Genomic DNA, 286,863 nt, shown 5'->3' with positions numbered 1-286,863 from the left:
ATTTCGTCCATGTACAGTTCTCATCTTCTGTATTAGAGAAAAGTATATTTGCGAGTTTTAATAGCCAAACTGTCCGCCCGTGGCGGACTGGTGAGACGCCATTTACGTTTTTCATTCATGCGTTCGTTGGGATTTCCACGGGCAAATTATTTCCATTCATAACTTTGAAAGGTGCTATGTAAATATTAGTTAAATAGATGACTACATCGATATATAAACTGTTTGAGGCTCTTCATTCATTGAAATGTCCGCTTAGGAGGGGTAATATTTAGTTGAAACAATAACAGCCAGGCGACATTCTTGATTCTAATCACCTTCCATAAATTGTCTTATAACAATAAAAGTTAATGCCTTAATGGCGCGTTGTCAATTTCTTAATGAATGTGTCAATGCCACTAGATTTGTAGGGCCACGTCAAATTGATTCTATGTTTCGCGTCTGATTCCAATTACAAAAGCAAGCTTCCAAGCATGAAAAACGTGTCGACAAAAACAAACAAGCATAGTATTCATCTTTTAACGGGAAACGCATGTAGCAGGCGCCCTCACCCGACCCAAAACCATATCCGGTGAAATGAAAAAAGAACTATATAGAAAAAAGACCCCTACATATATAATACCGCCCCCCTCGACCCCCGAAACCACGCCAACCATAGAATTTTGACCACGGGGTAATAATTCTATGTGAAAAAATGACTTCCTAGGAATAAATATTGAACTAAATATACTGACATGTATTATGATGAGCATTACTAACCTTTCTGTTTAAAACTATAAGATAATACCACCGTCCAGAACTTATACTAGTATAACTGTCACAACAACAGCAATTAGATATACTTCTGCTGATGTTGCTGCTGCTACTGCTACTACTAAATCAGCAGCAACAGCAACACCCAAAAGAACAGCAACGACTACTTATACTGGTGAAGTGAAAAATATATACATGGGGGTCATTTTTATACTTTTCTAGTGCTGGTAGTTGTATTAAGAATAATGGCATGTGATCAGTTTTTATATAGAAAAAAAATACGATCCTGTCATTATTATATTAAGGGTCATTATTATTTATGACACAGCCAGTGTGAAGCTTACAGTGAAGCTTACAGACAGTATTAAGCACAGATATATGACTTAATACAGCTAAACCTGTTTGTGGTTTATAATGCCTTCTTATCATGTTTCATTATCATGTGGCGGATCCGTGGTATAGTAGTAAAACACTTAATTGCCAATCCAGGGGTTGCAGGTTCGATTTCCCGCCACACCACTTAAATAAGTTTTTATAGCATAGTAATCGTCTTCCCGGGAGGGACGTTAAATTGGGGTTTCATGTGACAGTGCTATTATCTGGTGCATGTTAAAAACCTGGGTAGCTCTAACCAGTGCAACATTCTATCCATGCTCAAAACCCCCAAAATCCCTAACAATCTTATCGGAGCACTCGCCAAATGGGCCTTGACCGAGTGCGAGTATAAATAAAGCATACACTCAAACCTATTTCGTTACCATTGGAGACCAAAATCGTAGCCTACGAGTTTCGGGGCGAGTTATTAAATACCCATTTAATATGCCCAAATGTGTGTAATATCGGTACAAGACATACGTTTTTTTTTGTATCTTGATGTTTCCTTTTTCTTTTAACAGTTTATTCAAGTGTTTGTTTGTAATGGTTGTTTTTATCAAACGCATTTTATAGTTTTATTTTACAATAATAATTTGGCTGGTCCATTTTGATCACGTGATCCTCCATGGTACATCATTAAGACCTATCCCAAACTGTCTACGCGACGTCAATCATTTTTTTTTTCCAAAACCTATTCACAAGGTTACGTTAAACAAAAAATCAATTTGGCATGGCCTTGTCGCTCCCGCTTGATCTGTTTGACTTACCTTAGGAAAGAATGTGCCATAAACACCTTGTGAAAAAGCATCATTTGATAATAAAATATTGACAAAACGTAAACTCCCGCGAAGCATCACAAGCTTGTCCGTCCGTAGTTTTAATGGGTTAATAACAAGAGTAAACAATGTGTTGTGTTTTATGTGTGTATTGTGTGAGAAAATCTCAAACTCTGAAGAATTTGGATGAATAAGAAATCTTGTTTGCAACGCGTGACTACGTATAAAGTCTTTGGATAAGAAATGGTTTTAAACTGGTTATCTGAGTTTGAAAATTTACATTTCAAATGTTAGAGCTTCAATGTTATAGTCATTTTATTTTACTCATAGCGGGGACCAATGTATTACAAAACTAGTCTGAATTGTATTAGAATGACCCCGAACCGGTACTGTTTTCCAAACGTCTACCGAACGACGTTATATATTTTTTCCGCTATAATCTATATTATCCCTTGAACAACCTATATCCCCTCCCTCTGCGCCCTCCCACGCAATCGACTTCCCTTATTACCATCAACAAAAATCCCCAACCCAACACGGCACCACTACGGATGAACACGGAGTCAACACGGAGCCAACACGGATCTAACAAGGATACCCTGGTACCCCCACGGCAGCGTCACGGACTGTCCAGAAATGACTCGGACCATCTCGGACCAACACGGTGTCAACATGAATGTCATCCCGGAACATCCCGGACCATCCCGGATAAGCTACGGACTGTCCCGACTCAAACACAGACCGCCCGGAAGCGATCCGTATCAAATACGACATGCCGGATTGCTCAGAATCAACACGGGGCCACTACATACATTTCCGGAGCCAACACGATCGATACACGGACCGTCCCGGATTACCCTGGGTTGAAAAAAATCCTCCAGGATGACAGTTTGAAATTCCCCGGGCGGTGGGGTGGGGGCCATCCAGGGGACAAGGCCGGACCCAAAGCAGATACAACACGGATCTGATCTCGGATCGGCCAATTGGGGCTTTATATAACTCCTTGCCCAATCTCACTCATTTTTTTTTATTTTGAATAAGAGTGTCACTTTAAAATCAGATCCCCAATACACGCTTCGCGACGTTACGCTCTATTCAAAGCGTAATACAATAAAATGAACGTCACGATATGATTTTAATGAGATTTCCTCTTACCCTCGCCCGATCCTTTCCCTACGCGATCCCTTCTTCAATCCATACTAAAACTTTCACCCTTTTTTATCGGCAAGGTTTAAGTGACACTCATTTTTGACTGATACACGTTTAACTACTTACTAAATAATGCATTTATGGAAAATATTGATTACTGATAACAAGATTGTAACCGTTTATTTAATATCAGAAAGCGCAAAGAAATTAAAAGATTGGTGAATGCTAAAAGATTTACTGTGGTCTACTATAGTCTCATAAGGTAGAAATACCGTGTTTTATGCTCATTTCTTTCAAATTACTCGGTATCCTTGATAAGAACCATTGTTTTCGACATTTATTCATCCTTTTTGATAAATTAAAACAACTTTAATAATTTTGGTAATCTTTATTTGGGAATTAAAGTGTATCTTTGATGTCCGTCGCATTTCGTAGATTAACGATGAACTTTGAAAAAATGTTTTATTCTCGATAAAAACGGGTATAATATTGTATGGAAATTTCAATAAAAGAAGAAAAAAATATATAATCCAATCCTTCTTTCTTCTGCTTCCGTTTGCTTTAATCTCACGATATTGTGAGCAGGTCATTCAGTTTGCGAGGATTAATATTCAATTAGGACCGGCGACAGTGTTTAAAGGCAAGAACAATCTTTCATGCAATCCATATATTTTGTTCAGGTGCATTTAAAACACTTAAACTTGTTTAAATGTTTGATCAAACGTTTAAAAAGTAATATTTATGGTAAACTTTATTCATAAAAACAACTCGCCGATTTGATTTAGCTTTATCGTGGGAACGAATGTATATGCTTCACAGTGCAAGAAAGACTGGGAATTATTGACAGTGCGACTCTATATACTCTTGCTTGCGGTATACACTCTCACTAGTATAAAACAACCTTGCGTCCTAGCGTAGCAGTAGACAAGACTAGCTCGTCAGACTATTGTTACGGAGTCATTCAACAGGATTTATAGAACTAACTTATTTTATTTTTTGCAATAGGAAAAATAATATCTTGAGGATTTTTAATGTTTGAAAACACGAAAGACTTGGATGAGTTACAAAATTAATTAGTGTTAAAACACTGTGCTGTAAATTATTGATAAAGCGCCAGTCAGCATTTTGGAATCATTGTTATAAAAGCGTACTGTAATTAACAATTTCATGCGGTAGAATTCTTTTGAAATATCTGAAGAAAATAATTGACGGCGGTTAAATGAAGTGAAAGTCGAAAACAGATAAATAAATCCAATTCTTTACAAGATTTTCATCAATAATTTAAAACCGCTGGACCTTATTTGTAAGCCAAGGATTTTTCGCAAAATAAGTGGAATTCTTAAAATTAGTGTTTAAGCTTGTGAAATCACCTGTGCGCTTATGAACAAATTTTAAATCCAGCTCAATTCCATAAAACGACATTTAGGAAACATCAAGAGTAAAACTTCTTCGTCTGAGCTGTATCAGTTTTCTTGCTTGAGACGTAAAGACAGCTTTATTACGGATAAGATTTCAACATCAACGTGCTCAAACTTTCGCTGGATGTAAATAATTTATAAGTCAAATGCAAACATTTTACATTAGGACCTCAGAAATGAACTAGCGGGATCATCGTCACATCTTTTTACTGCAGTGGATTTGCAAATACGTTCTGTGTTCTGGATATATATTAATTAACTTTTTTGTCACTTCCTCCCCATTTCCTCGACGTTCCGCGTACTTTCCGTTATCATGGAGATGTCAAGTTTACTGCAAGTCATTAACGTTTTCGTTCTTATCCTCGTGGAACAATGCGGTGCTATTAACTTGAGTGACGATCTCAGACGCCTCGCGGAAACGCTTCCGGGCGTCTATAGCAACAACGCCCGCCACTCTGGCCATCTGCACTCAACACACAACAGGCCGCTAGGGTCACAGGAGACGCCGGCACCAGCATTAACGACCATTCCCCTGAGGGCCATCTATCGCCCCGTGGAGGTTACGTTTCTCAAAGACGATTTTAACGTTTACGTTGAACAAACGGTTCAAGGGGAGTCAAAACCGCACAGGCGGTGGCTGTACAGTTTTTCAAAGGACGAACGGACCCGGTCAATAAAATTACGTATATATAATTTTAATGACGATTCGATTATAGAAAAGATTGCCAAGAATCCACGAGCCATTAAATACCTCAGCGGAAATGACGTCACCACACGGAGCAACTGTGACATGTTCTGGAGACGTCTTGGGGAGACTTTTGTCGGTACGACGTCACGCCAGTGTCAAGCGGTCGTCGACACCAAACAGGTATTGTCTATTTCTATTTCTTACGCAGATATAATGGGAATGCACTTTTATTTATCGACGCCACCGGACTCTCGGTTGGCGTCGGCTTCCTTGAGAGTTATAGTCGTATTATGTTGTGGGGCATAGGGCACAGACAGAATGTAATACTTGTTAGAGCTTCCCTGTTTTTAACGCGCGCCAGCGTATAGCGCTGTCACACGGGACCCCGTTTAAAGTCCCCCCCGACCGCCCCAGCCTTCGGAAGAAGCTAAGTGGTGAGGCGGAGGATCGAACCCGCGACCCCCGGGTTGATTGTCAGGTGTTGACAATGGCAGAGAATTTAGCATAAACGTTTAGGGTAAACCAAGCAAAAACCATCGGTGACTTTCTTGTAACTAGCGATGAGTTATTGTCTAGTATTTTATGGTAATGCGTTTTTGAAGTGACTTTCGTATCTAAATCAATACATACACATGCATAAAGCATAAATTTTAAGTGATATATCTTTACTACTTACTAAATCATGCATTTTCGAAAATATAATTACTGATAACAAGATTGTAGCCGTGTATTTAATAGCTGAACACGCACAAATATTAAATGATTGGTGAGTCCTAAAAGATTTATAGTTATCAACTATCGCCTCATAATGTAGAAATACCATGTTTTCTGCCACTGTATTTTGCAATTGTATTAATTGTACATCTTATTTGGGAGCAAGAGTGTATCTTTAATTTTCAGCGTCAATATTTCAAACATGGTCTTGTACATAATGTCTATGTGGAACTATACATTATGTTGTTATAAGCTAATCTTCGAGCGTCTTAAAAACTAATTTCACTCGTTGTAATCTTTTATCTCAATTTGAATTTAAAAAATAGATCGAAGTTCACAAATACGACATATTGCAATCAAACTTGGTTTCCCCGATCCTTGTATTATACCAAATATGTATCCGCTTGACTTTGCATTACTTTGGCATTCTACATTATCAATTAATTTTAAAGAACATTTTCTACCTTTCTCTCAGAACCTTAAAAACAAACTCGGGGATTAAAGAAGTGTGAATTTCGAAATTAGTGGGCGCAAACTCACAAATAAGTGACTGAAGATGTATTTTTTGTAAAGAAAAAACTTGGCACAACATGGAGATGATTTAACAGTGACGATATTAAACAATTTTTATTCAGACCTCTGTAATATTACCTTTCATTGAGTCTTTCTGCAAAGGAGTGTTTATTTGTATTTATTTATTTTATTATTATTTACTTATTCCTTAATTCACATGCACGTGCAATGTTACAAAACGATCAAAGTATAAAGTGAATTTCATTCACCGAAATATATTCGAAACCTTGTATAAATATTGACTCTGTTATAGAACATTTAAATACTCTTTAATAGACCATTATCAACCATCAGTTGTCGATATATTTCAAGATAGATTGCCAAACATGACAAGACTTAAGGGGGTATTTAAATATGTCAAGAAAGGCCACACCCCTTGGAACAACCAGACACAAACAGATTATTAATTTCACTTATTAATTTTCTGAGTATATTAAAACCTTACGCACGCAATTTTGCACAAAAAATATATCCTTGATATTTTTGGCATAGAGCGTGTGAATGAAATGTGAATGAATAAACATCGAATGCAAGTTGAATCTTTAGTATATAATTAATGCAATCTTATTGATGAGTTTATCTTTATGACGCTATAGGCAAGCCTATTTGTACTTCTTAGGTTTTTTAACCATTTCACCATCCCTTTACCAAATGATTTATAAATGATTGATTTGAAGTTTACTCCTACTATACATATATCGGCGTACATGGAAGATATAATATTAGGACAAAATATTGGATTGTGCAGAACTTGTGCTTAATGCCTTAATTGCTGAGTAACATACTTGTGTGAAATCTGCCCCCCTCCCCTCCCCCTCTCCCCCTCCCTCTTATCCTAGTCCACCGAAATGGCCAACAATGGTTACATTATTTTAAAGTACAATCGAAACTCGCTATATCGAACTTTGTTATCTCGATTTTCTGGTTATGTCGAACTTCTTACAAATGTTTTGGATTTCATTAGGCATGTTTTGTATTTGTTTATATCAAATGTTCGTTATCTCGAAGTATTTCTTGAGGTCCCAGCAACTTCGACATTGCGAGTTTCGACTGTATATAAAACACTCGATTTTAGTCAGAACCATTGGGAAGTATTCAGTGGATTCAGTGATTCTTGTTTAGAAATAGACAATTTGTGTATATTTGTTGCATACAATCTAACGCATCATCACAAAAGAAGAGTGTCTCCTTTAGCCAACCTCAAAACAGATGCACACAAAAACCTTGTGTGAAAACCAGCACTCTGACTGATTTAATGAATACGGAACTGTTTAGATAATATATGTATTAAGTCATCATGATTCACACGCGAAATTGCACATTTTGCTTTCAAATTAAGTATGCAAACGAATAAATTGTGGGAGCTTTTAAGCCCAGCTGAACATTTTCTGCTTATTTGCGCTTATTTATGACGAATAACTGGTTTCAAGTGTTTCATGCCTATCAAATTTTAGACCGAAGAATGACAGGATGTCATTTTAACTATATTCCTTTAACGTAGATGCAATTAAATTGATATTAAACTTTATATCAAAAAGTTAAGTTGCACCCTATGCTGTATTCTGCATTTGATAGCTGTTGCGCTTAAAGAAATAAAAAAAGATTTCTTCCTTCCTTTCTTCGTCCCTCCCTACCTCCCCCTCCCTCCCTACCTCCTTACTTTCCTACCCCTCCCAACCCCTCAATACCTCCCTCCCTACCTACCCCTCCCTACCTCCCGCCCTACCCCACCCTACCTCCCCCTCCCTCCCTCCCTACCCCCCTCCCATCCCCTCCCAACCTCCCGCCCTACCCCCCTCCCATCCCCTCCCAACCTCCCGCCCTACCCCCTCCCAACCTCCCTCCCTACCGACCCCTCCCTACCCATCTCTACCTCCCTCCTACCTCTCTCTCCCTACCTCCCTCCATCCTCCATCCCTCCAACTACTTTTCTTTTCTTGCCTTCTACTTTTTCTTGTCATGTCTTGCCTTTTATAGTTATCTTTCTTTTCTGTATACCCTTTTATATTTCCTTCTCTCTTCTCCCCTTATTTTCATGTCTTCTTACTTTCTCTTATCTCTATCTTTCTTTTAGTTTACTTCTGACCAATCGTCCGATCATTATTCTTCAGTAAGCATAATACTAACAATAAATATATCTACTACACCAACTTGACCTATCCCTGTGTCAAGAAACCTGCAAGTGAAAAAAAGGCTGCAATTCTGGTGACATTTTGTTGGCAGACAATGGCATTGTGACATGCAAGTCTGCAATCTATGTAGACAATGATATGCCACTGTTATCGTTATGTTGCGTGAAAATGAGCATGCTGAATGACAATCATGGATGGCATTTTTTTAAACAAAACAATTACTACAAATGTCAGATATCTTCGTCTGAAACAAAATGTTTGAACGGTATCTGCACAGAGTATATTTTTCTGTGACATATTTGCCATTAATTGCAAGTTTATAATACGAAGTTTTGCTTGAACCGAGTATATTCAGTAATTGGTGGTGGTGGTGGTGGGAGGGTGGGGGGAGTGGGAGGGGGAGGGGGAGAGGGGGTAAATATGTTTTAATGCTATCAATTTAGGTCACTTAAATAACTTGAGTTTCATGCATTCATAATATATTGCCGTATAAACCAGAAGATTATCAAAACGCTTATGATATGAGAGTGATATAAAAGTGGTTTATGAACTATACACGTATACAAACAACCACATCCGATTATTCCAGGGGCCTTATTCATAAATCGTCTTATGTCATTTCTTAACATAAGTCGACTTCTTTAAATGCTCGATGTTATATTAAAAGAAAAATATACTTGTTTTTAGTATTCAATGAAATAAACGAAAATAAGTTGTTTCACATATTATTCGGTTATAATACAATATAAACACTTACACTGTTACAGTAAGATACTTTACTTAAGAAATTGACTTAAGTTAGAAAGTGACTTAAGATGTGTTATGGGTACCGTCCTTGGGCATCGAGACTAGGAGGTTTCTTGGGCATAGACTTCAGGACTTAAGACAATAAACAACTTCGGCAAGTGGGCAATGGACAATTTATGCATTTAAGTGGGCAATCATTCATTGTCAGACTACAAAGAGGTTATATCTCAACATGTTGTTGAAATATTGATACGCTAAGTATTTGCAAGTCCTTAACAAGGGAAATGTTTGCCTAGTTAATTTCTACTTGTGATTTTGGACCACCCTGTAAAACGTTCTCGTAAATATCCATACACAGGGACGGACCAACACCAGGGTTCGGTATTTATTGCCTTCTCCCCACAGACGGTCTATATATTTGACTTATTTATTTCAATAATGCAAAAATGCCATCACTCACTTTCACTTTATAGAAATGTCTTTGATAAAAATCGTACAGAGTGTTAAAAACTATCATCTAAAGAGCTTAATGATTAATGTCTGGTTAAAACAATATTTTTCATAGCTGATGTTAGAAATATGAAACAATCTTAAGAGCTCAGTATGAGAACTTACCTTTGCGGAATGATTCATTATATTTTATAATTATGTTTTCTTGTTGATTTATGTCGCATTTCATTAAAAAAATATATGACTTTTACGTGTATTTTTAGTTGATAAATCGTAACAAATCAATGCTTGTTTCCTGACTTTCCCTAATCTTTTCCCCTGTTACCTAGTCCGCATAAACAGCCGCTTCAGAGTCTATTGCGATTTTTGTTTTGGCGACTCTACGTTTAGGGAACAAAATGAAAATCCAAATGTTGAAAAAAGTTCCCTATACACGCATTATTGAGGCTACCTGTTACCCAGTTCTGTTTTATTGCCAGCAAACCTCCTTTTGCGGTATGTTTTCTGTAATTTTGCCCGTGGAATTGCGTTAAACGTTCCAAGACAAAATGGAGGCGTTTTACCGTGCAAAAATGATAAAAATAATATTAAGACACAATTTTACTATAAAAAATCGTACATTCGACAAACCTACCATATAAGTTTTGGCAATGAAATCGGAAACAAATATTTATTCTCTTTTGGCCTAAGACAAATTTCGAATATACTAACGAATTTAACGTCTCATACGTATCGCTTAGTACAATAAATGAATGTTTTGTACTTAGACCACAAATTTGATTGATTTTTTTCTGAAAAGAAACAAGATTCAATTTAATGATTAATCACAAAATGATGGCCTTTTCAATCACGGCATTTGAAAACCTTATTAGTAACATAATTATCTAACATTAAATCTTATGTAATGTATTTCAAAACCGACAAAAAAACTTTTAATCTTGACAACAGCTTATATCTCATTTTTCAAAGTTAAATGTCCCGAATTTGAAGGGTTACTTAATACTACTTGCATCATTACACTAACATGATTACAATGTTAAAAAGAATATGTACGTTATCTGCACCTATAATTTCAATCTAAATGTGACTTCCAAAAAAACTTTTTTCATTGCTAAAATGTTATTTTTACAATGTAATGACTGCAATTTTTTCGCTTGATTAAAACTTAAAGGTAAACTGTTCGCGACATAGCCGAATTCAGACCCATTAATGTACAATTTTTCGCAATACGATCCAATTTATTTCAAACTTGTTTAATTACGTTACGTATTTGGTTCGACAGGTGGGTTATTAGATGATAGACAAGAACGTAGCTATGTTGCTAGGATATGCGACTCACTGTCTGACCAAACAGATTTTTCACAAGCGATTTGTGAAATTTGTGATCATATATTCTACAGCTATTTGGCAGAAAAATAGCCATTTGGAGCCAAAGCTTTCACAAATCACATTCTCATAAATTTGTGAAATATGTAATTACGTATTTTACATCTGTGAAAAATATCTCCAATCAGTATTTAAGGCGCAAAATTGATCGCATATTTCAGAATATTGTTTAAAGTCTTATCATTTTAAAAAGGGAAGTCAGTGTTCTAAATGCAATGTTGTGTAAAACTCGAAATTTATGGAACGTCAAGCTAATTACCTAATACTGTAATAATTTGTTTGAAATCCGTATAACGTGTGCCTTATGCATACAAATGTGGAATAACCTGGCATTGAACTTGCTACAAAACCCTCCACCAATATATATATTTGAGGTCCTCTCGATTCGGGTTTATCTGTTTTCGGGATAAAAAGTAGTGCAACATCCCTTCTGCCATTCGGAACATCTCGGACATTTTCCATGAAAAGCAACCTCGGATGTATATGGACGGTTTACAATTTCAGAAATCTTTACAGTCTACTACGCTGCAAGTAGATCGCGTAGTAATTTCAATAGAGCAGTTAAACTTAATGACTTTTGAGAATCTTAATTAACTATACAAAATTACATTTTACTTGCAATCAATTTAAACGTAGTATTAAAAATTACACGTTAAAACACTACATTTAATAATTACTAGTATATAAAAGTTTACGAACTACTTCTAACGATGAACCGGCTACATCCGAGGTTGTTTTCTATGGAAAATGGCCGAGGTGTTCCGAATGCCCTTCTGCCGCCCTTGACAATGTCGCTCACCATTGAAGTATTTCACATCTAGTCATTTCACATATTTGGCATATGTTTTCCATGCCCTTCCATTGACCTTTACCAAGATGACACTTGTTTTAACTTAACTAGAGTTTAATACGACGTAGATTTAATTAAAAGAGTTGTTACAAGTAAAATGAGTCATAGTTAAACTAGTAATTAATTGCAAATTGAGTCATCAAACCGTTTTTATGCGTTTTACTAAATAGAAAAAGCAATGGTTTAATTAGTTTTTAAGGGTTATTTTACGTAAATGATTTTCTGAGTGCATACAATTGTAGATTGTCATCCATACGACAAGGTCATTGAATCAAGTGATGTCTCTTAATGCACACACCTTGAACTGATTACTCAAGCTTTCTAGAAATTCAATAAACTACATTTTTATCTTACATTTTTTATGTTGTTACATTAGTTGGTAATTGTGGTTTCACACTATATTACTGCTCATCAAAGCTTGATCTGTATAAAATGAAGATTTCTTTCAATAAATTGATAAACATGCGGGTTTTTTTTAATTAATAATATAGCAAACGTGTGCAAAGCGTAAGAATGATATGTTTTTCAGATTGCTTTGAAAAAGTTATATTTTTAGGCCATGTATCAATATTGAAGTTAACTTAACAAACAGCTTTCGACATTCGAATTTTGAAGGTCGTGCTGGCTCGGCGAACCTCGTTCAGACATTTATGTCGTGCTAGTTCGACATTCACATATGACATTCTGATTTGTTCGACATGCGCTATTTGACACTTCATATTTGAATGTCGTGCTGGCTCGACATACGACATTCAACCTATTTAATTGTACAGAAATGTTTAAGATAAACTTTCCACTATTTAATTAGAACAGAACAGAACAGAACATACATTTTATTTAGACTGGTTCATTATCTTTCTTCATGAGGCGTTCGATTTCGAGTATCAGAAGTTTTTTTCAAGTAAACTTACCCTACATCAACAATACCTACCTCTAAGCCAACTCCGTAACTAAAGTTGCACCTGCGTGGCCAGCTTGTAACATTTGTTGCCGTTAATTACATAATGTACCACCTGTAACATATACTGCCATGAAAACCGTGTTTTTGCATACTGTCCGCCCAAATCCTGCACGGGTATTTGGCCCAGTTGCCAAGAAGCATTTGTATCAATAGAACTTTGATTAATGGAGTATTTAGCCCTGACATGTACACGCTGTTAGCAACTGCATTAATCAGGGTGGTTTATTTGGACAGAAAACTGAAATCGGGATCTTCAATCTTGTAGCTAATGACTGAGACTTCGCATCCCTGTGCACCCAGTGCTTAAAATTTCTTCTGAACTGTTGGCAGTATCGGTCAGGGGTGTATGATTTATTGCTTATATTTCATTATATTATATGGTAATTGATATAATTACACACATACACACGCACGCACGCATCCACCCCACACTTTTTATGATCCGACTCAGCGATACTCCCACCTATGTATTCATTGGGTTATTTTAAAAACAGGATGCGGCGTCAGTGGTTAAGGTAATTCATCCATCATTCCTACAAAAACTGTTTCTGGTAATGTTTCATTTTAAAGTTACAAAATGTTAACTTTGAATATTTTTTACTCATTTCACTGTATGCTTTTTATATAGACACTATATTATCTAAGAAACACATTAATAAATTTATAGCACCGTTTTGTTGTATAACCTCTCTATATTATATAACATATTATACTTGTAGCGTCATTGCGGTGTTATTTAAGAATATAATTTATGCAAAAATAGTAAGATGGTTATAATAAAACATGGAAATAATCTATATGTCATAATACCTTAAATGCACTAACACATATCTGCTACCTAATGATTGATGGCTTACCTTAAAAATATTTCTGAACCGTACAAGTTTATGGCGTCATTTTAGCTCATGATTTTGTTCGAAGACCCCAGGTACGTGTTCACTAACGTATAGAGTGTGCGATTCAAACTCAGACTGATAACTGAAGTCTTAAATGTGTCAAAATATCTATTAAATAACTAATTTTGACAACCGATATGTGCCTGATAGTAGAGAAGATTATTTGTAACACATACTTCATTTTTTACCATCTTTGTTCCTATAATAGCATTTTTACAACAAAAATAAAATTTAGCTTTTCTGAGTCTGAGTCTTAAATTCAGACTTTGGACATTAATGAATACGGGCATTATGGTGGATGAATAATCTTAAATAATTCAAAGTCTATGACTTGGCGTGTTTCTTTGAATGAGCGTCAACTGCCGGTTGCGATGCTATTGTTCATATGACTATATTGACGCATTCTTAAAGGGACTAGACACCAGAATATACAATTAAAAGAAAAATAAAAAAATGTCAAAAACTAGCATAAAATTTATATCGTTGTGTACAACGCATTGAATACTTCTTACTGACGTTTCATATCGCTTACGACGCATGCATCTTTCGCAGTTTGAACGCATTTTTTCAATTCGAAATTTACTAGGGTTGTCTACAACGTAAATCCCAGTAATTTTAAAAATAGCGTCGGTATATTTATCTGTACTAATATACAGATATGATTTTAACTGGGAAACCAATATACGATATCTTCAAACGAAGAAACTCAGATGAAACAGCAACATGAGTGTGGCGTTTATTCTTTTAATCATGTAGAATGATGTATTCTCGGCTCCCTACTAGCTCGCAGTATTCTCGCCCCCCCCCCCCCCCCTACTAGGTCGCAGTATTCTCGCCCCCCCCCCCCACTAGCTCGCAGTATTCTCGGCCCCCCACTAGCTCGCATTGACAATTATATGCTTGTTTTGAGGAAATACTGCATTTTCCGATTCTTGTACCATCTGGTGTCTAGTCCCTTTAACGGACAGACAAATACGTATACACTCTTGAAAACAGACAACATTAATTTTTTGCGACGCCGACATTCACAGGAGACATAATGGATACTGGAAAGCTTTGCACAGCGAAATTCTTGTAATAAAGCCATGTTCATCTCATCGTAATAGGGTCTGGCATTTATTGTGGAAAAAAAGAAATGAATAATTCAATATCATGTCTTCATTTGTAGGGCTGTGGACTGTCATACGACACGCAGTCTTATCTTACGACTGTAAAATATCTAAATTATCTTGCCAGTTCTAATAGACGAGACAGCTGTTTTTCATGTTGTACAAATGTTAGCTTTGACTGTCTCTCGGTTTACTTCAAGATTAATTTCAATATTTTCTCTAATAGACTTTGAGATTGAAAACTGTCTCCTTTGAATAAACACCTGATCGTATCAAACTTTGAAATATATTGCATTCATATACAAAGAAATAATAATAAATAGAGATTTCCGAATGTCATGCTATGGAGAATAGCGTTTGAACGTTTATTTTTTTTTATTATAATATTGTTGCTAAGTAAACTCACAAAACTACTTTTTGAATTTGTCATTTTTGTCCATTCATTGATTTATATTGCATGCTGTGGACACAATTATGCTATGTTTAATGTTTTATGCAATAAACATATCGTATCGTAAAACGCCCCTTAATATTGGCAGTTCAATTAGTTAATTAGTCATTACAGATTGTTAATTGATTTATTGATTGATTGATTTCATTGATTTGTTGATTTCTTTTTTGATTGATGAACTCCGTTTAAATTATGTTTTCATATTCTGAAAACCACCATATTGGTACGCCATAGATGTAATTCTCTTTCGAAATATTGAATTATGATGAAATACATAATTTAAGCTGATGTCACTAATGTTGTTGTTTTTCATCAAATTCATTATATTGTTATGGTTATTAAAGTGTTTACCAAGAAAAGTAAATAAGAAATTATAGATCTATATTTTTTATAAATGGTGAGAAAACGGATATATTTTCCGATTTATTAAGTAAATTGAGAAACAAATGTCAAAGGTTTGGTTTTTAGGCCATTAATCAAAAAGTTGACAGAAATCATATCTGCACATTTGTAATCATTAAAATGACAAGTAAAACACAGCTAAAAGCTGTAGATTGAATATAGATTAGTATCAAACGCGGTAAATTGACTTAACTATTAGTAGTTTTGAAAAACGTTTTCACCTTTAAGGGCTTAGCGTTTGAAAAGAAGTGACATTTGCATTTTTTGTTAAGGTAAGCCATCCATCATTAGGATGCATAGATGTGTGAGAGCATTTGAGATTTTTGCATCGATATTGTTTCTGTGTTTAATTTATATTGATGAACCATTATACTTTTTTAATCATGGATTACATTTATGAATAAAACCGTAATGAAGTTATATTATTATCATAATAATTATATAATTATTATAAAGGGGGGTAATGAAACAAAATTTTACTATGATAATAAAACAATTTTATTATAAAAATACGTTTCTTAACAACATAATGTATATATAAAATAAAATAATGTTTACATATACAGTACGCGGTAAAAGTTTAAAATTATTCAAACTTAGGATTTCCAATTGAAAGATTGTCTGTCCGATTAGCTCAATCGGTAGAGCGTTGAACTGTGAATCGGACAATCCGGGTTTGATTCCCGGGCGGACCAGGTCACTTCTGTTTTGATTGGTTATGAAATCCTTTCTACGACCATTCGCACTGTACCACTGCCCCTGGCATGTACAGAAGTTGTCAGTTCCTTGCAGCGGTGAAGGCACCTAGTCCTGGTTAACCGCCTGATAGTCTGCCCAGGATAGGTATGCGGTGGTTGAACTGTCACTCTGGGACCCTTCAATGTGCTCACGCCGGGACCCGGAGTATAAACTACTTACACCACCACCCTTGCCTGGCGCTCGGCATTTAAAGGGTAGTGCTTGGAAAAGTGGTGAACTCAGTACTGGTTCAACCCAGTAAAGTGGTATCCCGTGTATCGGTGCTTTACACCGAGCACGAAAAAGAACCAAGAGGTCTCTTCGCAAAATGCTAGGGTATCGCACCCGGATCTCTTGTATCTCACTCTGTTTCTGCAAGTCTTCCAATGTCTGGATTTGACTGTGAATTGCTGTCACTTCTATCTCATGTCATTTAAACACAATTTAAGTCGTGATGGCGACCCTGGTAAACTCAAATAAAAAAACAAACAAACAATTGAAAGATTACCAGTTGCATTTTCGTATTAATAATGGATGGATTACCTGAAAACGAACTGAAATCAACCTGTGTTGTGAAATGAATCATTACATTCAGTGAATCAAATAAATTTAATAGATGTATAATATACCCTATTGTATCCAGTTCTTAAATTATTGAACAATGTCATTTATACGTCTTACTTGAAATCTTAAATGTCATTTAAACTAGTTTTTTTACATACGACAATGGAATGTTGCTTTAAGATAAAAATCAGAATTAAGTTAAGTCAGTTTCTCAGGTTCCATTTAAGTCTAAGATACCATCTGACGTGTGTCAGGGCTAGGGAGATTAAAAATTAAATAAAACCGACGTAAATCCTACATAAAATTTCAATATACCATATTTCGTGTAAATAGCCATGCATAAACTGAGCCCGGCGTCTTAATGAATGGTTGAGAGTTAGTGCGAAACTTGTATAAATGTGTCAGATATTGAAATAATTCAATCACTTGCATGTCAAAAATGAACAAGAAACGCTGAAATCCTGCCTCCGAAGTAAAAGTTTTATGGACGCAGTTTGGCCGCACTGTTTGAATGGGAATGTAAATTTATTTTGAAACGTGGGTTTTTCAAACATCGTAAAATGGTTGAAAAAGGTTTATAATGACACTAGGTTAGCGATTTTATGATCTAACCCATGTAGATACAATTCCGGTTTTATGGCTTGGGCCGTAAATTGTGGTTTGTAGGGAAAAGGATGTCCAAATCAGTCTTAATGTAATACGCAACATATATTCCTTTCCGATCCAATCATTAACCTTCATGTATGTATTTTAACTTTTTTTAGGTATTTTTAAAATCACATTTACTAATCCTGGGGTTGAATTCATTGAAGATCTAAAGTCAATTTCAAACTTAATTTCTACATAACGCTACAATTGTGATTTCCGACAACCTTATTACATGCATTTTTCTGTATTGCTATAAGTTGTCTATACCATATCGATGTATAAATGATATAAATAAAGAGAGAAGTCTTAATATTAGATCTAAGCTACCTCTTCAATCCTTTTCTGTGTATACTTTTTATATGCTGATAAATCGACATATTATAAATAAATACTGTTTAAACCAAACTTAATAGAATTTCTTAAGTAAGGTATCTCACTGGTCATATAAAATAATAAATCATTAAAATCTATATTACTTTATTTTCATTAACTGTATGAAATATACATTCATTTTATGTAAAAAACACTAATACTCCTTAAATTTCCTTTTAATGAAAATTGTAGGAAATCGACTTAAGTTAAGAAATGACTTAAAACGTTATATGAATACCAATCCTGCTCAATATGCGGACGGAAATTGATATTTTTGAAAAAAGGATGCTTATTGAAATATCCTTAAAGGCAGCCAACTTCATTTAAAATAATCATAAGAGACGGAAATGTATGTTATATCATAAAAATACAAACATCTAATTGAACGCGTTTTATTTTTGTCGCGTTTTATTGCTGTTTTATATCAATTTTAACACTAATTATTTTATATAGTGTACATTACAAGATTTGTATCACTTATGTGTATTTTATCACTTAGGTTTATACAAGTATTTGCGCTTGGCGGCCTTTAATATTCATTGATAACGAAAATGTATATACATAGAAAAGCATAAGGATACAAACGCAGACTGAAAAGCCATGCATGAACTGTTTATTGCCATATTATATCCACTTCAATGCAAATTTCATTCATAATTTCAATTTAATATTCGCGTGTGGCAAACAGCGATCACAAACTGTAATTTCCATTTTATTGAATATTTATTTCAACCCGAAAGCTGCAATTTCATCACAAATACACTTAACCTTATTTATTACAAAACCTGTGTACCAAATTACAGCGAAATCTGAAACCCTTGCACAGTTTGCCACTGTTGTACGTACCCGGATCAATTCTTGTTCTTTTAAGCTACGCCTTCTCGTTTTTCAAACGTTTTAAAGAATGAAATATTACTATGTTGCATTCCTGAAATAAATAAGTCAACATCTGAGCAGCGTAATTGTGTTTGTTGGTAATAAATCTCCACTTATGGCCGCTGGCGATCTACCGGTGTGGCCCAGCCACCCAGGGAAATTATAATTATGAATGAGATTTCAGTTTTGGTAAAAATATATATTTTGTTAAAAATGTGACATGTCAAAATTAGACAAAGTATATGTAGAGAAAAATGGTATAGTTGTTGAGACGAAAGCACAGAATGGTACAATACTCAGTTAAGTTGACTATGTGTCCGCCTCTACCCAAGAAGACCCATGTTCGATCTCAGTCTTTGACGCCATTTCATTCATGTTCGATCACAGTCTTTGACGCCATGTCATTCACGTTCGACTTCAGTCATCGACGCCATGTCATTCATGTTCGATCTCAATCATTGACACCATGTCATTCATGTTCGATCTCTGTCATTGACGCCATGTCATTTATGTTCGATCTCAGTCATTGACACCATGTCATTTATGTTCGATCTCAGCCATTGATGCCATGCCATTCATGTTCGATCTCAGTCATTGACGCCATGTCAGTCATGTCCGATCTCAGTCTTTGACGCCATGTAATTCATGTTCGATCTTAGTCCTTGATTCGATCTCAGACATTCACGCATGACCATGGCCAGTGATTCGATCTTGATCGTTGACGCATGCTCCTGGCCAGTGATTCAATCTAACTCACTGACGCATGTTCATGACCAGTGATTCAGCACGATTCAGTCTATCAGACACTATGTTTGTCGATCTGGTTAAAAATCTTAATTTTATGTGCAAATCGCTCTGCACTTAGAGCTGGGAACGACGAGATCGATAACTACAGTCCGATTGCATCTTTGTATACCTTGTTTTTGTGAAATACAAGCAACCTTACTAGAGAGAAACAGACATGTGAAATACAAGAAACAGGCATTTCAACTTCAATCGATCGTGTGAAAAGTGAAGCAACGTTTCAAAACATAGCAGATTTTTCACAGTTGTGCAAATGTCATTTTTGTTCCTAATTGATTCACATCCATATTTGAAATTGCCAAATTCCATCCATAAATTGCTTCCCCAAAGTTGAGCATTTCGACTGAAGAGTGTGCGAATGGAACAGCTTACAAGACAAATGCATTTATTGTCACCAGTTTACAGAATGCAATTTATTACTTAATAAATTTAAATATTTAATTCTACATCTTAGTCTATCAACTTGATTTATGGCAGGAATAAACGGTTTTAACAAGCATGGAGATTTATAACATAGCTTGAAAAAAAATGCAGACACACATTAGCCAAGTGGTGTAACTTTCGTCTTAAAGTTGCACTCTCACAGATTGAACGTTTTGACAACTTTTTAATTGATTTTTTTTGTCTTGGAGCCAGCCAATTTATGCGTAAATGCATGTAAACTATTCATATAAGACTGCTGACCAAAAATTGGTCACAGATTTTTCTATTTAAAATTGATGTTTTATGCATTTTTGTTATACCGTTAGTAACGTTTTTATATGTTTTAAGCCGTAAAAAATAGTTTTCGAACTGAAATATAAAAACCTGCGATCTAATATTTTGACAGCAGTCTTTTATCACAGGTTTGCAGATATTTACGCAAAAATTTGCTCATTCCAAGACAAAAAATAAAAAAAAAAGTTGTGAAAACGGTAAATCTGTGAGAGTGCAGCTTTAATAAATAAAAAAAGCACAATATCTCCCGCTATCCATATAGAACTAAAACAGATGATATTAAATAAATATGATGACAGTGATAATGTGGAATAGAATTTGTCAACTACGATAAACTCAGACATAACCGTCTTTTTTACACCCATATAATTCAGTACCACGGTAAAGCCAGACCCACTCAACGAAATTGCCTGCCTCGGTCAATTACTAACAAGGGATTTTTTTTTGTTCAAAATATGAGACAGATTGATCAAATCTGATAATGGATATCAGACTGAAATTGTCTGCATGACGGTATGAATTTATTTCATATCAATATTATCAAATCTGTATTAAAATGCACTCTTACTCCCAAATGAGATTCACCTCAATTTATATCATTGTTTAAATGTTCCAAAAAGGGATGAATACATGTCAAAAACAATGGTTCTTATGATCATAACACACAGTGTTTCCACCTTATGATACTATAGTAGACCACAGTAAATCTTTTAGCATTCACCAGTCAATTAATATTTGTGCGCTTTCTGCTATTAGATTCACGGTTACAATATTTTTATCAGTAGTTAATATTTTCCATTAATGCATTGATTAGTAAGTAGATTAAGGTTTATCAGTCATAATTTATGTTTGTTATACACATGTATATATTGATATTGAATAAGAGTGTCACTTTTAACAACCCGATGACATTCGCACTAGTAAACGGACATGTAAACAGTTGCTGAGGTCTTCATGCGCATTCTTGTTCCGTTATTTTATGTTCATGCCAACCCAGCGTTCAATAGAACTTCTGAAAATTCTGGTAAATCATAATTCTATATTAACGCCATAAAGCTCCACTCTCACAAATTGACAGTTTGATCTTTTTTTCCTTTTTTTTGGGTCTCAGAATCAGCTCATTTTGGCATCAATGCCTTCAATTCAGTCACACAAGATAACTCACAATAGAACAGATCTCGGTTATTTGGTATTCTGCCGAAAATTTCATTTTTCTAAAAGCGTTAGTCACGCTTCTAGCTATTAAACATAAATTTTCAAACGTAAATATGACAACTGCGATCTGCTCTTTTGACAGCAGTCTTTTATCACTGGTTTCCAGACATTTACGCAAAAATTGGCTCATTCCAAGACAAAAAGTTGAAACAATCAATCTGTGAGAGTGCAGCATTAATACATAAGTTTTTTAGCGATGAACAAAGCTCCAGGGCCTGGCGCATCTAACCTTCTAAGCTATTTGATATCCTTGCTTTCAACATATACATGGACAAGTTGCTAGTGGAAGCCACAATGCCACAAGTAATAATTAATCAGAAACGCTGCTACAAGGACACATGTATTCGACCAAATATAACCACATGCGACGGTCACTCGCGGTCACTTCCGATAGCGAATCATGTTCTCTGAGCGTCTTGTGGCCAAAGCGCAGCTCAGTGGCATTGTACTAGCCTCTTGAATTTCTCATTTCCGCCATGAGTACAGAGACGTAGCGAAAGATGAGCTGAGCTGTTATACGAATGTTCTGAAGTCATAATTTTATAGACAGTTCTTGAACAAACAAACTGGTTATTATGTAGGCTGAAAAGGTACAAATGTAATGAAATTTGTCAAAAATCTCACATAAGTTTTATGCTCTTTCCATAAGTAAGCGGCATTTTAAAGATATGATCTCAAAATATCACGAAAGTATTATGATATTTCGCGAAGTAAACAGTGTTTTAAGGATATGATCCCAAATATCACAAAAAAATATTTTACAAAAGTGATGGTTGTACTGCCCCCCCCCCCCCACCCTCCCTCTTGTTCTACGCCCGCCAGTGTTGTACATACTAGACAGGCTAGTTCTAATTGCCGCCTTGTCCACGGACGCTGGAAGTTGTAAAGTGGCACTTTACAAGAGCTTCTGTTCCCAGCTAATAAGTGGTATAAATCAACTCCTATCAAGCATTTTGACAGAACAACATTTTAGGGCTAATAACAAAACTGGCTTTAGGAAAATAATTCGTCAATGTAAAGAAAGTTTATACTTTATACCAACTCCATTAAGCTCGATTGTGACGAAAGTCGATAGCTTATAGAATCATTCTCGAGTTATGTGGGTGGGTACCAGTAGTGATGTCCGCTTTGAGAGTCCATGAGAAAGTACCCCTGGTAGGGATCGAGCCCACAACGTCTTGGGTGAGAGGCGGAAACCTATACCACTCCCACCCTCTACATCGTCAACTGAGCTTGGTGATTAAAAAAAAATCAATTCGTCGTTGCTGTTGTTGATGGTGTTGTTGTTCTTGTTGTTGTTGTAAACTTCCATTAAGATATTGAGAATGAGTTGTTACAGATTATCTTTGCAATACTTTTTCGAAAAAATAACCAAAAACCTCAATGAAGGACAAAAAATATTTTGTTCGTCGGTTCGTCATTGTTGTTGTTGTTTTTGCAATATTTTTTAAAAATAATAACCAAAAAGCCCCAACAAAGGACAAAGACGAACTTTCTGCCAAAAAAAAAAAAAAAAATCACTTTCACGAATTGACCGATATAAAATTTGGCGCCTTTTAACAATTTCAACATTACAAACATATAAATAAATAAATGTGCCAAACAGATTTCCAGTGTGTTTTTTCTTCTTATATCTCAAAAGTATCAGATGTGGTTTGTTTTCCCCTTTTCAAAACAAGCTACATATTAGCCTAATCCAGTTCACATAAGTGCCCCAGCCACCTACAATATTGATCAATTAGTATCCGGAACCAGAGTTGGAGAGTGGAAACGCGGTCGTAATTGTGGCATCAAAAGGCCGTAAAACAAGGCTTGTCTTTCCGGATTATCGTTGTCTGTGCAACCAGTAAAGTGCTGATAAGCCTTGATTCTTCGTGCGGGGTTTGACTTCGATTTCACTCGACCTCTATCGATCTAATATGGCTTAAAACTGACTATGTAATATTTTGGTTTAGTGCGTATTAAGCTACATACATTTTTTAGACAAAAACCACTGTTATCAAAATATCAAAATGTTCTCTATTTTCGCGATGAGTTCTTAAACCGAGCAAACAAAGTATGGATTAGGCCTAAAAAATACATTGGTTCGGATTACCCTACCTACGAAATAGGCGCCGACCCTACCGTTTTTATAATCATTTTTATTAGTGCTTTTCAATATGTAGTTTAAAACCTTGAATGCGTTATACAGAATATTACTTTTAATAACACCATTTTTCAATGATGAAAATAACATTTTTATATAAAGCTTGATAAAAAATAATCATAAAACCCCCTACCTACACTACTTATTTTTGACAAGGATGTAACCCTAACCAAACCTTTTTTTTATGATGTTTATGTTGATGGCTTTTCAGCTCTAGCACAACAGAGCCAATTAATATATATAACTAGTCAGAGATTTGGTATATACATACTGTATTTGGCCAAAAAAAATCTAAAAAAGGAAAAGGCACCAGTGTAGTTAACCGAGAGATCTTTTCCCGCCCCGACGGTAATTTTCCTGTAATTACAACTACCTGTGTACACAAACAATCTCTGCTAACATACAGACGTCTTAACGAATTATCTTAATCTAAATTACGAAAATGCGTGTGCAGGAAAAAAGTAGCATCTTTAATATAACATACAACAGAAGCGATTGTAACAGGTGTTCCTCTAATTATCTGCTGTTGATTTTAAGGGAAACTGGGTAAATTAAGTCGGTTTGTTTTTATTGTCTCTACCCGATGAGTGATAAAATAGCACTGTTTAGCCAGGTGGCAAATACTTAAGTAAATGTCAAGCCCGTGGTCGTAAATTAAAACTTTATTGTCTGTCATAAAAACGATCCCGCCGGGGTGATGCGTATCAAAACTATTGCTACTTATTCTTACTTGATGAAAATCGAAGCTGAACAAGGTTGTAGCGACTAATTGGCCCTTTAGCAAAGCCATAGAGGTAGGAATAGGTTTGATGGATAAGGTTTCAGCCGACGCGAGGTCGCCACCTTACTTTGGTCTCTGAATCTGATTACTACTTACAACAGAAAGTAAATTGAATGTCACAATTATTTAAATTTACAGCCTTTGACATTTATTTCAAATTTGAACTTTTTTACATTAGGCCTTGGAAGTACTTAAACGAGCTGATTTATTTAAACTTTTTTTTACATGGATGTATATTGAAGAGCATGTAATCAATGTAATGATCAGGAAACTCACATTTATTGCGATAAAACCCACTTAAAACTTACCTTTGTACTTAAAACCCCACAATAAATCCAGAAAACCCCACTTTAAAGGGGGTTTAAGCGGGTTTTGGTAAAACGCTCACTTATTGCTTGGTAAGGGATACATTCACAAGAATGGACGCAAGAACGTGCATGGCTCTATAATTGAGCTAAACTCATATCCTATCTTCCTAATGTGGCGGATCCGTGGTCAAGTGGTAACACACTTGACTGTCAATTCCAGGGATCGCATGTTCGATTCCCCGCCGCACCCACTAACAAATTGTACTCGTCTTCCGGGAGGGACGTTAAATGTGGCACCGTGTGACACTGCTTTACACTGCACGTTAAAGAACCAAGGTAGCTCTAACAAGGGTTACATTCTGTTTGTGCAAGTGCATGGTATGCTCCAAAAACCTAAAATAACTAACAATCTTCTCGAATGGGCAAGGTCTGAGTGCGAGTATAAATAAGCGTATACTCATCATTACGCCGCCAACTCCCGTCCCTTCGCCATCAAGGCCATCATATCAACCCCTAAATCTTATCATCTAATAATCATTACAATGATGAACGATCCATTCATATTCATTATATCATACTATTGGCATAACATAATTGCTTACTTAAGCCTTTACTTTCATGAACCATCAGTAAGGTCAGAAACAGGTCAAGGTCACAGTTAGACCATATCAATGTCAAGGTCGCGTGTTTTTATATTTTATATTGATTTCAGATTTATTAATATACTAAACGATCAAATAATAACCATTCTTAATGATACATGTATCTTATATTTTCAGGTCCGTATCTCCATTATGACGACTCTGACGTCATCGAGTCTCCAGATTGACGAGGGTTGGTACAATGTCAAGGACGGGTCAAAGGTCACGGAGTTGGACGGTCCAATCTTCCTTACCAAAATCGAGCCCATTCTGGACAATCCGTAAGTTATGAATTTGAATTGTTTTCGTTCATATTTCAAACGGAATGAGCCGATTTTATTGCTTGTAAGTCGACATTGACATCGTTTCTTTTTGTGCAAATAATGAAAGAGAATTATTGCAATCCTAAATGACATTTTAATGGTGCATTTATTGGTAATAATTCATGTCTATAATAAAGTTATGGAAAAGAAGTTTTAGTGTTTGCACAGTTTTCGATATGCATAGCATTATAGAGTTTAAGCTAGAGTTAAGGGAGGGTTCTTGCACGGCCTGTCCTTTTTGGAAGCACACTTCTGCCCTCATGGAGACTAGAATGTGCATTCTCCTGCCTTCAAATAATTAAATTCTTAAGACAATCAAATATTTCTTTTCAACACCCTGTCACCTTTTCTGCAACACCCTGTCCCTTTTCTGCAACACCCTGTCCTTTTTAAAACCTGTCTAAAATCCTACATTATATTCATGGTGAAGTGAATTGTTCATTTTAGAAAGCATTTGAAGAATAAAATCTTAGAAAAGCCATCGAGATAGATATGGAAATCGACCACGTATTTGAATCCAGTTTTCCTACAACAGTGCATTTCACCAGATTGGTTTCTGTGTAATGATACGGTTTTGTTGATCATTAATACGGTTGAAATAAAATTGTAGCCATTATAATGACATCGAAGTTCTCTGATAGTATATAATTTGTGGGGAGAAGTTGCCTTAATTGTCCGTTTTGATATACGTGTGACGTATTTGAGATGTAAAACCGACGACCCGGGCAAATAAGGAGAGGCGAATTTCTGTTCATAAATCTTAATTTGTGACACAAATTTTAGTGAATTAATTTCATTTATGGTAAGATAGGATGCTCAAGTTCAAAGGAAATGATACGGTGTCAACCATATTTAGATTATTACGGTTTATGTTCACGTGCATTAAATTGACATTTTTTTATTCGTTTAAGTCTTAAAGGTGCAGGCATACAATTACTGGTATTGTTTGAATGCTGTTAAGAAATTTCTTGATAAGCAATTCATGAATTTCTCAATGAAATATTAATTAAGAGCTGACATACTTGGAAATTATTTAAATTTTTAATGCATTAATGGAAAAAAATACTATTAACTGTTTCTAAAAACTGCTTTGTTTAATGGTCTGTGACGTAAAATAGTTAGTCTGTCAGATTAGGGCAGTGGTTAGCACACTCGCTTCTTACGTAGGCAAGCTGGATTATATTCCCAGCCTGGGCACTTGTGAGTTTGGTTTGTGGTCACCAAACCGGACAAGTGGGTTAATCCTACGGGTACTTCGGTTTCCCCCACAACACAAAACCACACTCTCGCGTATCTTCGTGCCAACGAGGGAGATTTATATTATGTTTTAATAACTAGTTTCACAATCGTTGTAAAATAAAGTTTAAACTAAAATATACCTTTAGTTTAAACTGCAGATACAATTTGTGGCGCGTTTTGCCAAAAATATATCGTAAATTTTTTGATATTTCAGATTTCTGGGTACTGACGAACAGAGAGCCGGGGATCCCAGGCTTGAAAAGGACAGTGAAGAACTTCCTTTATTACAAAAGGACGGTCGAAAAAAATACTCAAAAACAAACGAAATAAAGGAAGTCCAGAAAAATACGTATCGAGTATCACAAAACAATGTTCCTAATGTCGCAAAAAAGTATAACACGATTGATAAACCTTACGCAACGAAATCTGACGATCTTTACAACAGGGCGATTGAAAAAGCCGGATTCAGTTACTATGGAAATGTTATTGAAGATACCAGAAACCGGCCAAGAAAAATACCAACTTCAAATGAAATTAGTACCAGTGACAAACAACAAACATCAATGTGGAATTTACAGACATACGAGGGTGTATTGGACGCTTTGACAAGTGGCCACAAGGTGTATTTCTCAGCGAAAACGAAGCATTGTTCGAATCTAAATGGGGCGAGGAAGAAGGATAAATCTTTTGTTGGGGACTATGTTGACATTTTTGAAATTCATAGAGACTTTTCGGAAAAGCAGCCCAATAAATTTGTCCAGTTTTCTTTGCGGCGAACAGAATACAACAGAAAAGGTATGATAACACAACAAACACTTCCCCCTCCCACCTATCTCTCAAAAAAAAAAAAAAATAAAAAAAAAAAAAAAATATTAATAATAATGATAATAAAAAAAAGTAAAAAAAAAAAAGATAATAAGATTCAAGAGAAAAGTGTGCTAAAATGTTTAAGTAAATTTAAAGAAAATGACTCGCATTCGGCATGTTCAAATCATTATTTTGACAAATGATATAAAACTGCAAGTTTCAAAATTGTGAACAAAAATCGTCCGATTTTTCTTCTTGTGAAATATGTGAATTTAATATTCTAACAAAGGTGCAACCTTTCAATCATACTTGACAGGCTTGTCTTCCGTAGATGTCAATGTTTAATTTATATCTTCAATGTGTCCATATATGCACAAGTTAATGGTAATTGATTGTAATTTACTAGTAGGTTATTGCAAAAAACGACAGATTGATGCAGTAAAGCGTCTATAAAGATCGTAGTTTTACAATAAGTTTGCCAATCAGACACAAAAACAACCCCAGATGTTCGACACAGTAGTGTACCATTTTTGTGACCAGTATAACGTCAATGTGCTTAATTAGGCAATAATTAATATAATTGTTTGTTTAGTGTTCTCCTACCCATGTATACAGGTGTCGGTTAATAGGTTTTTATTCTCTCTTTTTTAAATTCTTAGCCCAGTGGTAGCTGTAGCGGGGGGAGGGGGTCACAGGGGCCTTGTAAAATGTGCTTAATTAGGCAATATTACTATTGAAAGAGTTCTTGACGTGATATATAAGAAAAACAGTCATTATAATGGGCCTTCAATAGTGTTTAATTACTTTCCAGGAATCTTCGACGTCATAACGGAAGTGACGACACATCGTAACGGTTCTGTGCACATGCGTACTGTACATATCAACGATGACAAGCGGGTTCACAAACATTATTCCATTGAATGCGAACTTTACAACGAAATTACAGGGTATGTATTTCAGGCCTTACATGACTAGAATTGACAATAGTAGCGTCTGCATGTATGTCATGTAGGTATTACATGATCATTTTAAGTATCTGATGAGCAGTTTAACTTGATATTTTATTGAGCCTTTGGCGATCATGTTAAATGTTGATGACTGGTGACACCATATAATTTTCGCACCGTTTCAAAGTATTACTAATATTTAAAATAAATGACTGAAATGCATGGACGATAATGTTGTTGCAGTGTTGTTTTTATATACATTTGTGCGGTTGATATCAACTGAATTGGGTCTTATATCTCAATCTTTCATAACAAAAACACGACTTGTTTGAAGTATTTCCTTCAAGTACATATTCTTTATTAACAATCAACAAATCAACCCTTCCTTATGATACAAAATTATAAGGAGTTACCATGCATTCAAAGCCACCTGAGTGAACGTAGGATATCTTAGACATACATATTTAAATATATGGTATCCGATAACCTATATAATAATACACACTGGCTTATAAGTAACTCCGGAGCTAAAAATAAGCGGAAATAATGAGGGAGTTGAACATTGGTTGGCAACAAAAACTGTTATACAGTCGAAACTCGCTATGTCGAACTCTGTTATCCCGATGTTCTGTTTTGTCGAACTTTATATATATATATATTTTTTTTTTTTTTTGGGGGGGGGGGGGTTAGTTGTTCACTTTTGGTATTTCGGTTATCTCGAATGTTGGTTATCTCGAATCATTTTCATAGGTTCCATCTACTTAGACATATCGAGTTTTGATTGCATTAGAAAATTTCTGTTCAATTTCATTTCACCAAACAAACTCTCATTTTATAACTTCTAAATACAAAACTCCTAAATCTCAAATAAACAAATATACTTTGGGCACTACCCGTCCCGACGGCCATTGGCGATCAATGTCCATAATGACCATTATAATCGGTCAAAATACTTAAGATTAACCATACACTTTAAATGAACTGACCCTTCAATGTTTTCTTTTCTGATACTATCGTCTGAACGCTGGTCAAGATCCTTTTTCGATTGCTTAAGTAAACAAAAAATTCTATTCTCATGGTAAACTCAAATTAATGGTTTAACTGTGGCCAAAGTACAGTTAGATCAGTGTCCCAAATGTCCGCCATGACGTTGACATGGGAATATGTCTGTGCATACTTGGTAGAGCTATAAGCCTTTATGCACCAGTCAATTGTAATCACGGCCCCTCAGGTCCGGGGAATAGCGGGGACTTTGACTTTCGGTCCAGCCAACCCCGGCTAAAATCCCCAGGTAAGGCCCATTTCCCGCTATATTTAATGCGAAGACAAAACCACCGCATTCACCCGGCACCTCGGGGCCACCTGAAAGGTAATAACACGGCCCATTTCCCCGGCTATCCCCGGACCTGGGGGGGGGAGGTGGGCGTGGTTACAATTGACTGGTGCATTAAGCCTACGAGTCAATATGTACGATACTGATTAATCATTTCAAATCTCTTTTTTCGACCAATGTTGCGACGTCACTGAAATTGCTGACGACATCAAAACAAAACATGGAACTGACTGAAATGTTTGTGTTTATTATATGATTTAACATCTATCAATTTATTGCAGGAAAGGCTCCGTCCGTTTCTTCCTTGATCCATACCGTGACGTCAGCCAGATAACACGTAACAAGGTATTGATGACGTCACTACAGAACGGGCACCTGCTACGAATCACAACGGAAGTTGACAAGTGTCGAGGGGGTCAAGCAGACCACGTGATACTTGGAGGAGAAGTTAGAAGTAAGTCTGACATAACTATGAAAATATTGCGAGTTGCGTTGGGCACTTTTTATATATATTCAATCATTGTAAGCACACATACTGAAAGAAATGGTAGAAAGGCACCACACTTTAAATCGTACGCTTAGCTATTTGTGTGGTCATCAGTCATAAAAGGGCACAATAAACAATGTTTATTTTTTTAATTTTAATGCATTATACAATTAAACTTGTTTGACTTTAATGATCAAAACAAAAGCATAATTTGTACGCAGAAAAAAAAATATAAGCGATTTTTGACGGTTTTTTTTTCATCGGGAATTTGTGGCCACGTAGCTATTAATTAAAACAACACTTTTTTATCCGTCCACAAATCATATGGTGTTGTTTTTATTTTTGTTGTTGTTTTTTTGGGGGTGGGGGGGTGGAGGGGGGAGGGAGGGTGATTATTTAAGTCAAATGAGTTAAACATTATATTGCCTTAAATTTATATATATATATTTGCATCGATCTTATTGTGCCCCTTTAGGAAAGACGAAAACTCACAAGTTTGTTCTAATATGTCAAAATAACAGATGTGGCAAATGACTAAGATTTATAATGTATGTATTTAAAAGGAATAGGCCAAGGCTTATTTGTCATTACCTGAAATAAAACAACCCATTTTAAGCCAACGTATATAATCAGTTAAATCGAAAACAAGACAAGTGTATTACGAAACAAGTAGAACCACTTCTTTATATCTTCACTCTAAACTAATTTATTAGGGTCCTTCAAAACACCTCTTTAAAATGCTATTATATGCGATAAAAATGTCATGATTGTTTGAAATTGTTTAATAGCAGCCCATAGACTGTCTAATGTCAGCCTTAGAACGGATGTGAAATGCATTTTATTTAAGATTTACAGCTAAATTAAATCTATTTTATTTGCTTTAACATTAAGTGAAAATGACTTTTCACATGAAACACCCACAATTTATACGCCTTATTGAAGTGTGAAACAATGATTTTCAGAAATTATTTATCAGATTGTGTGAATTTATAAACATAAGTCGTCTTCTTGACGGGTTTACAATATATATATATATATATATATACGCCTCAGCAGATACATAGTAGGTAACCAGTCCAATAAAAAAACGTCGGCATGACTCCAATCTTTTCGCAGATTGCTTTCTCTCTCTCTCTTTCTCTGACCTTTGACACAAGGTCATGTCGCTATGACGTCATACAGAGGAGTGCACGTAATTGCGCCAGACATTTTTCGACATCCATGCGACGCCTTATCTTAATACTAAGTCTAATCCAGTTAGCAAATAGATAAGTATTAGGAGGCAAATTAATTTCAAAGCGGCTGCTTTTTGCGCTAAGATAGCCACCTTTTACGGGGCGCATCGTTAAAACTAGCACGTTATTTGCCATAGGCTAACCACGTGCTGAGAAGACAAATATCGCGATGAAATTATATCGTCTGTAAATGACTAAGCAATATTTAGATGACATGAAAAAAAACACATTTCGATGATCTAGAATGGGCTGAGAGAGCGTAGCGACTGAGCCCTTCTTAATCATTAAGATATTACTTCAGATCATCCAACTGTCTTAGAATCCCCATATTGGCTAACACATTGTCAACGCAAACTCTGACACAGGGAGTGTGTATCGGATAAGTGGTGATAGGCTGGCCTTTGAACACCCGCTAAAGTTGAAATTCTAAATGATTAAATCTACGGTACTTAATGACTGCCTTTTTACAATTCCATTGGTTGGAAATGTACGCTTTAACCTATTTGCTGGATTTGTTCAGCAATTCAAAGAAGTAATTTATGCATTATTTTTTTATACGGCCCCACCCCTACTTTGTTCCAAATACTTATACCGTGGAGATGTTATTCGATTAACGTTATATATGTTTAGGTGAGCCCACATCCCAACACCCTAGATTTGCGTTAAACACGAACACGCGATTAAAACAAATTCATGAACAAATAGCAATTATACAGAAGAAAAGTTTTATCAAAACTTCGCAAGAATTTTTCGCTGATCATCTGCTTGTTAACACTGAAGCCATCTGCTTTTGTTATTACAATATGCATATGGTGTGCTATTGTTTGCCTATGTTGCATAAACATACTCTGAAGTCTGGAATGTTTGCAATGTTACGGCCACATCATATGATCCGAGTTTCTAGCCAAAAAAGTGTCTAGATATTAGAGACTTGACCGAACATTTTGGTATATAATATCCTTCAACGTTCGGGATCACCAGTCCGTAAGCCATATTTTACTGAAAGAGCTTAGGATTAAAAGTATAAGTAGAGGCTTTACAAATGCAAATAATATGAACACTACCTGCCCCGATTTCTCAAAAATTCTTAAGCGTAACTCACTTATGTATCTTAGTTCATTTAGCTAAACTACTAACTTAAAAATAATTTTATTAAGCAAAAAGTATTTTATCTTATTAATCTCAAATATTATTTCCTTTGCAAGCCCCAAAACCCTTTAAAGAGGGTGTGTTTTTTATTACACAATTAATACTAAGTAAAAATAGTGTGCAGAGCTTGATCCCGCTATAAGGGACTTAAGGTGTTTCTAAAAATTCGGGCCAGAGTTAATAATGCATTTACGTGCCCTTGCAAAGTTTCAAGAAAATATTGTTGCTGTTCAAGATTATTAAAAAAAACGTGGGAGAAGCGTATATGACAAAGGAAGTATATGATTAAACAGCTTCAGGAAATGTTTATACATGATTACCTATTCATATGGAAATCTATTTAATGTGCAGAAACGCCCTCTTTGCGCCCAGCTCTCGATATGGAGTACTACGAGTTTACATTAGGAAACGTATTTGAAAATGGAAGAACGAGTTAAAAAAGGCTTCAGGTTATGTCATATACTTCTTAATAATATGCATAAATGGAAATTTGGTTTATGATTTTGTTAAAGTTAACATCGTTGTTAACTTTATAGTTGTTAACTTTTTAATCGTTATTACTATGGACGTGCAATGGATATGCTTGTGATCTTATGTACATCAAACACGACCCAGTGAAGCAACTGCTTTAGTTTTACTTGTCTATATTTAAATATGTAAGCAAACCGTATAATAGTTCACGTTTATAAGTTAACAACGTTGTTGTTACTTTAATACTTTAATCACGTTGTTATCTTTAACAAAAGTTCTTAACGATCGACACAATGCGTTTTCATAATATGCATCCAATTTGCAAATTACAAGGGTATGCCACGTTATTCTACGATCGCACACATTTACTCATAACCAAGTACAATATCGTATGGTGAGCAACCAAAGAAACAAATGAGAAATCTTCTAACCAAGATAACATCATTGAATGTGTCAAAAATAAGTCCACACTTTGTCTTACTACACCTGACACATTTATTTCCCCCAGTAATGACTTCTTGCTACAATCATTCTTAGGCGGATTTATCTGAAATCCGCGGATTAACTAAACAAAAAGCACCGCCTGGTTACCTTCGTGAATAATTGCTTATTTTCGTCATGGAAGTCATTAGAACCGAATCACTCAAAAAATGCCAACGATACAATGCGTTTTTTTTTCCAAAAAGTGCATAGGTCCTCCAGACTGTAAAAGAATGCCTTTTGGTATAGACAATGCTGCTGTAATGCTCCGTTACATAATGACAGGTGCGGAATATTCAGAAAAGAGTGGTCGTGTTAATTGCCATGATTTGTGTTTGATCATTGTTACATGGTAACAGAGTAATGTCTTTTAATACAATGGGTGCGGTTCTCAAAGCAAAGTAAATTAATTAATTACAACTCGTTGGGGGCTGCAAATATCTGCATACTATTATCAAGTTTAAACTTGATTTATTTTACAACGATTGTGAAGAAAGTTACAATACCTTATACTAAGTCACTCTCGTTGGCACGATGTTGCGCGAGAATGTGGTCTTTTGTTTTGGGGCAAACCGGAGAACACGGAAAAAAAACACTTGTCCGAGTAAGTGACCTCCAACCAAACTCGCATGCGCCCCGTCCGGGAATCGCAACCGGGTCGCATTGCTGAAAAGCGAGTGCGCTAAACTCTGAGCTAACCGGCCAAACCAAAGTATCTGCATACTAAAAAGCGACCAATAGTCAGCGAAAAAAACTTTTCTGGGCATCGACGTTTATGACGTCATATCGGTGGCGTAGTGAACGTTGTCTTTAATCATGAGTTTTTTGCGGTCAGCTGTCATTAAAGCATTTATATATAAGCGATATCTCTAAAACGTTAGTCATATAAAAACAAGAACACGGGTGTTTTCATTACAACTTTTGGCTTTCACTTTTGTTTATCTAAAGATGTATGTTTTTATATTTTCAGGTTACGATCTCGGTCGAAACGGGAAAACTCTGGACTTTAGTTTACAGTCGCCACGTCTCGTCCAGGCCCCTGGAAGTGGAGTGGGCGTCGAAGAGCACTTGTACATGTTTTCCTTCCCGCGCCGCGGGGAAGTTTCGGTATTACGTCATCGGCGTCAAGTGACGTCACTCCAAAGTGACTTGTCTGTTGTAAACGGATACCGGAAGTACAGGTGTGAGACGGACGTAAATTCGAGTACGCGGGCCATTACTGTGTATAATACATGACAGAAAGATCCGTGACCAACGATGTTTCGTATCATGCGACATTTGAGGATTTAGACGCAATCGGATTGGTGCAAAATCATGACACGAAGGAGTCGTGACAAAAACATACATGTGTATTCCAGTGCTGAATCATTTAGAATCATATGAAGCGTAAAACACGTTTCCAACTTTCGTACAATCGGATAATCTCGGCTTGGCCTCGTTTATTTCCGAACCGTAACGGAATTATCCGGAAATTGCCGAGAAGTTGCGATGACTAAATCAAGGGCATGGTGGATATTTAGAGACGGTCCTGTGATATACATTTACCAATTGTGAAAGTGTTTATGCCATGCTTATTTAGTGACTTGGTAACATGGTGCCATAAACACTGGCGTACATTTATAGTTTACGTTTACATTTTATTATATTACTTAGTTCGTAATTGGAGCGTTTCACTTCAAAATAGATTATTGTTCAACTATTTTGAAATTATGATTTCTGATAGGACACATTTGCATGTCTTAATATGTCTCCATTTATCATAATATTTGGTAATCAATCATGTTTTTTTCTCATATGAAATATTACTTAATGTGAATTGAATGTTATAGCTAAATCTCAAACAATTGATATCTGTAAGTGCTTTATTCTTCTTCTTTTTTTAAAATGAAATAAATTTCGCTTTTCTCATTTTCGCAGGTGAATCCAATCACATATGTTTTACTAGTTAAAACTTGTCAGGCAATCGTTCAATCGTGTCAGTTTCAAGATTCTTGTCTGAAAAATCATTTTCTTCAATAAATTTAAAAAAACAGAGCAAAATGAAAGAAATCCGTCCAAAGGAGAAATACCATGTATATAGTTTTCTGTTATCATGTTGTATTAGAGCGGAACATAACATTTTATTTGCGAAACAAATAAGGGTCTGAGTTCCAGTTATTTTTACATTAGTTAAAAGTGTCATTTGAACTGCTAAATGGCTGCTAAGTTAAAAAAAAAACTCTTTGTTTTGCACTGTACGTTGATGAAATGTTCACTGTTCGCTAATCAAGTAGAAAACATCGCTGATAAAAAGGGAATAGTTCGCTGAAAAAAATATGTGCACTGTTCGCTGAAAAAATGAACACTGTTCGCTGATCACGAAGAATACACCGCTAGTTGATAAAAAGTGCACTGTTGTTGATAAAGTTGAGTGCACGGTTCTCTGTTAAAGTGGTGGGCACTATTCGCTTATTAAGTTGTGTGCAATGTTCGCGGATAAAGCGTTGCGTACTGTTCGCTGATAACGTTATTTGCACTGTTCGCTGATAATGTTATGTGAACATTTCGTTGATAAGGTGTTATGCACTGTTCGCTGTTAAAGTTATGTGCACTGTTCGCTGGTAAAGATGTGTGCACTGTTCGCTGTTTAAGTTATCTGCACTGTTCGTTGATAAAGTGGTGTGCACTGTCCGCTGATAAAGTGTTGTGAACTGTTCGCTGATGAATTGTTGTGAACTGTTCGCTTATTAAGCTATGAGCAATGTCCATTGATTAGTCGGCTGTTACACTGTTCTTTCTTAATGTGCAGTTAAATTGATCATATTTTGTTTAGTATTTAATCATACGCGGCTCTTATCTTTCTTATTTATTATTAACTGTTTGATATTTTATGATGACTTGCATAATTTGGAAAATATTATACTCATTTGTTATTGTGTACAAATATGTGACATTGTTTTTGGATTTGTAAATATTCATTTGATATATTTATATACCTGTCTTTTTCTGCATAAAATACATTGGAATAAATTTGAATCACATCAGAAAAGAGTCTTTGTTTTGTATATTCAAAACTATTTGCATTTCTGATTTATAAATGCTTCCTTGAAACCGTTCTGTGTGTTTAAAATTAGCATTTACCTTTATCGTGTGTTTCCTTCTATACTTACGTAATTAAAACGTGGAGTGTGGTCGAGCACAGCTAGCTGTATTGGTGTGTGTCATTCAAATAAGATGTGGGTTTGATCCCCATAAGGGTAAGCATTGTCTAGTGGTCAACCTGTCACATGAGATAGTGTTGGTTTAAGCCCCACAAGAGTGATAATGGTCTAGTGGTTAAGGTGCCCGTCTCTCACCTAAGAGGTTGTGGGTTCGATCCCCATCAAGTGGAGAGTGGTCTAGCTGTATAGGTGTCCGTCTGTCACCTAAGAGGTTGTGGGTTCGATCCCCATCAAGTGGAGAGTGGTCTAGATGTATAGGTCCATCTGTCACCTAAGAGGTTGTGGGTTCGACCCCCATCAAGTGGAGAGTGGTCTAGCTGTATAGGTGTCCGTCTCTCGCCTAAGAGGTTGTGGGTTCGATCCCCATCAAGTGGAGAGTGGTCTAGCTGTATAGGTGTCCGTCTCTCACCTAAGAGGTTGTGGGTTCGATCCCCATCAAGTGGAGAGTGGTCTAGCTGTATAGGTGTCCTTCTCTCACATAAGAGGTTGTGGGTTCGACCCCCATCAAGTGGAGAGTGGTCTAGCTGTATAGGTGTCCGTCTCTCACATAGGAGGTTGTGGGTTCGACCCCCATCAAGTGGAGAGTGGTCTAGCTGTATAGGTGTCCGTCTCTCACATAGGAGGTTGTGGGTTCGACCCCCATCAAGTGGAGAGTGGTCCAGGTGTATAGGTGTCCGTCTCTCACATAGGAGGTTATGGGATCGACCACTATCAAGTTGAAAGTGGTCTAGCTGTATGGGTGTCCGTCTCTCACCTAAGAGGTTGTGGGTTCGACCCCCATCAAGTGGAGAGTGGTCCAGGTGTATAGGTGTCCGTCTCTCACCTAAGAGGTTGTGGGTTCGACCCCCATCAAGTTGAGAGTGGTCTAGCTGTATAGGTGTCCGTCTCTCACCTAAGAGATTGTGGGTTCGATCCTCACCAAGTCCAGAGTGGTCTAGCTGTATAGGTGTCCGTCTCTCACCTAGGAGGTTGTGGGTTCGATCCGCACCAAATCCAGAGTGGTCTAGCTGTATAGGTGTCCGTCTCTCGCCTAGGAGGTTGTGGGTTCGATTCTCATCAAGTCCAGAGTGATCTAGCTGTATAGGTGTCCGTCTCTCACCTAAGAGATTGTGGGTTCGATTCTCATCAAGTGGAGAGTGGTCTAGCTGTATAGGTGTCCGTCTCTCACCTAGGAGGTTGTGGGTTCGATCCGCACCAAGTCCAGAGTGGTCTAGCTGTATAGGTGTCCGTCTCTCGCCTAGGAGGTTGTGGGTTCGATCCCCATCAAGTGGAGAGTGGTCTAGCTATGTAGGTGACCGTCTCTCACATAGGAGGTTGTGGGTGCGATCCCCACCAAGTCCAGAGTGGTCTAGCTGTATAGGTGTCCGTCTCTCACCTAGGAGGTTGTGGGTGCGATCCCCATCAAGTGGTGAGTGGTCTAGCTATGTAGGTGGCTGTCTGTCACATAGGAGGTTGTGGGTGCGATCCCCATCAAGTGGAGAGTGGTCTAGCTATATAGGTGACCGTCTCTCACCTAAGAGGTTGTGGGTTCGATCCTCACCAAGTGGAGAGTGGTCCAGGTGTACATGTGTCCTTCTCTCACCTCAGAGGTTGCGGGTTCGATCCGCACCAGGTAGAGCCCACTCAAATGGCTGTGGGTTAGATCCTCGCCAGGGTCTGGTGGTATAGGTGTCCGCCTCTCACCCATAAGGTTGTTGGTTGGATCTCCACCGGTGCGAGAGTGATCTAGATTTCCGCCTTTCACTCGAGAGGTTGTAGGCTCGATACCGTACAACAGTGTGTTATATCTCAAGGCCTTCCAAATTAGCTATCTATAAGCTATTAGCTTTTAACACAATCGATTTAAACGAAAACTAAACTGTGGGGAATATTTTTAGTATGGGTATTTAGCAACATGCTTTGGGGATACGCATTGTTCACATAAGCACAACTTTGAAAGTAATATTTGTTTAATTTAATAGTGATTAAATAAAATGAGATTCTTCAACAAACTAATACTAGTATACCGGTCCGTTTGGATGAATACAAATCTTCCGGTGCCTGTCGTTGAATGACTGCATGGTACCTTTAAGGAGTTGGCACTGAATCCGGTTGTTGAGTACCTGAAAGTACTTTTATATGTTAGTTGTGCTTATATTTTCACTGTTTTAAAGTTGGTGATGGCTACGATGAGGTTTGATAAAACCGTTTCTATCTTTTACTTTGGTGATTTTGATAAATGGGTCAACGAGTGTGAGGTCATGCACATATAAACTAGTTTAACGACGTTAATTACATCATTAATTGAATAACTATTAATTATTAGGCCCTATACACAGCATTTGCCTCGTCCAATAATACGACGGCATCCTCTATAACAGTGCCAATATCTGTATCAGTTGGCGGCCGCGGGCCGAAAAATGATATATATATAAAGCCCGCATTTTAAAGAATTTGATTGGCATATTAAACAGGGCCAAAAAATGATATATATTCGCAGCTGGAAAATCGGAAACGGCAGCCATAGTCTTAGGCCTCATGCCAAAACGACTGCCCTCGGACAAATAACAGGGTCAATATCAAATTACTTATTTATTAACATATATTATTAACAATACAACAATCGAACCCATGCTCGGTTTCCTCGAGCTGGATTTTAAGGACCGATTTTTCTACTGTATATTATCATTCCGCTTGGCTCGAATTTACCCAGGCTCGAGGTATTTTCGTCATTCCTTGTGAGTTTGAACCAACATGGTTTGACTGTATTTTGGTGCGTCCGAGGTCTGTTTTTTGTGGTGTATGTTTGTGTATCTCATTTAGTGTCGTTCGAGCCCTTACGTAGAGCCCCTAAACAGGGTCTATATCAAACATATATAGATATATATATATATATATATATGGACGGTTTACAATGACAGAAATCTTATCATTTTACTACGCTGCAAGTAGATCGCGCAGTAATTTCAATTTAGCGATTAGGATGTTTTCTCATTATCAAACTGTAATTAAAATGAATCGCGAACAATTTCATATTATTTAAATATATTTTCTATAGTAATTAGATAATACAAAAATGAGTCAAGGTCTTATATGTTAAATACAAAGATAATTTTTACTGTTATACAGTATTTTTACGTTAAGGATATATTTGATTAATGTTTAATCATCTTTGCACTGAGAACTAATATCATGAACTTCTGAATACGAGTGAGAATTAAAATTTAAAATGAATGAGAACGAAAGTTTATTAGCTATATGCAAGATAAATGTCGAATACAGCATGACTCAAATGTAATTTAATGCCTGCTGTCTCGGTCCTGTGCAATTAGATCATTCATGAACAAAATCGAATGCACTGATAAAGTCGATCAAAGCATCGAGATTTTACACTTCTATTCAACTGAAATATGTTTTCATTCATTACTTTAAACACAAATGATATCTTAAACCATAAATATATTTAACTTTCACAAACTTTGGGTTTAGAAGTTCTTCGAGCTAATTCAGCGCGAATGTTAGTCTAAATATGTAAATAGGCGGTTGAGCCTTTCCAAATATTGTGAAGAGTTTGTCCAAGGATGTCTTTAAGACATCTTACAAAGGGGTGTATTCTTTTCTGCAGAAATACATTACGGAATTAATAGATTATGGATGAACTATTGGCCTCATTAGAGAAACATTTAAACGGAGTTACTGATTGAAATTGTTTCAAAGTAGACTGAAAGACGCAATTTGATTTCAGACAGCTGTCTTTTAAGCACCTGTAAGTTTTGTTAATGTTTAATACTACAAATGAGTCTTAGTGATGTTTGCACAGACAATTTCGTATTGATTTCAAAATAAACATCATTTACATGCATTCACATTTCCGTTATAATTAATCAAAAGATGGTCTTTTAAATGTAAATATTGTAAATATGCTAATAAGATAAGCTCTTCCACTGACAGCTTTGTAAATTAAATTTGCAAATAAGCAAATAAAAACGCTTGGAGTCTCAAAGTTATGAAAAAACACAAACGATGAAATTTGACTTAAAGTAGGTCAAAATAGCTTAAATTTGCAAATAAGCAAAAATAGCGTTAAGTGTCTAAAACATTTTAAAAAAACAAACCGATGAAATTTGACTTAAAGTTGTTCAAAATAGCTTAAATTTGCAAATAAGCAAAAATAACGTTAAGTGTCTAAAAGTTATGAAAAAACAAAACGATGAAATTTGACTTAAAGTAGGTCAAAATAGCCTGCTGCAAAAACAGGAATAAGAACTTTACTATAAACTTTTAGTAATTAAATACACACTAATTATGTGCAGGAATGTTGGGTGATGGGGTGGTTGGGTGTGGCACAGTGGGTTCGAACTCGAAGCCCATTGTAACAGAGTCTGACATTTGGAACACCTCGACTGTTATCCATAAGATATTACCTCGGAAATAGTACGGGTCTTTAAAAAAAGTCCATCATGGCGACGGCCAGTTCGAAAACGTGTTGTTTTGTGTTTACAACCGTCAAGAGATATATTTAATTATTTTGTGGAGGGGAAGTCGTGACATTATACCGGTCCTGAAATAAATGTTGTATTCAATTTTCTTCCAAATGCAATTAAGACACGAATCAAAACCATTCATTTAAATACATTGTTTACGTTATCGAATGGGTCTACTTAGAGCAATGATAAATGAGTTAATCGCCAAAGGCCTCTTCACATTTCCGTTTCTATTAAAGTCTATTTACGAGGGTTAACCCGAAGCTTGCCGAAGATGGCCGAGTTTTTACGATTGAGAGTCTTATATTCTTACAAGGAGGGGTGCGGTCTCGGCACACAACGAAAATGTCTTCTTTGCTATATGTAAAATTACTCCAGTTCACCACTTTATTACGAATTCGCAGAAAAGATTTCAACTTTGACACTATTTTTACACAAAATATTAATACTTTGTTTGTTGATTTAACACCAGAAAACCATATCAAAATAGTTTCAATTTTCTGCTATCATCATTTTTTACAGTCACTATCTATAACGTCCATGTGACACAGTCATGGCCGCATCTCTGGGTTCATCTCTGAATCCATCCACCCAAGAAAGAGGTCCTGCAAAACATCCTTCAAAACCACATTAATGTCTTCAAATATGATATAAATCATGTGTAAACTTAAAAATATATACAAGGATGCAATGTACACATAATCAAATGCTACCCAAGTGGGAAGAAACATTGTTTTTAAGAACTACTTGATGGTACCACGATCCAGAAGCAATTCGTTGTGGACCGACACCATACATTATTCAAGAGGATATGTTCGACTGAGTAGCTTGCCCTTGTCTTCTCATGATGTCAACAGAACAAGTTAATACTGGAAAACGGAAGTCCGACTTTTAGCATAAATTTAACGGTAGTATGAACCTCTATAATTATGATAATGACAATAATAAAGTTTACTATGACTGGAGCTGAGCGGAAACATTGATGGCGGAAACGTTTTAACGTTCATACGTGTCAAATACCAATGTCAGTTGTATTGAAAAGCTGCATTATCTATATTTCTAGAAGTGTCTATAACTAAATAATATGCATATGAACCAGTTTTGCCAATACACTGACTGGTTTCACTATATGAAAAGCGAGAGATGGCTGGTAGCAAATGGCATATCCTGACTGGTAATTCATATGATTTTTATACACATCAAAATAGACCCTCAAGCTTACATTTGCCTTTAATATGGAAAGGTTTGCAAATACACGGACTCGTTTCAAGTCTTGAAAGATTGCTGATAGAAATTGGCATCTCCTGACGGTTTTCCATAATTATGTTTCTTTCTCTGATACAGAAGTATAATAATACAAACTAACAATGAAAGTATATAAGAAAAAAATGAATATACGAAAAAACGAAACTCATAAATAAGGTACGTAATAACATTTTACGACATAGATGCAAGGTGCATGGTTATAGCCAGAGATGGATTTATAGATACAAAAGATCCGGGTACAATATCCTAGCTCTTTGCGAAGGGATCTCTTGGTTCTTTTACATGCTCAATGTTAAGCACCAATACACAGGATACATCTTTCCTGGCTTGAGCCAGTGCTGAGTACACCATTTTCCCAAGGAAGCAACTGGTACCGTATTTTAACGTCATTCGGTTTTACGCGGCCGGGGTTTGAACCCCGACCTTTCGCACCCTAAGCGAACGCTTTACCGTTGAGCTATTGGGGCGGTCAGACGTATTTTGTCCATTCGGAACTTCTCGGCCATTTTTCATCGTGAACAACGTCGGTTGTATGGCGGTTCATCAGTAGAAGTAGTTTGTAAAATTTTAAATGATAGTAATACATGTAATTATTTGAAGTGTTTTAACATGTATTGTGTATAACTTGGTCTAAATTGATTGCCATTGATGTGTTTTATTGCATTAATAATTATGATTCCCAAGAGTAAAGTCATTAAGTTTAACTGTTAAATTGAAATTACTACGCGATCTACGTAGTTAAAGTGTTTAGATTTCTGACATTTTAAACCGTCTATAAACATTCGAGGTTGTTTTCGATGGAAAATGGCTGAAGATATCAGAATGGTATGTTGTCATGTTCGTGGTCTTATAAAGTCATGCCGATAACATGCAGCACACAACAGATTTTGGCAAGTGACCTTAATATGGAAGCCAAAACTGCTACTGTAAAGGTCATGCACGTGAGACACCTGCTTAGGAATGGACGGTTGTCAACAAAACAGATGAAACTTTGGTATTTGTTTGTCAACAAGCATGAAATGACAAAGCCAAAACAAGTAGTATACCAGTTGGTGTTAAAGAGATAAAAGATAGCTTCTAGTATGAATTAGCCATGGAACATACAGCTGGTTGAAAAATATTTAATTGAAAATAGTAAGTCTTTACACTGATCATACTCATTTAAAAGAGGCAATATCACTAGCGAATTCAGGTGTGTGTGTGGGGGGGGGGACACACCTGGCGCCGACCCCTAAAATAGTCCACGTTAACTTTTTATTTCATTGTAGGAGAAGAGAAGTAATAAAATATTTATTGAAAAAATAACAAATTGTTAAAAATTCACGTGGGTGAGGAGTACTGAGGACCCCCCCCCCCGCGCCAAAACTTTAATGAATTTACTTTCTGAGGCAGGGGCGTAAGTCAAAATGGTACGCCTCTAAGTTACGACTCCTTTAATGTCGAGTCCTGGATCCGTATGTCGAATGTTGCAAAAAGGTATGAATTTCAACACCTGAAATGTCAGTTAAACAGTAGAAGAATTTATTTCGAATAGTACATCGTCCATTTAAAAAACAATTGTCCGTTGATTTATTCTTTCTAGATACAATTTCAAAAAAGTGCTTTTTTCCATGGCCATTATATATTACGCGCAGCATTGAATAATCATCGCACTAAAAATCGATTCAATTTCAAATAATGAGAAATTTCATGGCTATAAAATTGTATGCGCAGCATTGAATATTCAGCGCACAAAAAGGACAATGACTGCATTTGCAGTCACCCATAATAAAAGTGTCGTCTGCTTCAAAATGCCAAAACGAGTCCGTAACTGTATTCAATATCTGAAATAAACTTACACAAAAATAACAACTTTTATTATCCAATTATAATTTACCATGACAATGACACTGACAATTTGTTAAGTGACATTTTCAAGCTCAAGGAACAGTATACCTTTGAGGAATGCACATTTTCAGGCAATTTGTCATGGTTTTATGGTTCTTTTCCGTTTCCAAATGTTTCATGATTACATACACGTGTGCATTCTGCAAGAAAATCAAAAGGTACATGGAAATTTAAGTATCAACAAGTAGTTATTATTATAATGATGATATCCACATTGAATGGTTGCACAATTTTTAGATGAAAAAGGCAAATTGCCTCACATAACAGTTTTCACAATTATTCACTTTGATAACATTTAAAGTGACACTCAATGCATACACATGTATAACAAACATAGATTTTGAGTGATAAACCTTTAACTACTTACTAAATGCATTTGTGGAAAATATTTATTACTGATGTAAAGATTGTATCCTTGTATTTTATAGCTGAATACGTTAAAAATATGAAATGATTGGTGAGTGCTAAAAGATTTACTGTGATCTACTATCGTCTCATCAGGTAGAAATACCGTGTTTTCTGTACCTTTCTTTCAAATTAAACTCGGTATCCTTCATAAGGTATCCTTCATAAGAACCATTGTTATTTACATTTATTCATCCTTTTTGGTATATTTAAACAATTGTATTAATTGTGGTAAATCATATCTGGAAGTAGGAGTGCATCTTTGCACTTCTTTGATAGCATTTAGCGTCGAACTTCTTTGATAGCATTTAGCGGTGAACTTCTTTAACAACATTAAAGATGGACTTCTTTGATCACATTTAGAGGTGGACTTCTTTGATAAAATTTGGCGGAGCTCTTCTTTTAAAACATTAACGATGAACTAAGCTTTTAGAGGCGGACTTCTTTGATAACATTTAGAGGTGCACTTCTTTGATAACATTTAGCGGTGGACTTCTTTGATAACATTTAGAGGTGCAGTTCTTTGATAACATTTAGGGGTGGACTTCTTTGATAACATTTAGAGGTGGGCTTCTTTGATAACATTTAGAGGTGCTGTTCTTTGATAACATTTAGAGGTGCGCTTCTTTGATAACATTTAGAGGTACAGGTCTGCATATAAAGTTGCGCCTCTTATTGTCATACGATGAAATAAAGGTGCATATAAAAATAACGGTGCACTTCTATTTCATAAATACAACAGCGACGCTATATCTAGAGGTGGAAATCTGTCATAAATATAACCTTTACCATAGTATGTTTGTGTAGAGAGATATACCTCTTAATACAGAGGTACAACTCTAAATTAGAAAAGTTGCACCTTTGTTTCGCCAGTCGTGTCGGCTCGAAGCGACTTTTGGCTCGAATGAAACGTCTTATATATAGGGTAACCCCTACTTGGCACTTAGTTACGCCCTGTACTTCAACATGTACTTATGTGGGGTTAATAACTGCGCCGAAGACCGGAAATCTGGGTTTTTTAATGGCATTGATCTTGACCCTGACAGCACAACCCCCCAATAGCTAACCAAAATTACATCTTCACATTCACTTCCTTCATACCAAGTCATTGTACGTCAATTCTAACTCAAGTTCCAAGCGGAAACTATTCACCAGGCCTGCTTGACTCCCGCCCATCAAACCATGACGAATCCTATCTAAAATAACTGGTGAAATAATTACATGTAAATACACGCGTTTGTCAACATCATGTTTATTTTTGAAGGTATCAAATTGAAATCACGAACCACGATTCCTCATCATATAAGTCTGAAGGTCTACCACAATGCAAAACACTTCAACTATCTTCCAACTATGACAGGAAGTGTCAAAACAGTATTGACACACTCTTCCGGTGTTTACGGTCTTTTATGAATAAATCATGTTGTGGAAACCGCAAAACGTACTACTAAAACTCGACTTATAGTAACAATACCATATTTGGAGGCAATTAGGGCATATTTCTGTAAGTATTTTCAATTAGATTTGGAAATGATAATTTAAGAATGGAACTAGTATTATTTTCGAGTGGCGTTCAAGAGCAGTTTCCTATGTAAGTGGAAGCATACGCACGCGCAAACAAAGACTTGCTACTGCACGTGCATTTTGTGGTTTCAACAGTTCCAATTTCAGCGGCAATCCTATATAGCCTTCATTTTTCAACCCATATCAAATGTCCTGCGTCATTGATTGATTTGGGCATCACCTATTCCGACAAATGGTTAATAAACCTTCATCATTGCCCACAACTTCCTGTCAAGATCAAAAGTATGGGTTTCTGTAAATTGAATAATTTCTTGTAAATGGTACATGCATTTAGCCACACTTTATGATATCATCCGAGGGACTGGCTACTAAAAAGCAATAAGTACTTTAATTTACAGAAGGAAGTTAGACAATAAAACAATTTTGCTTAATGAAGCGTGCTAAATGTTTCCTAATAATGTTAACTAAGCGACTAATGAGAAATGGCATCCGCCCAAAAAGCATGGCACAGACAACCACACCTTTATACATGCAATACTACCTGGGTCAGACGTCTGGATGGATAACATTTCAAAATAACCAATAACGCTTTAAAGTGCATGAGCAATTTAATTAAAGAACATAAACGAAAATGTAAGAGTTGCCACGAACTGGCACGGAGGCCGTACGTGATATTGGCAAGTTGATCAATTTTATCCGTCCGTTGAGTCAGTTATCAGAAAGGGCGTTGGGTAAGGATGGGAGGTGGGGGGTAAACAGGTTACATGCTGCAGATAACGCAATAACGCATTGGTATAATTTTACTGAACTTCATTTGGTGAAGAAATGGAAAATCCCATAATACAACATGTTTCTTTTGTCGTTTTTCTTTTACATATTGGTCATTTCTTTTAAAAATCACTGAGAAGGGTCTAGTACTAGTGGTGTAGGCGTTCGCCACCAAATCAAGAGACTGTTGGTTCGGTCCCCACTAGGGGTATTTTCTCATGGGCTCTCCAAATGGAAAAAGACACTAGTACTGGTGTTTTTACCCATGAAAATGACTCTGGGGAGATTCTATAAATAGACAGCTTTCGTCACAATATAGCTAACAGAAATTAGTCTAAACAAAAAAAAGAAAATATACGGTAACTACCTTTACAAAGGTTTGGAGACAACACCACTTTATTTCATGGTTGCTTGTGAACTCGTTGTTTCAACGAAACGTTCTATCCTTGTACCCTTTACTCACTTGCAACTCACTTGTTTATTTCGCCAAGCGATGATGCAACACTGTTTTCATTTCCCTAATATTTCTTTGGCGTACAAAAGAAACCCCGTAACCAAAAGTCACACCGGTTCATTATTTCGGTGCTGTGGGAGATAACGCAATTGGAAGACTAATTCGCCATAATTGCCAAAAAGATATGGCAACGGTGTTTGTACCCTGCTGTTCACACGCTTGATTTCTTAATGAAAGTTGTTTTTATCTGGTATTGTCTCTGCTTATTAACCTTTCATCAAGATAATTCAATTTCCTGGTACACACCCTTGGAGCTAGTAAAACAGAATAATAGGAGTTTTGTGGATCTACTCGTGTTTATCTATTGTTTATACATATCAATCGGAACACCTCGGCGATAGGAAAAACCTCGGATGGATTGCACCAGTCAATTGTTACCACGGCCTTCCGGTGAATAGCTATCTCCGGTATACCCCCGGATGTGGGTGAAAGGGCGGGGGAGGGGGCGTGGTTACAATTGAGTGGTGCTGGTGCATTAGTTTACAGTGTGTGTAAACCACGTGATAAATTTCGTCATAAATGCTACGTCGGAAGGCAATATTTTGCTCCGAATAAAGCCGTGGTATACACACTCTGACCCTTGTAGCTAGTTAATCAGAATAATAGGAGTTTGGTTGATCTACTCGTGTGCATGTCAATCGGAACACCTCGGCGATCTCCGCCATATAAAGAGCCCCAGATGTTTGCCGGTGCATTAGTAAAAGTAGTTCGTAAAATTGTAATGTGTGTGTCCGTATGTACTTAATATTTGTTGTTATTTTTCCTGAAAATTAACAGAGCAACACGGGGTCGGGTGAATTCTATAAAAACAATTTCATTTCATTTTGGAGTTACTACGGGAACTACTTGAAGCATAGTTAAATGTAAAGAATTCTGTCATTTACCCTAAACCGTCTATAGCATTCGAGTTTTTTTGAAGGAAAATGACCGAGGTACTCCGATTGCACACACATACGTTTCACGTACAAACTTCGATTTCATAGGGCGAGATATCAGTTAGAGACGATTTTGTTGTATTATATGTATACATAATATTAAGAAGGTACTTAATCATACGACTGTTTTCACCCCTCGCGTTATATAAGGTTATATATAATCATACAAAACCAATAGAAATGTTCACCATCGATCGTATAAACATCATACGATCCGGTGTGTATGCAATGTGTGTGTGTGCGTGTGTGTGTGTGCGTGCGTGTGTGGGAGCGTGTGTGTGTGCGTGTGCATGTGTGTGTGTGTGAGAGCATTATTGTTTCTGAACATATGTATATCCTAAAATACATAGATATGTTGTATATTTTGAGAATTTAAAACTGTACTGATATATATATCTATGTGAAAAATAAATGAGAAAAAAAAGAAAAAAATGTTCACCATATTTAAATGATACCGTCACCTATGATCAATTCCAGCTGTCTTTGAAGTGCTCAAAATCGTGCAAATACTGCTCTTTGGTGACGATGTAGCGCCAATTTGAATTCTTCCGAAAATTCAAGCTTTATATTCATTTGCTATTATTTATTTGCTAAAGACCATACTGTATACATTGAAATAAAATGTTGACTTTTGCCACCTTTTATTGACCAATTGTTTTCGCCTGATTTATGACTCACCAAAAATTACTGAATTACCATGGACACGTTTGTCGATTATTGTAGTGTTTGAAGATTGAAGAATTTTGTTTTCTTTGTATCCTTATAATTCATAAAATTAATATTGAATACATTCAAACAAAGTTTTACGAAAAAAATGCTTCCATATTATGCCAAGTAATCGTGATTTGCAACACATTGGATATACGTAGATGCCCTTTGAAGTAGATAAGATAATAATTCTTGCTGTATAAACAGTGACGCACAGTTTTAACTTAGCTTTTAGTCCAGATCATGGACAAAAAGCTGCATCGATGTGCACATGGTTTGTTACAATAAGCTGAGGGTCGAAACGAAAAAGAACGTCGGCACAGAGGTGACACACATATATGCTACTTTTTACCTCGTTAAAACGACTCGCGTTTCTCGGTAACACGACTTAGTATCTCGGTAAAAGGACTGACATAATTTTTATCTCGTCTAAACAACTTTCAAACGACTTACGTATCTCGTTAAACGACACCATAGGCCAATCCGAATCGCTTAAAAAATAAAAAAGGATAAGGGTTGGGGTTGGGGGGTTTGGATGAAATAAATAAACATAGAGCACGGCCATGCTTATAATGAAGCGAATTCCAGTAATATATTTTATAGATTCTGATTGGCAAATATGTCGCTCTAACGAAATACGTAACCCGTTTTTAACGGGATACGTAAGCCGTTTTACGAGATACTTAATTTGTTTTGACGAGATAAGAAAATAACACGTACATGTCATATCATTGCCACAGAAGAAAACGTTCGATAGCTTGTCCTTATCTAATTTCACTTTAAACCTCCTCGCCTGCATCCCTCGAAATGCAAATTTAAAAAAACAACAACAAACCAAGGCATGCCCTTGCGGTGGTTAAGAAAGCGTCGCTTACCTTTTGAGGTAAAATTTCCTAGCTTCTTATTTTTTACTTGTTAAAAATAGCAGATTGAAGTTTGTAAACAATTTGTATTAAGCAATGACACCACTGTATTGTAATTAATGATGTATATATTATAGTATGTATTTTGGGCCGGAGGCCTTTATGTACTGAATAAAGTTGAATTGAGTTGAGTTGAGTTGAGTTGAATCAACAAATGGTAGCAAACACTTGCTAAGTCATAACACTCGAACCTGATCCAGACCCAGTAATTCACTTAGGTGGAATATTACCGATACCATCTGATTGCATACAAAAACGTTTCAAACTGCGATTCCATAAGGGGAAATATCTGTAAGAGATGGTGGTTGTTTATATTATATACATACTATTAGGAGGACACCTAGGACTGTTTTCACCCCTCGTTCAATTAACCTAAAATTCTTAAGTAATATAACAATATTAATGGAATATATTTTGCATTTGCTTTAAGTTTCTTTAATACACGAACAATTTTGCGCGATCTTGACAGAAATGAAAAATATCAAAGGTTCATGAAATTTATTTTTCATCCCATTAGTATCGGGTTATATAATGTTAAACATAATTATACAAAAACAATAGGAATCTTCACCATATCTAAATGATACCGTCAGCTTTGATCAATTCAAGTTGCCTTTGAAGTGCTCAATTGTGCCCACCTGGTTATTAGTAAAGATATGGCGTTATATTTAGTTTTGCGGAACACATTGAAATTGAATTTTGAAATTGAAACTTTTGCTCCCTTTTATACACCCAAGTTATATGATATAATGACGTTTGTCGTGATTTCTTTGGCCTTTATCATTATAATTATTTAAAAAAAAATATGGAATACATTTACAGCCAGTTTTACAGAAAAAGTATTTCCATAGCATGCTAAATCAACGTGATTAGCAGCATATAGAATACACTTAGATGTACTTTTAAAAGATATAAGATTACATTCCCTGGTGTATAAACAGTGATGCGCAATTTTAGCATGGCCCAGATCAAGGACAATAAACTAAATCGTCGTTGACGTGTTTATGGTTGGCTACAACAAACTGAGGGGCGAATGGGAAAAGGTTCCAGCGCGGTTCTGTATTTTATGTCAATTAAAACCTCCTCGTGTTTACACCTCAAAATTCAAATTGTAGAAAATAAAAAACAAACTTTAAGCCTGACGTTGCGATGGTTATGAAATACGTCGCTTACATTTTTAGGGTTATTTCTTAAGACGTCAGCATCTTAGCCAAGGTGGTATCAACCAATGAAAGCAGACTCGTGCCAAGTCATAAAACGTGTACCTGATCCAGGGTCATTCTAAAATGATTTTAAAACCACAAGATATTACCCGTTATTAATAATAAATAAAATGATAGCAGGATAATATCTCAAATCTCAAGATTGAATAGAAAATTCGGTGTTTATAGTTTAAACATGGTTTTCAGGACATTTGTCCTTTTGACCCGAAATTTCCCCGAACATGACCTTAATTTCGTCGAGTGAACATTACGTCCAAATCACGTGAAAATCGTATTGAAATGTAGATTTACGTGTGTTAGAAATGTGCTCGAACATGGCATCCTATCATCTACTTTTTACTGAATATGACCCATAATCAACCTTGACCTCGATGTAACCGACATACTGATAAAATTGGTAAGGAAATGTAGCTGCTAGAATGCTTATCAGCAAAATATTGATGACGCAAGACGGACGAATCTTTGTTTCGGGAAGATAATACAATTGCAAATTAAATTGATCATTAAAGGTTATTTACAAAACGCATGTATTTGGGTACATTGGCGCTTGAAGGTGCTGATTATGTCCTAAATCCCCGAGCGTTCTGGAATGGACACGTATTGTGACATCCTTGGATATTTCATCTCTTTCAGCCATTTTATTCAAAACAAACTCATATGTTTGCCGATACATCAGAAGAAATAGTTCGTAAAATGTTCATTTATATCATTAATTAAATGCAGTGTTTTAGAGTGTATTTGTAGTTCTAAGTTAAAATGGATTGCCAGTGGAGTGTATTAATGCAAACATAAATCAAATTATCCAAAGAGTAAAGTCATTAACTTTAACTGCATAATTGAAATTACTTCGTGATCTTCTTGCAGCGTATCTAAAGTGTACCGATTTCTGACATTGTAAACCGTCCATATACATTCGAGGTTGTTTTCGATAGAAAATGGCCAAGGATTTCCGAATGATTTCATCTCAATCAAAAGCATGTAAAGGTATGTAAATCTATTAACGGTAAAACATGACATAAATTACCATCCAGACCTACATTTCAAAGTCCAACAATTTAAACCTGGCTGGCAACCCTGAACCACTGTTTATTCTAAGCAATTACGTCTAGACTACAGTTATTAAAATCTGTTTTTCCCAGCGTAATTGTCTAAACTAGTCGATAAACGTTTCAAAAACATTTTCAAAGCGATACATTTCCTAGTTTCTAGACTTGGTTCAGATAATGCCATACAGAATCGTTAAAGAATATAAATCATATTGAATTCCTTATATAACAATCATGAAGTAAAACAACATTTTTACCATCCTTTTTATAGATAGATATAATTATAATATAAATATTAAAATATAGCATTTTATTGAAAATCTTTGCAAATGTATGAGAGTATATGGTTTGTACAGATAATTCCGATTTGTTTAATGTCGACTTATGTCCCAATCGGTATGTCGACTTGTTCACTGATGAAGTAAATACGTCGATATTTTCATTGCGACATGTCTTGTAATTCGCAAGTCGACAAACAACGCGACATATATGCCTGTTAAAAAGCGGTTCCATTTGTGGTCAAGGGGAAATAACTTTTATTCCATTCTAAAACCAGAGTGTCCAACTTTAACCCCTTTTAATTGCCCAATATAGTTTAAGTTTAGTTTATCAGGCAATGTGTTTCTGTAAAGACGAGTGTTCGCGGATTTTCATTTTATTATTTCTTCTTATACACCTAAGTTAACGCTGATACGACTGTTAAATAGATATACTAAAATTAGTCTGAAAATAATTTAAAATTGATAAAAGAAAGAAAAAATAAGGTTTTGCGTTAAAACAGTACAGACATTATTTTTATGTTGAAAGTCTTAGCGCCCGTAAGGTCAAACAGAAGTTCATTGGTTCTTATCAAATCTCAAAAAAAATAAAAAAATACGGAAGGTGGGTTGGCATAACTTTTCATAACCGTCCTATCTCAGAATATCGGTTTTATATATATATATATATATATATATATATATATATATATATATATATATATATATATATATATATATATATATATATATATATCACTATATATATCTGTATGGCATATTATCACTAATGTATCATAGTAAAGTGGTCATATTTTAAAATGTCCACTCAAATAATGCCCATTTTTTAGGAAATTACGAAATAACTAAGGTTTATTACAAAACACATGTATTAAGGTACATTGGGTCATTGAATGTAATGTACTTAATTCCCCAAATTTAAACCATGTTAAAAGTATGAAAAACTTTTGACGGTAAAACATAGATTTCCATCCAGACCAACATTGCAACGTCCAACAATTTAAACCTGGGAACCCTGAACCACTGTTAATTCTAAGCAATTACGTATAGAATACAGTTATTAAAATCTGTTTTTCCCAGCGTAATGTCTATACTAGTCCGATAAATGTTTCAAACGCATTTTTTGCTAGATATGAAATATGGCATATCCTCCTTTTAAAGAATGTTGAGACTTTTAAATGGAATCGTATGCGATAAATAATATTGAAATCGATCTATTACATGCATGAAGTAAAACAACCACTTAACCACCCTTCTTATAAATAGATACATAATATAAATATTAAATTATAGTATTTTATGGAAATCTTTGCCAAAGTCGACAAATCAACTTGACATATAATTATATGCATGCTATATTATTCGATATTTAAAAGTAGTTGTTGTGTAAATGGTTAAAGGGAAATAACTTCTATTCCATTTTAAAACCTGCTTGTCATGCTTTACCTCCCTTTTAAGTGCTTTATGGAGGCCAAGACAAATTTATGTTTAGCTTTTCAGGAACATTTTTTGTTTAAAAAGAGGAGGGTGCGGATTTTTATTTTAATATTTTTTGCTCATATAAGGCGACTTTTACTAAACCAATATCTTCATAAAGGGGTGTGTGATGGGTGAAAGAGACATAGGTAGGTACGGCGGTTGGCGAAAGAGGGAGGAAATATTAGGGAGAGTGGAAAAAGGGAAAAGGGGAAGGAGGGTGAGGTAAGGAGAGAGTGAGAAAGAGGATTTGGAGAGAAGCGGAAGACACAAGTGAGTGCATTTAAATCGGACTAAATTTATAAAAGTAAACGCTGATACGCCTGTTTAAGAAATATACTACTAATATTAGTCTGGTTATATTTCAAAGTTAAACTGGTTTCTTTCAAGTGACTGTTTTTCAAAATGAAAGAAGAAACACACACATCACAATCATGTCATCGAGTTGTGTCGTAAAATGTTTCCAAAAAAGTATCAAGCACCCTACATGTCTACAAGTATAAACATATACAGCGAGTAAGAGAAAATAATTTCTGAAAAAATTAGAAAAAGTCTATTGAAAAGTGCTCGCAACATGCGCGACCACATACGCATGTACGGTTGTGGCTTTGAGTACCAATGGGAACGACAGCAGAGAAGACAGATGCCGTGCCATGCACGACTACACGTACGAGCGGTGGCTAACTGGCTAATTTGTGTCGGGACATAACACAGAATATTCTCACACTGGGGGCACTATGCATCAGGACACAACCCAAACTTACCCGGGGAGGTCGATGTGTCGGGAGCTTTGTGTGACATAACAATGCTGTTAAAACGAATGTGACGGTGAATGATAAACTAAAAATTATTTTTATTCGACTAAAAAGATTAAAAGTCTGAATAATTTCGTAGTTTCAGGATACATGAAAATACAAAAAACCTTATATATCGTTTGTCTGATCTGGTTAATGTTGGTGATAACTTTGTGTTGTGAAGTCTTCTTAAAGCTATGCCAATACTTAAAGTACTGTCGCCATTGGAGTTGACAAACAGCATCTCTTACTTATTATTTGCTTCTGGGTATTTATGAAAAACATCAAACTCACTGATTGCCATTACTCGCTATGTTATCTTAACGAGTGGATGTTGGACATAAACACTTCAATAAGGGTACAGTTAATCTTAAAAGCTTTAGATTTGATAACAAAATGTGATAAGTCAGGCTAACTGAACACTTGTTCCTGGTCAAATACGATTAGATATAATATGGCATAAATAACTTGCATTTATTTTTTTAGATTACGATTGAATACATATCAAACATTTATAAATCTTGTTTTATATTACATGACATTGGGATAACTTAAATATGAAGACAATATGTCTTAATTTATCATTTGGGATATATATATGCAATAAATTTGCCTATAGGTCTATGCAACGCACCAGTTACTTTTTCATAGCCTGATGGAATGTTGAACTATGAACGGCAATTAATTTTAAAAAAAAGTTGATTCAAATAAATAAATTACGTGTTTTAGGTGTTTTATAACGCCCATGCAGCAATTACCAACCTTAATAACGGATGATAGAAACCTAGCTTGGTAAAATTGTGGTTTTACTAGCAAAAATCGCGGAAGATTAAATTGCGATATCTTTAAATTTATCAAACAAGTTTTCAACTGCAATTTATGGAAAATGCGGTCGTTGAAACATAATAAAAATGTGAAACATCAACACAAAAATGATTGCTACATAAACAAGACATATAAACCAAATGTTTTACATACCACTCTCGTCCGTTTTGCTATGGCCTAAAAGTACCTTTGGTTCGGGTTACCCGAGCCTACCAACGAAATAGGCCCCTATCCTACCGTTTTATAGTCCTTTTCAGAGTTTTTATTATGTGTTTTAATATGTAGTTTAAAACCTGTAAAACTTTATACAGAAGATTACTTGAACACCAGTCCCCTATAATGACTATAACGTTCTTACATAAAGCCTTTTTTATAAAAAAAAAACAACCTCACCCACCCTACATGTTTTTGAAAAAGCTGTAACCCTTACCATTTTTTGAACGAACAACTTTAAAGATCATCACAATAGCCGTCTCGGTCATATTGAGAGTGTTTATCGCCAGTAACAGTATGTTCAACACTGTCAACACTGTCAATTGGCACTGGAACCAGCTTTATAGACAAATAAAAAACTTGTTCATTGATTCCGAAAGACCATTTAACAACAAAATCTTAATGAGAAGTCACTTCCACTTCCTTTGAATGCGCTCTATGAGACTGATTCCGAAAGACCATTTAACAACAAAATCTTAATGAGAAGTCACTTCCACTTCCTTTGAATGCGCTCTATGAGACAACGGATGGACCAACTCATTTTGACTAGCAGAAATCAACAGTGGTTTGTTCTTGATAGTGCATCATTTGATAAAGAAGGGGTATGTTTAGGGTCCTACACGACCTAACAGAAGACATCAATCCAACACTCTCAAAAGTTTTTAGCACAGAAGCTTAAATATTGAATCTCAACCGCTTCGATCCGGTGGCGGATCCGTGGTCTTGGGGTAACACACTTGACTATCAATCCAAGGGTCGCAAGTTCGATCCCCCGTCGCATCTCTAAAAAAAACTAATCGTCTTCCGGGAGGGACGTTAAATGGGGGTCCCGTGTGACAGTGCTATACACTGGTGCACGTTAAAGAACAAGGGTAGCTCTAACCAGGGTTACATTCTGTCTGTGCACTATGCTCCAAAAACCTAAAATGACTAACAATCTTAACTGAGCACTCGCCGAGTGGGCAAGGCCCGAGTGCGAGTATAAATAACGTTTTGCTATGGCCTAAAAGTACCTTTGGTTCGGGTTATCCGACTTTACCAACGAAATAGGCCTCTACCCTCCCGTTTTTATATTCCGTTTCTAGATAACATCATGCATTATCACAACATTCAAACGTAACAAAACAATGCGGTTCTTTTCTGAAACGCAAACAGATTCCGCATACCTTCTGGACTGCCTTCAAGAACAATTATCTTAAATTAGTAATAACACGGTCATTGTAACAGCGTTTCGCGAGATTCTTAGTCAGTGGCATTACATAACAATTAATTTTGCGGAGTGTTTCGTTTAAGGGTTAAGAAGACCTTCGACTGAAAACGTTGGAGAGTCTGCATACAACTACTTACCTGAGGCGCAGCGATGTCCGTACCAGGAGAAGGGTCCTACTGGCGATACCTTCCTCAACACCTTGGCCGGTTTCCGTTAAGCGCACGCCTTTCTCACCAATGCGACCCGGTTTCGATTCCGAGCATGGGTGCATGTGAGTTTGGCTAGTGGCCACCAAGCCGGACAAGTAGGTTTTCACCGGGTTCTCCGCCCCCCCCCCCCCTCCCACTAGAATATACGTAAATATATAGCCAGCTCCAACAACATAACAAGTTCTACGATGCTATTTGTGTTTAAAACACAACATTTATATGTTAATTGATCACCATCTATCCCGATCTTTCTCAAATCCGTATGGGTGGAGTTGAGGTGACGATGGTGTCAGCTGGCAGGCAAAAGACTGGCCAAGTTTATGGCTAGCCATTTCTCGAGGTGCCAATGTCATAATGTCACAATTACAAGAACAGGTCATGTGTGCCTTTTTGGAAGCACCAGGATATGGCCTTAAGAGTTGATTTATGTGCAGTCACTTTCTCGCAGTATATGTTGAATGCATTAAAGCTAAATTTTCTCTAAAATTAACAGTTAGTACTTTAAAACGACTGGATTCCGTCAGAGGAAAGCACCCTGATGTTGTTTTCCGTTTGGAAAACATTGTTCTACAATTTTCTACATTTATTCCGAATTCTATCGTCTAAAAGTTATTAAAACGTTTGAAATTGATATATCAGACCAATCTTGTAATAATACAAACATGTATTTGTGTAGTCATATTTATTCAAGTTATCCAATGTCTTTATCTTCCAAAGAAATAAGGCTACAAATTAGTCGGTTTTAGCATTTATGCCAGCTCTTCCATATTTGGACATGTCTGTATTGTTTTATACTGAATAACTTATTTAGATATACTTTAACATGTTCACAGTTTTGCACCGTACATGTACTTCAAATATCAACATTCTTAATTAATGGTAAAGCTTTCAAGGTCAGCCAAAACGTCTTTCACTGAAGTGAGTAAATTAACACGAAAAGTTTAGCTTAATATTTGCTTTACGATGCACTCTTACTCCCACATAAGATTTACCACAATTAATACAAATGTTTTAATATACCATCAAGGACGGATAAATGTCGAAAACAATGGTTTATAAAGGATACCGAATTAATTTTGAAATAAACGTGCAGAAAAGGCGGTATTTCTAGTATTTTCTACCTTATGAGACGATGGTATATCACAGCAAATCTTTTAGTACTCACCAATCATTTTATTTTTTAGCGCGTTGAACTATAAAATTAAAGTTACAATCGTGGTATCAGTTATCAAACTTTTCCATAAATGCATATTTTGGTAAGTAGTTAAAGGTTTATCACTAAAATATATGTTCGTATTTATGTGCATTAATGGATTTTGAATAATAGTGTCACATTAATGGTAAAGCTTTTAGGGCTAGCCAAAACGTCTTTCACTGACGTAAGTAAATGATCACAAGTAGTGTAACTGTACATTGCTTAAGCAAATATTATGCGTAGTGGACATGTAAGTATAAACCGGCACAAACTGCATTTTAATATGTATTAAACGTTTGTTAACATCATGTTAATATCATGTTTACGACGTTTAAAGTTGTTTACCTTTTAAAGTCAAATGGAGACCTCATTACGAATTCTTATGCAAATTGTTAATTATACTGTAACATGTAAATTAACCTAAAAGCTTTAAGGTTGTGGTGAATTATTTATCATGAAAACAAGATGTATGTGAGTTAATTTGACACAAAGTTTAACTTTATGGCGTTGCGTAATTTAAACTTAAACAAAGGTAATATACTTGGAAAAGAATATCTGGAGCTCAGAACCTCGTGAAATAAAAAACTTTTTTTGGAAATTGAATAAATACCATACCATTCCTACGAACTTTCAACCCAAAACTTGTCAGCATTTTTTCATATAAATATTGTTATGCGGTTGATGAAATTTAAAATTAGATACTCAAGACTTCTGATTTAACAATACTATTGATTTTGAGCGCATGTAATTATTTCCATTGGGACAAACAACTGTCGTTAATTTCCCGCCAAAACTACAACTGTCGTCTGCATCCTTTATTTGTCTTTCCTTTCGTAGTAATTTCCGGTCCATTTGCTTCAGCATCACGGTGGTGTATAAAAAGGCGAACAACAGTGGAAAAAGTCGGAGGCTCGGTGTATCAGTTTTAAGTTTCAAATTTGTTCTCTTTTCGCTTTCATTTGTTAAATTCCAGTACTTTTTTTATACTGAATTACTTTTTTAAAGGGCTTCTGCGATTATACATTCAGGATGTGGACTTTGTTGTGTTCGTCTGCGTTCTTTGTTTGGGCAGCAGGATTTGTGTCAAGCGAAACAGTTACTCGCAAATGTAAGTACGCAATTCAAATATTTAAACTCTAATTATGGTTATTCAGTTGCAGTTTTAATGAGATTTAAAACAAGGAGAGTGCATCTATTGAAATCCTTTTAATTAAGATTCGTGTCTCTAACTTATTTCTTAAAGTTAGAATGCACAAAGTTGTTGGATCAATTCCTTGATTAGCATATAATGGCTGTTTTGCATAACGAAGTAGGTGTTCATTAATAAATGTGTGTCCATTGTGTAATAAAGTGGTTGGAATATTTCAAGCTTAGTAGTATTGTACACAAATATTTCCCTTACGTAAATAGTTTTTCTCAAGCAGGTGACTCATGCAAGTATGAACACAATATTGAGGGAAAAGTCAGAAAACTAGGATTATGTTATTTTATTTTCTCAAAAGATAATGCACCAGTCAATTGTATCAGCCCCCCCACCCCACCCCACCCGGCAGGGCAAGGGAATAGCGGGGACTTTGACTTTCGGTTCAGGCAAGCCCGGGTAAAATCTCCGCCCTGCGGCGACGAACTGATGGTCAAATCCCCCTGCCAAATGCCCCCGCGGCCCAGTGACCCTAGGTTAGGCCATTCCCCGCTGTATTTGACGCGAAGACAAAACCACCACAGTCAACCGGCAATGCGGGGCCACCTTGAAGGTAAAAACACGGCCCATTTCCCCGGCTATCCCCGTATACCCCCGGACTTGGGGGTAGGGGCGGTGGGGGGCGTGGTTACAATTGACTGGTGCATAAAGACGTTTGTTTGGTCTGTCTGAACTGACACGAACGTAACCTAATCTGAACATAGTAAGTAAGTAAAGCAGTATGATTAACAGTCTTCGGGTGGCTGTATGTAACAATACAAACATTTTATTGAAATATAATTAAGTGTACTTCTTTAAAAAAAGGTCGCATATTGTTATTGCTTAAGATAAACAAAAAAGAAAAAAAACCTGACGCGGTTTCGGGAGACATAATTCTCACGAACTTGTCAATGTCATATTTTGAATCGTTTTTTTTAGATTGAATGTTAACATTTAACATTCATTTTTTACATTTAACCATAATACAGCGTTGTTGTTGAATTGATGAAGACATATTTGTACAAAATGCAATATGTCATAATAAATTGTAGTATTGCAATTGCATTAATTTCTCATTTGACTTTGTTCTTTTTTTTGGTTCGTAAAATATTTTGTACATTTTGAACATTCCGAGTTTGTTGATACGCTGCACATCAATTGGAAATAAATATTTACCCCGGGTGAACAGTTTTTTATTACTTAAATTTGCATAGATACTTTTTGGGTTGATGATATCAAATCTTAATGGATATCTCGTCGTATCTATTCGTATCAAAACTATATGAAGCAGCAAATAGCCCCCGGCAAAACAATAAAAACATGAATTTCTGATTGAGTGAATCCGTTTCATTTGTTTAAAGAGTCAACGCCCCGTGCCAAAAAGATTAGAAGTAAACATTAACTAATGGCGTTGGGTCATCAATTTCGGATACAATCTGTGTCTTATAAAGTACTGTAATAGTTAATGCATCCCATTGTTAAAGTAGCGCAATGAAATGCTCCAATTAACTTGACCTAATGGATTATTAGTTTGGTAGGATATGTCAAAGAACTGGCGCCGCATGCAATAACCATCAAATATTTAATTTAACTTAAAGACTTAAGAATCCCGGCCCCACTATCACGAACAATCTTAAGTCAAATCTCAATCTCATTATTAGCTCATTTTTCCACATGTATGACATTATTAAAAATTACGAATGTTTTACTGTTTTTAAAACTATTTAAAAAGCACATTCTCAGCTACATTACGTTGATTAACATGATGGCTCAATATTCTATTTTTTTTTTATTTCTACAGCACAAAATCTACTTGAGTAAAACTCATAAATAATGAATTGGACTAAACTACATTTTTTGCTCTCAATTTCTTTTCTATAAAATATTGACCTTTTTTTATCAACATAATGAATTAGAGGATGCTATTTTAAAAAAGGTAAAACATTTACAATTTTGAATCATTTGATAAAAAGAGTTGAAAATGAGATTGAGATTTAACTTGAGTATTTTCGTGATATTTGGGCCAGATGTTTGGGTTGGACTATATAAATAAATGGCCGAAAGGTACGTTATAACTAAAAATCAAGTGCCCGGATATAATCCATAAATAAACGGTCCTAAAATTCAAAGTGGCGTGAGACCATAGTTATTTTTACTATATGTTTCATATAGACACTAACCTGGCTTTTGACTTGATACACACCCCAATTGAAAAACAAGGACATGGCATCTCTAGAACAATTCAAGACACAAAATATAATCACAAGAAAACACCATGTTGACCATTGACCCGACGGTCAAAATTGAGTTCAAATACATAACCCTTCCGCCAGGGAGTCAATCGGCTACAAACAACTCATTTTCAGACTTCCACAAGCTATGATTTTTCCAATATTTACATTGAAAACTATCAATTTCTGCAATAGAGTGTCAAATTCAGTCAAGTTCTCTGCAAAAAGAACATTTTTTGCTTCTTTTTCATTCAATTTTAATAAAATATTGATACTTGAACACAAGCACTCTTTTTTTCTGTATTCACATCCGGTCAACGGGGGGGCAGATAACTGTGGTCTTGATCCAAGTGAGCGAATTTTCTGAGGAGAAACTAACAAACACTTTTTATTGCTATAATCAATTTGAGATTTTGGTTGTTAAGGTCCAATGACCCTGCACATCAGTGTAGATTCAAGATTATCTATTAAGTAACGTAAATGTTTTTGGTTACATGATATATTTAATTAAACTTTTTGAGAAAATTGCCTATCCGTTGGTAATGGAATTTTAGTAAATTCCTTAGTGGGATGTTTTACCTCAAAAATTCACAGAACAGAACAGAACATAAGAATATTTCGACCTATGCATTACAACATCTCGTCATGAAACAAGAAGTCGTATATGGTACCAAATACTATAAGTCATAAAACAATAAAAATAGAAAAGTAAAAGTTTATTTTGTTTGGAAATTAGTTTTGTTGTATGCGTACAGTTACTATATCAATACCAATTGTACTAATCAACTCAACTCAACTCCACTTAGTTTATTGCATCAGGCATATAAAAATGCTTATAGCAAATACAGTCGAACCCCGTTGGCTCGAACTCGCTTGGTTCGAATTACTGATTTGCTCGAACTGAATGTTTAGGACCGATATTATAAAACTGAACGTAATCACTGCCGCTTGGCTCGAATTTTCCGAGGCTCGAGGTTTTAACGCCGGTTTCTCGAAGTTCTAGCCATCGGGATTCGACTGTTCAACTTATACAAATCATGAATTTATACATTATCAACAGTAACACTTTTTACAGAAGAGCAAAATAATGTTATTGTGCAAAAAAAGGAAAAAAATAGCAACTAGTTTATTCAGAGATCAGCTCAACTTGCAAAGAAGTAAATCACTTAAATTCAACACTAAACCATTTTATTGTTAAATGCATTAATTTACGGAGAATATTTAACGAATATCTAATTCAGGAATTTCGTGAATAAAGCCAGTGTTTTAAAAATTTGCATTTTACGCCTCGAAAGTTTAGATTGCGACCTACAATTATGTAAACAAATATGCTACATTCTAAAGATTGATGGCGGTATGTCACATAAAGCAGTCATTATACACTATAAACTCAGCTGCAAAATTGGTGTGAAAAAATGTTCATATATCAAGTCTTGCTATAAACGTTATTATTGAACGCATAGTAGCAGCTAAAACGAATCAATTTGTGTCCGAAATGAATATTTCATAGCATGTTTGCAGTCTCAAGCATCAGTTAAAACGGCAATAAAGCACTCAGGTGTTGAAACATTGCCTTATATCAATTTTATCAAAGTTCATTTATAGAAAAAAAACTACATTTATAAAAATAATAAGGTAATGGAATACGCAATTGTTGAAACATTGCCTTATATCATTTATAGAACATACAAGTACACGAAGTTCCTTGCGATAGAAAAAACTACATTTAAAACAAAAAATTATATCATCGTGGGGCTGTGACTTGGTACATAACCAGATCCAATCCGGACAAATGTTACAAAGCAGGTCAAGTTTTGTGACATTGCGTTAATAAATTAATTAAAGGAGAATAAAGGTTTGTTGTATACATCGGCAGATCGACATAACATTTTTGACATTTGACGGATTAATGCGCGCACGGGCGTAACAACCCAAGCGCTGTTAGAACTGAGCTGGTCAACGACCTCATTAACATTTCAAATCTGCTCTTATAGCTACGGAGTTGCGTTCTGCACGATTAGCGCTGTATTGAGTATTCATAATATGTTGTGCGGCTAATATAGTGCGAATAAGCTGCGTTTTGCGTAGTTACACAATTAAAGTCACAAAAAATGCAAATATTTTAATATCGACGAGTAACAAAAGGCAATATAATAAGCAGAACACACAAATTGTTTCAAAGTGAACGTGTACTGAATCAAAGGAAATGAATGTATATATCTGTGTTTACATTTTGGCCGCGGCCGGGGATTTTGAAACTATCGGTTAAAAATAGAATCTGGTTCATCGGGTTTAGACAGGATTATTCCCCGGAATTTTACCAGGAAAACTCGGTAAAACCGGGAAAAATCATGGCTCGTATTGAAGATGCAATTAAATGCTCATTTAGCCTAATGTATCAAACCAAAATGTATAAAATGAAATTATAATATCTCATTTTATCCGATATTTAATCTATTTGATGATTGTAATTCGTTCATTAATATCGATTCTATGTTTAGAATAACCTTGAATCGACTCATTCAAGATCATTCTGGATTAAGATTCCGAAGCAGTGCATTGTTTGTGAAACCAAAGTTCCAGATCAGGTTTCGTATGCAATTGAATATAACTCCATTTGTTGTAATGCTTTGGGTATTCCTGGTACTAAATGAGTATTTCAAGTGACTTATACTCCATGGTCTGTTTGTTGTCCTGATGAAAATGAATAATGTACCCCAATGAATCTTTGTTAGAAATGGTTTTATTCGCGTTTAAACATAAATTCAAGTTTCAGTGCGTTGTTTTCTCGAATGCATGAATTCATGATAAAAAGTTGATCAGCCGCCGAACTGTGTTCCGTTCGTGCCGGAACCCGGGATTGAACCGGGGGCCTTTAGATCTTCAGTCTAGCGCTCTCCCAACTGAGCTATTCCGGCTGACAAATGTTATAAAGTAGGTCAAGTTTGTTGACATAACGTTTAGAAAATATCCACTCACTTTTTTGAATAACCATTCAAAGTTTATCGCGATTGAGATACGATTGACAAAACCCTTTGTATCCCAAATTTTGGGATAGGAATTGGTTATGGATCGCCGGGCTGTGACTTGGTACATACCTAACCCAATCCCGACAGATGTTACAAAGTAGGTCAGGTTTGGTGACAATTCGTTCATGAATTAATTTAGGGACAATAAAAGTTAGTTGTATACATCGGCAGATCGACATAACATTTTTGCCATTTGACGGATAAATGCGCGCACGGGCGTAACAACCCAAGCGCTGTTAGAACTGAGCTGGTCAACGACCTCATTAACATTACAAATCTGCTCTTATAGCTACGGAGTTGCGTTCTGCACGATTAGCGCTGTATTGAGTATTCATAATATGTTGTGCGGCTAATACAGTGCGAATAAGCTGCGTTTTGCGTAGTTACACAATTAAAGTAATAAAAAATGCAAATATTTTAATATCGACGAGTAACAAAAGGCAATATAATAAGCAGAATACACAAATTGTTTCAAAGTGAACGTGTACTGAATCAAAGGAAATGAATGTATATATCTGTGTTTACATTTTGGCCGCGGCCGGGGATCTAGAAACTATCGTTTAAAAATAGAATCTGGTTCATCGGGTTTAGACAGGATTATTCCCCGGAAATTAACCAGGAAAACTCGGTAAAACCGGGAAAAATCATGGCTCGTATTGAAGATGCAATTAAATGCTCATTTAGCGTAAGGTATCAAACCAGAATGTATAAAATGAAATTATAATATTTCATTTTATCCGATATTTAGTCTGTTATTCTTTCATTAATATCGATTCTATGTTTAGAATAACCTTGAATCGACTCATTCAAGATCATTCTGGATTAAGATTCCGAAGCAGTGCATTGTTTGTGAAACCAAAGTTCCAGATCAGGTTTCGTATGCAATTGAATATAACTCCATATGTTGTAATGATTTGGGTATTCCTGGTACTAAATGAGTATTTCAAGTGACTTATACTCCATGGTCTGTTTGTTGTCCTGATGAAAATGAATAATGTACCCCGATGAATCTTTGTTAGAAATGGTTTTATTCGAGTTTAAACATAAATCAAGTTTCAGTGCGTTGTTTTCTTAAAACTCTACTCGAATGCATGAATTCATGATAAAAAGTTGATCAGCCGCCGAACTGTGTTCCGTTCGTGCCGGAACCCGGGATTGAACCGGGGGCCTTTAAAACTTCAGTCTAACGCTCTCCCAACTGAGCTATTCCGGCTGACAAATGTTATAAAGTAGGTCAAGTTTGTTGACATAACGTTTAGAAAATATCCACTCACTTTTTTGAATAACCATTCAAAGTTTATCGCGATTGAGATACGATTGACAAAACCCTTTGTATCCCAGTTTTTGGGATATGAATTGGTTATGGATCGCCGGGCTGTGACTTGGTACATACCACATCCAATCCCGTCATATGTTATAAAGTAGGTCAAGTTTGGTGACATTTCGTTCATGAATTAATTTAGGGACAATAAAAGTTAGGTTGTATACATCGGCAGATCGACATAACATTTTTGCCATTTGACGGATTAATGCGCGCACGGGCGTAACAACCCAAGCGCTGTTAGAACTGAGCTGGTCAACGACCTCATTAACATTACAAATCTGCTCTTATAGCTACGGAGTTGCGTTCTGCACGATTAGCGCTGTATTGAGTATTCATAATATGTTGTGCGGCTAATACAGTGCGAATAAGCTGCGTTTCGCGTAGTTACACAATTAAAGTCATAAAAATTGCAAATATTTTAATATCGACGCGTAACAAAAGGCAATATAATAAGCAGAATACACAAATTGTTTCAAAGTGAACGTGTACTGAATCAAAGGAAATGAATGTATATATCTGTGTTTACATTTTGGCCGCGGCCGGGGATCTAGAAACTATCGGTTAAAAATAGAATCTGGTTCATCGGGTTTAGACAGGATTATTCCCCGGAAATTAACCAGGAAAACTCGGTAAAACCGGGAAAAATCATGGCTCGTATTGAAGATGCAATTAAATGCTCATTTAGCGTAAGGTATCAAACCAGAATGTATAAAATGAAATTATAATATTTCATTTTATCCGATATTTAGTCTGTTATTCGTTCATTAATATCGATTCTATGTTTAGAATAACCTTGAATCGACTCATTCAAGATCATTCTGGATTAAGATTCCGAAGCAGTGCATTGTTTGTGAAACCAAAGTTCCAGATCAGGTTTCGTATGCAATTGAATATAACTCCATATGTTGTAATGATTTGGGTATTCCTGGTACTAAATGAGTATTTCAAGTGACTTATACTCCATGGTCAGTTTGTTGTCCTGATGAAAATGAATAATGTACCCCGATGAATCTTTGTTAGAAATGGTTTTATTCGCGTTTAAACATAAATTCAAGTTTCAGTGCGTTGTTTTCTCGAATGCATGAATTCATGATAAAAAGTTGATCAGCCGCCGAACTGTGTTCCGTTCGTGCCGGAACCCGGGATTGAACCGGGGGCCTTTAGATCTTCAGTCTAACGCTCTCCCAACTGAGCTATTCCGGCTGACAAATGTTAAGTAGGTCAAGTTTGTTGACATAACGTTTAGAAAATATCAACTCACTTTTTTGAATAACCATTCAAAGTTTATCGCGATTGAGATACGATTGACAAAACCCTTTGTATCCCAGTTTTTGGGATATGAATTGGTTATGGATCGCCGGGCTGTGACTTGGTACATACCACATCCAATCCCGTCATATGTTATAAAGTAGGTCAAGTTTGGTGACATTTCGTTCATGAATTAATTTAGGGACAATAAAAGTTAGGTTGTATACATCGGCAGATCGACATAACATTTTTGCCATTTGACGGATTAATGCGCGCACGGGCGTAACAACCCAAGCGCTGTTAGAACTGAGCTGGTCAACGACCTCATTAACATTACAAATCTGCTCTTATAGCTACGGAGTTGCGTTCTGCACGATTAGCGCTGTATTGAGTATTCATAATATGTTGTGCGGCTAATACAGTGCGAATAAGCTGCGTTTTGCGTAGTTACACAATTAAAGTCATGAAAATTGCAAATATTTTAATATCGACGAGTAACAAAAGGCAATATAATAAGCAGAACACACAAATTGTTTCAAAGTGAACGTGTACTGAATCAAAGGAAATGAATGTATATATCTGTGTTTACATTTTGGCCGCGGCCGGGGATCTAGAAACTATCGGTTAAAAATAGAATCTGGTTCATCGGGTTTAGACAGGATTATTCCCCGGAAATTAACTTGGAAAACTCGGTAAAACCGGGAAAAATCATGGCTCGTATTGAAGATGCAATTAAATGCTCATTTAGCGTAAGGTATCAAACCAGAATGTATAAAATGAAATTATAATATTTCATTTTATCCGATATTTAGTCTGTTATTCGTTCATTAATATCGATTCTATGTTTAGAATAACTTTAAATCGACTCAATCAAGATCATTCTGGATTAAGATTCCGAAGCAGTGCATTGTTTGTGAAACCAAAGTTCCAGATCAGGTTTCGTATGCAGTTGAATATAACTCCATATGTTGTAATGATTTGGGTATTCCTGGTACTAAATGAGTATTTCAAGTGACTTATACTCCATGGTCAGTTTGTTGTCCTGATGAAAATGAATAATGTACCCCGATGAATCTTTGTTAGAAATGGTTTTATTCGCGTTTAAACATAAATTCAAGTTTCAGTGCGTTGTTTTCTCGAATGCATGAATTCATGATAAAAAGTTGATCAGCCGCCGAACTTTGTTCCGTTCGTGCCGGAACCCGGGATTGAACCGGGGGCCTTTAGATCTTCAGTCTAACGCTCTTCCAACTGAGCTATTCCGGCTGACAAATGTTATAAAGTAGGTCAAGTTTGTTGACATAACGTTTAGAAAATATCCACTCACTTTTTTGAATAACCATTCAAAGTTTATCGCGATTGAGATACGATTGACAAAACCCTTTGTATCCCAGTTTTTGGGATAGGAATTGGTTATGGATCGCCGGGCTGTGACTTGGTATATACCTTACCCAATCCCGACAGATGTTACAAAGTAGGTCAGGTTTGGTGACAATTCGTTCATGAATTAATTTAGGGACAATAAAAGTTAGGTTGTATACATCGGCAGATCGACATAACATTTTTGCCATTTGACGGATTAATGCGCGCACGGGCGTAACAACCCAAGCGCTGTTAGAACTGAGCTGGTCAACGACCTCATTAACATTACAAATCTGCTCTTATAGCTACGGAGTTGCGTTCTGCACGATTAGCGCTGTATTGAGTATTCATAATATGTTGTGCGGCTAATACAGTGCGAATAAGCTGCGTTTTGCGTAGTTACACAATTAAAGTCATAAAAATTGCAAATATTTTAATATCGACGAGTAACAAAAGGCAATATAATAAGCAGAATACACAAATTGTTTCAAAGTGAACGTGTACTGAATCAAAGGAAATGAATGTATATATCTGTGTTTACATTTTGGCCGCGGCCGGGGATCTAGAAACTATCGGTTAAAAATAGAATCTGGTTCATCGGGTTTAGACAGGATTATTCCCCGGAAATTAACTTGGAAAACTCGGTAAAACCGGGAAAAATCATGGCTCGTATTGAAGATGCAATTAAATGCTCATTTAGCGTAAGGTATCAAACCAGAATGTATAAAATGAAATTATAATATTTCATTTTATCCGATATTTAGTCTGTTATTCGTTCATTAATATCGATTCTATGTTTAGAATAACTTTGAATCGACTCATTCAAGATCATTCTGGATTAAGATTCCGAAGCAGTGCATTGTTTGTGAAACCAAAGTTCCAGATCAGGTTTCGTATGCAATTGAATATAACTCCATTTGTTGTAATGATTTGGGTATTCCTGGTACTAAATGAGTATTTCAAGTGACTTATACTCCATGGTCTGTTTGTTGTCCTGATGAAAATGAATAATGTACCCCGATGAATCTTTGTTAGAAATGGTTTTATTCGAGTTTAAACATAAATCAAGTTTCAGTGCGTTGTTTTCTTAAAACCCTACTCGAATGCATGAATTCATGTTAAAAAGTTGATCAGCCGCCGAACTGTGTTCCGTTCGTGCCGGAACGCGGGATTGAACCGGGGGCCTTTAGATCTTCAGTCTAACGCTCTCCCAACTGAGCTATTCCGGCTGACAAATGTTATTAAGTAGGTCAAGTTTGTTGACATAACGTTTAGAAAATATCAACTCACTTTTTTGAATAACCATTCAAAGTTTATCGCGATTGAGATACGATTGACAAAACCCTTTGTATCCCAGTTTTTGGGATATGAATTGGTTATGGATCGCCGGGCTGTGACTTGGTACATACCACATCCAATCCCGTCATATGTTATAAAGTAGGTCAAGTTTGGTGACATTTCGTTCATGAATTAATTTAGGGACAATAAAAGTTAGGTTGTATACATCGGCAGATCGACATAACATTTTTGCCATTTGACGGATTAATGCGCGCACGGGCGTAACAACCCAAGCGTTGTTAGAACTAAGCTGGTCAACGACCTCATTAACATTACAAATCTGCTCTTATAGCTACGGAGTTGCGTTCTGCACGATTAGCGCTGTATTGAGTATTCATAATATGTTGTGCGGCTAATACAGTGCGAATAAGCTGCGTTTCGCGTAGTTACACAATTAAAGTCATAAAAATTGCAAATATTTTAATATCGACGCGTAACAAAAGGCAATATAATAAGCAGAATACACAAATTGTTTCAAAGTGAACGTGTACTGAATCAAAGGAAATGAATGTATATATCTGTGTTTACATTTTGGCCGCGGCCGGGGATCTAGAAACTATCGGTTAAAAATAGAATCTGGTTCATCGGGTTTAGACAGGATTATTCCCCGGAAATTAACCAGGAAAACTCGGTAAAACCGGGAAAAATCATGGCTCGTATTGAAGATGCAATTAAATGCTCATTTAGCGTAAGGTATCAAACCAGAATGTATAAAATGAAATTATAATATTTCATTTTATCCGATATTTAGTCTGTTATTCGTTCATTAATATCGATTCTATGTTTAGAATAACCTTGAATCGACTCATTCAAGATCATTCTGGATTAAGATTCCGAAGCAGTGCATTGTTTGTGAAACCAAAGTTCCAGATCAGGTTTCGTATGCAATTGAATATAACTCCATATGTTGTAATGATTTGGGTATTCCTGGTACTAAATGAGTATTTCAAGTGACTTATACTCCATGGTCAGTTTGTTGTCCTGATGAAAATGAATAATGTACCCCGATGAATCTTTGTTAGAAATGGTTTTATTCGCGTTTAAACATAAATTCAAGTTTCAGTGCGTTGTTTTCTCGAATGCATGAATTCATGATAAAAAGTTGATCAGCCGCCGAACTGTGTTCCGTTCGTGCCGGAACCCGGGATTGAACCGGGGGCCTTTAGATCTTCAGTCTAACGCTCTCCCAACTGAGCTATTCCGGCTGACAAATGTTATAAAGTAGGTCAAGTTTGTTGACATAACGTTTAGAAAATATCCACTCACTTTTTTGAATAACCATTCAAAGTTTATCGCGATTGAGATACGATTGACAAAACCCTTTGTATCCCAAATTTTGGGATAGGAATTGGTTATGGATCGCCGGGCTGTGACTTGGTACATACCTAACCCAATCCCGACAGATGTTACAAAGTAGGTCAGGTTTGGTGACAATTCGTTCATGAATTAATTTGGGACAATAAAAGTTAGTTGTATACATCGGCAGATCGACATAACATTCTTGCCATTTGACGGATTAATGCGCGCACGGGCGTAACAACCCAAGCGCTGTTAGAACTGAGCTGGTCAACGACCTCATTAACATTACAAATCTGCTCTTATAGCTACGGAGTTGCGTTCTGCACGATTAGCGCTGTATTGAGTATTCATAATATGTTGTGCGGCTAATACAGTGCGAATAAGCTGCGTTTTGCGTAGTTACACAATTAAAGTCATAAAAATTGCAAATATTTTAATATCGACGAGTAACAAAAGGCAATATAATAAGCAGAACACACAAATTGTTTCAAAGTGAACGTGTACTGAATCAAAGGAAATGAATGTATATATCTGTGTTTACATTTTGGCCGCGGCCGGGGATCTAGAAACTATCGGTTAAAAATAGAATCTGGTTCATCGGGTTTAGACAGGATTATTCCCCGGAAATTAACTTGGAAAACTCGGTAAAACCGGGAAAAATCATGGCTCGTATTGAAGATGCAATTAAATGCTCATTTAGCGTAAGGTATCAAACCAGAATGTATAAAATGAAATTATAATATTTCATTTTATCCGATATTTAGTCTGTTATTCGTTCATTAATATCGATTCTATGTTTAGAATAACTTTGAATCGACTCATTCAAGATCATTCTGGATTAAGATTCCGAAGCAGTGCATTGTTTGTGAAACCAAAGTTCCAGATCAGGTTTCGTATGCAATTGAATATAACTCCATTTGTTGTAATGATTTGGGTATTCCTGGTACTAAATGAGTATTTCAAGTGACTTATACTCCATGGTCTGTTTGTTGTCCTGATGAAAATGAATAATGTACCCCGATGAATCTTTGTTAGAAATGGTTTTATTCGAGTTTAAACATAAATCAAGTTTCAGTGCGTTGTTTTCTTAAAACCCTACTCGAATGCATGAATTCATGATAAAAAGTTGATCAGCCGCATAACTGTGTTCCGTTCGTGCCGGAACCCGGGATTGAACCGGGGGCCTTTAGATCTTCAGTCTAACGCTCTCCCAACTGAGCTATTCCGGCTGACAAATGTTATTAAGTAGGTCAAGTTTGTTGACATAACGTTTAGAAAATATCAACTCACTTTTTTGAATAACCATTCAAAGTTTATCGCGATTGAGATACGATTGACAAAACCCTTTGTATCCCAGTTTTTGGGATATGAATTGGTTATGGATCGCCGGGCTGTGACTTGGTACATGCCACATCCAATCCCGTCATATGTTATAAAGTAGGTCAAGTTTGGTGACATTTCGTTCATGAATTAATTTAGGGACAATAAAATTTAGGTTGTATACATCGGCAGATCGACATAACATTTTTGCCATTTGACGGATTAATGCGCGCACGGGCGTAACAACCCAAGCGTTGTTAGAACTAAGCTGGTCAACGACCTCATTAACATTACAAATCTGCTCTTATAGCTACGGAGTTGCGTTCTGCACGATTAGCGCTGTATTGAGTATTCATAATATGTTGTGCGGCTAATACAGTGCGAATAAGCTGCGTTTCGCGTAGTTACACAATTAAAGTCATAAAAATTGCAAATATTTTAATATCGACGCGTAACAAAAGGCAATATAATAAGCAGAATACACAAATTGTTTCAAAGTGAACGTGTACTGAATCAAAGGAAATGAATGTATATATCTGTGTTTACATTTTGGCCGCGGCCGGGGATCTAGAAACTATCGGTTAAAAATAGAATCTGGTTCATCGGGTTTAGACAGGATTATTCCCCGGAAATTAACCAGGAAAACTCGGTAAAACCGGGAAAAATCATGGCTCGTATTGAAGATGCAATTAAATGCTCATTTAGCGTAAGGTATCAAACCAGAATGTATAAAATGAAATTATAATATTTCATTTTATCCGATATTTAGTCTGTTATTCGTTCATTAATATCGATTCTATGTTTAGAATAACCTTGAATCGACTCATTCAAGATCATTCTGGATTAAGATTCCGAAGCAGTGCATTGTTTGTGAAACCAAAGTTCCAGATCAGGTTTCGTATGCAATTGAATATAACTCCATATGTTGTAATGATTTGGGTATTCCTGGTACTAAATGAGTATTTCAAGTGACTTATACTCCATGGTCAGTTTGTTGTCCTGATGAAAATGAATAATGTACCCCGATGAATCTTTGTTAGAAATGGTTTTATTCGAGTTTAAACATAAATTCAAGTTTCAGTGCGTTGTTTTCTCGAATGCATGAATTCATGATAAAAAGTTGATCAGCCGCCGAACTGTGTTCCGTTCGTGCCGGAACCCGGGATTGAACCGGGGGCCTTTAGATCTTCAGTCTAACGCTCTCCCAACTGAGCTATTCCGGCTGACAAATGTTATAAAGTAGGTCAAGTTTGTTGACATAACGTTTAGAAAATATCCACTCACTTTTTTGAATAACCATTCAAAGTTTATCGCGATTGAGATACGATTGACAAAACCCTTTGTATCCCAAATTTTGGGATAGGAATTGGTTATGGATCGCCGGGCTGTGACTTGGTACATACCTAACCCAATCCCGACAGATGTTACAAAGTAGGTCAGGTTTGGTGACAATTCGTTCATGAATTAATTTAGGGACAATAAAAGTTAGTTGTATACATCGGCAGATCGACATAACATTTTTGCCATTTGACGGATTAATGCGCGCACGGGCGTAACAACCCAAGCGCTGTTAGAACTGAGCTGGTCAACGACCTCATTAACATTACAAATCTGCTCTTATAGCTACGGAGTTGCGTTCTGCACGATTAGCGCTGTATTGAGTATTCATAATATGTTGTGCGGCTAATACAGTGCGAATAAGCTGCGTTTTGCGTAGTTACACAATTAAAGTCATAAAAATTGCAAATATTTTAATATCGACGCGTAACAAAAGGCAATATAATAAGCAGAACACACAAATTGTTTCAAAGTGAACGTGTACTGAATCAAAGGAAATGAATGTATATATCTGTGTTTACATTTTGGCCGCGGCCGGGGATCTAGAAACTATCGGTTAAAAATAGAATCTGGTTCATCGGGTTTAGACAGGATTATTCCCCGGAAATTAACCAGGAAAACTCGGTAAAACCGGGAAAAATCATGGCTCGTATTGAAGATGCAATTAAATGCTCATTTAGCGTAAGGTATCAAACCAGAATGTATAAAATGAAATTATAATATTTCATTTTATCCGATATTTAGTCTGTTATTCGTTCATTAATATCGATTCTATGTTTAGAATAACTTTGAATCGACTCATTCAAGATCATTCTGGATTAAGATTCCGAAGCAGTGCATTGTTTGTGAAACCAAAGTTCCAGATCAGGTTTCGTTGCATACGAAACCTGATCTGGAACTTTGGTTTCACAAACAATGCACTGCTTCGGAATCTTAATCCAGAATGATCTTGAATGATTGAATATAACTCCATTTGTTGTAATGATTTGGGTATTCCTGGTACTAAATGAGTATTTCAAGTGACTTATACTCCATGGTCAGTTTGTTGTCCTGATGAAAATGAATAATGTACCCCGATGAATCTTTGTTAGAAATGGTTTTATTCGAGTTTAAACATAAATCAAGTTTCAGTGCGTTGTTTTCTTAAAACCCTACTCGAATGCATGAATTCATGATAAAAAGTTGATCAGCCGCCGAACTGTGTTCCGTTCGTGCCGGAACCCGGGATTGCACCGGGGGCCTTTAGATCTTCAGTCTAACGCTCTCCCAACTGAGCTATTCCGGCTGACAAAAGTTATGTAAGTAAAGTTTGTTGACATAACGTTTAGAAAATATCAACTCACTTTTTTGAATAACCATTCAAAGTTTATCGCGATTGAGATACGATTGACAAAACCCTTTGTATCCCAGTTTTTGGGATATGAATTGGTTATGGATCGCGGGGCTGTGACTTGGTACATACCACATCCAATACCGTCATATGTTATAAAGTAGGTCAAGTTTGGTGACATTTCGTTCATGAATTAATTTAGGGACAATAAAAGTTAGGTTGTATACATCGGCAGATCGACATAACATTTTTGCCATTTGACGGATTAATGCGCGCACGGGCGTAACAACCCAAGCGCTGTTAGAACTGAGCTGGTCAACGACCTCATTAACATTACAAATCTGCTCTTATAGCTACGGAGTTGCGTTCTGCACGATTAGCGCTGTATTGAGTATTCATAATATGTTGTGCGGCTAATACAGTGCGAATAAGCTGCGTTTTGCGTAGTTACACAATTAAAGTAATAAAAAATGCAAATATTTTAATATCGACGAGTAACAAAAGGCAATATAATAAGCAGAATACACAAATTGTTTCAAAGTGAACGTGTACTGAATCAAAGGAAATGAATGTATATATCTGTGTTTACATTTTGGCCGCGGCCGGGGATCTAGAAACTATCGTTTAAAAATAGAATCTGGTTCATCGGGTTTAGACAGGATTATTCCCCGGAAATTAACCAGGAAAACTCGGTAAAACCGGGAAAAATCATGGCTCGTATTGAAGATGCAATTAAATGCTCATTTAGCGTAAGGTATCAAACCAGAATGTATAAAATGAAATTATAATATTTCATTTTATCCGATATTTAGTCTGTTATTCTTTCATTAATATCGATTCTATGTTTAGAATAACTTTGAATCGACTCATTCAAGATCATTCTGGATTAAGATTCCGAAGCAGTGCATTGTTTGTGAAACCAAAGTTCCAGATCAGGTTTCGTATGCAATTGAATATAACTCCATATGTTGTAATGATTTGGGTATTCCTGGTACTAAATGAGTATGTCAAGTGACTTATACTCCATGGTCTGTTTGTTGTCCTGATGAAAATGAATAATGTATCCCGATGAATCTTTGTTAGAAATGGTTTTATTCGAGTTTAAACGTAAATCAAGTTTCAGTGCGTTGTTTTCTTAAAACCCTACTTATATATATACTCGAATGCATGAATTCATGATAAAAAGTTGATCAGCCGCCGAACTGTGTTCCGTTCGTGCCGGAACCCGGGATTGAACCGGGGGCCTTTAGATCTTCAGTCTAACGCTCTCCCAACTGAGCTATTCCGGCTGACAAATGTTATAAAGTAGGTCAAGTTTGTTGACATAACGTTTAGAAAATATCAACTCACTTTGAATAACCATTCAAAGTTTATCGCGATTGAGATACGATTGACAAAACCCTTTGTATCCCATTTTTTATGGATAGGAATTGGTTATGGATCGCGGGGCTGTGACTTGGTACATACCACATCCAATTCCGTCATATGTTATAAAGTAGGTCAAGTTTGGTGACATTCGTTCATGAATTAATTTAGAGACAATAAACGTTAGGTTGTATACATCGGCAGATCGACATAACATTTTTGCCATTTGACGGATTAATGCTCGCACGGGCGTAACAACCCAAGCGTTGTTAGAACTAAGCTGGTCAACGACCTCATTAACATTACAAATCTGCTCTTATAGCTACGGAGTTGCGTTCTGCACGATTAGCGTTGTATTGAGTATTCATGATATGTTGTGCGGCTAATATAGTGCGAATAAGCTGCGTTTTGCGTAGTTACACAATTAAAGTAATAAAAATTGCAAATATTTTAATATCGACGAGTAACAAAAGGCAATATAATAGGCAGAATACACAAATTGTTTCAAAGTGAACGTATACTGAATCAAAGGAAATAAATGTATATATCTGTGTTTACATTTTGGCCGCGGCCGGGGATCTAGAAACTATCGGTTAAAAATAGAATCTGGTTCATCGGGTTAAGACAGGAATTATTTCCCAGAAATTAACCAGGAAAACTCGATAAAACCGGGAAAAATCATGGCTCGTATTGAAGATGCAATTAAATGCTCATTTAGCGTAAGGTATCAAACCAGAATGTATAAAATGAAATTATAATATTTCATTTTATCCGATATTTAGTCTATTTGGTGATTGTAATTCGTTCATTAATAGCGATTCTATGTTTAGAATAACCTTGAATTGACTCATTCAAGATCTGCAATACTGAAATAACTGAAACAATGTTTAGAACATGTAATGTATTGTTTTAATACAGTGCAATTTTTGTGTATTTTAATGCGTACAATTCGCCTTCTCTTTTTTTTCAATTTTATATTGGTCAGTTTTTAAGTGTTCTGCATTCACTTTTGCTTTAGCATACCCTTTAAGCTAAACAAATGTCTTGCTGAGTGATATTCAATGTATCTTTGATAAAAAAGTGTAGTTTATACATGTTAACATGTTTTATAGTCAATTTCATTGATGTTTTATATGCAGAGTATGTAAGATTTAAACTGTGTGTTTAATAAGAACTTTGAAGTTTTAGTGTATTAAAACATGCAATAATAGCAGTTTAAGATTTTAAAATGTCAAGTAAATGATAAAAATTTTCAATGTTTTTATGTTGTTCTCTGATTTTCACCCTTAAAGAGTATGTTTTGGGACTCTTTTTTTCTTTTTTTTTCGACCAACCGGTGGACATTTTTTCCAAAAATTCTTGTAAACCATAAAATAAAAAAGTAGTGGCCTAAGTGTTTAGTGAGCATTTTACTTAAGGAATGAATTGCATGATTGATTTCATGATCGGGGAATGAACGAAGTTGATCTGGTTTAAGTATGATGAGTCCGAAAGAAGGAAGGAAAGTTGGGGTGTAAATATTTAATACTGTCAAAAAGATAATCATAAATGGGCATGGTCAGGGGCGGGTTTATAATTCGACGTTAAAAGGGGGCGTACTTTAGGGACGTACCCTTTTTCCTTGCGCCCCTCCCTCACAAACAGATTTTTTTTTGGTTAAAAGTGTTGGCCGGGGTGTTATGGGGTCTCCTCCAAGAAAATTTTAACAATTTATAGTCGGAATGGTGCATTTGGCGTATTTCATTACTTTTCTTCTCCTATATTGAAATATAAAGTAAATTTGGACGATTTTAGGGGGGGGGGGCGCCCGGTCCCCCCCCCCATCTGAGTCCGCTAATGATGGTTTATTAGGATTTGACATTAGGAATGAGAGTATTATAAAAATAAAAACAAGATTGCCACAAGGAGATTTGTCATTTTAAGACACTGTTTCACGTTAACCTGACTATTTAACTGATTAGATATCCATATATTAATAACATAAAAGTAGCTGGGTTAATACTTAATGAATTTGCACGTGCTTACTCAAAATTTGATTTTCACCGAATTTAAAGTGTTCTTTCGTGTGTGTTTTTTTACTTTGTAAACGAAAATTTACATGACAATTAAAAAGTTACATGTTGCATCATTTTCGCAAGAAATCAAATTTCTTTTACTGTGGAAACTGGCAATTCATTCATATGGGTACAAAGTTATTTCGTAGAAAAACATATATGCATATGTTTACGACGGTTTATTTTGATGGAATCGAAATTTTAAACGTTAAACAATCCCTTTGCCTTATACATTAACAAACGATTTGATAAAGTTACATTATACTCATATGTTTATAAATAGGCTTAAATCGTCATTTCGTAACCAAAAATGCTATCTAGCACTGTATGGTTAGGCATAAGATAAGCGTGATCAGACATCTTTGTAGCAAATAGTGGTGCAATATTTGTTTTGTAGTTTCTACTACTAGAGTATTTAATCGAGTTTAACTAGTTTGTTAAATAGAACAGCAATGAAATGAACATCATTAGTGTCCGATCATTGTTTGAAACAACAAAAAGTGATCAGCCGCCGAACTGTGTTCCGTTCGTGCCGGAACCCGGGATTGAACCGGGGGCCTTTAGATCTTCAGTCTAACGCTCTCCCAACTGAGCTATTCCGGCTGACAAATGTAAAGCGCACAATAATCGTTCTATTTCACTACTACCATTTATCTGGTTTACAAACCTATTTTTAGCATAGGTTATTTATCTCTCGCTATGACATGTTCGCATTTAATAGTAGCGCAGATTATTACCATTCGCTATTGTTGACGAAAAGAAATATAGAAGACAAATTGACCTTCTGGTACACCGTAGTTTATAATAAAGCCACGTAGATCGATATTTTTTTTCATATTTTGACTTCATATTTGGTCTTAAAACTTTCACATTTTTAAGAAGTAACGTACGTTACAAAAATCCCAAGAACATAACAGACTTTAATGTATTTATACATCGTATGCTAATTGTATGACATGTAGATCTATACTTTTTCATTTTCATCAGGACAACTCATTTTTTTACTTCATTTTTGGTCTTTAATTTTTCACTTTTTAAGACGAAACGTTACCAAAACTACAGAACATAACAGAATATAAATTATTAATACATATCCTACCTGAAGAGTATGCTAATTGAACGTGTATGGTACAGTACTGTACTGTATGCAATATTTGACGCAATCATGATCCACTCAACTTATACGGGTCTAAACATACAGGGTTTCTAAAATATAGGATTAATCTAGAAAAAAGATGGCCTGTTGTAAATTAGTACAGTTCAAACAGACCCTGGCTAGTTTTCAGGATTGACAATTATAATATCTAAGATCCACTGATTATGATATGTTCAAAAGAGCTTAGATACAGGGCCGGTATTGATAAAATATCTTAAGTCATTTCCTTCAACTTCAACTTGTCATTTTACTAAGTTAAATAACTATCTCACTGATCATACGATAAAATAGAACTCTTCATTTGCATTGATTTCATTAAAAATACATACTTAAATGATAAAAAAAACCTTTAACTTATGGTAACTTATGATAAATGCACTATAACTTTTTTTGATTACGAAAAATTATCGGAATTGACTGAAGTTAAGAAATGCCTTAAGATGTTTTATAAATAACGTTCCAACTACACTGAACACTTCTAAAGTAGATACACATTCAACCTTCAATGTATTGCTTCTGTTTACATAATTTAGTAACTAACCATCATGCAATTTTTCATATCTTACTAATCTCCTTACTGGTACATGTTACTGTGCAAATAGTATCATAACTACAGTATAACTATAGCAAAGTATTGCTAATTTACATTTCAGTGCGTTCAGTTGTACATGTATGTTTAAAGTGTCTGATTATCAAATGACTGATAAGTGACATAAAACAATGTTATAATGAATGTTTTTACATAGTATGAACATGTATCGTCATTTAAATACCTTCAAGCTATAGTCTACATTAGGTAATAACCAGATATTGACGCTGATATACGAGTTAATCAACAACACTCACTACACTAAAGTGAGTATACAAGCTGGGACACTTGTTAAATTGATCTTCTATTGTTTTCTTTGGCCTCAGGTTAAAACACTTCAATTTATATATTTATCGTCAACTTATATTTTTTTTAAATACATTCTAATCATACATTCATTACATACTAAAAATGTTGGGGAAACCGCCTTTGATTGGGAGTAAAACAGAAATTCATTGGGGGTTAAGCTGGTAAACAAGTACTTAACCACACTCTTGTCTGACCTTTATGAAAAGTGATCATTAATAAGTTCAACTCAGTCCGAAGCAACTCCTCAAAATGGTGTAAGTGGGTTTGACACACAGTATTACACTCACACACAAACGAACAAAAGCGACTTTTCGGTTGGGGTCAACTTTTTAAAATTGACCTATTTTCAGAAAATTGTCAGCCGGTATCTCAGTTGTGAGAGCCTAAATGAGAGACACACAATCAGTGTGGACATACCACGTGGTTTGTGACGTCACATTTAGTTATAACGTGAAGTAAAATACCGCTCGACTCAAAAAGGATTATAGCTGTAAGTGTGTTATTTTTATATCAATTTTTATAAAACCTAGCGGAGGCTAAGCGGAAAAATGTACACTACACTCGGTTACTATAAGCGGCATGTTGAGTAATTTATAGTTTTTTCAAATATCGTGGGCAAATGCTGAAAATGGACAAAATATTGTTTGTTATGACGAGAAGCCAATTACGTTTCTGGTCCAAAAAGTTGTTTATATATATTCACCATGTTTGCCTTAAAACGGAAGTCTCGGAATGCATATTCTATCCTCAGGATATATACATACCTACAAATAAGGCATACAGTATATAGAAATATCAAATGTTTGTATTTTGTTATGACGAAAAGCAAAACCTATTTGGTTATGACGAAAAGCAGTTTTTAGGAACAATTGCCGACCTCTCTCCATCTTGCAATGAGCCCACTTTGAACCTGTTTTGCAATGAGTATCGGTTATGTTTTACAGCAATTAAAAGACATATACATATATGACAACTACATGTCACTGCTAAGTATGTCACTCAATTTATTGATCAGAAAACTTCATGATTCCAACAACACGTTGCATGTTCTTCATAAGCTTGTCTGGAATTTTTTGACACAATACAACCAACACATATTATACATTAAATCTAAGTTAACCACCTTTGACTATCAGCAAAGCTTGGGATCATTAAGGGGTTAGGCTGGTTTACAAGTACTAAACCTCACTGTTGTCCCGAGTTTATGAAGGGTGAGCATTAAAATGCTTAAGTTAAACAAAGTTTGCAGCAACTCCTCCAAATAGTGTAAGCGAGTTCGACACACAGCATTACACTCACTCACTAACGAACAAAAGCGACTTTTCGGTTGGGTCAACTTTTTAAAATTGACCTACTTTTCGAAAGTTGTCAGCCGGAATAGCTCAGTTGGGAGAGCGTTAGACTGAAGATCTAAAGGCCCCCGGTTCAATCTCGGGTTCCGGCACGAACGGAACATAGTTCGGCGGCTGATCATCTTTTTATTGCCATTGTCACGCAACATAAATAGTTTATGATCAAGATACCTATCACAAACACGCAAATTATGTATCACATATCGTCAAAGAAAAACGTCGAAATGTATTGGATTTATTTACCTTAAACATTGAATGTTTAAAAAGAATGGTCAAAGAAAGGAGTATCCGAGACCAATGGTTAAAATGAATGTCAATTAACGTATAAATAAATGCACCCTAGTCCGAAATTATTTCCATGGCTGCCATACAGCTTCATAGACGACTTCACAACGAGTTTCTGACTCGCGCTGACTTTCACGTGAGCTTACAGTGCTAGCTAGCGAACCAAATTGGCCACAACATTCAAATGAGTTAAACATATATGTTTAAACTTAGTTTTCGATATTTGAAACAAAACAAATATTTTTCTATGCGGACGAAGGAATCAAATCATACGAATTTTAAACAAATCGACTAAATACAATGAACCTATTACGGGAATACATTATAAATTATAAACATAAATAAACACATGAAGGAAAACTGACAGAAATTAGTCAAACATTTTACGATGACCCTGTTTACATGCACAAGGACCAAGGTCTTGCATACAAATAACGAGGAAAGAACAACGTCACAATACAACCAACACATATTATACATTAAATCTAAGTTGATAAATGTTGAGGTAACCACCTTTGACTATCAGCAATGCTTGGGATCATTAAGGGGTTAGGCTGGTTTACAAGTACTAATCCTCACTCTTGTCCCAAGTTTATGAAGGGTGAGCATTAAAATGCTTAAGTTAAACAAAGTTTGCAGCAACTCTTCCAAATAGTGTAAGCGAGTTCGACACACAGCATTACACTCACTCACTAACGAACAGAAGCGGGTTTTCGTTTGGGGTCAACTTTTTAAAATTGACCTACTTTTCGAAAGTTGTCAGCCGGAATAGCTCAGTTGGGAGAGCGTTAGACTGAAGATCTAAAGGCCCCCGGTTCAATCCCGGGTTCCGGCACGAACGGAACATAGTTCGGCGGCTGATCATCTTTTTATTCCCACTGACTATAATTCGTTCATGAATAAGATTCTGCATAGGCACAAACAAGCAGTTAATGAATCGTATATCAGCAAAGAAAGCCATCAAAGTGTATTGACTGTATGAACCTTAAATATCGTAGTTTAGAAAAAGATGGTCAGAGAAGGGAATAGCCGCGACCAATAGTTAAAATAAAAGTAATAAATCGTATAAATAATATAATCTTAGTCCGAAAAAACTTCCATGGTAGCTGTTTAGTTATATAGACGACTTCACATATAGTTTCTGACTCACGCTGACTTTCACCATTCTCATTCATCAGAGGTTCGATCGTGATAAACTGTGGTACGCATAGCATCTGGTGAACGAGAATGACTTTCACGTGAGCCTACAGTGCTAGCTGCGACCAAATTGGCCACAACGTTGAAATGAGTTAAACATGTACATTTAAACATAGTTTGCGATATTTGAAAAAGATCAAACAAAAACCATGCGTACGACGGAATAAATCATACGATTATCTGAAAAATCAATTAATTAAACGCATACATGGAACACATTATTAACAATGAATAAGAATACGCAAATGAACGAATTACGAGAAATAGTAGTTATCCATTTAAAGCTGCACTCTTACAGACTGATCGTTTTGACAACTTTTTTAGTTTTTGTCTTTGAATAAGCCATTTTTTAGTAAATGTCTGGAAACCAGTGAATTAGGACTGCTGAAGAAATACCAGATCTCAATTTATCATACTTCCGTTTGACCTTGATGTTTTATCGCTAAAAACGTTACTAACGCTGTAAGAAAAAATAAAATGTTCTGCAGTTTACCAAACAATCGAGATTTATTCTATTGTGGGCTATCTTATATGACTGAATCGAAAACCAGCTGACAATGGGACACATGTTTTTACATGTGTCAACACGGACACTTAAAGATGACCCTGTTTAAAAGCATAAAGGTCAATGTCGAACAGCTAGAAACTCAACGAGAGAAGCACAGTGTCACAAATCAACAGACACAGTTTAGACATTAAATCTTCAGTTAACCGCCTTTGACTGTCAGCAAAGTATTAGTTCATTGGGGTGGGTGTTGGGGGGTTAATCTGGTTTACAAGTACTAATCCTCACTCTTGTCCCACTTTTATGAAGAATGATCACTTAGGTGTTTAACTCCTCCAAATGGTGTAAGCGAGTTCGACACAAAGTGTTTCACTCACACACGACGAACAAAAAGCGGGTTTTCGTTTGGGGTCAACTTTTTAAAATTGACCTACTTTTCGAAAGTTGTCAGCCGGAATAGCTCAGTTGGGAGAGCGTTAGACTGAAGATCTAAAGGCCCCCGGTTCAATCCCGGGTTCCGGCACGAACGGAACATAGTTCGGCGGCTGATCATCTTTTTATTCCCACTGACTATAATTCGTTCATGAATAAGATTCTGCATAGGCACAAACAAGCAGTTAATGAATCGTATACTAGTATCAGCAAAGAAAGCCATCAAAGTGTATTGACTGTATGAACCTTAAATATCGTAGTTTAGAAAAAGATGGTCAGAGAAGGGAATAGCCGCGACCAATAGTTAAAATAAAAGTAATAAATCGTATAAATAATATAATCTTAGTCCGAAATAACTTCCATGGTAGCTGTTTAGTTATATAGACGACTTCACATATAGTTTCTGACTCACGCTGACTTTCACCATTCTCATTCATCAGAGGTTCGATCGTGATAAACTGTGGTACGCATAGCATCTGGTGAACGAGAATGACTTTCACGTGAGCCTACAGTGCTAGCTGCGACCAAATTGGCCACAACGTTGAAATGAGTTAAACATGTGCATTTAAACATAGTTTGCGATATTTGACAAAGATAAAACAAAAACCATGCGTACGACGGAATAAATCATACGATTATCTGACAAATCAATTAATTAAATAAACGCATACATGGAACACATAATAAACAATGAATAAGAATACGCAAATGAACGAATTACGAGAAATAGTAGTTATCCATTTAAATCTGCACTCTTACAGACTGATCGTTTTGACAACTTTTTTAGTTTTTGTCTTTGAATAAGCCATTTTTTTAGTAAATGTCTGGAAACCAGTGATTTAGGACTGCTGAAGAAATACCAGATCTCAATTTATCAAACTTCCGTTTGACCTTGATGTTTTATCGCTAAAAGCGTTACTAACGCTGTAAGAAAAAATAAAATGTTCTGCAGTTTACCAAACAATCGAGATTTATTCTATTGTGGGCTATCTTATATGACTGAATCGAAAACCAGCTGACAATGGGACACATGTTTTTACATGTGTCAACACGGACACTTAAAGATGACCCTGTTTAAAAGCATAAAGGTCAATGTCGAACAGCTAGAAACTCAACGAGAGAAGCACAGTGTCACAAATCAACAGACACAGTTTAGACATTAAATCTTCAGTTAACCGCCTTTGACTGTCAGCAAAGTATTAGTTCATTGGGGTGGGGGGGGGGGGGGGGTTAATCTGGTTTACAAGTACTAATCCTCACTCTTGTCCCACTTTTATGAAGAATGATCACTTAGGTGTTTAACTCCTCCAAATGTTGTAAGCGAGTTCGACACAAAGTGTTTCACTCACACACGAACGAACAAAAAGCGGGTTTTCGTTTGGGGTCAACTTTTTAAAATTGACCTACTTTTCGAAAGTTGTCAGCCGGAATAGCTCAGTTGGGAGAGCGTTAGACTGAAGATCTAAAGGCCCCCGGTTCAATCCCGGGTTCCGGCACGAACGGAACATAGTTCGGCGGCTGATCCTCTTTTTATTCCCACTGACTATAATTCGTTCATGAATAAGATTCTGCATAGGCACAAACAAGCAGTTAATGAATCGTATATCAGCAAAGAAAGCCATCAAGGTGTATTGACTGTATGAAACCTTCAATATCGTAGTTTAGAAAAAAGATGGTCAGAGAAGGGAATAGCCGCGACCAATAGTTAAAATAAAAGTAATAAATCGTATAAATAATATAATCTTAGTCCGAAAAAACTTCCATGGTAGCTGTTTAGTTATATAGACGACTTCACATATAGTTTCTGACTCACGCTGACTTTCACCATTCTCATTCATCAGAGGTTCGATCGTGATAAACTGTGGTACGCATAGCATCTAGTGAACGAGAATGACTTTCACGTGAGCCTACAGTGCTAGCTGCGACCAAATTGGCCACAACGTTGAAATATGTTAAACATGTGCATTTAAACATAGTTTGCGATATTTGACAAAGATAAAACAAAAACCATGCGTACGACGGAATAAATCATACGATTATTTGACAAATCAATTAATTAAATAAACGCATACATGGAACACATAATAAACAATGAATAAGAATACGCAAATGAACGAATAACGAGAAATAGTAGTTATCCATTTAAAGCTGCACTCTTACAGACTGATCGTTTTGACAACTTTTTTAGTTTTTGTCTTTGAATAAGCCATTTTTTTAGTAAATGTCTGGAAACCAGTGATTTAGGACTGCTGAAGAAATACCAGATCTCAATTTATCATACTTCCGTTTGACCTTGATGTTTTATCGCTAAAAGCGTTACTAATGCTGTAAGAAAAAATAAAATGTTCTGCAGTTTACCAAACAATCGAGATTTATTCTATTGTGGGCTATCTTATATGACTGAATCGAAAACCAGCTGACAATGGGACACATGTTTTTACATGTGTCAACACGGACACTTAAAGATGACCCTGTTTAAAAGCATAAAGGTCAATGTCGAACAGCTAGAAACTCAACGAGAGAAGCACAGTGTCACAAATCAACAGACACAGTTTAGACATTAAATCTTCAGTTAACCGCCTTTGACTGTCAGCAAAGTATTAGTTCATTGGGGTGGGTGTTGGGGGGTTAATCTGGTTTACAAGTACTAATCCTCACTCTTGTCCCACTTTTATGAAGAATGATCACTTAGGTGTTTAACTCCTCCAAATGGTGTAAGCGAGTTCGACACAAAGTGTTTCACTCACACACGACGAACAAAAAGCGGGTTTTCGTTTGGGGTCAACTTTTTAAAATTGACCTACTTTTCGAAAGTTGTCAGCCGGAATAGCTCAGTTGGGAGAGCGTTAGACTGAAGATCTAAAGGCCCCCGGTTCAATCCCGGGTTCCGGCACGAACGGAACATAGTTCGGCGGCTGATCATCTTTTTATTCCCACTGACTATAATTCGTTCATGAATAAGATTCTGTATAGGCACAAACAAGCAGTTAATGAATCGTATACTAGTATCAGCAAAGAAAGCCATCAAAGTGTATTGACTGTATGAACCTTAAATATCGTAGTTTTGAAAAAGATGGTCAGAGAAGGGAATAGCCGCGACCAATAGTTAAAATAAAAGTAATAAATCGTATAAATAATATAATCTTAGTCCGAAATAACTTCCATGGTAGCTGTTTAGTTATATAGACGACTTCACATATAGTTTCTGACTCACGCTGACTTTCACCATTCTCATTCATCAGAGGTTCGATCGTGATAAACTGTGGTACGCATAGCATCTGGTGAACGAGAATGACTTTCACGTGAGCCTACAGTGCTAGCTGCGACCAAATTGGCCACAACGTTGAAATGAGTTAAACATGTGCATTTAAACATAGTTTGCGATATTTGACAAAGATAAAACAAAAACCATGCGTACGACGGAATAAATCATACGATTATCTGACAAATCAATTAATTAAATAAACGCATACATGGAACACATAATAAACAATGAATAAGAATACGCAAATGAACGAATTACGAGAAATAGTAGTTATCCATTTAAATCTGCACTCTTACAGACTGATCGTTTTGACAACTTTTTTAGTTTTTGTCTTTGAATAAGCCATTTTTTTAGTAAATGTCTGGAAACCAGTGATTTAGGACTGCTGAAGAAATACCAGATCTCAATTTATCAAACTTCCGTTTGACCTTGATGTTTTATCGCTAAAAGCGTTACTAACGCTGTAAGAAAAAATAAAATGTTCTGCAGTTTACCAAACAATCGAGATTTATTCTATTGTGGGCTATCTTATATGACTGAATCGAAAACCAGCTGACAATGGGACACATGTTTTTACATGTGTCAACACGGACACTTAAAGATGACCCTGTTTAAAAGCATAAAGGTCAATGTCGAACAGCTAGAAACTCAACGAGAGAAGCACAGTGTCACAAATCAACAGACACAGTTTAGACATTAAATCTTCAGTTAACCGCCTTTGACTGTCAGCAAAATATTAGTTCATTGGGGTGGGGGGGGGGGTTAATCTGGTTTACAAGTACTAATCCTCACTCTTGTCCCACTTTTATGAAGAATGATCACTTAGGTGTTTAACTCCTCCAAATGTTGTAAGCGAGTTCGACACAAAGTGTTTCACTCACACACGAACGAACAAAAAGCGGGTTTTCGTTTGGGGTCAACTTTTTAAAATTGACCTACTTTTCGAAAGTTGTCAGCCGGAATAGCTCAGTTGGGAGAGCGTTAGACTGAAGATCTAAAGGCCCCCGGTTCAATCCCGGGTTCCGGCACGAACGGAACATAGTTCGGCGGCTGATCATCTTTTTATTCCCACTGACTATAATTCGTTCATGAATAAGATTCTGCATAGGCACAAACAAGCAGTTAATGAATCGTATATCAGCAAAGAAAGCAATCAAAGTGTATTGACTGTATGAACCTTAAATATCGTAGTTTAGAAAAAGATGGTCAGAGAAGGGAATAGTTGCGACCAATAGTTAAAATAAAAGTAATAAATCGTATAAATAATATAATCTTAGTCCGAAATAGCTTCCATGGTAGCTGTTTAGTTATATAGACGACTTCACATATAGTTTCTGACTCACGCTGACTTTCACCATTCTCATTCATCAGAGGTTCGATCGTGATAAACTGTGGTACGCATAGCATCTAGTGAACGAGAATGACTTTCACGTGAGCCTACAGTGCTAGCTGCGACCAAATTGGCCACAACGTTGAAATATGTTAAACATGTGCATTTAAACATAGTTTGCGATATTTGACAAAGATAAAACAAAAACCATGCGTACGACGGAATAAATCATACGATTATCTGAAAAATCAATTAATTAAATAAACGCATACATGGAACACATAATAAACAATGAATAAGAATACGCAAATGAACGAATAACGAGAAATAGTAGTTATCCATTTAAAGCTGCACTCTTACAGACTAATCGTTTTGACAACTTTTTTAGTTTTTGTCTTTGAATAAGCCATTTTTTTAGTAAATGTCTGGAAACCAGTGATTTAGGACTGCTGAAGAAATACCAGATCTCAATTTATCATACTTCCGTTTGACCTTGATGTTTTATCGCTAAAAGCGTTACTAACGCTGTAAGAAAAAATAAAATGTTCTGCAGTTTACCAAACAGTCGATATTTATTCTATTGTGGGCTATCTTATATGACTGAATCGAAAACCAGCTGACAATGGGACACATGTTTTTACATGTGTCAACACGGACACTTAAAGATGACCCTGTTTAAAAGCATAAAGGTCAATGTCGAACAGCTAGAAACTCAACGAGAGAAGCACAGTGTCACAAATCAACAGACACAGTTTAGACATTAAATCTTCAGTTAACCGCCTTTGACTGTCAGCAAAATATTAGTTCATTGGGGTGGGGGGGGGGGTAATCTGGTTTACAAGTACTAATCCTCACTCTTGTCCCACTTTTATGAAGAATGATCATTTAGGTGTTTAACTCCTCCAAATGTTGTAAGCGAGTTCGACACAAAGTGTTTCACTCACACACGAACGAACAAAAAGCGGGTTTTCGTTTGGGGTCAACTTTTTAAAATTGACCTACTTTTCGAAAGTTGTCAGCCGGAATAGCTCAGTTGGGAGAACGTTTGACTGAAGATCTAAAGGCCCCCGGTTCAATCCCGGGTTCCGGCACGAACGGAACATAGTTCGGCGGCTGATCATCTTTTTATTGCCATTGAACATAAATCGTTCGTGATCAAGATACCTATCACAAACAAGCAAGTAATGTATCAAATATCGTCAAAGAAAATTATCGAAATGTATTTGATTTATTTACTTTAAATATTGTATGTTTAGAAAGAATGGTCAAAGAAAGGAATATCCGAGACAAATAGTTAAAATGAATGTCAATTATCGTATAAATAAATTCACCATAGTCCGAAATGATTTCCATGGTAGCATACAGCTACATAGACGACTTCACAACGAGTTTCTGACTCACGCTGACATTCACGTGAGCTTACAGAGGTAACTAGCTAACCATGTTGGCCGCAACGTGCAAATGAGTTATAGATGTACACTAAATCTTAGTTTGCGATATTTGAAAGAGATTAAATATGACAGAGTTAAAACATACGACTATATGAAATAATTACATTAACGTATCAAGGGAATACATTACAAATTAATTATGAGTTAATAAATGAATGGATTAATTGGGACAAGCAGTGGATATCCGAGACAAATAGTTAAAATGAATGTCCATTGCTGTTTAAAAAATGCACCGTAGTCTGAATTGGTTTCCAAGTGCTAGCAAGTGAACCCTGTTTGCCAGCAACGTTTAAACGATTATATACATTTAATCTTCGATAGTGATACTAGAATGAGATGAAAGGATTTCATTACATACTATTGAGTCAATTATATGATAATCGATCAATTCAACTAAATTACTATACCTATAGCGGGAATACATTATATCATAAATAATAAAACTTTAAAAAATAAAAAATGAACTATGATAAAAAGTAACCAAAACACTGTAAGGAGGCACAAGGTTGAAGACCCAACCGGCTCAAGGCCTAACAGACAGTCAATAGGGGAAGAACAATGTCGCATTACTAGAACACATGATGTACTTTAACTCTTTGTAAATAAATGTCGGACTTACCGTCTTTGAACTGTTAGCGAAACATTAGATCACTACAGGTTTAATCTGGTTTACAAGTACTGGACCTCGCCCATTTTTTATCAATAATGGTCACTAACAAATGCCACTCAATTAGAAGCAACTCATCCAAATCGTGTAAGAGGAGAAACACAAACGTACAGACGAGAAATTATTATATTGGTGCATAATGAATCTATGCTACTTTTTTAAATTGACCTACTTTCGATAATTGTCAGCGGGAATAGCACAAATGGTAAAGCGCTAGACTGAAGATCTAATCGGAATAGTTAGGCAACTGATCAACTATTTATTCATATAACAGGGATGGTTCATGATAAAAGGGTTTAGCAAACGACAGATTTCTGATCGCACAGAAGCATATCACTTGAAATAATCACGTAAGTAAACGATAAACCAAATGAACATTAAATACCACCTTATCGGGGCATAGGCACATGATAATATACAAGGCCAATCATATTCTGATGCGAGATAATTGGAAACAATTTTAAATGGCCAAATAAAAAAGTGATTTATCATCCACATTGTTACCATTATCATTTTAACGTCAGACGATTATCCTAACAGAATTATCGTTATATATATGTGTAATTCCAGACTACCTTGATGACATGTGTGACGATTACGTGGATATGGGAGGTTCTGGTTTAGAGAGCATTCGCCTGGAACTCACAAAGCATCTTGTAAGTTATTTATTCAGCTATTAAAAAGATTATACGATTGACAGTGCTCGACTGCTATACATTGGAACATTTTTACGGAGTTGTATGCTATTTACGGATATGTAACTTTTACTAAAATCAATTAAATCTTTCTAATGATTATCAACAATGTTTTCGATGATAGAAAAGCAGCTGATTATCAAGTATACCAGCACTATTTCGAAGCTGTAACTGGTGAATGAACGGTTCATTTGTCATTTTTTCAATGGTCAACAAAAACTCCATTGATGTGATCATTAAGCAGTCTCAGGATATGCCAATTTGCAGCATTGTTGAATGGAAAAAGATGAATCGAGTTTCTATACAATTTCCAAGCACGCTTCAGATCGCCCTCCATTTCAAAACAATGGCCTAATAAACTCCAAGATGTCTCTGTATGGCCTATTCTGAAATCATCTTCTGTACCTTGCACGTAGTTAAATAGTGCTGTAAGTGCGTCTTCTGCAAGTTCAGGAAGATTAAGCCTTTTGTACGCCAGATACTGCAAATAGTACATAAATGGTATGGCGTCGATAACGGCCGCATCCATCCAGACATCGCTATGAGGATGTCTGTATCTCTTGTCCACTTCTCTGAACGTTCTGTACATTTCAAAAACCAGATGCTTTGGAACGCAAGGAGTTTCAAGGCGACTAAACTTGACACTTATTGCAACTGATGACCTCAGAAGATGCTCGTCATTTTCGATATTTTCCAACAGACGTGAGTGGAATTCATCATTGAATTTCGGATTTTCTCTTTGATAGCAGCCAGAAAACTGAACAACATAAGGTTTGATTAAGCCTTCAACGTAGTTCAGAATGTCTGTTGCTTTTTCAAAATGGCGGCAAGAAATGCAAATTGATGCACATTTCAAAAGGCTTGAAATAGGTGCCCTGTCGTTCGGGATGACAAATCTTTCAAAGATATCATTTGCCGCTATTCTCTCATGATTGTCTATTTTAGCTGCCAGTTTTACAGATTCATTTAATGAAATAAGGAATGGATTCAGCATTGAAAACGTCCTAATTACGATATCATCTGAATGGTTAGAAAGCATTTCTAAATATTCTTGTTCCATTGAATAAAACCTGATCCCTGTTTGGCTTCTCTGCTGGGGATTTTTTGAAAAGTCATTCTGAGCTCCAATATAACTAATACAGCGCATTTCAAGTATGTAAAGGAAATTGAAAAATATTTGTTTTGCGCATTCACAATGATTCTTTTGTCGGGATGGCATTGGCGTTTTCATTTCGATGTTAACAAATCCATCAAGTTCCAGCATTCTATCCTGAACTTTTTCCAATGTTATGTGATACACACACGTTTCAAAGTTTTCAATGATACCCATGATCATCTCGCTCAATTTTGGCCTTTCGTAATGTTGGATTTTTCCAGTGAAAAGGTTAACATTCTCAGTCGTAAAATTTGGACAAAACCCACATTTCAACCACCGGTGCATAGTCGTTAGTACTCTGATAGCGCATTCGGGAATGTTCGTTTCTAACCAAATATCTGGTGGATTACTCTCTACTGTGAAAAACAGTGCTGTTTTGAAGTGAAATGTACTCAGCCTGTCCCCAACTACAGGTTTGAAAATTGTTTTCCTTAGTATCTTCAACAGCACAAACGTTTTCAAATGAACCGTTCCTAGATCAAACATGATTGCCCTTTCTATCAACGAGGTTGAACATCTCCATTCCAGTTTTGAATTGATGGACTCTGACGAGCCTTGGGCCACAAGAAACGTTCCCAGTGATTTCGCTTTCTCTAGGGTATCTCTTCGGGGCCAATGACCAGGTCTTGGTCGTTTAAATATACTCTGGCATTCTTCTGGTAATTTGGCACAGTGAAACGCTCCAACAACGTCTATTTCGTATTCATTCCGGGTTGAAGTTCTCGCTGGACCATGTCTTGTGAAACTTATTTGTAATGTTTCGGCAATATGCTTGAGTCTGTAGTTGTAAATGTACGTGTTTTGCAAGAGTATTCTTCCTTGGCTGTCACGAATATGATCTTGCATTGTATCATCTGTGTAGGGCAATGGTTGGTCGTATCGAAACCTTTGTAAATTGCAGTACTGAGGTGGCGATGTTTCATCCTGTAAAACGAAAGTGCAATTATTTCACTTGTATACGCAACATTGCATGTATCTATATTCATACTGTATATTAAGCTTTTGTTAATGCTTATGTTAAGGTGAAATGTGTTTTTGCATTGTTAGCAAATTGTAATTCAATATAATAATGAACACAATTTGTTAAAACCTAATTGGACATTTCATAAACACGATTTGATATTTGTAACGAAAACTTAAATGAGCAAAAGCATAAAAGTATTCTTCGTTTCTGAAAATAATTTTAAGAAAGGTTTTCCACTTACTTTCAATACTAGCAAATTTATTTTCCCATATGTCCAGTCTTCCATGGAAAGGATGACTTCCCAGTGGTTAATACACTCAAGCTGATCCGTATCAGACATCATACCAACAGTAGTGGTACCTTCGCTTTGGCTCCCAAAAAAGAAGATCTTCACTTGGTCTACACTCCGCAGTACGGCTGAGTGGTTAACTAAATATTCCCGCATCATGAATGTCCTTCTTCGTTTCCATATTAGATCCTTTGATACCCCAATGTCTTCGAGAACTGTGTTTAATTTTGTACCAAAGGAACGATCCATCTTTGTCTAAAGAGACGTGTCGAAGTATGTTTCGCTTAAACTTCAGAAATTTCCACTCTAATCTCTTGCATAAAGTATATATCTCATTAGTTTCGCATGCACTATTCAAGCTCGAAGAGTAAGTTTTTACTATGTCATAGTGATATCACATGAAGTGCTGATTAGTAAGAACTAGAGATTGTATGATTTATCAGTGCACGTTTTTATTTGGTTTTATCAATCGAGCATATGGTTGTTATCTGTCTCTGGTGTGCATTTATATCTAACAGGTGGTAAAAACTAGTTTACAATTACATGTTACATGCAAAATTGTTATAAAGTATTTACGGGGAATTTCTTTTCTAGCAGATAAATATATTTAAGAAAACGGCACTCCCAATCAATATACACATGTATTTTATTATTTGGCAATTCCACAGACAGCCATACTTGACATGTTTTACTTACAAATTTCTTATAATATAATGGTTCAATTTTGCCTCGGTTGATATATGTTGGAACGAGTGAGACATTTAGCTCTCATACACCTAAATAACTCCCCATGAAATCCTGTTCTCACTGACCATCTGAACCCAAACTTTTATTAACGACATTTCAGTGGGGTTTTTTATTTTTATTTTTGTGGCGTTCTTTATCCCAAGCGGTGTGCCAGCTAAGCATTAATCCTATGACCTTTCAACATAAGAGTGGTCACAGTTTAGGTGAAGCTCTATGCTTGTCCCGCTAGTTCCAATTAAATTTTATTTTTTGTTAAATGTACAAACTATCACTAAACAAATACAACGCGTTTTCGACATGAAACCTTCTGTTGGTAATCCAAGCGCTAAAACGAGTGTGTCTTGTTACGTTTTTAGTACTACAGCGATAACATGGAGTGTTCTGTGCGCGTGAGAGCACCAACTGGGAAACGTCTGCAAATCCAGGTTTTAACCAACTCGATCGCCAACAGTGTAAACTGTCGAGAAGACTATTTGACAGTTCATGATGGCAGCCAGAGCACTGCACCGTATGTGTCAGGTAATAAATAAGTGGTCTGCAGCCCGCAGCCAATTGTATAAAACTGTTTATATTTTTGGTTTGGTAGAAATTATCCTACATAATTATTAATTGGTCAATATGTATTCAATAAAAAGACTGGCAAAAAGATTATCTGTGGTCAAGATAACCAATTTCAGACCCGAATAGATTAGATAAGAGTTAGATTGTCAGTACAGCCGTAAGTTTTGGTATACAAAAATACGTTTATTAGCGCTAACGTTTAAAATACCTTTCATAATGTTTCGCTTGAGCATTGACCAAAATTGGAATAGGAGGCATCAACTCCATATATAAAAATCCAGTTGTAAAAAAGGCAATTCAGGTTTAGAGAAAACAATACAATGTCACATACACGGTAATATATTACAGGATTTGAAGGCCGTATGTGTTGGCAGACTGTTTTGAAAAAGAGCTACGCATCCACCGGCGAATACGTTCACTTCCGATTTATTAGCAACGAGAAGGATCCCTCCGAGGGTTTCAAGATTCTTGTAACCGCCTTTCGGGATGGTATGATTAATATAATTATTTACAGCTTAAATCAAACTTGAGCATGAAAGTAATGCCTGCATCGGGTAAAATGTAAGTATTTGGGCAACTATTTCTATGAATAATGGCAGCAACCATCTTTTCTAAATTGTAATGGCGTTTCAGACGTCTATTATTATTCTAATTTGGTATTCCGCCATAATGTTAACCATTATCTTTCCATTCGCATTCCGTAATCTTCGTTGAGAAAAAAGAGAAAAGAACGCAATATTGGCAACAACAGTACAACTAGTAAGGCAAATGTATGACTAGGCCTTTGACCCTGTAGCTAGAACATCATGCAGGTCTAATTAGTAGCTTCGCCCCTGTGTCAGAGCAGGTGTTCAACAGACACAAGTTGCGATGGAAGTTATTTAATCTACCAGCAGGGTAAATATATATATATGCATATGTTTGAACTTGATAAAAGACAATCACGTGGTTATAGGGGCGGAGTTAAAGCCACATTAATTCAATGCTTCAAGACCATAATTGCGTCTTTTGTAGGTTTTTAGGTAAATTGAGTCATGATGAAAAAATGTTATGAAACTTATTTTATATTAAAACAGTAGCATTAAGTTTGTTTATTTTAGATTCAATTGCTTTTTAAGTGTCATTGTATTTTATAAATGTAAAATTAATTTATTTGTATGCATATCCAAACCTTGATATTATATATAAAAAGGGCAAAAACCTACATCGTCCAAGTACATGTTCCTTTATTTTAGATCTGGGGAATATAAATGTATGGACAAGGAATTTCAGTGTCCGTGAGACGTGTTGGGGGACTATGACGCCTAATAGATACGTGATAATAATAAAGATTTCTTTTTATTTCACATAGCGGATGATAAATGTACGGGTGACGAGTTTCAGTGCCGCTCTAGCCGGCGTTGCGTGTCGAAGGAATTGGTGTGTGACCATTATGCCGATTGTCTTGACAACAGTGACGAATGTGCACTCACAACCTCTGCAATCATAGGTAAATGTGCATAACATTGCAATACAAAAATACCTTATTTTTTAGTTCGTCTCCTTTTCGAATGCATTGTTTCTAGGTGTTATCATTACCTTTTTAACGTTGTCCTCGCGTCCTCGTCGTTGGCTTTCAAACACTTTAACATTGGACATTCATCATACACAGTTCTATTTCATCCAATGAAACTTTACAAATGTTACCAGTGACAATACACAATATTCATGTACAACAGGGGAGAAAACTCTGGCTTTAATAAAACTGTGATATAATTTCCCTTGTCAGTTTAAAAAAGGCAAGCGGAAACTTACTTAATATACTTACAGTAATGAGCTTTAACAGTTATTAAGTAAATGCATAAATCGCGGCATCATCGATGTTGCTAGCCAGATTAGTCGTACCCAGCTCATACACGCCTGTTTCATGAAGTTGTATGCACATATTACCAATGCCGACAATGTGCACATGTGTTGCAATGCACCTGACTTTTGCTTTAAAGATACAAAGCATGGATACATACACTAAAGAAACGTATTAATTTGAATGCATTATTATGTTTAACTCATTTGAATTCAATAATCAAAAGAAACACAAATTACATGTATGATTTTTGTACTGATAAAAATATTAGCCTTTATAAATTGGGTTTGCAATTAATAGCTGTAACGAATTCCCCAGTTTATAAAAGCGCTGTATTTTTTTAAAAATTGTACACATCATATGCTTTTTATGTTTAGATCATTCATGTCAAATGAGTTAAAAATTATAATGCATTAAAACAAAAACGTTTCCTTTGTGTATACATTCGAACCCCGTCGAACCCTCTGCAAGCGGGAATGCTTACCTTCTGTATATATTAATCGGTCCTATAGATCCAGTTCGAACCAACGAGAAATTGGAGCCAAACGAGTTCGAGCCAACGGGGTCAGACTGTATATCGATGTTTTGTACCTTAAATATATGTTTATTATTCGACTGAATGAAACCATCGAATGTTGGCGTCGGCGGCGCCATTGTTCGGAACATACTCCCAAAGCAGAAGGGCAATATATATATTACCATAGCTTATCTGTCTTTCTTCTACAAAGAGGTTGTTCAGTGTGTCTGCTAAGTATTTTATATACAAAGACCTTGCCTTGAGTATATTTTCATCGGCTGCACTAATTATTTTTAAAAACAATTGTTCAAGAGAAAATTACTACCTGAAATTTTTACTTTTGTAAAGATATATATTTTATTTTTAAATAGGTATAGCTATCGCATGCGTGTTGACGTTTATCATCATCGTCACCATTATCGCCTGTTGTTGCTGCTTCCGCGGACGATGGCGTAACACGGGAAATTCCAAACAGTCAGTCTATGAGACGTCGGTAAGCACGGATAAATATACTGACACTGTGAAGAATTAATTATATTTTTACTAAATATGATCACTTGTTACCACACAAAAATAAAAACTTCTCGAATTAAAACTTTATAGTTTAGAGACAAATTGGACGTCCATGTAACTTGATTTGAAGTTCCATACAGGATAAACGTTCTTTTTTTGTTATTTAACATATAAAAGATATAAAAAATGTAAAAAATTATATTAATATAGTATTATATTTATACGGGAAGTTCACAATTAAATGCCTTAATTTATTGCTTTGATTAACTGCTTTCAGGACATTTACGTTACACCAACACCGGAAGACCTCTACTCGGAACTGCAATACCACAAGGCAGCCTCACTTCCACGCTCTCTTCCGCCTCCACCACTTCCCACCATCCAGGTGGATTCCGTGCCGCCCTACACCGAACAAGTACAAACCGTCCACGCATACGAGCCTTACCACGTGAAAATGATCGGACCGGAAATGACGCATGAGCGCCACGTGTGGATTACGGCGCCACCGGAAACAACTCGCGTGTCTAGATACTCAGATGAATAAAATGAAACACTGTGGCTGGGAACTATATATTCGTATTTCGATCTGCCGTTTTAACGGTCGTTGACAATTTATTGCTATACATGCATATGTTAATAGTGTTTGAACATCGGACTCAAGTTAATATCGATGTCGAATCGAATCGGGCAAAGCATTACGATTTAATTCCGGCACTAAGTGAAGGTTCATAAAATAAAATTGGATTGCAATAGTTCTACTGAGTATCATCATGATCATTTAAATAGTTCAAATTGGAATCAGTTACTGTGATACTATAGTATAGTCATGCTTTTTGGAAACAGTTAGTAAATTTCCTTTTTCTAATTACTTAACAATTGTTCTCGATAATCGTTTTATACATATCATATGATATATATGGAAAGTACATATACTTGTTTCGTTTAAAGTGTTCATTGTTTTTGGTGTTGTGAGCAGACGTCGTTTATAATACAAGGACTTGTCTTTCGTTTTATATTCTGTACTTCGTCAAAAATACTACACATATATTTAACGTGTGTTTACTATACATTGTAGTTGTTATAAAATATGTAAGTGTTTACTTCTTTGAAAAAAAATGTTATAAAATGTATTGCTGTTTTAGCTGTTGTTGTTATTGTTGTTGTTGTTGTTGTTGTTGTTGTTGCCGTTTGATCTGTAGAAAAAGTAACGCCTAATACATAATTTGTGTACTTCTTAAGTTAATGCAAAGATTTTTGTGTCGTGTAAATGGTTAGTGACAAGTGCATTACAACACATATGCTAAAGCATGTCACCCGTTGGTACATATATATTCTGGTAAATATTCAAATAAACTCAAGTATTAATGGTATGTTTAACTGCTTTTATTCCCATGTTTATGTTTGTGCGCAAACAGGGAGATAACATATAGCTCCTCATAGTAAATAATTAAGATACCATCGCATTATACTACATTGCCCTTAATCCAGTCTATCCTTACTAGCAGTGCTTTGATTTATCCTAGGTAGACAATAGTTATTATTATAAAGCGTCATCTCAAATTCCATTTCAGTACCGGTGGTAGTGCTATGTTAAAAAATAAACTGTATTGATATAATATATTGATATATTTCGAAACATTTCACAAATTATATAACTAAGTGATATTGTCATAAATTGTGCTTCGTAAAGCACATATAAGTTAACTATGCAATTGTTGTATATATTGTAAATCTACAGTAAATATTTATTAAAAAATGCTTTAAAATGGTGATTTAGTCATTATTGAATTCAACAAAGTTTAATCATTTGTTTTCACTCTTTTTCCACAATAGAATCGTATAAATGCGTACAGTCGAAATAGTCGATTCATCCCATTGCAAACCTGATAAGGATTCATTCTTTCTGAGCCCTCAATAATACGAGAACAGGCATGGTGTTGTCGTCGGATTAAAGAATAAAGTGTGCCTTTTTCTTAAGGATGCGAGCGCGTAAATGGGGTATCGCCCGAATGTAAACATCACGATGTATTGTCTCAAAATTCGGTCTGTTCCGATTTATAGGAAACTCTTCAAATGACGACTTGAATTGAGGCGATGGAGTAATATTTGTTTATCTTTCATTTTCTTTCGATGTCCTTAAAGAAATAATCCCTTCAGTAAGTGATCTGTTTATTCCTAATGTCGACAATTCCTTTGACGCAGAAACGTCAAAATACAGGCACCATCTGTGTTGATCACCAGGGGAACGTTTGCAAACTCTGCAGACGATCTTTTTCCGTCTGTTTCGAGTTTTCGCCTGGTCTACTAATGGAGGGCTAGTATATCCTCCATATAACGAAATTTAATGAGCACTTTCTTTGTCGTTTCCATAAATCTCCGAATCACATCGACCTACTGGGCAATATAGTAATTGTTTAATATCGGAACGACTCGGAAGGTTCCGTGAGAGTCCCGAACCATTTGCATACCGCAAATGAGGGATTTCGGAATTTAGACCGTCTCCTTAAACACCATTGTCTGAATAACGATTTCTCTTCGCATTTTATGAACAAGCAAATTTCTGTCCAATAACATTGTCTGTTTAGTAGGTTCATTTTGACTAACGTGTTCAAAACCATTGGTAATATGTTGATCCTTAAACATTTCTAGAAAGTGATGCAACAGTATCATCATTTATCTCATTGACATCGGTATAAATGTCCAGGCTGATTATTAATTCAGCCTCTAATTCGTCTAGTGCCTATAGAACGCTAAACTTAATATGATTGTATTTATTTTCATCCGCACATTATAAAGGCCACTGAAAAGTCCAATCGGAACCATTGCCGAATAGTACTGGCATTGCAGTGTCCATGCCCCGAAATCATGCTTTACAGTATCGTCAATATTACATTCTTTCGAATATCTTTCATGGCAAACGTGCTGAGATTGAATATTACAAAACATTTAGTAATTTATCACTGTTTTGAACATTACATGTGCTACCATTTTCGACAACTCCATTAAGTTTGGAATACAGAAATCATTTAATACACATTTGATAGTCTAGATTTTAATATTTAATAAGTTAAGTCAATACTAAAATCTAAGCCCGCCCGACCACGCACTCACTCACTCACCACTCACAAAAAACTCATCCACCATATTGATTCGGTGCATGCCATGAACAGCAGAATAAAACGTACATCATAGAAAAAGATGGAATTCAGATTGAATCAAAAACGAAGAGTTTAAATGATATGTTGACGCTATTTTTTAAAGTCAATAAGTTAGAACAATTTAGTATTGTTCTAATTTCTGGAATATAAGTGATGAAAAAACTTGAATATTTGATTAAAAAAATCGCTAAACGTTTCAAGTTCCATACTTTATGGTATAAAACAAAACAATATTCAAACCACAATCACAATTTACAAATGAGTATATATTGAGACAATAACAAATGAGTTGATTTAATTTATTCCACAATTTTACATGTCATATGCCATAGATCGTATTCCTAGAACATGAAATGTTTCCGAACATACACATATTGCGTTTTTTGAAGCACAAAGCTAGAAACATAACTAATGATAATCACACATTTCAGTCCCTTGAAATGTATTATATTTAATTAATCAACAAATAACAATAACAATAACAATAATAATCTTTTGCTCAGCCATTTATAAAAGAAAATACTTATTTGAAGGAAACATTAACCGGCGCATTTCTTAAATTGATTCGCAAAGCGTCTTGATATGTAAATCGCATATGTATCCTTTTATAAACTTAGAAAATATGGAAAAGGCTGGAATCTTACACCTAGTACAATAACTTTGATCTTAAAAAGACATAGTCCCAACACGGGTTTTCACATCGCGTTGATGGGTAGACCATATGACCAAGGTTTGATTAAAAGGAGATATGGAGCGGACAAGTGCAAATCTTGTCTTTGACTTCCTGCAGTGACATTGAACAAGCACACTCTGCTTATCGCCTTTATGAGTAGAGTATGTGCCGTTTTATAAAGATTCTTCAATGGGCACAGGAGACATGACGCGGACGGAAGGGCTGAGGGACAGAAGACGAATTGACACTCGAACGGAGGGACGGCCAGTGACGCGAACGGAGTTACGAACAAACGGAGGGACGAACTTACGGAGTGCATTCCTATATCCACTATCACTTTATGACGTGGTATTGAAAAGTAAACGTAATTCGAATGAAAGGTTGATGAAATGTCTATATAAACTACTTTCTTATATAACACAATACAATTTGTTATGGCCTAACTCATGTGTACGAATAAGTTCTGATTGAACACAATACAATTTGTTATGGCCTAACTCATGTGTACAAATAAGTTCTGATTGAACACAATACAATTTATTATGGCCTAACTCATGTGTACGAATAAGTTCTGATTGAACACAATACAATTTGTTATGGCCTTACTCATCTGTGTACTTACTAATTCTTTATATAACACAATACAATTTGGTATGGCCTAACTCATGTGTACGAATAAGTTCTGATTGAACACAATACAATTTGTTATGGCCTAACTCATGTGTACGAATAAGTTCTGATTGAACACAATACAATTTGTTATGGCCTAACTCATGTGTACGAATAAGTTCTGATTGAACACAGTACAATTTGGTATGGCCTAACTCATGTGTACGAATAAGTTCTGATTGAACACAATACAATTTGGTATGGCCTAACTCATGTTTACAAATAAGTTCTGATTGAACACAATACAATTTGTTATGGCCTAACTCATGTTTACAAATAAGTTCTGATTGAACACAATACAATTTGTTATGGCCTAACTCATGTGTACGAATAAGTTCTGATTGAACACAATAAAATTTGTTATGGCCTAACTCATGTGTACGAATAAGTTCTGATTGAACACAATACAATTTGTTATGGCCTACCTCATGTGTACGAATAAGTTCTGATTGAACACAATACAATTTGTTATGGCCTAACTCATGTGTACGAATAAGTTCTGATTGAACACAATACAATTTGTTATGGCCTAACTCATGTGTACGAATATGTTCTGATTGAACACAATACAATTTGGTATGGCCTAACTCATGTGTACAAATAAGTTCTGATTGAACACAATACAATTTGTTATGGCCTAACTCATGTGTACAAATAAGTTCTGATTGAACACAATACAATTTGTTATGGCCTAACTCATGTGTACGAATATGTTCTGATTGAACACAATACAATTTGTTATGGCCTAACTCATGTGTACAAATAAGTTCTGATTGAACACAATACAATTTGGTATGGCCTAACTCATGTGTACGAATATGTTCTGATTGAACACAATACAATTTGTTATGGCCTAACTCATGTGTACGAATAAGTTCTGATTGAACACAATACAATTTGGTATGGCCTAACTCATGTGTACGAATAAGTTCTGATGAACACAATACAATTTGGTATGGCCTAACTCATGTGTACAAATAAGTTTTGATTGAACACAATACAATTTGGTATGGCCTAACTCATGTGTACTTACTACTTCTTTATATAACACAATACAATTTGGTATGGCCTAACTCATGTGTACTTACTACTTCTTTATATAACACAATACAATTTGGTATGGCCTAACTCATCTGTGTACTTACTACTTCTTTATATAACACAATACAATTTGGTATGGCCTAATTCATCTGTGTACGAACTTGTTCTCTATATAATACAATGTAATTTGGCATGTTTCAACAGATACGAAAATACAAGAGCAACGTTTTTGTTTGAATTCTACTTATTTAAAATTGTCCTACTTTAAACCAAACGTCAGCCAGAATTGCTCAGTTTGGAGACCGTTATGCTGAAGATCTAACAGCGCCCGGTTCAATCCCGGGTTCCGATTATCAAATAAGAGAAAGCATTGAATATATGCCTCAATTGAAATAAAAACGTACGATTTTCAAAACAATCAACAATGAACACAATATACCATATATGAAAATCCAAAAAGCCGATCATATTCCGATGCGAGATAATTTGCCATAACCTTAAAATGGCCCAGTAAAAACATGAAGAACACTATCATTTCAACGTAAGACGATTTCCAGATCAAAATTGTTGTTATATATCTGTATAATTCCTGACTTTCTGGAGGACAAGTGCGACAGTTACGTGGACATGGAAGGTTCCGGTTTAGGGAGTATTCGCCGTGAACTCACGACGCATTAACAATATTATACGATACATTTACTTAGGAACGCTATTATGGAGTTGTTTTATTACGGAAATATAAGATTTTGTTATAGTATTTCATTATTTATTGACTGTTTTTCATGATTATAAATGTTTTCGATCAGTATATAAAACAGCTGCTGAACATAGAGAATATCAGCATAATGATTGATGACTTTTTTAAACTGTATCTGGGGATGCTCATATCACCTAAATGAAGGCTTAAGCTGCCATTTCTTCAACGGTCGTCAAATACACCGTTTATGACGTCATGAAGAAGTTTCAGGATATGCCAATTTGCAGCGTTGTTGAATGGAAACAGATGAATCGAGTTTCTATAGAATTTCCAAGCACGCTTCAGATCGCCCTCCATTTCAAAACAATGGCCTAATAGACACCAAGATGTTTCTGTATGGCCTATTCTGAAAGTATCTTCTGTGCCTACCACGTAGTTAAACAATGCTGTAAGTGCGTCCAGTGCAAGAAAGGGAAAATCAAGCTCTCTGTATGCAACATACTGCAGATAGTGTAAGAATGGTATGGCATCGACAACAGCTGCATCCATCCACATATCGTTATGAGGATGTCGGTCCGTCTTGTCCACCGCTCTGAACGTTCTGTACATTTCAAAAACCAGATGCTTTGGAACGCAAGGAATTTCAAGGCGACCAAACTTAACACTCATTGCAACTGATGACCTTAGTAAATGCTCGTCGTTGTCAATAAATTCCACCAGGCGTGAGTGAAATTCATCGTTGAATTTCGGATTTTCTCTTTGATAGCAGCCAGAAAACTGAACAACATAAGGTTTTATTAAGCCTTCAACGTAGTTCAGAATGTCTGTTGCTTTTTCAAAGTGGCGGCAAGAAATGCAAATAGATGCACATTTCAAGAGGTTTGAAATGTGTGCGGGGTCTTTGGGGATGACAAATCTTTCAAAGATATCATTTGCCGCTATTCTCTCATGATTGTCTATTTTAGCTGCCAGTTTTACAGATTCAGTTAATGAAATAAGGAATGGATTCAGCATTGAAAACGTCCTCCTCATTAAATCATCTGAATGGTTAGAAAGCGTTTCTAAATATTCGTGTTCCATTGTATACAACTCGATCATTTGGCTTCTCCCCTGGGTATTGTTTGAGATTTTCTGGGCGCTAATATAACTCATACAGCGCACGTCTAGTATATAAAGGAAATTGAAAAATATTTGCTTGGCGCATTCACAATGATTCTTTTGTCGGGATGGCATTGGCGTTTTCATTTCGATGTTAAAAAAGCCATCAAGTGCCAGCATTCTATCCTGAACTTTTTCCATTGTTATGTGATACACACTCGTTTCAAAGTTTTCAATCAAACCTTTGATCATCTCGCTCAATTTTTGTCTTTCGTAATGCTGGATTTTTCCAGTGAAAAGGTTGACATTCTCAGTCGTAAAATTTGGACAAAACCCACATTTCAACCACCGATGCATAGTCGTTAGTACTCTGATAGCGCATTCGGGAATGTTGTGTTCTAACCAAATATCTGGTGGATTACTCTCTACTGTGAAAAACAGTGCTGTTTTGAAGTGAAAAGTACTCAGTCGGTCCCCTACTACAGGTTTGAAGTAGGTTTTCCTTATCATTTTCAACAGCACGAACGTTTTCAAATGAACCGTTCCAAGATCAAACATGATTGCCCTTTCTATCAACGAAGTTGAAAATCTCCATTCCAGTTTTGAATTGATGGATTCTGACGATCCTTGAGCCACAAGAAACGTTCCCAACGATTTCGCTTTCTCTAGTGTATCTCTTTGTGGCCAATGTCCAGGTCTTGGTCGTTTAAATATACCCTGACATTCTTCTGGTAATTTGGCACAGTAAAACGCTCCAACAAAGTCCGTTTCGAATCCATCCCGGGTTGCAGTTCTTGCTGGACCATGTCTTGTGAAACGTAATTGTAATGTTTCGGCAATATGCTTAAGCCTGTAGTTGTAAATGAACGTGTTTTGCAAGAGTATTCTTCCTTGGCTGTCGCGAATATAATCTTGCATGGTATCATCTGTGTAGGGCAATGGTTGGTCGTATCGAAACATTTGCAAATTGCAGTACTGAGGTGGCGATGTTTCATCCTGCAAATCAAACGTGATGAAACATTACATGAGTACATGCACTTAGGGCGCAAAGGTATAAGTATTTATCAATATTATATTCAAATCATACAGTTCATTCAACTATGGTAAATGTTTAAGTGAAATGTATTTTCTGCATTGTCGGTAAAATCAATTTGTAATAATGGACATATTTTCTTTTTTTACTTTATGGGATATTTTAAACTAATGTTTTTAACGAAAACTTAAATGATTAAAACAAAACAATTGTTCTTCTTTAGAAATAACTGAAAATAATAATAATCGCAGATATGTATACACATATTACTCACTTTTAACACAAGCAAGTTTACTTTCCCATATGTCCAGTCTTCCAGTGTAAGGATGGCTTCCCAGTGGTTTATACATTCCAGCTGATCAGTATCAGACATCATACCAACAGTAGTGGTACCTTCGCTTTGGCTTCCGAGATAGAAGACATTCACTTCATCTAGACTTCGGAGAACCCTTGAATGGTTAACCAAACATTCCCGCATCAAGAATGTCCTTCTTCGTTTCCATATAAGGTCCTTTGATACTCCAATCTCTTCGAGAACTGTGTTTAACTTTGTAGCAAAGGAACGATCCATTTTTGTCTGAGAATGAAGTCATATCTTTCGCTTAAAATTCAAAACTTCCATGTCTTCTCCTTGTCATGAAATAAATACCTCATTATTGTATATCATGTTCAAACCCAGGACTTGAGCTATTGTAAGATAATATTGAAGTATTGATTAGTAAGAACTAGAGATTGATTTATCAATGCGCGTTTATATCGGTTTTTGCAAATCATGCATATTATGGCTGTTATCTCTATCTAACATGTTTGCATAATGAGTTCTATGTTCATAAAATAGTATCGATTTATACCCCACAATAATCGAAACTTCGCTAGAATTCCTTACATACTTAACGATCGACTTTTTTATATTTAAAGATGCGCTCTTACTCCAAAATAAGAGTTACCACAATTAATAATAGTGTTTAAATATTCCAAAAGATATGAATAAATGTCGAAAACAATGGTTCTTGTGAATAATACCGAGTTGAATTTGAAAGAAATGAGCATAAAACACGGTATTTCTACCTTATAAAACTATAGAAGATCACAGTTAATCTTTTAGTATTCACCAAGCATTTAATATTTTTGCGCTTCCTGCTATAAAATACACGGTTACAATCTTGTTATCAGTAATTAATAGTTTCCATACATGCATTATTTAGTAAGTAGTTGAAGGTTTATCAGTCAAAATTTATGTTTGTTATACATGTGTATGTATTGATTTTGAACAAGAGTGTCACTTTAAAATATATAAGATATAAAAAAGGAATTATATTTATGTACTGTTCTCTGTAAGCTAGAAGTTCGCATTTGAATGCCTTAAATTATTGCTTTGATAACACTGTTTTTACGAGATTTACGTAATACCAACACCGGAAGACCTCCACTCGGAACTGCAGTACCATAAAGCAGCCTCACTTCCGCGCACACTTCCGCCTCAACCACCACTTCCCACCATCGAAGTGGATTCTGTACCTCCGTACAGCGAACATGTAGAAACCGTCCATGCATACGAGCCTTACCACGTGAAAATGATTGGACCGGAAACAACTCGCGTGTCTAGATACTATGATTATTAAAATAAAACACGCGGACCTGGGAACTATTTTTTCGTATTACGATCTGCTGTTTAAACGGACATTGACACTTCCTTGATTGTATATATATATATACGTAAAGTGTTTGAAAATCGAACTCCATTTGATATCGATAATCTAATCGAATTAATATCGGACATTAATCAAAAGTGCTTAATATTCTTTGGGAAAACATTCTTTTTACTATAATCATCATGATCATTTGAATGGTTCAAACTGGAATCAGAAATTGTTATACTTTAGTCATGATTTTTGGAATCAGTAAGTAAAATTCATAAACCTGTCTTTAATAACTTAACGAAAGGACATTAAAACAAAACGCATACATAGTAATCGCACATCAGTTGCAAAATGCTGCAAACCGCACCAAGTACATGTGAGTAACCGCATTACAAAAATGCATAATTACCGGAAGTAACATCGATTTTGGACAACCACTATCGATCCTCTCCAACATACCATTGTCAGCGACGATTTATCGATTTTATTAAATAATTGTTTCATCACTACTCTCTCTCTCTCTCTCTCTCTCTCTCTCTCTCTCTCTCTCTCTCTCTCTATATATATATATATATATATATATATATATATATATATATATATATATATATATATATATATATATATATAAACTACTTGTTTCGTTTTCATTGATTTTGGTGTTGTGAGCAGACGTTGTTTATAATACAGGGACTCGAAATTTGGTTATATATTCATTTTATATTCTTTCATTTATGATAAAAATAAACACTAAACATATATTTAACGTGTGTTTACTGCCTTGCTATTGTAGTATAATGTGTAAGTGTTGTTCACTTTATTAGAAAAATAACACCATAAAATGTATTACTGTTGTAGATGTTATTGTTGATGCGGTTTGATCTATAGAAAAATCTAACATCAAAAACATAATTAAAGATACATTTCGTGTAATTTCTAAGTTAATGCAATGATTTTTGTGTCGTGTAAATTGTTAGGGACAATTGCATAAGTGATGTGCATATCCTACAGCATGTCGCCCATTGCTACATGTATATTTTGGTATATATATACATATACAAATAAACTCAAGTATTATTGGTATGTTTATTTGATTTTATGTCCAGTGTACTGTTTGTGCACAAAAAGTGAAAGGACATCTAGCTCCTCATACTAAATAATTTGGATATCACTCCATTTTGCTCCAGTCTATCTTCACTAGCAATGCTTTGATTTACTTTCGGTAGATATGAATTATTATTACATGATCTATAAATAAACCTATAATGATTGGACGAAGAGCTATGTTCAAAGACAGAATATAAGGCCATATTTGCCTGCCAATTTAAAGAACAATAACAATTTATCATTTTAAGTCAAGATAACGCTGGAAAAATCACTTAAAAACGCCACATTGAACATTGTATACATAGACCGGAAACAGTTTTTCATGTGACGTTATGACATATCATGCTGTATCATGAAATAAAACAGTTATTTATTTTTAAGCTGTAAAAAATCGAGTTCATATTGACCGCAAAATCACTATCCGCCTTCGTCAATATGAAAGCATATTTCACAGTTAATAAGTGTATAATTGTTTATAATGATAAAGCGTCTTCTGGAATTCAATGTGTCTACGTATAAAAAGAAACTGCATTTATATATTTTATTGATATATTTTGATACATTTCATTAATTATACAATAAAGTGATGTAGTCATTGGTTTGTTTGCGCTACTTCCAGCACTTATTATTTTACTATGCAACTTGTAAATACTGGTTTATCTATGAAAAAGATTTATCAATTAATATTTTAAAAGGTGATTAAGTCATGAATTAAATCAATATAGTCTAATCAACTGTTTTCACACTGTTTTTAACAATTGTATCGTAATAATATGTAAAGTCCGTGTGCTCTTGTCGAAATATTCGGTCCATCCCATTTTTACCTGACAAAGATTCATTCTTTCTTAGCCCTCCATAATACGAGAACACCCACGGTTTTGTCGTCTGAGTGACAAAATTGTGCGCCTTTTTCATAACGAGGCGAGCGCGTGAATCGGCTATTGCCCGGATGTAAACATCACGATGTATTGTCTCAAAATTCGTTCTGTTTCGATTTATAGGAAATGCTTCGAATGACGACTTTGATCGAGTCAATGGCGTTATGCTTGTTCTTTTTCTTTCATTCTCTGTAGATGTTCTTAAAGAAATACATTCTTCAGTGCGTGAACGACTTAATTCTAAGTTCGACGACCCCTTTGAAACACCAACATCAAAATACATGCACCATTTATGATGATCACCAGGAGAACGTTTGCAAACTCTGCAGACGATCTTTCTTCGTCTGTTTCGAGTTTTCACTTGGTCGACTAATGGAGGGGCAGTATTTTCCCCATATAACGACAATTTATGAGCACGTTCGTTGTCGTTTCCGGAAATCTCCGGATCGCCTTGACTTACTGGGCTATATAGTAATCGTTTAATATCGGAATGACTCGGAAGGTTCCGTGAGAGTCCTGAACCATTTGCATACCGCAAATGAGGTATTTTGGAATTTACCCCATCTCCGCTCCTTTCTGACAAATCTTGACCAGAATCTGATCCCTTTAGCACCATAGTTGGAATAACGATTTCTCCTCGCATTTTGTAAACAAACAAGATTCTATCCAATAACTGTGTCGGTTTTATAGGTTCATTTTGACCACTGTATTCAAAGACCTTGATTGTTTTTTGGTCCTTAAATCTTTCTAGAGGTATTGATGAAACAGTATCATATATCTCATTGGAATGAGTATCAATGTCCTGGTCGCCTTTTAATTCAGTTTCTTCTTCGTCTAGTGCCTTAAGAACGCTGGACTCGATTTGATCGTATTTGATTTCTTCCGCACAGAATGGTCGCTGAAAAGTCACATCCGAACCATTGTCAAAAAGTCCTGGAATTGCAGTGTTCGTTGCCTTAAAAACGTGCTTAAAAGCTTCGTCAATATCATGTCCTTTCGAACATCTTTCATGGCAAATGTGCTGGAATTGAATAATTCACAACACTAAGCAAATCTCACCCGTTTGATATCATTTTCCATAAAATCCATTAAATTGAAATACGAACATTATTAAATTCAAATTCTATTATACGCTTCGTGGCCCAGATTTTAAATAATTTAAGTTAATACTGAAATCGAAACGAAGAGTTAAAATGCTATCTCGACGCTAATTGTTTAACGTCAATTAAGTTAGAACAATTCAGTAAGTTTCGAATTTCCGCTAGATCAGTGAACATTTAATTTCAATATCTGAATTAAAGGGACTCGAGCATGTGTTATAGTATAATGTCATTATTTGTTTGACGAAATAGATTGTGGCAAATCATTGGGAGTGTAAATACTAAGATACTGACTAAAGAAGACTAAATTGATAACAAAATACAAATTTAAGTTCTTTGAAAATTTACAATATTTAACTTATCAAAAAAAATAAGTACCTTCTGTCCAGCCATACTATCTAGACGTTCTAATACATCGCGAAGAGCCACCCGACCGTCCGTCTGTCCGCCCTCCATCCGACCGCCCGTCTGTCTACCTTCGATAGTGTGATCATCTCGAGGGCCTGGATGACTTCCCGTCGCCTGTCGACTGTGCCGCCGGTCCGTCTGTCCATGCGGTCGCCGTCCATCTTGTGACGTGATAGATGCCTTCTGTATCGGAGGCAGTGTGTTCATACTTAAATGTATGCGATTTCTTCGTTGGTAGAGTCTTTGGAAATCTGATCAATGATATTCTACCGAAATTTGCAAAATAATGGGTAAAATACTATTATATTACAAGCATCAAAATATAGTATTCTGTTTCCTTTCAATCTGATAGTTCTGTGTTCAGCTCATTTATTCAGTATACACTGAGGCTTGAAAATGATATATAACACCTTCATCCTCGAAAATATCCCTACTCAAATATATCCATTTGCTTTTAAATTGTTAATGCATTTCAATATAGTTTTAATAGTCATACATTGAACAAAACACTCTTAATGTTACGTTTTAAGTAGAAAACGGTTATCAAAGGCTGGCATCGTAAGAGATTTGTTATAAAATCGCTCAATCAATCAGCATTTGTCACTTAAGATAAAGATGCTAATTTGCATCAATATCTTTGTTGATGTTAACATTGTTAACCGACTCAAATTTATTCAAAATCATCCATTCAAACAAAGAGCTTTCGGCCGTTCCGTTTGTTTTATTGTTGAGGTAAATATTCAAATGTATACAGAAAACTCTCATTTTCAAGTGCAAGGTAGACTCGAAGTTTGTTCACAAACAATTTATACATTAACATTTAAATGTTGAGTTCAAAACATGTGACGATGTTGTAAAATTTGTACTTTTAGACCATTACTTAGATGGCTCTTTAAGTCCCCATGAGTTTTAATTTATTCAAGACTCACTCTTACTCTCAAATAAGATTCACCATAAGTAATACAATTGTTTTAATATACCAAAAAGGCTGAATAAATGTCGAAAACAATGGTTCTTATGAAGGACACCGAGTTAAATTTGAAGGAAAGGTGCAGAAAACACGGTTCTTCTACCTTATGAGACGAAAATACATCACACTAAATCTTTTAGCACTCACCAATCATTTAATATTCTTGCGTTTTCAGCTATTAAATACATGGTTACAATCTTGTTATCAGTAATTATTTTCCATAAATGCATTATTTAGTAAGTAGTTTAAGGTTAATCACTCAAAAATTATGTTTGTTATACATGTTCATGCATTGATTTTGAAAAGAAGAAAAAAAACGCTTATTTTGACTATCGATATTTGAAGCAAACAAAACCTGCGTAGTTCCTATATTGGTTCCGCATCGCCTTGACGGGTAGAACACTTGACCAAAGTACCATAAAAATGCTTCCATAAAAATAAAATATATGGAGAAAGATCAAACCTTCCACCAAGCACAGTAACCTTGACAATGAACCGGCGTAAACCCAACAATGGTTGATGGATAGAACATGTGACCCAAGTTTCATAATGTTCCTTTCATAAAATGTAGGAGATATGGAGCGGAGAATAAATGCACTAATAAAGTCATTTATCTTGCCTAGTGAACTTGGGTTATGGGTTATGAATATCGCCTTAATGAGTAGAGCATTTGACTTCAAAAGTTTCATAAAGATCCTTTAATAGACATAGATAAAACTCTCTAGTTGGATTCATCAAAAACTGCATAACAAGAAATATGTATAAATAGGTTAGGTCATGCCAATTTGTTGATAGGAAAGAAGTTCGTATTTATATTAGTTAGGCCATGCCAAATTTTATTAGGCTGTATGTATTTTGTACAGATGTGAGTTAGGCCAAGCCAAATTGTATTGTGTTAATAGAAAAGAAGTTTGTATAGTTATGAGTTAGGCCAAGCCAAATTGTTTTGCGTTATATATGAAAGAAGTTTGTATAGATGTGAGTTAGGCCAAGCCAAATTGTATTGTGTTAATAGAAAAGAAGTTTATGTAGTTATGAGTTAGGCCACGCCAAATTGTATTGTGTTAATAGAAAAGAAGTTTGTATAGTTATGATTTAGGCCATGCCAAATTGTGTTAGGTTGTATCAGAATAGAAGTTCGTTTAGATATGATTTAGGCCATGCCAAATTGTGTTGGGTTGTATAAGAAAGAAGTTCGTTTAGATATGAGTTAGGGCATGCACTATTGTATTGTGTTAATAGGAACGAAGTTCGTATAGTTATTAGTTAGGCCATGCCAAATTATGTTTGGTTATATCGGAAACATGTTCATATAACTATGAGTGAGGGTATGTCAAATTGTATTGTGCTTTATAGGAAAGAAGTTCGTGTAGTTTTGAGTCAGGACATACCCATCTGTGTTGGGTTAAACAGGAAACTAGTTGTTTGGCCAGCTATGTCAAATTGTGTTCTGTTATATTTGAAGCTGTCCGTCCGTCAATCTGTCCTTTGTCTGCTATATAGATTGAAAACAAAGATAAGTTTTCTTTTTCTTCGCCCTTTTCAATAAAAAAGGGAAGTCTATGCCGCAGTCTACGCCGCTTACAGAGCCCCGCCTTCGGTCTTTTACCAGAGTTTGATGAAGAGTTTAGTTTCCTCAAACACTTCGACAAACCTTTTTACATTAGTTTGGAAACAGGTTTGTCGAAGTGTTTGAAGAAACTAACGAAGATGATACTGACCATGTTGATGTTGTGGCTGCTGCTGCTGCTGATGATGATGATAATGACGACGACGATGATGATGATGATGATGATGATGATGATGATGATGATGATGATGATGATGAAAAAATATAATTTTAACAGAGTAAAGATGTTTAATATGTTAAACCTTGCTAGGCTGTAAATTGGTAAAATGAGGTAGTTATTGAGTAATTACTAAAGTATTTTCAAGAAACTGTGGACATCATTTGTATAGACATTTTCAAATGCATCACCTTTTAACAAGATTGTTGACTAGAAATAAAAATATTACCCCAGGGGTAATCCAAATTGTACCGGTATATATGTCATGGTCCGGCTATGAAGTTTCGACAGCTCGGACATGAGTTATATGAACACATTAGCCTCAATCAACTGACCGCTTGTCAATTAATTAATTTTTACGACTTTATTAATTTGAAATTAGACTATTAACCTTAACACATGATTAATATTTCACTTTGCATCGACGGGCAACAGTGATCGGCGTTGCAGCTGTAAATGCACGAGGCAGCGTACATGTAAATTTTCATTGTTGAATATTTCGGGAAACTTACTTAAAATATTAAATTATCAAAATATTTAAACAATAACTGGAATTACAAAATGCAGATTAGTGGGTACACGTGCGTCGCGTGCTTGGCGCTCACCGCCATCGTGTCGTCTGCTTCGGCATCGGTTCCTGAATGTGAGTATCATTGTAATTATTTTATTTTTTTTCAATTTATTTTTGTTAATATTTTAACAAATTATTCATAAACTATTGTAATTGCCATTTTATTTCAAAATATTATTTTTAATAGTTTGATTTTGAAAGGCGGGAAAACAGGTAAACTAAGAGAAACGCATGTTTTTTCCTCAATAAGCATTTTATTTATATCATTTTATTTATATAGATTGTATTAACATTTATTATAAAACATAAATAGCTCTCTCGAGTCGGTTTACTTGAAAACTGGCAACAGCCAGTAATTGATACGTGTTTTACAGGCCATAATAACCACTCAACCATTCAACCACCCTTAATAAACACCTAAACTGAGATATTTAAACATGTTAATCGATGTATTCATGTTTTGTTTTTTTTTGTTAAATTTGATGAATTATTGACTTAGATGCAGACCTTTACAAAAACAATCATGGTCTTTTTCAGACTTCATCTCGGATCACTGCAGCCAGACGCTTGCTTTAAGCCATGAAAGCGTCCAGGCGGTGCGACTCCGACTCACCAAGACGCCTCAATATCCGGACTCTATGCGCTGTGCAATGCGATTGCAAGCGCCTGAGGGAAAGAAACTGCTCCTGCGCATTCAGACGCTTGACGTGCACGGGTCACAGGCGTCGCTGTGTCAAGATGGAGATTATTTGCAAATCTTTGATGGCTCAACCGAGTCGTCCCCTATCATACAAGGTACGAGTTACACGTAAAAATATTTTAATTCGCCTGTGCCTCTATAGAGAAAGTACTTAGTAATTTTGATTGACCTGTTCGGACATGACGTTTATACATTTTTTCAGCTCATAAAAGAAATTGTATTAATATGATTTTTTTTGTGGCAAAAATGCGTCCACCACTGGGTGCATTTTCGCCTTGTCACTTGGCGCTTATTTGCCATCACCACTAAGCGCAATTTCTCATTGTCGCCCTTCCGTCGCTACCAGGCAAAAAGACGGTTTGGCAGAATCAGCCACAATTCTTTTTCTCTAGCATTAGTGAATAACAAAACGGTTAAAATATTTTTGACGGAATCTTTTAAAGATTATACTGTTTATATAAACATCTAAATCATGGTTTATAGAGATATCTGAGTTTAGAATATAACCGTTTATTTAAAAAGTAATTGTACGCTTTCTATATATCTTTAGGACAACCCCAGGCGATCTGCGAGAAACCGAAAGTAAAACATATATCAACTTCCGGTAACTACCTCGTACTGAGGTTCATAAGTAACCAGGACAAACTGACAGACACGGGCTTAAGTATGACAATCACCGCATTCAATGATGGTAAGTTTGTTAGGATTTCTTTAAGTGTGGGTATACCATGTGATAGAGGCGTGGCTCTTTAAGCGGCATAGACTACCCTTTGTTTATTTAAAATTGTGAAGAAAAAAAAGTTATCTTTAATTAAAGTCTTCAATTTAAGCAAAATTTTACCTCCCGACGTAGCATATATGACGTTAATTATCACGTGGTATACACAAACTGTTATACCTTTATTAAAAATCTATACCATTACTGTAAGAGGGGCAAACGACAAAATGTACCCAATTCTTCTCTGTTTCAATGTCGCTTTTTATCGTCTGTCGTCAACCCCACGAATTATTTGATAAATGGCTTACGCCTATACTAAATAAATAAATTAAAAATAAGTTGAAGTTAAATCGTTTTTATTGTATATAATTTACACACGTGATATTATTCATTTCAACAAACAACAATGTTATACAATTTGGTTGGGCCACATGGGCGGATTTAGGATTCAACGTTAGAGGGGGCGTAACTTAGAGGCGTTCCGCTTTGACTTGCGCCCCTCCCTCAGAAACGAAATTAATTTGGTTAAAAGTGTTGGCAGGGGGTGTGGTGGTCTTCCCCCAAAAAAATTTAACCAACTTTTAGTCTGAAAAGGTGCACTTCGGTCGTATTTAATTACTTTTCTTCTCCTAAAGTGAAACAAAAAGTAAACTTGTACGATTTTAGGAGGGGGCGCCCTTCTCCTCGAATCCGCTAGTGATAACAGTATAAGAAAATGGCTCTCCCCGCACATACAAATAAAGATACTTGAATATTTCATAAAGTTGATATTATTTGACAGTAGGAGTTACGGGACTTAGTTTATCTTTAATTACGTAATAATCTTTGCTCATGAAATTTAAATGGATCAGTTCTGTGAATTAATAACATTTTCCAATCATCCCTTAGGTCCATGCGAAACGGACCAGTTCCGGTGTGGCGGAACGGGCGAGTGTCTCCAAATGGCCCTCAAATGTGACGGCCGTCAGCAATGTCCCGACGGCTCCGACGAGGCGCTTCCCCAATGCCTGACCACCGCTGCAATCGTCGGTCTCAGTGTCGCTGGCGTCGTCGTACTGGTCGCCATCATCGTCGCCATCGTCGTCGGATGCCTTGTTTACGAGCGCCGGAAGAAAGCGCGAATTATAAAAGTAAGGCAGTTGTTGCACACGTTCCGCTTGGAGAACAAAGTGAGCAATGGTCACCTGACTTCGACGTACAATAATGATACTAACAGTACTAACGCTTTAAAGTGGTTAGAACGAGCTGATTCGAGGACTTATTTTCAGTGAATGATGCTTTGTTTTGAGGCATTCTGTTTAAGTTTATTGTTGATTTTTTTTCTTCAAATTTTGTCACAACCAGCACTTGGCTGAAAGGCACGTCTCAATTGCTAACAGTCATAGCTACACTCGTAACTACTCGGTCACCCACGGAAAGCTCGGGATATTCCGTGAAATAGCCGAGCGTTTCCCAATTGTCATAGATACTCAAGTTGTACATATTTTGTTACATGTCTGTTAATTGTAATTAATCTATTGAAAAGTGCTGCTGAATAAAATTGTTTAAAAAATGTTGATGCTTACTCTAAAAACTGGGAAGTCCTTCGGCCATGCGCCAGTGTGTCTGTAAACATTAGGGGATGGGTCTTAAATTACTTTTGAAAAAAAAAATACAAAAAACTAATGTTTCCAAATAACATCCTTTGTTAACCAAATTCTTCAATAACAGTTTGGAAATGTGAACATTTGTCTGAATAATACATCTTGTGAACAGAAAGGCCCCAATGTGCTTTCAAACGTGCAACTAAAGTGTTAGAAATAATTTAATGAGTGTCTAAAAATGGAAATATATGGACCGAGGTATTGCAAAATGTTTTTCAAAAAAATCAATACTCTCTTTGACAACACCAGTGCATGTCCAAGGATTGCCCTAAATTCTTTCGCCAAAGGGAACCTTGTTTATTTGATCGTTTTGGCGATTTCAGCGAGCAATAAGCAGCGGAAGCTTTTACGGTGAAATGTGGGATTCGTCCGCATCCCAAGTCGACCCAAACATTGTCGACCCCATTTGGACCGGGCCGGACAGTCCTGGTTTTTCAAGCGATGGGGAATTCAGTGAGATAGACGGAGGTAGCGTATTCCCCGGCGAAACGTATGATGCAATGGAATATGATAAGTTTGATCCTAACAGTAAGCCAGTTGAAACTGATTCCGAACAGGGAAAAATTCTAAGGACATTTTCGACAAAAAGTACAAATCTTGAATCCATTTCTGGCCAACAAGGGAGTGTGGTTACTAAAGGGAACAGCAATACGCAAAGTATAGGGTTTTTTCCATCAAGACATACAACTGGTAGTCTCAAGACTGGTACCTATGCTGAACGGACCTTTCCTGCAAACAACACTAATGTCGAGTCATCGATTGCTAAACGCGGAAGAGTTGCTTCTGAATCTTACAGCCAGAGACAGGATCCAAGGGGTATTTTAACAAGACAAAACACCGTAAGTGTCAATGGAAGAAATGAGGTTGCACAAACATTTTCCGAAAAACGTATTATGTTTGAATCCGTTGTTAAACAAGGAGCGGACATGTTCTTTAAACGCAACAGCGAGAGTCAAAACTCGTTGGCTCTTACAAGACAGAACGCCGGAAGTGTTAAATACAATGGCGGATTCGCTGAAGAATCAATGCCTGCAACACATGGGCGTCTACTTTCGAATCTTGACAAGGACATTCACGAAGCAGGGGGTGCTTTCAGAAAACAGAATACCGGAAGCGTAAGGGAGAATGGTCAGACTCAACAGACCATTCACTCTGTAAACAGCATCGCTGTTGAGTCAGTTTCTTCGCAACGTGAGTGTATGCTTTCTAAACGTAACAGCGTGGGACAGAATACAAGGGGTGCTCTAACAAGACAAAACACCGGAAGCGTTAAAGACAGTGATGAGGCTGTTCAGGGAGTGAAAATTATCGGACCACGTGGACAGGAAACGCGGAAGGCGCCTAGTGGATACTGGGATATTAACATGAGTGATTTAAATTCATATTGGAACTGTAATACGACAGTCCTTTAACTGAAATACTTACAATAACTGTATTAACAAACTCGGTTCGGAAACTTAGCAATTTGTTTAAATGATACAAGTTTTCTAATATATACATGAAGATTAATAGTGTAATAAGTTACGCCAATCATATATCTTCATTATATGTTTTTTCGCTGGTTCAAAGAGATTGCTCAGTGAAATTAAATTTCCGTGTAAGATCTAATATATCTCACCTCGTAAACACCAGAAGTTAATATTTCACTCGTGCCTGTGCTACTCGTGAAATATACCTTTTGTGCACACTCGATGGAATATTATACGATCTTACACTGAAGCAAACAATTATCCTCTATACATAACGTTTACGATTTGTGTTAAAACTAAAACAATTATCGTTATATTAAATAATAAAACGTTTGTAAGATACGTTCTGTAAATAACACTTTCACAGGTTTTATTTACTTTGTTCCTTTTTAACATAGTTTTTTTTCCTGTTTTTCGCTATATTTATTTATATGTACATGTATATAAACTATTTACGCTTATTCTTTCTTTATAATTTATGCATGAACACACATCGACGTAAGAAGAAGCTGTTTGGCATCGGTATAACATACAGCTATTTTAAATATTTCAACTAAGACTGTAACTTGCAAATAAATTATTGTTATATATGTATATATTTGCCTACCGACCATCGATAAATAAATGAATCATTGAAACCTGATGCTTGCATGTGTATGTATGTTTCAGCTTAATTACGAGATATCGAAAACATTTCCTCTTACCTACCCGAATTCGTCTTCCCACTTGAAGAGTCAAGGATCTCAGACCATTTCTACCTCCGAAATAAAGAGTCTGGACAAAAAGAACCCGGATGTAACGCTGCTTTCATCATCGCCAAAGAGCAATGCTTCTGTAATTCCAGACATTACTGCTCTTGTAAAGAGCTACAGTGACACGGAACATTCCTCCTCTGAGAACAGCTATGTTGTCCGACCAGATTGCGCTTCTTTTGTTGAGAGTTACAAAATTTCGCCAAACTCTGCCTCAACATTGAAAGTAAGAAGTCATGGTCTAATGTCAGCACAATCGTCAACTTCAAGTCAACACAGCACACCAAAAATACATCACATTAAAGAGCAGAACAAAGACATCATCCCAGTCTCTGACTCGGAAACAACGCATCCGGAATTAAGTCCAAAGATATCGGAACATTGTGATTTAAGTCCAAATATATCAGCCAAACATGAACAGCATTCTAAAATTGCACACCAAGTCTTGGAACCGAAGAACAGTAACGCCTTTATCGAGTCGTTATCACTATATTTGGAAAAGAACCATGGTGTTCTACAAAGATCAATCAGCAATGGTTCTGTCATGCCAAACAAACCTGCAAACGACAACATTGCAAGAGCCCTTGCTGACAACTACAGCTGCCGTCAACTGCTGCCAATCAACGATATCAAACACTCAGATGAAGAAACTCATTCCTCATTTTATTTTCCACCTAGGCGCCAAGGTGCAGTCAAAATTGACACCAACTCTGATCGTAGTAACGACGTCACCAAACAGATAGGCATGAGTACATTTCTTTCAAAGAAAGATTACCTGACGCCAGATGCGGAATCTCAAAGCAGTCTGAATTTGAGTGGATTTTCTGTTTCTCTGGCGTCGAGTGATGATATGGTTTCAGATGCAACCGTCAGTGATTCTTCTGACTGGTAGCACTGGTGACACTCCATCGCACGAAGTACAGAAGGTTGAAATTCATTTTTCTGTATGATTATCAAATATGGCTCTCCCTGCGACAATTTCTGACCACTGTGCACAATACTGATGATAGATGACTTAGCTGGCCCCAAATGTCTCGAAAAAATCTTAATTACCTCATAATAGGATAACGCTAAGCTCTCTGTTTTCGTTTAGTTTAGTTTGTGTAATTTATTAATTCTTAAGAGTCTGGGAACTTAACTTCATGAATATCATGATAAACTTTAAATTATGTTTACTAGAATCAAATCAATAAGACATTTTGCTGAATGAAAATAACTTAAGTAGAAAATTGTTATCCTTTATTTTAAAACTCAAGCAAAGATTCATGCTATTGTTTCAGTGGCACATACAAGTGTTTTATATCTGCCTGGTAATCGACTGTGCGGGCATGAAAAAATGGGTTTATGCCAGTTTAATTCGACGATTTTTATGCAAACATTATATAATGACTGCATCATTGTTTATAATTGAAGCGGTTATACTTTTCATGATTGTTTTCTGTTTGGGTTTGTGCACTCTTTGTTTGCATTTTATAACGATTTTTTCACATATTATATTTTATCTTCGTTTACACCTCATGCATAATAATATTATATGTAATTTTGACCTAACTGATCATCAGTTGTTTAGAAATGATTACGTCGAAAATGTGGCCTCTATGCATACTGTTAACGTGTTTCTTATTTTAAATTTGAAACAATAACCTACTGTTTGACTGGGTATGATCTATAGAACTCATGTTCCAACCTTCTGAATACGTTTCATAAAGAATGGGTTGTACATATGGCAAATACGCTCGTATAATGTTACTTGTATGGTTTTAATATTTGACCTTCTACGAGCTTTAAACACAAATTTGCATTAACCTAAATTTCATAGTCGTATATTCTAGCAAAGAAACCAGAAGGAAGTATTTAAAACCTCTTGCTGATACACAAGGGGTTATAAATACAGGATTCTTATACTGAACCATGTAGCCGACTCTTTAAATGCTGATCCACAATTAACATTGACCTTCATTCACAAAGATTTGGTCTCTTGAGCGCTAACATTATTTTGAGACCAAATGGTCACTTTCATTGTGCTATAAATGGCCCATTGTATATTTGAAATATATATATATATATATATATATATATATATATATATATATATATATATATATATATGTATATATATATATATATATATGATTAAGCCACATACTCTGGTAAAGTTATATGAATATTGAATTGCAAAGACTTTACATATGTTTTCACAATTTGTAATTTTATTTCGTATCGGAAGACACATTAAAATTACGTTGTCTGTCCTCGTTAATCGCGTCTTAGTCGTCGTTACGCTTTCATTTCCGATCCATATAATTATGAATGACTTATTAAAGTGTTCTAAATCTAAGTGTTCACATTGGTCGTGGTAAAAATATAATAAATAGCAATGCTAAACATAGTTGAAATTATGAAATTGATAATAACCTTTAACACTGTTCGTCAAAAAAGAGCAGACAGCAATTGTTACATTATGAAATGGAAAAACTACTTATGAATGCTAACAACACCCGCACACCCGAAGGTCTTCGCCATTCTATAACCTGACATTTTGCGATGAAAAATGCAGTTATAATGCCAAAGACATTATCATGTTAATACCACTAAGAAGTTTGGAGTAATGCTCTGATTAAAGAAAGAAACGAATTCCTCTGATCTGCACTTCTTTTTATTTCGATATATCTGTAAATGTTGTTTGAAGACAATACATCGAGGACTTTTGGGAGTTATGCTCCATACACAAATTAAGTATAACAACAGCTGTCACACTAACTTGACGAATGTCCCTAATAGGTCTTGTAGGATGAAAAGCAAGTTTGAGGATAGTTGCTGACCTGTTCCAAAATTTTGTTATAGGAGCTGCTGAGTAATATTTTCCAAGTCAATTTAACAAAGCATTCGTTATTGTGTAACATTTCTATCATATCTATTATTAAGGCGATAAGGTTTGGTGATTAGTAATCTCAGTTCACTGCAAATACAGTAGTTGACATTTAAGTTTGATTTGACTTTTAATTATCTTACTAATTTAGACAAATGTCATTTGTCTTTGTTTTAATTTTGCTTTGGAACTACTGAATTTGCTTCGGAACTACTGTTCTTCGTAGAGTTACACGCTCCATTCAGAAACAAAAAACAGAGGAGGAGGAAGACTCCTTACAGAAACAGAAAACTAAGGTGGAGGAAGACAGACTGAAAACGGAGGTGGATGATGACTCCTTACAGAGACTTAAAACGGAGGTGGAAGAAGATTCCGTACAGAAACACAAAGTCTTGACAAAAAACTGATGTGGAAGGAGACTCCCTACAGAAACAGAAATCTGAGTTGAAAATATAGGTGGAGGAATACTCCCTGCAGAAAACTGAGTTGGAGTAAGACTGGATAGAAAACTAAGGAGGCGAGAGATTCCATGCAAAGACAAAAAAACTGAGTTTGAGGAAGACTCTCTGCAAAGACAGAAAACTAAGTTTGAGAAAGACTCGCCAGAAAACTGAGGTCCTGGAAGACTGGACAGAAAACTGAGGTGGAGGAAGACTGGACAGAAAACTGAAGTGGAGGAAGACTCGACATAGAACTAAGGTGGAGGAAGACTCGACAGAGAACAAAGGTGGAGGAAGACTCGACATAGAACTGAGGTGGAGGAAGACTCGACATAGAACTATGGTGGAGGAAGACTCGACATAGAACAATGGTGGAGGAAGACTCGACATAGAACTAAGGTGGAGGAAGACTCGACATAGAACTATGGTGGAGGAAGACTCGACATAGAACTATGGTGGAGGAAGACTCGACATAGAACTAAAGTGGAGGAAGACTCGACAGAGAACTAAGGTGGAGGAAGACTCGACAGAGAACTAAGGTGGATGAAGACTGGACGGAGAACTGAAGTGGAGGAAGACTCGACAGAGAACTAAGGTGGAGGAAGACTCGACAGAGAACTGAGGTAGAGGGTGACTGGACGGATAACTGAAGTGGAGGAAGATTCGACAGAGAACTAAGGTGGAGGAAGCCTCGACAGAGAACTAAGGTGAAGACTCGACAGAGAACTGAGGTGGAGGGTGGCTGGACGGAAAACTGAGGTCGAGGAAGACTCGACAGAGAACGGAAGTGGAGGAAGACTCGAGGTAGAGGAATACTCGACAGAAAACTGAGTTTGAAAAGACTCGACAGAAAACTGAGTTTAAGAAAGACTCGACAGAAAACTGAGGTGGAGGAAATTTCGACAGAAGACTGAGGTGGAGGAAGACTAATTAAAGAGACAGAAATCTGAGGTGGAGGAGATTCGAAAACAGAAGAAACAATCAGTGTAACAGTTACTAGGGGAAGTCAATCTGATTTATAGACATTAAATTGGAATATTATTTGTTCCAGTTAAGATAAATGTATCAAGCTTTTTCTCATTTATAATCTTAAAGAAAAACGAGAGATATACTACCCATCCTCCTCTGCATCGGCGACACGACGTAGGTATGCTTGTCGCACTCTCAAGGTCTAAGTTTGACAGAACTAGGACGCTGTTACAAGGTTGACGAACGATGGGTGTAATGGAAAAAAAATCTAGTTTCTAGTAAGATAGGAATATCACATTCGAAATAAATTTGGCACACTTATCAGATTAAATAGTTTTCATAATGCATTATTTAGTAAGAAGTTAAAATCACTCAAAATTAATGTTTGTTATACATATAATGTCTATTGATTTTGAATAAGAGTTTTATTTTAATTATTTAACTTGAGAGGGATCTCTAGATTAAAAGGTCACTGTATTCAACAGGTTGCAATTATACCTAAAGCAATTTTAGGTGCTCAAATGTATCACCAACAGACTCTAGTAATCAATCAGACCTCAGAATCAAAAGGGATCAACGTTTGGTCATAACCAAACTCACTGTCAATATAAAGAACCGTAGGACAAAGCATACTCAAAGCTTTTTTGATGAAGGTCACCACGACCGTGACTTTTTATCTACTTACCTCTTAATCAATTGTGTCATATGCTGTCTATGACCATCCTCCCAGCCAAGTTTGTTTGAAAACCATGATACACAGCATACTCTTGTTATCAATTGAACAATCATGCTTCTGTGTCCAATACCACCCGAACAATGACCGTAGTTCTCAAAATCAATAGGGGTCATCTGCTCGTCAATCTGTACCACTAAACCAAGTTTGAGGACCTGTATGGCCAAGCATACATCAATATCAAAATGTTCTAAGTCACCACCAATTAGAGGACATAAGAGCCGAGTGGGCTAACATCAAAAAAGATTTGGTCCATAGATAAAGTACTATACATGTACCTCACTCCTTTCGAAGGGGAGCATATGAAATATGGCAAAGTGAGATATTTCAGTTCAAAAGAAGGTAGGATTACAGACCCCTTGGAACATCACGATCTTTAATTGCTACCTTTTTTCCATTGTTACAACTGACTGATTCAATTTGGTCTTTAGTGAGTTATGGTTCGCACAAGCAGTTTACCAATTTTAGCATAAAGGAAAAGCTCAAGGCGGAGAATATGAGCAATGTCTGAAGCTAGGATATTTTTTGCGTACTTCACTTGTGAACATTGTCCTCTATCTAAGCCTTATATTTTTAAAAATACCATCTGTTATTTGTGTGTTTCTCCAGACAAGCGCACGACGAACAGATGGAAGAACGGACGGACAAAGACAAGGCTACTATGATCTCATTTTAAACAATATAACACATTGCATTAATGCATTCATAACAACGAAAGCTAAATTATCTAAATATTTTATTTAACATGTAATACATATTCATGCAAAGAACAACAATACACAAAATAGAAAAAATAGAAACCTAGAACATTCTATGCAATTTCTCGAACAAAATAAATTTCACATTTAATAAAATATCATTTAAATCTTACAACAGGATTACAGCTGTGACTATTGGAATCGAAAATTTGTTTTCAAATATTTTAACAAATACAATGCCTTTTTATGTACTTTTAAAAAAAAAACAACTGCGAAAAATGAGCCCTTAATAAATGTTGTAATCATGCAAGGAGAGCTACAGGGACGAGCTGAGTATACACTTTTATCAATCATATACTGTCTACTTATACAATATACAATAGTTTGAATAAAACCATAGCACCAATACCGTACTAAATCACAGTAGTTGTATTGCGTAAATATAGAATTTAACAAATTAACACTTTAAAGCTCAGCCTCCACTTGTATGATATACAGTTGCAATCAACTAGAACATAAATAAAACATAGTTTCAAACAAAACTAAAGCACCAGTACTTTACAAAATCACAGCACTATTATTCCTGCATAAATATTTTCATTAAAACAAACATTAGGGCTAAGAAAGCCCTAGGTCGCTCACCTAAGGGCCATTTTGAATGAACATTACATTGATATTATTACAAGGTCTAGATCATCCAATCATTAAGGATACTATTTATAAGGGGGTAATTTCTTTTATAAAAGATAAATTAAGGTTACCGTCGATACGACAGAAAACCTTATCATTGCTGAAACACATAAATTGTCTTGTTGTCCAAATGAAACTATTCTTAAAAGCTTGATTCAAACATGGAGTAGAAATGCTCCTGGAAAATTCTTACACAATAGTGACTCTGCGTTGGGTGTATTTTACGCACTTCGAAGACGTGGACTATTCCAATGACTCCGTTTAAAGCGTCCAAGATGTGTTCGCATATTCAGGTTTGCTAAATAGGATTTAGTAAAACTAAGACAACCTTTTGTCACAGATTTTAAATATATTTTAATGAAATCGTTGCTTTGCTGTCCATGCCAACAATTATATTCTTGAATTCTTTAAAATGAAATTAATCTTCAATGATGGGTTTATTTTTGAAAAAAAGTAGTTATTTTATTGTTTCAATTCAAACTTGTTTCAATTCTCTATATACTGTTAATATATTTCAAATGTTGCCCCTTACTGTTCCTGCCATCAACCCACTTCGCATTTGAGTCTCACGTTGATGAATGTGATGACGCAGACTTCCAGGCAGATACTCATACATCACCTGAACCCCAGCCCTTTACAGTAATGGGAGTGCAACCGGCTCATGTCTATCAAAGCTGCTCATATGCCAGTTAGTGTGGGTTTTTTTTACAAACTTTGCAGATATTTAATTGCACTTGCATTTTAATTCAATACCTATTGTGCTGTCACAACATCTTGCTATACAGTTGTTACAACAGTAATCTTTCATGACATAATAAAACATCGTCACTACGGTCATCAAGGTAAACTTGATAGCAATAAAAATAGTTTCTACATTTTTAACACAATTACAACTAAACAATTATTGACAATTGCTAGTGTAATCTAACCACAATTTTTTTATATGTGTTTATCAGACATACTTTAATATTTCTGTTTCTTACCATTTCAAATTACTGCATGCTCAATAACTCATCTTTGTAGTTCAATGCAAAAAAGCAAACATGTCTTTTCCATACACTCAGGTTGCAGAAACAAGAAAGTTAACAACAACATCTGCTCTGGGTGTGCCAAACAACAGACATCCGTGCAATTTTACTGCAGTGCTCTATTGGTGGTGTCGAGGGAAGGAAATCTGTTAACCCTGCCGTGCCTAGCTGACATGTCAAATTATGACCTCCAGCAAGCCATGCTCCAACAGATTCCACTCAATACCAGGGGCATATTCTCAGCAAGTGGACTGAGTATCAGCACAAAAAAGAAGCAAGACTAAGACCTTCATACTCAGAAGACTAACACGTTCATACTCTTTACGCTGTCTTGAATGACATTCAACTCCGTGTTCTTTTGCATTGACATGTATATTAATTTCTCATAAGGCGTAAAAAATATGTTTATTTCAGGTCTCCTGACCTACCCTATTTTTGTACCCAGACTTCTTTTTTTTCTTTCAGACAATTTTTTTTATATTTGTTTGAATTCTGACATTAAAATATAACAATTAGGTGTTCATGGCTTTTAACAATACCAGTGATCTTAATACTGATTGTATAGATGTTGATAAGCATATAATTTATAGTTTTGGGTAACAAACCAAATCTCAAGAAACAATTTCCCTAATACTTTTTTTTACACTTTTCATACCTACATACCCTTTACTTCTTTGGCATGACACCAGAAGAATACTTTTTCTTTTTTAAAACGTATAATGCCTCCATTCATTTTTTTTTCATTTCTCGATGGGTTAGTGCCAGAACATGCTATGTATGCAATTTGGTGATTTTCACTTTTTGGCATATTTTGATGAGGGGTATCCATCCGGATATAATGCACTTATCTGCATGCCTATATATGGGTTATTTCCATATTTATCACTCAAAAACCAAACCAGCTATTCTACAGTGCTATGTATTTTTTCTGGAAGAATATGCTATTTTGCAATAGACATTATGAAAAATGATTCGTACAATACAAATCCAAGCCAGAACATACTACAATAACTAAGCGGCTTCTGGCACTGGCCATGTAAGAAGTATAATGTGGGATTATGACGTGCCAAAACATTCTATCTGTTGTAAGCTGCTTCTGGTAGGAGAGATCTGTTAAAATTGGCTGAAATTGTTTGTGCCAAAACATGCTATGTTGTAATAGACTTTAAAGATTTTTTTTAATGTCAAAATTGCTTCTGCCATTTTAAGCTATTTCAATTCAGCGTTTTATGGCAGCAACATAACAGGGACAATATTTGTGTGTACTGGTATATGAAACCAGCTATGGAGATAAAGGTTGTTCTGGCGATGCAATGTGACACTTTTATTGAGTAAATTAGGTGTTGATAACAGGCTAGCCTGGTGTGTGAATTCATTCAAATATTCAGTGGAATGTTTGTTTTTGTTGGATAATAGCACAACTTTTATACAGCCAGTTAAAAAAGAAAGCACAAAGGTAATTATAACTATTTTAAAACGGTTTTTAATAAACTGAAACAATTTCAATAGAAAGAAACAACAAAATAATACCGGTTAATACTGCTACATTCATATTCTAACATATTATTTATTCCTAAGCATATTTATCATTAAGATATTCCTTGAGAGTTGGTTTCATTGTAGAATATTGAAAATGCGTATTATCTACATGTAAAGGAAGTTTCGAGAAATTGGAGCCGGGTTCTCTAACATGCTCGTGGTGTTGTACCCTCGGTTTAAAGTCCCATCCAAACGTTTGTTAGTAACTAAAGTAATTTTATCACCCTGGGTAATGAACTATGCCTTGCTTGAATATATAGTATAGTGCTGGCAGGTGTAGAGGTCACCACCTGTGGTACTTGGTAGGATTTTTTTTAACTTGTGTATCGCGACAAGGCGAGGTTCCTGTCCTGTAGGGTCAAATTATTTTCTAGTTAATACAGTCAGCTTCTCCTGATTGCTAGGATGATGATTCTACACCTGATGAACTGGAAGTGCTGGAACGGCTCGAGAGCAGGATCAAGTACACAGCAAAGAAGTCCAAGACATCCCAACCATTGATCTTCCGATGCTTGGTAAGTCAAAACTCTTCTCCGTCCTAATTCAAATTGCTTAACTGGATGATCGGCCAGAAGAATGTGACCTTAACTTTGTGAAGCCAGCTGTCTGCAAGGATTCCATGTGGTAAAAGTCTTACAGAATTAATAGTTCAAACAGATCCATCTGTTAACTGTTTTCTTCAACTCTTGAGTATTATCTTTAGGCTCTATACACAAGTCATAACATTGTTGCTATACAATGAACAGGCTATGTGTAATTTATTAAAGTTTCAGTCTGTTTTGATTATTAAGCTTTTTAAAAAATAAATGTTTATTGACAGGCCAGTGAGTTGGAAACTTCAAAAGTACCTAAAGGGACACCTCCAAGTTTGGCATTAGTGATGAATGTCGATGGGACCAGGGCAGGATGTGCCATCATTAGTGAGGCAAAGACATTGCTCGTGTTTGATGGTTTGATTGAGGGCCTAACGGGCCTATTATGTTTGCATACTATGTATGGGACTTGTTGTACCCCAAGCACTTTCAGCTTTTGGGATTTATTCAACAGTTTATCCTAGAAGACAATACAAATAAATTCTACACAAGCTCAGGGTATGTAAAGATTGTGGAAAGGAAATGGAAAATGCCTCATAAATTAATGATTACAACTGTTAAGTTGAAGGCATATTACTTCATGATGCCTTCTGCATCACCTTAACATCATTGACAATATATTGTTGAACACTGAGCTTTTTACCTATTCTAGTAGCCATTTATATCAGAGTCAACCTCATTTGACCATATTTATAGCATTTCAGTTATGTTGTGGTTGCATCATATTATTTTATTTAACAATGCTGTTGACAGTTTTGTATGTCTGCAAATCTTTGGAAAATGTATATTTTTGCAAGTGTAACCTTTGCTCTTATTTTTCGGAGAGCTCTGTTAATTGGACCACTCTTCAACTTAGAAAATCATATTTTAAACGATATTACTATGTTAATCAATCTGTTTTGAGTTCCATGAATTACTGTCTTCGTCAAATAAGAACGATGTTATGAAAGAAATTTCTGCTGTTGTGATGTTAAAGTGAATTTTTGTCGTTTTCAAAACAGCAATTCTATTATTATGTTATCAATTGAAACAGGTGATGATAATGATTCTAAATACTTGAATTTGACAAACATTGTTTATCTAATGTGTACGCATTGATCGGTTCTATTACTAGAATAACTTTGTGGTATGAATTATTCCTTGTTTTTGTCTGGAAATGAATATTTTAATAAGCGAAAAAATGGGATGGCATATGCGTCTGTATATACATGTTCTTATTCATCTTGACTTTGTCGTATGCTTACATATATTGTACATATGTTCATTCGCATTATTTAATACACAGTGTTGCACTCCAAACTTTGGGGAAAATAAAGGTATTGTTAACCACTTGTTAAAATTATAGGTTTAGACACTGATAGAGTACATTATTACATATGTGTATTTAATAAACTGTCTGGTCTGTTCTGTTCTGTTCTATAAATTATCCAGCAGACTGATCAGCATTTACACTATTACCAGTTGGCGTAAGGTTGATGTCTAAGAATATAACCATAATGGGCATGTGTGTTAATCTGGGTTGATAATCGTATGTATATACATAAATTAAAATTATTGTACTGTATTTAAAATGCTTGTACTGTTCAATTTTTTCGAGACTTAATTGGTGTTTTGTACTAAGCAAATGGTCATAATCTCAAGTACCATTGATGTAACTGTTTTGTGATACGCTGCAAGACAAGGTCGAACATGGTACAGGTGACCTCAAGTTAATACTTCGGGGGTATTAATCACCAGAGTGATAGCTGTAGTTGTGATTACCTAAACATGTTTAACATTATAAACATGTGGATTTTCTAAACACGTTTATTATCTACATGTGGATTTTCTAAACACGTTTATAAATAATCTAAGCGTTTCGTGAAGTGTTTAGATCTAAACGCGTTGAAAATCGGAGACCAAACATGCGTTTAGGAAAATGTTTAGGATCTAAACGCAATTTTTACCGTGTATATTGCTAACAACAATAAGATGAACTATTTTTTAACATCGTATTTTAAACGTTTAAGGCGGCACAGAATGGCTCCTTCGAGAACCTCAGAAAGGCCGTCTGGAAAGACCAGGAGCTGATGTTCCGTCAAAAACTGCAACTGCCGTCTACATTGGTCGACCGATATCCTAGAGTGGACAACTCTGCCGCAATGGTCCTGGATAACTAAGTCGACGATATCCGGGGCACACCACACAAAACATCCGGGGACGGCGACTGTCTGTTCAACGCCATGTCCATCCTGCTGAAAGGCGACGAATCCCTAAGCGTGTACCTTCGCTACCACACTTGTATTGGTCTTGTTCTGTAATTGAATTTCTTCAAGAATCATCCCCTGGCTCGGCTTATAAGAGACCAATCCGGCTCGTACACATCTGCATGTTTGGATTCAGCAAAAATTGGTTCGGCATCTAGTGCATGGGCAGTTCTCTCCCTGGCAGATGCCATAGAGCGACCTATACGCGTTATCTACCCGCATGTTAACGGACGTGATGACCATTCCCATATATCCTTGAATAGAGTGTTTGAAACTGAAACTGGAAGAGACCACCCACCGCTATATATACTGTGGCACGGATACGGCAGTATTCCAGTTCCTGGACAGTACAATATAGTGAACCACTTCTCGGCAGTATTGGGTGTATCACCAATTCATACCAGTACCGGAACCAGAACGTGTCGGGAAACAGAAGGCCAGCACACCTGTTCACATCAGCGACACTTCGTTGTCATCGCCGGACATGTCCGCCGTCAAGGAAGACTGCGCACCAAAATCTACAACATGGCGCGTGCCAAAACGGAAACACATTTCACGAAAGTCATTCGTTTCCGTGGAGTCGAACATTAGTCTGACTAGCAGATATGACGTGTTAAGCGAAAACGAGACAAGTGCCAGTGACACCGACGATGATGTTCGTATGATGGATGCTGATGACAATATTGTGAGAGATGATGATGATGATGTTAATGTTGATGTTGATGAGGATGTTGATGTTGGTGTTGCTGTTGTTGATAATAATGGTGATGATGATGTTGATGATGTTGATGTGGGTGTTGCTGTTGTTGATGATGATGATGATGATGATGATGCTGATGTGGGTGTTGCTGTTGTTGATGATGATGATGATGATGATGATGATGATGATGATGATGTTGGGTTGTGACACCGACGATGATGTTCGTATGATGGATGCTGATGACAATATTGTGAGAGATGATGATGATGATGTTAATGTTGATGAGGATGTTGATGTTGGTGTTGCTGTTGTTGATAATTATGGTGATGATGATGATGATGTTGATGATGATGATGATGTTGATGTGGGTGTTGCTGTTGTTGATGATGATGATGCTGATGTTGATGTGGGTGTTGCTGTTAATGATGATGATGATGATGATGATGATGATGATGATTATCAGATAAATGTGGCTTAAAATCTGTACCTACGGGAGTTAAAGAGAACGTGTATTTCGTCCTTGACAACACAAGAAACTTTGAAGAAAGGACTAAAAAGAAAGCCAGTTGCTTTGGAGATGACTGTGGTGCATTGGACAGTGCATCAGGGACATCCCCAAAGTTCTACTATCTGTTAGCTTCGGATAGTTCGCTAAGTACCGTCTTCCTGCGCCAGGAACAGTACTGTGTCCGAAAAGTTGTCCAGAAAAAGGTTGTGTACGTACCTGTGAACCCGCAGCCTAAAAAGGCTAAGGTTGTCGTGGTTCACAGGTACTACACAGCTTCTAAACTTGATAACAAATACAAAAAAGGGTCACTTGGCTTGGGGATAGGGGTCTTCAAAGTTCCTTAGCTGTTGTCGAGTACTTGGGGAAATTCCCAGGTCTTGCCCCACACGGAAAGGCATCTAGTAAGTCTAGTGAGTATGTAAGAAGCGACAAAGAGGTGTTCACAAATATATTATATTGATGAAATGACAGATAAGGTCAAGCCCCACCAAATTTACAACCATCTGAAGAACAATTTTGATGAGGTCACTGGTCTGTCAGATCGTAAACAGATCTACAATAGGCAGTATTATAAGCGAGTCAAAAGTAAGAAGTCTAATGGTCACTCAAATAACATGGCGGACCAAATTCTTGAGTTAGAGAACATGGTCTCTGAAGGTCATCCCTTTTTTAAGTCCATCATCAGAAATAGTGGAAAGCCCCCTTCAATCCTCCTCTACATCGATGAGCAGTTGGCAGATATAAAGACTTTCTGCTGTTCAGGTCAAACTGTTCTCGGTGTCGATAAGACATTTATGCTCTGCAAAATGCATGTCACAGTGATGTGTTACAAGCAATTAACAGTCACCAGATCTCTAACAGGAGAACCCCCAATCTGCATAGGACCATTCACGATTGCAGTGATTATGAAACATACGCCCAATTTTTCCACCATCTTAGGCTAAAGTTACCAGGTGCCAACTTAGGAAAATTGGTTATTGGGTCAGATGATGAAAGGGCACTGGTAAAGGCAATAACGATGTAGGGTTAGGTAGGAACGATAGGAAAAAGATGATGAAAAACGTCTTTGGTCATGATGGCATAGTGAGTGCAGATGACACAGTTTGCTTTGAGGAGCGCTGTGACGAATTTGCCCAACAATACTCCTCCACTTCAGGGCCCTTCTTGGAGTATTTTAGGAAACAGTTAAAAGCAAATTTGCAAACCAAGGTCAACGAACGAACTATATTTTCAATAGTTATACAACGAATGAGCGAAACAAAATTTAAGCATCATGAAGACTTTCGTCTTTTGAAATGCTTCAAACAGGAATGATCACTTCACTTTCACGAGAAAGCAATTTTTAAATTTCATCTCATGTTTTCAAAATCTTCAAACATAAATTAAAACTCATGTTTCCTTTGCATTATAATTTCAAGCTCTTATAACACGAATATCTAAGCGCACTTTGGACGTGCTAAGAAAATTTCTTTCACTACTTCACAAATGTGTGAAAATATTGCAAAATACAGCGATTTCCATTAAACCTCCAAACAAGATGTGCAAACCGAAACAGAAGACCGGAGACCTATTGTCACAGGTTCAAAAGCTAAAAAATGACTTGAAAAATTAAAAAAACAGACTTGAACAACATTTCACAGCGCTGTGGTAGGAAGAAAGAAGTTAACATTTTGGCTGACATGCGATTAGTATCCAAGATATTTCGAAAGACCACCACACTAGGAGACCTTCTCTGGCATCACCTCAGCATGAAAGAAGAAATGCGACAAGAGTTGCAACTACAAAACGTGCTAATCACTCATAACAATTAAGTGATTTTTACGTAAACACAAACACACATTATGAATTATTCATGTTTATTATTTATTTTTCAGGTCTGTGATGTCAGCACGGACCTCTGAGAAGACGTATGTCTCTAGTATATAAAGCAACTAGCTCATTTATTCATCATTCACTGTATGTTGAAGATAAAGTATACATACCTTGAAGCTCTAAAAATATCAAATGGAAGCGACGTCAACGCAATTCATGCCATGGATGGTTACAATCATGAACATATCAAAAGTCCTCAGGAACTTACCAGAACGAAACGCAGAAATGTTGAAGAGAGAACTTTTGATCCAAATTAGAAATATAACAGAGATGTTAATTAATCACACACCTGCGAAGCCGACCTCATCAGCGAAGCAGACCTCAGCTGAGCCGACCTCATCAGCGAAGCAGACCTTAGCTGAGCCGACCTCATCAGCGAAGCAGACCTCAGCGAAGAAGCTGACCGCGAAAAAGCTGAACTCTATTATACCTCCAAAGTTTGATCTGGTGGCTGCAGCACTACAGCAGAGTGTGGCACCGACGATGAGACCGATATCACCCATAAAGCATGTCACTTCCAAGAACGAACAGAACGAACATTCCTGTGGACATGTCAGAACCTATCGACTGAGTTAGCCTGATGGCAGACCTGTCTGAACTATGAAAAGAAAAGCGGATGTGTTACAAACAAAAAGTGTATTGTGGACATTTATCTTGTCAGTCATGCTCCATTACCAGCAGCGAATGTCACATTTGTAGAACTGTTGTTATTGGAAAATATCAAATTTATGAATAAACCGTAAACAATTATTTGTATTTTTGCTTTCTGTTTATTTTATTTACATGGAAATGTGAACTGTGTTAATCACTCAAACACTACCAGTTCTGATTCACACAGTTATGCTGTAGACAGCCGCAATACGCTAGGTAGCATTTCAAACCAATATAAAACACACACACTACTGCATACACAGGGCATTAAATTATAGTAACTTATCCATTAAATGTATGTTAAACTTGAAAAACCCATTAATTTACCACCATTAGATCCTGTAATAGTAATTTTAACAGGGTTTAAGACATTAATGGGGTAGCCTGTTAAAATACCCTGAAATATCCTTTTCATGGCCATGAATAATACCCAGAATGGCCTTAAACAATGAAGAAACAGATCTTACAAAAATAATGACCATAAAAAAGCATGAAATCTTGTTATACAATTTTTTAACATGTTTATTAATGCCCATTAATAAGCTGCTTTTCTTTTTTAATGGCCATGAAATAGCCAAGTCACATTTTAATGCCCATTAAAGTTTGGGGGTTTTGCAATCTAATATAAAAGCCCATTAAAATTTCAAAACTTTCAGTTATACAATCTGTGTACCACAAGAAAATATGTCAACACTTCCAATATGGTTATTTAATGGCCATTATTTTATAAATACCCATTAAATAAAATTTTAAAATAAAAAAATATATTAAAAAAAAATTAAAACAAGAACGCCGCGTTCAATAAACGCTTATGCCCCTGGTGGTATCCTTGACATTATATTTTAAAAAATTTCAAAGTCCCAACTAGATCAAGGTCAAGGACAAATAAATGTTGGGTGATATATGTGGATCGGAATGGTCCAAGGCAACAACCATTCAACAATTCAAAACATTATAGCAAGCAGTGTTGATGCTAGACGAAGCGGTTAAATCTAGTTAACCAAGAAATAGTCTACTTGAAACTATTTAAGTCCAAATAAGGTCAAGGTCAAATGAACGTTGGGCGATACATGTGGATGGGAATGGTCCACGGCAACAACCATTTAACAATTAAAAACATAGCAAGCGGTGTTGATGCTAGACAAACCGGTAAACTCTAGTTAACCATGAAGTAGCCTACTTGAAACTATCTAAGTCCAAATTAGGTCAAGGTCAAATGAACGTTGGGCGATACATGTGGAGGGGAATGGTCCAAGGCAACAACCATTTAACAATTCAACACATTATAGCAAGCGATGTTGATGCTAGACGAAGCGGTAAAATCTAATTAACCTAGTATGCAGGGACGGGCGCATGTACGGATGGATGGACGGACAGGACAATCACTATATGCCTCCGCATCTATAGATGCCGGGGCATAAAAATACAGCTGAATTTCAATACTTAAACTTTGTTATAATGTTCAACAGCTAACACTTTGCGTCTTAAGCATTTTTTGGCAATTCAGTATGTCACTTTGTGCCTTCAAAAATTTAGAACTTTTTATACCCCAGAACTATTTTTTTATTCAGAAGTGAACAAAATTAAAATATGAGTGTCAAACAGTTTGGAAATGAGGCCCCACATTTTGTGGAGTATCATCTTGATCTAATCTGTTTGCATTGGTTATCAACATGTTTGAAAATTCACCACTAGCATGCAAAGAGTTAAATTACTTAATACAGAAATTACTGTGATATTTATTTCACAAACAGCACACCTGTCACCATGTTTTAAAACCTTTTCCATCATATATAATAATATGCAGCTACTGTTCTACATGGATGCAATTTTCTTTTTGCCACTGTTCAGAAACCAAATCAAGTCATTCTCTTTATGCTCTACGGCAGTCACTAATGGATGAGATAACTCGTTCGTTATTATAAGTGAACGTTGAGAAGTTTTCATATCTGTAAACCACAGTCCAGTATCATCATCAAATTTTACACTATCAAACCATTCAACCGCAGCAAAGCATTGTTTATTGACCGGAGACCGACATTCTGGAACATGCTCCACAAAGAAACAGATTCTTCCAAATGCGACAAACTTTCCTTTGTCTAACTTTTGATCCTGTGAGCCTCTTGAAAATTCACTACACACAAATGATGAAACAGTTTTGCGCATTTCTAGTTCATATGACTTTGATGTAAATTTAAGAGTCATTATATATTTTGGCAACATTTGCTGTCCCAGGGGTTGCGTTCAAGCACTCTTCTTATTAAGCTTTAACATTTGATTTTATATGAAACTTTATGGTGTGTTGCACATTGGAAGCAGATCATTTGATATATTAAACAGATAGAAACATAATTTTTACATGTTAGAACATGTAAACATGACACAATTTGACTGTCTCCAGGTCATATTTTGTGTATTTATGGTTATGTAATTTTTAACTGCCAAGAGTTATGTAAACAAAATTACCCTGCCAACTTTATTCTATGTTTGACTGAAATACTAATGCATAAAAAGGTACAATTATTCAATCCCTTCATCAAAAAAATGATTTCCAAAATATGTACCCAACGTTTAAGTCACTTGTAACAACAAGAGATTTGTTCAAAATAATAACTGATCCGTTCATGACTTAAGTGGTTTATTAACCTCCATTTGAGGAGTCATCTTTCCCAAAACATTATTTGACAAATGGCCGATCATTTTAGAAGTACAGTGGAGTAACTGATATCTTAAAGGACGTTGAGTAGATGCGTAATTTGTATGTCTGTCTCTAATGTAACACTGTATATTTCTTCCATTGATTTGAGTATGAGTATAGTTTATGTGACATTACATCTGTATGTAATGAAGATTCAAAGAATATGTGTTGCTTATATCGTAGGTAGAAGGTATTAATTTTATTTTGATAAAAACAAGCGAATAATTCACTCATGTAACATTCACTCATGTAACGGGCATTTTTGTTACAGTAGAGATGCAAAGTGTTACAGGAGAGACACTCAATACATAAAAATTACGAAAATATAGTTGTATTCATTAATAGTGTAATAAATTATCACATAATATAGTCAGAACATCAATGTATAAAATAATAACTCATTTAAAGATGAAAATGCTAACATTTCGGTTTCTTGTTTCGTAGATCTAATAATTCTGTTACACGAGAGACCGTTTTTGTGACAGTAGAGACAAAACCTCAATAGTATGTCATATAAGTAGCTTTAAACAATGTGATTATGATTTTAAAGTTAAATGCTAAACGGTTTAAATGTAATCTTGTCAGGAAAACAGTTTTTAATTATAATATACATTTTGTCAATGCACATGATAATTTATGGATAATGTGTTACTGGAGAGACCGACTTTTGTTAAAGGAAATATTTTCACCGACTATTTTGATAATTGTAAATGCGATAACATGGAAAATTGAACTTTTAATTATTTAGTTGTATCCTATACATTATAATAGTATATCTTTATTAGAAATCCTCAACATGTTAGCCATGTTCAAGCTGGAAATGCTGTTTTGTGTTTTACTGTTACATGAGTTAACACATGTTACATGAGTTTAAACATTAATGACTACATATGCCTCATTTTATTTATCACCATCAAATGGTATTTTTTTTATTCATCTAGCAGTATATTGTATTGAAATAAAACGTCCATCAACACGAGTACTAAGACCCTTATATTATACAACGCATTACATATGTTGTCACATAACTATGCCCATGTATAGTTGATACGGACGGAAATTGCCTTCCATCCTGCAGAAGTGTTCTTGCATTTGGTGAAACCGATAACGTAGAAGAAATAAAGAGTACAAATAATAGCTGAACTTGTTAGAAATTAAATCAAATACCTGGATGGTATGGTTTTGATTGACGGGATTAAACATAAGAAGAACTGTATAAAAAGACCAGTCGACCCCTTCAGGGTTGAGCATGCTTTTCTCTGAAGGGATCTGTTGCGTCTATTGCTTTGTTGGCCTCGCATGATACAATTGGTGGCAGCGGTGGGATGAAGATAACTACCGGACCGGAGTTGCCTTACCCACGAGTTTCCCAGGCCAAGAATCGAGATGAGTCTTTTCGGAGGCAGAAGTAATGTAACGTTCTATGTAGGCGGAAGTGAGTATAATATAGTATGTTGGTGTACTTGGTTGGTTGTATGCAAATTGGCATATTCAGGTCTCCGTGTGGATGGAGAATATACTGCATTATAAGACCAGTCGACTCCTTCAGGGTTGAGCATGCATTTACCTGAAGGGATCTGTTGCGTCTTTGGCCACGCACGCTACAATGGCAAAAACGGGTTTGAATGTCGTTCAAAGCAACTACATTTGAATGAGTCTGAACTCAATGCTGATGTTTGTGAAAAGGGAATCAAAAATGAAGATGTAGAAATTGCGATTATTATGATATGAAGCTAGATCAAAATGACAAATGCGTAACAATGTATGTTCACAAGGATACGGATGGTGGATATGCCATTGACAGAAACACTAATTGTTCACATTAAAACATAGCACTGAAACAATTATGATACAGTAAATGTATCAATTGGTCAAGAAGAGTCGTCCAATCCTTATATTACACCAGATTGTGCCAATGCAACTGTTCAAATAGAAGTAACAGATGTCACTGTTCCAATTGATGTCATCATTGAGGCAGTAATACTGGAAACCCTGAATGAAACTGTTTCGATAGAGAGCATAGATACAATCTCCAATAGAAAGAACAAAGTAGATTGTTCCGTAAAAAAACATCAATGGAACTGTTCCGGACAAACAAACACATGATACTATAAAGATAGACGAAACGAAACTAGATGGCACGAGTCAGACTATTATAAAAGAAAGCACAAATGAGACTGGATCGTTGAAAAGCACAAATGAGACGGTCCTGAACATAGAAGAAACAGATACAATAGAAAGCACAAATGAGACTGGATCGTTGAAAAGCACAAATGAGACGGTCCTGAACACAGAAGAAACAGATATGATAGAAAGCACAAATGAGACAGTTCAAATATAAATACAAAAAGAGAACTCTTAAAGAATGCAAAAATGAGACTTATCCTATAAAAGTAATCAGTCTAAGTGCTCCAATTGAAAACGCCAACAACACTGTTTCCAATGAGATTGTCTCGATAATGTTCCAAATGAGTTACCTCCGACAGATGGTATCCATGAGACTACCAAGACATAGTGTGACAATGATACAATTGAACCTTTTGACATCAGCAACCCTATGTTGTGCATAGGAAAATATGTAATGAGTCTTTACAATAAAATACCTTATCAAGGTATTTTAGTGGACGCTCAAGGAACAAAAATTCTTGTTAGCTGTATGAAACAAACTGGGAGTAAAAAGGCGAACATTATCACTTGACCAAGAGTAAATAAGATCAAGATTGGTATACAATCGACAGTGTTATGGGAATCATTCCTGTCCAAAGCATGTCAAAGGCATTTAGTTTAAAATAAATGAAACAATTTGGTTTGGATGTATGGGTAACTATGAAGCCGTGCCATTACACCAATCGACAGTGTTAAGGGATACATTCATGGGCTGAAACATTTCAAACTCAATTATTATAAAATGTATGATACTGTTCGATATATATGTGAACAGTGTGACCAGTTTTTCAACTTCTGCTAAAAATGAACATACGTTAACTTCTCGCAATTTCGTCGGTGTGAGGAGATAACGTTCCTAAATGTTTAATAAGCGGAAGTTGAAAAACTGGCCGAGTTGTCAGTTAGGTGTTAATTACCAGCTTGTCGATTTCTTTGTCACTACTGTAACTCAGATAGGCTAACAACTCATTCGAAAAACAATAAACCAAGATCTTTAAACTGTTATATTCCATTTATCATTATGCAGTCATTTGTTATTTTTATTTTCATAAAATTAGACATGAATGACAAATTGTGTAGGAGACGATGCCCATAAAGTGTAAATATTCACTTTTGTCAATTTATTTGTCACTACTGAAACTGAGATTTGCTTATAATGTAAACGCATTCGCATATCAATTTAGTTAAAGGGTTTTAGTGTTTAAATTTCTATTCATCATTATGTAATTATTTCCGTTATTTAAATACAATGAGTTAGACAATAATGTCAACATGTTACAAGTTAACTTTAGTGTCTTTACTGTAACAATAACCGTCCATCATGTAACGTGTTCACACTTTTATTACCTTACAATGTTAAAATGTGTTTGTTACCTACTAAAGTTTAAGTAGTCTTAGTATTAAATACATTCCTAGTTTCGAGAGTATTAGTTCTTAATCATATGTTTAATAAAAACAGTTAAAGATAAAAATATTGCCTTGAAATGTCACTCCTATAACATATAATTGTCTTTCGTGTAACACCAGTGTCCCTACAGTAACAGGGACAAAATGGTATTGATGTAAGTTGTTTGTATACAATATTTTAAATTGCAAATAGTGATTCTGACATGCTAGGGTGTCCCTATTCATGATTTTTATTTATTTTTGTACAAAATAACCCGCAATTTTATCATTTTTAACAAGTTGGTGCTATAAATTGTATGTTTTCAAAAAGTGAAGTACATTTGGATAAATATAAGGATCATTATAATTAAAATCCATATATCTTATGATTTAAATAGTGAAAAAAAATCACTTTTCATATTTATTAATGGTTGCCTGGCTCATTGTATTGGAATAGAAAATATGTGTACAGATGTAGGTGTTACAGTAGGGAAAACAAGATGGTAAAGTCCTTAACAATTGATCAAATTCTACTGAAACATAAATGAATTGAAAATGCTGTTGATAATTTTTATATAAAGTATACATCCCCACATCACCCTAAAATGAAGAAATTTTGAAAAGATGATGTTTATTTTTCAATTATTATTTTTGCAAATTGTTGCCAAAATATATAATGACTCTTAACAGTCCTTTTTGTAATTGGGTGGACTTCTGTATGGTAAAGGTACTTATATATTGAGCACTTATCACAAACTGGGTCATTGAGTGTCTTATGTATTGATCGCAGATCTCTAGCTCTTAACAAAATTAAACGTCTTTTTTCTGTTCCTCGAGCTTTTGAGAACTCTAAACTGTCATTTTCAGAATTGTCATCTCCAACATCTGGGATTTCAATGTTTGTTTCAAGAAGAATTTCTTGATTTGGCATACGTCCTGAAGACATCATAAAGTGACACCAGTCATGTATAATAAATGTTTCAACAGCTGTGGCCTCTGGATATCTCATATTAAGAGCTCGTTTGCAGATCCATGAATTAAAGCGTTCAAAAACGTACATCCAAGTTCCATATACTGGACAATATCTTCGAATTCCATCAGGAATATGATGAAGTATATGTGTGCTGATGTTTGCTAGTGACAGCGGAAAATCTCTTTCAAGAAGAGCTAGTGCTCTGTTCAGGTTTGTTTCAATATCATCAATGTCATCAAGTGATATGTTTTCACGACAAAGACTTTTAATACTGTCAAGAAGCAGGAAGAGATTTCTCGACATTGATGTGACAATGTGTTTTTGAGACAGAATTTTAAAATCCCCTGTGTGGCCAGTTGCTTCCAATCATGTGATTTGAGGCTGCCAGGCTTACTTATGAATGGGGATGGTTTCAAGCCAAAGCCAATAGGTACGCGGATATTCTTAGCACATTTGTCCGCTTCACTTAACTCTAATTTTGTAAGCCTATAGGGTAGTGCTGGATCATGTGACTGTGTACCTGCAAGTTTTAGCTTTTTGCGTTCTGTCTGGCCTTCCCCTGAACATGTCGTGACTGGTGAAGATCTTTGCAAGTTGTGTAGACGACCCATTTTCTTCTCTGCATCCAATATTTTTTTCATTGTTAACATAATTACCCGTGAGAACATTCATAATGTTTTGAACAACATCTTTAACAGTGTGACAACAGTCTGGTAAGCTTTCTTTTACGCGGTTATGTCCCGGTAGCTTAGCGAGAGCATAACTCTTTTTACAACCAGTCAATTTGTTTTATAAAAACAATAATAAATAAGCACATATGTTAGATCCCCTATTTCTATTTGCAATATTTAAATAAAAAAATGCTTTCAGAAAATGGTGTAACATTTGAGATGCTCCTTGAATTTACTGAAGAAGATGTCAAAGACGTTTTCCCAAAATTTTCGGATCGATTCCAAGTCAGGAAGTTCTTATCCATGCGTAAAGAGCATAAAACACCGATATATGCTGATGACAGTGAAGGTACTGTACATGAATCGAAGCAAGAATTGGACAGTTCAATTGTATCTGAATCTGACATTAGTGTTATTGATGAAAGTAAAATCTCTACTGCAAATCGATTTACTGCTGATGAAATGCTTGAGAGAAAGATTAAAAGAGGAAAACCAACACCTGAACAGCTATTTTTTCGCAATTTGCTAAGGGATGCAGCAGTAAGTGCCAATGTTTGGAAACGTGCCCCTCCCCTTGCAGAAGTCTCAGACAATAAGAAAGTATTATTCTTTGCCGCATTTGAAGTTTCACCACAGCTTTTGCGTCACAAAAAAGAATTATGGAAAAGACTTGGAGAGAGTCTACAGAACAGACGGAAATATTTGCTGGACAAGCAAATGGGGAAAAGGTCGAAAAAAAAAGGTACCAGTACAAATGGAAAAGCCTAATGAAGAGCTTACAGTTGGAGATAATGTGTACCTCCTCTCCAGTGAAAAAGAACACGTTGGGGAAGGGATTTTAATTAAAAGAGGTAACATGTTTTCTGAAGTGGTGGTGAAGAAAGTGATGAAAGAAGCAGAGTTACCGAACCCAGTTAATGGACAAACCATTCTAAATGAAACTTTGATAAAACATATTATTCAGTGGAAAACATGTAGATTAGATAGTAAAAAAATAAAATATGTGGCAAAACAAAGAAAGTCTACTACCAAGAAAATTGAAACACATGTGGTAAAATAAGCAGAGTCCATGAAACAACCTTTTACAGAGAGCAGTAAGATAAGTGATGTCCCTGATGTGCACATGCACACGAATAACGAAATAATAACGAATCCCGAACCAAGACTGAAGATTTATATGCAAGAAAACAAAACATCTGAAAGAATACTCAAATTAAACAGGTCTGATGTACAGAATCATCCTGATCCTAACTATTGTGTTCTAAAAACAAAATTACCAGTTGACAGTGTTACGGATGTTATAAAGATACTTAATGTTGAAAAATTCCTGGACACCTTGAAAAAGAAGTTTGAACAATATGCGCATGACATGTGAAATTAAAAGTTCAAAGAAATAATCAGTGTTAACCCTTCTCATGCTAAAAGCGTAAAGTGACGCTTTTTGCAAACTGTAGACCCAAATCAGACAGCTCCTAAAAGAGCACTGTTTGCCTATATATAATTGATTCTTGCAGACACAAATCAACACTTTTAGTTGGCAAATATTTCTTAATATCTGTTTAAATGTAATGGCTCAGGTCATTTAACAGAGTTCCAGATAAGAAGCCTATTTCAAATACTAAAATCCTCATTTCTCAACCAATCCCTATGTTGTGACTAGAATTGCCTTGAGGACACTATTCTAAAAAGGGTTGCAACATCTAGGGATTGGTTGAGAAATAAAATAAATATTGCCGGAAAATGTTTGATTTACGCCTTTTATCTTGACACCCGATTTAATATTCATAGTGGATCGAGAGAAATACATATATGGCTGACATCACGGGGAAATGGGCACTCTGACATGGTAAATAGTGTAGACTTGGACCAGCTGCCACGTCACAGATGTGGCAGCTGGTCATGGTCTACACTGTTTGCAATCTAAGAGGACATAAAATTCTCTTTTAAATAAATACAAATGGTAGATTTCTAGATGCTGGAATAATAGCCCTGGAAAAGAGCTGAGTCATCAATTTGTTTTATCCAAGTGTCCTTTTTCGTGCGACGTCAGCCATATATTCACCATGAGGGGTTATGCTATTTTGAAAGTTCCAAGACTATCATATACCTAGAAAAAATAAGACTGCTGTGTGCTTGTCGGAACTAGGTCATTTGGCTTAGTTTTTTTCAGTGAATAATGGTAATAGATTGTTTTATGTTAAATATTGTTCCATACTGTTATACATGTTCATGTTTGGTTAAAAACATTTTTTTATTCAGTTGAAAGGGCTCCAGATAGGCATGCGTAAATTACACATTTTTTACAATATTTCTTTATTACTTCACCAAACTCTATCAAGTTACCACTCATTAGAATCGTCTTGAAAAGACGATTCTTATGAGTGGTAACTTGATAGGGTTTGGTGAAGAAGTGGTAAGTGGATTTTAGTATTTCAAAAACGCACATTATCCTTATATGTGAAAAGCAACACATTAATAAAAGAAAAAATGTCATGATTGTTCCTATTAACTCTATTGTCTGTGCACACATATATGCACAGTAGGACTTTAACCTTTTACCTCATGAATATGTGTGCTAGACTCCACCCACTTTGAATTTTGATTAGCCTATTAATAAGTACATATGGACAAATGTTTTTCATGACAAAGAGCCAAGACTCGTATCTAGCAGATCATATAGACAAACAGTGCAGACCCTGCTGGAAAATGTGTCTGATCTCTGTCTTCACTATTTGTAAAAGGCATCTTCTTTTGACAGAATTTTTTTTCTTTGTAGACTTGGGAATTTTTTGTTAATGTTGGCCAGAAAGTGCTGTAGCTTTGGAACCATTGTGATAAATAGAGCATTTTTTTCCTTTGGAGTAGATGCCCAATTTATCACATTGTTTTCAAATAGAGACTTTTACAGTGGTTATTTATGGAAATTGCTTGATAACTCTTTTCATACTGGTTTTTTAGTCCCCTACCATGTAATTGTATGGGGACTATAGGTTTGCTCGATTCCGACCGTCCGTCTGTCTGTCCGGATTTCGTGTCCCAGCTGTATCTTCCACATGCTTGATTTTGATTTTGATATTACTTCTGTTCACACAATTATTCTCCATACCAAGATGTGTCATGCGCAACACCCAGCCTTCTATGCCCAAGGTCAAGGTCACTTTTTGCGGTGTCCAAGTGACCCTTTTAACTGACCAAATGGCATCGGAAGCATGCTTCCAACCCCATTAATTTTCTGTTAAAATATTTCATGGTATTTTTTCCAGTCAGGAAGTAACCATGAAATGGGCTGTTAAAATTGAATGGCTCTAAATCATGGGGTTGTTAAAATTTAATGGCTCTTAATCTTGCATGGTTTATCAGGATTTTAAAGGGATTTTTTATGGCTTTTTAAGTATGTCATTAAAACATTTGACCATTAATTTATTTCATGGGATGTTAATGGGTATTTATCACCCTGTTAAAAGCTTTTAATGGTCCTGTTAAGACTTTAAGGGTCATTTTTTAATGTGACTTTCATGGCTATTATTTCTTAATTTTTAACAGACTTTTAATGGATGCTGTTAACAGGGTTTTCAAGGATGCCATTAAAATCCTGTTAAAATTTTAAAGGTATTTTTAATGATGATTTAATGGTTATGGCTTGCAGTAGTGATAGTCAATCAGGGGCCATAATTTGTATAAAAGATAATATGGAGTTATCTAACCTCATTATGTGATGGCTCTGAACATCTGTGTGAAGTATTAAGTCAATTGAATGAATGGTATTGGAGTTTTAAGTGAAAATCCCAACTTGCCCAAAAACTTTAACCTGCCCTCAAACTTTTACCTAAGTCAATCAGGGGCCATAACTTGTATTTAGGGTAATTTTAAGTTATGTAACCTCATTGTGTGATGGTCCTGAACAACTGCGTGAAGTATTTAGTCAACTGAACAAAGGATAAAGAAGTTATTAATAATTATTCCAACTTGCCCTAAAACTTTAACCTAAGTTCCATAGTCAATCAGGGGCCATAATCTGTGTAAAGAATAATATGGAGTTATCTAACCTCATCATGTGATAACCCTGAACAACTGCGTGAAGTATTAAGTCAATTGAATGTAGGATATTGGACTTATAAGTGAAAATCCAGACTTGCCCTAAAACTTTAACCGGATGCTGACACCGACGCTGAGGCGAGTAGTATAGCCCACCTATTCTTCGAATAGTCGAGCTAAAATTGAGATATTCATTACTTAATAATATATAGTTTAAACTTTTTAAATATTTTATGTTATTGATTCTATATCATATTAATAAAAAGCAAAGAAAATTAAACATGATCGTTATGCATTTACATTATCTTTGATCACAGACTTTAATGAATACAATTAAAATATGTTTCCTGTATACTTTAAGGTTAATCCCTCCCTGAAGAGACCGTTTTCTGATGTCGGTGATAAAGAAAACGAGCCTCCCATAAAAAGGCAACAGGTAGAGGCCCTAAGAACCAAATTAATTAGGGTAGGTGGTAATCAGTGGAGACGGGTACCCTTTACCCGGGGCGACGCTATACTTCAACCCAGCTTAGAGCTACCCGCATATTCGTTCCCGTTGTCTTCTTTAACCCCACTGATATAATACTCGTACCCACCCCTGCGAAAAGCAGTTCCTGTTTTCAAGAACAGTTCTTGACAGTTCTTGAACAGATGGGAACAGTTCTTGAACAGATCTTAATAGAAATTCAAGAACTTAAGTTCTTGAACAGTTTGTGAACTATTTTATGAACAATTTAAGAACAAGTCAAGAACATAATAAGTTCTTGAATTGTTCTTAAAATGTCCCATGAACACATTAAGAACATATCAAGAACTTAAGTGTTCTTGAATTGTTCTTAAAATGTTCCGTGAACACATTAAGAACATGTCAAGAACTTGATATGTTCTTGAATTGTTCTTATAATGTTCTGTGAACACATTAAGAACATTTCAAGAATTTGAAAGGTTCCTTTATTGTTTATTAAACAAACAATAATGAATGGATTAAGAACATTTCAAGAACTTGTTAGTGGATACTCACAGTGTCAGTACAAGAATTGATAGTGCCTTGAAAAGTTCTTAAATATGTATTGTTTTATATATGGAACATTTTAAGAACAGTTCAGGAACTAAACAAATGCACCAGCTGCTTTGAAATGTTTTATTATATAAGGAAGAGCTGTTCAAGATTATTTTTTTATCAGTTTTAATGTTCAGTACTTCACCAGCTCTTGATGCGTTCTTATGAACTTTGTTCTTGAAATACTGAACATTTAAAAAAAATTGTGAGAACCTTCAATGTCTTTATGTGATGTACTTCAGCAACCACAAAATGTCTTGAAAGTGATCATAATTGTTGAGAGACTTAATGATTTTGCGAGATCCTCTTGTTAAACTTAAAAGCCAAGTTACAAAAAAAACAGTTTGTCATAAATGTCAAGAAGCTTTAAAATTAGACATGTAAGTATGATCTATTTACAATGTACCTCACTGAATCATTCCCAAAGTTAATATCATGAACACCAGAATGACCACAAAAACACCAGGTTATAACACTTTTTTCATGCTCAACTCAAATTCATATTCAAACACAATTTCCAGGGTTCAAATTAATCCGAGCCTTCTCTGCTCTTTAACTTTTGTTTTATAAACCATCACTTTAAAATTTAGTTTTGTTTGTTTTCATCTCCATTGCTTTTCTGCGATTGGTCAATGTTGGTCAATGTTTTTGATTTCAATAATGATAACATGAAAGAATGCAACCGCGATGACGTCAACGTCATTTTGCTGGTAAACAAGATGACGTCTTCGACAGTTTGAAAACAAAGGTTGATGATCTGTTGATGAGTGTTAAGTCACCTCCAGCCAACGTCGGAGAAGGCAACCATTGAGATATTGCGACGAATAACACTTAAAATATTTTCTAGAGAGGATCTTGTAAACTGTTCGAGGACAGGGAAGGCCACCAACAAGTCGCCTGTTGGTGGCTCTATCAGACCTTCCTTCCCTAGATGGAAGTAAATTTATCTTGTTAGAGAGGGCAGTGCTGATGAAGTGTCCCTTAGTACCCAGAGGAACCTTTATTAAAAAAATTGATAACATAGTTAAAATGGAAAGACAGGCCGCAAATAAACAGTGAAAATATAAATGCTTATTTCTCTAACGAATGATCACAACATGTGTTTTGGTTAAGAAATAAGCAAGAAACAAATATCAACCGAGTCCTACATTTTTCAATTAAAGCTTATGTTGCGACCATTTATTAGACGATTCTAATGAATGGTCACAACATACGGTTTGGTTAAGAAATTTAGAACTCTGTTGATATTTTCAGGTTTGGTTAAGAAATTTAAAACTCTGTTGATATTTTCAGGTTTGGTTAAGAAATTTAGAACTCTGTTGATATTTTCAGGTTTGGTTAAGAAATTTAGAACTCTGTTGATATTCAGGTTTGGTTAAGAAATTTAGAACTCTGTTGATATTTTCAGGTTTGGTTAAGAAATTTAGAACTCTGTTGATATTTTCAGGTTTGGTTAAGAAATTTAGAACTCTGTTGATATTCAGGTTTGGTTAAGAAATTTAGAACTCTGTTGATATTTTCAGGTTTGGTTAAGAAATTTAGAACTCTGTTGATATTTTCAGGTTTGGTTAAGAAATTTAGAACTCTGTTGATATTTTCAGGTTTGGTTAAGAAATTTAGAACTCTGTTGATATTTTCAGGTTTGGTTAAGAAATTTAGAACTCTGTTGATATTTTCAGGTTTGGTTAAGAAATTTAGAACTCTGTTGATATTTTCAGGTTTGGTTAAGAAATTTAGAACTCTGTTGATATTTTCAGGTTTGGTTAAGAAATTTAGAACTCTGTTGATATTTTCAGGTTTGGTTAAGAAATTTAGAACTCTGTTGATATTTTCAGGTTTGGTTAAGAAATTTAGAACTCTGTTGATATTTTCAGGTTTGGTTAAGAAATTTAGAACTCTGTTGATATTTTCAGGTTTGGTTAAGAAATTTAGAACTCTGTTGATATTTTCAGGTTTGGTTAAGAAATTTAGAACTCTGTTGATATTTTCAGGTTTGGTTAAGAAATTTAGAACTCTGTTGATATTCTCAGGTTTGGTTAAGAAATTTAGAACTCTGTTGATATTTTCAGGTTTGGTTAAGAAATTTAGAACTCTGTTGATATTTTCAGTTTCTTGCTTATTTCTCAACTAAACCATATGCTGTGACCATTCATTAGAGAAATAGAGGATCTTACATGAGTGTTTATTCCATATCGTTTTTATGAAACGAGTTGACCAAAATCATATGACACGAGCCTCTGGCGAGTGTCATATGGTTTAAGTCAACGCATGGAATAAACACGAATGTATAATTCTATTTATCACATAACTATTTGAATTTATAAATATTGTAAAAACTATGAAACAAACTATAAGCTAGTTGTCGAGTGACCTCATAACCTTAATAACCGTCGATAGTTTACAGCGTCCGCCCAAAAAATAGTTCGTATTATCTTACAGTTTATTATGCTCCCCAATTTTTTTTGGGGCGGAGCATATAGTCGCCGCTTTGTCCGTTCGTCCGTCCTTGTGCCATGTTTTTCTTGTCAGTGCTAGATCTAAGAAACTACTGAATGGAATTCAATGAAACTTGATGCAAAGTATCTCTATGAAGTGTAGATGTGCAAGACATATTTTGTTTCCGGATCCATAAATTATTTAATGACTTATGGCTCTTTTTTATGATTATTTCTATATATATATATGCAGTCTGTTACCGCCAGTGTATGACAACCCCTTCAATCTCCAACGAATGGCAGGCCAAAGTGATTCAAATCACATTTAAATAAGTAAGACAGCTACAGGTGCTGTTATAGGAATGGAGTTTACACCATCGAATGGAAAACAGGTTCATTTTCTCAGCATTCTGTCAGATGAAGGATGACCTTTACAGAACTCGTGAGCCAAAGGCCAACTTTATAGATGACACAGTCATTTTAAGATATTGGTTTTGGTGAGCAGCTTATATGAAAATTGAATTCAAAAAGCCATATGACATTTTTAAGTATGAGCCTAAGAGACTTTGCTGTGATAGTTCCGAAGTAGATGGAAGTTTCCATCATTTTAATTTCACAGATTAAATAAACCTGAGGGTTCTTTTGTGAACCAACATTGTATCAACGAATGGACAGATGTTGCCTAAAGAATAATGCTGGAGTTGTAAAGAAACAGATGATCGCTTATCATGAAGCATTGAATAACATTGCCAGAACAACGAATTGAAGCCATTGAAAAATCCAGAAAATAATGATTCATTGATTTGCTTATACAAGCGTTACCAGAGAAGGCACAAATGACATACAGCCAAAAAAAGATGCTTGTACGCCCCGCAGTTCCTGGCCCTAGCTGGTTTTGCTGGTCAGGATGACTATGGTCTTGTCTATGATCTTCACACGTGCATTTGTAATGAAAAAATCTAGGTCTGTGAAGGCAGTATAATTCCTTCACCAGGAAAAATAAAATGATAAATAAAATGAATTATAATTATCCGCTTAAAATCTCTTCTTTCCATGACAAGCAATCTGTTGACCAAAAAGCAGTCTATCAGTCTATCAAATACAATGCCATAATGGCTTTCAAAAAATCAGAAGCACACTCAGTGAGTTTTATCTCCTCATAGACACACAACAAAGACAAAGCCAAGTACACTGTAACCTGTCACAAGGGCAAGTGTCAATCAAGGGAAGGTAACTCAACAAGGGCCGCCAACTTGTTATTTTAAATTTCTGACAATAAGAACTAGAGCTGTCACAGGAGTGATGAATACCCCCAAATGCCGCCTGGACACAGGAATGGCAACCATTCCTTTGAAAAGAGGCCATAACTCCAAGGTTACTGCACACTGCATCTTCTTTTATCATGCATGTATTGTTTTATTTAAATCTGTTGAGTAATTTAGAAGTTACACTGCTGACAAGAAAACTAGCCTTTCATGAGTTATTGTCCGGAAACCGTTTTTCTATTTTTAGTAACAGGGACCTTGACCCCACCAGCCCCAATATCTAACTTGACCTGTATCTTCTGATGTTACACCTCTGTACCAAAAATTTTTCAAATCTGTCTAGCCTTTCATGATTCAAGAGTTATCGTCCGGAAACCTTGGAAACCGACAGACCAACCGACCGACCGACAAGCTCACTCCTATATACCCCCTCAAACTTCGTTTGTGGGGGTATAAAAACAAGAAACAGTAAGTCCAGAACTTTATTGCTGCAACCAAACGGTTTGACGTATGGTGTTGAGAGCGCGGTGCGGGCTCACCCTTGATTACGGACGGCCGGTCAATATGTGTGACATCAATTCTTACTTTTTAACGTTTATTTTTGTTCTTTCTTTATAGTTAAGCATACTGTATCAACTCACTTAGTATGCACACTCACATAAAATTATTATTTCTATTACTCACTACATTTCTGCTACAAAGCATGCTTTTGTAGTTTTGTGACACATTCTAGTCCACATCCTTATCAGCTATATTACCGAATTTCATTAAAATCTAGAACATGTAAACATCAACACGGAAAGGAACTTATATAAGCATTTAAAATGCTTGTCTTCAAATCCGCTCAGAATCATTTATATTATATATTCGTACATTGTGCATTGATTTCTTGTGTATATTGAACTGAATAAAAATGTTTAAACTAAGAAACGCTGAGTGGAACATCAATGACTCCAACCATCTGGCTGCAGAATCGAAATCAGGAGAACAGAGTGACAATGAAGTCATTTTCTTTGAGGTGTCAGAGGTTAAGAGGCTTGGACTTGATTCCAGAAAGAAATGATCCAGAATACTATACAAGAACATATACATAGTACAGACTTCAAAATAGCAATGTCATCTCAAATTATTTCTAAAGTAAAGAAATTTCACTATCATAAATTGTTCTTTTTTTAAATCATGACTTACTGATTTTCAGGTACATATGAACCTTAAATAAGTCTCTTTCAGTTACAGACATAGACTGACCACAAAATGCATGTAAAATAGTCATTTGACTATCATACATGTATAACTTATATGTTCATATCCAACAAAAATATTGACCAGGAATAAAAGTATTAAACAGGGCTTTCATTTTGACCTTCAATCCTTGTGATAGTTGAATTTAAGAAATCATTCATTTTGGCAGTTGAAAAATCTTGACAAATGTCAAGCTTTCATCAAACATAAAAAGCAACATTAAGAAAATGATGAACGACGAATGACTCCTCAATTATAAAAAAGTTACTTTAATTTGTAAAATTAAAAGGTAATGAAAGCCCTGTTAACACTAACTAAATCTTAAATACTTTAAATATCACAGCTGTTAAAGAGGCCCCGAAAACAATGGACAAAAAAATTATATTCACATCTCGAACATTACTGACTGACCTCACACGATTCAACAACATAATCGTCAACGAAAGACAAATCCCTGCCGTGCACCCGAGAAGAAATTTAAACCAGTCATGTGACATCCAGTGAAAGTCTGACTGGTTTCTCCTACTTGCTATAAGTTGTCGTAAAATTCGTTTTGCCAGGGGAACAGCCGGAGTAAAGGGTAGATGGAAGTGTCGATATTTGGAGTTGCGCTCCTGAATGGCCCGATATGTGTATACGTCTGGATATGTTACCATCAGATGGTCATCCAGGGCTGAAATAAACAAGCAAATTTACAATTGATATCACCAGCTGTATGAATATAATTCAGTCTTTTTACTACTTTAAGAAATGGTGACAGGGCCCTTTGCAGTGGTCGAAATTAACACAAGCCGTGTTAATCCGTGCATCACTATTTGTAAACCCCGCTTTGCACATGTTTCCTTAAAAGCTGAAAAAACACGTACGGTTCTAATTTCAGCTCGTACTCTAATACTTTTTAATAGACAAAATTTTACGGAAATGTTCGGAAATAACAAAATTCCGTATGTATTTTTTTTCAGCGAAGTGGTTCCCGGCAATCGTGTCAATTTAGATATGATGATGAATATACCGAGCTGACACTCTTTCCGCTCTGTTTAACATTGCCAATAACAGTAACTCGACTTTTGTTTTTGCATAAATGTTTTGTCTAAGTTTGACTTGTAGTATAATTCGTTATATTTTATAACCGTACTGTATCTTTAATATAAAGATGATTTAAAGGAGTAAGATCTAGCTCAGTGGTCGAAATTAGCACAAGCCCGCAAGCCCTGCACTGGTAAAATGTCTTCCGGGCTTGCTCAAATTCTGACTTTCATTAAGCAGGGCTTGTTCAAAAATTTAATGCCAAGCAAAAGAATAAGAATGCGGGCTTGTTTATCCAAAAGTCTAATTTCGATGACTGCCTTTGACAGCAGAAAAAACAGCTTTCTTTTGGCAAAAAGGGGGAAAATACTAACATGATTCATATTGTTTAACCTTTTGTTAAAAAAAACATATGGACATATTCACGAATAATGCTACAATTGCTTTAAGAGGTTAATGGTCATCAAAGAAAAGCTGTCATAAGACCGCGCGCTAGACTACGCTGCTTTGTTTTAGAAGTAAAAATAATGATGTAATATGTGCCTGTCAAAAGCAATAAAAAAATCAAATTAAAAGGTAAACCTGAGGGTTCCCTCAGAACCCTGATCATTGATGTGACAAAACAGGGTTTTTAATGATTGGCAGAAGAGATTCAGTTTCAACTGCTTTCTTCTCTTTTTTGTAACAGAGACCTTGGGTCCCCAAACACAATCCCATGGAAGTCCTCCAGAAACTCTTCCTACATATCAAGTTTGGTCACAGTATGTCAACCATAACTAAAGTTATTTAAAAACCAACCGGTAATCTATTTTCAGTAACAGTGACCTTGACCCTAGGGGGCCAAAAGGCAACAATCCAATGAAAGGTCTCCATAAACTTGTCCTATATACCAAGTTTGGTCACTCCATGTCAACCATCATGTTATTCAGTACTAACAATTTTTAGCAACAGTGACCTTGACCATAACTCTTGGAGCACAAAACATAATCTCACTTTAAAAACTTTAACCCAAGTTCCATAGTCAATCAGGGGCCATAATTTGTATATAGGGTAATATGTAGTAAACATAACCTCATTATGTGATGGCCCTGAACAACTGTGTGAAGTATTAAGTGAATAGAATGAAGGGTATTGGAGTTATAAGTAAAAATCCCAACTTGCCCTAAAACTGTAACCAGACGCGAACGCCGACGCGAACACCAACGCTGGGGTGAGTAGTAAAGACCTCCTTATTTTTCGCATAGCCGAGCAAAAAATCTAATAAAAACTGACAAGATAAAAAAATCAAATATACTTTGCAGTTGGTTTAAACAAATATTCAAATAAGATTTGGATCAGAAACATTGATAAAAATTTAAATAGCTGCAAGCCTATTGTGTAACACCATAAATAGTTTACTTATTATATAATATACCAAATATTTCAAAGATAAAAACTACACTCAAAACCCGTTGGCTCGATATCCCAAGGACCAGCGAAAAAAACACAAACACTTCAGAGCCTCGCTTATATCAAGAGGCAATGCTTCCAAAGAGTAAAACAAAATCAATACTAAACATCCAGTTCAAGCCCGAACAATTAAATTGAGCTAGGTGATATTTAGCCAACAGGTTTCGACTGTTATTAACAACTGCATACCTGTATCCAAATCACATCTATTAATCACAGTCCTACAAAGCGGGCAGGGAATTCCCTCAGACCCAGCTGTCGTCAATCTGCGCAGACAGGTGTCACAGAACACATGATTGCATGGGGAACACGTGCTTGGCAAGTGGTACATCTCTAGGCAAACACTGCACGTGAATTTTGGGTCAAAGTAGATCTCTTCAAAAGTGAACTGTGATTGTTGTAATTCCTGAAAAATTAAGAACATTTATAATGGTGCAAATCTGATGTTCCAACAGGCCTTAAACATGGATTTCTCTGGCACAGAAAAACCCCGAGAAAGAGACTTCAATTTTCAACACTGTGCATCACTTGGACCCCAAACTATTTTATCACTTTGTTTAAACCATTTATTGGGATCCTGTACAGTTGGCAAACAAATAAACCTGACATTTCAAACTACGAGAATAGTTACACATTACAACATAGTAAATTCCTTCCAGATATTGATTTGTAACTTAACAAGAGCTGTCACAGAGACAGCGTGCTCGACTATTCCGCCGCTTATCAGTTGAAATCATCATCACAAGTGTGCAAAGTTTCAAAGCCATATGTCGATGGACTTTGAAATTATCTGAGGTGGTACGCAAACTTTAACGTAAATTCTAAGACGAAAAAGGGGCATAATTTTGTCAAAATGCTTGATAGAGTTACCTCCTCCTGTGTACAGGTTGGGGGCATGATGGTGAACAAGTTTGCAAAGTTTCAAAGCCAGATGACAATTGAATTGGAAAATATTTGAGGTGGTACGCAAACTTTAACTTAAATTCTAAGTCAAAAAAGGCGCATAATTCTGTCAAAATGCTTGATACAGTGACCTCCCCCTGTGTACAGGTTTGGGGCATGATGGTGAACAAGTATGCGAAGTTTCAAAGCCAGATGTAAATGGACTTTGAAAATATTTGAGGTGGTACGAAAACTTTAACATAAGTGGTAACGCTGACGCCGAGGCTCGAGTGACTAGGATAGCTCTCCTTATACTTCGAATAGTCGAGCTAATAAAAGCATTGCAAATTTTATGTGTAAACATAAACCTACAGACTCAGAATAAAGAAAAGTAACTCTTGCTTAAATGCACACCCAAACAGGATTTAACACTTAATATTAACTTGAGCTATCACTGAAGGTGATTAATACCCCTGAACGCCGCCTCTCATTATGATTTATCATTGTATGAAGTTTTATGAAATTCCATCTAATAGTTTTCAAGTTACTGTACGGACAAAAGTTTGACCAAAAAACACAGAAAAAGGCAATTACTCTGTAATTTGCTAAAACAGTGTAATGATTCATGTACACTGAACTTCTTCTCATTGTGCTGTACCATTGTATAAAGTTTAATTACATTCTATTCGGTAGTTTTCAAGTTATGCTCAGGACAAGAAAAAAGTAACAAAGGGCAATAACTCTGTAATTGGCTAAAATAGAATTGTGGTTCCTGTACACTGCACTTCCTCTCATTATGATCTATCACTGTATGAAGTTTTATTAAATTCCATCAAATAGTTTTCAAGTTATGCTCTGGACAAAAAAAGTAACAAAGGGCAGAAACTCTGTAATTAGCTGAAATAGAATTGCGGTTCCTGTACACTGCACTTTCTCTCATTATGATCTATCACTGTATGAAGTTTTATTAAATTCCATCAAATACTTTTCAAGTTGTGCTCTGGACAAGAAAAGTAACAAAGGGCAGTAACTCTGTAATTGGCTGAAATAGAATTGCGGTTCCTGTACACTGCACTCCCTCTCATTATGATCTATCACTGTATGAAGTTTTATTAAATTCCATCGAATAGTTTTCAAGTTATGCTCCGGACAAGAAAAAAGTAACAAAAGGCAGTAACTCTGTAACTGGTTGAAATAGAGATATGGTTCTTGTGCACTGCACTTTCTCTCATTGTGCTTTACTATTGTATTAAGTTTCAATAAATTCCATCTAGTAGTTTGCAAGTTAATGTCTAGAAAATATTTGACAGAAAAAAAAACAAATAAAGGGCAATAACTCAGTAATTAGCTAAAGTAGAGATATGGTTCTTGAACAATGCACTTTCTCTCATTATGCTTTACCATTGTATGAAGTTCCAATGAATTCCATCCAGTACTTTTCAAGTTTTACTCCGGACAAACAAAAGTAACAAAGGGCAATTACTCAGTAATAAGCAAGAATAGAGTTATGGTTATTGTACACTTCCTCTCATTATGCTCCATCATTGTATGAAGTTTAATCCAATTCCATCCAGTAGTTTTTTAGTTATGCTCCGGACAAGGTAAATTGCATCGGACCGACCGACCACAGGGTGACTCCAATATACCACCTTCAAACTTTGTTTGTCGGGGGTATAATAAGAAACTTAAACATTCACAAACGGATGATATTGATTGCCAAATGCCAAAACCAAACACATGATCATATTCATGAAAAGAGATACGAAGTTACATTAACTTGGTCAGTAAACACAAACTGAAAAGTCATCAATAACAGTCAAACTTCACCCAATTTTGAGCTGAAGGAGAGATTCTTAAAAAAAGACAATTAACAAAATAACTTGAATAAATCTTCCTCGAAGTTAACCAAGTCTAAATTAATCCATGATTACGTGGACATGGGCTGTAAATGGTGTATTATTAAAAGGCCTGATAACCCTACCTCAAATGATTCTACGAATCTTTTCCTAGAAGTTCTTGGTTGTGTAGCAGGCTTGATCAGTTTCTTCTGTTGTTTTTTCCTTTTTCTGCTGGCTTTTGACTTCTTTTCTTCAGTTTTAAATTTAAAAGATGCAACTAATTACGATTTACTTTTTTCATTATGTTTATCACATTAATTTTTCAAGGATGGCATAAGGTTCGGACATTATAAATATATAACAACAGCAGAGGGAACCCAAATGCTGTTTATTGATTTTCAGTCAAAAAAGGGACATTACTCAACCATTATTAAGCCAGAGTTATGGGCCTTGCCAAACTTGTGTGCATTGTCCCTGTAAACAAATATACCAAGTTTCAATTGAATATCTTGAACGGTTTATATTTTATTTTTTGAGATATGGCCAAGGTTAATTTTGCACAATAACCCAACACCGACACCAAAGCTATCACAATACCTGAACTTTATTCTTCGAAAGACATAAAATTTAAATATGCTCAGTTAATAATTCTTAGATGTTTTTAATCTTAGCTTTTTAAATTTCACAACACACCAACCTGTTTGACTAGCATGCGTGTCTGACTGTGGTTCCTCAAATAAACTGATAAGCCCATAGTCTTCATTCAGGCTACATCGTTCTTCTATCTCCTCCATCCTAATCCCCCTAACCCTTTCTTTGTCATCAATGTTTATGTCAGATAAAATATTTCTTATATCTTGCAAGTCCCTCAACATACTCAGCTCAAGATCCTCAGGATTTGCTTCATCAACTTCTATAAAATGTGCGGAATCATTATTGATTTCCTCTAGCCTTTCAACACAGTTTGGTTCAAACAAGTTTTCAGAATTTTCTTGAGTTTCAGAAATTGAATCGACCATATTTTCAAATGTATTTGCAAATGATTCTCTTGAAGTAGATAAATGTAGATTGTTGATTTTTCGTTTTCCAACCATTCTTTTGTCGAACTCATCACTATCCTCATGACCTTGTGCTTCTAAATTTTGTGTAGGCCTGAATTTTTTAAAGTTATCCAAGAAAAGTGATTGATTCGAATAAGAAGTCAGCATATGGGGTTCAACTTGCACAAGGTTGAAAAGATCATTTCTTATTTCATGAAGATCAGTTATAACAGATGTTTCAATGTCTTTGTCTTTCTGGACGCACACTTCAACTGTTCTATTGCAACTTTTTGGAACTTTATTTACACCATGAATTTGATGAATACCTTCATGATTTTCTTCCACTTTATCTAAACAGACGTCTCTGCCATTAACAGAACCATGCTGATCATAACTATCATTATCATTAGTATCTGTATGGCATTCTTGAAAGTTCCTTTTGATTGATATGGAAGGATCATAATTGGTTTGACTGTCAAAAAAATCTGGATTTTCTTTCATTAAAACAGAAATAGTTTCTGGGACATTGACCGAGTCATCTATGGATAGCTGCAAACACGGTTTCAATAATTCTTCAATTAAAGGTAAACTTATTGAATCTTCATGAGCATGATCAGGTGTGTGTGTATGAGCAACATCTTCACCCTGCTGAAAACCTGTTGTATCACAGCCATCAAGTTCAAGCTCTTCGAAGAAAGGAAGACTGTCAGTCAGGTTTGAGTTTTCACTTTCCATCTTCATGCACTGTTCCAATGGCCGTCTGATATTGCACTGAAAAATGTAAAAAGATTATCAAGATAAGGAATAAATAAAACTGATTTAATATATTCTTTCCACAACATACATGTTAACTTTACCGGCGGTAGATAAAATCTACCGATTTTGAGACCCCTCTAACACTCTACTGCTATACAGTATCGACTATAAATAAATATATGTTGAACATGTGCAAAAATTCATCAATTCCATATGGACCTAAATAATAGAACATACCGGTAGTTCCCTAATAATTTTTACACCTCTGATAAGGTAAGATTCTAATCTACAAAAAAAATATAACTTTTATGCTAGTTAGATTTACCTTTATGGCATATTCAAACAAAATGCACTGACCAGAAACTGAAATTTGCCATTACGAAAGAACCGGGAGGATGAAAAACAACCCTAAAACATGTTTAAATACAAACTGACATGCAAACTTTGCGCATGCATTACAAAGAGAAGCTTGAAATATCATTCCTACCGTTTAAAACTCGTTGAGTAAGAGTGGAATATTTTTAAAATGACATATATTCACTATCTTGACAAAAATAAAATAAAAAAATATCAAAGAAATATATTATTGCATCCAGGCAATGTGACGAGCACCTGTGCTTCTGAGTCTTTGACCATTTTTGTTTCGGCAACTCTTCACCTTGTTAAGGGAACAAAATGAATATCGAAATGATAAAAAAGTTCCTTTTTAAAAACCAACATAATTGTGGCTAAATTAGTAGTGTGCAACCTTCTATTCAAGATCGTCATTGTATTTTAAAAATATTGAGAAACTGAACATCAACGTATACTCACAGCAACACAATGAAACTAATTTAAGGCTTTTAAAATATCAAGCGTACTCACATTTGCAACAGTTGAGTTTTCTTAGTGCTTCTTTTCAACGCCACGCCATCTATTTTTGCAAGAGATGAAGAGAATGTCAACAGGAACTAGTCATTTCGTAACCGGAACATTTCGTACCCTTCGATTTTTTTTTGTCCTTTCGTTACAGTGCTCCAGCCAGGATTTGAAAAGGGCAGGGTATTAGGTTAGAAAGGGAACTTTAGATGAGCATTGATTAGGCCTAGATACGTATGGGGCACTTGCGTTGGCCAATGTTCATTGTGTACTGTTCTAACTATTTTCAATACTCGTCGTTTGTTTTGAATACCTTAAGTGTCAAAATTATGAGTATTTATTATTTTTATACTTTTTATACGTATTACTGAAAATTGACTAAAACAAAAAAAGCATATCAGGGTGTAGTAACAAGGCAGCAGGGTGCTGGAAAATGGACTCTGCTTTTTAAGCCTAGCTGGACCACTGCGTAACCTATATTTTATTTATCTTTTAAGTAATTTGTTCATATTCTTCTTAAAATTATTGTGTAACAAATTGCCTTTGGTTGTAAATATCAACATGTCTTGCAGCTCGTGCCAGAAGTACACTTCTATTAACGGCAACAACACACGCATATTATGATACTGCACTCAACAAAAACTACATAAAATTTCCTTGCCAAACATATACCAGTAAGGTGTTTAATATAGCTGCACTCTCACAGATTGAATATTTTGACAACTTCAATTTTTTTTTGGTCTTGGAACAAGCCAATTCTTGCGAAAATCCATGGAAACCAGATATAAAAGAATGCTGACAAAAAATTAGATCGCAGATTTTTATATTTAAGTTCAAAAAATGATGTTTTATGCATTTTTCATAAACCGTTACTAATGGTTTAAGACATAAAACATTAATTTTCGAACGGAAATATGAAAATGTATGGTCTGATTTTTTGTCAGCAAACTAATATCACTGGTTTGCAGATATTTATGCACAATTTTGCTCTTTCCGAGACAAAAAATAAAAAAGTTTTAAAGACATTCTTATGCTTCGTTGATCATAGCGTGGGTGCTATTGACTATACAATATGGCAAGTTCTACACAATGAATAAAAATCTACGGTTAGAAGTTCAATATTAAAATAATATCTTAAGATTATATTATGTAACTTTTTACTTTTATTTTACATACATCAGCTATGCATATTGCGTTTTTAATATAAATTCTTCAGACAATGAGATTATCTACTCGAAAAGGGCCAACCCTAAATGACCCTGCGCTAATAAAAAAATAAATAAAAAATGGGTGCAGTACACGACATCTGTGTATTGATCTACTTGCCTTAATCCTTCTTATCAGAACTCTGATCTGAGTATCCTGCTGTGCAGTTTTGACGGTTTTATTATGGAAATGGACCCTAAATAGCCCTGAGCCAATAAACGAATACACAGGAATTGGCCCCTTCTGTGACACCAGTGCAATTAGTAGGAGATGCACAGCAGGGGATTATCATGCCAAACATTCCTTAAACTATGCCTTTAACAGGAGATGCAGAGCAGGTGATTATCTTGCCAAACATTTCCTAAACTAGGCCTTTAAAGTAGCACATCCCCATTGTGAAACATATTTGAGACGGGGTCAAGCCATAATGCAGCCACTATTGTGCGCGGGCAAAACTTTATAAACTCAACAAGAACAACAACCCCTTGTGAAAACAGCCTCTTGAAACTCCTCAATTTTAATGCTTTACAGTAGCTTATTGTCAACACTTGGTTTATGACTAGAAAACAATGCATACATAAGATAAATTAATTCTTTATAATAATATTATGTATGTAACTTACTGTTGTCCAGAGTTAAACAATTAAAATGTGCTTAAACTAAAACTCCCGTCTAAATATCGTGTATCGGCCATTGAAATCACCTCGCAATATCAGGATCATCGCGACATACATTCTCCTTTATACATTGTGGTCAAGCACGATACTACAAAAATTTTAGGGTTTTATCGTACAGATTCCGTTGTCCACTTGAAAGCAAAACTTTTTCTCTTTTTTCTTCTTGGTTTATATTAGCTAACGTTTTTTTGTGTGTAAAAAAATACCGTTGTTGATTTATGAAAATATATTAAGAATCATTTGAACACATAAATATTAACTCTCTGAAGATTTCATTACTTGAAGGTCCGGCTGAAATTGTTTAAGCACCATTTTTTTATTTCCAGAAAATGCATCTCTAATAACTCTTGAACTCCTTAGACCTATATATCGGAATTGCAGTAAAATGAGTTAAAGGTAAAACTAAATAATGTTCAGGTTTTTAGTTGGGTGCAACACTCTTATCAAAAAAATCAATACATGGTTCAGTCAATCACTTGTTTAATCATGTCCATTATCTGTCATGCATTTAACTAGATGATTTGTTAGATAGTCGGTATGTTTTAATTTCATCATACCTATTCTTTGATCTTTTTCAAATATCGTACATTAAGATTAAATGCGTATGTATAAGCCATTTCAGACGGTTGTGGCGAACATGCCGCGTTTGCTAGCTGAAGCACTCTGAGTTCACGTGAGAGTCATGCATCACTCAGAAACTCGCTATAAAGTTTTATGTATAGCTGTATCAGGCCACTTCAGGGAAATCAGTTCGAACAACGATGCAATTATTTATACGAAAATGACATAGACTATTGCCCTCGGATATTCCCTTCTCTTACCATCCTTTCAGGATATACAATAGTATCTTTGTCAATATATTATCCATCAATAGATTGTTAGTGTCGTGGTATCTTGATCATTGTTTAAAAGTTTATTAGTGATTAAAAAATGATCAGCCGCCGAACTATGTTCCGTTCGTGCCGGAACCCGGGATTGAACCGGGGGCCTTTAGATCTTCAGTCTAACGCTCTCCCAACTGAGCTATTCCGGCTGATGAGAAAATGCAGTTGGTTATATACTATAAATTTAGGCTAACAAGTGCGCGTGACGTCTTTGCCTTACAAAATTTATAAGCTTATTTATAGAACTTTTAATTCTAACTAGATATATATTTTCATCAGATAAAAAATTCATGTAAAGTTTTGTTCTTTAGATATGTTCCCTAATATAATGTTCTGATAATAATGTGTCATGTCTCTTCATATTGGAGGAAATAAAGAATCTCTTTCTCTTCGTTTTTACATTCGGAACTCCTCGGCCATTTTTTTTTTTTTGAAAAAATGGCCGAGAAGTTCCGAATGCTATTTTAAAAGATTGTTAAATAGTGTGTGTATACCACGTGATCAATTACGTCATACTGCTTGAGAAGCAGTTTCCAACAGTATATATATATGCTACGTCGGTCGTAAGAGTTTTTATATCATGAAGAAGAATAGATTGCCCGATGTGTTAATAAGCTAACATGGTATGAAGGGATAAGCAATAGTCATACTCTATGCACAGATAACTCATACCTTTAGATGCATTTTGAATTCAACTTTATGTAAATCACAGTAGATGTTTTAAGTAGTAATTAAAGAAACTAAGAATGTACGTACATGTTTTGTCTAAGCTATATACGATTGTCTTCACATTAATTTCATATAGAAACATTAATACAATGGAAATACAAGAACAATTAATACTTTACTTAATCGTAGGAGAAATACATATAGATATAGATATATAGATATTACAATATATGAAAATGCTAAAAAAAATGAACACTTTCAAGTTTGCTCATAAAAATACCTTGATAAACCTTGTATTAAAAGTAATGTCAACATCAACATTAAAGAATGCATGAAATCTGTGATAGGGATTCCCTTTGTTATTATTTCCTTTTTATCCATTCGCGTACACCAGGGCTATATGATGCTTAACGTACTGCACTCTGGTTCAATCTGCACCGTACTTAAATTTAAATATAATTTAAATGTTTTGTTTCAAAAACGGTGTTACTTATTGTGGGATTAATCGTACGAATTTTTCTTCGGCTTACAAACAGCAAATAATTATGGTTCAGACTAATATATTATATATATATATTATATATGTGTAATAGTATACATCCTGCTAAAATGTACACGATGTACTCAAAATTGGGCTAGTATTTGTTGTATAATATCACGGACCTATAAACCAGTCCGTGACACTATGCATATAAACAAAATTCGATTCACCGAATATTACAGATATGATGGGGAAAAAATATGAATATTGACCAGGACGAACTGCTATAAACTGAGACAAATTGACCCGAAATCAAACAAGCTCACAATTGTCGATACTTCAAATGTTTTAAATCTATTTGTTTTCGTGATATTTTACTTAGATCATTAACCTTGGAAATAAGATATTGCATTTTACCCGAACATATTTATAGAAATATCTTGAAAAATTTGTCTGTGGTTATAATAATTGCCTCCTTCACGAACACTAACTGTTGTCCGCCTCCGAGTTTGCAAATTCCCGCCATTTATACGCGCACCTGTTTGTAACCTTAGAGACAACTCAGCATCCGCGGGAGGGCGCCAGCAGCTGCAACAACGTAAACAATATGGCGACAGCATCGGTAGGAATGGCACAATCCGGAGGAGTAAGACAGCGATTTGTCGAAGATGCTGATCCTGATTGGGACCCGACACTGCCATATGGAGGGAAGGTGTTCTTAGCAAGGAAAAAGAAATCGGATCCACTTCATATTCGTGCTGTTGAGGTAAAAATTCTATAATGAATCGATCATTTGCAAATGATTTTGACTTTCTCATTCTGCTATTGCTAGTAAAAGTATTATTAAAATCAATGCCTATATCATGTTTTTAGACTAAAACTTATCACTTTGATAATAGTTGTTAGGTGATGTTTCTTTGGAATAGAATAACACTTCTTTTTGATGGTATTATGAATTTTGGCACAGAATACACGTAGGCAAAGAAATTGCAGCAATTATTGACTTGTCCAACCGACTAGAGGAAATCAATCATTGGAAATTCCCGGTCCAGTTTCTGTAGACAGACAAGGCATTGAATAATTTACAGCTATTGATTAACTTTTGAACTTTGCTGATTTTACATTGATCTGTTATTGTGATACCATGTGTACATAAAAGTTTTATTTTCTCAGTATTTTAAATACTTGATTGAGGCAGATAGATTTTTGCCCTTATGTGAATAATATTCATTTAAAATAAAGACAAAACAGGGTGGTATTCATTACACTTTTTAAGTCATTTCCTATCTTAAGTCAATTTTCTAGTCAAATTAAAAGAAAAGTATAAGTGTGTATTTTTATATAAATGCAGCTGCATGTATTTTGAATGAAATCAATGAAAATGAAGTGTTTCAGATAATATGAAGCGTTTATATCATAGATGTTACTGGTTTATACGCAAAAGATCAAAATGTAGCACACGGGGGAATGACGTCAGAGGGCGCACGCGCACCTTTAGGTTTTGCAGTTATGTTGACCTACATTCAAGATATTTATAAATAGAAATCACGCTTTACATTTGAATTGCATGTTTTGAAAAAACATCGGAAACAATAAATAACTTTGCAGCTGAGTGTTTATTTAATATAGCATACTTATTAATTATAATTGTATGACCATGTATTTTCGCTTTGCAAGTGTTCGGTATTTGTGCCCTCCATAGCATAAATTTAAGGGTGATTTACTGTCCATAAAATGAACGATTTTCGACATAAAATTGATGAGATTGTGAATCTGTACTTTGACAGATGTTTTCGCATTAAACAAAGATGTTTTATACGCAATTTTAACTCACTACAACAAAAACTATCCAAGATAATTGTGAAAAACCTCAAAAAGTGTTCGGAATTGTGACGTCAACCAGTAAGATGTTATGTTAGAAAATAACTAAAGATGTGTTATGAAATACCTATGGTCGAAATAAGCACAAGCCTGCAAGCCCTGCACTGGTAAAATATTTTCCAGGCTTGCTAAAATTCTGAATTTTATATAGCAGGGCTTCTTAAAAAAATTGATGCCAAGCAAAAGTAGGAGAATTCAGGCTTGTTCATCCAAGAGTCTTATTTTGATTACTGGAATATGTCCCCCATATCTTAAATATTTGATTGAGGCAGATTGATTTGTGACCTTTCGCTGAAAATGTTCATTTGAATTAAAGACAACAGGATTTTTTTAATATTGTATTAACTTATTTTCTATATTTCAGGGGTTTGCTCTTTGTGTCACAATCACGTTTGCATTTTATGCATACTTCTACTTTGATCACCTGCATTTCCATGTGACACATGCGTATGCCCATCTGGGTTATCCATCAGCCCAGCATCAAGTCGGACAAAGATATCTGCATGGTATGATCTTACCCCAAAAAAATAATCCATATTATGATCTTTTGATTGTTATAATATTAAACTAAAAGTCAAAACTAAACATGTCTTTCAGTTGATTAAAGAAAAATGTTTTTTGTTGTTTTTTTCAGTTGCTTCAAAAATATTATTTGTCATAATTTGAGAGAATTTCTATATAGCTACATAACATAAGCTTTCAGTTTTTGTTTTCTTTTTGATAAGTGATATTTCAACATACCGGTAAGTGTCACAGAAAAGTTTTTAACAATGTCTAAACTTTTTATTTTCAGGAAAAGGTGTTGAGAAAGATCATGAAATGTCGATGAAATGGTTCAGGTAAGATATAGTAAAATCAGATAGGTGGTGAGTGTTTAAACTGAATACTATAATATATGTATAGATAATAATGCACATTATTGTGGCAAATTTAGCATTAACATGCATTTTGAAATATGAAAATAATGAAGATCAGTTACATTATTAGATAACAAAAATATTTTTGCTGGAATAATTTCACTTATTTAAGATTATACTTTGCAATAAAATAAAATCCTAACATATTAAACAATATAACATTTTCTTTACAATTTTGCTTTGATTTGATTCAGATTGTAAATTTTATATCACTTTGCATGTTTTAACTTTTTGGATTTCAGTATGGTTTTATGTTGATATTTAATGTTCATTATATATATTTGAATAATTAGCCTACAGTTAATAAATGGTTTGTTGGCGTTTCCAAACAGACTAAGAAATATACCCCCCATCACAATTGTTACATACTTCAATACAGATTTAAGGGATGATAAGTTAAACAAAACAAAAAACGCCCAAAAGTACCTGCCAACCGTAACCTAAAAATGTGGGAAACGCCAAAAAATCTATAAATTTATAATGATTGTAGCCTGGCATGCCTTTTTAAATCAGGAAAGCGTCGGACCAAGGTCATCCACATGCAGCGTACAACTTGGCAGTTGGTCATCTTAAAGGCATGAAAACAGATCTAAAACCAGGGTAAATAAATTTTGACTCTATTTCTAACACTTACTTGTATGGTTTTAAGTTTAGAAATTATTCAAAAATCTCGCCTCTTTAATATAAACTTATTATCAAGCCCAGGAAGTTTCTGCTTGGTTTTTGAGCTGATGCTAGTTTTATGCTTGTTTTGTCGACAGTAACTGTTGTACATAATTTCAGTCATCGAAATTAGACTTTTGGATGAACAAGCCCGAATTATTATACTATTGCTTGGCATCATTTTTTTTAGCAAGCCCTGTTATATAAATTCAGAATTTGAGCAAACCCGGAAGACATTTTACCTGTGCAGGGCTTGGGGGTTTCTGCTAATTTCGACCACTGCAGTTTCATCTATCTACTCTTAGGCTATTTCAAAAAAACATTTTAGTTTGACTTTTAATATGTATTCAAAACCTTTAAAGCTTTATAATGAAAGCCTAATAAAAAAAATCTACCTACTATACCTATTTTGGAAATGGATATAACCCTTACCAAACCATTTTATTTGTTTTGCCTTGTGTTTAATTATCAAAGGTTTTACTGATTTATCTATCATATATTAGTAAATACTCCGAAAGAAACATGACCTCACTGAAACATTGCAATAACTCTTTGAAAATCCAAATGTTCCAACACCTGACCAAAGTTGAAGGGTAAAAGGGTTTAAACAAGTCCAATGTTGTTCCACCCTGCTTATATTATCTTACACAATATAAACAAGATAATTTTATTACAGAGAAGCACACAAGTTGATCCATCATGCTGCTTCGAAGGGCGTTAAGCAGGCACACAAAGTCCTCAACAATGTCTGTACGAGAGGTGGATGTTCTAATTAATGTAGTCAGGTTACCGACCTTTGTTGGACTCATTTTTAAATGAACGACAGTACACCAGACAAATTTTTATTTTGGGTTGGCGTGGTTGTTGGTGGTGTCATTATACAATGCCTGTGAGATGAAAAGCATAAGGTAGTGAATTTTTATTTTTAAATGTTTAGCAATTTGTTATCAAAAGTTTCAATCATTTAGAAAAAAAATGCATTTTGAACACATTACATACATGTAAACTCTTCTCTTCACAAACCATTGGCTCTGATTTCAAATATTTTTACAGAAATGTTCCATTATATGTAAACCTTTTTTTAGAATTACTCTTATTTAAAAAATATTTTTTGAATGTATTAACTTATATGAACAGCTTCAGAAAGACACAAGCCAGAAAAAGTATTTTACATGTTTAATTTTATTTCATGCAAGACTCCGTCCAACCGTTTTCAAATTATGCACATGTGTTGGAACACAGACATATGATTCGTGGCAGTGACAACGAAATTTCTATTATGATGTTTATGATTCTGTCTATTTTTTTGGAGTGAAAGCAAACTTAAGATGATTCATGATTTTTATTTAAACATTCCAGCATGTCACTTTTTTATGAAATTTGTTAAGAAAAGTCTTCTGTATACTTAAACCTTACTGTAGATACTTTTAACAATTGTATTTTACATTGTGTATTCCACAATCCACCCTTGATTATAGTAATTCCAAAACTAAAGGCCTGTTCGATGAGCTTGTACTTATTTTTTTGCTTATTACATGTATGTTCAAACCTGTTGATCCCTTTTGATTTAGATGAAAAAAGGTTTTTATGTCAGATGTTAGCCATTAATTTCCCATAAAAGATTAACCTTAGACTGTAATTTGTTCATTAAAAAAAAAACATTTGCGTTCTCTTTTAAGTACAGCTTAACTAGTATGTACACATTTCTTTTATGTTTTCCAAACTAAGAAAGTCAAGTTATTGTAATAGGCTGATTATCATAGCTCTGGCGTCGATGTTGGCATTATCATCGTTGTTGTAGTGCAAAACTTTAACAATGGCCATAGCTAAAGACATTGAAGGTATTCAAATCTGACTTTGTACACATGTTGCCAGGGGCAAAATGCATATGCATAGAAAGGCCTGTTACTCCGGATATATAAATTGTTCAGTTATGCCCCTGTTTCGAATAAAAAACAACACAGTAGCGTTTGATGCACAGCACTTTTGTTTGTAGTTTAATCTCCAGTGTCTGTCAAATATATAAGATGCAAAGTAGGTCTGAGGAATATTACATGCACACATGTATTGTATATGCATTCTTAACTAGGCCGAAGTGAATGAATACCCGGTAGTTTGTTTGGCGTTTCCCAACTGACTCTCAAAAACTCTTGAAATTAACGTTTTTTGGCCTGGTTGATTGTCATACTTTTTTCTCCTTTTTTTAATTACAGAATTAAGGGTTTAGGAAGTTAAAGAAACAAACAACACGTAACTTTATTTCCACAAACAAACAAAAAATGTTGGTAGGGTAACGCCAAGTAACACCAAACAACCAATTTATTAAATGTAATGTGTGCATGTGATTTTATTTTAAATTTATTTTATTTATTTATTTATTTTTTCATTTCAAATCTAGTCAATTTATTTACATCTTTTATTTTTTGTTTGCTCATGACTTTGTTAACCTTTGTATTATCAATATGCTTTGAATTATTATCTTTGAGTTTAAAATTGGTTTTAATTTTATGAAATTTTATTTATTAATTTATTTGTTTTAAAATGTTTATGCATATATATTATATTCATCGTTAATAATGGGTTTTTTGCTGAACCTTTTGTCAGTTTTACTGTACATGTATGCCTTGTGCAAAACATTATATAAGTCTTTATGGTTTTGCGAGATTTGTAAAAGATACAGATTACTGAAAATTATCAATGATAGATTGATTTCTACTGCATTCTCATAAAATATTTTGTTAAATTTTGGCTGGAGATTTTAGACATATTTATTTTAATAAACTATAATGTTAAATCTGTGTTGTAGTCATAACATTGTGATGTAACATCATTGTCTTACCCCAAGTTGATGATGTGTACAAGATGATTATTTGTCTTTGTCAGACCTCTGATAAATGAGATTTAATGTATATTCCGGTAATGTATGAATGAGCAGAAATCGGGTTTGGCACCATGTACATATTGTATTTCCTTTTAACAGCAAGGGTAGTCTGTAATACCTGCCATATTAAAGATTGATACATGACTTTCTATTTAAACAACTGGTCAATAGTTTGTGCTATATTTATATATATAACTCATAAAATATAAAATTACACTATACAATTATATGCATTTGGGCAAGAGTGTAACCGTGTAATTAATAGCAGAAAGGGTAAAAATATTAAATGATTGGTGAATGCTAAAAGATTTGCTGTGGTCTACTATAGTCTCATAAGGCAGAAATACCGTGTTTTATGCTCATTTCTTTCAAATCAAACTCGGTATCCTTCATAAGAAACATTGTTTTCGACATTTATTCATCATTTTTGGAATATTAAAACAATATTATCGTGTGGTGAATCTTATTTGGGAGTAAGAGTGCATCTTTAAGCTTTGCCAATACAAATACTGAAATTAAACAGGTCCAACTGTTGCAAAATACTGCCGTCCTATTTTAGGACATCAACTTGTTTTTGAACTGAGTAGTGAATCATTTTGTATTGAGAGCAAATCACAGGTTGATTGGTAACATGCTAAAATTCGCTGGTGCCACCAGTTGCTCATATTAATGGTCTTAAACTGAGATCGCATTGGTATTATATGTACGAAAAAAACAATGGTGTTTATCAAACCGGGATGCTTTCTGTAATTCCCAGGTCAATGGATTTCTATGAACTTTAAGAAAACAGGTCTAGCAGGTTGTAGGTTTGTGCTCTGACTTGCGTGAAAAAAAAGAAAGTTATATCGCAGAAGACGCTGATTCTTTCAAAGTGTGTCCGTCATTCCCTCCGTCTGCCTGGAACCATATCTTGTTCAAACTTGGCATAATGTTCCCCTTGATGAAATCTTGACCACTTGCAATAGTGGGTCACATGGGGTCAGAAACTACGTCAAATTTTTTAGAATATATTTTGGAACACACTTATTTTAAACTTGAGGCATTAAATTGATCCAATATTCTCAAAACTTAATCAGAATCGGATCGTTCCATTGTTGAACTTTTGGACAAATGTAAAACTGAGTCACATGTGATAAAAATAGATCACGAGGTCAAATCTTAGAAGGTTTATGTCTGGAACGATATCTTCAGAACCATATCTATACCTAGGTACTTTGTCAAAATGTTCCCCTTGTTCAAGTTTCAACCACTTTAAAAAGTGCGTCACGTGAGCGCAAAAACTAGGTCACAATGTCAAATCTTAGAAAATTCTTTGGAACATACTAGAGATATCATATTTGGTCCACTGTTCAAACTTTATCAGAATGTGTTCCCATGATTAACTCTTAGACAAATTGGGTCATATGTGATCCCAAACTAGGTCATTATGTCAAATCTTAGAATGTTTTGTCTGAAACCATATCATAGTAATGTAATTGTTCAGAGTACATGTATGTTCAAACTTAGACAGAATATTACCCTTGATGAATTATTAAAAAAACATTCCAGACGCAATCTCTCTGGTTCAATATTTATGAAACTTATTCAAAATGTTGTCCTTGATAAAATCATTGACTAACATGAGTAAGAAACTAGGTCACTATATCAAATCTTGTCCGAAACCAAATATTGGTATTCAGATTGTTTTCCTTGATGGACTCATTAACTAACATGAGCAAAAAACTAGGTCACTATATCAAATATTGTCCGAAACCAAATATTGGTATTCAGAATGTTGTCCTTGATAAAATCATTGACTAACATGAGTAAGAAACTAGGTCACTATATCAAATATTGTCCGAAACCAAAATATTGGTATTGATTGGTCAGACTTTGTTTAAACTGTGGTCAGAATGTTCCCATTGGTGCAACCTTGGTATATACTTTAAAAGCGGGCACATGGCGTAAAAACACTAAGTTATTAGGTTCAAACTTAAGGGAAATCTTGGGAACAAACGGAGGCAATATGTCCGCTCCAATCTTCATGAAACTAAATCAGTATAGTTGCCTTGATGAAATCTTCGATAAGGTAGAAACTAGATCACACTGCTACAAAAACTAGGTCACTATGTTAAATATTGTACACTTTAGAGAGCAGTTTTGCAATATCCATGAATCTGGTCCAATTTTCATGAAACTCAATCAGAATGTTTGCCTTGATGAATTATTTTTAGTTAGAAACTGGGTAACTTGGGGTCAAAAACTAGGTAACCAGGTCAAATCTAAATGCTACACTATATACATTTTTTTTCGAGTCAATCAAATTACTTGCAGCTGTAAAGCATGTTTCGATTGGAATATATATGTCCAACACTTGATGTCTACTTCATCTACTTTGCCAAATCAGCTGGGGAATATCAATTCAACGAATTAGCTTGTTTTAAATTTAATTAAACGTATATATTACTCAATTACTGCTCAAAATTTAACACTTATCAGTTTTCAAAGACTGTTTAATCAAAATTTAATGTTGTTAGCGTCAATTTTCAACGGGGTCGCAATTTAACACAACCACTATTCCTGACACGAATATGGATTCACATAGTTTAAATATAAATTGTGTATGTACAAAACACGTGACAATCAGGGGCGTACATAGGCATACGCCATTACGCCATTGCGTACAAATCAATACTGGTGCCCATGTATTGGCAAGTGCTAATATTCAAAACTAGGATTAAAATTCGAAGGCTTAGCCGGGGTGGGGCGGTAAATACATATATTTTTACTGGTTCAAGTTTGCCGTTTCATTCACTAAATGTTGACGTTCCGAATGCTTAAAATGGATTTTAAAGGGACTTACTCATGTTTTAGTATCAAATTTGAGTTTTACCGGTAAAGCATCTGAAAACACTTATCTTACTCTTCGATACCGAAATTGCAGAAAAATACGATTAAAATATAAAAGACCTTGCTGAAGTCGGGAGCCAAACCACGCCGGTATAGTCAAGAAACATTTTAACAACTGATATCATATCCACTCACCCACAAGGACTAGTACCTAGGCTGATGCATATTTTAACCTTTATTGAATACACTGGTAGCAACACGTGATAATGTCTATCAATCAATCACGCTACCGAATCGTGTTACTAGCTCTTTTTTTTATCATAAGCGTTGTCCTTAGAGACAATATCTATGCATATATCAATATGTGTTGAAGGGTTCAAGCTATCTTGTTTTGGCAGGTTGGCATGGGAGGTTGAGAATTTCTAGTCCAAAATTGGGTGAATTTTGGGCGTATTCCAAATTCACTTTTTTCTCCTGTATAGAAATAAAAAATAAATGATTTGAGGGGCTAGGGGCGTCGATTGTGCCCCCCCCCCCCCCATGGACTCGCTATAGTGATAGTCGTAATTTATAGTTTACATTACACCTGGCAGTAAGACTTCAATTTGGCCCAGATTACACCTTAAAGCCGCACTCTCACAGATTTGCCGTTTTTACAACTTTTTTATTTTTTGTCTTGGAAAGAGCAAATTTTTGCGTAAATATTTGCAAACCAATGACAAAAGATTGCTGACAAAAGATCAGATCGCAGATTTGCATATATCCGTTCGAAAATTAATGTTGTATGACTTAAACCGTTACTTACGTTTAAGAAAAATGCCAAAAAATAAAAAATAACTTAAATATAAAAATCTGCGATCTAATTATTTTTCAGTAGTCTTAAATCACTGTTTTCCATGGATTTTCGCAAAAAATGGCTCGTTGTAGAGACAAAACCTAAAAAAGTTGTCAAAACGTTCAATCTGTGAGAGTGCAGCGTTAATGTGAGTATATCTGCAGTGCATGCCATTTTATTTCATGTTTGGCATTCAGAAAAAATAATATGTTTGATTTGGAAATAGTGAGGCAAAAACCTTGTCTGGTACTGCACAACATAATTAATAACGGTAAGGGCAGGTATTCCAGGCAAACATGTTTACCGAGTTACTCGGTACGGAGCAGTACGGTATCTAGCCATTGCATGATAGTTGGATATGTTCACAATTTATCCATTATGTAAACAAAACGTCCTTGATTTTTGACACTTTAAAAATCAGCCAAATAATTGGCAAAATGAAAATAGAGGCTATTTTCTCGCTGTAATAATATATCTGACAATAATGACAGCGTCACGTTTGCCGGTGGAGGTAAGGCTTTTATCATTTTCCTCAAACAATTTTGATGTAATGACATCGCCATAAGTCAAAAAGAAAAACAAGAAAATACAAGATACAGAGTACAGTATATTTTCATATTATTGAGAACATCACTCAGGAAGTCACATGACAGTGACTTGTTGCATTATTTTTGTTAGAATCATAAAACAGCTTGATAGCGTACTTCATACTGAATATTATCATTCTTTAAAGAAACAACAAATTAATTTAGCATGTCTAAATTTTCGAGTGTCTTGGTGGCAGAATCATAGTTATTATAAAGTGTAAATCTTGGCCATAAATTATTAACGGTTCTAGTTATTTATATGACACTTGTTGCAAGAGTGACAATCTGCATATATTTACCTAGTTATTCTAAAATGCAATCAAGGCTTCTTTTTTTAATGATGTTTTGCATGGATGATGTCCAGGCTAAACATCATAATAAAAAGGAGCCTGGACAGCATTTTAGAATGACTTATGTTTACCAAGGCCTCTAACTCTGACTTTAATAATTGTGCAGGTACAATGAGGTAAAAACAACATATGAGGTTTTGGGCTGTCTGTGTTCCTGTTTATCTTATCAGTTAATCAGTAAAGTTTTAGTATTTAAAAGCTCACAAAGCTTATGTTAACTTTTACTTGTTGCTATCTTGCTAACTCAAAATAAATCTTATGCTATCTTAACGAATGCTGTTTTATAAATTTGATTATTAAAACATCTCTACTTATTTTAGGTGGTGACACACATAATGCAATTCCTGTCTGTATCGGACAGAAAAGAGGCAGCCTTGGTGTGTCAAAATTGGTACGAGGCTTCACTGGATCCAATCCTGCAGCGAGACATTATCCTCCATTTCTACGCTTCTTCAGCTGCTCTTACAAGCAAAGCTATTCCTTCTCTTTCAAAACGACGACTGCCTCATCTTGTTTTGAATGATTTTGATTCTTCCCTTAATGCCAAAGCTGTAGTTTTGAAATCTTGTGAGCAATTTGGTGAAAATCTTAAAAGTTTATCTCTGAGAGGAAGCGAGTTAACTGAAAAAACATTTGTTGAGCTTCTGTCCCATTGTAAGAATTTGGTCAGCCTGGATCTTAGTTGCTGCAACACCCTTTTCATGACAGGCACGCTGTTGGAAATGAATGCAGATATTCAGCTACTTAAGTCAACTCTTACGAATGTCGAAGAAGTGAACATGTCTTCGATTCGTCACCTTACCGATGCGACTTTCAACAGAATTATGACAGTTTGTGAAAATGTTGAAAAGGTTTCCTTGATGTCAGCACCAATAGTTTTTTCTTCAGAACTTTTTAAGCCAACAAGTTTTCGTTTTGCCAACAGCTCCGTTCTGACATTCAGGAACATGATGGATTTTGTGATAACTCAACAATGTCTGAGGTCGTTGAATTTATCACGAACCCAGATTGAAGATTCAAACCTAAAAGAGCTTGTATCTACTCCAGAACTTCAACTTCAAGAGTTAATTCTTGTTGGCTGTCGGAATATCAGCGATGAAGGGATTTCAAGTGTATGCAAATACCAAACAAGATTGAGTTTGTTAGACATAAAGGAATGCCCTGATCTTACAAACAGCTCTTTGATGACAATTTCAGCTTGCCTTGGACAGTTGAAACACCTGAACATGCACAAATGCAAGCAAGTTTCAGACAAAGCCGTCTCAACCATGACAAAGTTGGAAGAAATGCAAACCCTTGACCTGTCCGAATGCCATTTAGTCTCTTCAAAGGGTCTAATTGCAGGTTTATGTGGAGATTCTATAAGCCTTTGTCTTACTAGTCTAAATGTTAGCTGCACTGAAGCAGATGACAGTTTTGTAGAAAAAGCCTGCAAAAACCTTCCAGCCTTGACATACCTTGACCTTAGCTCTTGTTTCAAGGTCACAGATGTCAGTGTCCATGCTATCTCCAAAAGTCTGAAACACTTGAGGTATTTGCGGCTGGCATTTTGTCATGAGGTTACAGATCTTGGTTTGTTGGGCATCTGTTCTGGGCTCGATAACAAAGATTCACAAATTTACAAAGATGGCTACGAGCACAATATGAACGTCCGAAAGTACCAATCAACTGTGATATTCAAGAAACCAGAAAAGTCTCCAACTGGACCAAAGAATGGGGATCCTGAAGGTAAAACCTTCGCCATCAAACCTTTAGCCTTGAGTAACTTGGCTGGTCTGCGTCACTTAGATCTGTCTGCTTGCAAAAAACTGAGCGACACAAGTTTGAAACAGGTTCTCAAATTTCCTGAGCTGCATTTCCTTGGTCTTGGAAACCTGAAGGAACTATCTGATGATGGTCTAGTAAAGATTGTATATCAGAATCCCAGCATAGAAGAGCTAGATTTGACGCAGTGTAAGAACATTTCAGATTTTGCGATGGACGCTGTAACCAAGCATCTCCAAAGATTGAAGCTTCTCAATGTTATGGGTTGTGATCTGATTACCGACAAGACTCTCGGGTATATAAAGAGACATTGCAAGCGTCTGCGACACCTTGATGTCTCATTCTGCGGTGGAATTTCCCACAATGCAATTAATGAACTAGAAATAGAAATGCCATCGCTTATTTCTGTTCACAAGCGCATGATTGGATCGTGAATAAGTAAAGGCTTTACTGTAAGGAAATACGGTGAAATGTGCAAAAAATGTTTCATGTTGATTTTGGCACAAACTTGTCAACAATCAATCTGTCTATAACCAAGTTTACCTGTAGTTTTTTTGGTACAGTCTACATGTACTAGTTGTTATTAACATTTATTTTAAACTGATACATTGATGTACATGTTTAATACCAGTTGAACAGAATGGCATTTATGACCTACATATATACCAGGTATTTTTATTTGATTCCTTGTTATAATATTATAATTACGTGTTTCATAAATATGTGAGTCCAAAGAATTTTATTCTGGGTATTTTATTTAGAGATGTAAAATTTGGTATTATACAATATTATAGTAAATTGAATGGTTTATTTGTTTTGAATGTACATAGAAAGTGTCATTTTAGCTACACACCACTTTATTACAAAGTTTTAACTATTTTTGTATCCAAACCTTGCTTCAACCAAATAAAATGATTAGGGGTAAGAGTGTTCTAGTGGTGTAGGTGCCTGCCGTTCACCTAAGACGCTGTGGGTTTGATCACAACCAGGGGTACTTTCTTATGGCCTCTCGAAATTGACACCAGTACTCAGGTTCAAAGCCAGGAAACAGACTCCGCAGTTATTTTATAAGCTATCAGCTTTCATCAATAACAAAATGAAATAAAGTAGTATAAAGTTTATGATTCAAATGTGCACTGAATAAGATTAAAATCCTTGGCTAAACATGTTTCGATAAGTAGGTTAATTTAGGTCATGTTAACATGTAAGAATGTCTTTTTTGTGCCAGCTGATAAGTATGATATAACATTTTGTTTGTTCAATAATTGACTTCTGAGTCTCCACAATATTATTTTATGATTTGTTTTGTTTTGTGTGCTTCTTGTATTTAATTTAAAATTAAATTTATATTTATTCAAAATATCATTTTTTAAAGGGATAAATTACTGTTTTTAAAAAATTGTATTCATTTTTAAGATATATTTATCATTAAACATGGCAAGGTACATCACAGTCTATTAAATTAATAACATTTATATATTGTTGTACTGATATATAATCTCATCTATGCTTCGATGATCCAATAGGATCATCTTCTCAGTTTTCAAATTATTTCACAATATTTTTTGAAGTGACACTCTTATTCAAAATCAATACATACACAGAATAACAAACATAAATTTTGACTGATAAACCTTTAACTACTTACTAAATAATGCATTTATGGAAAATCTTAATTACTGATAATTGGGACCAATAATAAACTCCTGCTCCCAGCTGATAACAAGTTTATAACCGTGTATTTAGTAGTTGAAAACGCAAAAATATAAAATGATTGGTGAATGCTAAAAGATTTACTGTGATATTCTATCTTGTCATAAGGTAGAAATACCATTTTTGTACATGTACATTTCGTTCAAATTAAACTCGGTATCTTTCATAAGAAACATTGTTTTCGGCATTTATTCATCCAGTTTGGAATATTAAAACAGTATTATTAATTGTGGTAAATCTTTTTTGGGAGTAAGAGTGCATCTTTAAGTAGAAAACTGAAAACGTTAACTAATTTAATTCTTGTAGCAAAGCAAACGTTATATCGTTTAAAAAATAAACCTTTAAGAAACATGTTATGCTATGCTATGTTTTAAGTACTTTAAGAGTTGCAATTTTTACTCTTGTTTGTAATAGTAACTTTTTTTTCTTTTCTCAAGTTCTATCGTATATGTAAATTTGAATTTTTCTCGTTGTTCAAATGTTTGTTGTTCATTACTGTCATCATTTTAGCTGTCTTATTTTCGAAGCAAAAAAGAGTCAGAGGTATTGTCATAGCCTTGGTGTTGTTGTCCCTGTTGTCCCATAATCTGACTTAAATAACTGTTGAGTTATGCTCATTTTTGAGTTAACTTATAAAAATTGCTGTCTCTCAAAAACCAATGTAGATATTAATATGATACTTAGCACACTTGTTGCCAGAGACATTACGCCCATAGTCAGCAAGGCCCTTGACTCTGACTTAAATATTTGTTGAATTATGCCCCTTTTTTACTAAACTTATAACAATGGCCATCACTCATAGCACCAATGAAGATAGTCATATGGAACTTGGCACTCATGTTGCCAGGGACATAACGCACATGTGCAACAAGACCCATAACTCTGACTCAAATAACTGTTGAGCTATGCCCCTTTTTGACTAAACTTCTGCCAATGGCCGTAATAAAGATATTCATACGGAACTTGGTCAGCAAGGCCCATAACTCTGATTTGAATAATTGTTGAGTTATGCCGCATTTTGACATTTACAATGTCCGTCACTCAAACACCAATAAATATCTCATATGGAACTTGGAACACGTGTTGCCAGAGACGTAACGCACATGTTCAGCGAGGCTCATAACTCTGACTTATATAATTGTTGAGTTATGCCCCTTGTTTACTAAATTTTTAACAATGGCCCTCACTCAAACAAAAATAGAGATATTCATATGAAACTTGGTACACATGTTGCCAGAGACATAACGCACATTTTCAGCAAGGCCCATAACTCTGACATAAATAATTGTGATGTCCCTTTTTGACTAATATTATAACAATGGCCGTCACTCAAACACGAATAGAGATATTCATATGAAACTTGGTACACATGTTGCCAGAGACATAACGCACATGTTCAGCAAGGCCCACAACTCTGACTTATACAACTGATGAGTAATGCCCCTTTTCACTTATAAAACTACAACAGACAGGTGTTGGCGTTCAGTCCTCGGCGCTCTTTGTTTATATGTTTAATTTACTCCAGGCTGTGATTTATTCAAGAAAGTGATATTTTGATATTTTGTCGTTTTGTATGGATGCTGAAGGAAATCCATGGACGGAGTTGTGTTCATTCCAGTTGTTATGGACTATGGCTGGCTGTTTTCTTTAATTTGAAAATTATTCAAATTTTAGGATATGAATGACTTGCTTTAAGTTTGCCACAATTGTTATTGTTTTATGTGTTGTTAAAGTTGATATTTCTTGCTCAATAAAACTCATTCAAGATTTGGACTTGTTTATACAAACATGTATTATGTAAATTAAAGCAAACAACTTCGATGATGCACATTTATGATATTTATTCACATTCGTCATTATGTAATATAATCACCGGTATGGTATAGCCATAGATATTTATCAGTTATAACAATGTCATATTATTCAAAGTTTAAATACAGTTAAACCTTGTTTGCTCAAATTCGAATTCCTCCTTGGCTCAAACTTGATGTAAAGGAACGATTTCTTTATACTTAAGTTAAGCATTCCCGCATGGCTCGAATATTTTGAGGCTCGAGGTATTTTTGCCGGTCCATAGGTGTTTGAGCCAACGAGGTTGGACGTTACTATTAACAATAGTACAATTGGTATGCGTGTGTTACTGTTAACGAAATATGTAATACATTGTCAGCATTTTTAGAATAATGAAATACTTTTTTGAAACCAAACGTAGGTAAAATTATACATTTCTAATAGTTATGCTTTTTCCTCTTTATTTTGCACGTTTTTTGTTCTTCGAATATGATGAAAAAAAAACAACGTTGTTTGTTTGAAACGTTTGTAAACTAGTATTTTTTTAACACAAAAAACTCTGAATCTCTATATGTACATTGAGTATTAAATGTCATTTTTCATATTTTTTCCGAAAAAGAAGAAGTCAAGTTTTAAAATCTACAACCAAGTTAACTAACAATAATAATTTTTTTTAATCAAACTGGAGAGGTATTGTCAATCACACTTTTTTTTTGAGCGGAATGTTCACACGTTTCCGCTTCGTTACACACTTCCGCCTTTTCACACACTTCCGCTGTTAATTTCTCATGAGCCTCTACGTCATTCGCGTTGTTTTCACCTTTCAAATCTTTCTTCCCATCTCGTTTCCGCCGGAAACGCTGATAAATCAGATAGAACACAGTGATAACAAACGGCGGAAGTGGCGTCATAACTGCTGACGAAACGGGTGCTACCGCGGCAATGTCCCCGAGCGGCGCCGGAAACGAGCTTGTGAGCAATATATAGGCAATGTTTGTATTCTGCATCCCCGTTTCAATAGCTATAGTTTTAATACGCGTCCACGGTTGCCGGAAAATAAAGGCAAATAATCCCCCGCATAAATAGCCAATGTACGGTAACAAGAGAGCGGCCAGTAGAATATTTGGTCTGATGACCCGGAAGACGTAAAGGTTGGAATACACGCCGACGACGAGAAGGATTAAGGACATTATAAATATGACTGGCTTTAGGGCTTTCGAGAGCTTGTCGGCGGCACTTGGGAACTTCTGCCGGAGAAGGATGCCGACGAGCAGTGGCACGATTAGAAGGGATAGGGAGACGGCGACAGTCTCGAAGGGGATTTGAAGGTCACTTCCGGTCAAGAAAACCGACCCAAGAGTGTACACCCACAGCGGCATCATCGCTGAAATACATAACATGATATAACTGAGTATGTTAGACCTCAAAGTGATTCTTGAAAGCAGTTACGGTGGCAAAAAGGTGACACACGTGTTGACAAACGTTTCTTCAAGTTTAAAACGACTTAACAACTCGGAGATACGGAGATACTTTATTCGTTTTAACGTCATATGCAAGTCATATAAGCGAGATACGTAAGCCGTTTTAGCGAGGTATTGATTCTTTAAACGCGTTCCTAAGTCGTTTTACTTAATGGTTTCACGAGAAACGTCTGCCGTTAAAACGACTGTCTAAGTCGTTTATAGAGTTACAAAGTCTTTTTAAACGGAATACGTCATTTTAACGAGATTAAAATACAATGTTAACGTATGTCAAATATATGCCACCATAGGCACTGTGTGTTGCAGGCACAACCCTATAAACATAGGTTCGTGGTTCCCGGATAGATTGTTTCATATAATCCACAGCTTTCTAAAACTTATGTATGATTAATAAAATGAACAATATCTTAAGCGTTTTTTATAACAAGTGAGCGTTTGACTTGAATCCCATGTTCAACATAGCTTACATTCTGATTGAGACTTAATCTCGCCAACAGCCTGACATTAGCCTATAGTTTCAAAGCTTGCCGTAATAACAAATAACAATCATGGAAAGTACATATATAGACTTATTATATGCCATCCGGAAGTTTATAGAGGTTTATTAGAGAAATAAAATTGACATTTCACTGTTTGAAACAGTGAAAATATGAAATTGATAATTTTCAATGTTTTTAAATTTTAGCCCACTCTCAGTTTCAAATCAAACGTCATTTCCGAAGTGATGTTACGTGCGCATATAAAATTGCACGATTTTCTAAAAAAGTGTTATTAAATGACTTTTAACTTAAATTTTAGGCATATAATAAAAAAACATATTGTTTGTTTCAGTGTAAGATGTGCAATATATTTCAGCTCGTGAACACCAAAAGTGAATATTTCACGCCACTCGTGAAATACATATTTTGTTGCTCACGAGCTGAAATATGACTGAAAGAAACAATTATCCTCTAAATTATCCTCTATATATTATTTGTGTGCGCTTGTTTCCATCTTACCTAGGGCTAACACGGTGCTGAGCGCTGTCATGGTGATGGAGAGGTCAAGGTCACCTTTAAGTAGATAGGAGTACATGTTGCTTCCGCCACCCCCGGGACAACACCCCGCCACGAAAATACCCAGGGAGATCACTGTCGTATCTATGGGAACGGCTTTCGCAATTGCAAATGCTATCTGAAAATAGAAACAATGAGAATAAATACTTTAACATTTATATATATTTAAGGCTTACATTATTGTCTGTACACAAATCATATGGTTTTGATTAATAAAGTCAAATGAGTTCGACATAAAAATGCTTTTTTGACATCAACCTATTTGTATATTGTGCCGCTTTACGACGCTTACGCATTCGGAACTTCTCGGCCGTTTTCCATCGAAAACAACCTCGGATGTATATGGACGATTTACAATGTCAGAAATCTTTACATTTAAGTACGCTGCAAGTAGATCGCGATGTAATTTCAATTTAACAGTTAAACTTAATGACATTACTCTTGGAATCTTAATCATTTATGCAATAATACACTTCACTGACAATCAGTTTTAACTAAGTAATACAAAATACACGTTAAAACACTGCAATTAAGTTTACTGATGATATTATTCAAAATTGTACGAACTACTTCTACTGATGTATCGGCATACATCCGAGGATGTTTTTGATGTAAAACGGCCGAGGAGTTCCAATGGAATCCTAGGTGCAATTTTGCACCTTGAAATAAAGAACTAAAATACAAACTGCCATAACTAAATTATTAATGATTTTTTTCCTGATATTTTGGCTTTTAAATTACACCAAAATAAAATAAGGTCACAGCTTGGATGTTTTTCAATATTCAACTTAAATGTAACGGTCATGCATCATTGACTTCATTCACTCTTTTAGCCAGTAATTAATAAAAAGTAATCCGATTAGCTACATCATTCATAAGCTAAATTGTACAATAGGCACAATATCACAAAACTACTCAAATATCAATCTCAGTCTCAACTCATTTTACCACATAGCATCAAAAGTCCATTTATTTTTACACCCTTTAAAAGTGCATTCTATCATAGAATATGTTGATTAAGGCCTTTGTACAAGATTCCAAGAGAAAAAAAATATATTCTACTGCCATAATGTAGTTAGTTTAAACTTTATTTAATTTTACAACTATAACAACTCATATTAATCACTCTCGTTGGCACGATGTTGCGCGAGAGTGTGGTCTTGTATTGTGGGGGAAACCGGAGACCCCGGAGAAAACCCACTTGTCCGGCTTGGTGACCAATAACCTAGTTGAGTGTTTTTTTAACAATTACTCAAGTAAATGTTTTGCTCTAGAATGAGTTTTCTTTGAAATATCGACAAAATATTTTAATCAATACGTTTGAATCATTCTATGCTTTCATGTGGTAAATTGAGTTGAGATTGAGATTTGACTTGATAATTTTTGTGATATTGGGGCCAGGGGCTGTATTCATAAAGCATCTTAGTATAAAAAAGCAATCGTAAAAACTCGGCCATCTCCGCCATATCTTGATACTAGCCGAGGAGTTCCGATTGGTAAAAAAGCAACATGCATTTAATACAATATTATACAACAAGTATTGGATTGAAATTACCAGGGGCATGATTAAGTATTGTGACGCCAGTCCAATACATGGAGCGATTGGTTTCAGTACGTTTTCTTTTACGACGTCAAGGTGAAGTTTAGCACCAAACCCTGTAGCCACAAATATCTGTACACAGAAGATACAAATACGAAATAGCTTATCGACAATCCGAATTTTACGTACAACCGTTACGGTGTACGTCAGCGATTCATAAGTATTTTCTTCGCTTAAAACCAACGTCTTATTGTTTTGGTCTGTATGAAGAGTCGTATCATTTCTTGAATTGTAATTTTCCGTTCCAGACGTCAAGTTATATAAACGGAAATGTAACGTGCCGAATCCGATAACGCCACTGATTAATTTGACGTGGATTTGACGTTCTGCGACGAATACCTCACGTTGACGTACATAATTTGAAGAATTTTGACGTTGAAGTATAATTGCAGGGTCAAATAGATCAGTGCCAGTCAAATTACTGCAGGAAAACATAAAACGATTCTCCCCAACAATTGAAATGCTTTCAAGCCCGTCAACCGTAACTTCTGCAACTAACCCAACGTCTGGATTAGCGCAAACAACGATGACGTCAAACGTCGCCGTAAATTCCGTATCCATGTTCACTTCAATTTTAGACTGAAGACGATTCGAACGATCCAAAAAGAATGCTAAAACAGGGTCACCACTCGGAGATTCAACTTTCACTGGATTTGCTTGAAACATACTCTGAGAGCGAAAATACGGAGAATAAACCGTATCTATTGTTGGTCTGAACGTATTCTCCGTTGCACAATTAGTATCCATTGAACAGCACAAAGCATACACAAGCAGCACACCACAAACATTCGCCATTTTATGCATGTTTAAATCCATTTGATCTTGAGACGCCAATATCATAACACAAAATGAACACTTTTTTCATCCGTTAGTAAAGATGTAATTTCCATCTGTTTGGGAAAACTGTTTGAGGTGTTATCTTTAGTTTAAGCATACATGTACACTCGCTGATGGTAGGCCCGGTGAAAGGTTAACGAGGTAATCTGACAGACGAAAAGTTTAAGCCTCTTACAGTGAAGGTTATTTAGCCATTGTATCTTGACCATAACAGAGCGTTATTCATTCATTGTATCTTAACCCATATTTCATACAAGAATGAACTTGATTCAATGTTCTATCTAATACACATAAAAAGTTTAAAGAAGGTCAAAAGGTTACTACAGATAGGTCAATATAGACGGTGTTCTTTGTGCGTTTAATTTAGTTGAACGATTTTGTTCCTTTTGGGGTTTTTCGTTCTTAACAAAATACTATCTCACACTTTGAATTTTTGCTTTAAATTGGTTTCTACCACAGGTGTCCGTCACATAGCTTGATAAATATGGCCCTTCAGTCCTTTCATATCGTTTAAAAAAATCACAAAAAAATAATTAAAATTGAGAAAATTCGCCACTCGTGAACATGTTTTCTATGACGCTCGTGAAATAAAAAACTATCTTATACTGACATAAACAAAGATCCTCCTTATATATATATAAAACTATACAATTTTATTTTTATCAATTCAAATTATTTTTTTGTTTATTTTTAAACAATATCAAAGGACTGAAGGGCCTTTTTTTTTTTAAAAAGTTGTTTTTTTAAACAATATCGAAGGACTAATTAAAGGGCCATATTTTAGTGATCAAGATATGTGACTGACACCTGTGGTTTCTACGAACGAAAACCTTATATAAAGCCATGTGCTTCAATTCTAATGTAGTTAACAGCTGTTGTAAAGCGGATTTCATTCATAAGAGAAATATGATATACATACCGAGGAAAGAAAGGAAACAGATGCCGTTCGAACAGCTTCTGAATGATATTAGTCTATTCAAATTTTACAATGACAATACCGTTCACCAATTTAGTCATTTAAATCAATCTCTTAGAGTGTACATTTTGCGGTAAGGGAATTTATATTCTTCATACATAAATAAACCATATTGGAAGAGTATTATGGGCATTTCACTTTTGGGTGCCACGCCTTATGTCGGATGTGGTTAAAGGGAGCAAGAGTGACAGGGACATGGTCATAACTTCAAAATTTGCTGACATCTAAGAGCCTGGTGAATTAGTAATCGCTGATGGGAGATTAAAAAAAAATCGGCATCAGAAAAAGAAATTCAAATTGAAAATTTAACCATTTTTGAGCGGCATGCATAGTCATTGAAATTTAATAAATACACTATTATGAAACACAGGAGTGTATTTAGTATTATAATTAAATATCTGAATTGACAACACATTTATGTATTTCAATCGTTCCGTCTGTACGTCACACTTCCTTTCCGCTCAATAACTATAGAACGCTTGGACCCAGGAACTTAATACTTGGTATGCAGATTAGTCATGTCCAGTTGATGACCCCTTTTAATTTAGAGATCAGTAGGTCAAAGGTCAAGGTCCCGGTGACCTTGAGGTGAAAAAAACAGTTTCCGCTCAATAACTTCAGATGCTTTGGGCTCAGGAACTTCAAACATGGTATGTGAGTTGGTCATGACCATGACTGGTTATTAAAATAGAGACACATTTCTTAGAGGTTACAGACTACCAAATAAGTTTCCTATATATTCTATAGTAAATGACCGCCTTGCACTCAAATTACACTGATTTCTTACACTTCACGACACCATATATAGAAAGAACGTTCCACGTGTAGACTAAACATTAAGCAAGGTTAAAAAAGTTACGTTTCATATTTATATAAGAAAAATAAAATCGGTTAAATGTCACCACTATGTTTACGGTTTTCACCCAAATCCGGCGTAGGAGTACATGTAGAACATCCTGAAAGTTGATATAGAAAAAGTAGACCAAAGTAGATCCAACATGTTCAGCATGTTGTTTTTTGAAATAACAAACATTTCAGCTTCAAAATCTATTAATATGGAAGGTAGCCCATGACTTGATATGGTATAACCATGGTTTGAACCAGGGACATGTGTTAGAAAAGAGAAATAACGCATATAACACTGAGCAGTCACTTCCCATTTAGTGTTATTTGATCTTTAAAATAATCCTTTATAACATCATTATTGACCCGTGAAACCATTTTCAAGTGTGTCAAAGCTGTTTTTGGAGTCTTTCACTAAAATTGACGATTTTAAAGCTTGTTAAGATAGTCACCCCTTCATTCGAAATCAAGACTATTTGCCAAAAAAAGTCAAAATTGTTATCTTTAGCATATTTTCACTTAAAATCACGTTAAAAGCCTTTTTAAAACTAAATATTTAGCTATTTCATGTCTTCATATTTGAAAATGTTATCAAAAGACAAAATTTCACACTGTCGTGTATGGAATCAGTTTAGTCCATTATGACCCCCCCCCCCCATACACTTGGCTTTTTTATCGAAATTTTGAAAATCCATAATTTTCATATTTCAACGCTCGAGACTGTTTTAAAAGACTCAACATATTGTAGACTAATAAAATCTTTATACGAGTCGTCATCATCATCATCATAATCATCAGCAGCAACAGCTTCATTGAACTTAAAGGTATATGTTACAATATTTGCCACATATAGTGTAATAGGGTCCAAATAATCATCATCTAAACCAATATCGTCACAATCATTGGCGTCACGAGGCCTAATAAAAAAATACATTTGGTTCGGGTAACCCGACCCTACCTACGGAGTAGGCGCCGACCCTACCGTTTTTATAGTCAGTTTGAAAAAAAATGAAAAACGAAAAACTAAAAAAAAAAATCCGCTAGGATAAAAAATGACATTCTTATATAAACTTAATAAAAAAAGCCTACCTACCCTACCTATTTTTGAAAAGGATGTTACCCTAACCAAACAATTTTTTTTTCTAGGCCTGAGCAAAATATATATCTTATCACCCAAATTCAGTTATAAGACTCAAATAAGTGTAACAAAATTATAATATATAAACTTTAGGTTAATGAAAAACAAGATTTCATGGCGTCATGAGCAAAAAATATATCTTATAAATGCTTCTTACTATATATCCAGTATAAGCGTACATCTTAATTATTATATTTTAAGATTTTTTTATTTCGAAACCGTAATTGAAAAAAACATCATCCTAATCATTATACTCAACATTATTGTGTTCAAGCACATTAAATTTGTTTTTACGTCTTTTTATATATCTAGTATTACGGGTAGTGTAAATCTAAAATATAACTTATGAATTTAAGTCAATTCATAAAATTATTATACGAGACATCATCATCATCAGCAGCAGCAGCAGCACCATATTGAAGTAAAAAATATATTTTGTGATATTTCTCACCTGTAAACAATACAGTACATCATATTAATCATCATCTAAATGAATATCATAACAAGAGGTGTCACAGTATGTGACGAATGCCCCCGAATGTGACATTGACATATGAACAAGGCCAGTACATGAAAAGTTAAAAATCAAACACGGACCTTTGATGTATGCATGTGGATCTTGCATACGACACACAATCTTTATATGCCAAACACATGTGCCAAGTTTTTGTTGTAAATCTGTCATATACATGACAACCTATACTCCATGTCCTTATAGTGTGACCTTGACCTTAGAGGGAGGGACATAGGTCTTGCATGCGACACGTCGTCTTGGTATGTGGAACACATGTGGCAAGTTATTTTAAAATCTGTCCATACAAAAGAAAGTTACGGCCCAGACACGACAACCTATACTCTTTGTCCTTATATGCAGCATTCCATTGTGAGTAAACACTAAGTGTGACTTTGACCTTAGATAAAGGGTAACGGGTCTTGCACGCGACATGTCGTCTTGGTATGTTGAAAACATGTGGCAAGTCATTTTAAAATCGGTCCATACAAGAAAAAGTAACAGCCCAGACACGACAACCTATACTCTTTGTCCTTATATGCAGCATTTCATTGTGAACTAGAACTGTAAGCCATAGGCTAACGAATACCCCCCCCCCCCCTCCATGTCTAGGTTGTTTGCTCTGGAGTTAGGCCGGACAAAGCTAATTTTGCCTACAAGGGGAGATAACTCCAGTCAGGGTCATGTGACCTGTACCAAATTCACAGAGGCGAAAGTTTACAACATGGCCATTAATTTCTGAAAGTTTGATAAAGATTTGTTGAATAATAACAAAGATGAATCCCGGACAGGGCTTATTTTGCCTACTTTAACACATCAAGGGGAGATAACTCCAGTCAGGGTCATGTGACCTGTACCAAATTCACAGAGGCGAAAGTTTACAACATGGCCATTAATTTCTGAAAGTTTGATAAAGATTTGTTGAATAATAACAAAGATGAATCCCGGACAGGGCTTATTTTGCCTACTTTAACACATCAAGGGGAGATAACTCTGGTCAGGGTCATGTGACCCGTACCAATTTCACAGAGGCGCAAGTTTACATCATGGCCATTAATATCTGAAAGTTTGAAAAAGATTTGTTCAATAACGACAAAGATGAATCCCGGACAAAAAAAAACAACGGACGGACAGACGGACAGACAGACGGACAGACGGACAACCCGATTCCAGTATACCCCCCTAAACTTTGTTTTGGGGGGTATAATAAACACTAAGTGTGACTTTGACCTTAGATAAAGGGAAACGGGTCTTGCACGCGACATGTCGTCTTGGTATGTTGAAAACATGTGGCAAGTCATTTTAAAATCGGTCCATACAAGAAAAAGTAACAGCTCAGACACGACATCCTATACTCTTTGTCCTTATATATGCAGCATTCAATTGTGAATAAACACCTAAGTGTGACCTTGACCTTAAAGGGAGGGACACGGGTCTTGCATGCGACACGTCGTCTTGGTATGTCAAACACATGTGGCAAGTTATTTTAAAATCTGTCCATACAAGGGAAAGTTACAGCCCGTACACGACAACCTATACTCTATGTCCTTATATGCAGCATACCATTGTGAACAAGAGATGTTTGTCAAACATTATGTCCCCCCTCCCCCCTGAGCGCCATGTTGTCAGGATTATATGGACAATTCAATGAAATATGCATGGACCGAAATGACAGCTGATTTGTCACTGACATTGGATGCCGTTGAGGCAGTTTTAAAATTATGACCATTCAAAGTTTGAGGATAGAGTGTGTTATGACCATGACCTTTGACTCTATGACCTCAAAATACATAGGAGTCATCAGCTGGTCACCAAAAATCTAAATGTTTGAGGGCCATGGGTGCAGGCATTGACAAGTTATCACACAGACAAGCTTTTTTTCGTTCAAGGTCACTGTAACCTTGACCTTTGACCCGATGACCACTTAAATCATAAGGGGTCATCTACAGGTCAGACACAACACCAAGTCAAGTTTGAGGGCCATGGTTGCAGGCATTGTCGAATTATCACTCGAAAATTTTTCGCATTCAAGGTCACTGTGAACTTGACCTTTGACCCAATGACTCCTAAAATCAATAAGTGTCATCTCCTGGTCAGGCCCAACTTCCATGTCAAGTTCATAGGTTCAGGCATTGTTGAGATATCACTGGGAGAAGATTTGTTAACTTTTTTGTGTTAAAGGTTACTGTGACCTAAACTTTGGCCTGATGACCCCCAAAGTCAAGAGGGGTCATCTACTGGTCAGTCCCAACCTTCATGTCAAGTTTGATGACAATAAGGTCCAGGAATTGTCAAGTTTGCTTTCAAAGTCACTGTGACCTTGACCCCTAAAATCAATAGAGGTCATCCACTGGTCAGGCCCAACCTCCAAGTCAAGTTTGAGGGCCATGGGTGCAGGCATTGTTGAGTTATCACTCGGACAACCTTTTATCGTTCAAAGTCACTGTGATCTTGACCTTTGGTCCAATGACCCCTAAAATCAATAGGGGCCATCTACTGGTCAGGCCAAACCTCCGAGTCAAGTTTGATGGCCATGGGTGCAGGCATTGTCGAGTTATTACTCGGACAACCTTTTACCATTCAAGGTCACTGTGAACTTGACCTTTGGCCCGATGACCCCCAAAACAATAGGGATCATCTACTGGTCTGGCCCAACCTCCAAGTGAAGTTTGTGGGCCATAGGTGCAGGCATTGTCGAGTGATCACTCGGACAACCTTTTACCATTCAAGGTCACTGTGACCTTGACGTTTGGACTGATGACTCCCAAAAACAAAAGGGGTCATCTACTGATCAGGCCCAACCTCCAAGTCAAGTTTGAGGCCCATAGGTGCAGGCATTGTTGAGTTATCACACGGACAACCTTTTACCATTCAAGGTCACTGTGACCTTGAACTTTGGCCCAATTACCCCTAAAATCAATAGAGGTCATTTACTGGTCAGGCCCAACCTCCAAGTTAAGTTTGAGGGCCATGGGTGCAGGCATTGTTGAGTTATCACTCGGACAACCTTTTACCATTCAACGTACATGTGACCTTGACCTTTGGCCCAATGACCCCAAAAAACAATAGGGGTCATCTACTGGTCAGGCCCAACCTACAAGTCAAGTTTGAGGGCCATGGGTGCAGGCATTGTTAAGTTATCACATGGACAACCTTTTACCATTCAAGGTCACTGTGACCTTGACCTTTGGTCAAATGACCCTCAAAATCAATAGGGATCATCTACTGGTCAGGCCCAATCTCCAAGTGAAGTCTGAGGGCCATGGGTGCAGGTATTGTTGAGTTATCACTCGGACAACCTTTTACCAATCAAGGTCACTGTGACCTTGACCTTTGACCCGATGAGCCCCAAAAACAATAGGGGTCAGCTACTGGTCAACCCCAACCTCCAAGTCAAGTTTGAGGGCCATGGGTGCAGGCATTGGCGAGTTATCACATGGACAACCTTGTACCATTCAAGGTCACTGTGACCTTGACCTTTGGCCCGATGACCCCCAAATATAATAGGGGTCATCTACTGGTCAGGCCCAACCTCCAATTCAATTATAAGGGCCATGGGTGTAAGCATTGTTGAGTTATCACTCGGACAACCTTTTACCATTCAAGGTCACTGTGACCTTGACCTTTGACCCGATGACCCCAAAAATAATAGGGGTTAGATACTGGTCAGGCCCAACCTCCAAGTCAAGTTTGAAGGCCATGGGTGCAGGCATTGGAGAGTTATCACTCGGACAACCTTTTACCATTCAAGGTCACTGTGACCTTGACCTTTGGCCCGATGACCCCAAAAAACAATTCATCTACTGGTCAGGCCCAACTTCAATATCAAGTTTGATGACAATAGGTCTAGGCATTGTTGAGTTATCACTTAGACAAGCTTTAAAATTATTTTATCATTAAAGGTCACTGTGACCTTGACCTTTGACCCGATGAGCCCTAAAATATACAGGGGTCATCTACTGGTTAGGCCCAACCTTCATGTCATGTTTGATGACCATATCTCCAGGAATTGTTGAGTTATCACTCGGACAAGGTTTGGTCTACCTACGGACCAATCGACCGACCGACCGACCAACATGCCTGTGCAAAGCAATATACCCCTCTTCTTCGAAGAGGGGCATAATAAACACCTAAGTGTGACCTTGACCCTAGAAGGAGGGACATGTCGTCTTGGTATGTCGGACACATGTGGCAAATTGTTTTAAAATCTGTCCATACAAGAGAAAGTTACAGCTAGGACACGACAACGTCCTTTTATGCATTATTCCATTGTGAATAAACACCTAATTGTGACATTGACCTTAGAGGTAGGGACACGGGTCTTGCATGCGACACCTCGTCTTGATAATTATGTCAAACACATGTGGCAAGTTATTTACAAATATGTCAATACAAGGGAAAGTTACACCCCGGACACGACAACCTATACTCTATGTCCTTATATGCAGCATTCCATTGTGAATAAACACCTAAGTGTGACCTTGACCTAAGGGGTAGGGACACGGGTCTTGCACGTGACACATCATCATGGTATGTCAAACACATGTGTCTAGTTATTTTAAAACCTGTCAATACAAGACAAAGTTACAGCCCGGACACGAGTTATTGAGCCGGACACATGGACAGAAGGTACGATTTTAATATGTCCACCTTCGTGGGCATAAAAGGCATCGTCAAAATGAACACAAAATACATGTTTTAATTTTTACTATATATCTAGCATTAGGGTACATCTAAAATACTACATTTTAAGGAAACGTCTATTAAGAAATACTGATAAGAAACAACAGCAACATTATCATACAAAAAAGGATAATCTGGATCATTCATTATCTTTGTGTTCAAGCATATACATATATTTTTGAAAATATTCCTGAATTTAACCTCCAGATTGACCAGGGGAAATCAGTACCTGTTGTGTATACACCGTCATGCATGCTTCACTAACATAAAATAACAATTGAAACACCTCCGATATCCCGAAGCTTTGTCAAAAAGTGAATGATATATTTTATCTCAAATGTTCAACAATTTCTGTATTTGTTCCTTTATGAAAGTACACATGATTCATTGATTTACTTGTCAAATTTAGCGGAACAGTCCTACTTTTTCCTGTGTAAGGCATAGCTTTTTTTTAACTGACAATAGTCCAGAAAATTCTATTCGCAGAACATTTCAAGTTTAGACAAAAGGAACTCGCAATATTCAAATTCCATTCGCATTTTGCAAGCAAGTCTAAATTTGAACACTGCATTTCGTAAAATTTCGCACTTACTCATTTTTAAATCTCAAATAACCAATTGCAGAAAAATGAGTGAGAAGTCCATATCCCCATTAGTACGGGCATAAAAAATCAGGGAAAAGTATCATTATGGGTTAAAGAATGCAAATTTGACAAACATTTTACTCAAGTGAAACAGACCAGAAATACAAAACCACGCCTACCAAAACAGGAATCTCAACAGAAATGGGTTGTTGTTGTTGTCGAGTTTATAAAGGTCTGCCCGCGTCCTATAATGGCTGCATTATGGCTTGACCCCGTCACATCCCCAAGTGTGACTTAAACAGAATTTTGAATCCAAAGGGGGAGTTTTACCCCCATCGGTTGATGGGATATTCGCCAAAGGAGTAATTTTGTATCCAAAATGCTGCGAAACCTGCGATGAATGACATCTAGAGTGGCCCCACAGCTCTGAATATTGGATATGGTTTCATTTCTCTAGTCTTAACTACAGTTGTAATTTGATATTGAGTTGTATTTTAAAAAACATTTATATGTAAGAACGGTATTTTTCGAGAATGGGCAAGACTCGTGATCAGTTCATTGACAAGAAAGTGTTGTGAGAACAGGACTTTTTGCCCACTATATGTATTTATATTTCTAATATATATATATGAACTGACCACTTTGTTGTCGATGCCCGACTATTGCCTCACTATTTAATTATTGAAACTTCTTCAAGACCAGAGAGTGCGTTGACATTACTTGTTTTCCCTACATGTTTTTTAAGTGTTCATGTACATATACAGAGAGGGTTACTATGGTTTATTTTTTTTAAACAAATAAATAAAAAAATAATAATATATAGTTTTTTTTTTGTTTTTTTTTAAATCAGCCCGCGTCCGATTTTTCCCTATTTTAATATGTATGTGCAGGATAAAAATACATAGTATACTTTCTATACCCAGGTATGTAGCTCCTGGTCCAGTGCATTCTCTTTTTTATCAATGGGTCGTAACAAAATGTATTTCAAAATTTAAATATCTTCAAGTGAATGAATGAATTAGAGCTAGGATCAAAAACTGTTTTTCCTATCAATGAACCTGGACCAGAAGCGTTATATTACAACACCATCACCAAGCATAGCATTTAATATTATCATGGACTTCTAATAGCACTATGGATGTAACGGTTTAAATCGGTAGAATTGTTAACTCAAAATGTCTCTATACAGTTTATACCGATATTGGTTTTCTCTCTTGACTACTTCGGCAGAACAATCTTTTAACAGTGATCATTCATACTGGATTATCAAGACATCTATATACATACATGTAGCCTCTGGTCCAGTAATGCTCTATTTCCGTATGCATACTTTCATATAATGTATCCGGACCAGAAGCGTTATTAAAACAACACCATCACCTTGCATAGCATATACAATGTATCATTCTGGACTTCTACTGGTACTACGGTTGTGTACAAGTCTTATTTAGAACAATTGATAGGTCCTTGAGCCTTCATAATTTTGATATTTTTCCGATACTGGTTTCTTTTTTTACAATTCCGGGCGCAAATTAATTTGTTTGGCGTTATTCTGTTGTGGTGACTTGCATTTAAAGGTTTCTAAAACAGAAATCATGGGCCATGGTTAATTTGTTTATAACAACCAGTCATTCCTCATCAACCAATCATCTGGTTCCTCATAGGTGTTTCTACATGGAGCTTTAACCTCTGTTTTGTATTTATCAATGTCAATCTGCCCATGCAAACCAGCTTTATTCATTCCATCAATGACACCAATACTGAAGAGTTTGTAGTTCAGTGTTATCCAAACTGCAATAACTGTCGATATGTTTATCTGTTTAGTGTTCTCAGAAAAGATTGGAATGGGACCTCCTTGGAGAAAAACATCCAATTCTGAATCGTACATATGTACTGAAACACAATTTTTGTCAACTGCCACTGAGGGGATGAGAGTGACCCCTTTGTTTTCCTTATTTTTTAGAAAGGAAAAGGATATTGTCTCAGCAAAAACTTGGCGAAGCTCGGTCTTTGAAATGCACCGCTCATTTTTCACCTCAATAAATGATTCACAATCTATAACACATGGTGAAGAAGACCTTAGTGAACTTGAAGATGTTACACGATCCTGCACCATCCCTTCTACATTGATAACTGGCAGATCTCCCATCAGAATGTCAGTGCTACCATGCCAGCCCTCTTCCCAGCCTGAAAATCATAGAAAAATACAATAAATTGAGCTGAAATGAAGTAACTTGTATATGTAAACAGTTACCCAGGGCTAATTTTAGAAGTGGTTTCCAACAAACAAAATTCACCATTTGAATATGCAGTTGTTGTTTTTTCAATATCATAAAAGAAAACATTTATTTTCATGAAAAAATAAGTATAAAAATAATCAATGGGAAATGAATCTACCATACCAAATACAGAATAATGTTTCTTTTGTTTAGCATATTTCCTCAACACAGTAAATATGTGTACAATAAAGACCATTCAGATGCCAAGCATATATTTAACAATACATAACTTCTCTCGAGCAACCAATGTGTACAGTTAAGGGTGTAACGACACGCAAAAAACATATCGCGATACAAATTGCAATACCAAGACCAGTATCACAATATCTTGCGAAGCGTATTGTTTGTATTTTTAATAATCTTCAAGTAATTTCTGACACCCTTGTAAGACTGATGTGTTTATTCTATAATAAAAACTTTTCATTTACATGTTATTTCTATTTACTTACATGTATTTATCTGTTATCATATCTTAGACATTTTTATTACATATGGTAGTACTGGTTTTAATATTTATTTGATGCAAACGGCGAAAAAAAATACCCCGGTTACTCATATTTACTTGCAACTAAGAATTATCCTGAAATAAGGAGCATACATTAAACAGAAGGATGTACTATGAAAATATATATTAATCTTTATATGATTGAATCAAATCTTGGCTATGATTCTTGTTATGTTAAATATGCATTATGTCGGTCATTGCTAGTTGTTTGGAAAAAAATATAAGCAAAGGTAAATGAAAGCTTTAAAACAAATATTCAAATTTATGTCGGAAAATAGCTCATTGGGCTAATGTTTTATGTTATAAAGTACCCGACATAAAAAAAAGTTATTGAAGGGGCCCAACACTAGACAGCCAAAAATGTTGTCTGCTTCGCTTTTAAAGATAAAATGGCGAAGATGGCCGAGGTGTTTTGATTGATTCCCGACCATGGGCAAGCTATTAAAAAGTTAAAAATGCTTAAACAAAGTCATTAGTCAGCATGCATGTGGGTTAAGGAAAAGGAAAACAAACACAAATATTTTTTTGCTTTCATAACAAAGGTTTTGTCAAAATTTAATATTAATTGTTAATTATAATATCAAAGACCTTTTATCTAGTTAATGGCCACTCTTTCGGGAAAAGTCATTGAACCTTATCATTGTTCTTCTGAAAAATGTTTATTCGAGAAATAGAAGACAGTCTTTATCATCACCAATAACAAAATGATTCATCATGTTATTGCTATTGGTGTGCATTTTTATAAAATAATGAAACCTAGCTCTTAATAAAAATAACCTTGTAACAAGAGATGTTTGTCAAACATTATGACCCCCTAAGCACCACATTGTCATGAACATGTGAAATATTGTCGAGGATAAGCATGACTTTAAAAATCAGCTAATTAGACATTTCATAAAGATGTCTTTGAGGCAATGTTTTGCTGTGACCTTGACCTGAATTCACATTGTGACCTTTGACCTTAAACCTGATGACCTTAACATTGATATGGATCATCTACTGGTCACACCAAACCTTAATGTCAAGTTTGACGACAAAAGGTCCTGGCATTATCCAATTTGTAAATCAGACAAGGTATTCACGTTCAAGGTCACCGTGACCTTGACCTTTGAACTGATGATGTCAAATTCATCCGAGGTCATCTACTGGTCACACAAAACCTCAATGGCAAGTTTGAGGAACATAGGTCCATACATTCTTCAGTTATAACCTGGACATGCTTTTCGTTTTCAATGTCACTGTGACTTGACCTTTGACCGGATGACCTCAAAATCAATAGGGTTCCTCTACTGGTAATTCCCAACCACCATGCTCCATGTTAAGTTTGATTACATTAGGTCCATACATTCTCCAGTTATCAGTCGGACAAACTTTTCACATTCAAGGTCACTGTGACCTTGACCTTTGATAAGCTGACTTCAAAATCAATAGGGTTCCTCTACTGGTTGTTTCCAACCTCCATTTCAAGTTTGATGACCATAGGTCTATACGTTCTCCAGTTATCAATCAGAAAGGCTTTTCATATTCAAGTCCACTGTGACCTTGACCTTTGACCTCAAAATCAATAGGGTTCCTCTACCGGCCACGCCCAACCTTCATGTAAATTTAGATGGCCATATGTCAAGGCAATCTCAGGTTATCACTCGGAAAAGCTTTGGTCTACCGACCGACATGTGCAAAGCAATATATACCCCCTCTTCTTCGAGGGGGGGGGGGGGGGGCAAAATGAAATAATTATGGCTTCTACCACTCGCAAAAAACAAGCAAATTCGTTGAATTGATATCTTCCTCCTGATTGGGCAAAGTACATGGATGGAATTCAAATGCTGTTAAAAATTCCTCTCATGCTGTATGGCTGTAGATAGTCAGACCCTTAGGAGCATTGGAAATGAGTTTGAGTTTGTTTGCAATTGTTTAAAATATTTTAACAATATTGTCTTCATCAATTAAATTGACCTAGTGACCTAGTTTTTGACCTCATGTGACCCAGTTTCAACGAAATCAAAGGCAAACATTCTGATTTAAGTTGTGTAATCCAAATATTTTTCTTGACCTAGTGACCAAGATTTTGACCCCAAGTCACCCATTTTTAAACTCTTTAAGCATTTCTGACCAAGTTTGAACACAATCTGACCAAGCAATATTGAAATTTGATTCCAGACATGATTTTTTTCTGAGATTTGACCTAGTGACCTTGTTTCTGACCCCATGTGTCCTAGTTTAAACTAATCAACAATTTCATCAAGGAAAACATTTTTAAAACAGTTTCATGAAGATTGGAGCAGATATTTTGCCTCTAGTTTGTTCCAAATTTATTTCTACGATTTAATTGACCTAGTTTTTGACCCCATGTGACTTTTAAAACGTGGTCAAGATTTCATCAGGGAATCATTCTGCCCAAATTTGAACATGTGACGAATATATATATCATTACCATGATACGGTTCCGGACAAGATTTTTCTAATAGTTGACCTAGTATGCAGTTATGGTTCATATGCACTGCTCTTTTCCTTAATTAGATCTATATGTATACAAAGTTTTAAGTAAATACCTCAAAGACTTTTTGAGTTATGTTCTGGACAAGATTGCACAGATGCACACATGGATGCACACACACGCCTACCATTACTATATTTGCTTCCCCTTTCGACGGGGGATAATAAAGACATATTATGAAAACAACTAGCCCTATGCCATCAGCAATGGATTAAACTTAATATTTAAGCATAAGAATTATTACTAATGATAATCATTCTAATTCTCCTTTCCAGCAAAATTCCCCAGACCCAATCACCCACAGCGGAGGGATATGCATGCACCCCTAGTTTTGCGACTTTGAACAACACAAGTTTGATACAGACAAATGCAAAAGCTGTCATAACTAACAATATAAACCCAAATCTTCCAAGGAAGGCATAGACAACTTAAAATAACCAGAGCTATCGCTGAAGGTGATTAATACCCCCGAACGACGCCCGGACATAAAATGACAGTCAACTATTTTAAAACCCCACCTAAAAATGACAACTATGGACTGCTTATACAGAGATGTTAATATCGATATGTCTTATGTTTTAAAGCATATAAAATACAATTACATATTACCATCTATCAATGTTAAGTTACATATAATTTGTACCAGTAGTTTATAAGTAATGGTTTCTATCCATTTTTAAGTCCATCCCTTAATTTTCAAGTTATGCTCCGAACAAAGAAAGGTAACAAAAAACAATTTTTTCGTAATTAGCTCTAATAGTTATGGTTTTTGTACACTGCACTTATCCCCTCATTGTCCTTCACCATTGTATGTAGCTTTATCATATTCCACCCAGTACTTTTCAAGTTATGCTCCAGAAAAGAAAAAGTAAACAAGAGCTGTCACAGAGACAGCGCGCTCGACTATTCCACCGCTTTTCAATGTAAGGATTGAAAAGTTTTGGCGAAGTAATACCCCGAACAAGACAATAGTAACAAAGGGGAATAACTAGATAAAATAGAGTTATGGTTCTTGTACACTGCACTTTCTCTCATTTTGCTTAACCATTGTATGAAGTTTCAATAAATCCATCTCATTGTTAGCAAGTAATTGTGCGGACAAATTTTTGATAACGAAAAAAAAATAAACGAAGAGCAATAACTCTGTAATTAGCTAAAATAAAGTGATGGTTCTTGAACACTGCACTTTCTCTCATTTTGCTTAAACATTGTATGTTTTATTAAATTCCATCCAATACTTTTCAAGTTATGCTCCAGAAAAGAAAAAGTAAACAAGAGCTGTCACAGAGACAGCGCTGGACTATTCTGCCGCTTTTCAATGTAAGGATTGAAGTTTTGGCGAAACATGCATGGATCACAGTTAGATTAGATTTCAATGCAATACATGGTGTGCCGAGATATTAACATAAATGTGGTTCCATGCAAAATTTTAATGAGAAATTCTAAGTCTAATAATAAAGGGCCATTATTTGCAGTTATCTAACTTGGTTATTCAATTAAGTTGGGTGGTTGAATACCATTGTATAAAGTCTCAATGCAATACATCAAATAGTTGCTGAGATATTATGCTATGTGTGCGAACATGCAAGACCTTAACCAGAATTTCTAAGTTGCATAATAAAGGGGCAAAAATTATATATTATTAAAGATAGAGTTATCTTACTTGATTAAATAAGAAGGTTAAATAGATCGGAGCCTGTGTGTAAAGTTTTAATACAATACATCATGAATTCGCTGAGGTATTGACTAAAAAGTGGTTACATGCAAAACCTTAAACAGAATTTCTATGTCGAATAAAAAAGGGGCCATTATTTTAATTTAATGCAAACTGGAGTTATCTTACTTGGTTATTTAAGTAGATTGGATTGTTGAGTAGCATTGTATTAAGTCTAATTGCAATCCATCAAGTAATTGCTGAGATATTAACCTATGTGAGCTTACATGCAAAACCTTAACCAGAATTTCTAAGTCAATTAATAAAGGCCCATAATTTGCATTATATTCAAAAAAGTGATATCTGGGAATACATATGTAATGTTTCAATGCAATACAGGATATATTTGCTGAGATATTGACTTAAATGTGGTTACATGCAAAACCTTAACCAGAATTTCTAAGTCGAATAATAAAGGGCAATTATTTTGCATTAAATGCAAACTAGAGTTATCTAACTTGGTTAATTAAGAAGGTTGGATGGCTGACTATCATTGAATTAAGTCTCAATGCAATACCTCAAGTAATTGCTGAGATATTAACCTATGTTTGCTTACACGCAAAACCTTAACCAGAATTTCTAAGTCGAATAATAAAGGGCATTTATTTACATTAAATGCAAACTAGAGTTATCTAACTTGGTTAATTTAGTAGGTTGGATGGTTGAGTACCATTGTATCAAGTATCAATGTAATACCTCAAGTAGTTGCTGAGATATTAACCTATGTGTGCTTACACGCAAAACCGTAACCAAAATTTCTAAGTCGAATAATAAAGGCCTATTATTTGCCTTATATTCAAATCTAACTTCATTAATTTAGTATGTAAGATAGTTGGGAATACATATCCAAAGTTTTTATGCACTAACTGATGTATTTACTGAGATAATGACTTAAAGGTGCTTACATGCAAAACCTTAACCAAGGTGTGACGCCAATGCCGACGCCGCCGCCGACGCCAGGGTGAGTAGTATTGCTCTCCTTATTCTTTGAATAGTTGAGCTAAAAAGGGCAATAACTCTGTACTTAGCTGTAACAGAATCATGGTTCTTAAAAACTGCACTTTCACTCATTGAGTTGACCATTGTATGAAGTTTTCTTAAATTCCATCCAGTACTAGTTAATGCTCTGGACAAGACAAAAGTAACAAAGGGCAATAACTCTGTAATAAGATTAAATAGAGTTATGGTTTTGTACAATGCTTTTCTTCTCATTGTTCTGTACCATTGTATGAAGTTTCAATATATTCCATCTGATAGTTTGCAAGTTATTGTCCGGACAAATTTTGACAATGAAAAAAACAACAATAAAGGGCACTCACTCTTTAATTAGCAAAAAAGAGTTATGGTTCTTATACACTGCACTTCCTCTCAATGTGTTTTACCATTGTACAAAGTTTTATTTAATTCCAACCAGTACTTTTCAAGTTATACTCCTTAAAAAAAGGACCAAAGAGTAGTTACTCTGCAATTAGCAAGAATAGTTATTGTTCTTGTACACTGCACTTTCTCTCCTTATGCTCTACCATTGTTTTATCAAATTTCATCCAGTATTTTTAAAGTTAAGATCCAGACAAGGAAATTTGCAACGTACCTATCCACAAACTGACCGACCACAGGGTGACTCCAACATACCCCCTTCAAACTTTGTTTGTAGGGGGTTTTCAACTATCGATGGAAACTGTGCTTACCAAAGCTAGTGTCACCTGGTTTCCCGATCATATCTTCATGATCATCACATGGACACCCTTTTCTGGTACCATATTGAGTACTCATGTCATACACATAGTTTGGTGAAACAATCAACTTGGAGAAGAAATGTTCCGCCAGCATCAATGTCCAAGTCCATTTGGATGTAGCTTGAAGAACTTTGCTTTCTGAAAAAGTCAATGAGATTTAATATTTTGATACAACAATCATCATGGCTTTTTAACCCTAAGTAAATTATAAAACTTTTTTTGTTAAATTATCAACTTTTCTCCATTCAATGTTTTGCTTGTTGTAAATAAAATACAAGATATTTATACATGTGCATGAATGTAGAAATGTTTTAAAGAAGCAGGACACATTCTTAAGTAGGTCGGTGTTTTAAGGGGCCTCACTGAAAAGACATCAAGGGGCCAACAGAAAAAGTAGCCATTACAAGTAAAGGATGCTTAAATACATGGTTGATTTTACCACATCGCTGCCCATTTCATTGTCGGCAACCACGGTACTGTTTTCGCTTACACTTCAAACAATTGGACAATTGACTGACAAAATCATATAACACGTCTATTATTTTAGACTAGCCCAACCCCTAAATTAAATGGACAACACAGAGCGACAAGTACCTATTTCGTCTTTATTTGAATTATTTTCTGATTATCATAGATTTAGAGGTAAGGACATGATTTTCTAGTAAATCAAGCATCAGTTAACAAAAAACAAACAAAATTAAATGACAATAAAATCAAATTTATTGAAATAAATGATAAAAATTGATTTTTGCTGATATTGGGTCTAATTGGAAAACAGCACTTTTTTAATGTTAAAAATATATAGCAATTTTACTAAATTCATAAAAAATAGTTAGATTTAAAAGCAGATGATAAGACCATTTAAAATAATTTTAATGGTGTCTCTACAACAATTTAAGTCAATTTATAACAGTTTACCTTCTAGTTTAAAAGGAAATCATACATGCCATATCCCCCGGAGGCAGGAAAAATCCCTCGGAATTTCGACCCTCCCCCGGTCTCCCGGAGGAGGATGAATATCCCCCCGGAATTAAAAAAAAATGTGTTTAAAATTTCGCAAATTTATCACAGGGTTTAATTATATAAGCCTGTTTACATTTATAATGCCATTCCTGTCCTGAAGCTTAATTGGATTATCAGCTGATGGGTGTGTTTTATCAACACCTATTGGGTGACACTTAGTAATTCAGCAGGGCACATTTCATGCATTGTTTTGATTGAAACTGACAAAATTTGCGAAAGAAATGTCAATTACTGGTCAGATAATTGGTCAATTTTCATTTGTTTAACTATTATTTTTATCCAATCAGAGAGGATGTAACAAATTAAAGAGTTCTTCAAAACATATGTGTCATCAAAAGGATTAATAATTTAATTAAAGTTGACAGTTTATTATTCGGTAAAGAAAAGGATTACATAACTAATAGACAATGCTTTTCTTTGTTATGCCTCACTTACATGTTTACATACATGACATTGACCTTCATTGCAAATATCGGAAAATAACAGAACTTCAGAAGAGAAACGGAAAGTAGACAATTCTGATGAAATGACTAGTATTTATTTATTATGGTGGTGATGTTTTTATTTTTTGATGAATGCTAAAAAGGAGATATGTTTATGAACTTAAACAAAACTAGAAATGTGTCCATAGGACACGGATGCCCCCACTTCGATTTTTTGTCACAGAAAATAAGCCATAATGATTATTCAGGATAATCTGCACATATAGGATAAGTTTCCATGACTATCGAACTTGATCAAGATATTATGGTCACAAACATGTGTTTAAAGTTTGGTGAGGATTGGACAAACAGTTTTCAAGAATTAGATCGGAAACAATCTTCGGGACGTATTTTTCAAGTCTTTTTTTGCAAATAAAGGGCCCACTCCTAAATGATTAAAGCGATTTCCATGGCTATCGAACTTGATCAAGATATTATGGTCACAAACATGTGTTAAAAGTTTGGTGAGGATTGGACAAACAGTTTTCAAGAATTAGATCGGAAACAATCTTCGGGACGTATTTTTCAAGTCTTTTTTTGCAAATAAAGGGCCGTAACTCCTAAATGACAAAAGCGATTTCCATGGCTATCGAACTTGATCAAGATATTATGGTCACAATCATGTATGTAAAGTTTGGTGAGGATTGGACACATACTTTTCAAGAATTAGATTGGAAACATATATTTTTGAAGTATTTTTGGCAAAAAAGGGCCGTAACTCCTAAATGACTAAAGCGATTTCCATGACTATCGAACTTGATCAAGATATTATGGTCACAATCATGTATGTAAAGTTTGGTGAGGATTGGACACATACTTTTCAAGAATTAGATTGGAAACATATATTTTTGAAGTATTTTTGGCAAAAAAGGGCCGTAACTCCTAAATGACTAAAGCGATTTCCATGACTATCGAACTTGATCAAGATATTATGGTCACAAACATGTGTTTAAAGTTTGGTGAGGATTGGACAAACAGTTTTCAAGAATTAGATCGGAAACAATCTTCGGGACGTACGTACGTACAGACAGACAGACGTACGTACGGACAAGGGCAACCCTATATGCCGCCACTTTGTGGGGGGCATAAAAATATGCATTCGCTTTTGATCAACAAAGGAAACAAATCTTACTCATAATTTGGGAACTGAAATGAAAAAAAAATTGACAATTCATTCCATTCTCTCTATTAGTCTGAAAGTCATCATTAATGATAGGCAGCAGATTTTGTATCCAATTTTAGAGGAAGCTAAGACCATTAAATTGTCTCTGAAACATATTTTTCTATGAAGTATTGTAATTTGCAAGTGAGTTCTTTTATGCAGTCTCATAAAAATATAGTAGAAGTGCTGGAAAAAGGGGTAAACAAGGTGATTTGGCAAGTGTGCCATAGCACTCCATGGCGATGATGTGACCCAAATCCCCTTGAATTCTGGACAAAAACCGCGGGGAGCCTTTCAAAAAGTGCATCTTCAAATACTTTGAAATTTCGCCAAATTAGACCTGCTAAAAAAATCCCCCTGAATACTACCAAAATCCCCCAGAATTTTCAGCCTTTCTGAACAAATCCCCCTGAATGGTCTCCAGAAAATATGGCATGTATGGGAAATACTCATCATGTCTAATTTGAACAGCACCCATATGCAATTAACAGAAAGGTGTGATAGTTCAAAACAATTGTGTTTCAAAGAAAATACAAATGTGTAAGATCACACATAGTTTGATCTGTAAATTTACAGATGATGTGTAAAATTAGCACTTATCAAGCAAATTTGAAAAAAAGCTGCTTGGGCCTAGAAAAAAATACATTTGCATACATGCCATATATCTGAGAGGCATCCTAGGGGTTTTTGGTCTGAATTCCAGGGGATTTTGATATTACACCAGGGGATTTTTACGCGGCAAAATTTTTCGCAATATCAACATTTATAATATAAGAATAAATACAGAAACACACTCTAATTACAATATTTTTTGGACTAAGTCATCATGGTCCTTCATGGAATTTCACACTCATAATATTATGGATGCTTTCCACTGTCAACCTGAAGCAAGTTTATTTATTTTATTTTTTTTTTAAATTCCAGGGGATATGGATCCCCCGGCGGGGGACCGGGGAATGGGTCGGAATTCCGCGGGATTTTTCTCCCCGGGGATATGGCATGTATGATTTGGGTTGGGTTACCCGGGCTACGGAATAGGCGCCTACCATTTTTATAGTCAGTTTGAAAACAAAATGCAAAACTAAAAAAAAAAAAAATATTAATTTTTTTTTAATTCCTTTTCAATATATGTATGGGTGAAAGTTTGAATTTTTCAAAATACTGAAAATAAGGTGTTTACATAGGGAAATGCCATTTTTACAATACATTATATAGATTAAATATTTTCCAAAATACTAATTCAGTATCAATACTGAAAACTTTCACCCATGTATTTATGTAGTTTAAAATCTTAAATGCTTACACAGAAGATAACTTTAACACCGTTCCGCTTAGTCCAAAAAATCATACGTTGACAGATTTTTTTAGATTTTTGATATGGCAAATCCTTCACATACAAATTGTTTAGTATCAAAAGTGAGTAGTTATTCCGATCAGGATTCTAGGTTAAAGCACATTGCGTCTATAAAATAACATAAAAACAAGAAATATTACCAGATAATGTTATTTCATATTAGTTCCTTACACAAAAAATAAATATCCAACTTATAATTATGAGTTTGACGGCGTTTCTTCATTTCATTCTGTCAAAACATAACGTTATATGAAGGGCACCTGCAAGGCTTCATGTCACAATTTTAAAACACTCGGAATATTTCAGCCATGGCCAAGTTGTTACGAATGTATTAATGAGGTCTATCTCGAAGCTTGTTGGAGGAGGCCGAGTTATTACGATTGAATCGAGTTGTTCCCCTTGGCATTATTGTTGTCTGTGTTTGTCAACTTTCGTTTTATTGGAAAGGTTACAAACAATGTGTTTTAATCCATTAAATGCTTGTTCAGTGCAAAATAACTTTTCACTTACATGGTAAAATATGAATATAAACCTTTATGATCAATTTCAAATATAAAATACTTCACTTAAAACAATTTCAATATTTTTAAAAAACACCCTATTAATTGAATTACTCAAAAGTGTTTAAATCCCTATTAAAATTGCTTGCATTTAAGATAATTGCAGCTCAAGCTGCTGTTGTCGATATATTTTTTACATGTTTGACGTCACATACTGTATAGAGAACTCTAAGGGGCGCGAAAAGGGTACTTACACTGTTCTGATTAGCTGCTGATGAGAAGCAGTTTCCGAAAAATCGAAAATGCGTCAGATTTAAGGTGCCTATTGTGTGTTTTATTATCCTTTTAATACATATACCAACTACTATAATACGAGAAATACATGTATCATTCAATTTTTCAGCTTTTACCAAAAATTTAAACCCTAAACTTTACGACGGTCAATTCATTCACAAAATCAGACAGACTCTGAATAACAATGGTATTTTGATTCATTTCTGATAGGAATTTGTGTTCGTCTACATTTTAGTGAATGTGGGTGTGCCAGTTTGTGTGTGAAACTGGCACAACGACAGTGTTCACAAATATGTGCACAATGATTATCGTTCGTATAAGTCAATTTAGAAAAACCTAGTAGCTATTCATAGATATGCAAAATGGGTTCACACGCATGCGCAAATTGCTGCGCATGACGAAACCCCACGTGCAAGTTAGTGTACAAAATGAAAAATAAACATTAAATAATAATAAAAGTTACTTACGTGTCTCGGTAAGAACTTCAACTTTTGATTGCTTAGTAACCATATAATTGAATTGCAATACCTTCTTTATAAAGATCTAAAGAAAGTACTTGAAAAAGCGATTTGTCGGAATTTGCTTTCCGTCGGAAACTGCTTCTCAACCACTAACCCGTTTAGACGTTAGGGATTGGAAGAATCCCGTATAACACGTCTATTATTTTAGACTTCATTCGGCTACAATGAAAATGACATTTTTATAATTATAAACTTAATAAAAAAAAAAGCCTACCTACCCTACCTATTTTTTAAAAGGATGTACAGTAACCCTAACCCAACATTCTTTTTAGGCCTTACCATTCTCAAGGTTCTGCAAGAAATGTAGTAGTTTCTCCAATGCTGCCCTGCACTCTTCGTCCTCTGGAACTTGAATATTGCTTGGGTCTGAATTTGTGTAGTTTTCTAGTAATGATATGCCCTTGACGAAAATATCACCAAACATATATGTTTGATTCAATGCAGGCTTTGTCCGAGATGCTTGAATATCCGCGTGGGTAAAGCTACACGTCTTTTTAAAATTTGTGTAACCTATTCCACAACATCTGAATCTACAATTAAGGAAACCGTATTTTAATGCGTCTATACCATGTTGAAGCGTTAGCTTCGAATCAAAATCCGTTAAAAAGTTTGTAAAAATGTCATCATGAAATGTTTTTGCTTTTTTTAAAACCGGCTCCGCCATTTTGATTTACGGTGTAATGTACCTTTGACCACGCGGTGTCGGGTCAACTTGGCCCAATTACCTTTTCGGCCTTGTCCAAATCGGCCTAGTCCTTTTCGGCCCACTTTTGACAGGAAGCGTGCCTATGGAATGCCGTTTGGTATGATGTTGCTCACACCTAATTTACGGATAATTTGGAGCAGTTAATGTGTGACTATAGAGTGTTAAAGTAAACGCCGAAGACACCTTTGACAATTGGCATTTCAAAGGATGTTAATGATGTTAAAAAAATTATTACAACTATTGAATTATATTGCTAATGACAAAAAAGTGGAAACACATTTTGAATATTGAAAAGATACAAAATCACAAAGGGAAATGAGTAAAAAGGGAGGGCGAATGGCAATATATAAATGTTGTTCAAAAATATTAATATTAATTGAAAACTCATTAAATTTATAGTATTCTGTAATATCATTGTTTGTTATATGTTAAGTTATTATCTTGTATCCTCCTAGTATGTATTTGAATGAAGTAAGGCAACGTCAGCAGGTTGTTGACCGTGACTGGTGCCAGCGATGGTATCACAGAACTTGTGACGATGTACAAATGTATAAGTCTAATAAACTCTCTGTTCTGAGCTGTTCATGAACAAGATTGTTGCTAAGCTACTTTTAGTACAGTGCTACTTTAATTGCATGGTCATAAACGATTATGTATTGTCACGTGTCATGGACAGAATGTCACTTCAAATATTAGTGCCGCAACATCTCAAAATACAAGCTTAGGCCAGGGTCGCAAAAATTGCATGTTACACCTAAGAAATATTAACGAAATGAAGTCAATATTAGTGTTCAGTATATGTACTTAAAATAATAGTACATGCATATATTACAACGCATCAAAGACAAGTGGATATCTGGCGTTTGTCTGTCGACCATGCCTGGGTAAAAGTGAATTTAGAGAGAGCCTAATATATGCCTATTCTCGAGCTGAGCATAGTAACATTTTGTATCGTGGTGGTCTTGAGATCACCCATATGTTTTATGCATTTTATCCTTTTATGCGATGTGGTTGATTAAAGAGTACAGTATATTAGTAATGAAATATTTGTTTGAAACATCGTATTTCTCTTTCTTTCTGAGTCCATTTCGTCTCTTGAAGAAATAACATGTCTGTTAATATTCTAAACAACATCGAGCCATCTACTATACCAGGGTAGAAATTACTATACAAAATTTGGATATTATTTATTATTAACTCATTATATAAATAAGAATAGTATGTATAATAATAATATAAAAGTAGGCCGAAATGGTAACTGGGCCGAAAAGGACCAGGTCGAAAAGGTAATTGGGCCGAGTTGACCCGGATTGACCACGCAGTGACCTCCCATGTCGATCAATTTGTGTACCTGCTACCCCGATTTCTCAAAACGACTTAAATAAGTAATATATTTTGACTGGGAGTAAGATTACAGTATTATTGGTCCCAGATTTTGATAAGCAAATTTGTCTTTCTGTAACTTGTTTTAATGAACTTTTCAATGAATAAAAGTTAGTTTACATTGATTACCACACATAAAGTATAAATGTGTTTATCCATAATTAAGCACCTCCCCTTAGAAACTTTGTAATGATTTTTCTAGCAAGTAGCAAGCTATACAGTACAGTAGTTAAAAAATAAATAATACAGATTTTACAATCCTCTTGTACATATTGCTATTTTCAACTTTGCTGTTTAAATTTATACATATATATTAATATTATTAATTTATCCTTAATTTATATGAATTCTTGAAAGAACTAACCATTTTACAACTGGCTGGTATGTCAACTCAGTGTGTGTATACCAAGTGATAAATAGCGTCATAAATGATACGTTAATTGGAAGGCAATATTTTGATTTGAAAAAAAGACTTTTAACAAAGATAACTAATTATTTCTGCACAATTTTAAATGAAACATAGCGCAGTCTACGCTGCTTACGGAGCCCACATTCGGTCTTTTTTTCCAGAATTTGATTGAGAGTTTAGTTCCTTAAAACACTTCGACAAACCTTTTCACAATACGGCCGTCTGACGGAGCATGGTCAAAACATTATTTGATGAAACTAATGACCTCATCAAAGTTTGGTAATAAAACAAATGCGGGGCTCTTTAAGCGGCATAGACTGCCCCTTGTTTCTTATAAAATGGTGTTGTAAATGAAAAGTTATCTTTGATTGAAGTCTTCATTTTAAGCAAATGTTTCAATCGGAACTCATCGGCTAGTATCAAGAATGATCTCGAAGCTTGCTGGAGATGGCCGAGTTGTTACGATTGCAAATGTTTGTCTTCCGGCGTAGCATGTATGACGTAATTTATCACGTGGTATACACACACTGTCAACTGGCGGAACCGTGCGCGTGTGAACTGGCATGGGAAAAAACTAGTTGATGTTATCATTGTATACATTGCTCTTATCCATCTTTCAAGTTGTAATTGTCTTTGCACGAATATATAATTGGCTTTTATAAATACCCTTTCTCTTGTGCAACATATTTAAAAATAAAAAATAAAAATATTGTAAAATAAACCGATGATGGTACAAATGCAAGGATACAAGTCCTTGCACGTCTGCTGTAGGGTGTCTTGGAGTCTTGAAGCCTCTAACTCTCCATCTAGCAATTTTCGACTTGAATGTCTCTTATGTTTGAGGAAGGTCGGGGGCAAAGGCGGCATATATTGTCGGCAGTATTTTATCCCGCAGGTCAGCCAGTTTGGAAGGCAATAAGTGTTGCGCGCAATACCGATCTTCATATATTATGCAAAAATCTACAGAAACATGCTCAGTAGCAAAAAGTTTAAACATAAACCCCAGAATGCGAGTTTCCATTTCCTGAACTAAATGGTCCAGGAAAACATTATACAAAGTGACCCAGTAGTAATCAGACACCGTTTTGACATCAGGGTTAGCTCTGTTCTGCTGTCGACCAGCTCTTCTCGGCATTGATGGTTGAATGTCAAAATCGGCGCTAACATCTACGGCCTTGTCGTATAGCGCATCCCAAACATACTGATCAGCCCTTTCATCGTTGCACAGGTTAATAACTACGCGCGTTTCACTCACAGCATGCAACAAGTCGTTGTCCTGCTTTTGTAGGAGATTTGTCAGGGGAACGGTGCTACTCAGAATGTGTTCCGCCACAAGGAGCGCAATTATAAATTCGAAACGCAATATGGCGGCCAAATATTGCCCTGCCTTTTCGTCGCCATCTGCCTGTAATGTCTCCAATGTGAACCACTACAGGGAACGCATTCTTGAATGTTTCAAGAGCGTCTGCCCGACTGGACCAACGTGTTTCACACAGAGTACGGAGCTTAGTGCGCTGGTTCATTTTCTCTTGGGTAGCAACATCGTGTGACAGCTCGTTCTGGTGTGCGAACAACTGTTTAGCAGAATAATCAAACAGGAAGCTTATGTCCTGAACAGTCGACATCATTGTTCTTACACAAGGAATGTTCGAACTATGGACCAAAGACAGATTCAAACAATGCGATTTGCAATGCACGTAATTTGCATGTGGTGAACGTTCACGGATAAGAGCTTGAAGTCCCCGAAATTTCCCAGACATGTTTGACGCACCGTCATAGCACTGAGCTCTAATCTTAAGTAGATCGAGATTTGCTTCTTGCAAGTGCTCCACAATGTTTGCGCAAAGTGCGACTCCCTTGATCGATTCACACTCGACGAATACAAGAAATTCTTCTCGGACTACGCAACTCCCATCGACGAAACGCACGCAAAAAGACAATTGTTCTTTTGTCGATTTATCTGTTGCTTCATCAACCATGATGGCATAATAGGGGCACGACCGACAGTCTTCCAAAAGTTGTGTATTCACCTGACTTGCGCAAATGCCAATTAATTCATTTTGGATTTCTGGTGAAGTGTATTTACTGTTATAGTGTGCGTTGTCTAGATGATTTGCTAGGATTTGGTCATTTTGTGCAAAGGTTCTCAGTATAGCCATGAAATTGCTGTTATTTTCGGTGTGTCCGCGTAATGGTATATTTTGCTTTGCACAAAGCACCATTACTGCGATAATTCTGGACAATATGTATCGATATTTGTTTACCGATTCTTTCGCACTGGTGGATACTGTTTTGTTTATCGATTCACATTTTCCGGACAAGATATCCATATAGCCTTCGGCACGAACAGACGCATCAAGATGGGATTTTTCAACTGCATGACGTTTAATTAGCATGGAAATATTCTTCCAATTACATGTGCCGGCTGTAAAGGCTTTCTCTCGTCCGTCTATGCCTCCGAACAAACAGCAGTTCACACAAAAGACAGCATCCGTTGTCATGGAGTACCTCAACCATTGTGTTTCCATTAACCATTTTCCGCTGAGTTTTCGCAGCTTACTATTTGTTCCAAATGCCCTCGAAAAGAAAACTTCAATAATATATAATTGTATTTAAAATTAAAATTGATCCTCAACGTTATTGTCTATTTATTAGTTAAATAATTTAAACCAATACACAAATTAAACACTGCCATTTATTTCCAGTACAAAAAATACAGTAACTGCTTTACGTAGTAAATCTATATAACTGGTTTACATAGTAAATGTATCTAAACTGGTTTACATTTTTATTTCTTACTGACAGGACAATTCCACTTTAAAAAATATACTGGTCTGTAAGTTATTGTACTGAGCACACAATTTAATACAATTTATTAAGACTAAAGAAAAAGACTGACCGTGTTGGAAACGGGAACTGAATACATGATGGCCAGGTTCCATTTAATAACTTTTGTTTGGTGTCTTCATCTACAGGGGGTAAGGTAAGACATCCGATATCCGGATACTTTGGAACGTTTTCGGCCATGATGACCTTTGTCAGGCTCTTGGTCTGTTTACATTTCAAAGAAAAAGCGCCCACCAAACATTGTTTGAAATGTTTAAAAGACGGAACTTTACAAAACGCGGCCGGTCCAAACTTTACAATATGCGGGCACCAGTCGTTCGAACTCTTTCTTGGGGTGTACAGTAAAGAAAATTAATCATTCCATACGTGTAGATTCCGACAAAGCAATCACTGTCTATTCTTGGCAAATCTTGTTTCTGGTGTTCCATTTACCCCTACCCCCCTACCCCCTCCGATTTTTATTGCATTTTGGGCATTTTTATTTTTTCAACTTTCTGGGGAAATGTGTAGGCCGCGACCTACACGGCCTATAGGAAGCCACGCCCCTGATTGAGCTGATTAATGTTCATGTTATAATGTACCCGACTTTAAATAAAGATTCTTGTATCTTGTATCAAGTGACACAACATTGACTAATTGTAGAAGTTATAAGAAATCGGTCCCTGGGCAGCGATCTGTCTTGACGATCATTTTTGTACGGACAGTAGAAAAAAAAGTAAAAAATGCTGAAAATGCAGCAAAAACGTATACGGCAAGAAATGTGTATGTGTTTGTGTTTAAATCGTTATGTAATCCAGTGGCGGGTCCAGGAATTCACAACTGAGCCCCCCCCCCCCCCCCCAACACACCCCGATTGGAAATGTGTTTCACTTATTTATTGAAATGTCACGTTTCAAACGGTTTGTGCATTTCAAACCTTTTTTCAGGAATACTTTTTAATATCTTATAAATTGACATACTTTTCACCATATTTCCTTCGGACTTAAATGGATGATATCCCAATTTAGTTGTGGAGCTATTTTATTATCAAGTTCTATTGATTAATCTGAGCAGTAAAAATGCATTTCTATTTTAACCACCCTAATTCATTAAAACTTGATGATCTAATGAATAGTATTAGTAAAACCAATCTTTTAGAATGAGCTTTATTTACCAAAGCTTTATTTCAAAGTATTCATTTTCTTTGGCTCCGTTCAATATTGAACTCCCTTTCTTATATTTCTTAGATTTTTTTGTCACTTTTGGCTTCCGGTATAGCTTTAATACATCTTAGGTAAGATAAGATAAATTTATTTCCAATCATGGGTCATATATGACATGACATATTAATCACAGTGTACGTAATGCATAAAACATACAAAACTAGCATAGGTTGTAAAGAAAAATGAGGCCTAATTCTGAACAAAAGCTAAGAGCATTTTTATTAACACATTTCCCGTTTTTTTAGTTCTAACAAACAGTTTTATTAAACTATTATCATATTAAACATAGTTTGGTTTGTATTATAAAGATTGATCATATTTGTAACTAATCATATTTTTAACTGAAAGGTTTATTAGTTGGTAAATGCCAATGTGTGTATACCACGTGATAAATTACGTCATATATGCTACGTCGGAAGGCATTATTTTGCTTAAAATAAAGACTTAAATCAAAGATAACTTTTCGCTTACTACACCATTTTAAATGAAACAATGGGCAGTCTATGCCGCTTAAAGAGCCCCACCTTTGTGTTATAACCATAGTTTGATAAGGTGATTAGTTTTATCAAACACTTCGACAAACCTCTTTCCAAAACAATGTTTTGACAGTGCTCCGTCAGACGGCCGTATCATGAAAAGGTTTGTCGAAGTGTTATAAGAAACTAAACTCTCAATCAAAATTTGGTAAAGACCGAAGGAGGGGCTCCGTAAGCGGCGTAGACTGCGCTATGTTTCATTTAAAATGGTAAAGAAAATGAAAAGTTATCATTGTTTTAAGTCTTAAATCGAAGCAAAATATTGCCTTCCGACGTAGCATTTATGACGCAATTTATCACGTGGTTTACACACACTGAATGCATCGTTAGATATTATTAATGATATGATGATGTAGGTAGTTTTAGTGGGTGTCATGTTTATAAACTAATCCCCAAACATAGTAATAAGAATAGAACAGTAACAGTAAAGTAAGAGCCCCTCTAATAAGCGTTGGAGCCCTTTCCGCGAACGCACAATGCTTACGAAAATGATAATTGAAATGCTAATTAAGGCAATATTTCATATAATTTTATACATTCTAATGATACTAATAATACAAATTATTCGCAATTTTATCAACATTCGAACCATTTTTTGTAGGCAATTTTAAAAATCCCATTATCAATTATTGATTTTTGACCTACTGACCTCAAAAACTATAGATGTCCTCAGATTGTAACAGGGATCATCTACTGGTCAAAGGCAACCTACCATTGAACTCAAACAGTTCTTAAGTTATAGTGCGAACAAGGTTTGCATAAGACTGTTGACCGTGACCTTAATCCTACTGACTCCAACCAATAGGAGTCAACTGCTCGTCAATGTGAAGTTTCATGGTCTAATGTCAACTCGATTTTTGTGCGGAAAAGACTCGGTGTACAAACCGATCAACCGACAGAAAAACCGACCGAAAGATATTTGCTTTCCATATATGCACCATTTTTCCTCCAATAAACCTAAACTTTTCCTGCTTTAAAACAAAATGGATGAGCACTTACCTGCATTTTCATAGAAGAACTTGGATAACGCGAAAACCAGCTTCTGGTAAATCCATTTCTATCCCATTTATCGTGTTAATTGTAATTTTGCATCATATCCAATGACTATGTTTTAAAACACACACACGAAAGACACTTAATTATACGCATAGTTTAATAATTGAAATTGCAATTTGCGTAAGCAAGTGGTGAACATAGTCTTATATTTGGAGACTTCTTCAAAGTTATGTATATAATAATAAGTGTTTTCCCGACTGCCTACTATGCACCAAGACAAAGCAAAAAAAAAAATAATCAATTTCTGCTTGCTGAAAGATCTTTTGCATTGATATCTTTACTTGATTTTCAAAATTTCTATGTGTTATATTTTGTTTTCGTCCAGATGGTGTTAAGTATACTTTTGAGAACAAAATATAGACCGCACCCACGGAAAAGAAGTACTATCGGATCACACATGGCCAACGTTTTGTGAATATGATTTTTTTCCATGAAAATAAATAATGGAAAACAAATAATATCGGATACATTTCACTTATACGATCGCTTTTTAACGATTCAAAAGTAGGTGATTTATTGGCGTTTCAAAGGTTGTCAGAAGGCGACCTTCTATTGGTCGTCCTCAGATTCTCATATTTACGGTATTGAGCACATGGTTTTAATCAGATTGTCATAAAATTCAACGACTACTGATGTATCTTTCATTTTAAATAATTCAAGAAATGTGAAGATGCTATAATATTTATCGTCTGGGATGAATTGTTAGTTGAGGACTTGGCAAAGATATGTTAACTTTAATCCAAGATGCCACACACCACCCACGAGTACAAACTACTACCATTTCCAGAAGTTATTGTGTGATCGTCTGCCTCTTTAGAATAGTGAAAACAAAAATATGCATCTAAGTGTAACACCATATTTGAAGTTGTAATTATATAATTTTCATTGTATAATGAATGACGCTTTCGACATGATTATGAACAAAACCTTTTTTTAAAAGGTTCCGCTGACCACGTAGCGACCTTTGCTTGATTGAGCTTCGAGTACAAGCTGATCAATGCGGTATATGGCTCGGTTTGACTGGCTTATAGCAGTCATATTGATCCCAGGTCTTTTTTTTCGGTAAAGCCTCTCTCCTGGCCATTCCGTTGCTCTGACATCCCTATGGCCACATAGTTTATAATCTGAAGTCACCTTTTCTAGGTCTACTCCACACTTGATCAACTCTTTTGCTGCCATCAACGCCTCTGATGTCGGAAGTTTGTCACTATTGTCCCCCATTAAAACAGATAGGGTTGGACACACTGTTCCAACCTTTAGTGTGCGCGCCTATCCGGTCCCTGAGGCCCGACCATCGTACACGTTTCCGTGTTCGCCGACCATAAAACTATACCCAATGTCATCCCAACCTGTAAAATGAATATCATGATTCCTGAGCAAGGGAAAAGTTTGGGTTTGCAAATCCTCGGCAACATGAGGATTGCGTTTTAGTTGTTTTAAACGACATAAAAGCGCAGTTTTTCAGATACCTGGGCGTTCATAGGGTAGTTTTGAAGCATTTTCGCCTCGCACGCGCATCTCTTCTCCGTAAAACATTCGCAGGAGGCTGCGTGGTAGATGAATACGAAGCTGACCGGTGTCTCCATTCTGTCGACCTGTTTAGGCGGTCGTGCACCCCAGTTTTCCTGTGTCACTATGGTAACGTTGTCACAGTAGATAACGGGATCGACCTTTTGCATGCCTGAAATGTACAATAACTTGCACTGTTTCGGCATACAACTGATACATATGAACAACGACGACGTCAGACGTTTGTATTTTCTGACATCACTGTGAGTGCGTATGTACGTGTATTATATATTTATTTTAAGTGTCGTGCTATATTTTCAGTATAATTGAGCCATATCATGTAACACCTCCGTGTTCCGACTGGTGGGCAGGTAGCACCCTCCTCGCTGGTGCTTCCTCTCCATGGTACCAGGACAACAGGGGCGTAAGGTGTTTAAACATGAAAAAATCGGCCGTATAATACCCATGTAAGTGCAGTAGCGATCGAAAAGATAAATAATGCAAATACTCAACATCAAATAGCTAAAACAGGTACAAGAATGGTAAACTTGGGCCGAAAACACAGTTTCAAGTCACGCAATTTTTCTATTTTCACTTTGTAAACAATCAATCGTTCAGCTTATACATTTAATAACTTTTTTGTTAAGGATTTTACAAACATAGGTTAAAAAAACGAGAGACGCTTACACGTGTGGTCTCATGGGTAGGCGTGAGAAAGGTGATATTTACTTACTTACCAGGTGAAAATACATCCTTGAAACACCGAAATTCCTTTCAACGCCGCCATTTTATTCGGCTTCACACAATTTCCCTCAATTAAAATTCGGCGAACACAATTCACGTTGGACTCCCTGCTTTTGCAAGGTTAAAACGTACGTTGATAGCATTAGAGAAGTTTGAGCAAATCTAACAATATACTCAACATGTTTTCAGACGGGTTAAAAACACATTTACTCCCAATGCCACCCATTAACATATTGATATTGAGGAATTTACTTCCGGAATACTAAAGTAAATAAATACTCATCAAAAGGGTACATCGAAACATGTAGAAAACAGCTAGTGTGCATGTATAATGCATGATATAATGACTGAGTCAATATGATGCAATAACAATTAACAGCAGCAAAATACATATATACTAGTATATCGTGTTTTGTTTACCCTTCAACCTCACTATTGGTGTAGATAATCAAATGTTATAATCACGGTATTCACGTGTATACATATATATATTCGTATTAAGAGCATATTTGCGTATTTAACATAAACATTGATCGCGCTTTCCAATCGATACTTCAAACTTAATATAGTTGATATACGGTACAGCGATTGGTACCGCGGGGAACACCAAGATAATTATTCTTAAAACGAAACACTTGTCAGATAGTTCGTCAAGTGTACATACAGGTTTATTAATATAGTTTGGAACATATCCAAATGATTATCATTTGTTGATGGTCACGTCACACACTTTTTAATAATATGCTCAGCTCACCGCCGCTTTATTTTGGACAAGTAAAAGCAAAATGGCGCTACCACCTGAGCTGAGAAATGAAACTGAGTTTCTGAATTATGTGGACGTTCAGGTAGCTCTGAGCAAGGTCGGGGAGAGTTTGGAGGCGTACACGGAGGGCATGCTGCGGGACGTTCACTCCGATATCACGAGGGTACTCGCGCCTAAAAATCTCCCCCAGTGTAACAACGAATGCAGTGAACAACTGAAGAAACAATACAAAAGGTATTTCTTTTGTATTATATGATATATTATTTATAGACGTATTTCTTATCTGCATTTTATTGAAAAATAGTTTGGGGCATCTATATATAATTTTATGCCGACATGAAATATCTTATGGATCTGCGGGTTGAGCTGAATCATCCCTAGCTGCGGGTTGAACCGTTCACATTTATAAAAATTGAATGCATGACGGAATCATGTGTTAAAATAATGCTTTGAAACTTTGTTTTACATGAATGTAATATATAATATTATTAGTATAAACGTTGCAATATTAAAGCAAACAAAAAGGGCATATTTCGTTTGGGCGAGTTCAAGTGTTGGTATTCTTTAATGAAGAACTCTTTTGAAACAGAAGGTTGAATAAGGGCTCTTGAACAGTTCTATACATTACTCAACTACATCTGATAACAACAAAAACATGAAAAAATCTGTCCGCAAAGATTATAGCTCAATAGCTGTCTTAACTAGGTTCCGGCAATTTACCTTCCATAAAACAACAAAAACGTCGTCTTCTTCTTCTTCAGTCTTCTTCTTCATGTCAAAATATGCTCATTATCTTTCTTTACTAGTTGGTGCAACACGTGCACCTCGTGGAAGGAGGAGCTGGAATCTAACATGCGGAAGCCGGCGAGCACACATTGGGACAACATGGAGTCTTGGCTCTGGCCAAAAGACTTCCGGAACATCGTCCAGGTATTCATACAGCCCGGCTGGAAAGCAGCCAACGTCAGCCTGCAGGACCTCACCACTGTGTTGGGCATATGGCGGCGCCTGGCGCGGGTCCCCCAAACCACTGTCAACTACTTCGATGCGCTGAGGGATATCAGGAATAACATGGCGCATGCACCGGCCGAACGGGTCATGCGGGTGAATGATTCCGAAAAAAATCAGACGTTTCAGGAAATAAGAAAAGTACTGTCGAACCGAGACGTAAAACCATTTGTTGCGGACTTTAATGCAGTCATGGTTATAATGGCGTCACTTGAAAATGGTATGGTTTAAATATTCTCTTATTTAAATATTAATTTTATTATTTTTATTATTTATTTTATTTTATTTTATTATATACGGTATCGGGACCGGTGACAATACGTGATCAACTATTTGTTTTCCTAATGAATTTTGTGCTCTCCAAGAACGTGCCTAGATAAATACGTATTAGATCACCATTCAATTAGGGTGACGTGTATATGGGACGACATTCCATTTCAATGACAAAGCAGTGGCCGTTTGGTTTTCCATTTTTTATTAGTTAATCAAACCGAATGTAAAAAAAACTCAACCTGATATATATTTATCACATGTTTACCCTTGTTTTCCGTGTAATATACCCATTACGAATATTTTTATCTTATATGAGTAAGATAACATATCAGACATTTTTTATTGGCTAGACTAATCACACGCGACCTAGATATCCCTCCGCATTGTTTGTAAACAAAATGCTTTAAACGCCAACCAATACTTACCTCACTAATGAAGCTGTAGGATTTCCTGAAGACAATTGGCTAACGGATCATAGTGACAGAAAGCATCTGGTTCAATTTTCTGATAACAATGTTCCGCCAAACCAATGAATGCAGAACACTATTCACAAAAATATCCAGTCAACAAATACAGCCACATTATTGAATCAAAGCGCTTAAAGCGTTGAATGGCTTTCGGCCTGCAACGCTTTGTGAGTATGGTCATGCAATTGTAAAACATAATATTTAACATCTAAAGATAGTATATTCTCGCTCATAATATTCTTCTCGAAACGTTTAGAGTTTAATGTAGATTCTCAATGAGATCATGAAGTATAAGTCACTTGAAATGTGGAATACGCCAAATAGTTAGTTAAAAGGTATCGAGTAATTCCCAATATGATATAAAACCTTATCTTGTGTTTTGGTTTCATCAACAATGTACTGCCACGGATAAAGCATTAATGAAGTTTAAGTAAAATCTACTCTTCATTTCATACTAGACTTAGGCGTATTTGGTTAACTACCAGGGTATGCCAGCTAAACCAAATGCATCCTGACAAAATGCATTGGACACATCAATTAGGTTTATGTTTAGGGCTTCTTTCTACAACGCCAAATACCTCTGGATCGAATCACCCACATACCATTTATCCTCTGTATGTTTGATGTACATGTATCTTAGTAATGCCCTAAACATATGTCAATAGTGGACAATATGATCAGATTAATATCAGTTTTTTTATATGCATATGCATTATGCTACATGCTAAAGATCTTGGACTGAAATGACTGCGACAAACTGAAAAATATTCACATACTTTCCGTTTCATCCGGCATTTCATGACCATGATACAAACTGTAGCAGGTCGATAGCCTGTCAACGCTTTACACGATTTGATTTGAATGGTAAACGTGAATAATGTTCATTTAGTAATGATTAAAAGTTTGTAAGTATGTATCTACACAAGAGAATGGTTTAATGCGACACAGATTTTACAAACACAAGTAAAAACTAAGAAACTCAATAATAAAAACATCAAGTAATAGCAGCTTTAGGCAATTTAAAACATAGAAAATATGCTTATGAATACACTACAATCACCAAAAAAACTGATTGTTGGATAAATTAAATTATTTTAATTTCGTTTAAAACATTAGGAATTGATATTTTACGCATTTAAATGCACCATGATACGATCCATAATTTTTCCGGGTTTTAACGGCTTCTCAGAGTTTATTTCCGGGGAATAAACGTGTACGACCAACATTCTATTCTTAACTACAATGTACATGTAAATATTATCGGTCTTCGACTGAAGCAAAATCTAAACACAGATATATAGGATTCTGCTTTTTATATTGTGTTCTGTAACTCACCGATACGATATAAATTTGCATTTTGTACAATTTCAGTTGTGTTATATTACGCAAAACGCAGCTTATTCGAACTATATTAACCGCCAGGTTACAAAAAAAAGTTGATGCATAGCATCAAGTCGGCGCAATGAAATTAGAAGAAAAACGTGCATGCAGATAACCAAAAATGGTTATTATTTCAATGATAATATTTGTTTTTATGTTGGGTGTACATATGCTTGAAGGACATTATGGTTAATATTATAATATTGTTACAATAGTTTAAGCTCGGAATTATAGATTTTCCCAAGATAATCCTCCGGTTAAAACTAAATTATAACAAAAATATACATACGTTTCTTCGGAAGAAATATGGTCTAGTACATAGATTTCAATAACATGAAATTCACCTATTATTTGTACCGGCATGTTATGTGAATTCCTTGCTTTATATTTTGTATAAATTTTGTAACACATTTCACTCATATGAGTATATAGAACGGGGATACAAATAATATACATCAAGAGGGAATTATCTGGAGTTCATTCTTTCGAATGACATTTTCAAAACAAACAATTAAGATCAAGGTTAAATTTTCAAAACTCGGCATTTTTGCCGTAACCAAGGGAGATTACTGCGTAGGAGGTTTACAAACATAAACGGATATTGTAATAGTATCGTGTAACCTTCATCTATTGATATCAATCGGAACACCTCGGCCTGTATCTATCTCGGAGATTGCCGAGTTGTTATTGAGTTGGTATTTAAAATCAAAATTTTCAAAATGATAAGCAGGGCTATTATTATTAAAGGTTTTATTATCAAATTCAAAGTAAAGTTTTATAAAACATACAAAAAACTTCATATTCTATCACTAAACTATTGAAAGCATTGTTCTGCAATTTATGAACTAGTCCCTAACTTGGAATATTTCTAAAGTAATATCAAATATAAAAAAAACTATTTATAGCAAGTTAATAAATATGCAGAGCGCAGTCCGTAGCTATTAGAGCAGATTGCTTACTAGGTGTTTTCGATGTAAATGTTAATGTAAATTAGGTCGGTGACCACCGCAGTTCTAACCGCGCTGGGGTTGATACGCCCGTGCGCACATTAATTCGCCAATAGTTAAAAATGTTATGTTGATCTGCCGATGGGATTTCCTAAAGGCCTAAAAACAACACGAGAACATTTAAAACGTCTCCATCTTGACAAACACAGGATATATGCAATCAATGCCATTTGCTTGCCCGTTTAATCAGCTGTCGTTTACCAAAAACACAAAACACACGAATTTCGCAGCACATGCTTCTCAGTACGGTACGTCTCAGTACACACTCCATGACGGCTAGAACATCATATTCGCTTGATACATTCTTGTTGGAACTTTTCAACATCAACATCCAGGCAGTACAGAATAAAGGTTCGCCGTAATCATCTGCATGGTGTGAAACGCCATATGTACACTATGAAAATGCTGCAAAATCATCGTAGAATGCGACAGCGAATAACTTTTAAATCCGTGCACACAGTAAAACTTGACAGACCGATGTAGGTGTCACATCATTGTGTACACACCGGTCTCAAAAATAGTAAGACCGGTGTGTACACAATGGGTGTCACATAAACCGCGTAAATGCATGTACTTTCAGTGTGACGTCATCAAATTGTGTACTTATTGTTGTTTTGGTTAAAATTTTCGTTATTTATGTTGGTGGATATTTTACTACACTTTATTGGCGCATCGATGGCATTCCACTCTGAGTACCTTGGCTGTCAAACAATGGGTTCAGAAAGTGGAACTAAATTGGTAATAAAAATACCGTTTTAAGCATGTGATAAAAAAGATCTGACAAGCTTTATCTTCTTATACAATATTTTTATTAAACTCGTCCATGAAACTTGTTAGTAAGCTCTACAGAGGCTCGCTTACTAACAAATTTCATGAACTCGTTTAATAAAATCTTGTATTAAATGACAACTCGTGTAAGATCCTATACATATTATTTCGTTTTATAATATCATATATGTGTGTGTGTGGGGGGGGGGTCGTCTCATCAATCAACTTTTCATCATTACATGTGTCTGAAATATTGCCATTCAAATTTATTTTCAGCTTCCAATAATGATGAAGATGACGACACAAACGACGAACTGCTTGGTAAACTTTTATAAAGCGCTCCAATTTCGTTTTAGAATACCATGAATTCAAAAAAATTGTAATTTTATTCGTATTGTCAAACAAACTAGCCATTTATCTCTCTTTCCGGTAAGTTGTTGGCACGATATGCGTCAAGATATCGTATGATATATAGTGTGTGTTATATTTTTATTTGCTTGTTGATGGCAGGCGGGGTAGTGCGGCTGGTGAACCGCAGCGGATGGAGGGCGCGGCCGCCCAAGGAAAATGAGCCGCTTGGGATGCCAGTTGAGGTGGTGCTCATACACCACTCCGCTGTCGGAGAGAACAGCACACGTTCCGCTTGTGTCAAGGAAGTCCGGTGCATCCAGACATTTCACATGGACTCAAAAGGCATGCCCTTACAGTGTGTGTATACCACGTGATAAATTGTGTCATAAATGCTACGTCGGAAGGCAATATTTTGCTTCGATTGAAGACTTAAAACAATGATAACTTTTCATTTTCTTTACCATTTTAAATGAAACATAGCGCAGTCTATGCAGCTTACGGAGCCCCGCCTTCGGTATTTTACCAAATTTTGATTGAGAGTTTAGTTTCTTATAACACTTCGACAAACCTTTTCACAATACGGCCGTCTGACGGAGCACTGTCAAAACATTGTTTTGGAAACAGATTTGTCGAAGTGTTTGATGAAACTTATCACCTTATCAAACTCCGGTTATAATACAAAGCAGGGGCTCTTTCAGCTGCATAGACTGGCCTTTGTTTCATTTAAAATAGTGAAGTAAGCGAAAAGTTATCTTTGATTTAAGTCTTTATTTTAAGCAAAATATTGCCTTCCGACGTAGCACATATGACGTGATTTATCACGCGGTATACACACACTGCTTAACGAAATACAAACATAACTCTTGAAAGTGTTTTCCCGATGGTTTGGATGTCCTGCAAAAAAATCAATAAATCCTATTTTTTAAACTATACCATGACATAAAAGTTTACCTCAGTATTACAAAGTAAATACAAACTCTTTAACTGTTTTCATGATTGGGATGACAAGTGAACGATTCATCTAAAGGTTAAACATATTGAATGCTTGAAAAACGAATTTAACCTTTGGCTTAACTTGACTTGAAAACTTACACTTAAAAGCTTAAACATATATTTTGTTTGAGTTTATAGTATGCAATAATTTTTCATTTCTGTTCTCTATCAAAGGTTGGTCAGACATCGCGTACAACTTTGTTGTTGGTGAGGACGGGCGGGTGTATGAAGGCCGGTCCTGGGACAGGGTCGGCTCACATACGCTCGGCTGGAACAAGGTCGCCATATCCATCTGCTTCCTGGGAAACTACACGGACAAGCTTCCGCCAGACTGCGCGCTCGATGCGGCCCAGAAACTCATCAATTACGGTGTCTCCGAGGGGAAAATAACCCCGAACTACAATCTGTACGGGCACTGCGACGCGCGAGCAGGATTTGACAGCCCGGGCAGGGCGCTGTACGCACATATAAAGACCTGGGACCACTACGACTCCGTAAGGCCGATCGTCAAACCAGAACCCGTCCACGTTAACCAACCTTAAAAGCAAGGTTAAGCAGACTGTTAACTCAAGATAAACATTTATATGAAGTAAGGTTGTGATTCTGTTGTGAAGACGGTTGGAAACAACGTGCGTCATTACCCTGGTATGCATGTTTAAAGAAAATAAATCTGCACATTTGACAGTTACCAGTATGGTCAAACCTTATAAGTCCCAGGTCACACCAACGTTATATTTTGTTCTACGTTTTTGAGCCGAGGAAATTTGAAGAGAGCGAAATGAAAATAAAAGTACTTTATTTCTCAGGAGCGGAACAAGGCGAAACAATCTTTGTTTCCTATATAAGAGTTAGAATGATAATCCTGATTAGTTGAAAACATCCTTCTGAGTGTATTAAAGTGTATATTCACTTATTTATGCCATGCATCGTTGTGACCATACTGACTATTTATATATGCTTATATTTATTATATTTTGTCAAGAAACTGTTATTATATCACATGGCGTCTTTTGTAGACATGGACCAATTCGGACCTCCTCGGCCATTTTTATCGAAAACAACCTCGGATGTATGCCGGTACATCAGTTGAAAAACTTCGTAAATTTGTGAATTATATCATTAATTAAATGTAGTGTTTTGGAGTTGTATGGATAGGTCTAATTTTAGATTGATTGCCAATGAAGTGAATTTTTGCAAACATCATTTAGATTCCCAAGAGTTAAATGATAAAGTTTAACTGCTAAATAAAATTACTACGCGATCTACTTGCAGCTGACTGAAACGTGCCACTTTTTGAGTATGTAAACCGTCCAAATACATCCGAGGTTGCTTTCGATAAAAATGGCCGAGGAGTTCCGAATGAAATGGACCTTTCCTGTATTAAGGGTTAGTGAAACCGAAAGTCAAGGGTGATAGAAAATCCAGGAAAACTTGTTTTTCTTTTGAGTTATAATGGTCTGCCCGCGCCTTATAATGGCGGCATTGTGGCTTGACCCCGTTACATCCCCGGGTGTGTCTGTAACAACCTTTGATTGAAACCGAAAGGGGAAATATACCCTCACCGGTTGGTGAAATTATTATGAAGCCAAAATGCTTTGAGATCCGCGATGAATGACATCTAGAGATGTCCAACGGCGTTGACTGTTTAAAAGGCTACTCTTTCTGGGACCACACCGCTGGTCTTCGTCGAGGCTCCATCGGCTGTCGACTAATGTTTAAGTCGTCTTCATAGGTAGTCTCGTGCGTTATCACGATTTGCAAGCGCCAGCGGACCAAAGAAGTCCAGGAAAACATAAAAGCCATTCTCATTTATCAGATGTTTGACAATGATAAATCACTGTACGCTTAACACCATCGCTCTGGTGTTCGAGAATGAGAAAAACAGGAATAAAGTGAAAAAAATATCATATGATCGGCGAGCCTTTTCGCATGGTAAGGTCCGGTGTTTGGAAGATGGGTACCATGTCTTTTAACACCGATGGTTGTATTTAGTCTTTATACATTTATGTAACGAGAGGACAAAATATGCCCGGGGAGCAAAACGTTCAATATCACGTGTATTGAAATTTATACACAGAACGAAATGGAAAAATTTGAAAAATATAGTTTGCAATATAATTTTGACATTTTTGGCAATGTTATTTAAGTTTTGAATAATACAATATTTCTTTCTTGAAAATATGGCACCATTGCCTTGTACAGATCTGTGTTCCAGTCAGGTTTAAAAAAGCAGTGAGTAGAAGCACTCTCACACATCGACATTTTTGACATTTTTTGAAACTTGTCTCCAAATCAGCTGAATTTGGCACCGATGCCTTAAATTTAGCCATATAATAAAACTTGAATTAAAACAGATCTCTATTGTTTGGATAACTGCCGAAAATTCAATTTTTAAAGCGTAAAAAATAAAAAAAATAGTAACGCTTTTAGCCATAAAACATTAATTTTCGAACTTAGATATGAAAAACTGCGATCTGATCTTTTGTCAGCAGTCTTAATTATTACTGGTTTCTAGACATTTAGGTCAACATTTGCTAATTCCAAGATAAAAAATACAAAAGCTGTCAAAATTGCCAATGTGTGAGTGTGCTTCTTCCGTGGCTTCCTAAAAAGGGAAACATTATCTAGATCAGGAGCTACATGAAAAAGCAGTATTCCCATATCTCGAAAACATGTCATTTATTGTGAGTCCGCACATACATATTTAATAGAAAGAAAATCGGACACGGGCCGAGAGAAAAGAGAAAACATTTTTTTTAAACTTAAAGTAATTAATATAAAATAACACATTTTACAGATAAGAAGAGTAACTCAATGTACACCGACATTGTAAATAACACATATGATATTAAAAACATATATGACATTTATATTGTCTCTCTTGTATTTCAAGAATAATTTAATTTCAGATATCTACACTTAATAATTAAACCTATCGACAACAAGACGCCAGTAAATATCTCTACTGTCCTGTTTTCAAAGCATTAATCTTGAACCGGCCACGTGTCCTGTTCATTCATTAAAATACACCACACTTATAAATTCAACATTACTTTTTAAAGATACTAATATGACAGACATTAGGAAATAAAACACATAGTTCTCCAAACCACACAATTAAAAAAATAGTCCTTTCCTGGCTCTAATATCATCACTTTAAAGCGCAAACACAAAAGTCAATCTCACTAGGAGTGACCAAACTTGTCCTAATTCTCTTCTATTGCAGACTTCTATCGCAATTTTATTGTTTCCATTTTTTTCCGCATAGGGAAGGGAGAGCAATGCACAGCATTTGATCAATAATAGCACCTTCTAGTCCTTCAAAGTATCACATTTTAAAGTGATGATTTTAAAGAAACACCATTTTCTACTTACATCTAGTTAAGACCTGAGAAATGACACACTATACAATAGTCAGAGCTATGGGTCCTCTTTAGAAGTCATTCTTATAGAGATGTGACGGAATCAAGCCAAACTGCAAACATTATTGGGCGCGGGCACACCTTTATAAGCTTATAAAGAAGATGAAGATGGTCAAGGACTCTGGCACTAGATTTTATGGAGATAGGCAAGTTTTGTTTAATGGTAAAAAAAGATATACAGGCAGATGTTTTGATATATCTAATATTCTGATATAAATCATTTTGTGAAAAAGGTAACACCGAACAATGTACTCTACTATGTATTGAATAGGCATGATATTTATTGACGCGTTTTGACGTATGGTTGACGTCAATGTGTCTATTGATTACTCAACTGAGAGACTTTTTGCAAGAACGCTATTACTGTTTGAGCAAATGGGAGTTACTTTCAATCAGATAAGAGCACGATAAAAGATCGGCATGTTACAATATAATGAGATAAATAAAGGGTCAACACTCCGATGAACATTTTAGAGCCGGAACATTACGACGACATGCAACACAAAGTTGCCGCTTTTGTGAAGTTTGTTATAAATCCGTCAAGTGGTTACAGAGGAGTGGCACTGACATTTATTGAACGTTAACGGACATATCAAGGGCCAAAACTCTTTTGATAAATATATAACCATAAAATACCTATTATATGCACATCTGAGCTTGGCGATAATAGTTACTTCTGTGAATTTTGGTGTAAATTTTGGTTATTGCTTTCGAAGAAGTTCTGCTGACAATTTAAAATATTTACACATCAACTTCCATTCCTTTATTGAAGAGTTTATCAATCGCTGAACGCTACATCTTCGGATATGTTCGGATCGCAATTCATTACATAACAATATACATGCAAAATATTGATCTTGTTATTGTTTGTATTGTGTCAACAGGGCCCGTAAAATATAAATCAACATTTTAGAAAGCGTTACTTTTTTAAATTTTAAATGAACTGTTGCCATTTATAAGTGTTTGAATTTTACGTTTAAAAGTGATTTCAAGTGGTTGATCTTTTCCCGCGTTATTGTGATGTCATTTGAAAAATGCTTCCGGTTACACTCGGGTCGTTCTACATGTATTTACAAAATGGGTAGGAAAAGGTTACAGAAAGGTTTTTCTTAAATGAAATCAAGTTTTTTTTTTAACAATTATTGAATAAAATAATGAACTATTTGGTCAAAATATAAGTAATGATTTGCGGGGTTGATGTCGTTATCGGGGATATGAACGCAATTGGGCTGGTCAAAGTACGCGTGGGGTCCTTCGGATTCCACACACTTTGACCAGCACATTGCGTTCATACAGTATACAGTACTGTTAAGACCAAATTTGACAGTTAGTGCACTTCTTGTTCACTCTTAGTTCACCAGAAGTGCACTTCGTAGTGCACTAGGATAAGACAAGGGTAAGCCTTAATGCAGACAAGTGCCTGGCCAGATAAGGCTTCTTCAGTCTATAATATAAGCTATCCTTACAGTGAAGCTTAGAATGATGTGTGTAGTTTAAACAGATGTTTTAATGTTAATTAATGTATAGTTAGTAATTATAATCGATCGGGACGTTTCATGTAAATAATATAGATTTATAAAATTAAATAACTGATGTTGTTTTATAAAAATAAATGTCAAACAATAAGATATTTAAAAAAAATATATTTTCTTTATAAATGTGCATTGCATTATTTTGATATTAATTGATAGGTATAATGATATAATTTTGGTTCTAGGTTAAAGAGTTTCATCTTCAAACACTTATTTAACATAGCGATCATAGGAATTCATATTTCTCACTTAAACAGTTCACATGTATTTATGGTGCCATTTGGTAGCAATAATTTTCACATAATTGTACATCATTATGACTTGTTTGTTTTGTGATAAACCTTTATTGTCTACCTTGCTTTTGCATTTATTAATTTCATCTAATGAGGTTTATAACTTGTACATGACTATCATAATCATTAAAATTATTAAGAACAGAACACTGTTCTCCATTTGTTTATGACCATAGAATTGTACACATATTTGTATGTTTCCTGAAGGAAGGTATTGAATAGCTATCCGTGCCAGAAAAGCTTCGCTAAAGCTTCGCAAAAGCGGTGCTAAACGCTTCGCAAAAGCGATGCTAAAAGTTTCTAAAAAGCGATGATAAAAGTTTCGCAAAACGATGCGGTGTTGACCAAAAAAGCACAGCTTTTGCGAAACTTTTAAATTGTAAAAAGCACAGCTTTAAAAAAACGCAGCTTCTACGAAGCTCCTTCGTTTTCGGCTAAAAAAGCAGCATTTTTGCGGTATTGGCCTAAAAAGCGCAGCTCTTTGAAAAAGCTGCGCATATTTCTTGAAAAAGCGCAGCTTTTTTACGGTATAAGCCTAAAAAGCGCAGCTCTTCGAAAAAGCTGCGCTTTTTGTTTGAACATCTTTTGCGAAGCCGCAAAGTTATACAGGCTTTGTATTGGGTGCATTTGGAGATTATAACGTTTTTCTTTTTTCTTGAATGAGGTGTTGTTTTTATTCGATCATATGTTTCTGTTTTCAAGTCCGACCTTGATAGAAGGCCACATTTTTTCGAAAACATTGCAGTCAGGTCTCCGAGAAAGCCAAATCTTAAAGGAAATGATTTTTTCTTCATTTAATAACCCCTCCTCCCCCACCCCCTGTAAAAGGTATTCAACTTCGAAGTGAATTTCTGCATTTTTTTTTCTTGTATTATGCATCTTCTTTAAAAAAATCACACCTGATTTATTTATTTAACATCCCAGCATTTCTTCTTTGCAGAAGTTTTTGTTGCCGACGATGTTTGTTTACAATAAAGAATATTTCCTGCTTTGAAATAGGTTTAAGAAATTAATTAATGCCAAAGACAATAATGAACACAAAAGAAAATACCAAAAAGAAAGATGACACTCAAAATTGACCACCAAAGACAAGTAAGCAGTCCCATTGCATCCACCCATTTTGATTTCTCACTTATAGGGCAGATAAGTACAATTCGGAAGTACTTAATCATTGTTACATGACATTTTCTTTTTATTTACACATGACACTGAATCAAAGCATTATTATACCATCTTTATAGGTTTTGAACTTTAACCGTTCATGATTTCAAAATCAAGCAGGATCTACTTCTGTATTGTTTATGTAATACATACAGTACGAGTTTTTCTTCCAAAAGTGTCCTCTTACAAACGTACATGTAAGAAGCCGTTTTGGTGTTCGCCTTAGCGAAACACCTTTTTACGTCTGTAAGAGGACACTTTTGACGAAAAACTCGTACTGTATCTATTACTTACATTGTCACCGCACTGTTAGTAAACCGGATTTGGTCATTTTATCGAAAACATAGTAGAACCAATTTTGTCTTTCTTAAGAAACTTAACTTTTTTCTAACGTTGTTTTATATTAAGTGATCATTAGTGTTACTCTACCCCTATATATGTTGTTTGGGATCTTGTTATTTCTCGTGCAAATTGGTCAAGTGAGAAAAGAAAATGTAGGAAGTTTATGTTGTGGTCTCTGACCTATAGTGGCAACATTTTATTAATATAAATGCACTACCATGTTGGACTCATTTGACTAAATAATAAAAACCAAAGCGCGAGACGCTGAACGACTATCTGCGGGCAAATATGTGAGAGTTGCAAATTTTATTTGAACTATGGGAAGGGTTGAATGGCACATAAATAAAAGTGAAAAATGTGCCAAAAGCGCTTGTGCCCACACTTGGCAAGGAACAAACATATATATATATCTTTATGGGGTTTTGGGTCATTTTGTTTTTGTAAATGTTACTTCAATCGTCGTAATCCCCCATCCCCATATATTTAGTGTTACAATGCATGCGCCATTTCAGTCGTTTCTAACGGTTTTTCGTTGCTTTGATTAGATATCATAACGATAGGAAAATACAATACATCATATATATATATACCATTTCCTTTTATCAACATACACGTTTTGTTTAGGGAAAATCATTTTTTTACAAACAACTTCAGCAATAATTCCATTCAAAATGCACAGCTTATCACGTGATTTAAGTAAATGCTCTTTTCAATCGCGTCTATAAAGGTTTTCGGTGCTTTGATTAGATAGCATACGTTAGACAAGTTTTATGAACTTACACGTTTTAATTCTTTAAGGAAAATGATTCTATTTTTACGAGCAACTTTAGCAATAATACCTTTTAAAATGCAGAGCTTATCAGATGGTCGTTTTCCCGCGGTGAGGACACACATGTGGTCAGTTAATGTGGTTAAAACTATTTTTAGATTATCGAACTTGTCTGTTTTATGAATGAGAATATGATTGTGCTTTTTAAAGTTTATTGATAAATTTAATGTTATTAATGTTTTATGTAAGTACCTGTGTAGAAATAGTACTAGTGCTGTTATGAATGCTTCGTACTCTTTGGATGATAAACAGGTTTAATCCGAGCTACTTTGCTTCAATAAACGTATGCATGACTCACTGTCGTATCAGGGCATGTGTGCTTATATAAATTGAAAGCCTAATATCTAAAACTATGCCAACAATACACCGGAACGAAGCTTTTATGCAAAAAATGAAAACTTCTCATTAGAAATATAAACGCCTAAAATCATAGAATAAATAGTATCTTGTTATTGTGTAGCAGGTAAATTGCAATGTATAGTATTTGAAGCATTAGCAATGCGAAACCTGAGATACAACTATATTAACACTTAGACAATCATTTCTGTTTCTTATCTCATAAAAGACAAATAAAAAAACCTATTACAAATAAGCGTGCTTCAGGGTCACGTCAGGTTATAATAACAAATCCTGCAGGCGATGGAACACTTGCGGTCGGTAATCATTTCTGAAACATCATGGGCATGAACTCAGAGTGAATATCAATACTGTATGTTATCTTCCTACCAGAGCCTACATTACCTTGACCCTCATTAATCTGATAAATATAACGATCTAAAATAGTTATATTCGGCTAATAATAAAACGCCGGGATACATAATTACAGCGCGGAAAGAGCCGAACAAGCAAAAACTCATACTCGGACTGCAACACAACCAATCTATTTTTATGGTGTCGACGTCATTCTGCTAAACATAGAGCGCATTGAGACAAAAAAATGGGTTAAAACGACATGAATAGAAGTAGTTCTTTGGAGTTTGTGGTCTTAAGACTACCTGCGCGCATACGCAGATAATCTAAATAGGATTTAAGTACAGATACAAAATATTAGTCTTTATAAATGTGTTTGTTAATTAGTATCTACGTGGGCTCACTTTCCCCAGTTAAGATAGCGCCAAAATATCCTCATATGCTGTATGCTTATCAAAATATAAACTAATAGATTCAAATATAATCATCCCTATATAATCCAGTCTTAAGAAATAAACAAATTCTCTCCTTAATGTCAGAAAATATGTATGGTCAACGTTATGCCTAAACTAGAATGTATTTAATGCATACTCCAAAAAATTGTTTGCGCCATTTTTCTCTACAAAAGACCACGTGCACACAAAACCTTAAGAAACCGTTATTGTTTGGATTGTCAACATTATAAAACAAATGAACATAATCGTTATTTCAAGTGTGTTATCATGTAATGCGTTATGTCTTAGCTGAAAAACTTCCGAAGGCAATCCCTTGGTAAGTGCTAAGATAAGTGCTTTCAAGATATTTAAAACCATTAAAAACATTTTAAATCATTGTTTTGCTTAAAATATGGAAACATTAATTAAGTGACCATACGATTTTTTTTCGGATTTTGTTTTCTTTCTAAAAGACATAATTATAACCAAGAAGTTAGCGCTAATTAGTTGCGATCTTCGAAACAAGCAATTATCAGTCAGGTTAAGTGAAATACAAAATGTGCCATAGCGTTTATGCATTCAAACTCTTCATGGCTAGTACTGGCTTGGTATTCAATATACAAGATAATATTATGTTCATACATTATTGACTTAATTCACATTATTGGACAGTTTAATAATAACAAGTAATCCGATTAGCTACATCGTTCTTAGATCCGAGCAAGACCAATATTGAATGCCAGCCCAGGTTTATCCAATTAACGTCGCTTTATTTCCTTGAAAATCAGGAAAATTAGGCAAGGGATGAAAATATTGTTGAAGACCTTCTTATTATGAATATATTATAATAAAAAAAACACATATAATGTTTGCCATCCCTGAAAGATACTGCCGCACCTGTAATTTTCCAAACCTATTTTATGAAGTACGTAATAGACTAACAGAAGATATGATCGGTCGGGTTACTGGAAACAAACAATCATTGTTATGCCTTATGCCATTGTGAAGTACGTAATAAACTTCTCATCTTATGCCCTTTGGCCCATATTTGAAAGCTGAGCAGCTTGAACAAATACTTTGATGATACAATTGTCATAATTGCCGTTTTTAACATGCAACTTCCTTAATTATTTTTACAGACGAGTTTCACAAAGTTGTTTTCTACTGTTGATCTTAATGTGTTGAAGTGTGTCATAATTGCTGCTATATTTTTTAAAGAACAATTTCCGTATAAAAAGTAATGACAATTTTGAATGAAAAAGCTTTTTTTCAAATATGAAGTGGTAAAAGTACTAAAAAAACACGCAGTGATTCATAAAAGGAATCTAAAAACTATTATAAATGTCTTGATATTGTATCAACTATGAAAAATATGTCATGTTATGCACTAGAACACCTCATGGTGATAATTTTATTGCATATTTCAGAACAATCTCTCTTAACCTTTCGAAGTTAGTCACTCAACATACAGCTGAATATTCACATTAAAGATACACTATTACTCAAAAAAATAAGATTTAACACATTTAATACAATTGTTTTAATACACCAAAAATATTGAACAAATATCGAAAACAATAGATCTTATGGAGGATACCAAGTTTAATCTGAAAGAAATGTGCAGAAAACACGTATTGCTACCTTATGAGACCATAGTAGATTGCAGTTAATCTTTTAGCATTCACTAATCATTTAATATTTTTGCGTTTTCAGCTATTGAATGTTTGTTTTATATGTGTATGTATTGATTTTGAATAAGAGTGTCACTTTAAACAAAATGCACATAATCCATAAACTATTGGAGAATAGGCAGTTATTCTTTATTAAGCCATTCTATATTATTAATTAAGAATCTGTCAAGCTGAAGTTTGTTATTGTTTATGCGCATGTTTCTGCAACGGGCATTGACCGACAAATTCATATTAAATAACTTAAAAGAGCTCGACAACCAAAACCCAATTAATCAAATTACAACGCCAAGTTTCCATTTAGTGTTTTATTGGTTAATAAGAAAAATGCAGGCTGGCTTATATAGGCATTTCACAATTGAAACTAAGAAAGTAAGCATTTTTTTAATCTTCTAAACAGTTAATTGGATGCCTACCAATTTTAATTGTTTATAGATCATACATTATCACCAAGTAACTAATACTTAAAGAATAATTGGAAAGTTTCAAATTTCAACATATCAATGTTTTAATGTGTAAATTTTAGGAAACATTTTTATGTTCTGTATAGTTACTTGGATTATAAAATCACTCTCTGTAAAAATTATTCAACTTTTCAAACATTATTTGTCTTCAGATTTATTGGAATTCCTGTTATGATAGGATTTCAATTGCTGTCATTAATTTTCAACTCAATGTTTTGATTATTCATTTGAAATTATTTTAAACTTCAAATTCCATAAATGGCTGTTCTTCCTTTTTGACTAAATATTTTGAGTATTTTTACACATTAGTATGTCTGCCAATTCATTGGTGGTCAGTTTTGTCATTTATTAGTCTTTTTTCCCTTTTTTATTCAATCTTTTCTTCCTTTCAGTGAGAAATAAAGCCATAGAATACATTCATACCACTCAAATTCAGCCAGTCAGAATGATGGGAAGGATTGCAGAACTGAGGTAACTTAGAACTATGATGCATATTTACCAGAGAATATCTCATAAACATGCCATTTGCTTAATTTTCTTTGAAATCATACCTGAAGTTATTGAGAACTCTTTATAAACTTTGACATTTTGTATGATGACATATTTTATTATTTGTAAAATAAATGCTTTTGACATTTTTTTGAGCTGTAAAGTTGAATTAATTCTTAAATTGATTCTGGTAAATACCAAACTGTGTATAGACATCAAACCTCATTACATATATATATATATATATATATATATATATATATATATATATATATATATATATATATATATATATATACATAGTTGTCCCTCTCTGAATAATACATAATTATCTTTGTTTCTGTTTACTTTCAGTTTCACTCTCACCTGACTGATGCAGATTCAGTAACCTAATTGTATGTACTTTTTTGTCAAATTGTATTTATTTGCTCTATTAAAAATATAATGTTGACTTTTTTGAGGAATAATTTTGAAACGAAAAATAAATTATTATAGAGAAAAGGTAATTTGTTATGTACAAAAAGTGGACAAAAATGTTGAAAAGTATGAAGTTTTAAATTAGAAAATCCTTATTTCTCTCTGTATGTATGTCAACTTTATTAAGACAATATTAAGACAATATCTGGTAATATAATGTATTCTCTTAATTAAATGTGATTAAACCTTTTTACACTGTATGTATACATTTGTATATGTATGTTGCCATATAAACTGAATGCATGTACTTTCTTTTGTGAACATGTGTATTAATTGAAATCAACACATTCCTTTGTTATATTTTCAGGCTCATGATGATTTCTGAGAAAAAAACAGCTTGGTGTAATTTGACAGTATTTTTCAGTATTTGACAGTGGTTCTATCATGCAACAGTCATACCATGAAGTGTCTCACAGATTCTCTCTCAATTCCTGCAATATCCAAGATTACAGTGTAGTACAAAGAGGATTAATTTTCTTGCAATAAGAAGTATCTGCACTTCCCCTGTACAGCATGAACAGTTCCTTCATTTTTTGAGTGATTATAGAGTGAAAATGTTTCCATATAAAATGTTTTCTTTTTATGTTTAAAACTTGTCAAGAATGGTTACAAATACATGCATGGACATTATGATTCCAAATCTATGCACATTTTGATTCCAATAATTAAAGTATTTTAAATTTGGTTTGAAACAGAAATATTGTCCTTATGTTTGTTTCTAAACATTATCTGGTATTATTCGTGTTCATAGTTTCCATGTCAATTTAAAAAAAAGTCGGTTCTTTTAAAGATGCACTCTTACTCCCACATAAGATTTACCACAATTAATACTTTTGTTTTATTATTCCAAAAAGGATGAATAAATGTTGAAAACAATGGTTCTAATGAAGGATGCCTACTTCTACTTGAAGGAAATGTGCATAAAAGACAGTATTTCTACCATTTGAGATCATAGTAGATCACAGTAAATCTTTATGCATTCACCAATCATTTAATATCTTTGCTTTTTCAGCTTAAATACACGGTTACTTTATTTTTATCAATACTTAATATTTTCCAAAAATGAATTATTAAGTAAGTTGTTAAAGGGTTAACAGTCAAAGTATATGTTTGTTATACATGTGTATGCATTGATACTGAATAAGAGTGTCACTTTAAACAGTCGCCATGGTAACTATAGAGTCTAGTTTTCTTAAGAAACTGTAATTGTTGTCTAAAAACCTTTGTATTTTCAATGTGATACTTTTTAGCATGTCCGCTTCAGTCAATGAAATATTTCTGTTATTTGTTAATCATTTGGGCATACTTTGTATACAATTATATTTATAATTTAACCTTGAAAATTGCTGACAATCTCATACTTATATTGAAATATTCAGAATTGCTAGATGGGTTGAAGTTCACCTTTATTACAACTGTCAGGCAAATCATGGCAAGATGTACATAATTCTCCTTTTTAACAAAAAGCGATGTTTAAAGCATTTTTTGTATTTTTATTGAAAGGTTACCATGGCAACTAATTTTTTGTTTAGCTTTAATCTTCCTATTTATAATACTATTAATTGTAAAAATGCAACAGTCAAGCAGTGAATGGAAGAATGTAAATGTTCTTTGTCTTTTACCTTTTTCAAGCTCATTCTTCAAAATATAAAGGAATTTTAAAATTTCTTAAAAATGGACGTTTTTTCATCATTTTTTTAAAGTAGAATAATTTGCTTAAAACTTTGTTTAGGTTCTGATATTTAGGAATGTGTATTAAATTTATAGAAAATAAACAAAATGTGTTGTTTGACATTATTTATTTCATTTAAATTCCGAAGTTTTGAATTTGACCTATTTTGGCAGAAAAATTGATAAAAATGTAAAATTAAAAGGGCCATAATTCTGTCAAAAATTGATGGATTTTGAAAAAATGTGCATATTTGAGTTTGTAATGACGTAACCTTTAGAATGATATATCACTTTAATATACTGCATTAAATTAATTTTTTACGTTGTTATTGCTAGTATAGCTACAAAGTTAAAATATGTTATGTTAGGCACTAGTTCTAGATGTACTAGATGTGTATATTCATTTCTGAAGTTCAGATCAATCCGACTTAAACTTTGGAAGTGTTTTTTTTTATAAACTCGTCATATAGTCAATATTACATTGATTTCACTTAAACTTTAAGGACAAGTACATCTCTTTGCCATAGCTTACGAATATGAGTAACTTTCATGATGACAATCCTGTGTTCTAAGTTTGAGAACAAAGCCTCTTGAACTGCTGTAGAAATCTGTACCACAACCCTTATTATAGCAATAAAATACACCATCAATCGAAAACCAAGTCAAAAGAGTTTTACTATTTAGTAAAACCTGGTGGAAAAAAGTCTAACTGAAATATACGCTATGAAACTTTTTTTGGTGCATTCGTCAGAATCGATGTACGTAAGATTAATAACCGGAAAATTTGAAAAATCTTCAATTGTCATTGGCCCTTTATTAGCATCGAACCTTCCACTGCGCAAATCGTATGGCGACTTTCAAACGTTGCTTCCGCGTTATAGTTAACATACAAGCAGTATACACAGTTGTGGTTTGTGGACTTAATCGAGACCGACCTTATGTATTTTCACAAAGTTGAATAGATATAACGAACAAGGAAAATATAAAGAGAAAATAGCTATCAGATTACAATTGTTCATAAAATAAAACTGTCTAATACACATGATATAAACATGATACATTTAGACTGCATTAACATCTCAGTACAGCTGTATCCGATTCAACATTTTAGTATATAAGTCACTAGTGATCTGCAAAAACAAAATGTTATGTACATATAATGAGATTGACGGATAGGCATATATTGTAATGAAGAAAATATTTTTTAAATGTAACATATGCTTCATGTCATACAGATCTCCAACAAGCCACACAATCAATCTAGAAAGTAAAAAAGGAAGGTTTTAAGAACTATTTTGCAACAGTATTTGTTACCATAAATTTATTATAACATTATCTTCAAGTCTATATTTAACAAAAAAACAACAACAAAACAGCAACAACATGACATATGTTTGAACAAAATACATCTCTTATCTTAATGATGCACTATTACTCCCAAATAAGATTTACCACAACTAATAATATTGTTTTAATATTCCCAAAAGGGTGAATAAATATCGAAAACAATGGTTCTTATGAAGGATACCGAGTTGAATTTGAAAGAAATCAGCATTAAACACGGTATTTCTACCTTATAACTATAGTAAACCATAGTAAATCTTTAAGCATTCACCAATCATTTAATATTTTTACGCTTTCTGCTATTAAATACACGGTTACAATCCTGTTATCAGTAATTATTATTTTCCATAAATGCATTATTAGTAAGTAGTTTAAGGTTTATCAGTCAAAATTTATGTTTGTTATACGTATGTATGTATGTATGTATGTATGTATGTATGTATGTATGTATGTATGTATGTATGTATGACCTAGTTGTTTTATAATTTACATGCGTGACCTAGAAATATATATTGAATCTGAAGTTAATGATATATCAGGTATGCTAAAAAGTCTATGAAACAGTAAGCTCCAATTCCACGTCAGTCTTACTTCTCCAATACCTAACTATCGTCTGCTCAATCCTTGATTCTTCCAATTGTTTTTTCACAACCTCGCTTCCATCTGTCAACAAAACCTCGAGCACGCGCGGTAATGCACCAACTGTTACCATAAATAGAACATGCATCACTTCCGGACCTTCCTCTGCGGAAGAATTCGAATTAAATTTGGACGTGATAGTCACTGTCAATGCCACGAGAGTTATTATGAAGGTCAATTGGAAGATAAGCTTCAGAAGCTGAATGTGAACAGGTTTGTGTCTTCTGACTAAGTACTCAAATAGTTCCTTTGGAATTCCATGAACGCTGTTCTTTTGGCGTGTGTGTCTAGCCAAGTCAGATGAAGATTTGATCTTCTCTAAGCTGTTCTGTGGAACATCAATATGCGTGTTGTTGACACGGATGCTCCGAATGTTAGGCGCTCGGACGTTTGAAATGATGAGATGGCCATCTTGGTAACTCACGTGATTAACATGGGCGTCTAGGTCTAAGGAACGCTCGATTCCAGTGGAAAGTAGTTCCAAATATATATCACCGAAGCCTTTTACGAGATGCACAATGTAGTAAAGAAGGACGACGAAGAAAAACAAATAACCAAACGAAGCTGAGGGCATGATGACTACGGCAACGAAGCAGTAAATTATTATCTTCGACATGAAGACGAAACTTTCGAGAAATATTAAGCTTACTGAATACGCGAACGAGATAAATATGGCAACCACAATCAGTGAACCAATAGGCCATAACAAGGGTTTCCGTAAAAGAGCGTTTAGGCGGTGGTAGTATAACCGTTGTGCCATTACTGATGTCGATGCCCCTTTGATCATGATGAAACTGAAGCTAACAAATGGTATCGCGAAATACACTAAACAAGCTATTGTCTCCAAGAGGCAAGCAAGTGTAAGCACGGGAAGACACAACGCGAACATGCACATGGAAAATCGCCTTATTTTCTGGTATCGCCTTTTCTGAAGATGAGATAATCTTTTCCAAAATCTTCCGGTGAACAACATGTAGAAACGACCCTTACAAATCGCTGCGGCCCTGTTATATCCCGGCTCAGTTTCTGTGCTGACCATTCCCATATGGAGAATTTCGTCCACGCCGAAAAAAAGAGGCGACCAACCGCTGCGGGTTGGCATTCCATTTTCCACAATTTGTTTCAAACTTCGCGGGAACACAAGAAGAACCATGCCCAAAATGTAATAAATACATGCCATCCCGACTGGACCGCCAAAAGCGGGCACAAAGGATTTCATTCTGTTTTCTTTGGTATTCCCAAGCAGGGCTAAGTAACCCATGGGAGTTCCACGCTCGGCGAAGTCGGAAACTGTGACCTTCAGATGGCCTGTTCCAATTCCATCGGAGTACATCAAAATCTTGATATAGATAACAAACGGCATCAACAATACTGCAATGAATCTTCGAAGTCTGGAAACACACGCAGGGTAGTGATGCTTAACTCCTCGGAAACAGCTCGTTATCACACCAAAAAAGGTTACAGGCGGTTTTCCATCGAGAAACACCCAGTCTGATTCCCAAGACGGTCCAGGAGATAGCGGGACGTCCAGTTCCGCTATCATATCATAATCAAACGATTCAACAGGCTCTTCTTTGGCTAGTGCGTCACAAATTTCAAACAACAAGATAGGGAAATATAATAAAAGAAGAACGCCTAATATATAAGGTCCATAATTAACAAGGTCCCACTTTTCGAATTGTTTGTTGCAACCTTGGTTGACAAAAGTGTCCCTTGTGTAATAGAATAATATCTCACAACACTCGAAATTGATGAGAGGTGCTGGGAAGTTAAAGTAGAGTGCTGCAAAATACGTCCAAGTATCCTTCATCGTCTGGTTTTCCACTAGGTTACAAAAGTAGTTGGTTTCATACTTGTATACTTCATTATCTGTCACATTCACGACAAGATATCGTAAAGCACTCATCAAATGAATCATGCTTTCGTTCTGTCCAACATGTATGGAACACGTTTGTCCGTCCTTAAGCGTTGGATTGAGTATAACATAATCGACGTCATATGTTTTCGCGTCCAGTAAACCAAAACTCAATATTCCGTGATCAATGTTTAGAGTTACGTACGGATAATGGCCTGTTGGGGTATCGTAAGTCCAAAACCATAACCTCGGTTTGAATAGCTTATCTTCGTAGGTAATATTGAGTCTTGACGTCATGTTGTTTAAGAAATCTAACCGAAATCGAACAAAATTCGGTTCAACCTGCTGCAATCGACTGTCAAAGTATCTCAGACTCTTCGGATTCAAAGTGAAATTACATATGTCAGTACTGATAGTTCTTTTCCCTATGCCAATGTTCGGCAGAACCTTTTCTTGAACATCAAGAAATGCATTGGTTTTCACTTCATTGCCTTCAACCAATTGTCCCAGCAGAAGAGCTGTTTGTATCACAAACAAAACCACACCCCGTCTTTCCATGTTCCAGTTGCTCAGTTCTTTCTCTTTTGATCTTGATCCAAAATTGATTATTTTTGCCTTTCCCGTTGGTAAAGCCGATCCAATTCTTATTGGATGCAAACAGCTGTTGATCTTGCCAACCTAAAGTGATAACATGAACAATATTTGATTAAAATATAGTAAAAAAGATTTTACAAGTATGTAAATATTGTACTACCAGACATCTGTAAAGCGTTTTAAAATTAAGCTTATTACGAACCAAAACTTACTCCAACACATTTAACAAAAACAACAACAACCATTCAACTATGAAAATACATCAAAGAATATAATTAAAGCGTGTATGTAAAGATGTAAAGATCATGTAGGCATGTCGACTTGCGAGTGATGTCGCAATAATACTATCGACTGCTTTTCTTATTAACTAGGTAAGACGATATCATTATTGCGACATGTCGTGTTTAACTAGCATGTCGACATAAAACAAATCTACACGACTACCTGCTCATCTGTATATACAACATATTCTTCAGTAAAATTACAATAAAAGATGAATAAATTTTGAAAATAAACGTACCCGTTTAATTCTCCTATTCCATGCTTGAATCAATTTACATGTTTAGCAGGCAAGATTTAGCCAACACTGTGGTGATTAGAATGCGGAACTTTACCATATCTTCCGCTTCTGATATGAAATTCAGTCTTCACAGTATAAGGTACATTAAACTTAATCAAATATGTCAAATATGATAAAATAACACTTCCTAAATACAGGTTTATGATCATAGCGACCGAACGATGTTCTAAACAATTGAGATTATAAATGAATACAAAATATCTTCCGGGTTGTATTACATTTCATCTTTGTGTTTTATGTGCAATTTAACAGTGTTCTTATTTATTTCCGCAGTTGGTTAAACCGAATATTTTATACTTTTCGTGAAGTATATTTCAGGAAAGTTCAAGTATTGTACTATTTTTTAATGTTTTTTTTATAATTTCCGTCATATAATCATGCAGTTATCAGTGCCGTAGCCAGACTTAAAAAAACACCGAGGCAGAATGGTCTATGGGGGTCCTGGGACATGCCCCCGCCCCCTGATTTTTTTTTTTGCAAGAAGCGATTTCCTGCGTTCTGGAGTATCTTTTAACAATGGTTTGTGTACATTGAGGCATATGAAAAAAGTCAAAAAGAGTTATTTTTAGAGCTGTAGAAATTGTTATTTGCCCCCCAAAAACACCGAGGCAGCTTCCTCAGTGTAGCTACGGCACTGGTTATCATAACAAAAATGATTTTTGCGAACAATCCTCTACCGACAAGACGTTGGTTTTTACTTTTTCATTTTTGTTCGATTGTAAAGGCAGGTGTAAGCTGATATAAAACACTCTCGATTCTATTTTCTGGACAGAAACAAGCACTGAGGCTTTTTGAGAGGCATTGAGAATGTAACCCTGGTGGGAAACGAAACCACAACCTCTGGAGTCAGTGCGTGTATACCACGTGATAAATTACGTCATATATGCTACGTCGGAAGGCAACATTTGAAGCAATATGAGTTAAGACTTAAATCAAAGATAACTTTTCTATTATTACACCATTTTAAATAAAACAAAGGGCAGTCTATGTCGCTTAAAGAGCCTCGCCTTCGTCTTTTTATTGGAGTTTGATTAGGTGATTAGTTTCCTTAAACACTTCGACAAACCCGTATCCATAATTATGTTTTTGACAGTGCTCCGTCAGACAGCCGTATTGTGAAAAGGTTTGTCGACGTTTTTAATGATTTAGAAAGGCATATATTAAAATAGACAATACCTTTAACATGCAGTGATTTGTAATTTTTAAACTTGCATAATGTTCCTGGAGAATATTCTAGGTATTCAAATGTTTTATAAAGCATGGTATGTTCCTTTATACCAGTTTTATGTGAGGCCATGCAAAATGAATGTGAGGCCATGCATGTGTAAGTGAGCGGCGTCCCTGCAAGAAACTACCAATACTCCTTGGTAAAACAGAACATAAATACAGAAAAGTCGATTTTTGAAGTAGTTGGAACCTACAGAAATACTTCGAAATAACGAGCATTCAATATAACCGTATATAACTAAACCAAACAAAAATACAACGAAAAATATTCGACATAACCAGAACATCGAGATAACAGAGTTCGACATAGTGAGTTTCGACTGTAATTTTGGTCCAAACAGAGGCATACATCTCAGGGAAGTCTATGCCATTTGATAAAATAATTTCACCGAGTCCAAAGATTCGGTTAAATACTTAGTTGCAACAATGCAACCAAGAGATTATGTTTTGATAATATGGTTATGCCTGTTATCTAGACGGCCTATAGACGAGTTTTAAAAACAATCTATAGATACAAAAACATGCAAAAAAGTTGCTGTTTATGTCCCTTATTCAGTACCATTTCCACTATGCTTCAGCTGTTTGGTTTTATTCTCTCAAGAATTGAGAAACCAGCTCCAGGTAACCCTAGATAAACTTATTAGATTTGTTCTACATTTCAATCTTAGAACCCACATTGGTAAAGAAATTTTCACTTATCTCAATTGGTAATCTGTGGCAAGTACAGCTGATTTTATTACTGCCTGTCATGTTTGAAGGTATCTTCTTAACAGCTCGATCCTACATAACGGATAGTACTTGGCTAAGAGTGGTCGCTTCAACTAGTTTCAATGATACATCTTCATTTGTCGTTGATTGCCGCTTTTCATACCCAAAGGTCAAGAGTTCTGTAAGAAGTCCCTTGCCTGTGGCGGTAGTTCATTGAGTAATGAGTGACAACAAGGTATAAGGCATAATAAGTCAATAAATGAGATAAGATCCTCTGTTAAAGCCTTCTTGTTTGAATAAGGCCATTCTAAATGTAACTTTAATAATGTTCTTTTGATTTTGATTCTTGTAATTTTTGCCATTTCAGATGTACGTGAGGCCATGCCTGGTGTGTGCTAGGTCATGTTAGGTGTATATGAGACAATGCCTGGTGTATGTCAGACCATGCCTGGTATATGTTTGGTCATGCCTGGTGTATGTTAGGCCATGTTAAGTGTGTCTGGTGTATGTGAGGCCTTGCCTGGTGTATGTTAGGCCTTGTCTGGTGTATGTTAGGCCATGTTAGGTGTGTCTGGTGTATGTTAGGCCTTGCCTGGTGTATGTTAGGCCTTGCCTGGTGTATGTTAGGCCATGTTAGGTGTGTCTGGTGTATGTAAGGCCTTGTATGGTGTATGTTAGGCCATGTTATGTGTGTCTGGTGTATGTTAGGCCTTGTCTGGTGTATGTTCGGCCATGTAAGGCCTTGCCTGGTGTATGTTAGGCCTTGTCTGGTGTATGTAAGGCCTTGCCTGGTGTATGTAAGGCCTTGCCTGGTGTATGTTAGGCCTTGCCTGGTGTATGCTAGGCCTTGTCTGGTGTATGTAAGGCCTTGCCTGGTGTATGTAAGGCCTTGCCTGGTGTATGTTAGGCCTTGTCTGGTGTATGTTAGGCCTTGTCTGGTGTATGTTCGGCCATGTAAGGTGTGTCTGGTGTATGTAAGGCCTTGTCTGGTGTATGTTAGGCCATGTTAGGTGTGTCTGGTGTATGTTAGGCCTTGTCTGGTGTATGCTAGGCCATGTTAGGTGTGTCTGGTGTATGTAAGGCCTTGTCTGGTGTATGTTAGGCCATGTTAGGTGTGCCTGGTGTATGTTAGGCCTTGTCTGGTGTATGTTAGGCCATGTTAGGTGTGTCTGGTGTATGTTAGGCCTTGTCTGGTGTATGTTAGGCCTTGCCTGGTGTATGTTAGGCCTTGCCTGGTGTATGTAAGGCCATGTTATGTGTGTCTGGTGTATGTTAGGCCTTGTCTGGTGCATGTTAGGCCTTGCCTGGTGTATATTAGACCATGTTAGGTGTGTCTGGTGTATGTAAGGCCTTGTCTGGTGTATGTTAGGCCTTGTCTGGTGTATGTTAGGCCATGTTAGGTGTGTCTGGTGTATGTTAGGCCTTGTCTAGTGTATGTCCGGTCATGTAAGGTGTGTCTGGTGTATGTAAGGCCTTGCCTGGTGTATGTTAGGCCTTGTCTGGTGTATGTTAGGCCATGTAAGGTGTGTCTGGTGTATGTTAGGCCTTGCCTGGTGTATGTTAAGCCATGTTAGGTGTGTCTGGTGTATGTTAGGCCTTGTTAGGTGTGTCTGGTGTATGTTAGGCCTTGTCTGGTGTATGTTCGGCCATGTAAGGCCTTGCCTGGTGTATGTTAGGCCTTGTCTGGTGTATGTAAGGCCTTGCCTGGTGTATGTAAGGCCTTGCCTGGTGTATGTTAGGCCTTGCCTGGTGTATGCTAGGCCTTGTCTGGTGTATGTAAGGCCTTGCCTGGTGTATGTTCGGCCATGTAAGGTGTGTCTGGTGTATGTAAGGCCTTGCCTGGTGTATGTTAAGCCATGTTAGGTGTGTCTGGTGTATGTTAAGCCATGTTTGGTGTGTCTGGTGTATGTTAGGCCATGTTAGGTGTGTCTGGTGTATGTTAGGCCTTACCTGGTGTATGTTAGGCCTTGTCTGGTGTATGTGAAGCCATGTTAGGTGTGTCTGGTGTATGTTAGGCCTTGTTAGGTGTGTCTGGTGTATGTCAAGCCATGTTAGGTGTGTCTGGTGTATGTTAAGCCATGTTAGTTGTGTCTGGTGTATGTTAAGCCATGTTAGGTGTGTCTGGTGTATGTTAAGCCATGTTACGTGTGTCTGGTGTATGTTAAGCCATGTTAGGCCTTGTCTGGTGTATGTTAAGCCATGTTAGGTGTGTCTGGTGTATGTGAAGCCATGTTAGGTGTGTCTGGTGTATGTTAGGCCTTGTTAGGTGTGTCTGGTGTATGTCAAGACATGTTAGGTGTGCCTGGTGTATGTTAAGCCATGTTAGGTGTGTCTGGTGTATGTTAAGCCATGTTAGGTGTGTCTGGTGTATGTTATGCCATGTTAGGCCTTGTCTGGTGTATGTTAAGCCATGTTAGGCCTTGTCTGGTGTATGTTAAGCCATGTTAGGTGTGTCTGGTGTATGTTAAGCCATGTTAGGTGTGTCTGGTGTATGTTAGGCCTTGCCTGGTGTATGTTAGGCCATGTTAGGTGTGTCTGGTGTATGTTAGGCCTTGTCTGGTGTATGTTAGGCTATGTTATGTGTAAGGCGTTGCCTGGTGTATGTAAGGCCTTGCCTGGTGTATGTTAAGCAATGTAACGTGTGTCTTGTGTATGTTAGGCCTTGCCTGGTGCAAGTTAGGCCTTGCCTGGTGTATGTTAGGCCATGTTAGGTGTGTCTGGTGTATGTTAGGCCTTGTCTGGTGTAGGTTAGGCCTTGTCTGGTGTATGTTTGGCCATGTAAGGTGTGTCTGGTGTATGTTAGGCCTTGCCTGGTGTATGTTAGGCCATGTTAAGTGTGTATGAGGCCATGCCTGGTGTATGTTAGGCCTTGCCTGGTGTATGTAAGGCCTTGTCTGGTGTATGTTAGGCCATGTTATGTGTGTCTGGTGTATGTTAGGCCTTGCCTGATGTATGTTAGGCCATGTTAGGTGTGTATGAGGCCATGCCTGGTGTATGTTAGGCCTTGCCTGGTGTATGTAAGGCCTTGTCTGGTGTATGTTAGGCCATGTTATGTGTGTCTGGTTTATGTTAGGCCTTGCCTGATGTATGTTAGGCATGGTGTATGCTAGGCCATGTTAGGGGGGTGTTAGGCCATGCCTGATGTATATAAGGCCTTGCCTGGTGTATGTTAGGCCATGTTAGGTGTGTATGAGGCCATGCCTGGTGTATGTTAGGCCTTGCCTGGTGAATGTTAAGCCATGTTAGGTGTGTCTGGTGTATGTTAGGCCTTACCTGGTGTATGTTAGGCCATGTTAGGTGTGTCTGGTGTATGTTAGGCCTTGTCTGGTGTATGTTAGGCTATGTTATGTGTGTCTGGTGTATGTAAGGCGTTGCCTGGTGTATGTAAGGCCTTGCCTGGTGTATGTTAAGCAATGTAACGTGTGTCTTGTGTATGTAAGGCTTTGCCTGGTGTATGTGAGGCCATGTCTGGTGTATGTGAAGCCATGCTTGGTGAATATGAGGCCAAGACAGGTGTATGTGAGGTCATGCCTGGTGTATATGAGGTCATGCCTGGTGTATGGGAGGTCATGTCTGATGTAAATGAGGTCATGCCTGGTATATATGAGGCCATGCCTGGTATATAAGGGTCATGCCTGAAGTATGTGAGGTCATGCCTAGTATATGTAAGGCTTTGCCTGGTGTATGTGAGGCCAGGCCTGGTGTATGTGAAGCCGTGCCTGGTGAATATGAGCCCAAGCCAGGTGTATGTGAGGTCATGCCTTGTGTAAGGGAGGTCATGCCTGGTGTATGGCGGGGTCATGCCTGGTGTATGGGAGGCCATGATTAGTGTATGTGAGGTCATGCCAGTTGTATGTGAGGTCATGCCTGGTGTATGTGAGGTCATACCCGGTGTATGGGAGGTCATGCCTGATGTAAATAAGGTCATGCCTGGTATATATGAGGCCATGCCTGGTATATGAGGTCATGCCTGATGTATGTGTGGTCATTCCTGGCATATGTAAGGCTATGCCTGGTGTATGTGAGGCCATGCCTGGTGTAAGTGAGGTCATGCCTGGTGTATGGGAGGTCATGCCTGATGTAAATGAGGTCATGCCTGGTATATATGAGGCCATGCCTGGTATATGAGGTCATGCCTGATGTATGTAAGGTCATGCCTGGTGTATGTAAGGCTATGCCTGGTGTATGTGAGGCCATGCCTGGTGTATATCAAGCCATGCCTGGTGAATATGAGGCCATGCCAGGTGTATGTGAGGTCATGCCTGGTGTATGGGAGGTCATGCCTTGTGAGGTCATGCCTGGTGTATGGGGGTCGTGCCTGGTGTATGGGAAGGCATGACTGGTGTATGTGAGGTCATGCCAGGTGTATGGGAGGTCATGCCTGGTGTATTTGAGGTCATGCCTGGTGTATGGGAGGTCATGCCTTGTGTATGTGAGGCCATGCCTGGTGTATGTGAGGTCATGCCTGGTGTATGGGAGGTCATGCCTGATGTAAATGAGGTCATGTCTGGTATATATGAGGCCATGTCTGGTATATGAGGTCATGCATGGTATATGTAAGGCTATGCCTTGTGTATGTGAGGCCATGCCGGGTGTATGTGAGGCCATGCCTGGTGTATGTGAGGCCACGACAGGTGTATGTGAGGTCATGCCTGGTGTATGCGAGGTCATGCCTGGTGTATGGGAGGCCATGCCTGGTGAATGGGAGGTCATGCCTGGTGTATGTGAGGTCATTCCTGGTGTATGAGAGGCCATGCCAGGTGTATGTGAGGCCATGTTATATGTACGTAAGTTTATTCCTGGTGCATGTGAGGTCATGCCTATTGTATGTGAGGCCTTGTCTGGTGTATGTGAGATCATGTCTGGTATATGTGAGTCCATGTTTGGTGTAGGCGAGGCCATGCCTTGTGTATGTGAGTCCATGCCTGGTGTATGTGAGTCCTTGCCTGGTGTATGTGAGTTCATGCATGGTATATGTGCGGCCATGTTAGGTGTATGTGAGGTCATGCATGGTATTTGTGGCGGCCATGTTAGGTGTATGTGAGGCCAAGTTAGGTGCGCCTGGTGTATGTAACGTCATTCCTGGTGTATGTGAGGCCATGCCATGTGTATATGAGGTCATACCTGTTGTATGTCAGGCCATGTTATGTGTATGTAAGGTCATTCCTGGTGTTTGTGAGGTCATGTTAGGTATATGTGAGGTCATACCTGTTGTATATGAGGTCATATCTGGTGTATGTGAGGTCATGTCAGGTATATGTGAGGTCATGCCTGGTGTATGTGAGGTCATGCCTGGTGTATGTGAGGTCATGTCTGGTGTATGTGAGGGCATGCCTGGTGAATGTGAGGTCATGCCTGGTGTATGTGAGGTCATGTCTGGTGTATATAAGGTCATGCCTGGTGTATATGAGTTCATGCCTGGTGTATGAGAGGTCATACCTGGTGTATGTGAGGTCATGCCTGGTGTATGTGAGGTTATGCCTGGTGTATGTTAGGTCATGCCTGGTGTATGTGAGGTCATGCCTGGTGTATGTGAGGTCATGCCTGGTGTATATGAGGTCATGCCTGGTGTATGTGAGGTCAAGCTAGGTGTATGTGAGGTCATGCATGGTGTATGTTAGGTCATGCCTGGTGTATGTAAGGTGATGTCTGGTGTATGTTAGGTCATGCCTGGTGAATGTGAGGTCATGCCTGGTGTATGTGAGGCCATGCCTGGTGTATGTTAGGTCATGCCTGGTGTATGTGAGGTCATGTCTGGTGTATGTGAGGCCATGCCTAGTGTATGTGAGGTCATGCCTGGTGTATGCTAGGTCATGTCTGGTGTATGTGAAGCCTTGCCAGGTGTTTGTTAGGTCATATCTGTTATATATGAGGCAGTGTTTTTGTGTATGTTAGGTCATTCCCGGTGTATGTAAGGTCATGCCTGGTGTATGTGAGGTCATGTCTGATGTATGTGAGGCCATGTCTGGTGTACGTCATATTGAGACATAATTATGTACAAATGAACACATCTTTAAAAACACAAATAAACAAACATAGGTCCCACTCCTTTTTTCGATTTTTACGTAGCTTGAAGAATTAAAAATAATAAAATATTGCTTTAGCAAGTTATGGCACCCACGATCCGAGTATGATCGATTAAGCGAGTTACGGCACCCAAGACCCGAGAACGAGTGCTTAAACGAGTTACGACACCCACGGACCGCGTATGAGCGCTTAAGCGAGTAACGGCACCCACGACCCTAGATCGAGTGATTTACCGAGTAACGACACCCATAACCCTATTACGCGTTACGGCACCCACGACCAAAGTATGAGCGCTTAAGCCAGTTACGGCACCCACGACCCGATTACGAGTGCTTTACAGAGCTATGGCACCCATAACCCTAGTACGAGTGCATTAGCGAGCTACGGCACCCACGACTCGAAAATGAGCGCTTAAGCGAGTTACGGCACCCACGACCCGAGTATGAGCGCTATTGCGAGTAACGACACCCACGACCCGAGTATGAGCGCTTTAGCGATTTACGGCACCCATAACCCGAGTATGAGCGCTTTAGCGAGTTACGGCACCCATAACCCGAGTATGAGCGCTTTAGCGAGTAACGACACCAACGACCCGAGTATGAGCGCTTAAGCGAGTTACGGCACCCATAACCCGAGTTTAAGCGCATTAGCGAGTTACGGCACCATTTACCCGATTATGTTCGCTTTAGCGAGTAACGGCACACACGACCCGAATATGAGCGCTTTAGCGAGTAACGGCACCCACGACCCGAGTATGAGCGCTATTGCGACTAACGGCACCCACGACCCGAGTATGAGCGCTATTGTGACTAACGGCACCCACAGTCCGTGTACGAGTGCTTTAGCGATATTTTACAATCTTCGTCATCAACATAGAAACATGATGGAAATATTATGTAAGGGAAATTTGCTTGTGCTTCTTCATGTTAGTAATACTAAAGTGGTCGCCTTTTATTTAGTAAACCACTGTGGTTTAAGGAAATATAGTTCGGTAAATGGATGCATATCCGGCAATAGGATGGAACCATAAATTGTTGTACGTGAATGCTTACTTTCCCAGGTATCTAACATTAGCTGATTGACACAAAAATGGGTTAAACTGGATATGAGAAGTTTGCGGTCTTAAGACTATCTGTGCATGCGCAGATAGTCGAAAATTAGCATGGTAATAGGGATTTCTATGGTCCATAGAATGACTAAGAATTAATAGTTACGGTCAGCTATATGGTATTTGACCACATGTCTTTTTGGTCGTCTGGTAAATATATGTTCTGTTCTGATAATAATATATGTTCTGTTCTGTTATTTTAATAACAAGTACAATGTCCTAAATCCTGTCGAGAGTTACATATTTGTCAAATAATTTATATATTTTAATAATTCTTTTTGTGACAAGTTATAATTCTATAATAGTGCGACCATGTTATATTAAATGAATAAACATAAATGTGATTAATTGTAATATTATCATCATTGTTTGATATACTATGATCAAGTAAACTTCAAGTCTGTTTCCGTTTTGTTTCTCCAGTACCGAACGATCGTCTGCTCAATCCTCGATTCCTCTAGCTGTTTCTTTACAACTTCGCTTCCATCTGTCAACAGAACCTCGAGCACGCGCGGTAATGCGCCAACTGTTACCATAAATAGAACATGCATCACTTCCGGTCCTTGCTCATAGGAAGAGCCGGACTTAAATTTCGACGTGATAATCAGAGTCAAGGCCACAAGAATTATTATGAAGGTTAGTTGAAATATTAGTTTCAACAGCTGAATATGAACCGGTCTGTGTTTCCTAACTAAATGCTCAAATAGTTCCTTTGGAATTCCATGAACGCTGTTAACTTGGCGTGTGTGTCTAGCAACTTCATAGGAAGATTTGATTTTCTCTAAACTGTTCTTGATAACTTCAATAAGCGTATTATTAATTCGGATACTCCGAATGTTAGGCGCTCGGACGTTTGAGATGACAAGATGACCATCTTGGTAGCTCACGTGATTGACATGGGTGTCTAGGTCCAAGGAACGCTCGACCCCAGTGGAAAGTAGTTCCAAATAAGTGTCACCAAAACCTTTAACGAGATGCACGACGTAGTAAAGAAGTACGATGAAGAAAAACAAATAACCAAACGAAGCTGAGGGCATGAACACCACGGCAACGAGGCAGTAGATTATGATTTTCGAAAAGAAGACGAAACTTTCAAGAAATATTAAGCTTACTGAATACGCAAACAAGATGAATGTGGCAAATATCACGAATTTGACAAGAGGCCAAAACAATGGTTTTCGCAGAAGAACGTTAAGTCGGTGGTAGTATGATATCTGTGTCATTACAGATGCCGTTGCGCCCTTAATCACGATGATACTGAAGCTTACAAATGGTATCGCGAAATACACTAAACAAGCTATTGTCTCTAAAAGGCACCCAAGAGTTAACAGGGGAAGACACAATGCCAATATGCATTTGGAGAAATGCCATAATGTCTTATATCGCTCTTTCATCAGAAAAATAAATCTTTTCCAAAATGTGTTGGTAAACAGCATGTAGAAACGACCCTTACAAATCGCCGCAGCCCTATTATAACCCGGCACAGTTTCATGGTTTACCATTCCAATATGGAGAATTTCGTCCACGCCGAGAAAAAGTGGAGACCAACCACGACGGGTCGGCATTCCGTTTTCCACAATTTGTATCAAATTTCGCGGAAACACAAGAAGAACCACACCCAATATGTAATAAATTAATGCCATTCCAACTGGGCCGCCGAAGGCTGGTACAAATGACTTAATTCGGTTTTCTGTGGTATTTCCAAGTATCGCTAAGAAACCAAGCCCTGTTCCACGCTCGGCGAAATCAGAAACTGTGATTTTCAGTTTGTCTTTTCCAATTCCATCGGAGTACATCAAAATCTTGATATATATCACAAAAGGTACCAGCAACACTGAAATAAATCTACGAAGTCTGGAAACACACACAGGGTATTGATGCTTAACTCCTCGGAAACAGTTACTTATCACACCAAAAAAGGTTACGGGCGGTTTTCCATCGAGAAACATCCAGTCTGATTCCCAGGATGGTTCAGGAGATAGCGGGACGTCCAGTTCCGCTATCATGTCATAATCAAACGATTCAACGATATCTCCTTTGGCTAGGGCGTCACAAATTTCAAACAACAAGATTGGGAAATATAACAAAATTAGTACACCTAATATATAAGGTCCGTAAACACAAAGGTCCCACTTTGCGAATTGCTTGTTACAGCCGTGGACGACTATCTTGTTATTACTGTAGGTGAACGAAACCACACAACACTCGAAATTGATGAGAGGTGCTGGGAAGTTAAAGTAGAGTGCTGCGAAATACGTCCATGATTGTTTCATCTCCCTGTTTTCAACTAAGTAACAAAAGTAATTGGTTTCATACTTGTATTCTTCATAATCTGCCGCATTCGCGACAAGACTACGTAAAGCATTCGTCAAATGGATCATGCTTTCGTTCTGTCCAAAATGTATGGAACACGTTTGGTTGGCCGTTAGCAAAGGTTCAAGTAGGATAAAATCCACGTCATATGTTTTCGCATCCAACAGACCAAAGCTCAAAATTCCATGGTCAATATTCAGAGTCAAGTACGGATAATGCCCTGTCGGGGTATCGTAAGTCCAAAACCATAACCTCGGTTTGAAAAGAGTGTCGTTGTAAGTTATATTGAGTCTTGTCGACATGTTGCGTCTTATTTCTAAATGGAATCGAACAAACTTCGGTTGCATCTGTTGTACTCGATTGTCAAAGTATTTCTGACTGGTCGAATTCAGAGTAAAATTACATAATTCAGGACTGATGGTTTGATTAGTAATTTTCCCTCCACCAAGGTATGCAATATCTCCTCCTGCAACATGAATGAATGCACTGTTAACAACTTCACTGCCGTTGACTATTTCTCCCAGCCTAAGAAATGTTCCAATAAGCAACAGAATGACGCCCCGCATATCCATTTTGCGATTTTAGCGGCTACCTTGCTCCAGCGCGTTCTCACGAAAGTTGACAGCTTTATCCCACATGAAAATAATCCTGGAGTTTAATCAGCTGTATATGTAAGTAATACTCTGAAAAACACATGTATGTGGGTGAGAAAATAACCCGCCTCATAATATTCTAAACGCAAAGTAACATTGTAAGGCATCGAATCATTAATAAAATGACACCTGCGTTTTCAATCAAAGATTAAGCATCAGAAAGTATTGTGTTCATATAGTCTATAACAAGTAATTGCAGTTACCACATACCATTCAATATGCTCATCCGACTAGTCAATCAATTACTGACATATATATTTTGCACACTGGATAATTAAGAGCACGGAACTTTTTACTTGTAAATCTTCCGCTTTCGGTAGCAACAATGAAACAAACGTTCTTACCATACTCCTTACTTGTCCATGGGTCTTTTGTTTCTATCCGAATACACATTATACATATATATATAAAGTATGTTAATTAGATACAGAAAACAGTTAAATTAAGGAATGAATTGCGGGATTGATGTTATTATCGGGGTATGAACGCAGTTGGGCTTGTCAATGTGTGTGGAGTTCAAAGCGTTTAAGCGCTCATACTCGGTTTGAGACCGCATGTTGTACTCGATCAAGTTGTCCGTCCGGGCTAGCGTATGGGTGTTTAAGAGGAGGGTGTCAATCAGGATTCAGAGTTTATTTGGAAATATTTTATATTCAAAACTACATAAAATACAAGATTTTCTTAAAGAAGGAAACACACATTAACAAGAAATGTTGGTTCGTCCTAACGTCCGTCAATCCATTGATATTTTGTCTCTGTCATAACTTTATCACGTTTCAATCAATATTATAAAAAACAGATTCCCAGGAATCATTTCTCAAGTGACTCTCTTATTCAAAATCAATACATACACATGTACAACAAACATCAATTTTGACTGATAAACCTTAAACTACTAACTAAATAATGCATTTTTTTTTAAAATATTAATTACTGATAACTAGATTGTAACCGTGTCTTTAATAGCAGCAAGCGCAAACATGGTGAATGCTAAAAGATTTACTGTGATCTACTATAGGCTCATAAGGTAGAAATACCGTGTTTTATGCTCATTTATTTCAAATTAAACTCGGTATCCTTCATAGGAACCATTGTTTTCGACATTTATTCATCCTTTTTGGAATATTAAAACAATATTATTAATTGTGGTAAATCCGATCTGGGAGTAAGAGTGCATCTTCAGCTTTACGCTAACTGTATAACTTGATGAAATGAAGCAACCTAACGATAAGATTAAATTTTATTGCAGTTTAATCGGACCTGAATTAAGCTTGGCAGTTGTAGAGAAAGATTAGGTTCATTGTCTCACCCTCTCAAAATTCCATTACAGGAATTTCAAAATTACAGTCCATGTCTGATATGTAACTTTGTGCATTTTAAAAATAACCAATAAAGTCATGTGTATAAGAACCATGACTTGTGTATGTAAGGTCACGCCTGGTGTATGTAAGATCATGCCGGGTGTATGTGAGGCAATGCCAGATGTATGTGAGGTCATGCCAGGTGTATGGGAGGCCATGTCTGGTGTATGTGAGGCCATTCCTGGTGTATGTGAGGTCATACCTGGTGTATGTGAACCACGTCTTGTGTATGTAAGGTCATACCTGGTGTATGTAAGTTCATACCTGGTGTATGTAAGGTCATGCCTGGTGTATGTAAGGTCATACCTGGTGTATATGAGGCCATGCCTGGTGTATGTGAGGTCGTACCAGGTGTATGTGAGGCCATTCTATGTGTATGTAAGGTAATTTCTGGTGTATGTGAGGTCATGCCTGGTGTATGTGAGGTCATGTTAGGTGTATGAGAGGTCATGTCTGGTGTATGTGAGGTCATGTCAGTTGTATGTGATGCCATGCCTATTGCATGTGAGGTCATGCCATGTGTATGTTAGGCCATGTCTGTTGTATGAGAGGTCATGCGTGTTGTATGTGAGGTCATGCCTGGTGTATGTGAGGTCATGCAAAATGTATGTGAGGTCATGCCAGGTGTTTGAGAGGTCAAGCCAGGTGTTGTGAGGTCATGACAGGTGCATGTGAGGTCATGTCTGGTGTTTGTGAGGCCATGCCAGGTGTATGTGAGGCCATGCCTTGTGTATGTGAGGCCATACCAGTTGCATGTGAGGTCATGCCTGTTGTATTTTACGCCATGTCTGTTGTATGTGAGGCCATGCCAGGTGTATGTGAGGTCATGCCTGGTGTATTTGAATCCATGCCAGGTGTATGTGAGGTCATAACAGGTGTATGTGTGGTCATGCCTGGTGTATGTGAGGTCATACCAGGTGTATATGAAGCCATGCCTGGTGTATGAGAGGTCATGCCAGGTGTATGTGTGGTCGCGCCTGGTGTATGTGAGGTCATACCAGGTGTATGTGAGATCATGCCTGGTGTATGTGAAGCCATGCCTGGTGTATGTGAGGTCATACCAGGTGTATGTGTGATCATGACAGGTGTATGTGAGGTCATGCCAAGTGTATTTTAAGCCATGCCTGGTGTTTGAGAGGTCATGCCAGGTGTATTTGAGGCCATGCATGGAATATGTGAGATCATGCCTGGTGTATGTGAGGTCATGCCTGTTGAATGTGAGGCCATGGCTAGTGTATGTAAGGTCATGTCTGGTGTATGTGAGGTCATGCCAGGTGTATGTAAAGATATATCTGTTGTATGTGAGGTCATGCCTGGTGTATGTTAGGCCATGTCAGGTGTATGTGAGGTCATGCCAGGTGTATATGAGACCATGCCTGTTGTATGCGAGGTCATGCCTGGTGTATGTTAGGCCACGTCAGGTGTATGTGAGGTCATGCCAGGTGTATGTGAGACCATGCCTGTCGTATGTAAGGTCATGTCTGGTGTATGTGAAGTCATGTAATGTGTATGAGAGGTCATGCCTGGTGTATATGAGGTCATGTAAAGTGTATGTGAGGTCATGCCTGGTGTATGTAAGCATATGCCTGGTGTATGTGAGGTCATGAAAGGTGTATGTGAGGTCATGCCTGGTGTATGTGAGGCCATGTCAGGTTTATGTGAGGTCATGCCTGGTGTATGTGAGGCCATGCCTGGTGGATGTGAGCTCATGCCTGGTGTATGTGAGCCCATGCCTGATGTATGTGAGGCCATGCCTGGTGTATGTGAGCCCATGTCAGGTGTACGTGAGGCCATGTCAGGTGTACGTGAGGCCATGCCAGGTGTATGTGAGGCCATGTAATGTGTATGTATGGTCATGCCTGGTGTATGTGAGGTCATGTTCGGTGTATATGAGGTCATACCTGGTTTATGTGAGGCCATGTCAGATGTATGTGAGGTCATGCCTGGTGTATGTGAGCCCATGCCTGGTGTATGGAGGTCATGCCTGGTGTATGTGAGGCCATGTCAGGTGTATGTAAGGTCATGCCTGGTGGATATGAGCTCATGCCTGGTGTATGTGAGGTCATGCCTGGTGTATGTGAGGTCATGCCTGGTGTATGTGAGCTCATGCCTGGTGTATGTGAGCTCAAGCCTGGTGCATGTGAGCCCATGCCTTGTGTATGTGAGCTCATGCCTGGTGTATGTGAGGCAATGCCTGGTGTTTGAGAGGTCATGTAAGGTGTATGTGAGGTCATGTAAGGTGTATGTGAGGTCATACATGTTGTTTATTAGGTCATGTCTGGTGAATGTGAGGTCCTGCCGGGTGTATGTGAGGTCCTGTTTGGTGCATTTGAGGCCATACCAGGTGTATGAGAGGTCATGCCAGGTGTATGTGAGGCCATGCCTCGTGTATGTGAGGCCATGTCAGGTGTATGCGAGGCCATGCCTCGTGCTTGTGATGTCATGCCTGGTGTATGTTAGGTCATTCGTAGTGTATGTGAGGCATTGCCTTGTGCATTTGAGGTAATGCCTGGTGTATACGAGGTCATGCATGGTGCATTTGAGGTCAAGTTTGGTGCATGTGAGACAATGCCTGGTGCATGTGAAGCCATGCCTGGTGCATGTGAGACCATACCTGGTGTATGAGAAGTCATGCATCGTGAATGTGAGGTCATTTCTGATGTATGTGAGCTCATGCCTGGTGTATGTGAGCTCATGCCTGGTGTTTGTGAGCTCATGCCTGGTGCAGGTGAGACCATGCCTGGTGTATGTGATGTCATGCCTTGTGTATGTGAGGCCATGACAAGCGTATGTGAGACCACGCCAAGTGTATTTGAGGCAATATCATGTGTGATTGGGTCCATTCCTCATGAATGTTGGGCCATGCCAGGTTAACGTGAGGCAATTCCTGATGTATGTGAAGTCATGTCGGTGTATGTGAGGCCATGCCAGGTGTTTGCGAGGTCATGCCTGGTGTATGTAAGGCCATGCGAGGTTATGCGAGGCCATGTCAGGTGTATTTGAGGCCTAGCGTGGTGTATGTGAGGTCATGCCTGGTGTATGTGAGGCCATGCCAATTGTATGTGAGGTCATGCCAGGTGTATCTGAGGTCATGTCAGGTGTATGTGAAGCCTAGCCGTGTGTATGTGAGGCCATGTCAGGTGTATGTGAGGCCATGCCTGGTGTATGTAAGGCCATGCCTGGTGTATGTGAGGCCTAGCCTGGTGTATGTGAGGCTATGCCTTGTGTATGTGAGGCCATGCCTGGTGTATGTGAAGCCTAGCCTGGTGTATGTGAGGTCATGCCTGGTGTATGTTAGGCCTAGCCTGGTGTATGTGAGGCCTAGCTTGGTGTATGTGAGGCCTAGCCTGGTGTATATGAGGCCATGCCAGGTGTATATGAGGCAATGCCAGTTGTTTGTGAGGCCATACCAGGTGTTTGTGAGACCATGCCTGATGCATGTGAGGCCATGCCTGGTGCATGTGAGACCATACCTGGTGTATGTGAGGTCATGCATCGTGTATGTGAGGTCATTTCTGATGTATTTGAGCTCATGCCTGGTGTATGTAAGCTCATGCCTGGTGTATGTGAGGTCATGTCTGGTGCATGTGAGACCATGACAAGCGTATGTGAGACCATGCCAAGTGTATTTGAGGCAATGTCATGTGTGATTGGGTCTATTCCTCATGAATGTTGGGCCATGCCAGGTTAAAGTGAGGCAATTCCTGGTGTATGTGAAGTCATGTCATGTTTTATTTTAGGCAATTCCTGGTATATGTGAAGACATGTCGGTGTATGTGAGGCCATGCCTTGTGGATGTGAGGTCATGCCTGGTTTATGTAAGGCCATGCGAGGTTATGTGAGGGCATGTCAGGTGTATTTGAGGCCTAGCCTGGTGTATGTGATGTAATGCCTGGTGTATGTTAGGCCATGCCAGTTGTATGTGAGGCCTAGCCTGGTGTATGTGAGGCTATGCCTAGTGTATGTGAGGCCATGCCAGGTGTATGTGAGGCCTAGCCTGGTGTATGTGAGGTCATGTCAGGTGTATGTGAGGCCTAGTCTGCTGTATGTGAGGCCTAGCTTGGTGTATGTGAGGCCTAGCCGGGTGTATATGAGGTCATGCCAGGTGTATATGAGGCCATGCCAGTTGTTTGTGAGGCCATACCAGGTGTATGTGAGGCCTTGTCAGGTGAGAACATTTGGCTATTTTTAGTTTGATATAGAGCATTATGGTGTTTAGTGTCAGTATATTTTTACCGATATTGACACTTATAAGTTTACTTGGACAATTTTAGGGCAGGGCGCGGACGCGTTTGGCCCGCTGCGCCTGTGTTAACCCTATTCATATAATAAACAATGCATCAATAAATTATTGCCTATTGTTTTGCATCCTGTTTGGCGACGTTCAGGCTTAATTCAGAAGAAACACATACAATATGAAGATGAACAGCTTGCAGAAATTGTAATTTTCATTTGAATTTTACAATTGTCATAGTTTTATTTCCGTGACATACATTTCTTCCTTGTTCAGCAAGCATAATAAGGCTTATGCTAATATTGACATCCATAATGATGTGACCAGGGAGGAAAAATACATGTGAATAATACATGTATATTGTTCCCAGGCGCGACATTGTTACTGCTTCATTATCTTTTTAATTTCCTTAAGAAAATTGCAAAATGTTGAACAATTGCTCTGTTCAAATAATGAGACAATATAAAAATACTCAAAGCGGATGATTCATAAAAAGAAACTGATCATATATATGTAAATACTACTTAGTTTCCTGCTTTACATGAGCAATGGAACATTATCATATTAAGGGCAGTTTTCAAATTTTAAATTCTCATTTGTCGATAGTTACATTGAAAGTTGTTTTCTCATTTCTTAAGCTATGTATTCAACAACGCGAAATACTGAGATTAAAACGAGCAATTCTGCTTTATCTCAAATACTTGTGACACGTTGTCAAGGACAATGTTTAATAAATAGCGTGCGGTATAAGTGAATAACGTTGTAATTTATTCGAACGGTAGTTATAGAACAGTCACCGCCCATTCTACTTGTTGCCTTCTTGAAAATATATTAGCAGTCTTATATAACTGGTTGCCATGTTTTTTTTCGCAAAAATTGGCTCGTTCCAAGACAAACAATAAAAAAGTTGTCAAAATGTTCAATCTGTGAGAGTGCAGCTTTAACACGGAAACGAAAACATATTGATTCATCTTAACATTCTGAGAACAACCACGAAAAAACTCTAACAGAAACTCGCAACACATTCATTGATAATTGTGAAACAAAGAAGACAAATATGCTAATAGATCCCTATATAATTGTTCCTGTATAATTCGGTCTTAAAGGCCTAGTTTAAGCATTCTATCAGTGACACCTCCCCCCCCCCACCATAAAGAAAACAACAACAAAAACTGTGTTCAGTACACAACCTCTGTTTATTGATCTTAATTTACTTGCCTTGATCCCTCTTGTCAGATCTCTGAGCTGAGTATCCTGCTGTGCAGTTTTGGAAGTTTTATTATGGAAATGGACCCTAAATGACCCTGAGCCAATAAACGAATACAAAGGAAATTGGCCCCTTCTGTGACACCAATACAATTAGCAGGAGATGCACAGCAGCGGATTATCATGTCAAACATTCCTTAAACTAGGTCTTTAAGAAATGTACATGTTGTCTCCTTTATGCCTGAAAATGTGTATGGTCCACTTCATGTCTAAGCTGGTAATTATAGTATATATACATATATATAGTTGTAGTTTAGGCATATGGTAGACTATATATATATGTTGAGGCATTAAGAAGGCAACTTGCAGATTTCTTAAAACTGAAATATAAAGGGATACTTATGTAGGGATCTACTAGCACATTTGCCTTCTTTGCATCGCAATTATCAATGCCTATGTTGCGGGTTACTGTTAACCGATAAAACGAAAATATTTAAAAAAAAATCCCCTTAAAGACGGTTAACAATTCAGTGTCTGGCCGTAAAAAGTCATCAAAATGTCTTTTTGCAAAGGGAACTAACTGCTTACGTGCCGTTGGTGGTCAATTTTGAGAGTTATAGTTCTTTTGGGTATTTTCTTTTTTGTTAATCATTTTATTTGGCATCAACCATTTTCTTAAAGTATCAATATAAACAAAAAGTTGAAGGCCTTTGACAGGGTGAAAGAGGGGTGACCGTAAGATTGTGAGAATGACCAGTAATAGAAGAGCTCCTCTATCTGAATTGACGAAAACAATATCATCCACCACTGAAAGACGTCGATTGAAATTCCGTGGATTTACCAGGAGAAAAGTAAGAAAGGCACTTATTATAAATACTATGAACTTAAAAAGGCATGTTGTTTCGTGTAAACAGAAATTGACTGGACCCTGAAAAGACAGAAGAAAACAGTGATCTTTAGCGATGAAACACATGTAAAACTTACTTGCAGAGTCTGGAGGAACGCAAATGAAGAATAGCGTCCTGAGTGCCCAAGTCAGCATGGGGGCAGCTGTGTCAGCTATGTTTTGGGATTGTCTGGCTTACAATGTTGTGGAATCTTTGGAAGCTGTTGAGGGAAATATATACTCAGAGAAGTATATAGGCTGCCTAGACAGTAACCTTTGGCCTGTTATTGCCAAGAAAAATGAAAACAACAATACCTGTATGACTTGGCCTTCTCAGAGTCCTGACGTAAATATTGTGGAAAATGTGTTCTGTACAATAAAAAAATCAAACTTGAAAAGAAGATACATTTTATGAAATCAAAACGACACCTTTTCAAGAAATTAAGAAAAATAATATGATCTGTGGCCCTAAACAAAGCCCATTTGTCTCCGTTCAGTATTACAAAAGGTATATGTTTCAGCGGCCATTTTGATGTCTCACTTATGGCCAGATATGTAACATATTACAGTCTTAAGGTAGACCACACAGTCATTAATTAGGGAACAGTTAAATGAATAAATAAATATATTTGAACTGATCTTTTTTATATACTGTATATTTTCCCCTGATAACATTAACAGAGCTCATTTATTGTGTGGACATATCTGAAAATTAGACATACTGTTAAACAATTGTAGGATTTGTTTTATGTTTTACCTATTTATGTTGCTATAGTAATAACAAGTTTATAAAGCAAACCAATAGGATGGGATTGCCCTGTACGGTAGTTGAGAAGTTTCCGCACTGGAATCTCAACCACGGGGTTCTGATTTCGATCCCAGGCCTGACCATGATCTTCCATGACAATGGGCAAAATGATTTTCCTGGGTAATTTGTCCCCTTCAACGTATTGTATCATGTAAGAAATTAGGCAGTCATTTGCGAATGGTACGAACAAAATTGAATACTGGTACATAAAGGAATGGCCTTTAGGAGCACTGGCCGTTTGTTTATACGCACACTGGTGCTCAACCAACATTACACCCAAAACAAAGAAAGCCATCTGCCATCGACTGATTTCTAAGGACCCGTTTTAAAAACGATCTTTTATTGCCATCAAGTGGATTCCTACGAAGTGGTTCGTTTTAAGAATGAATTTTTTACTGCCATCAACTGGTTTCTTGAATGATATCGATTTGCTGTTCATCTTTAACGATAATACATGTAAGTCCTTCTGATTTGAGCGTGAAATCTCCATTCGTTGACATAAATGTGATAATGACAAACATTATGGCAAACTTTCTTTTAGAATGGACCCGACATGTAGCTTATATTCTAAAGAGTTCTTAACTTGCAATTGTGTACAAGATTTAGCCTAGTGACTATCAAGTTCGTCAGATTAAAATGCTACCTAGATTTCATAGGGAGCAAGATTTTATTGAGAAAAACATTTTAGCCCAAATCCATGAAGGGGCACAGATATGGCATCTAGTGTGTTGACAAGCTCACTGAAATCGAACGTTACAAAGACCTAGACGCCCAAGTTAATCACATGAACTACCAAGACGGCCACCTCGTCATTTTCAACATCCGAGCAGCTGACATCCGTATCAACAACACGCATATTTATGTTCCACAGAACAGCTTAGAGACAATCAAATGCACTGGAATCGAGCGAGCACCTAACATCCGGAGCATCCGATTCAACAACACGCATATTGGCGCTAAAATTGGTTCCCCCGCTTCATTTTTTTAAAGATGCATTCTTACTCCCAAATAAGATTTACCATAATTAATAATATTGTTTTAATATCCAAAAAAGGATGGATGAATTATTTAGGAAGTTTTATCAGCCGAAATTGGTGTTTGTTATACATCATCGTAACATGTGTATGTATTGATTTTGAATAAGAGTGTCACTTTAAAAATGTCAAAATTGATATGCAGACGACATTGTTTAAATTGCCTATTATGTTTTCATTTTTTATTAGATGTTAAACATTTCAATACAAATGAAGTAACACATGTTTTGTAGAGTTCATATACTGATTGCCTCATGTTTATTTTAACGTTTATAATTATTTCAAAATGTATTAGACAAATTTTAAAAGAATTCATATTAATTTTTACATTTCTATCTGTATAAAGATATAAAATTTATGTTCACTAAGTCTTAAAACAACCAAAATCTAACATTAAATTCACTTTTAAAAAGCAAAAGAAAGAAAATGAAATTGGAATGTCATAACATAACTTCCATATCACTTAAATGGTTTTACTTCTTCAACATCAATTTACATCGTAGAAGGTAAACGTGAGACGTTGTCGGAATAGTTTGTAAAAGGAAGTACCCTCTGCTGTGTAACTTCCTCATTGCTTTAATAAATATTTATATGAAATCAACCAGACGATAAACTTAGATGGCGAACTGTGATACTATTTTGTTCGGTGAATTTTCGGGTGTTATTGGTGGAAATCTAAATTTATGTGACTTCATATCCAAAGCGGAAGAGCGAATTTGAAATCTTCCCAATGTGCTCTAAACCTCCTTACCTGTTGGACAGCAAAGTGTTCTATCAAAGAATAAATGGTATGTATGTCTGCAAGTATAAGTTAAAAATGTTAAACTGTTCAACTAAATCAATGACGAGTAAAGTTATATTAAAAAGTGTTATCATTCTTGTATTTAGAATAAGATGTCATTTACTAAAACATTAACGTGTTCATGTGTTTTTTTCCCAACTGATTTACGAATTACTTGTAAAATAAATACAAATTTAATCTAGTTACAGGTGCCATTTTATAATCAATTTAGTCCTTAAAGGTGCACTCCCACAGATTGAACGTTTTGACAACTTTTTTATTTTTTTTGCCTTGGAACGAAACAGTTTTTGCGAAAATCATGGAAAACAGTTATATAAGACTGCTGAAAAAAATAAGTCGCAGATTTTATATTTAAGTTCAAAAAATGATGTTTTATGCATTTTTCTTAAACCGTTAGTAGCCATAAAGCATTAATTTTCGAATGGAAATATGAAAATCTACGATCTGATTTTTTGTCAGCAATCCTATATAATTGCTTGCAGAAATTTACGCAAAAAAATTGCTCTTTCCAAGAGTGCAGCTTTAACCTTGTTACTTATCGTTTTCTATATTTTTAAAGGGTTTGTTCGCATTGTACTCAGAACGTTAAGCTGAATCAATGTCAGGATTTTTTCTCTCTCTTTATATAGCATGTTGACCAAAGATCACTTGGGAAAGCGCTGCACAAGCTGGCCGCAAAAATTACGAAATGGAAAATCGCGGCGTGATATTGTTGCTGATTGGAACGCTGCATTGCCTGGAATTGGTAACTGAAGGCCACGTGATAATTAACAGATCTACTTTCAATATTCAAGGAGAGAATATTACAAAGCCTGGAGAAAGGACGAGAAATAACACAACCATCAATCCTGAACTATGTAATTTTAATTTAACCATGGACAGTTTGAAATTCTTTGACAGTCGATTACAGCTGATGGAACCGGACTTTGTTGCATTTCGAATATATATCACCAACACTTACGACACAGATCCAGAAGTCAATATAACTTACGAACACACGCTGTTTGAACCGAGGTTATGGTTTTGGACATATGATACCCCGAAAGGGCATTTCCCATACTTGTATCTGAACATTGACTACGGAATATTGAGCTTTGGTCTATTGGACGCGAAAACATTTGAAGTGAAACGAGTCGTTCTGAATCCAATGCTAAAGGATAACCAATCGTGTTCAATACATTTTGGAAAGAACGACAGCATGGAACAATTGACGAATGCTTTACAAGATCTTGTCGTGAATGTGGTAGAGCATGACGTATACAAGTATGAAACCAACTACTTTTGTTACTTAGTTGAAAACCAGGACATAAAAAAATCATGGAAGTATTTCGCAGCTCTTTATTTCAATTTTCCAGCACCTCTCGTCCACTTCGAGTGTTGTGAGGTATGGTTCCATTACTCAGAGAACAAGTTTGTTTCCAAAGGCTGCAACAAGCCATTCCCAAAGTGGGACCTCTGTTATTACGGACCTTATATATTAGGCGTGCTACTTCTTTTATATTTTCCCATTATTCTGTTTAAAATTTGTGACGCCCTTACCAAAGGAGAGACTGTTGAATCCTTCGACTATGATATGGTAGTGGAGCTCGACGTTCCACTGTCCCCGGGGCCGACTTGGGAATTCGATTGGGTGTTTCTCAATGGAAAACCGCCCTTGACCTTTTGGAGTGTGATAACGAGCTGTTTTGGAGGAGTTATGCATCAATACCCCGTTTGCGCCACAAGACTTCGTAGGTTTATTGCTGTGTTGCTAATACCGTTTGTAATATATATCAAGATTTTGATGTACTTTGATGGCATCACCAAAGATGAACTTAAAATCAAAGTGTCCGACTTCGCCGAGCGTGGAATGCCACTTGGTTACTTAGCGATGCTTGGGAATAGCCCAGAAGACAGAATGAAGTCGTTTGCGCCAGCATTCGGCGGACCGGTTGGAATGGCATGTATTTATTACATACTGAGTGTGGTTCTTATTGTGTTTCCGCGAAGTTTGAAACAAATTGTGGAAAATGGAATGCCGACTCGTCGTAATTGGTCGCCACTCTTTTTTGGCGTGGACGAAATTCTCCATATAGGAATGATGAGCACAGAAACTGAGCCGGGATATAACAGGGCCGCGGCAATTTGTAAGGGCCGTTTCTACATGCTGTTCACCGGAACATTCTGGAAAAGATTATCTCACCTTCAGAAAAGGAGATACCAAAAAATAAGGCGATTTTCAAAGTGCATGTTCGCGTTGTGTCTTCCCCTGCTTACACTTGCTTGCCTCTTGGAGACAATAGCTTGTTTAGTGTATTTCGCGATACCATTTGTTAGCTTTAGTGTCATCATGATCAAAGGGGCATCGACATCAGTAATGGCACAACGGTTATACTACCACCGCCTAAACGCTCTTCTTCGGATACGATTGTTTTGGGCCATTGGGTCGCTGCTTGTGTTTATCACATTTATAATGTTCGCGTACTCACTAAGCTTGATATTTCTCAAAAGTAGTGTCTTCATCTCGAAGATAATTATCTACTGCTTCGTTGCCGTGGTCTTTATGCCATCAGCTTCGTTCGGATACCTGTTTTTCTTCGTCGTCCTTCTATACTACATTGTTCATCTCGTTAAGGGCTTTGGCGAAGTCTATTTGGAACTACTTTCCACTGGAATCGAACGTTCCTTAGACCTAGACGCCCATGTTAATCACGTGAGCTACCAAGATGGTCACCTTCTTATCTCAAACGTCCGAGCGCCTAACATCCGGAGCATCCGTGTCAATAACACGCATATTGATGTTCCACAGAACAGCTTAGAGAAAATAAAAGCTACCTCTGACGTGGCTAGACACACACGCCAAGTCAACAGCGTTCATGGAATTCCAAAGGAACTATTTGAGTACTTAGTTAAAAAATACAGACCTGTCCACATTCAACTATTGAAACTGATATTCCAATTGACCTTTATAGTAACTCTCGTGGCCTTGACATTGAGTATAACGTCAAAATTTAATTCGAGTTCGTCTTCAGAGGAAGGTCCGGAAGTGATGCATATTCTATTTATGGTAACAGTTGGTGCATTACCGCGCGTGCTCGAGGTTTTGTTGACAGATGGAAGCGAGGTTGTGAAAAAACAATTGGAAGAAACAAGAGTTGAGCAGACGATCGTTCGGTACTGGAGAACCAAAGCGGATACCGACTTGGAGTTATCTTGATCACAGATAATCATTTCATGATGATAATATTATCTATGTTATTATATATAATTTCACAAGGTCACAATACTCACGAACGCACGTACGCACGCACGCACGCACGCACGCACGCACGCACGCACACACACACACACACATTATAATACTTTGTAATATAAAAAGTTTTACTTTCTCAAAACTATGACGATGACTAGAACTTAAAAACCAGTAAAACTAACATATGACCTTTATTATGTGTTTGATATTTGATAACCATGTTAAGTTCGTAGTTAGGTTACACGCGATTAAATAGACAACCGTGGTGTGGAGTATCGGATTAAGTGGCACCAGCGTAACAATTATTAAATAAACTAAGATTATTCGAATTTGAATACCAAAGTCAGTTGTACACAGTTTGCATCCTCGAAGTATCATGTTTTCAAGGGTTCAATGTTAAGTGAAGAGATATGATAATTAAATAAAAACCACAATTCAAATTAACGCGTTCGTTCTGGTTTATAATTTATAGTTGTTAATCTATTGTCCATGTGTTTATCTATTGTCCAGCAGTGTTCTACTAATGTGTTCTATAATGAATAGTTGTTTGTCTAGTGTCCAGCAATGTCCTTGTAATGTGCTCTATAATGAATAGTTCTTTGTCTACTGTCCAGCAGTGTTCTACTAATGTGTTCTATTATGAATCGTTGCTTATCTTTTGTCCAGCAATGTTCTAGTAATGTGTTGTATAATGAATAGTTGTCTGTCTATTGTTCAGCAATGATCTAGTAATTTGTTGTATAATGAATAGTTGTCTGTCTATTGTCCAGCAATAATCTAGTAATGTGTTCTATAATGAATAGTTGTCTGTCTATTGTCCAGCAATGATCTAGTAATGTGTTCTATAATGAATAGTTGTCTGTTTATTGTCCAGCAATGATCTAGTAATGTGTTCTATAATGAATAGTTGTCTGTTTATTGTCCAGCAATGTTCTAGTAATGTGTTGTATAATGAATAGTTGTTTGTCTATTGTCCAGCAGTGATCTAGTAATGTGTTGTATAATGAATAGTTGTCTGTCTATTGTCCAGCAATGATCTAGTAATGTGTTGTATAATGAATAGTTGTCTGTCTATTGTCCAGCAATGATCTAGTAATTTGTTGTATAATGAATAGTTGTTTGTCTATTGTCCAGCAATGTTCTAGTAATGTGTTCTATAATGAATAGTTGTTTGTCTGTTGTCCAGCAATGATCTAGTAATGTGTTCTATAATGAATAGTTGTCTGTCTATTGTCAAGCAATGATCTAGTAATTTGTTATATAATGAATAGTTGTCTGTCTATTGTCCAGCAATGATCTAGTAATGTGTAGCAATTGTATTTTAATTAATGTCCTGTTTAAAGGATCATCTCTTTCTTGTATTAAAGGGACTAGACACCATATGATAAAATTGCAAGAAAAAAACACATCACTTACGACACATGTATCCTTCGCATTTTTTCGTATTTTCCCGATTTGAAATTTACTTAGTTTTTCTAGCTTCGGTATACGTTTCTGTACTAATCAAGTGACTTCCACGTGCTAAATATACACACTATAAACTGGGAAACCATTATGCGCTATTCTAAAAGGGTAAACTCAGCTGAGACAGCGACATAATATTACTTTAATCATGCAAATGGGTGCATTATCGGCCTTGTACTAGCCCATATTGAAAATGCTTTGCTTGTTTTGGCGAAATACTGTATTTGCCGATGTTGGAACCATCTAGTGTCTAGTCTCTTTAAACCATACGAAACATGCACTTTATAGTTTGTTAAAAAATGCATTTTTCTTTTTATGCAAGAGTCTTAATTTCAGAACAATATATCAATATAAGAATTATCATATGTGTACATGAATAAAAACACAATAACTGTTTGATTTTTTTACATATGTACCTTTAACCATAAAAAAGAAAAAAAAATCTGAATCCCCAACTACCGTTGATAGTTAAATATTCGGCGACTATCCGGCCGTAAAGGCTTTCTCTCGTCCGTCTATGCCTCCGAACAAACAGCAGTTCACACAAAAGACAGCATCCTTTGTCATGGAGTACCTCAACCATGGTGTTTCCCTTAACCATTCCCCGGTGATTTTTCGCAGCTTACTATTTGTTCCAAATGCCCTGGAAAAGAAAACTACAATAATAAATAATTGTACCTAAAAGTCTATTAAGTGTATTATATGATTTAAGCTAATATATTAAACACTGTCATTTGGAAACAGATGCACATTTACTAAAAATATAACTGGTTTACTTAGTAAATCTATCTTACCTGGTTTACATTTTAGTTTCATACTAACAGAACAAATCCACTTTTAAATTAAACTGGTCTGTGAGGTATTGTACAAAGCACACAATTTAATACAATTTATTAAGACTAAAGAAAAGAGTGACCGTGTTGGAAATGGGAACTGAAAACATGATGGCCAGGTCCCATGTAATAACTTTTGTTTGGTGTCTTCGTCTACAGGAGGTAAAGTAAGACATCCGATATTCGGTTACTCTGGAACGTTTTCGGCCTTGATGACCTCTGGCAGGCTCTTGATCTGATTACATTCCAAAGAAAAAGCGCCCACCAAGCATTGCTTGAAATGTTTAAAAGACGGAACTTTACAAAACACAGCCGTTCCAGACTTTACATTATGCGGGCACCAGTCGTTCGAACTCTTCCTTGGGTTGTATAGACTATAAATCATTCCATACGTGTAAATTCAAATCACGCACTGTCTATTCTTGGCAAATCTTGTTTCTGGTGTTCCATTTACCTCTACCTCCGATTTTTATTGTATTTTTGGCATTTTTACTTGTTCGACTTCTCGGGAAATGTGTAGGCCGCGGCCTACATGGCGCATAGGAAGCTACGCCCCTGTTCGCGAATAACCATCTGGAAGTAGTCCAGTAGCTTAATATCAACATCAACATCTAACTCTGATTTTTCAAATCCCAAACTGGCAACTAGCAAGTAGTTGAATATTCGAATCCCCAACTGGCAACTAGCAAGTAGTTGAATATTCGAATCCCCAACTGGCAACTAGTAGGTAGTTGAATATTCAAATCCCCAACTGGCAACTAGCAAGTAGTTGAATATTCAAATCCACAACTGGCAACTAGCAAGTAGTTGAATATTCGAATCCCCAACTGGCAACTAGCAAGTAGTTGAATATTCAAATCCCCAACTGGCAACTAGTAGGTAGTTGAATATTCAAATCCCCAACTGGCAACTAGCATGTAGTTGAATATTCAAATCCCCAACTGGCAACTAGTAGGTAGTTGAATATTCAAATCCCCAACTGGCAACTAGCAAGTAGTTGAATATTCAAATCCACAACTGGCAACTAGCAAGTAGTTGAATATTCAAATCCACAACTGGCAACTAGCAAGTAGTTGAATATTCAAATCCCCAACTGGCAACTAGTAGGTAGTTGAATATTCAAATCCCCAACTGGCAACTAGCAAGTAGTTGAATATTCAAATCCCCAACTGGCAACTAGTAGGTAGTTGAATATTCAAATCCCCAACTGGCAACTAGCAAGTAGTTGAATATTCAAATCCACAACTGGCAACTAGCAAGTAGTTGAATATTCAAATCCCCAACTGGCAACTAGTAGGTAGTTGAAAATTGGAACCCCCAACTGGCAACTAGCAAGTAGTTGAATATTCAAATCCCCAACTGGCAACTAGCATGTAGTTGAATGTTCAAATCCCCAACTGGCAACTAGCAAGTAGTTGAATATTCAAATCCCCAACTGGTAACTAGTAGGTTGTTGAATATTGGAACCCCCAACTGGCAACTAGCAAGTAGTTGAATATTCAAATCCCCAACTGATAACTAGTAGGTTGTTGAATATTGGAACCCCCAAACACCAACTACCTTCCAACTTAACCGCCATAATAACTGTAACAATATTTAAGTTAGCTGAGTTATATCCCTTGTCTCAAAAGAACGCATATATTGTTGCTGTGAATAAGTTCATGAAGTTTCAAGCTGATATTTTAAATGATTGTAAAGCACTAAAATTACTATATAAAACATATAGCAATAAAACAGTCGAATCCCGGTCCTTTACATCCAGTTCAAGCCCACGAGAAAATCAAGACATGCGAGTTTGCATTCGGAACTCCTCGGCCGTTTTTATCGAAAACAAAGGTTGTTTTCAATAATAATGGACGAAGAGCTCCGAATGGCGAGTTTGAGTAAACGGTGTTCGACTGTAATTTTGATAAAAGGGAAACCTTCAGTAAGAAACATTTCTGTGAAAATATTTTGACGTTGGGTCAATGGTATCTAAAGAGAAGATTTTAAAAGGTTTACATATATAGACACATGGTAAAAAGTACCCTCGCCCTGGCAGCCATGTTTTTTTTATAAATTAACATGGGGAGGTGGATTTTGATAGAGAGTCACTTATGGAACATTTATGTGAAATGATTTTCAAATTGGGCCAGTGGATTCTGAGGAGAAGACTTTCAAAGTTTTCCAGTTTTTCAGTTTATACACTAATTATGTATGTATGGAAAACTCTTAAAAGATAGGTTGCATAGTGAAGAAAATGAGCCCTGCCCCATGGCAGCCATGTTTTTTTACGAATCACCGTGGGGTGAAGGAATTTGGTAGAGTTTCACCTTAGATAACAGAAGAAGTTTCTGGGAAGTAATTTTCAAGTTTGTATTCCCGTTTAGTTACCATGGCAACCAGAGTTCTGCATGGAACCACTTTCATTGAAGGAATCTAGAAGAAGATTACGAAATTCCTGTGAAGTTTGGTCTAAATTGTTCGAGTGGTTTAGGAGAAGTTATTTGTTATTTGTGCTGAGGTGAGTTATAAGTAATGATTTGATAAGTCGTTTTTTTATCAGGTTCCAAAACCCATTTGTGACTACTAATGTTTTGACAGTGCTCCGTCAGACGACCGTATCGTGAAAAGGTTTGTCGAAGTGTTAAAAGAAATTTAAATTCTCAATCAAAATTTGGTAAAAGACCGAAGGCGGGGCTCTGTAAGCGGCATACACTACGCTATGTTTCATTTAAAATGGTAAAGAAAATCGAAATAGATTGATTTAGAAATGTATTTGTTTAAATAAACATACCTTTTTAAGGCTTTTATATACAATAGTTTGTTATTTTTAATTATACATAATGTTTCTGGAAAATAGTCTAGGTGCTTCTCTTTTTTTAAATTTGTTAAATTCGTTAAAAAACAAATGTTTTATAAACCATGGTATGTTCCTCTATACCAGTTGTATGTAAGGACATTCCAAATGTATGTGAGGCCAGAAGGTGTTAGTGAGTGGCTCATCTGCGAATCATTACAACTTGGTAAAACTGAAACTATATACAGAAAAAAACGTCGATATTTCGAAGTCATTGGGACCTTCATAAATTACTTCGAGAAAACGAACATTCGATATAACCGTGTTTTACTAAACCGAACAAAAAAAAAACGAAAAATGTTCGACATAACCAGAACATCGAGATAGCAGAGTTCGACTTAGTGAGTTTCGACTGTAATTTTGATCCAAACAGAGGCATACATCTCAGGGAAGTCATAACATCATATGATATAGTAATTCCAATGAGTCCAAAGATTCGATTAAATACATAGTTGCAACAATGCAACCATTGGTAAGAGATTATTGTTTGATAATATGGTTATGCCTGTTATCTAGACGGCCTATAGAAGATTTTTAGAAGTCCCGTATTCAGTACCATATCGACTATGCTTCAGCTGTTTGGTTTTATTCTATTACTCAAGAATTGAGAAACCAGCTCCAGGTTTCTCGAATAAACTTATTAGATTTGTTCTAAATTTAAATTTTAGAACCCATATTGGTAAGGAAATTTTCACTTATCTCAAATGGTAATCTGTGGCAAGTACAGCTGATTTTATTACTGCCTGTCATGTTTGGGGGTATCTTCTTAACAGCTCGATTCTACATGATGGATAGCACTTGGCTAAGAGTGGTCGCTTCAATAAGTTTCAATGATACATCTTCATTTGTCGTTGATTGCCGCTTTTTATACCCAAAGGTCAAATTTTTTGTTAGAAGTTATTTGCCTGTGGCGGTAGTTCATTGAGGAATGAGTAACCACAAGGTATAAGGCATAATAAGTCAATAAATGAGATAAGATCCTCTGTTAAAGCCTTCTTGTTGGAATAAGGCAAATCTGAATGTAATTTTAATTTGGATTCTTGTCATTCTTGCCATTTCAGATGTATGTGAGGCCATGCCAGGTGTATGTGAGGCCAAGCCATGTGTATGTGAGGCATGCCAGGTGTATGTGAGGCATGCCAGGTGTATGTGAGGTCATGCCAGGTGTATGTGAGGCCATACCAGGTGTATGTGAGGCCAAGCCAGGTGTATGTGAGGCATGCCAGGTGTATGTGAGGCATGCCAGGTGTATGTGAGGTCATGCCAGGTGTATGTGAGGCCATGCCTGGTGTATGTGAGGCCATATCAGGTGTATGTAAGGTCATTCCTGGTGTATGTGAGGCCATGCCAGGTGTATGTGAGGTCATACCAGGTGTATGTGAGGCCATGTTAGGTGTATGTAAGGTCATTTCTGGTGTATGTGAGGCCATGCTCAGTGTATGTGCAGCCATGCTCAGTGTATGTGAGGCCATGCATGGTGTATGTGAGGCCATGCCAGGTGTATGTGAGGCCATGTTAGGTGTATGTAAGGTCATTCCTGGTGTATGTGAGGCCATGCTCAGTGTATGTGCGGCCATGCTCAGTGTATGTGAGGCCATGTTAGGTGTATGTGAGGCCATGTTAGGTGTATGTGAGGTCATTCCTGGTGTATGTGAGGCCATGTTAGGTGTATGTGAGGCCATGTTAGGTGTATGTAAGGTCATTCCTGGTGTATGTGAGGCCATGTTAGGTGTATGTGAGGTCATACCAGGTGTATGTGAGGCCATGTTAGGTGTATGTAAGGTCATTCCTGGTGTATGTGAGGCCATGCTCAGTGTATGTGCGGCCATGCTCAGTGTATGTGAAGCCATGCATGGTGTATGTGAGGCCATGCCAGGTGTATGTGAGGTCATACTTGGTGTATGTCAGGCCATATTATGTGTATGTAAGGTCATTCCTTGTGTATGTGACGTCATGCCTGGTGTATGTTACGCCATGCCTGGTGTATGTTACGCCATGCTCAGTGTATATGAGGCCATGCCAGGTGTATGTGAGGCCATGCCAGGTGTATGTTACGCCATGCTCAGTGTATATGAGGCCATGCCAGGTGTATGTGAGGCCATGCCTGGTGTATGTTACGCCATGCTCAGTGTATATGAGGCCATGCCAGGTGTATGTGAGGCCATGCCAGGTGTATGTTAAGCCATGCCTGGTGTATGTTACGCCATACCTGGTGTAAGTGATATCATGTCTGATGTATGTGAGATCATGTCTGGTATATGTGAGGCCATGTTAGGTGTATGTGAGGCCATACCAGGTGTATGTAAGGTCATTCCTGGTGTATGTGAGGCCATGCCAGGTGTATGTGAGGCCATACCTGGTGTATGTGAGGCCATATTAGGTGTAAGTAAGGTCATTCCTGGTGTATGTGAGGCCATGCCAGGTGTATGTGAGGTCATACCAGGTGTATGTGAGGCCATGTTAGGTGTATGTAAGGTCATTCCTGGTGTATGTGAGGCCATGCTCAGTGTATGTGCGGCCATGCTCAGTGTATGTGAGGCCATGCATGGTGTATGTGAAGCCATGCCAGGTGTATGTGAGGTCATACCTGGTGTATGTGAGGCCATGTTAGGTGTATGTAAGGTCATTCCTGGTGTATGTGACGTCATGCCTGGTGTATGTTACGCCATGCCTGGTGTATGTTACGCCATGCTCAGTGTATATGAGGCCATGCCAGGTGTATGTGAGGCCATGCCAGGTGTATGTGAGGTCATACCTGGTGTATTTGAGGCCATGTTAGGTGTATGTAAGGTCATTTCTGGTATATATGAGGCCATGCCAGGTGTATGTGAGGTCATACCTGGTGTATGTAAGGTCATTTCTGGTATATATGAGGCCATGCCAGGTGTATGTAAGGTCATTTCTGGTGTATGTGAGGTTATGCCTGGTGTATGTTAAGCCATGCCTGGTGTATGTTACGCCATACCTGGTGTAACTTATATCATGTCTGATGTATGTGAGATCATGTCTGGTATATGTGAGGCCATGTTAGGTGTATGTGAGGTCATGCCATGTGTATGTGAGGTCATGTCAGATGTATGTGAGGTCATGCCTGGTGTATGTGAGGTCATGTCAGATGTATGTGAGGCCATGTTAGGTGTATGTTAGGTCATTCCCGGTGTATGTGAGGTCATGTCAGATGTATGTGAGGTCATGCCATGTGTATGTGAGGTCATGTCAGATGTATGTGAGGCCATGCCATGTGTATGTGAGGTCATGTCAGATGTATGTGAGGTCATGCCATGTGTATGTGAGGTCATGTCAGATGTATGTGAGGCCATGCCATGTGTATGTGAGGTCATACGTGATGTTTGTGAGGCCGTGTTATGTGTATGTAAGTTCATTCCTGGTTTATGTGAGGTCATGCCTGTTGTATGTGAGGTCGTGCCTGGTGTATGTGAGGCCATGTCTGGTGTATGTGAAGTCATGCCTGGTATATGTAAGGCTATGCTTGGTGTATGTGAGGCCATGTCTGGTGTATGTGAGGCTATGCCTGGTGTATGTGAGGCCATGCCAGCTGTATGTGAGGTCATGCCAGGTGTATGTGAGGTCATGCCTGGTGTATATGAAGTCATACCTGGTGTATTTGAGGCCATGCCTGGTGTATGTGAGACCATGCTAGGTGTATTTGAGGCAATGTTAGGTGTGTATGAGTCCTTGTTAGATGCATATGAGGCCAAATGTATTTGATGCCATGCCTGGTGTATGTGAGGCCATTTCAGGTTTATGTTATGTCATATCTGGTGTATGTAAGCGAGTTACGGCATCCACAACCCAAGTACGAGTTCTTTAGTGAGTAACGGCACACACAACCCGAGTTCGAGTGCCTAAGCGAGTAACGTCACCGACAACCAGAGTAAGAGTGCTTAAGCGAGTAACGGCACCGACAACCCGAGTACGAGTGCTTAAGCGAGTTACGGCACGCACAACCCTAGACCGAGTGCTTAAGCGAGAAACGGCACCTACAACCCGAGTAAGAGTGTTTAAGCGAGTAACGGCACCCACAACCCGTGTAAGAGTGCATAAGAGAGTTACGGCACCCACAACCCTAGTACGAGTGCTTAAGCGAGTAACGGCACCGACAACCCGAGTACGAGTGCTTAAGCGAGTAACGGCACCCACAACCTGAGTACGAGTGATTAAGCGAGTTACGGGATCCACAACCCGTACGAGTGCTTTAGTGAGTAACGGCGCCCACAACCCGAGTACGAGTGCTTAAGCGAGTAACGGCACCGACAAACCGAGTACGAGTGCTTAAGCGAGTAACGTCACCCACAACCCGAGTACGAGTGCTTTAACGAGTATCGGCACTTAAAACCCGAGTACGAGTGCTTTAACAAATAACGGCATCCACAAACCGAGTACGAGTGCTTTAACGAGTAACGGCACCCACAACTGGAGTACTAGTGCTTTAGCGAGTAACGACACCTACACCCCGAGTACGAGTGCTTTAGCGAGTAACGGCACCTACACCCCGAGTACGAGTGCTTAAGCGAGTAACGGCACTTACAGTGCTTACTTACGAGTATAAGTGTTTTATCGAAAGTATGAGTGCTCTAACGAATAACGGCACCCACAACCCGAGTACGAATGCATCAGAGAGTTATGGGGCCAACAACCCGAGTACGAGTGCTTTAAGGAGTAACGTCACCAAAAACCCTATACGAGTGCATAAGAGAGTTACGGCAGCAATTACCCGAGTTAAAGCGCTAAGCGAGTTACAGCACCTAGGGCCCGAGAACGAGCGCTAAAGCGAGTTCCGGCACACTGGCCAATTACGAGTGAGTTACCGAGCTACGGCGACCACGACCCGAGAACGAGTGCCCTAGCGAGTTACGGCATCCACAGCTCGAGAACGAGTGCTAAAGCGATTTACGGCACACACAAGCCGATTACGGGTGCTTAACCGAGTTCGGGCATACATAACTTTAGTACGAATGCCCAAATGAGTTACGATACCTACGTCCCGAGTATGAGCGCTTGGGCGAATAACGGCACCCATAACCCAAGTACGAGTGCCCTATCGAGTTACGGCACCGACAATCCGAGTATGAGTGCTTTAGCAAGTTACGGCACCCACGATTCGAGTATGAGCGCTTGGGCGAGTAACGGCACCCATAACCCAAGTACGCGTGCCCAATCGAGTTACGGCACCAACAACCCGAGTATGAGTGCTTTAGCAAGTTACGGCACCCACGATTCGAGTATGAGCGCTTGGGCGAGTAAGGGCACCCATAACCCAAGTAAGAGTGCCCTATCGAGTTACGGCACCAGCAACCCGAATATGAGTGCTTTAGCAAGTTACGGCACCCACGACCCGAGTATGAGCGATTAAGCGTGTTACGGCACCTAAGACCCGAGAACGAATGCCCTAGCAAGTTACGGCACCCACGACCCGAGTATGAGCGATTAAGCGTGTTTCGGCACCCAAGACCCGAGAACGAATGCCCTAGCAAGTTACGGCACCCACGACCCGAGTATGAGCGATTAAGCGAGTTACGGCACCTAAGACCCGAGAACGAATACCCTAGCAAGTTACGGCACCAACGATCCGAGTATGAGCGATTAAGCGTGTTACGGCACCCAAGACCCGAGAACGAATGCCCTAGCAAGTTACGGCACCAACGATCCGAGTATGAGCGATTAAGCGTGTTACGGCACCTAAGACCCGAGAACGAATGCCATAGCAAGTTACGGCACCAACGATCCGAGTATGAGCGATTAAGCGTGTTACGGCACCTAAGACCCGAGAACGAATACCCTACAAAGTTACGGCACCCACGACCCGAGTATGAGCGATTAAGCATGTTACGGCACCTAAGACCCGAGAACGAATGCCCTAGCAAGTTACGGCACCCACGACCCGAGTATGAGCGATTAAGCGTGTTACGGCACCCAAGACCCGAGAACGAATGCCCTAGCAAGTTATGGCACCCACGACCCGAGAGCGAGTGCTTTAACTAGTTACGACACCCACAAACCGCGTATCAACGCTAAAGCGTGTTACGGCACCCTCGACCCTAGATCGAGTGCTTTACCGAGTTACGACACCCATAACCCTAGTACGAGTTACGGCACCCACGACCCAAGTATGAGCGCTTAAGCCAGTTACGGAACTAACGACACGATTACGAGTGCTTTACAGAGCTACGGCACCCATAACCCTAGTACGAGTTACGGCACCCACGACTCGAAAATGAGCGCTTTAGCGAGTGACGGCACCCACGACCCGAGTATGAGCGCTATAGCGAGTTACGGCACCCATAACCCGAGTATGAGCGCTATAGCGAGTTACGGCACCCATAACCTAAGTATGAGCGCTTTAGCAAGTAACGGCACCCACGACCCGAGTATGAGCGCTATAGCGAGTTACGGCACCCATAACCCAAGTATGAGCGCTTTAGCGAGTAACGGCACCCACGACCCGAGTATGAGCGCTATAGCGAGTAACGGCACCCACGACTCGAAAATGAGCGCTTTAGCGAGTTAAGGCACCCACGAACCGAGTATGAGCGCTTTAGCGAGTTACGGCACCCATAACCCAAGTATGAGCGCTTTAGCGAGTAACGTCACCCACGACCCGAGTATGAGCGCTATAGCGAGTTACGGCACCAATAACCCAAGTATGAGCGCTTTAGCGAGTAACGGCACCTACGACCTGAGTATGAGCACTTTAGTGAGTTACGGCACCCACGACGCGAGTATGAGCGCTATAGCGAGTTACGGCACCCATAACCCGAGTATGAGCGCTTTAGCGAGTAACGGCACCCACGAACCGAGTATGAGCGCTATAGCGAGTTGCGGCACCCATAACCCGAGTATGAGCGCTTTAGCGAGTTACGGCACCCACGACCTGAGTATGAGCGCTATAGCGAGTTACGGCACCCATAACCCAAGTATGAGCGCTTTAGCGAGTAACGGCACCCACGACCCGAGTATGAGCGCTATAGCGAGTAACGGCACCCACGACTCGAAAATGAGCGCTTTAGCGAGTTAAGGCACCCACGAACCGAGTATGAGCGCTATAGCGAGTTACGGCACCCATAACCCAAGTATGAGCGCTTTAGCGAGTAACGTCACCCACGACCCGAGTATGAGCGATTAAGCGTGTTACGGCACCTAAGACCCGAGAACGAATGCCATAGCAAGTTACGGCACCAACGATCCGAGTATGAGCGATTAAGCGTGTTACGGCACCTAAGACCCGAGAACGAATACCCTAGCAAGTTACGGCACCCACGACCCGAGTATGAGCGATTAAGCATGTTACGGCACCTAAGACCCGAGAACGAATGCCCTAGCAAGTTACGGCACCCACGACCCGAGTATGAGCGATTAAGCGTGTTACGGCACCCAAGAACCGAGAACGAATGCCCTAGCAAGTTATGGCACCCACGACCCGAGAGCGAGTGCTTTAACTAGTTACGACACCCACAAACCGTGTATCAACGCTAAAGCGTGTTACGGCACCCTCGACCCTAGATCGAGTGCTTTACCGAGTTACGACACCCATAACCCTAGTACGAGTTACGGCACCCACGACCCAAGTATGAGCGCTTAAGCCAGTTACGGAACTAACGACACGATTACGAGTGCTTTACAGAGCTACGGCACCCATAACCCTAGTACGAGTTACGGCACCCACGACTCGAAAATGAGCGCTTTAGCGAGTGACGGCACCCACGACCCGAGTATGAGCGCTATAGCGAGTTACGGCACCCATAACCCGAGTATGAGCGCTTTAGCGAGTTACGGCACCCACGACCTGAGTATGAGCGCTTTAGCGAGTTACGGCACCCATAACCCAAGTATGAGCGCTTTAGCAAGTAACGGCACCCACGACCCGAGTATGAGCGCTATAGCGAGTTACGGCACCCATAACCCAAGTATGAGCGCTTTAGCGAGTAACGGCACCCACGACCCGAGTATGAGCGCTATAGCGAGTAACGGCACCCACGACTCGAAAATGAGCGCTTTAGCGAGTTAAGGCACCCACGAACCGAGTATGAGCGCTATAGCGAGTTACGGCACCCATAACCCAAGTATGAGCGCTTTAGCGAGTAACGTCACCGACGACCCGAGTATGAGCGCTATAGCGAGTTACGGCACCAATAACCCAAGTATGAGCGCTATAGCGAGTAACGGCACCTACGACCCGAGTATGAGCACTTTAGTGAGTTACGGCACCCACGACCCGAGTATGAGCGCTATAGCGAGTTACGGCACCCATAACCCGAGTATGAGCGCTTTAGCGAGTAACGGCACCCACGAACCGAGTATGAGCGCTATAGCGAGTTGCGGCACCCATAACCCGAGTATGAGCGCTTAAGCGAGTTACGGCACCCACGACCTGAGTATGAGCGCTATAGCGAGTTACGGCACCCATAACCCAAGTATGAGCGCTTTAGCAAGTAACGGCACCCACGACCCGAGTATGAGCGCTATAGCGAGTTACGGCACCCATAACCCAAGTATGAGCGCTTTAGCGAGTAACGGCACCCACGACCCGAATATGAGCGCTATAGCGAGTAACGGCATCCACGACTCGAAAATGAGCGCTTTAGCGAGTTAAGGCACCCACGAACCGAGTATGAGCGCTATAGCGAGTTACGGCACCCATAACCCAAGTATGAGCGCTTTAGCGAGTAACGTCACCCACGACCCGAGTATGAGCGCTATAGCGAGTTACGGCACCAATAACCCAAGTATGAGCGCTTTAGCGAGTAACGGCACCTACGACCTGAGTATGAGCACTTTAGTGAGTTACGGCACCCACGACCCGAGTATGAGCGCTATAGCGAGTTACGGCACCCATAACCCGAGTATGAGCGCTTTAGCGAGTAACGGCACCCACGAACCGAGTATGAGCGCTATAGCGAGTTGCGGCACCAACCGACACGAGTATGAGCGCTATAGCGAGTTACGGCACCCACGACCCGAGTATGAGCGCTATAGCGAGTAACGGCACCCACGACCCGAGTATGAGCGCTTTAGCGAGTAACGGCACCCACGACCCGAGTATGAGCGCTATAGCGAGTAACGGCACCCACGTCCCGACTATGAGCGCTTTAGCGAGTAACGGCACCCACGACCAGAGTATGAGCGCTTTAGCGAGTAACGGCACCCACGACCCGAGTATGAGCGCTATAGCGAGTAACGGCACCCACGACCCGAGTATGAGCGCTATAGCGAGTTACGGCACCCATAACCCAAGTATGAGCGCTTTAGCGAGTAACGGCACCTACGACCCGATTATGAGCGCTTTAGTGAGTTACGGTACCCACGACCCGACTATGAGCGCTATAGCGAGTTACGGCACCCATAACCAAAGTCTGAGCGCTTTAGCGAGTAACGGCACCCACGACCCGAGTATGAGCGCAATAGCGAGTTACGGCACCCATAACCCGTTTACGAGCGCTTTAGCGAGTAACGACACCTACGA

General features: G+C 36.5%; 15 protein-coding genes, 1 long non-coding RNA gene and 19 other non-coding genes across 37 annotated transcripts; 15 read left to right on the top strand and 20 right to left on the bottom strand.

The window, feature by feature from the left end:
• Window positions 1-3,878: 3,878 nt before the first annotated feature.
• On the top strand, window positions 3,879-37,130 carry LOC128244656 (uncharacterized). The gene is made up of 6 exons (XM_052962679.1): window positions 3,879-5,336; window positions 25,776-25,918; window positions 27,414-27,994; window positions 28,818-28,953; window positions 30,568-30,740; window positions 35,079-37,130. The coding sequence occupies exons 1-6, from the start codon at window positions 4,782-4,784 to the stop codon at window positions 35,342-35,344; spliced, it is 1,854 nt and encodes a 617-aa protein (XP_052818639.1). The 5' UTR covers window positions 3,879-4,781; the 3' UTR covers window positions 35,345-37,130.
• A 22,925-nt stretch (window positions 37,131-60,055) lies between these two features.
• On the top strand, window positions 60,056-100,530 carry LOC128242462 (uncharacterized). Its single transcript, XM_052959620.1, has 7 exons — window positions 60,056-60,278; window positions 92,697-92,782; window positions 96,334-96,496; window positions 96,887-97,027; window positions 97,890-98,027; window positions 99,270-99,391; window positions 99,689-100,530. Exons 1-7 carry the CDS (start codon window positions 60,200-60,202, stop codon window positions 99,953-99,955), a joined length of 996 nt encoding a protein of 331 aa, XP_052815580.1. The 5' UTR covers window positions 60,056-60,199; the 3' UTR covers window positions 99,956-100,530.
• On the bottom strand, window positions 65,427-65,499 carry Trnaf-gaa (transfer RNA phenylalanine (anticodon GAA)). The gene has a single exon. It is a non-coding gene; the product is annotated as a tRNA-Phe (tRNA).
• Trnaf-gaa (transfer RNA phenylalanine (anticodon GAA)) lies at window positions 66,751-66,823 on the bottom strand. Its single transcript has one exon. It is a non-coding gene; the product is annotated as a tRNA-Phe (tRNA).
• Trnaf-gaa (transfer RNA phenylalanine (anticodon GAA)) lies at window positions 68,065-68,137 on the bottom strand. The gene has a single exon. It is a non-coding gene; the product is annotated as a tRNA-Phe (tRNA).
• Window positions 69,376-69,448, bottom strand: Trnaf-gaa (transfer RNA phenylalanine (anticodon GAA)). Its single transcript has one exon. It is a non-coding gene; the product is annotated as a tRNA-Phe (tRNA).
• Trnaf-gaa (transfer RNA phenylalanine (anticodon GAA)) lies at window positions 70,701-70,773 on the bottom strand. The gene has a single exon. It is a non-coding gene; the product is annotated as a tRNA-Phe (tRNA).
• On the bottom strand, window positions 72,015-72,087 carry Trnaf-gaa (transfer RNA phenylalanine (anticodon GAA)). Its single transcript has one exon. It is a non-coding gene; the product is annotated as a tRNA-Phe (tRNA).
• On the bottom strand, window positions 73,338-73,410 carry Trnaf-gaa (transfer RNA phenylalanine (anticodon GAA)). Its single transcript has one exon. It is a non-coding gene; the product is annotated as a tRNA-Phe (tRNA).
• Window positions 74,652-74,724, bottom strand: Trnaf-gaa (transfer RNA phenylalanine (anticodon GAA)). The gene has a single exon. It is a non-coding gene; the product is annotated as a tRNA-Phe (tRNA).
• Window positions 76,052-76,124, bottom strand: Trnaf-gaa (transfer RNA phenylalanine (anticodon GAA)). Its single transcript has one exon. It is a non-coding gene; the product is annotated as a tRNA-Phe (tRNA).
• On the bottom strand, window positions 77,386-77,458 carry Trnaf-gaa (transfer RNA phenylalanine (anticodon GAA)). Its single transcript has one exon. It is a non-coding gene; the product is annotated as a tRNA-Phe (tRNA).
• On the bottom strand, window positions 80,119-80,191 carry Trnaf-gaa (transfer RNA phenylalanine (anticodon GAA)). The gene has a single exon. It is a non-coding gene; the product is annotated as a tRNA-Phe (tRNA).
• Window positions 83,014-83,086, top strand: Trnaf-gaa (transfer RNA phenylalanine (anticodon GAA)). The gene has a single exon. It is a non-coding gene; the product is annotated as a tRNA-Phe (tRNA).
• Window positions 84,042-84,114, top strand: Trnaf-gaa (transfer RNA phenylalanine (anticodon GAA)). The gene has a single exon. It is a non-coding gene; the product is annotated as a tRNA-Phe (tRNA).
• On the top strand, window positions 85,432-85,504 carry Trnaf-gaa (transfer RNA phenylalanine (anticodon GAA)). Its single transcript has one exon. It is a non-coding gene; the product is annotated as a tRNA-Phe (tRNA).
• Window positions 86,837-86,909, top strand: Trnaf-gaa (transfer RNA phenylalanine (anticodon GAA)). The gene has a single exon. It is a non-coding gene; the product is annotated as a tRNA-Phe (tRNA).
• On the top strand, window positions 88,234-88,306 carry Trnaf-gaa (transfer RNA phenylalanine (anticodon GAA)). Its single transcript has one exon. It is a non-coding gene; the product is annotated as a tRNA-Phe (tRNA).
• Window positions 89,634-89,706, top strand: Trnaf-gaa (transfer RNA phenylalanine (anticodon GAA)). Its single transcript has one exon. It is a non-coding gene; the product is annotated as a tRNA-Phe (tRNA).
• Window positions 91,027-91,099, top strand: Trnaf-gaa (transfer RNA phenylalanine (anticodon GAA)). The gene has a single exon. It is a non-coding gene; the product is annotated as a tRNA-Phe (tRNA).
• LOC128242461 (uncharacterized) lies at window positions 92,782-95,583 on the bottom strand. The gene is made up of 2 exons (XM_052959619.1): window positions 95,183-95,583; window positions 92,782-94,901 (listed from the first exon to the last, which is right to left on the bottom strand). The coding sequence occupies exons 1-2, from the start codon at window positions 95,477-95,479 to the stop codon at window positions 93,024-93,026; spliced, it is 2,175 nt and encodes a 724-aa protein (XP_052815579.1). The 5' UTR covers window positions 95,480-95,583; the 3' UTR covers window positions 92,782-93,023.
• Window positions 100,531-105,262: 4,732 nt separating the features above from the next.
• On the bottom strand, window positions 105,263-108,461 carry LOC128243812 (uncharacterized). The gene is made up of 2 exons (XM_052961772.1): window positions 108,055-108,461; window positions 105,263-107,743 (listed from the first exon to the last, which is right to left on the bottom strand). Exons 1-2 carry the CDS (start codon window positions 108,349-108,351, stop codon window positions 105,872-105,874), a joined length of 2,169 nt encoding a protein of 722 aa, XP_052817732.1. The 5' UTR covers window positions 108,352-108,461; the 3' UTR covers window positions 105,263-105,871.
• A 2,702-nt stretch (window positions 108,462-111,163) lies between these two features.
• Window positions 111,164-162,929, bottom strand: LOC128244122 (uncharacterized). Its single transcript, XM_052962138.1, has 7 exons — window positions 162,846-162,929; window positions 160,883-161,996; window positions 160,329-160,435; window positions 157,655-157,871; window positions 155,402-155,663; window positions 112,940-113,096; window positions 111,164-112,426 (listed from the first exon to the last, which is right to left on the bottom strand). The coding sequence occupies exons 2-7, from the start codon at window positions 161,964-161,966 to the stop codon at window positions 111,254-111,256; spliced, it is 3,000 nt and encodes a 999-aa protein (XP_052818098.1). The 5' UTR covers window positions 161,967-161,996; window positions 162,846-162,929; the 3' UTR covers window positions 111,164-111,253.
• On the top strand, window positions 144,729-146,053 carry LOC128243100 (uncharacterized). The gene has a single exon (XM_052960628.1). It carries the CDS (start codon window positions 145,143-145,145, stop codon window positions 145,719-145,721), a length of 579 nt encoding a protein of 192 aa, XP_052816588.1. The 5' UTR covers window positions 144,729-145,142; the 3' UTR covers window positions 145,722-146,053.
• LOC128243099 (secretory immunoglobulin A-binding protein EsiB-like) lies at window positions 162,906-173,003 on the top strand. The gene is made up of 6 exons (XM_052960627.1): window positions 162,906-162,958; window positions 167,311-167,522; window positions 169,002-169,143; window positions 169,431-169,476; window positions 170,068-170,154; window positions 170,894-173,003. The coding sequence occupies exons 1-6, from the start codon at window positions 162,910-162,912 to the stop codon at window positions 170,991-170,993; spliced, it is 636 nt and encodes a 211-aa protein (XP_052816587.1). The 5' UTR covers window positions 162,906-162,909; the 3' UTR covers window positions 170,994-173,003.
• On the bottom strand, window positions 165,683-165,755 carry Trnaf-gaa (transfer RNA phenylalanine (anticodon GAA)). Its single transcript has one exon. It is a non-coding gene; the product is annotated as a tRNA-Phe (tRNA).
• A 4,139-nt stretch (window positions 173,004-177,142) lies between the features above and the next one.
• Window positions 177,143-182,943, top strand: LOC128243907 (F-box/LRR-repeat protein 2-like). Its single transcript, XM_052961915.1, has 2 exons — window positions 177,143-177,273; window positions 178,020-182,943. Exons 1-2 carry the CDS (start codon window positions 177,247-177,249, stop codon window positions 179,895-179,897), a joined length of 1,905 nt encoding a protein of 634 aa, XP_052817875.1. The 5' UTR covers window positions 177,143-177,246; the 3' UTR covers window positions 179,898-182,943.
• Window positions 182,944-183,008: 65 nt separating this feature from the next.
• On the bottom strand, window positions 183,009-188,169 carry LOC128243906 (hepatic sodium/bile acid cotransporter-like). Its single transcript, XM_052961914.1, has 3 exons — window positions 187,059-188,169; window positions 185,447-185,621; window positions 183,009-184,351 (listed from the first exon to the last, which is right to left on the bottom strand). Exons 1-3 carry the CDS (start codon window positions 187,941-187,943, stop codon window positions 183,645-183,647), a joined length of 1,767 nt encoding a protein of 588 aa, XP_052817874.1. The 5' UTR covers window positions 187,944-188,169; the 3' UTR covers window positions 183,009-183,644.
• Window positions 188,170-196,110: 7,941 nt separating this feature from the next.
• Window positions 196,111-214,252, bottom strand: LOC128242152 (uncharacterized). Its single transcript, XM_052959218.1, has 4 exons — window positions 213,988-214,252; window positions 211,021-211,265; window positions 205,358-205,543; window positions 196,111-198,861 (listed from the first exon to the last, which is right to left on the bottom strand). The coding sequence occupies exons 1-4, from the start codon at window positions 214,182-214,184 to the stop codon at window positions 198,290-198,292; spliced, it is 1,200 nt and encodes a 399-aa protein (XP_052815178.1). The 5' UTR covers window positions 214,185-214,252; the 3' UTR covers window positions 196,111-198,289.
• A 5,862-nt stretch (window positions 214,253-220,114) lies between these two features.
• On the bottom strand, window positions 220,115-221,395 carry LOC128242150 (uncharacterized). 2 transcript variants are annotated; one of them, XR_008262546.1, is made up of 3 exons: window positions 221,127-221,395; window positions 220,350-220,561; window positions 220,115-220,229 (listed from the first exon to the last, which is right to left on the bottom strand). XR_008262546.1 is itself a non-coding variant. In XM_052959217.1 (3 exons), the coding sequence occupies exons 1-3, from the start codon at window positions 221,139-221,141 to the stop codon at window positions 220,137-220,139; spliced, it is 324 nt and encodes a 107-aa protein (XP_052815177.1). In that variant the 5' UTR covers window positions 221,142-221,395; the 3' UTR covers window positions 220,115-220,136. The 2 variants fall into 2 exon arrangements, 1 of the variants encoding a protein (XP_052815177.1); XM_052959217.1 differs by having other exon boundaries at window positions 221,123-221,395.
• Window positions 221,396-221,735: 340 nt separating this feature from the next.
• LOC128244635 (uncharacterized) lies at window positions 221,736-229,144 on the top strand. Its single transcript, XM_052962652.1, has 5 exons — window positions 221,736-222,130; window positions 222,703-223,124; window positions 227,076-227,120; window positions 227,310-227,492; window positions 228,318-229,144. Exons 1-5 carry the CDS (start codon window positions 221,919-221,921, stop codon window positions 228,683-228,685), a joined length of 1,230 nt encoding a protein of 409 aa, XP_052818612.1. The 5' UTR covers window positions 221,736-221,918; the 3' UTR covers window positions 228,686-229,144.
• A 9,527-nt stretch (window positions 229,145-238,671) lies between these two features.
• LOC128242407 (uncharacterized) lies at window positions 238,672-239,980 on the top strand. Its single transcript, XR_008262608.1, has 3 exons — window positions 238,672-238,906; window positions 239,391-239,469; window positions 239,842-239,980. It is a non-coding gene; the product is annotated as an uncharacterized LOC128242407 (long non-coding RNA).
• Window positions 239,981-242,618: 2,638 nt separating this feature from the next.
• Window positions 242,619-246,811, bottom strand: LOC128244737 (uncharacterized). Of its 2 annotated transcripts, none has more exons than XM_052962787.1 (2): window positions 246,588-246,811; window positions 242,619-246,151 (listed from the first exon to the last, which is right to left on the bottom strand). In XM_052962787.1, exon 2 carries the CDS (start codon window positions 246,029-246,031, stop codon window positions 243,533-243,535), a length of 2,499 nt encoding a protein of 832 aa, XP_052818747.1. In that variant the 5' UTR covers window positions 246,032-246,151; window positions 246,588-246,811; the 3' UTR covers window positions 242,619-243,532. The 2 variants fall into 2 exon arrangements, with proteins under 2 accessions (XP_052818747.1, XP_052818746.1); XM_052962786.1 differs by lacking the exon at window positions 246,588-246,811 and adding an exon at window positions 246,280-246,393.
• A 9,131-nt stretch (window positions 246,812-255,942) lies between these two features.
• On the bottom strand, window positions 255,943-258,953 carry LOC128243894 (uncharacterized). Its single transcript, XM_052961893.1, has 2 exons — window positions 258,894-258,953; window positions 255,943-258,713 (listed from the first exon to the last, which is right to left on the bottom strand). Exon 2 carries the CDS (start codon window positions 258,600-258,602, stop codon window positions 256,101-256,103), a length of 2,502 nt encoding a protein of 833 aa, XP_052817853.1. The 5' UTR covers window positions 258,603-258,713; window positions 258,894-258,953; the 3' UTR covers window positions 255,943-256,100.
• Window positions 258,954-268,729: 9,776 nt separating this feature from the next.
• LOC128242600 (uncharacterized) lies at window positions 268,730-274,106 on the top strand. Its single transcript, XM_052959818.1, has 2 exons — window positions 268,730-269,000; window positions 269,644-274,106. The coding sequence occupies exon 2, from the start codon at window positions 269,703-269,705 to the stop codon at window positions 272,208-272,210; it is 2,508 nt and encodes an 835-aa protein (XP_052815778.1). The 5' UTR covers window positions 268,730-269,000; window positions 269,644-269,702; the 3' UTR covers window positions 272,211-274,106.
• Window positions 274,107-286,863: the final 12,757 nt, after the last annotated feature.

This window comes from Mya arenaria, chromosome 8 (assembly GCF_026914265.1).
Source record: "Mya arenaria isolate MELC-2E11 chromosome 8, ASM2691426v1".
Taxonomy (NCBI): domain Eukaryota; kingdom Metazoa; phylum Mollusca; class Bivalvia; order Myida; family Myidae; genus Mya; species Mya arenaria.
The sequence above is the reverse complement of the archived record's forward strand: the minus strand, read 5'-3'. Positions and strand labels throughout refer to the sequence as shown.

Bases quoted from the DNA above. Each gene is read 5' to 3' on its own strand.
- LOC128244656 (XM_052962679.1), top strand. From the start codon at position 4,782: ATGGAGATGTCAAGTTTACTGCAAGTCATTAACGTTTTCGTTCTTATC. The intron at 5,337-25,775 runs GTATTGTCTATT...TTATATTTTCAG, and splicing joins CGGTCGTCGACACCAAACAG to GTCCGTATCTCCATTATGAC. The intron at 27,995-28,817 runs GTATGATAACAC...ATTACTTTCCAG, and splicing joins AACAGAATACAACAGAAAAG to GAATCTTCGACGTCATAACG.
- LOC128242462 (XM_052959620.1), top strand. From the start codon at position 60,200: ATGTGGACTTTGTTGTGTTCGTCTGCGTTCTTTGTTTGGGCAGCAGGA. The intron at 60,279-92,696 runs GTAAGTACGCAA...GTGTAATTCCAG, and splicing joins CGAAACAGTTACTCGCAAAT to ACTACCTTGATGACATGTGT. The intron at 98,028-99,269 runs GTAAATGTGCAT...ATTTTTAAATAG, and splicing joins CACAACCTCTGCAATCATAG to GTATAGCTATCGCATGCGTG.
- LOC128242461 (XM_052959619.1), bottom strand. From the start codon at position 95,479: ATGGATCGTTCCTTTGGTACAAAATTAAACACAGTTCTCGAAGACATT. The intron at 94,902-95,182 runs GTAAGTGGAAAA...TTCGTTTTACAG, and splicing joins TAAATTTGCTAGTATTGAAA to GATGAAACATCGCCACCTCA.
- LOC128243812 (XM_052961772.1), bottom strand. From the start codon at position 108,351: ATGGATCGTTCCTTTGCTACAAAGTTAAACACAGTTCTCGAAGAGATT. The intron at 107,744-108,054 runs GTGAGTAATATG...TTTGATTTGCAG, and splicing joins TAAACTTGCTTGTGTTAAAA to GATGAAACATCGCCACCTCA.
- LOC128243100 (XM_052960628.1), top strand. From the start codon at position 145,143: ATGCTTTCAGAAAATGGTGTAACATTTGAGATGCTCCTTGAATTTACT.
- LOC128244122 (XM_052962138.1), bottom strand. From the start codon at position 161,966: ATGAAGATGGAAAGTGAAAACTCAAACCTGACTGACAGTCTTCCTTTC. The intron at 155,664-157,654 runs GTATGCAGTTGT...TGTTTATTTCAG, and splicing joins TAGATGTGATTTGGATACAG to CCCTGGATGACCATCTGATG. The intron at 112,427-112,939 runs GTCGGGTGGCTC...ATTCAATTCCAG, and splicing joins GGAGGGCGGACAGACGGACG to CACATTTGCCATGAAAGATG.
- LOC128243099 (XM_052960627.1), top strand. From the start codon at position 162,910: ATGAAGAGAATGTCAACAGGAACTAGTCATTTCGTAACCGGAACATTT. The intron at 167,523-169,001 runs GTAAAAATTCTA...TCTATATTTCAG, and splicing joins TTCATATTCGTGCTGTTGAG to GGGTTTGCTCTTTGTGTCAC. The intron at 169,144-169,430 runs GTATGATCTTAC...TTTTATTTTCAG, and splicing joins CGGACAAAGATATCTGCATG to GAAAAGGTGTTGAGAAAGAT.
- LOC128243907 (XM_052961915.1), top strand. From the start codon at position 177,247: ATGACAGCGTCACGTTTGCCGGTGGAG. The intron at 177,274-178,019 runs GTAAGGCTTTTA...TACTTATTTTAG, and splicing joins CGTCACGTTTGCCGGTGGAG to GTGGTGACACACATAATGCA.
- LOC128243906 (XM_052961914.1), bottom strand. From the start codon at position 187,943: ATGATATTGGCGTCTCAAGATCAAATGGATTTAAACATGCATAAAATG. The intron at 185,622-187,058 runs GTAATTTCAATC...TTCTATTTTCAG, and splicing joins AATACTTAATCATGCCCCTG to ATAGCATTTGCAATTGCGAA. The intron at 184,352-185,446 runs GTAAGATGGAAA...TATGTATTTCAG, and splicing joins CAGCACCGTGTTAGCCCTAG to CGATGATGCCGCTGTGGGTG.
- LOC128242152 (XM_052959218.1), bottom strand. From the start codon at position 214,184: ATGAAGATCGGTATTGCGCGCAACACTTATTGCCTTCCAAACTGGCTG. The intron at 211,266-213,987 runs GTATCCTTGCAT...TTGTAGATTCAG, and splicing joins CAGCAGACGTGCAAGGACTT to ATGTTGTGGAATAGGTTACA. The intron at 205,544-211,020 runs GTAAGGCCTAAA...TGACTTTTTCAG, and splicing joins CTTGCAGAACCTTGAGAATG to AAAGCAAAGTTCTTCAAGCT.
- LOC128242150 (XM_052959217.1), bottom strand. The intron at 220,230-220,349 runs GTATCTGAAAAA...TTCATTTTACAG, and splicing joins ACTACCCTATGAACGCCCAG to GTTGGGATGACATTGGGTAT.
- LOC128244635 (XM_052962652.1), top strand. From the start codon at position 221,919: ATGGCGCTACCACCTGAGCTGAGAAATGAAACTGAGTTTCTGAATTAT. The intron at 222,131-222,702 runs GTATTTCTTTTG...TTTCTTTACTAG, and splicing joins CTGAAGAAACAATACAAAAG to TTGGTGCAACACGTGCACCT. The intron at 223,125-227,075 runs GTATGGTTTAAA...ATTTATTTTCAG, and splicing joins AATGGCGTCACTTGAAAATG to CTTCCAATAATGATGAAGAT.
- LOC128244737 (XM_052962786.1), bottom strand. From the start codon at position 246,312: ATGGTTGTTGTTGTTTTTGTTAAATGTGTTGGA. The intron at 246,152-246,279 runs GTAAGTTTTGGT...TTATCACTTTAG, and splicing joins TTTTTGTTAAATGTGTTGGA to GTTGGCAAGATCAACAGCTG.
- LOC128243894 (XM_052961893.1), bottom strand. From the start codon at position 258,602: ATGGATATGCGGGGCGTCATTCTGTTGCTTATTGGAACATTTCTTAGG.
- LOC128242600 (XM_052959818.1), top strand. From the start codon at position 269,703: ATGGAAAATCGCGGCGTGATATTGTTGCTGATTGGAACGCTGCATTGC.